At 37.9% G+C, this 288,358-nt stretch overlaps 7 protein-coding genes across 14 annotated transcripts in view; 3 read left to right on the top strand and 4 right to left on the bottom strand.

Annotated features, from left to right (window-relative positions):
• Positions 1-55,578: 55,578 nt before the first annotated feature.
• SLC26A7 (solute carrier family 26 member 7) lies at positions 55,579-107,823 on the bottom strand. 2 transcript variants are annotated; one of them, XM_026690972.2, is made up of 19 exons: positions 107,359-107,698; positions 96,927-97,037; positions 92,543-92,715; positions 87,806-87,970; positions 84,801-84,953; positions 83,399-83,481; positions 82,432-82,579; positions 82,159-82,272; positions 80,618-80,695; positions 80,406-80,462; positions 77,760-77,855; positions 75,588-75,694; positions 70,519-70,585; positions 69,552-69,692; positions 65,781-65,829; positions 63,699-63,835; positions 59,653-59,707; positions 59,452-59,555; positions 55,799-55,972 (listed from the first exon to the last, which is right to left on the bottom strand). In XM_026690972.2, the coding sequence occupies exons 1-19, from the start codon at positions 107,549-107,551 to the stop codon at positions 55,937-55,939; spliced, it is 2,067 nt and encodes a 688-aa protein (XP_026546757.1). In that variant the 5' UTR covers positions 107,552-107,698; the 3' UTR covers positions 55,799-55,936. The 2 variants fall into 2 exon arrangements, with proteins under 2 accessions (XP_026546764.1, XP_026546757.1); XM_026690979.2 differs by lacking the exon at positions 80,406-80,462 and having other exon boundaries at positions 55,579-55,972; positions 107,359-107,823.
• Positions 107,824-117,414: 9,591 nt separating this feature from the next.
• LRRC69 (leucine rich repeat containing 69) lies at positions 117,415-136,895 on the bottom strand. Its single transcript, XM_087961988.1, has 8 exons — positions 136,599-136,895; positions 134,685-134,811; positions 132,121-132,193; positions 130,186-130,381; positions 128,567-128,638; positions 127,656-127,757; positions 125,801-125,980; positions 117,415-120,148 (listed from the first exon to the last, which is right to left on the bottom strand). Exons 1-8 carry the CDS (start codon positions 136,779-136,781, stop codon positions 120,035-120,037), a joined length of 1,047 nt encoding a protein of 348 aa, XP_087818114.1. The 5' UTR covers positions 136,782-136,895; the 3' UTR covers positions 117,415-120,034.
• A 3,561-nt stretch (positions 136,896-140,456) lies between these two features.
• OTUD6B (OTU deubiquitinase 6B) lies at positions 140,457-153,334 on the bottom strand. The gene is made up of 7 exons (XM_026691002.2): positions 153,096-153,334; positions 149,260-149,414; positions 147,450-147,545; positions 144,477-144,789; positions 142,963-143,024; positions 141,586-141,692; positions 140,457-140,775 (listed from the first exon to the last, which is right to left on the bottom strand). Exons 1-7 carry the CDS (start codon positions 153,223-153,225, stop codon positions 140,691-140,693), a joined length of 948 nt encoding a protein of 315 aa, XP_026546787.1. The 5' UTR covers positions 153,226-153,334; the 3' UTR covers positions 140,457-140,690.
• A 9,199-nt stretch (positions 153,335-162,533) lies between these two features.
• On the top strand, positions 162,534-189,593 carry PIP4P2 (phosphatidylinositol-4,5-bisphosphate 4-phosphatase 2). Of its 2 annotated transcripts, none has more exons than XM_026691027.2 (7): positions 162,534-162,746; positions 177,284-177,429; positions 180,345-180,451; positions 183,642-183,765; positions 184,936-184,988; positions 186,101-186,191; positions 188,071-189,593. In XM_026691027.2, the coding sequence occupies exons 1-7, from the start codon at positions 162,641-162,643 to the stop codon at positions 188,212-188,214; spliced, it is 771 nt and encodes a 256-aa protein (XP_026546812.1). In that variant the 5' UTR covers positions 162,534-162,640; the 3' UTR covers positions 188,215-189,593. The 2 variants fall into 2 exon arrangements, with proteins under 2 accessions (XP_026546812.1, XP_026546806.1); XM_026691021.2 differs by having other exon boundaries at positions 177,281-177,429.
• A 4,858-nt stretch (positions 189,594-194,451) lies between these two features.
• On the top strand, positions 194,452-210,655 carry C3H8orf88 (chromosome 3 C8orf88 homolog). Of its 6 annotated transcripts, XR_015748979.1 has the most exons (7): positions 194,452-194,708; positions 195,074-195,166; positions 195,280-195,371; positions 198,408-198,492; positions 198,980-199,086; positions 207,777-207,901; positions 208,972-210,655. XR_015748979.1 is itself a non-coding variant. In XM_087961982.1 (6 exons), exons 2-6 carry the CDS (start codon positions 195,100-195,102, stop codon positions 207,843-207,845), a joined length of 420 nt encoding a protein of 139 aa, XP_087818108.1. In that variant the 5' UTR covers positions 194,452-194,708; positions 195,074-195,099; the 3' UTR covers positions 207,846-210,655. The 6 variants fall into 6 exon arrangements, 5 of the variants coding, with proteins under 5 accessions (XP_087818108.1, XP_087818111.1, XP_087818112.1 ...); XM_087961982.1 differs by having other exon boundaries at positions 207,777-210,655; XM_087961985.1 differs by lacking the exons at positions 207,777-207,901; positions 208,972-210,655 and adding an exon at positions 201,119-202,591 and having other exon boundaries at positions 199,022-199,086.
• Positions 203,480-246,737, bottom strand: NECAB1 (N-terminal EF-hand calcium binding protein 1). Its single transcript, XM_087961987.1, has 13 exons — positions 246,430-246,737; positions 244,007-244,031; positions 235,984-236,092; positions 227,997-228,022; positions 225,654-225,751; positions 214,378-214,514; positions 213,469-213,581; positions 211,209-211,285; positions 209,804-209,854; positions 209,033-209,145; positions 207,246-207,320; positions 206,177-206,268; positions 203,480-203,675 (listed from the first exon to the last, which is right to left on the bottom strand). Exons 1-13 carry the CDS (start codon positions 246,541-246,543, stop codon positions 203,650-203,652), a joined length of 1,056 nt encoding a protein of 351 aa, XP_087818113.1. The 5' UTR covers positions 246,544-246,737; the 3' UTR covers positions 203,480-203,649.
• A 29,525-nt stretch (positions 246,738-276,262) lies between these two features.
• Positions 276,263-288,358, top strand: part of TMEM64 (transmembrane protein 64) — an 18,164-nt gene continuing 6,068 nt past the window's right edge. Inside the window, exon 1 of the mRNA XM_026691037.2 lies at positions 276,263-279,991. Coding sequence (XP_026546822.2) covers positions 279,233-279,991 — 759 coding nt within the window. The 5' untranslated portion in view covers positions 276,263-279,232. The remainder of the gene's footprint in view (positions 279,992-288,358) is intronic.

Raw genomic sequence — 288,358 nt, 5'->3', positions numbered from 1 at the left:
CTTCCTTGGTCATCCAGGGTTTCTGATTGGGATAGATCCTAATACATTTATCCACAGTGATAGTATCTGTGCAGTGTTTGATATAGCACAGAACAGTTGCAGTGTGCACCTCTAGGTCAGGGTGGTAAAAGATGTCCCAATTTGTGTTCTCAAAACAATCCTGAAGTTGTTAGGAAGCATCTTCTGGCCAAGATTTCACTGTCTTTATTATAGGCAGAGCCTGTCTCCTAAGAGGGATGTACGCTGGTGCTAAAAGCAGTGACATATGGTCTGATTGTCCCAAATGTGGTAATTGTATATATATTATAGCCATGTTTGATGTTGGTATATACTTTGTCCAATATGTTTGCTCCTCTAGTAGCACACTTAACATGCTGATAGAATTTAGGGAGCACTTCTTTTAAATCAGCTTGATTAAAGTCCCCTGCTATGATATGCACAGCATCAGGATACTTATTCTGCTGATTACTAACAATGTTATACAAGAATCCCAAAGCTATGGTAATATTGGCATCAGGTGGGACATAGACTGCAGTAATCAAAACCATGCTGAATTCCCACAGAAGATATATGGGTCTACATTTAAGAGTCATATACATAGTCAGATCCATGGAGCAGTGGCTGTCTGCAGTCTTTGTATTGATACACCAGCTTTTGTTCACATAAAGGCTTAAACCTCCCCCTTTGATCTTGCCAGAATCTCTACTCCTGTCCTGCCAGTGAGCTATGTAAACTTCCAGCTCAACAGCTGCATCTGGAATGAGTGAATGAAGCCAAGTTTCTGTGATTAGCAAAACACAGCAGTTCTTGATGAATTTAGTCTTTGCAATCTGTAGCCTTAATTCATCCATTTTGTTAGTCAGAGATCTTGCATTGGTAATAAATATACTTGGAATTGAAGGCTTGTACGGAAACTTACTCAGCTTAAAGAAAACCCAGCACGGCATCCTCTCTTCCTCTTTCTGTTCTTCTTTCTCTGCCTCTTCCTCCTTCCTATAGGGATAGTGATCCATGGCTCCCCCAGGGGCCTAGCTGCCTCCTTCGATATGTTATGAGAATGTATAAAATCATCTGTAATAGCCTTTTCACATTTCAATCCAATTTGTAACAAGGCTGGCCGACTATAGATGCTCCTTGCCCCACAGGATTGAATCAAGGAAAGGATCCAAAACACACACAGAATCATACACACCATACTCTGAAAGAAGGACCGGTTAGCCGCAGCATCCATGTGCGCAGCCATCTTGAAAACCATATGTACCAAAACAAATTTTTTGTGTGTCCAATCACACTTGGCCAATAAAGAATTCTATTATATTCTATTTATTATTTATTCATTTTTTGAATTTATAAAACCACAGAAGCCAAATCCCCTGGGTGATTTGCAGTTATGACAACAAAGGTGGCTATGAAAATTACTTACACAAACAAATTCTAGCAACTTCACAGCAGATTCAGAAATTATAGGAAGACAGAAAGGAATGTTCCACAAAATGTCTTTGAAAGAACCAAAGGTCCAAATACTAAAGCAGTGACACCATTTGCAAAGCTTCCATAGCTGCTCCAAATGTTGTCCCTGATTGCAAGCACACCTGTGTGCATAGTCACTTTGCTTAGCTGGTGGGTCCCAGTGGAAGCATTGTCTGAATATGCATCTTGGGTATGTAGGTGACCAATGATGTTGCTGTTTTAATGCTTTGAATGGAGGCTCTTTGTGTTAAGATTCTTCACAAAGCACTTCTTCAAAATGCTTTACTAGTGCTAATAACTTGATTCCTTATGTAGTGGTCTCCATGAGATCCAGTTTGGTGTAGTGATAAAAGTATCAGACTAGAAACAGGAAGATTTTGAGTTCTAGTCCTGCCATAGGCACAAAGCCAGTTGGGTAGCCAGTTGTTCTCTCAGTCCTTAGAAGGAGAGAAAGGCAAAGCACTTCTAAAAACCCTGCCAAAAAACTTGAAGGGATTTGTCCAGGCAGTTTCCAAGAATCAGACAAGATTGAATGGAAGGAAGAAGAAAAAAAGCTTCCACAAGTTTCAACAAACATGGCTAAACAGTGAAAATTGTCATATAACTCATCTGAAAGGCCCCAAATTTGGAAGTTTATAATAAGTTGGAAAAGGTGTTTCTTAAAACTGCTTAGATAACACAAGGTCAATGTATTTCTAAAATAAAATATAGTATATCAATACATAAGCTATTAAAATTATAAATTATAATTATTTTCTGCCAAATAACTTCAGTGTGATGCTTGAGACATATAGTATTGATAAAAAATAGCTTGCCTTTTCCTCTTATTACTAGTTACTCTGTCTCAAGAAATATCGTAGATTCAAATCAGATCTTAAAAACTACAAGATACTTGGGGATGAATTCATTAAGTGGTCTTATGTGTTAATTGGTTAATAGTTACAGCTTGTGTAAAACGTATTTCAAGTCTTAAATCTGAATTCCCATTCTGCAGGTTTGATTCTAGATTTCCACTAATCAGGAAAGAGAAATGTAATGTGTGTCTGTGTAGTGTTGATGCCATTAAGGTAATTGATTTCCTCCTGGTAGCATATGTCCCTAGATACACCTTCTTATCATGAAGATGGGAGTGAAGGAAGGGAAATGGAAGGATTTATCAGCAGCACTGTGGCCCTAGCCACAGTAGATTGTCCAGAAAAAAGTATTATCTTCCTTGGGTTTCTCTTGCCACATCTGTTTCCTTTTCAGAACTGATGGTAGTTTTAAACACACACACACACACACATATAACCAGAAAACATTTTTAAAAGTAACAAATGAATATGCAATGAGATCACACAGGGAAGGACGAATGATCCCTGTCAATATGTTTTTACATTCATGGTTGTTACCATAATAATATAACTCTAAGTCCAATTTGCAGAACTTACATTGACATCTACTGCTTTAGGAACCTTCATCATCATCTTCATTTAACAACCCCATAATCCCTTGTGGGGTGGAATCTGGGCAACTGAATGGAGCTAGCAGAGTGTTTTAATGGCCGGATGCCCTTCCTGTCACCAATGCGGAGATTGTTTCAGAAGATATATTCTGAGTGTGCCCAGAGAGAGAAATATCTGCCTCTATCTAGGATCAAACCCACAGCCTCCCGATTGTGAGGCAAGAGCTCCGCCTCTAGGCCACTACACCACTCCTAACATAGCAAGGAAAAGGTTTGTTTCAATCTGCTGCCTTCAGATATATTTCAGTTTAACATTGACAACCTACTTTAGACTTCCCAATGAGCCAGTATACAGAGCATATTGGAGGTTTGGTACTGGTTGATGCATTAACACAACAGAATAAAGAGCTAGAAAAATTCCATGGATGTCGAGCAACAGGCTTTCTACAATATCCAGATGCTATGGTTTCTCAGATTCTTACCCAAGTCTGATCCCAGATGGAAGGAGAATTTATGATAAGTCTTCATCTCATGACAAATCTTAGACCTGAGCTGAAAAAAATCTGTTTGACCATTAAAAGGAAACAAAGTTAGAAAACACAGTAATCTCTTTGTGGACATCTAGTAATCAATCATCTGGATTTTCACAATCAAAATCAGGTAACCTAAAGTTTTTCAGGTGGGTACATATAGTTGACAGCACTAGGCTTATGCATGATGATGCTCCTTTGAACTGAGCAGGAGTTAACTTGTTATTAAGGAACCATCTGGTTCCTAAGAGGAAACTGCTTCTCAGGGAGCTTCAAATCTTCTTCTGAAGAGCAGTCTTCCAGGAAGAATATGCCGGTTCCATGTCAGCAGGGACTCCCTTTAATTATATTGTTCTTATACTTGTCTTTTTAGAAATATGGTTGAAGAGTCGGTAGGGATATGACGGGGGTGTCTTTAGTTCTTACTGTTTTGCAATATGGCTGAGAACTTTTTGTAGGTCATGTTTCCCAGTGATTATGGTAAAAGTGCTGTGCTCCAATGAAAGTTAATGCTAAGTTTTTAAGGCATGAGAGAAGATGTACAAAATGTGAAATGATTCTGATTTTTTAAGTTTCTCTTGCTAATGCAAAAAAGCTGAACAGATTTCCCTGTCCCCCATTCCTCCTCCTCTTTCTTTGTATTTTTATGCTAATCCTGATAGGATTAATCTAGAGATAGAGGGAGAGAGGGAGAGAGAGAACAGATTAGCAGATTAGCAAATTAGCAGATTAGGCTTCCAGTGATGAAACTCCCACAATTTCTGAAGTCAAGCTGTTCCATTGGTTGATTGTTCTTACTGTCAGAAAATTTCTCCTTATTTCCAGGTTGAACCTCTCCTTGTTCAGTTTCCATCCATTATTCCTTGTCTGGCCTACAGGCGCTTTGGAAATAGTTTGACGCCCTCTGTCTCTGTGGCAGCCCCTAAAATATTGGAACACTGTCCAATGTCTCCCCTGGTCCTTCTCTTCACTAGACTAGCCATACCCAGTTCCTGCAATCATTCATTTTATGTTTTAGCCGCCAGCCCCAGATATATATATAATAGATTTTCACGGGTACAGGTATGTAGGTCTAGGTGTGTTCGGGTCTTTTCCTGTGTAAGATTAAGACTATCTTGGTGGTGTTTCGGCGAGGTCCCACTCGCCATCCTCAGGCTGGTGCTTTCGGCTTCGTGCCAGTGCTAGCAGTGTGTGATTGAAGCTGCCGTCTCTCTATAAATACTGGTGGTGGGGGCTGGTGTGCTGGGCTGGTTGGGTGCACTGCTGCCTCTTGATTGGTTGATGGAGTTGATGTTGGTATAATGGGCTGTGTGATGGCCTTGTGAGTTTTGTTGTGGAGATATCCTGGATCTTGTGCTGTAATCTCCTGGGTCATTTGTTTTGTAGTGATCTGATATCCTGAGAGGGTGGCTGTGATGTAGCATTCTGGGTTTCTCAGAAAACTCAGGAAATTACACCACAAGAACTCAAGAAGTTGCAACACAGCAAACGACCCAGGAAATCACAGCACAAGACCAAGGATACCACAGCAATAAATCTCACAAGCTCATCACACAACCCATTACCCAAGCCATTACAACACAGGAGGCTAATGGAAAAGAGATCAAAACACAAATGACCCAGGAGATTACAGATACAGGACAAAGATACACGCAAATTGAAGGAGCCCCTATGGGATCACCACTGTCACCCATCAATGCAAACCTGTTCATGGAAGAATTTGAATCCAGAGCCCTAGCTAATGCCACCCACAAACTGAAACTATGGTTAAGATACATCGATGACACATTTGTGATTTGGCCCCATGGAAAAGAAAACCTAAACAATTTCCTAACACACCGAAACAGCACACACCCCAAAATCAAATTCACCATGGAAACAGAAACACATAAACAACTATCATTCCTAGATGTACTAATCTACAAAAAAAAAAAAAGATGGCACACTAGGACACACCATATACCAGAAGAAAACACACACCAACCGCTATCTCAACGCCCAATCCCACCACCACCCAGCACAGATAAACTCTGTGGCCAAAACACTAATCGGCAGAACCAAACGCCTGGCAGACAAGACACACATAAAGACTGAACTATGCACCCTGACTAAAGTGCTGACAGCCAACGGCTTCCACAAAAGCAAAATCACCGGCTTGATCCACAAAAACACACTGAGACATAATGGAGACCTAGAAGATGAACAGACCTATGGAACAGCTGTCTTGCCCTACATAAGAGGTACTACAGACAAAATCAGTAAGATACTACACAGGCATCACATCAAGACTGCCTTCAAAACAGACAGAAAAATAGCAGCCATCCTAAGAAACCCCAAAGACAAAATTGACCTGGAAAACCAAGGCATATATAAAGTCCCCTGTGCATCATGCCCTGCCACATACATTGGACAGACCAATAGAAGAATAAGTACCCACCTGGATGAACACAAAAATGCAGTAAAAAAGCTGGAAAACACTTCCTCACTAGTCCAACACATTAAAGCAACAGGTCATAGCATCGACTTCAATGGCAACAAAACTCTAGCCACTATAGAAAACTCCAGCTACAGAATTATCAGAGAAGCCATAGAGATTGAAAAAAGACCTGAAAGCATGAATAGAAGAGATGATTCCACCAGACTGTCAATTATTTGGAAGCCTGCACTCACAAACAAAAAAATATCCACACCACAAGCCAGGCAAACACCTGGGCACAAACAGATCCCCCCTAATACCTCCAGCTCAAACACACCCCAACCAGGCACCCAGATGAAACCTAGCTTCCTAATAAATGATAGCCATCCATTTACTCGGAGCCAAGCCGCACTAAAAGCCTCCAATACAGGAAACACAATGTTGCCAGCCAATCAAGACAAAAAAAGCCACAAAACAGACAGAAGATATTAGAAACACCAATCAAGCAGAACACAGCAAACTTCAAGACCAATAAACTCAGACCAAGACTCCCAACCAATCAGGATGAAGAAAAAACCATTCTGGCACAGCAGTAGGCTAGCCCCAAATTTAAAACAGAAATGGCTGTGAAAGTCTGACTCACAGACGAACACAGTACAGAAGCCTGATGATGGCAGATGAGATTCTGCCGAAACGTTGCTACAACTTTAAAAGCACAACTATAATGACGTGGGAAAATACTCGAACAAAGCTGAATACCATATATATATACATACATACATACACACTATATGCACACACACACACACACTCACAGAGAGAGAGAGAGAGAGAGAGAGAGAGAGAGAGAGAGACTGTTCTCAAAGTAAAATAAGCTTAAATTGAGAATAAAACAATGTTTTTGTATGTTTTTGTATAAGAGATTTAAGATATTTTAGAAACTTTTAATCTTTTAACTAACCCTGTAAGAACTGGTTATTAGATAGATGAGATCTCAATCAATCAATGTTCAATCAATAGATTGCCCATTCATTAATCAATCAATGCATTGAGGAAACACCAGAGAAATAAATTGATTAAAGAAATTAAATATTCAATACCATCAATCTGTAAATTGTGCTTTGTTATGTGCCAAACGTGGCAGGTGAAGTTTGTTTTAATCACTTTGCATTATTTTAAATACAGTTCAGTAAATGCTGCTTACTTGACATATCTCAATGCAATCCCACCTGATAAATGCAGTGCATGTATACTAGCTTGGTACATGTGCTAAACATCATGTTCCTGCTATCATAGAAAGCATCCTCGCCATGCAGCCCTCCTCAAGCCTCAGCTCCACCATTTAGAAAAGTGTACCACACATTTATAATTCTAATCCTATGTAAGATCTCAACATTCCTGGCAGGTATGCCAGGACTATAAGGGATCTTAATGTGATCCCCATGGTATATATCTAAAAATTACTATGTGGAGGGGTGAATCAGTTACCTCAAATGTGTTTTCAGTAGCATCACCTGTCTGGATGTAATTCATGCTCTGTCCCTCAGCTGTAAAACTTAAAGTGACAATGATGCATGATGTAGTAGACTACACTTCCAGATGAACAAATCAATCTTATATTTTCATCCTTCTTCTTCAATTCCCATTCACTTGTTTTTTCTTCATTTTTTTGAAACCTTCATTTCTGTATTGATAAATAATTCATTCCAAAGAAGAATGAAGTAAGAGAGGAAAAGGAAAAAGTGTATAAGGTCCATACCATAAAGTATAAGCTTGCTGGCTGGTTAAGGAAAGTTTAAGCAAAGGCTATAATAACTCAGTTGCAAACCAACAACTATAATAACTCAGTTGCAAAAAAATCAGTTTAGCACAAGTTACAGCTAACACCATCATACAGAGGAAATTGGTATTTCTAAACAAAATGATGTGATGTGACATAAATTTAGTAATAGCTACCAGAAACTACTAGTTCCTACTAGCATTGATGTTGCTACCAAGTCTGGGTAATGAAACATCTGCAAGAAAACAATCAAGCTCAGAGAGCACGAAGGACCCACATAACAAATATTTTTCAAAAAGAAAATGGGATTCACAATGTGGCTTCTGTAGCCAAATTGCAACTTTATTTTCTGCCTCAAAAATATACACTTAATCTATTTCCCCAAGCAGGAGGAAAAAAGGCTACTGAAGTATAACACAAAGTAAGGCAGCAACATAACTTTAACTTAAAAGTTTGACATGAATATTTTATATTCAGATAGGTTAAGTTGGGGAAAACATATGCAAAGAGTTAATATAGTGTGGAAAGTTACTATTTGTAATATTTTTTTTCAAAATATCCAATAATTAAAACAAAATGAACCAGGTACTGATCAATTAATATAATAAAATTGACCAGAATTCAGCGGATCCACATATCCCTGTCTACGAACAAGAACTGGTTAGCTATGATGGCAGCCAGAAGGATCTGCAGAGTGGTGTCAAAGAAATCAAGATGGCAAACACAACGGTGCCATTGAAGGTCTACCTGTCTTTTATGAATGTGTGTATGGTGTTTTTTATTATTATTATAGTCTTTGGATATCTCTGATTGCAACTGTAATCCAATAATACTTAGAAACACATATAGGTTGTCCTTAATTTAATTGGAACCAGAGTTCCCATTGCTAAGCGAGGCCATTGTTCAGTGTGTTACACCAGATTTATGACCTTTTCTGCTAGTGAGAATCTTTGCAGTTGTTAAATGAATACACGGTGGTTGAGCAAATCTAGCTTCCTCAATTGATTTTGCTTGTCAGAAGCCAGCTGGGAAGATCACAATGGAAATCATATGACCCTAAGATTCTGCAACTGTCATAAATATAAGCCAGTTATGAAGCTTCCAAATTTTGATCACATGACTACGGGGAATGCTGTGATGGTTGTATGTGCAAGAACCAATCATCAGTCATTTTTTTCAGTAATTTCAAATGGTCACCAAATGAATGGTTGTAAGTTAAGGACTACCAGTACATTCCTCATTTCTGCTTTAGAGAGTGCTTTCATTTGAAAGCTCCATCAAGACCTGGGATGTCAAAATGGCAGCATGTGGGCCGGATGTGTCATGTGCCTATCCCAGCTCCATGAATGAGAAAAATGTCATGAAATGTCACATGACAGCAAGATGATGTGGCGAGTTTGACACCATGATTAAGAAGACCAAAATTCAGATTATCTCTAATTTTTATTTCTAGGTTTTGAAATAATTTATTTAACCTTATTAATAAAAGCAATAGGCTGGGGATGGGTCAGGGATAGTAATTTATTTAAAAATGCAAACATCTTACTTTTCCCCCAAGGTGAATGATTCCAGCACTGTGTACAACAGGAGGTAAAATCATCTTTATCCTCACCAGTTTTATATTTCTGGAATTGCTTGCTTCTGCCACTCAACAGCCATGGCTCTAACCATTAAATCATGTGAACACCTGAGATAATAATTTAAGCGTTTCAAAAGGTTGCAGTTTGCACATTTGAATAGTCTTTAAGAAGAAATTAAATAGCCATGGAATCAGTGTTCACAAGGAGAATGCAAATCAGATGCAAATTGACTCCTACTTTATCTGTTCTTTGTTTCTATCTAATACAAACCAAGGTAATTGATTATGTGCATTACACCACTTCTTAAAGCTCAGGACCTCCATTATTCAACAAGATTGCCTAGAAGAGGAAGGAGTGGAAAGTTTCTCAGTTTTTCTGCTTCTTTTAATGGAAAAAAAGTCTGAACATTAAACTGCAAGGATCATGTGCAACTCAAGAAAATGATGGAGGAATCCCCATTTCAAAAAAAAAAAAAAAAAAAACAGAGAATACAGTTGCCTCTTGAACTAAGAATCTCCATAGAAATTTAAGAATCCCCATTATTACATTTTCCAGAAAATATTTGCCTTCTTTTATATTTTATCCCAGGATGATAAGGTTGGCATTCAGCAATACATAGCAGAATTTACTAATTACTTTTGGAAATGACATTTCATTATTGTTGTTGTTTTCTATAGCATTTTCAAAATAGTGGCCGGTGTACTGGTAATTTAGCTAGACCAGTTCAAGGAGGTCACAGTACATGCAGTCACAATACACTCCAAAGAAGGATGACCTCTAAGCGGAACAGGTTGAAGTGGGTTAAGAGCAAGTGAGGGCACCACAGAGACTACAGGAGCTTGTCTCTGTATGCTTAAACCCATGAGATTTAGGATTGGGCAGGTACTATCAGTTATATAACATAGACTAGACTAAAAAAAAAAACCAAAGGCATATAGGTCTAAACAGCAATAGTTCCAATAAATCTTTCAAGTCTGAATGGTTCCCCCTTACCTCATTTTACTTCATGTGAATTAGGGAAAGTTTTGTCCAAAATTTTTTCTCAAATTAGCTTCTTGGGATGGACTTAAGACCTATTTATCTGATAATTGCTTTAGTAATAGATCTTCCTTCAAGGTCATTCCCTATGCCTCCTACAAGTCTATCCATGGGGCAACACAACTTTGGTTTAACCAACAGTACAGAGTAATAGGTTTTTCCAGTGAATTAGTTTTACCCATTGCTTCACATTAGTCAAAAGTTGGAGTGGGCTAATTTTCAAGAAGCCAGCTCCACCATAAGCTAACATAACATTGTGGTAGCCAACAAACAGTTTGGGCCAATGTGGTCATTCAATATAGTAGGTGCAACCTTAAGTTTTGGTGCAAGATCTATTGTATTGGATTTTGGAAGTATAGTTTTAAAATCATATTTTGCAGGAATCCATCTGCAATTTTAATCTTGGTCTGAGTTATTCAAACCTATGTTGGATCAGACTCTCAGATACTTCAAACCATCCCTATATACAGTATAACAATAATGAAAGCTTCTCTGCTCCTACGAGACTAAAAAAGAAATACCGACAATGGAGTTATGATAAGCCAATACAGCTGAGATTAAGAATAAAAACAGAGGTCATATAAAAGAAATGTTCACATGCATTTGATGAGTTAGTTTTCTCCAAGGAAATCCAGCCTAACACTGCTAAAATGAACCTTGCTCTTTCACTCTAAAAGAACAAAAGAGCAGTAATAGATTTGAACTTCACTAAGACAACTTTTCTGGCCAATAAGAAACAATTTTAGCTACCTGTTCCCTGCTTCTTTTACTCCAACAACTCTTATATCAACCAAAGCAAATATTCACATTTATCTGTGTTTTTTTTATTGCTCTTGTGCTCTTTCTCAGCAGAATCTAGATTCTTGCAGATTCTGCTAACAACAAAAGACTATTTATGGTTCTTTGTAGAACTGCAAAACATGATACTTTTATTCTGTTCTAACTTAAGCAACAAGAAGTACATTACTTGGAGTTTCACTGGATCTATATTTTAAGGCAAGATTTCTCTTTTAGGGAAAAACATGATGGGCAAATGTGTTTATTATGCATCTCATTAAGAAATATATACATGTCCACAAGATAGGGCAAAGGAATATATGTATTAAAACACAAGTTCTGTTCCACACATACTTGTATGCGATGCAAACATGAAAGAGTGGAGCTCTTGACATCACAGCACACATTTTGTCATCACTGCAGTTAAGTACAGATGCTTATGGTTGCTAGCAAGCCAAGATGAAAGGGGTTTGCTTTTTATAATAATGTTAGTACATGATGTAGAGAACAAGAAACTCTGGCTGATGGAGTCCATGAGGAAGGCCTTTTCTGCTGTGGGCCCCGCCCTTTACAACGTTGATGTATGCCCCTTGATGTGAGAATTGCCTCCATCTTTTTGGCCTTCCAAAGAGACTCATAACCTGGCTCTGCCAATTGGTCTTAGGGCCCCAGTAGAGTGCTCCATACTAGAAGTTATTTTAGTGGATTAGGAGGAATATCCCACCTCCATCCGCATTGTATCTTCATTTTGACTTATTTAATCTCTATTTATTTTAATATCTTATCTGTTAATGCTTTCATGTTTTGTACTTACTTTTATAGCATTGTAAGCCACCCAGAGTCCCTTGGCAGTGAGGTGGGTGCCATATATCAGGGGTCCCCAACCCCTCAATCTGTGGACTGGCACTAGGCCGTGACATACCAGAAACTGGCCCGCACAAGCAAGCAAAGCCCCATGCATGGGGTGCAGGCAGCACAGGAACCACAACCCCCTCCAGTCCATGGAAAAACCTCTCTCCACAGAACCGGTCTGTCAACTCATAAAATATTCCTATGCCTGTTTTAGTAGTTGCCATTAAAAAGGGGGGGAGGAAATCTGGAAGAGCAGTGCAGCAGTTTGAAAGAGAAAGTACATTCCAACTCTTATCTTTAAAAGATTGTAACTAAAATACCAGAGCTTTTGCCTGCAAATATATTTAATTGGAGAACATGAATGATAACACCCAGCCCATGAACGTGCTCAATTGGAGAATCTGGTTTATGAGACACCCAGGGGGGAGGGGGAAAACAGGGTCACAGGTAAATTACATATGCCAGAGTTGGCTTCATACAGGACAGTGCCAGTATGTCACCTCTGATAAATCCCTTGAAGTTTTTTGAAGTTTGGCTCCAGAATCATGATTTAAATTAGAGCGATTGCTGAAATCCTGACATGGTCCTGGTGTCCAAAAGGTTGGCGGGGCACTGCTATATGTGTTTAATAAATAAATAAATAAATAAACCAGGTGTCTTTTGTCATTCCTTAGTGCCCATGAAAAAACATATTTTGCAACTCTGTTCAGTTCTGGTTTTCCAGTCCAGCTGGGGAAAAGATGAATTAAAAAAAACAAAACAATGGATTTTAAGCATCCAACAAGCTAAGATCTGAAGTGGGGGGATGTGTTTCGCTTTCCTTTCTCAGGCTTAGTATGAACATGTGCTTTGATCTCAGATGATGGCCACCTGGGCAATCATGTGAGCATCTGTTGTGGCCCTGGAAGTCTGAGCACTTGCTTTTAATTTTGCCTGAACTCTATTCAGGCAAAAATTATACTGTAGAAACTAAAATAATAGAACGTTGCATCTGGAAAGGATCTTGTTCAACCTGCCATTTAGTACTGTATTAGGCTTTAAGATGAAGATGACTGATTTAGTCTTTCTGGAAGAAAATAGCCATGAGGTTTAAGCTTAAAGACATACACTGCAAGCAAAGTTACATTTGTTATAGCTCGGCATGCTTCCAATTCGAAAGCCAGAAAGTTTGAAATCTACAGGGACCCTCATACAGCACCTGTCTGCAACTCCTTAAAACAGCTGCATCTTTTCCCAGAGCCACATGATTGCCTTCCAAAACTATAATTTATTTATTTATTTATTTGATTTGCCAATTGTTTACAAGATAATAAGTATAAGTGTATACATAGTTGTGAATACATGAAATGGGTACATATAAGAAAAATAAAAGAAGAATAAGAGAAACAATAGGACAGGGACGGTAGGCACGTTGGTGCGCTTACGCAGAAAAAGATATATTCGCTTTACAAACTTGATGACAGATGCTTCTTTCTAGCATCCTTGTACTCACGTTTTCGGCTTCAAACGTGAAGTCTTGCACAGCTTTAATGTTTACTACAGCAAAAAAGAGGGGTTTACTTAAAACTTGCAAAATGAATGCTTGATGTTCACAATTTAAATCTAGGTAGGCTGCTTTCAAGAAATAGAACTTTCATAGAAATAAGTAAATAATTGGCATTTACTTCATTAAAAAATGAAGAGGGTGTCTTGCCAAAGATGACTTCTTATTTAAGCTTCAATTTTAAAAAATAAACCACAATACTTGATTCAATATATTTTGCTGCTGCTGTCAAATTCATATAGCGGTTGTAATTCTGAGAATAAGATGAAGCTATTCTAAATTTATCTCAGCAACATTTCTGTTCAAAGAAGTAAAGGAGTCATCAGGAACACATTGTTATAGCACCAGTTAGGATTTCCTCCAAGAAGCCAGAAACAGGCATGTTACAAATGAGCTTCCGAACATTTGGCACCATTCAGAACAAATGTGCATTCACCTGGGAGCCGCACTGTATCTGCCTTATGGCAGAAGCACAGCAAATGAACAATTTTCAAATGAACATAAAAATCATACTTAAAAGACTTCCAATGAAAAATATCTATTTATTTTCCAGCCTACTTCTATAAATTAATACATACCATCTGCGTTACATCTGGTAAAATGAAAGTGTTGTCTCATGAGTGGCTGATGTGCGAGAACCATGAAGCAAGACTGAATTGTGCTGGCACCGTTCAGGCTACAGGCAACAGTGCTCACACTTCACATTGAAGAAACTCATATAACCAGCATATTGGGAAAATGCCTGCACTCATCTACTTCCACTCCTTAGGACAACAGTGTAAGAGAATGACAAACCGTCTAGGACCTAGGTGCAATGGGCAGTCCCTCAAGCTTAGTTTGGATGCCCTGAGGGCATTTCCCTGGTCCTGCCAGAAATGTGGGTACCTCTAATGGGACTCGGTCAAGAGCTAAATCAACTGCTTCAGTATCATTCCGGGGTTAGTTCTCCTTTCAATGATCCAGAGCAATTGCAAAGAATAGTAGCAAGAATAATTGAAAATGGGAAGATCAGCAATGCAACACCTGTTGTCATTAGAGTGTATGTAACACCCCTAGATGGTATCCATGAAAGCACATATATCTTTTTAATTTTATTTTAAATTCAGAAATTGGTGGAAACTTGCAAGACTATAAAAAAATGTCACAAGAAGTCTATGGAGATTCTTAGTCATCTAGGTCATAGTTGCCCAAAGGCGCTTCCAGTATTAAGGCTCACTGGTGCCCTAAGCACTGACATATCTTGGTGCCCCCGTCCTTTGTACATACTGTACAAATGAAGCCAAGCTTCAGCTACATAAAAGATTTTGTGATGCCCCCTTTGGGCTTGGTGCCCTAAGCATGTGCTTAGTCAGCTTAATGGTTAATACACCACTGGGTACTTCCCCCCACTTTTTTTTATTTTTCCAAGAGGCAGCTGGACTTTCTTGTTTTTCTCTAACAATGTTTCTCTTCTCATCCAAGAAACTTCTTCAGTTACAAGAAGTCAGAGATCTTAGGAGAGATTGCAAAATCTTATACATCCTTGAACAATTTCAGCCACTTTTTTTACAATCGCATTTTCTTTTCTTACAAGAACACAGAATTGTACTTGGCACCTAAAAATGTAATCATTATTATCTAAGAGGTCAAAAGGAGCTGGCCATACCTTCGGGGTGTATGTCATCCAATTCCAGTTATTTAGGGACCACACAGATGAGTTTATATGTACCTTTTCACATTATTGCATTACCAGTGAAAGTGGCCAATGGAGATGGGAATGGAAAATGTTATTATGTTAGGGTACACATGATTGCATAATGATTCCTTGTGTGTAGTGGTTTTCCTGACTTGTATACACATCTACATGAATCATTAAGTCAATAGGTCTATTCTGAAGCTGACACAATATTCATACTGACTTGAAATCATTGTGTCTTGATTTGGGAATTTATTATCTTAATCATGCATTTGAGTGTATACGAAGAAATGGGATACTATATATGGAATCTATGTGGTATTGCATTGTCTTGTTGCATGTAACTGATAACTTGAGGATTGAAAGCATGATACTCAACATCAAAATCCACTGATTAGATATTCCAACATGTTATCCAATACTGCAATTAATTTTTGAAACTTTAAATAAACTAAATTTTTAAACTTTAAATAAACTAAGACTGTAATTGAAAGATTTTAAAGGGGAATGACAGGACCTTTAAATGGTCCCTTTTGACAAATGAGCAAATTCCTCTTGCAATATGGAAGGAAGGAAAAGACCTACCATGTTCACAATGGAGTCACGTCTGTGGCCTTTTTGATACTCCAATGGGCCCAACCCAGGGGAAACCAAAGGGTGTGGTCCAAATAGGATGGTAACCACCATGGTGACATGGAAGCTCTGCCTGCTTTTTATGTGTATTGCACCTTTGTGGCTGAAGCCTTATCTCATTTTCAAAGACAACCTTAGTAAATATTGCAGTGAACAATATTCATACTACTGAAATTTTGTTGTTCAGTACAGCATTACTAAGGTTGACTTTGAAAATGAACATAAGTGCAAACAATGCCAATAATGCAGATCTCCTTCACCTTTTCTTAATGCATACTAATTCCAGGAACTGACTTTTTGTTAAAATGTTGGTAAATTGCTATTCCGTATTTTTTAAAAATCTTTTTATAGGATTGAAGAGAATTCCATTTAGTTCTCTTTCAGAGAGAGACAAAGATATCAGCCCATGAATACGAATGCTGAGGCATTCATTTCATTTCAGTATACTTTGTGCTCATAATGGGCTGTTTTCAGTATTCATCAGACATCGACTTTACAATTATAGCAGATGATTTTTTGTTGTTATATTATACCTACCTTTGTTTACAAATGAAATTATATTTGAGCTAGAATACTTTACAAGAAAATGTTGTATACCAAATAATAATATAATAATACAATATAGAGAGTTTGCTCTAGAGGTTAAGATACAAGGCTAGAAACAGGGACATCATGGGTTCTAGTTCCACCTTAGGCATCAATGCCGAATGAGTGACTTTGGGCCATTCACCAGGAGACCGTGAATTCTAGTGCCTCTTTAGGTATGACTATCGGCTGGGTGATTTGGGGCCAGTAACACACTCTCTCAGCCCAACTCAGCTCATGGGATTGTTGTTGTGGGGAATAAAGGAGAAGGAAGATGTATTAGATATTTTCATCACCTTGAGGTATTTATTAAAATAATAAAGGCAGGATTTAGAAACAAATCTTTTAAAATATGCTATTCCTATTTACCCTTAGAAAATCCCAGGTCTCTCTGCTCGTGTGGTGCAGCCCTGCCAGTTCTGAATAATCAACCACAAACTGTGACACAGACCCAAACTTGAGCTTCAAAAAAGGTACCTCTTCTTGCTTTGCTTTTAGTGTTGTTGGGTTGGGTTGGGTTGGGCATATGACAAGCTGAACCTCTGATTTTTACTAAGCTCACTGCTTACAACTAAGAACTAATAAGCAAAATTATCAGTTACTCTTTCCCTGATTCTACCTGTTTTCCTTATTTGTAATGAATCTCATAACTATATCAACTCAGATAGAAGACTCATACAACTCATTAAAGGACAACAATGGATTATAACCTGGTTCATATCATATTCTAAATCACAATCAAGGACTCCACATTAGAGTTTAATGAGTTATGTGGATCCACTTGTTCTGATGGAGCTCAGGTGATAAACTCTTCAGAGCAAGTACCTGGTTTCACTTTTTAAATTTTTTTAATTGACAAGATTGATATTGTCAGTCCTTCAAACCTGTCCAGATCATGAAACAGATTCCACAAGAAGCTGGGGACTAAACTTAATTGAAATGGGCTATATTAGCAGAATTTTGAAAGTCTGATTATGTTTCCATCTCTCCTCAATTCAAAGGCACTTGGAGGAACCAGCATAAAACTTTGCCTAATACTACTTCCTTGCCCAGAGCTTAAAGAATGCTTTGCTTTGCAACAATTTCTTAGTATTTCTCTCAAGAACATGCCTTTCTATGCATATATTATCATCCACAACAGGAAACATATTATTGTTGTTAAAGGTATCCAGACTGTCTTACAATTTAAAATAAAACTTTTTAAAAATGATGTGCTGTTGGTATCGGACACCAGAGATATATAACGGTATTTCTAACCACTGTTGGAAATATGAAAAACATGAACTAACATTTTATCGTGCATGCATAGGACTTGTGAAAAAGCGAAAAGATACTGGACACAAATACCTATGATGATGCAGAGAGTTTTAAAAATTGACATTCCAATGTAACTGGAACATTTCTTATTAGGGTTTACAGACACTCTGCCATTAAAGGCTCATGAATGATTGGTTTTGTATATGGTAATTGACATGAAGTTATCATAAGCACAAAGATGGAACACTACAGAAATACCAATAATGGAAAAATGAATTGGAAAGATGGCTGTGTTTGCAGAAATGGCTAAATTGATTTATTTGATTAAGGAGGGAACTACAATTAGTTTTATAAAAGACTGACTACTATTTATAGATCTTTTGATAAAAATGAACTGCTGGTTTCAAGTTTTATTGATTAAAAAGGTTGGTTTATGGAAAGAAGGAAACTATAATATGCAATATGGAAAGGCGGAAATGGTAATTACTATGTTTGTAACTGTTGCAAAGATCAGAGAGTACTTCTTTAAGTATCTTTCCTTTTTGTATTCTTCATTTTCTCTTTTATCCTTTTATTCATCTGTTTCTATTTCTTCTTGTATGTTCCTGCAGTTTTTAAAAAAATCTTTGTAAAATTTTCTTTTAACCAAAAATATTCATAAAAGTATTACTGCCTAGAGATAAAAGGTGACACATCACAAGACAGAAAGTTTTTCAATGTGCACCTGTTAAGGAATATTTTGGGGAAATTATGTATTTGTTTAAAATTTTAAATAAAATAAATTTATTTTATCCTGGGGCCTTAATCATATGGAAAGTTATCAGAGAAGATGCAACTGATTTCTTAACGAATGGACTGGTGTGACTAAATTCTACACAGAGGCATTGTGGGAAGGACATAAAAAATGCCACAAAGGTCCCATACAGATTAAATCAAAGGCTAGCCCCTTTTTCACATGTGCCACAAAAGAGTTGGAATTTTGATCACATAGTCCAGGTTCTGTTAAGACTTTTTTTTCAATTTCACTTTTGCTGTTTCAACTTTTTTATGCATCACAATAGCATACAGTACTGATATCTTTACCTTGACCGGAGGTATTTTAAGTTTAAGTTGACCTATGTTTATTATGGACTAAGATTTAAACATTTGGGGTTTTTTGGTACTAGGGTACAACATGATTCTTATCAAAACTAATAGGCTGAGATTGCATTTGGCTGTGAGTATCCTAGTGGCATCTTCTTAATATTTTAATTTTAATATGAATGCTATAAATACGTATGAATGTTTGGAAGTGAGTAGCTTAAGGAAAGGGTTTGATTTATTCTTTCCTCCCCACCAATACCACACAAGGAAGAATTTTTGGTACTATTGTTTCTGCCTTTTATTTAGAGTCAGAACTGATTCTTGGTATGATTCATATATAAGAATGAATAACACTACAAAAAAAAAAAAATCGCAACTTCACCATCCTAGACTCACCAAACTGCTGTACTGCAGATCCTCATTAACTGATTAACTACATATGTTACACACTTGCAAGATGGTAATGCTTAGATAGAACATTTTTTTACATTGGGAATGATGTACACACTTTCATTTATGCTCCATCTCCTCACCCTTGGGCATGGCCCAAACATCTGGTGGCCTAGATCAGAAGATCTTCCCTCCTGGAGGCTAGTTTCGGGGTTTGGAAAGCCAAAAGCTTCTCCAAACACAAAGCCATGGCTTGGGGAAACAAGAGACTTGGCAGCTGACTGAGTGATGGAGAGTATTATAAAAAAAAGAAAGTCCAGTTTTTATTCTGTTTGTGCTCCAGCAAGTGACGCTTTCACACAAAACGCCAGGTAATTGCAACTGCTCCCAGCAAGACAGACAACCTGTTCCTTTGTTCTTTCACTCTCATGTTTTCTTTGTCTCACTGTGAAACAAATATCAAATACCTTTACAAAAGTTATACATATACCCACATGTCTATATTGTCTAGTTAAAGGTGCTCTGGATAAGAAGAGGCTCCAGCAAATCTCCTTTGTAAATGAAAAAAAAATTGAAGCCCTTGCACAGACTTAGGTTTAAAGAAAACAACAGAAATCATTGGCAAGGATTGACATCTGTAGGATGCAAATTAAACCTAGTCTCTCCAGATCACCATCCTCGTGTTCCTAGGGTTATTCATGCAGGCACAGAGTCTGCTTTTCAGATCGTCTAAAACCATCTTGCACAATCAAACAAAGCATCTGGGTCACATCGGCATTTTGATGGAGTTGGTTGTAGATCCATTGGTGGTGACAAAAAAAAGATATCTGACCATCCAGCTTGTCGCTTGGCTCTGATATCAGTTTGGTCTGTCTTAACTCAAAAATCTGTCAATGCTGTTCCAGAACATTCTGATTAATCCCAGTATAATTGTCATACGATGGTCAAACTGTCAATGCATCTATAATAGCTTCCACTGCAAGAAAAGTGCCAAGTCTCTGGTTTGCCCATCTCTCCCTATGTGAACATTAAGAGTATCTGGTGGTGGTTTCTTTCACACAACAAGTAGGAGTGGGCATGCAGCCACCAATCCATGCCTTTTACATTTAGGCAAGAAAAACCAAATGCACAGGTATAGCGTAGGTAGTGCCTGGCTCAATAGTAGTAACTGTGAGAGGGATCTTGGAGTCTTAGTGGACAGTCACTTAAATATGAGCCAGCAGCATGCCGCAGCAGCCAAAAAAGCCAATGCAGTCCTAGGCTCCATTAATAGAGGGATAGAATCAAGGTCATGTGAAGTGCTAACACCACTTTACAATTCTTTGTTAAGACCACACTTGGAATATTGCATCCAATTTTGGTTGCCACAATATAAAAAAGATGTTGAGACTCTAGAACAGGAGTGTCAAACTTAAGGCCCCAAGGCCGGATCTGGCCTGCAGGGTGTTTAGGTCTGGGCCACAGGGATGCCCTGGAAACAGTGAAGGACCAAGGGTTGCTGAAGGCCGTTGCAGGTGAAAACAGAGCTTGGGAGCTCGTTTTCACTGGCAGAGCACTTGCACCACCACAGGCACTCGCAACACAGGTGATGTTGAGCTGGCCATGCCCACCCTGGCCACATCCACCTTGTCCCCCCAAGGTCAAACACAACCTTGATGCAGCCCTCAATGAAATTAAGTTTTATACCCCTGCTCTAGAAAGAGTGCGGAACAGAGTGGACTGGAGGATAAAACCTACAAAAAACGGCTGCAGGAATTGCATACGTCTAGTCCAATGCAAAAAAGGACTGGGGGAGATATGATAGCAGTGTTCCAGTATTTGAGGAGCTGACACAAAGAACAGGTCGCTCTATTTTCCAAAGCACCTGAGGACAAGACAAGAAACAATGGTTGGAAACTAATCAAGGAGAGAAGCAACCTAGAACTAAGGAGAAATTGCCTGACACTTAAAGCAATTAATCAATTGACTTGCCTCCAGAAGTTGTGGGGTCCAACACTGGAGGTTTTAAGAAGAGATTGGAGAACCATTTGTCTGAAATCGTATAGTGTCTCCTGCTTGAGCTTGACTAGAAGACTTCCAAGATCCCTTCCAACTCTGTTATTCTGTTAATGTCCAACCATGTCCAATTGTTGGAGACTTCATGGACAAGTCCCTGAACTTTTATTGGCAAGGTTTTCAGAAGTGGTTTGCTGTTGCCTCCTCTGAGGACTAAGAGAACATGACTGGCCCAAGGTTCCCCAGCTGGCTTTTGGTCTCAGGCAGGACTTACAAGATTTTTCAATTTCTGGCCTGATGCGTAAACCACAATGCAAGACAGGATGTCTGCCCTTAATTTGCCTGAGATTAACAGTGTAAGGACAGCATCCTCCACTAGCTTTGTTATCGAGACAGACTAGAGCTTGGCATTCAGCAATTGATGTTGGCATGCTTTTATTCTGCTGCACGCCGGTAAAAAGCTCTTTAAAGCGGCTGTCTGAATGAGCCAAGCTCAGGTCTGCTGTAAGCTGTGAAATGTACTAAAAACATCAGAATCAGGGTACAACTGGGACTAGGTTCGATGGCAGATTGTTGTTTGCTGCTTGACAATATATTCCATGGCTTAAATACAAAAGACAATGCTTTTACTTTTATGTCTGTTCCTTTAGATGGCAGCCCCTCTGCTTCCTTACAAAGAATCCATTTTTGTTCATGAAAGAGAAACAGCGACACCATGTGGGAGAGCTGGGTTTTATTTCTTCCTGCTCTCTTCTATGTGAATATATTCTATTTGATCTGCAAGAACAGTCTGTTTGTGATTATTTAGGAAATTGCATCCTGGTGAACTTAGCAGGTAAAACTAGATCTTTGTTCTCAGCCTTGCTATTCCTGGGGACTTCCCATGCATGGCACATTTAAACGTAATCCATGCTAAAAACCTCAATTTGGCATTTCTCTGGGTATGGTTTCTAAAACCTTATTAGATAATAAGAGATGTGCCCAAATCAACCTATAGAAATTGTTATGAATATGGTTAGGCAATCCTATGAGCTTCAGGTGTGGGAAACAAATCATTATTTCTCCACACACAAACAGGCATATATAGGTTGTCCTATATATATAAGTGAATCCAGGGATGGGATAGAATAGAATAGAATAGAATAGAATAGAATAGAATAGAATAGAATAGAATAGAATAGAATAGAATAGAATAGAATAGAATAGAATACTTTATTGGCCAAGTGTGATTGGGCACACAAGGAATTTGTCTTGGTGCAAATGCTCTCAGTATACATAAAAGAAAAATACACTTGTCAAGAATCATAAGGTACAACACTTAATGATAGTCATAGGGTACAATAATCAAATCATATTAGGAAACAGTCAATATAAATTGTAAGGATACAAACGACAAAGTTACAGTCATACAGTCACAAGTGGGAGGAGATGGGTGATAAGGAGTGATGAGAAGATTAACAGTAGTAGTAGTGCAGACTTTGTAATAGTTGAACAGTGTTGAGGGAATTAGTTGTTTAGCAGAGTGATGGCTTTCGGGAAAAAACTGTTCTTGTGTCTAGTTGTTCTGGTGTGCAGTGCTCTATAGTGTTGTTTTGAGGGAAGGATTCAACCAGTATAACTACCGGTTCTGTTGCTCTGCATTGCATGTGCATGTGCGCTTTGCGAGTCGTGCGAGTGCAATTTACGACCTGCTGAGCTGCCTGGAGCAGTGCTGCGTGCAAGTGTGCAGAGGTTGGAAAAGCCCCTTTTTCCTGCTTTTTCAACCGCAGCTGTGTCGCGCAAAGCAGCTGCGGTTGAAAACGCAGGAAATAAAGGTCAGGTAAGAGCCCGGCAGGCAGGTGGGCCAAAACAACAGCAGACATAGAACCGGTAATATGTATGCTCTCTGTCTGCTGCTCTTCAGAGCAACCGGTTCTACAGAGGTGCACAGAACCGGTAGAATCCCACCCCTGAGTGAATCTGGCTCTGATGCACCCACCCCATTAACTTTGCTTGCCAGAAGCTGCCTGGGAAGGTCACATGATCCAGGATGTTGCAACTATGATAAATACATGCCAGTTGCCAAGCATCTAAATTTTGATCACGTGACTATGGGGAATGCTGTAATGGCGAGGATTGATTTGTAAGTCTTTTTTTTTCAGCGCTGTTATAATTTTGAACAGTCGCTAAACAAATAGTTGTAAGTCGAGGACTACCTGCCATCCCTATCGACAAATCATGGGTTCTTGCTGTTCTTGTTTCTCACATATTCTTCTGAGCCAGCCTGGTATCTGCTGCAGTGGTTCAGTGGCTAAGACGCTGAGCTTGTCGATCAGAAAGGTCAGCAGTTCGAATCCCTAGCACCGCGTAACAGAGTGAGCTCCCGTTATTTGTCCCCAGCTTCTGCCAATCTAGCAGTTCGAAAGCATGTAAAAAATGCAAATAGAAAAATAGGGACCACTTTCATGGGAATGTAACAGCGTTCCGTGCACCTTCAGCATTTAGTCCAGAGGTGGTATTCAGCAGGTTCTGACCAGTTCTGGAGAACCGGTAGTGGAAATTTTGAGTAGTTTGGAGAACCAGCAAATGCCACCTCTGACTAGAGATTTTACAGTATCCTTCCCCACCACACCCACAAAGCCACATCCACAGAACCGGTAGTAAAAAAAATTGAATCCCACCACTGGTTTAGTCATGCTCGCTGCATGACCATGGAGACGTCTTTGGACAGCGCTGGCTCTTCGGCTTTATAACGGAGATGAGCACCGCCCCCTAGAGTTGGAAATGATTAGCACGTATGTGCGAGGGGAACCTTGACCTTTATCTTACAAATAATTACAATTCACATCAGATAATTTGGGAAGAAACAACAACATAATGAAGTGGTAATTTGAAAGAGTACGAAGAATCTCTAACACTATATAATCTGGGGAGAAACTGACCCTGGATTTATGGGGGTGGTGGGGTGGGGGGAGACCTCATCCAGTGGTCATGTGAAAATTCTGCAGCTCCCTCCAAGCCATTATTCATCTTAAAAGGCTCTGAATAAAGGGATAGCAGGGCTCAGCTGTCAACAGTTAAGAAGAATCCACATTTCTCAAGCAATATACACACATTTAATTGTTCCTACATGGATGCTGCTTTGAAAGAAAAATCACATGAATGTGGAATGTAACAATTTGTTCTTTTTTGCAACATTTTTAGCACATTCTTCCTTCATTCACTCAAAAAGCCTGAAGAGTATTCCATCATGCTATCAGGCAGGTCTGCATTATCTGTAAGAGTATTTTCCAGGTTATTCTTTATATACAGAAAAAGGTTCAATAAAGTTATTTGAAGAATTACAAGGGCTTTCCCCCCTCAGAAGTGCAACAGTTTGCAATGCATTCAACTCACTAGAAGAATGCAAACGGTGCAGAAGTTATTATGCATCTGGTAGAATTTTTACCTTTGCTGTTAAAAAGTATGGACCCAGGATGAAATTAGGCATAAAATGTAAATATGAGAGTTGCCCAGGTAAACAGAAACAGCTTTTGGATGCAAGGAAGATAGAAAAAATTCTTTCCTTACTTCCAAAATTGCCTCCCCCAACTATGCAATTAGCATTGTTACTGCTTTTCTTAAAATGAAAATAGCAGCTCTGAAAAGGCAATCTTAATAAGAAGTAAAACATAATGTGTCCCCTCTTCCCTATGCAGCTACTTACTGTATGTAGCAAGAAGTCAGCAAGATATGAATTCTAAATACATTTATGCATTTAAGATCACTTTGCATTTAGTTCTTAAGACCAGATTTCTGCATTCTTGTGAGAGACGCAAAGTTGGAAAAGCCATTTCAAAAAAGTAAAATAGATTATTTCCATACACAGACCAAGACTCAATTTTAACTTTTGTCATTTTTAGGTAGGAAAAAAGTGCTCAGATATTTTCTTGTCTTTCTTCCATTACCCATGACTAGCAAGTAGAACTGTACTATCAAACTACTAATGGACAAGTGGCAGCTTTTATAAACATTAATAATAATGCTTACATTTGTTAAACAATGTACAAACAACTAAGGAATAGATGAATGGAAGCCCCTCACCCCATAATTGCTGCCAGGAAATCCAAAATATTGCATATATTAAAAGTCAACTTTCCATTTTAATGAGCCCAAAGGTGAACCAAGATTATTTTTTAAAAAGTAGCAATAAGAAATCTAAAAGCAGGGACTCCCTATAGGAAATTAAAATCAAGGCATGGTGCACTGTAAAACCCTAGACCAAGTTGTTGCCAATTAGTTTTGGCCTAGAGGGAACCTGAAAATTCAGATTTTCATCTCTATTTGGCCCTGCCACTTAATCTGTCAGACTTTGAACTGAGAAACTGAGAGTAAGGGGGGGGGGGGAATGAAGACTCTGTTAAACAACAGCTTTAAAAAAAATTCCCCAAGGTCACCATGCAGACTGTAAAAGAGAATAAATGTTGGTTCCTGGGCAACAAAACAAACATCTGCATCCCACATCAGGCCAGGTGTTTTAAATCAGGACAAACCAAAGCCAGGCCAAGCATTAATAAAAGAATGAAATCAGCAGTAGCCAAACATGTTTTCCCAGTGTCCTTTACTGTAGCTACAGTAAGGATTTTCCAGGCATCTTTTGGTTGACTGAATCACACCTGGAGTTGCTGATGAGCTGCATTAGCTGCCCAACACCCAAAGATAAATGACTACCATAGGAGGTATCAAATGTTTGCATGATTCTTCCTCTGGAGAAGAGGGATCTTGTTTGCTGTGTGAGCATTTCAAATGTCACAGGAAATTTGTTTGTCTTTTCATGGATGTTGTCATCAGAGATTCTGTCAATGGGACTTGTGAAATGGTTGTCCCAAAGGTGCTTTTTTTTTTCAAGAAGCAACTGGACTTTCTGATTTTTCTTTGAAGACATTTCCCTTCTCATCCAAGAAGCTTCTTCAACCCTGACTGGATGGTGAGGAATGGAAGGATTTATACTCCTTGCAGACAGCTGGTCATTTGCATTCTTTTAGAGTCATTGAGGCCATCTGTGTCACCTGAATGGTGCAAATGGGTGTGGAACTGTTGAAAGGACTATGTTGAAGACTGGAGATAGATGATGTTGTATCCCTCCCCTTCTGTTGAGCGAGGGCTGTTCAGTTTTGACATAGATGGCCTCTTTGACCCCTCTTTCAAACCAGTGGTCCTCTCTGTTCAAAATGTGGACTTTGCTGTCTTCAAAAGAGTGGTCTTTGTCTTTTAAATGCAGGTGGACTGTTGAATCTTGTCTTGATGGGTTTGTTCTCCCAGAGGGCTCCACACCCATTTACACTACTCAGGTGACCCTGATGATATAGATAAACCTCCAGGTGGCCTCAAAGACTCTTTAAAAGAATGCTAGTGACCAATTGTCTGCAAGGAGTATAAATCCTTTTATTCCACACCAGTCAGAGTTGAAGAAGCTTCTTGAATGAGAAGTTAAACATCTTCAAAGAAAAACCAGAAAGTTCAGTTGCCTCTTGAAAAAAAAAAGCACCTTTGGGACTTTTATGGGTATTATGTTAAAACATCCAATGGAAGGAAAAGATCAGATGCCAAGGTAAAGGCTTTTGTTTTCTTCACAAGTCCTGTTGAAGACAATGATGTGATAACATTATTTTTTCCAGTATACTTGAGAGAGAAAAAACTTTAAGACTAGAAAAATTAATGCAAACTTCCATGGGAATTCTCAGTCATTGGTTCACGCATCTGGAACATATCTAGCTTGGAGAACTTTGATGTAAATACATACTATTTCTCTAATTAGAGAAAGGCCCAGTAATACTCTGAAATCACCTCTGCTTTATCTGGGGTTAATTGTTCAGATTAAAAATGCATTCATTTCCTAGCCTTTTTTATATCAGATGAGGTTACCATGTCTGAGTTACATAAAACCAGATTATGACAGCTAATCAGAAAACTAGCTCACCACTGTCATCTACTGGTTATCAAGGGTTGTTTTTTTTTTTTTTTTTTTGCATCCATGGTACAATAATCCTAATCTCAATTTAATTTTTTTATGCTCTCAGAACTGGACTTTACTGTCACCTCCAGCTCTCAAATGGAGACACATGGACCAAAGTCCCTAAGGTGCTTTTTCAAGAGGCAACTGGACTCTTGCTTTTCTTAGAAGATGTTTTGCTTCTCATCCAAGAAGTTTCTTCAGCTCTGACTGGATGGTGGGGAAAGGAAGGATTTATACTCCTTGCAGACAGCTGGTCATTTGCATTGTTTTAGAGAGTTGTGGAGGCTCTTGGAAGTTTGGCTGTGTCCTCAGAATCACCCGAGTGGTGCGAATGGAAGTGGAGCCTTTTTGAAATTGCTGAAAGGGTTCCTACAGTTAGAGGACCTTGGCCCTGTCATTTTCGCTCAGCTCTGAGAAGGAGGCAATAGCAAAATACTAAGGGCTGTCTTAATGCAGGGGCCTGATGGGCATTTGCCCGTGGGCCCCGCGAGCATAGGGGCCACATACTAACCTGTGTATATTTATCAAATGTTTATCATGTTGATTAGTTGTTGCTCCACAGCATGTTTTTAATGTTTCAACACCGATTTTGTTGGAAGTGCCAATAAAAGAGAGATATGTTTAATTTTATTGACCGTTTACATTTTTATTCCTGTGGGAGTAGTTGTCTTAGAGGCCCCAGTACACTGCTTTGCCTGGGGCCCATAATGCCCTGAAAACACTTCTGAAATTTTTCTAAAAAAACTGCAAGGACTTGTTCAGGCAGTCGCCAGAACTCAAAACTGAACTGAAGGTACCAAAAAAGAGATAATTTCCTATGACACATTATAAGAGAGAATTGTATCTGTAACTCTTAGTTATGGAGTTACCGTATTTATCGGCGTATAACACGCACTTTTCCCCCCCTGAAAATAGGGGGCAAATGATGTATGCGTGTTATACGCCGATATAATGTTAAGAAGCCAGCGGAGGCCGGGCGGTGCGAGCAGAGGGCAAGCGGAGGCCGGGCAGTGCGAGCGGAGGGCAAGCGGAGGCCGGGCGGTGCGAGCGGAGGCCGGGCGGTGCGAGCAGAGGGCAAGCGGAGGCCGGGCGGTGCGAGCGGAGGGCAAGCGGAGGCCGGGCGGTGCGAGCGGAGGCCGGGCGGTGCGAGCGGAGGGCAAGTGGAGGCCGGGCGGTGCGAGCGGAGGCCGGGCGGTGCGAGCGGAGGGCAAGCGGAGGCCGGGCGGTGCGAGCGGAGGGCAAGCGGAGGCCGGGCGGTGCGAGCAGAGGCCGGGCGGTGCGAGCGGAGGCCGGGCGGTGCGAGCGGAGGGCAAGCGGAGGCCGGGCGGTGCTTCAAAGTTTTTATTTAGAAATTTAAATTTTTTTCCTGAAATTTCCCTCTTAAAATGAAGATGCGTGTTATACGCCTGTGCGTGTTATACGCCGATAAATACGGTACTTAAAATTAAAAAATGTCCATGCATAATTATAAATTATGCCATATCTTGGACAAAAACATGAATCTGTAGTTTAAAATGCATTTTACCCTAGAAATACTCAGTGTCCATGAAAAAATGCAACTCAATGTGAAGAACAGTTTTAATTAATGTCCATCCCTCTTAATTGTATGGCTACCAAGCTACATCATGTCTGCATTAAGTCAGATGTTCTCTCTTTCAGATGAAAAGAAGCGTGCTTAGTTTTACGACTTTTAATGGTCTGATGTTATTTGAATTTCTTTTATCATTTACTTCATAGTATGTTGGAAAATCCCAATGTATATTCAGAATAACTTAAACGCTTTATAAAATAAAGCTATTAAAATAAAGCTATCATTTTAAACACAACCATCAGGGGAAGAAAATCAACATCCAGAGATATATTGAATATTGAATATATTGAATATTGTGTATTAACAAGAGGGGAGGGGTGTACAGTACAGACAAAGTAACATCTGAAAACTCTGGCAAAACTTCTGTATTCTAATTCTGGTGAAAAGGGAGTTCAGGAAAGACAACAACAATTTAATGATCCCTCAAAAAGCAGAACCAGAGAAGGCTTCACAGGTCCTGTTTGTCTGCAGCAAGCACACGATTAGAGTCTTGTCTAAGTTTAACTTCCTTTCCTTTAGCATGTGTTAAATAAAGCATGAAAACTGGGTGGACGGTCTGCAGCCTTTCATTCTATTGGCACAAATTTTTATCTTGGAGTCCTTGATGTTGTCTATGGCTGTTTTCTTGCAAATGGCCTAGAGATGGAGCTTTTGCCTCACAATCAGGAGGCTGCGAGTTTGATCCTAGATAGAGGCTAATATTTGAAATAGACTCTCCTGCTAGAGCAGGGGGTTGGACTAGATGGCCTCCGAGGTCCCTTCCAACTCTGTTATTTTATGATCTATGAAATGTTTCATTACCAGGGTAGATAACCACTTCAAGAGAACAGTTCAACCCTGAGCTACATGTTTTTTCTTCTGTTGGTACAATTTTTTTATATCCGAATTTCTGTGCCACTACCGAGTCTCAGATGCATCTCTGGCTGGAGGAAGGAATCCGCAAGTGGATCAGACAAGCTTCCTACCAAGGACCAAGGATCCATACCACTCGGGCAAGATCCCCCAGCCTGCTCTGGTTATCTCTTTTCGGTACCAAAGATGCAGAGGGGCGGGGAGACTCAGCCACGCTTGTGGGGGGTGTCTAGAAAGGTGAAGAGCATTAGGATCCACAAGTGGACAAAAGTAAGGGGCGTGCATAAGTGCACCTTCATGCCTACCGCCCCTGTCCTAATGTCCCCAGTTATTCGTACCTATTTCCTGTATTCTTACTCATGTTTATACTTATACCTATTATCTTGTAAGCGATTGACAAATCAAATCAAATCAAATCAATAAAAATAAAAAAGAGCCTTCCAAACCATACACTGCCTTGCTAGGAGAGCCATGGCGAGCGACTGGGAGCCTGAGAGAAATACGAGCCTGCGGATCAGGATGCAGTAACCATCCGGGGCAGGAGCGGCGCTCCCAGCCATCTGCAGTCAGTTTAGCAAAACCACCTGGAACAAATTAAAGCAGTCGATCCTGGAAGAGATCTGGGGGGAAAGCACGTGGCTGAATGGAATGGCGTCCGGGGACGTTCTGGCTTTTGGCAATTTCTCTCTCCTCCCGACCCTCTGAAGTATTGATCTGAAGTCCTACGACAAGCCCAAAGTGGAGGGCTGCGGAGAGGTGCAGTGCCTGCTTGCCTGCTCCTGAAAAGCAACCAGGTCTCACCGCCGTGCTGGTTGACAAGCCACTAATGCTGGGCCTGCGTGTTGAGTGCGCGTTTTTGCTTCCAAACCCCTCAAGCCAAGAGGGCAGAGACTGAAAAAGGCAAGGGATGTGGGGATAAATGCACCTTTGAAATGGAGTGTATGCCCAGTGCGTTTGTCTGCAGTGCAAAGGAGCAGCCGCTCACCTCTTTTTAAGAATCTGGTGTTGCTCCTGTTCTCTGGGAACCACGGCCTGATAAGAGAGCATCGCCCCTGTTTACGCAGCTCGCACAGATGTTGAACTTCCATCAGAAGTGCCAAATGTAGTAACTGCACTGCGGTGGTGTATCGCAGCTTCAGCAATTTCATGAGGTGTGAACTTCCACTCCCAACTCACGCAGCAATTCTGGGAGTGGATGTCCACCCTCTGAAAAGTTTTATGCTGAAAATGGATTACATTTCCACAAAAGGAATTTTAAAAAAATACTGTGTCCCTGATGGTGGCAAACCAATGTTGCTGAATTGTGAAGCAAGGCAGTCTTCCCCAAGTGGTTATTAAAAGCACTTTGTGTTCCACAATACCAAATTGCTGTCATTTCCCCAGCAACATTTACACTGTCAATAGGAATCCCATTTTTGAAGACCAGCTCAGGAGAACAGAAAAAAGCAGTGCCGTGATAAGCAATAGGATGCTTAACCATTATATGATCGTACAAGAATGAACTCCACAATAATCTTCAGTCCCATCACCAACACAACATACAGTTACATTTTTCCATTAACCTTTCTCTTACAACATACCAAGATTTGATGGAAGATCGTTGTGTTGTGTTTGAAGTTAAAAAAAAAAAATCCCTGAAATGTACACTCACCCACACATAATCAAATTGTTCAATTTTAACGTGAGAATTTGGTTTTAATATACAAAATTTAATGGTGCCACTTGAGTCACATGAGATTCATAAACACGCATACAAAACCAACATCTTAGGGGTACAATTTCATGAGAAAAATAAACATGAGATTATTTTCACCTCTCTAAAGGATATAAGTACACTTTCAATTTGTGGTCTATGACTTTATTGGCAAGCCTAATAACAGCTGTGAACTAATCAATAACAAGAAAAAAGAGCAAGACTCTATTAAATGAGGCTTTAGTTATCCACGAATACAACTCAAAATGTAAGTTTGTTAATAGATGACTTGAATGTCATAGCCAAACCTCTAAGCATAATCTTTGAAAAATCTTTCAGGACCAGCTCCTTGCCTAACCTATGGTCACAAGCCACAGTCATCCCCATCTTCAAAAAGGGAGACCCAAGCCTAGTTGAAAATTACAGACCAATCTCCTTATGCTGCGTCACCTGTAAAGTCATGGAATCAATTATTAACCAATCCATCATCCTCCACTTAGAGACAAATAACCTACTCTCCAATAAACAATTTGGTTTCAGAAAAAAACTATCCTGTAATCTGCAACTCTTACACTGCAAAAACATATGGACGACACAACTCGACCAGGGCAAAGCAATAGACGCAATCTACATAGACTTCTGTAAAGCCTTTGATTCAGTGCTACACGACAAACTACTCCTAAAAATAAAATCCTATGGTATCTCTGGACAACTGAATAACTGGATAGAAGCATTCCTGTCAAACAGACAACAAATGGTCAAAATTGGGAGCGTCCTATCAAATTCTGTACCTGTCAATAGTGGTGTCCCCCAAGGCAGTGTTCTAGGACCAACTCTCTTCATACTCTACATAAATGACCTCTGTGATCATATTAAGAGCAATTGCGTTCTTTTTCGCTGATGATGTAAAGCTGTTCAATACCACAGACAATACTGCTACCCTACAAAAAGATCTTGACTATGTATCAGAATGGTCAAACAAATGGCAACTTCAAATCTCAACAAATAAATGCTCTGTCTTACATATTGGCAAAAAAATCAGAAAATAAAATACAAGCTGAATAGTCAAGATCTTGTTGATGACCCAAGCTCTGTAAAGGACCTTGGAATACTCACCTCTAATGATCTAAGTGCTAGAGCCCACTGCAACTACATAGCCAAAAAGGCATTAAGAGTTGTTAACCTAATCCTACGTAGCTTTTTCTCTGGTAATATCACACTACTAACCAGAGCATACAAAACATTTGCTAGACCAATACTCGAATACAGTTCATCAGTCTGGAACCCACATTACGTATCTGATATTAGCACAATTGAGAAAGTCCAGAAATATTTCACAAGAAGAGTTCTCCACTCCTCTACTCGTTGTAGAATACCTTATGCCACCAGACTTGAAATTCTAGACCTAGAAAACCTTGAATTACGGCGTCTTCGGTCTGATTTAAGCATGGTATATAAAATCATACATTGCAATGTCCTACCTGTCAATGAATACTTCAGCTTCAACCATAACAACACAAGAGCACACAATAGATACAAACTCAAAGTTAACCGCACCAAACTTGATTGCAGGAAATACGACTTCAGCAATAGAGTGGTCAATGTCTGGAATACTCTACCCGACTCTGTAGTTTCTTCCCCAAACCCCAAAAACTTTAACCTTAGACTGTCTACTATTGACCTCACCCCTTTCCTAAGAGGTCTGTAGGGGCGTGCATAAGCGCACCAACGTGCCTACCATCCCTGTCCTATTGTTTCTCTTATTCTTCTTTTATTTTTCTTATATGTACCCATTTCATGTATTCACAACTATGTATACACTTATACTTATTATCTTGTAAACAATTGGCAAATCAAATAAATAAATAAATAAATAAATAAAATAAATGCTTTGAATGGCCCTTTCATTCAAATTAAGGGCAAAACAGCTCTATTGAAGGTATCTGTACCAAATGTTTGGAGACTTCAGTGAAGAAAAAAATAACTACAAAATGTCCTTTGGTAAATGCATTTGGGAAAAGAAGATATTTTGAGGCACATGTGGCCCACATGGAGTCTGGCGGGATACTTTCCGGAGAACCATAGAATGAAGAACTGGAAGAATCTGTAGCCCACTGACGATAAGAGAGCTGCCAGACACCAAAGCTAGAAATCCATGTGCCATTGATTATGACTCTTCCCAGCAGGAAAAAAGAAACATCTGGAACTAAAGTCAGACCTTGCAAAAAGGAAACACAGTAGAAAGACGGGAAATAACGTCGGCTTTGCTAAGGGTGGGATTCCTTTAAGGGCAAGGAGATTTGTTTTCTTTTGTCTCATTACAGAATTGCATCTTATGTTAAAGTTTTCTCTGGCTTTGAAACTTTCAAATATATTGGGATAAGAGTTGCTTATTCTGATATTATTCTCGTTCAAAGAATCCAAAATTTGTAAAGAGGTAGAATTAGGGTTAGGGCATTTAGGCCATCAAATCTTACATTAATTAAAGCACCCTGTAAGGAAATTGTTCTGTTCTACTTGAATATACTGTACAATGTATTCACTATAAACATTTTCCTATGAAATCTGATAAACAGATCATAATATCTTGCCAAGCATGGTCTCCGTTGTTAAATAATGATGTGCATCTTCAATAGATATGCCTGTATCAAAGTGTCACATGAGGAGTCAAATATGTAATTGAAGTTTTCTACTAATAGTCATTGGACTCACTAATTATATGGGAACAAAGATGTAGTTTAAGAAAATTCATTGTCAATTTGTTCTAATTCCTCAGCAGAATTAGGGATTAATCAGTGTCTCATATTTTCTCAACTTCACACAGACATTTCTGAAAACTAATTTAAAGGATTTATATTGTAATAAAATTTCCAAATACCCACACACCCACATAAAATATCCGGCCTACAATTATTATTATTTTGTACTGAAATATTTGAGGAACAAGGTAACTGAGAAAGTTTGAAATGAGAGACAGTCCTGAGGGATTGGGAGTTATGTGCAAATATCCAAAGAGAATAGTCAGCATTTTGTGATTTAACAAGAATAGCAATACATTTGATGGAGTTTTTTACAAAATAAAAAGCTACTATGATCAGACAAATCAATTATGTACTATTGTTGCTAGAGATTTTGGCAAGATAGCTAGCTTACATAATATTTTGGATTCATAAACTACCTAAGTGGGAATATGACTACTCAAAGCAAACAAAGGTAGGAGGTTGATAAATGGATTATACTCCTCCAAGTCCTTCCTGCAAATAAGAGGAACAGCATAAAGTAAATGAATAAGAGGCCCTGCAAGGAATGGTCATTGGTATCCATCTCAGCTTCAGGTGTAGATATGAAGCTGTTCATCACTGGAAAAATATTCTACCATATCCTGAAATGTTCTTTCTGTGTGTGTGTTTTATTCTTTAGAATCTTCCTTGATTCATGATGTGTTGGACATGTTTGTGTTAGCCAGGCATTTCCTTGGCTGCAAGCAACATGGCCCACAGAGACATGAATGATTATTAGATCCTGATGGTGGGAATTTGTTTTACTTTCAAAGGTTAGACAATATGCACATATCTGGTTGTGTTTATTTTCTTTGATTAAGATCAGATGCCACGTTAATAGGTACCAAATGCAACAAGAAGTCATATTTACTTCCTGTTTACATGTTTCTTTTTAATATAAATTGCAGACAGTAACTTTGAAACATGGTAATGACAGCTATGAGTTTGGTCTCTGTGGTGTCAAATGCTTTCCCATCTGGTTTTGACATGTCTGTTATATATTAACTAAATCATTGCTACATTTCTTTCAGAACCTGTCCCAAAACTACCCTGAATTTTACATTTGTTATCCTCAAAACTCTTTCACTGAAAAAGCATTTTGAGAATATGTGCTGTGTAGTCTTTGTATTATTATTATTATTATTATTATTATTATTATTATTATTATTATTATTATTGTTATTGTTATTGTTATTGTTATTGTTATTGTTATTTAATCTTTAGTGAGATTCACAGCCTTTGGGGCTGGTTGATAGCTCAACAGCTCGAGTCTTAACCAAGGACCTAGGAACTGTTCAGGTAGCGTCGGAGGATATAAGCTGTTCCAAGTAGGGTGGTTTTTTGTAGAATCATGGTATTCAAGTCTGATAAATTCAGAATTTCCAAATAGCGAGGTAGCCCTTTAGGTATTGCTCCAAGGGCTCCAATTACAATTGGGATAACACACGATTTCTTTTTCCAAAGTCGCTCAACTCCAATTTGTAAGTCCTGATACTTTGTGGATTTTTTTCTTGCTGCATGTCTACAATTCGTGTATCACCAGGTATTGCAATGTCAATGAACCAAACATCATCATCATCATCATTATTATTCACAAAAAACAACAGTGTACACAGCAAACGAGATGACTATCACTAGTCGAACACTTCCCAAGCGTTTAGGACTGTGTGATGTATCGGCGGATTATGTGAGCAGATCCCAGTAAGGTGGCCTTCTGCAGCTGACCAGTGGTGATTTTGTCAGCGCCAATTGTTTTTAAGTGCTTGCCTAGGTCTTTAGGCACAGCACCCAGTGTGCCAAGTACTACTGGAACCACCTGCACTGGTTTATGCCAGAGTCTCTGCGGTTTGATTCTCAAATTGTGATATCTGGTGATTTTTTCAAGTTGTTTCTCATCAATTCTGCTGTCACCACACTTTTTTCTTCTCCACAATCATGATATCCAGGGTGTTGTGTTCCAAAACTTTATCAGTCTGTATTCGGAAGTCCCACAGTAGTTTTGCATGCTCATTTTCGACCACTTTTTCAGGCTTATGATCCCACCAGTTCTTTGTTACAGGTAGTTGTGACACAAATTCCAGTGGACCTTCTGAGCGACTGTGTTGTGATGTTGTTTATAGTCAGTCTCAGCGATTGTCTTACAACAGCTCAGTATGTGATCGATGGTTTCGTCCGCTTCTTCGCAGAGTCTGCATTTAGGGTCATGAGCAGATTTTTCTATTTTGGCCTTGATTGCATTTGTTCTGATGGCTTGTTCTTGGGCTGCAAGAATCAGGCCTTCTGTCTCTTTTTTCAGTGTTCCGTTGGTCAGCCATAACCAGGTCTTTTCCTTATCTACTTTTCCTTGGATCTTTTTTTTTTTTTTTGAAAGTTTTATTTGGGTTTTCACAAAAACAAATAAAAATAAATAAATAACAAATAAAAACATCTTTTTTGAAAATAGCATGGTCCCAGGTTATCACTTCTTCATACAGACACAAAACTCAATTTCATGCTCATTTTTACATTCTATTCCATATCTTATTACCATTTTATATTTTCTACATAGTTTTTCCCCTCTTTTAATTTTCTCAACTTTATTTTAATTATCTCATCTCAATCAAATCATTATATTTATACTTTTGTCTGTCCTGTTTCAATTTCACATTATCTTTTCTTATTATACAAATTTTCTCCTGTAGTTACCAATTGGAGTATGACACCTTTATATCTTTTAATTTTATCCATTCAAACTCTTATTTAAGCTTCAATGTATACCTTTAAGATTATAGCATTCAGTATAATACATAACTTCCAATCGAATTCTGCTTGGTACATTCTTAAAATACACACTATATTCTTAAAAAGAAAAAATTATATATATATGTAAATAAAGCACACATTCTATTCCAATTCAATTCTATCATTAATATTCATTAAAATCTTAACATCTTTAACATTTCTTTTCAATTAAATATCATACTTCCTTGGGAACACTTATAAACTTTCCATAGTTAATTCTTTTTTTCCATATTTCTCACTTATATTTTTATAAATCATTACTAATAATTAAAAATGTTCCCATTTAATTCTCTCAATCATTTTAATCCATTTATTTATTACCAAACATTCAACTACATTACAGTAAATATTTTATCCATCATTTTAATCATATTTTCTAAAATTATTTCTGTTTATAATATAACAATGCTATCTTATGTACCTTTGCAGAATCCCTTTTGCAATTAAATTTTCACCCATTATCTCTAAACAAGCTTATGGTTACAATCCTTATATCTTTTCCCTGTTTCTCCATTTCTTGTTTCTGTCTTTTACAACTTCTTTTCCTTGCCTTCTTCCCCTCCTTCTTCTCCCTCCCCTTTTTATCCCCTCGTCTCTCTACTTCTAACTCTCTCATCTATAATCCCCTCTTCTGTTGCTTTCTAATATTATACTTATCTTTCAAATTATTATTCTTCTTTTTGGTTGTTTTTCTATTCTTAAACCTTTCACTCTCTTTCCCCCCTTTTCTTTTCCCCCCTCACTTAAAATTATTTGATCATTAAAGATGCTTCTTCTTTGTCCCAATCTTCTTGTTCTGCAAGCGTTTCTTGTTGTTTCTCATAGTTCCAGATCTCCATTTCTAAGAATTGAAATACGAAGCCAAAAGAACCTCTCCTTCTTGTGCATCTTCTTTCCATTTTTTAAGTTCCATTTTCAGTTCTTCTAAGAGTGATACCATTTTAAAGACTTTTAAACAACCACCCGGTTAATTTTAGTCATCCAGATGCAAAAACCAAAAATCACCAAGCAATCCAAATAATCCAAGGCTGTTTCTTTCTGCTTCTTTTTTCCACTTTCTCTTCCTGGGGTTCTATTATTTTGTTACCAAGTTTTAATTAAGATGTATCTTTGAGGAATCTTGTTGAAATTTCACTGTAAGTTCCTTTTAGTTACAGTTCCATTCCTTAGTTCCAGGCAGTCTCCTCCATTTTTCCAGATCCTGCCCTTTTGTTCGTTTTTTTCTCTCCTTTCCTGCTTTTAAAAACTTTTAAATATCCAGAAATCTTTATTATCCCTTTGACTTTTATTTTCAGCTTAGATGCCTATTAATGTCAAAGTGGATTTTTTTCAATTTCTTGCTTAAGTCTCTTAGCTGTCAGTATAAGGAAGGGAAGAAAAAAAAACCCCTAATCCTTTCCCTTCTCTCTCTCCTTCGCAGCTTCAAAATCTTCTTTGGGAACAATGTTATTAAATTTAAATTACAGGGTACCTTATTTGTTGCTTTTGCTGTTTGACCTGGTCAACCAAAACTTTCTCTTCTTATCTTCCTCCTGCACATTCTTTTCCGGTCGAGTTCTTCTTTGTGGTGGCCATTTCTGACCACCACTGCAACTGCCTTCGGGAAAGGGAGTAATGGCCAGCTGGGGAGGAGAGATGCGGCTCTCCTCAACCCTGCAGGCAGTCTCCCCCTTCTTCACCACCTCTATGGGGTGGCTTAGCCCCGAAACCAGCCAGCTCGGGGCGCTCCAGCGGTGAGATGGATCGAAGCCTCACAGAGACGAGGTTTCGGTCTGTCGCTGAAGAAGCTCAAATTGGAAGCCCCTCCTTGGATCTTTTCAAGGAACTGTCCATGCAGTGCTTTGTTACACCAGCTGTCAGCCCAAGTTTGCATTGCTGTTTTCCTATATTGGTTTGCTGCACTTTGAGTAGCTCCTTATTGTTGACCTCCATCAAAGCTGGTTCAACACTGTCTTTCACATAATCTGCCAGAGCATGCTTCTCTTCTTCGACTGTCTGCTTCACTTGCAAAAGTCCTCTGCTGCCTGCTTTTCTGGGCAAATATAGCCTGTCAACGTCACTACGTGGGTGAAGCTCATAATGTATGGTCATCAGTTTTTTCATTTTCCTATCCAGGCTGTTCAGCTCTGCCTGTGTCCAGTTTATGATCCCAGCAGTATATCTGATGATGGGTATGGCCCAAGTATTTATAGCCTTGATAGTGTTACCGCCATTCAGTTTGCTTTTTAGAAGTTTTCTGACCCTTTGTGTGTATTCTTTGCTGACCATATTTTTCACTTGCCCATGCTTGACATTGTCCAGCTGCAGTATGCCTAGATATTTGTAGGCTTCAGGTTGGTGGCACTTGATGGTTTGTCCACTGGGCATTTCGATTCCATCACTTTCTACGATCTTCCCTTTCTTCGGTGCCACTGTGGTGCATTTGTCCAGGCCGAACTCCATGCTGATGTCAGTGCTGAAAATTCAAACTGTATTGGTCAGTGACTGGATTTCAATTTCTGATTTTCCATATAACTTCAGATCATCCATGTACAGCAGGTGAAAGATTGTCTGTGAATTTTCAGCAGTTTGATAACCCAGGTTAGTTTTCTGTAAAATTGTTGGCAGGGGGGTCATGGCAATGATGAAAGAGCAGAGGTGACAAAGAATCACCCTGGAAAATCCTTCTTTTGATGTTGACCAGTCCGTAGCTTATTATTGTTGTTGTTGTTGTTGTTGTTGATATTGCACAGTCAGCCAGATGGCATTTTTGTCTACCTATCAAGTCCTTACCAGGGACCTGGGATAGGCAAATTTGGATGCTTGATGGTGTTACAGATATTGCCGCAGGATGGAAGCTGTTCCAAGTTAAGCCACATATTGTAATTGACTGATGGCAAATTTGACAATGCCAATGGAATTCTAGTGGTACTCCAGTTGTTTTGGGATTGCACCCAAGATGTCTATTACTATTGGTACTACCCTTGCTTGCCTTTGCCACAGTCGTTTCTATGTGTAGGTCTTTGTATTTTTATCTTCTCCAGTTCTTTCTGTTCTATTATTATTATGGTTGTGTTTCTAACACAGTCAAGATGTTTAGACTGGATTTGGCATTTTTATCCACCTACCAAGCCCTTCCCAAGAACCTGTTGTTTGATGGTATTAAAGTTATCATCCCAAGTAAAACTGCCTTTTGCAATTGACTGATGGGGATTTTGTCAATGCTGATGATGTTCAGGTGGTGCTCCATTTGTTTTAGGTTTGCACCTAAAGCACCTATTACTATTGACACTAACTTTGCTTTATTTTGCTACAGTTACTCTATTTCTATTTGAGGTTTTTGTATTTTGCTATCTTCAGTTCTTTCTCTTCTCTTCTGCTGTCTCCAGGTGCATCCAGACTTTTGTGTCTTTCTTATTGACAATTGTTAATTCTGGAGTGTTGTGTAGTAGGTGATCATCTGCTTGAATTCAAAAGCCCCAGAGTATTATAGCTTCTTCGTTTTCTATTTACTTTCACTGTTTTGTAGTCCCACCAGTTCTTACATGCAGGCAAATGGTATTTCTTGCAGATATTTCCAATGCACCGTTAGTATTATACTCTCTTCATGCATTAGATATTTCAATCTTCATTCATAATATATTATATGAACATGGGACACTCATGGTTAGACTTCAAATATATTTATTTATTAACGAAAGTATAACTATATACCAAAAAAAGAAAACAAAAGAAAGTAACAAAAACAATGCTACATTACAAAATATTCAGGGTAAAAGGTCTATTCACAGCAGGAATTAAGCATATCTATACAGTACTCTGACTCAACAGTTCCTGTCTGCTGTTACTGTATTAAAGCAGACAAATTCTTACCATCTTCTTAGAAAGTCCTAAAGGTGCTTTTCCAAACGGTAACTGGACTTTTTCGTTTTTTGTCTTGAAAATGTTTCACTTCTCAACCAAGAAGTTTATTGAGAGAACTACAGTCCATCATAGAGTTATAATAAATCATCATTCAACCAGTCAGTCAACTTTTAAAGATAAAAAGCACCTTTTGCAATTGACTGATGGCAAATTTGTCATCTTCAAGATTCCTCCTCCCAGGTAGGTCCACCGTCATCTGAAAGCCATCTTGGATTATCCAAAAATTATCTTGGGCCAAATCAGCTTTGTCAAAATCAGCAGTTCTTCAGCAAGAGAGAAAAATTCCCTTGCCATTCAGCAGCCATCTTGGGGAGGAGTCATGTAACTACATTTTATGATTATTTTGCCAAAACCTGGCAATAACTGGGCAGGCTCCACTACAGTGATATGCTGTGGACTATCTGCAGCTCTGATGGGATTGAGTGATTATTTAATTTGTATGCTTTTATGTATTTGGTTGCTATACGTTGTTGGGAGTCTTTGCAATTGAGCAGTATATGCTTTTACACAAGAATAATTTCAGTCAGCTTCCTGCTGAATCTTCTGTAGAATCAGATATAAACTTCTGTAAAGAATCACAAACTTGTAAACTCTAATCTGAAGAATCCTTCAAGCAAAGGCAAAAGAAAGCCTCTGTGATGACTCCCACAGATGTGCCCCCAGATACCTCTCCAGATATCATTTTGGAGGAGGATGAACCACTCCCAGGCACATCAAGATGGGAGTTCATTAATGGCTCTGAGCAACCATCTGAGCGTGATTTAGCTGAAGCACAGCTTCAGCAAGACAGCCTGAGGCTTTAGGTGGGGAAAGCACACACCTGCAACTGGGAGGAGGAACTGCCTTCTGCACTGATCCAAGAACATGTAGGGCGGAGAAAAGGCAGGAGCAGTGAAGATCATTCCAATTGCTTGCGGAGAGGCAGCCTCCTTCCTCTTGATGGGTTGCACGAGAAGCTGGCTATTTAGCACAGCAGACAGATGGAGACAATGCTGGAACAATATGTTCATTTCCTAAGTGTGTGGTTTCTGGATGTTGTGATTCTCACCTTGCTTTGGATTGACACCATGCCTTGACTTTGGATCATGCCTTGTGGACTTTTCTGGCCTTGTCAATCCACTTGTGTTGTGGATTTAATTTTGCCTGATAGATTTATCTTTATTGGGAACTTTCAAGTGGCAATTGCTCTGTGGACTGGCATTAGTCTGATTTTGGCTGGATTTATTTGGGGCAGTTCAAAGGTTTTGGTGAAGGGGATTGTGAGGAACATTAATAAACCTACTGAACCACCATTACATGTGTATGCGAGTGAGTGGAACAGTACAGCCTCACGTTATGGAAAAAAGTTGCTTCTGGTTCCATTTTTTCCTTTCTTTCCTTAAGGAGGTATGCATAATTTTGAGGTTTAGGCTAATAGAACTTTCAGCCTATGGATCCTGGTCTGTGGATGATCAATCACAAGCAATAGCAACATATGCTGCTCTCTGAAATGCCAGAGGAAGAATCCCCAATCAGAATGGAGGCCATTTGCACATCAGCTAAACTGCTAACCGGCACACATAAAATATCTAAGCTCATTGTGTAGGCAGAAAACCTACAAATCAGCATAATACAAAAATGGGAAGAGATCTTTCTGAGTCTTGGGTAAAAGGAAGATATCAAAATGTTTATATTTCCTCCTTTTAATGTGCAAGTCTTTTCTTCACGTGTTAATATGGTATTTCTGTCATCTGCCTCAAACTTACTTTGCTTAGAGAACAGAAGAAGACATTTGGCCTCTGGGAGGTTGTCTGAAAACTTGTGTGTCCTGAGGAGAAAAGTAGCTCTTTTTGAAAAACTATAAAGTAACATTGTATAGATAAATGTTCAGAATGGCTGAGTTAAATTTTATGGAGCAGATGTTGTGTCCTAGGGATTCGTAGCAGTATTCAGCATGAACCCCTTTGGTAACTGGGTTTTCATAATGAACTTGGCTGATAACTTGCACAGAAAAATGTATGTTAGAATAATGTTAAAGGATTGTTTGTTTCGGTGTACCAAAGCAGCCTTCCTCTGACAGCTTGTTTGTAAAAGCATTAAAACTCAAGGCTATTATTTATTTATTTTGGGGATAAATAAATCATATCAAGTTAGTTATTCAATTATTTGATACTAGAACAATAAAAGTAAGCTGGACGTAGACAACATTCTCCCCTCAATTTGCAGGGAGTTAAACTGGCTGGACTACTGTTCTGAATTACTACAGGAGAAGGAAAATTCATCAGTAATTTTCTCAGGGGGATAATTTCATCTTTGTAATGATACCTGAACTGCTGCTGAGTCTTCTCTCATAAACTATTTCCTTAGGATGTCATAGAAGTATGGAAAACATAGAAACTGACAACCTAAAAAAAATGAAAAGCAAAACAGCTTCTTATATCACTTAATTGTTTCATAACTAAAAAGTACAATAATTACAATATTCCACCCATAATAAGTGCCTATTTCAAAAGTTTTCTACAGCCTTTTTCTATGTCTACAACTAATGGTAAACAAATGCACTTCACCAATTCTCAATCCTCTCACACATTACTCCTTTGAGCCTCCCGAGGTCAAACACAACCCTGATATGGCCCTCAATGAAATTGAGTTTGACACCCTGGTCTATGAGATGTGAAAAGCACAGGTCTCATGGAGATACTCTGCCCTTATAGTTTCTTCAGCTCAAAGCACAAACATATTATAAAGATAAGTATTAACTACTAATTGCTTTTCTTACATTCCTGTTTCCTCCTCTCTGAAGGTAAAAGATAAAACTTTCCTTTGAGATAGACTAACAACAACCACCACAACAAACCACTCCCTTGAACATTTTAAATTGATAAGATTCAGCACTGTAAGAGAATGACTTATAAGAGACTAGATGGTGTGAGGTTGGAATGATATGGGCCATTTTTCTTTGGCTTCTAATTTCATCCATTATTGGCATGTGGGTCTCCTGAGCAAATTTGGCCTTTATTTATTATCCTACTATAAAAATGGTGATTCTCTTCAAATGATTCCTGCAGCTATTATGCATGCCTATATAACTATACGTTCACACACATACATACACACACTTATATACATATTCACAAACAAATCCCATGATTTTATGTCCATTGTTACTTTCTGTGAAATATTGATTGCGTCTATGTGCTTAGTCCATAACAGAATTCCTGCTAAAACTCAGTGACATAATATCCCAAGACAAACTATATATTGTTTTTCAGTTTGTTTGTACTTATTCTACATTGCAGTTTATTAGGATATTTGCTGTGTAATCTCAGCCAACTCTGGTTTATTCAATTACCCATATTAAAATAAAAACACTGTACAAATCTGCCAATAATCTGTTACTGCATGTCCAAATATCAGTGAATAGATTGTAGATACAAAAGACTAAAATTATGTCACAGATAACTAAATGTTATCTTGTTTTCTTCACAAGTGATCTTTCCTCATTTCTACTCTATATTAGATTTGTTCTACCTCTGTGAATTAAAAAAAGAGATGGAGTTAACAGACTCATATCCTATTGTCAAGGGTGGGATTCAAATTCTTTAACAACCGGTTCTGTGGGCGTGGCTTAGTTGGTGGGCATGGCTTGATAGTCATATTATTGGTTGGGCACGGCCAACTCAATAACACTCAAATTGCCTGGCATCTCCTCGCCTGGCCTCTCATGATTGTGGGGATGCTGCAACAGTTGTAAGTGTCAAAATGGTCATGTCACTTTTTTCAGTGCCATTGTAACTATGAATGGTCACTCCACACAAGCAAAGTACCAGCAAAGGAAGGAAAAAAACTCCAGAGACAGGAAGTCTAGTCCTGCCAAGAATGTAATAAGGGTTAACGGAGAGGCAGTTTCTGTAAGCAACACCAGAATGTTTTCTTCCTGCCTTCCTTACAGGATTAGGCCAGTAATTTCTTCTAACAACCGGTTCTCCAAACTGCTTAGTATGTTAACAACCGGTTCTAGCGAATAGGTGCAAACTGGTAGAATCCCACCCCTGCCTATTGTGGGAGGGTTTCTGGTTGTTATTATTTTAATTTATACCCACTTGTAATTTAACTGATCCTTCAAGAATGCCAATTTAGAAAATGAATCCTATGATCTTCAGACATCATCAGTGTAAACAACTGATATAATCAAACACAATTTTAAGTGTGACGGACTGGTGCTGTCTGGGCAGAACACAGTTCTACATTCTTAGCACATTGACTGATCATAACCACAATAAGGCTAGCAGGGGAAAATTCTTGAACTGCCCATAGTTGTTTTGAACCATGCCCTTTTCCAACAAATCAAACACGATCCAAAAGGAACAGAAACCTTGTAATGCTTTTGCAAAATAATTAGCTGTGATAAGCACAAGCCTTGCCAAAAGATAAGACAAGAAAAAATTTGCAATACAAGAATCTTCAAATACAAACTCAGGATACTGGAACGTCCACGAGGTTGGAGTTTCAAAATATCTTTACCTTCTGCAAAGTATGTTCGTTTCACAGCTGGCTTTTATCTTCTTGAAGGAGGGGCCATTACCTTACAGCCTTACTCCCGAGTTGCCCATGCTGTTGTAATTGCTCTTTCCTACGAGCAATCCTGTGCGCACGCACACTTGGCACAGGCTCCTTGGGAACCTCCCCATCACTGCTGCCAGCCCCCACAATCTCTGAAGGCAGCAGTCCACTCCCTAATGGTCCTGGCCCCTCATCTGAGTCCTTGCTCTCCTCAGCCGTCTGCACCTGCTGCTGGCTAACCACAACAACAGTTGAAGTCTCAGCTAACTTGCCTTTATACTGTACAAATGTTTTGGGGGCTGCTAGCTATAATTTCTATGAAGGATTTAAACACATTGTAGATAAGCCCAAACTCACTAGCCAACCCGGGGGACTGTTAACAGCTGTTAAAATTATTAATTGCATGTTATATGAAAGCTAATTCTGCACACATAACACATTTATAGAAAAACTAAGAAATTTGACTTATCCTTGCTTACTGTGAAAAAGCTCCATGCTAGCATATGTACAAACTATTCTCTTTTTATGCATACAATCACAGGGCTGAAAGGGACCTCAGAGATCTTCTAGTCCAACCCCCTGCTCAAGGCAGGAAACCTTATACCATCCCAGTCAAGTGATTGTCCAGTGTATGCTTAAAAACTTCCAGTGATGGAGCACCCACAACTCCAGGAGGCAAGTTATACCATTGATAGCTTTCACTGTCAGAAAATTTTTCTTTTCTTCTAAGTTGGAGATAAAACCAGTGGTGCAGATATGGTACAGATATGCCACATATATTTGCTGTAATTTTTATTCCTGAATAAAAATACTAATAAAACAAATCATTTAACAGTTATTTAAAACTATACCATAAGAATATAAAATATGTTGTTCTACTGCATCAAATGAAATGGAGTTGCAATGATTAAAAATATATATACTGTGGATTAAGTATCCCAGACATACCAGTATATTGCCAATGCAATAAAGACTGAAATTTCTACTTGCTATGCAATTTCTACTTTCTACTTTCAATGCAATTTTTAATACAGGGCAATCTCATCTTTATTGAATTCATGTGATAAACCCAAATCTCTCTATATTTGAAAAGGGAAGTTTTTAAAAGGGAAGATAATCATACTGTAATAAATTTAATCATAAACTGAATACTCGTTGTTTGCAAAAATGTGATTATCTAAAATTAGCCTGATAAAAAGTAGCCATTCTGTTTTACTACACCCATGCTTGTTTATATCTGATTAGTAAAATTCTTAATGAAGTATACTCTGATTTTTCTTTGGAAAGTGAAGAGCTGTTACAGTACATTTGTTCCTAATTGGAAAAACAATGTTCAAATTGATGTGCAAAATATTTAAGGGAAAAAAAAGAAAGAATTCAATCCATGTCTGATTTGTTCCTTGTAATAATAGGAGGTGGAGAGGAATCAGTACCAAGAACAGGCAAAAATACTTTAAACCACTGCTACACAACAGTAAAAGATGCTTATAGGTCTTTACCATGAGCAGCTGTGGGACACTCTGACTACTGCATGATTCACCTTGTACCTGCCTACAGACAAAGACTTAAAACCATTAAACCAACAATTAAATCAGTGAAGACTTGGTCGAATGAGGCAAAGCTGAAACTCCAGGCCTGCCTTGATTGCACTGATTGGAATGTTTTTGAAGATGCCTCTGCAGACCTAGATAAGCTCACAAATACTGTAACATCATATGTTAGCTTCTGTGAAGACTTCTGTATACCAACAAGGAACCTGCAAATATATAGTAACAATAAATCTTGGTTCACAGCTAAACTTAAGCAGCTACATCGTTCCAAAGAGGAAGCCTACAGAAAAGGTGACAGAATGCTATACAACCAGGCCAGAAACATATTAAAAAGAGAGATCAGAGCAGCAAAAAGAAGCTACTCTGAAAAGCTAAAGAATCAATTCTCAACAAATGAACCAGCAAACATGTGGAAAACTCTTAAAAACATCACTGGCTTCAGCAAACCTCCTTCCCAGGCAGAAGGAAATCAACAACTAGCAGATGACCTGAATGTGTTTTACTGCAGGTTTGAAAAGAAACTACAGCCACCTATCTCCACAACCCACATCTCAAACACACCAACAACAGCCAAGCCTCCTACAACTGGCCCCAATCCATTGGGCTCACAACCTCTGGTGATCACAGAAAAAGAAGTGCAAGATCTATTACACAGACAAAAGCCAGGAAAAGCATCAGGGCCAGACAAGTTAACTCCTCTTGCTTAAAAGTCTGTGCTGACCAATTGGCCCCCATCTTCACCCGAATCTTCAATAGATCACTAGAGATGTGCTGTGTTTCTTCCTGCTTCAAACGTTCTACCATCATCCCAGTGCCAAAGAAGCCCTCCATCAAGGAACTGAATGACTACAGACCAGTTGCTCTAACATCTGTAGTTATGAAAATCTTTGAAAGGCTTGTGCTGTCCCACCTGAAAACCATCACGGATCCGCTGTTAGATCCCATGCTGTTTGCATACCGAGCAAATAGATTGCTGTTAACATGGCTCTGCATTACATCCTACAACACCTTGAATCTCCAAATACCTACGCAGGGGTCCTCTTTGTAGACTTCAGTTCAGCATTCAATACTATCATTCCAGACATTCTTCTAAGTAAATTAAACCAACTAGTGGTACCTGAACACACTTGTAAGTGGATCATAAGCTTCCTAACAGACAGAAAGCAGCAGGTGAAGCTAGGCAGAATCACATCCCATACCTGTACAATCAGCACAAGCCCCCCCCCCAAGGCTTTGTGCTTTCTCCACTTCTCCCTATATACCAATGACTGCTTCTCAAACGATCCATCTGTTAAAATGCTGAAGTTTGCTGATGACACAACAGTGATTGGTCTCATTCAAGACAATGATGAATCTGCATACAGGCAGGAGGTTATACAACTTGCCTCATGGTGTAACCGGAACAATCTGGAACTGAACACACTCAAAACTGTAGAAATGGTGATAGACTTTAGAAGAAACCCTCCCATACTACCACCTCTTACAATACTAGACAACACAGTATCAACAGTAGAGACCTTCAAATTTCTACTATATCACATGACCTAAAATGGACACCTAACATCAAAAACATCATCAAAAAGCACAACAAAGAATGTTCTTTCTGCGCCAACTCAGAAAGCTCAAACTGCCCAAGGAGCTGCTGATATAGATCTACAGAGGAATTATTGAGTCTGTCATCTGCACCTTTATAACTGTCTGGTTTGGTTCTGCAACTCAACAGGACAGACACAGACTTCAGAGGATAATTAGGACTGCAGAAAAAACAATTACTACCAACCTGCTTTCAATTGAGGACCTGTATACTGCACGAGCCAAAAAGAGGGCTGTGAAAATATTTACAGACTCCTCACATCCCGGGCATAAACTGTTTCAACTCCTTCCCTCAAAACGACACTATAGAGCACTGCACACCAGAACAACTAGGTGCAAAAACATTTTTTCCCCGAAAGCCATCACTCTGCTAAACAAATTCCCTCAACACTGTTCAACTATTTACAAAGTGTACACTACTATTACTGTTAAACTTCTCATCACTCCTTATCACCCATCCCCTCCCACTTGTGATTGTAGGACTGTAACTTCGTCGCTTGTATCCTTACGATTTATATTGACTGTTTCTTAGTATGATCTGATTGTTGATGGTACCCTAATGACTATCATTAAGTGTTGTACGTTATGATTCTTGATTCTTAACGAATGTACCTTTTCTTTAGGTATACTGAGAGTATTTACACCAAGACAAATTCCTTGTGTGTCCAATCACACTTGGCCAATAAAGTATTCTATTCTATTCTATTCTATTCTATTCTATTCTATTCTATTCTATTCTATTCTATTCTATTCTATTCTATTCTATTCTATTCAAGTTAAAACTATAGTAATGGTTATATCATCAGTGCTTAAATATCATAATGTACACATAATCAAAATGTACACATCTGCACCATTCCATAGCTTGTTTCATGTACTGGCATGTGGATTTTATAGTTAAGCTGAAAATATTTCCTAGCAGGTAACTCCAGCCATTTTGCTCTACTGAGTATACATTTGCTCTGATAAAAATCCTTTCCCCAAAAAAACTCATTCAGCATTTCAAATTAGCACAACGGGGTTCTATATTTCCTGCACTACCAAAACCACTTCAGCAAGTTATTGTTTTTGTTTTTGTTAACCCCTTCGCCATGATGCCTGCAGAACTGTGGATGGGTTTCAAAAATATGGGATGTTGGTAGAAGACTACAATTGGGGAATTGGCAGAAATTGGACACTTCACCATATGCACTTTTTATTAGTTGCAGCTGTTACTGATTATAGCTCCATAATGAAAACTGATGTGGGAAGCTCACCAACTCTGAATCAGCTTCAGGAGATAAACAAAGTTTCTGATATCGACAAATTGTTCAGATTATTCTATGTCCAGTTTAGATTATGTTACAGCTCTAATTGTACCTGTACTGGAGTTTGATTCTTTCCTTGAAAGACCCCTTCAACCGACTTACAAGTTCTCCAGAGTATCTCCTCTGCTATGGGAATTATAACAAGCCAGATTGAAGGTTTGGAAAAAAGCAGCCTCGTGGATAGTGTGACTTCAGTTTCTGAGCCCTTCCTTACCTGCATACCTTTGTGCAGGGTTTCTCACTATCAGCAACTTTAAAATGTGTCGACTTCCACTTCCAGAATACTGGAGGGGCAATTTTAGGAACATCTTAAAGCTGATGAGGTTGAGAAACACTGCCTTAATGGAACCCAGATGGGTTGCAGCATAAAAATAATTTTGTTGTTAGTTGCAAAGTCATGTCCAACCCATTGCGACCCCATGGCCTTCCTGTCCTCTACCATCCTCCGAATTCCATTTAAGCTCATGCCTACTGCTTCAATGACTCCATCCAACCACCTCATTCTCTGCCATCCCTTCTTCTTTTGCCCTCAATCTTTCCCAGCATTAGGCTCTTCTCCAGTGAGTCCTTCCTTCTCATTAGGTGGCCAAAGTATTTGAGTTTCATCTTCAGGATCTGGCCTTCTAAAGAGCAGTCAGGATTGATCTCCTCTAGGACTGACTGGCTTGATTGTCTTGCAGTCCAAGGGACTCGCAGGAGTCTTTTCCAGCACCAGAGTTCAAAGGCCTCAATTCTTTGGTGCTCAGCCTTTCTTATGGTCCAACTTTCACAGCCATACATTGCAACTGGGAAAACCATAACCTGACTATACACTTTTGTTGGCAGGGTCTCTGCATTTTAGTATGCTGTCTAGATTTGCCATAGCTTTCCTTTCCAGGAGAAAGCATCTTTTAACTGTTGATGTCAGATCTGTGTATCTGCCATTCTTCAATGGAAGAAGAAGGAGGTGGGAGTTGGTACAAGTAATCCTTTTTTATGTAACCTGAATATTTTAAGTCTTGTATTGAATCTGTATAACTTGCACATGATATACAACTGGAGACTGGAGACCAGATGCCTGGAAACTTGTTACCTCTTGGAGAGATAGCAAGAGGAGAAGGGGCCATAAAAATTCCAGCTCCAAACTTCCTGGGAAACATTTCTCAACTACATTCCCAGAAAAGTGGGGGGGGGGGAGAGATAACATGTCGCTCTTTGTATTGATGAAATCCACATCAGAATAAGGGAAGGGGTTCTAACTCCCTTTATCTATGCTGTATGCAGGGGTGGGATTCTACCAGTTCGCACCTATTTGCTAGAACCGGTTGTTAACATTCTAAGCAGTTTGGAGAACCGGTTGTTAGAAGAAATTACTGGCCTAATCCTGTAAAGAAGGCAGGAAGGAAATATTCTGGTGTTGCTTATAGAAACTACCTCTCCATTAACCCTTATTAAATTCTTGGCAGGATTAGACTTCCTGTCTCAGGAACGTCTCTGGAGTTGTTTTCCCCTCCTTTGCTGGTACTTTGCTTGTGTGGAGTAATGATTCAAAGTTACAATGGCACTGAAAAAAGTGACTTATGACCGTTTTTCACACTTAACGATTGTTACAGCATCTCCATAGTCATGAGAGGCAGAGGTGAGGAGATGCATGCCTCAATGTGAGTGATATTGAGTTGGCCACACCCAGCCAATGACATGACCATCAAGCCATGTCCACCCAGTCACATGACCACCAAGCCATACCCACCACCTAAGCCACACCCACAGAACCGGTTGTTAAAAAATTGAATCCCGGACTTCCGGTTTGCAACCTTTCGGCGGCGGCAGGGATTCGCGACCGCGCGAATGCCAAGGTTCCCCCGATCCATTTGGATCTGGGGGATATAGCTGCCCCGCAGAGGCAGCTGAAGACAGGGGGGATCCAGCAAGGGGTTTGGGGGTGTCGCAAACCCCCTCCCCAGCTGGCTAAACCCCCTTTTCCCGAGGCGGAGGAACGGCGGTCAGCAATGGCCGCCTCGAAGAAAGCTGCAGCCGGACAAGCAGGTGCAGGAGGGAGGAAGCTGAAAGAAAAGTGAAAGTTGATTCTAACCGGGACAAGACGGGAGAAAGTGGCCTGGAATCTTGAAGGCTGCTAAGTATATATTGTTCCCTGTGAGAGTTTTAAGCTGCGAATATTCTAAAGGGGAAAGTTTTTTTCTTTGTTCTACTCTCCTTCCTAAAGTGACAGCGGGAAAAAAACAAACCTTTTTGGCTGTGAATGGGAAGGGAGAGTGAAAAAAAGAATTAGAGCAAAATTTGAAAATAAGAAGATTGCCTAGAATTACAAAGAGTTTAAAAACTTCCAAAAAATATATTTGAAAAGGATTTGTGATTACTTTAACCCCAGAAAGAGAAAGTGAAGAAGAAGAAGGTATCTAAAAGAAATAGTCTGTTTGGATTGTTTGGTGACTTTGGAACCTTTGGAAATTACTTCTGATTAAATCATTTGGATGGTTGTTTGGAAAAACTTTTTCTCTACACAATGGCATCATCTATGGATGAATTGGAACTTATATATCAAAAATTTGAAAGAGAAAAACAAGGAGGGGAAGATGGTCTTGGCACTATTTTTCAATACTTAGAAATGGCGGTTTATACTTATGTGAAGCAGAATGAGGATAATGGGGACAAAGAAGAAGGAGAAGCCATCTTTGATGAACAAATGACTTTGACTGGAGAAGAGAAAAAGCAAGAGAAAAAGGGAAAAAGGTCTTTAAGATCTGGAAAAATAGCCCAAAAAGAGAAGAATAAGGTGAAAAGGGGACATTATGTTAAGAAACAACAGAAAGGGGAAAGCAGAATAAAAGGGAGGTGGAGAGACAAGGGGTTAAAGAGGACAAGGAGAAGAAGAAACAAGAAAGAAAGGAAGGGATGAGAAGTCCTAATGGTGGGGAGCAAGATGTTAAGAAGCAATTTTTTTTTAGAGATAATGGATAAGCTTTATGGTTAAAGGGATTCTAGAAAGGTACATAAGACTGCATTTTTATACTTGTATTTAGAAGTAAACATAGAAAATTAGAAACAATATGTAACCTAAAATGTGATAAAATATTTAACATAAATTAGTGAAATTTTTGGTTAAGAAAAGGGAGTACTGTAACGAAATATGATTCAAGATTGTGATGTGGGGGGGGTAATAATCTTTGAAAAGCATAAGTGTTCCCACAAAGGCATAATATTTAATTGAAATGGATAAAATGTTTAAGATATAAATGATTGTTAATATTAATGATTAGAATATGGTATACTAGCGAAATTTCTTGTGAAATGAGAATTGAAGTAGAAGGAGGAGGTACTTTTTAACGAAATAATGAGCTATAATATATGATGAGGGATATAATATATAACTATGGAAAATAGGGCTCCCATAAAAGTATGTGATTTAATTGAAAAGTAATGAGTTAAATGTTTAAGATATGAATGAATATTAATACTAATGAATAGATTTGTATCATTTTTGATAATATAGTATAATTTTAGAATGTACCAGACAGAATCCCAATATATGTCATGTGTTTTATATTAAGTATTATAAATGTAGGGGAAAGAGATAAAGGCATCATACTCCATATAGTGTACAGGAGAAGTTTTTTTTTTTTTTTAAAGAAGGAAAATAAAGGGCTGGCTGGAATAGAACAGACAAAGAATAATAAATATTATGATATGAATTGAGAGGAGATAAATAAAATAAAATAAAATTGAGAAAATTTAAAGGAGAGGAGAAGACATATAGAAAACTGAAAATGTTAATAAGATATGAAATGGTATGTAAAATGAATACGAATTTGAATTTGTGTCTGTACCAAGAGTTTTAACCCGGGACTAAGCAACTTTCAGATAAGAGATTTTTTATGCTTTTATGTTTTGTTTTATGTGTATCTATGTATTGTTTGTCTTGAAAATAAAACTTGTTTTAATAAAAAATTGAATCCCACCCCTGGCTGTATGCTTGGAGGCATATTAGACCCTGCTTTGACTAACTTCCTTTCAATAAAGAATTCCTTTTGAAGTACCCAGCTTTCAGAAGTTCATTCTTAAAGTTTGAAGGGGAGAGAGTTTGGGCCTTACAGTTGGTGCACAATGCCTTACCCAAAATACTCTTGTATTTTGCTGTCCTTTTCAGAATGCAGAAGAGCACGAAAACCACGGCCTGAGGATAATGCAAGGCCCAGAATTCTGAGACAGGGAGGAAATTGAATGAGCTAACCCAGGGATAGGAAAAGTTGGCTCTTTTATCACTTATGGACTTCAACTCCCAGAATTCCTGAGTGAGCCATAAAAGGTTCCCCATCCCTGGCCTACTGGTTTTTCAGTTGTGGGGGAAATCAAATTTTTGACTTGAATGGGACTGTTTAATATACAAATGTAGGACATAGGCCAGGGATGGGGAAAGGCCACCTTTTATGGCTCACTCAGGAATTCTGGGAGTTGAAGCCCATAAGTGATAAAAGAGCCAAGTTTCCCTACCCCTGAGCTAATCCTCTACACCCAATATAGAAATATATATTTTCCCTTGATTTGGTTTCATTCAATATTATACCACCAGTTTTACAAATCACACAAACTGTCATTGCTGCTGAACCCTTCCTTCTGGACGGTGTTTAACTCAACTTCACCTTCCTTAGCTTCAGCCTTGAAAAAAAACCTCAATGCAGAAGATTTAATTGGTGAACACCTGCAGGCTTTCTGGAACCACTGTTGCCCCCTTCCCCCTTGCTGATGAAAAGTAATACAGCCCAATGGGGTACCAGACAATAACATTTAACTAAATGAAGAGACTATTAAATGAGGCATCTCAAGCAAATGCTTTCAGGGGAGGCATTTTTCAGGTTTTCCCAAGGGTTGAGAAGAAAGTACTTTTGTCTTGACTGCACACAGAAAATGTGTGTATTTATTTAGTTTTATATTGTCTGCATACTCACCGCATCTGATCATAAGGATAGATCAAAAGTGCATCTCCTGTTTCAAACAAAACATGGTTTCATTCAAACTTAAAGCTAAACCACAAGCTTTTGATTACTTTTTCACAGTTTTTCTACAGAAGGGAAAGTCTTGCAGTTATAATAATTCTCCCTGTGTATGCAGATCACTTTAGCTCTTCTTGTGCAAATATATTGATATGAAAATGCAGACTCTTCCCTTTACAATAGTTTAAAAATAAGTCTCATTTAGATCGTCCCACTTTATATTTGTACATTCTGATGAACGTAATGATGCCAATTTAATTTACATTCACAACAGCCCAAAATTAAAAAGGAGCAATACATAATTTGGGGGAAAGGAGGAATACATAATGACGGGAAAGAAAGTAAAGTAAAAGATAAATAAGACATGGTTCTGTGCACACTAAAAGTGCAGTTTTTATTGCTTGCTTTGGTAAGGACATTTATTGGCTCAGCAGTTTTTGATGAAGGAGGTTTTTTTTTAATTAAAAGATACCTTCATATGAATGCTAGAAGCTTTGTCCCATGCTAGGTCCATGAAGTGCTAGATGGGGAAATAAGTCTGGCTTTGCTATAGCTGATTTGGCCTTTAAAGGTTGCAACAATCCCTTGGCAACTTTGTGTGAGTAAAAATAAGACTAACCTTTCATGTATTATTTGACAGAAGAACAAATGCTAGTTAGCCTATGTTTATGGCAATGGTTTTCCCTGCCAGGATTCTACTGATATAGAAACTTAAAAATTATTCTGAAGGGAATACATAATGAAATTCTTTTATAGCCCTCATTTAAAGCAATGCAGTAAAGAGACAAAAGTAAAAAAAAATAACTTCAACATATTTAACAGAATGTGGAAGTGGCAAGATATGATTGTTAATTCCAGGCATTTAACAGGAAAAAAATGGCCTTTTATTGCAGTTTGCAATTGCATATAAAAAAGGACAGATTTTGGATTAGATACATTGCACTACAAAATTCAATGATGTTGCATTCTCTTCTGCACAAACTTATACTTTTAAATTGTAATAAGACAGCTAAAACAGCATACATCACAGTAGTATCTTAAATTGCTTTCTATTTCTTAGCTCTGCATGCATAGAAAAATATGTGATCATTGAAGAACATGTGAAAAATATGTGATCATCTAAGTTTATAAAAATAAATCCTGTTGCTGAAGTTAACACAGAGAAAAAAACCTTCAGGAAATATAGGCAGAAAACACTGCTGCTGTTGAATTTGTTAAATATGCTTGGCAATTATCACCAACAAAATCCCATGTTTAAACATCTGAAGAAATTATTTGGCACCATTCCTTCTGCAAGTGAGCAGTTTGATAGACAGACTGGAATCAGACTGGCATCAAATCTCAGTACGTTCATTAAGCTTGCAAAAGTTCTGAAATGTAAAAAATAAAGCCATTTTACTGTGTGTATATTTATTTGTTTATTTATTTATATTTTATATTTCTTAATCACCAATCTCCCTCAGATGTACATGCATATTTCTATCACTATCCTCTCTCTCTCTCTCTCTCTCTCTCTCTCTCTCACACACACACACACACACACACACACACTTTGAAAAATGAAACAGTGCTAAAAGCAAAGCTTCCTATTTCCATTCTTCTATCAGTGAAAGAGGGGTGCATTCTCTGTTTCAAGAAAAAACAACATAATAGTGTAACATAAACCATACTTCTCCAACCTGTTGTCCTCCAGATGTACTGGATTACAACTCCTATAATTTCCAGCCAGCAAATGTTCAGAAGACTTCCAGTTTGTTTGTTTGTTTGTTTGTTTGTTTGTTTGTTTCTAAAATTTACTGGCCACCCACCTTGCCATAACGTAATTCTGGACGGCTTACAGACCTAAAAAATACATCTATACACTGAAACCTGAATAGATTAAAACCAAAGATTAAAATCAAGGACACATGGGGAGGATGGGGGCGGAATGGGGGGAGGTGGGATCTATTGTTAATCAATCAACCACCTATACTATGGGGCCCTAGAGGCTAGGCCAATTGGCAGAGACAGGTCTTTAGGCCCTTACAAAAGGATAGGAGGTTTGGGAGCAAACCTCACATCAGGGATAAGAGGTTCCAGGGGGCAGGGGGTGGTAGCAGAGAAGGCACTCCCCCTGGACCCCGCCAGCTTTCCATTGGGCTGACATGACCCACAGCATGCCTCCTCTGCTGGCATTAGTGGGAAGGGCCAATCCCAGTGGGGTGAGATGGTCCCTCTCAAGTAATCTAGACCCATACTATGAAGGGCTTTAATTCAACACCTTGAATTGTACCCAGAAGCAGACTGACAACCAATGCAGCTTGTGGAGCAGTGGTGTTACTGGGGCCATTCTTGGGGGCTTCCTAACAGATTTGAGAATTTCAGTTCCCACAATTCTTAGCATTGCTGACTGCTGATGGCTAGGATTTGAAACCTGCAATCTGGGGGAAAGGCAGTAAGATCTTGTATTTTGTGGAACAGCTATCAGAATCAGGCATACATCATGGATAACTAAATCCAAATCAAGACCATATTTTATTTTATTATTTTATTTATTAAATTTATTTGCCACCCATCTTGCAGCTCAAATTCATGACATCAATGAAGGTGGTTCCTGCATTTCAAATCTTCAAGCTGCAAACCAGAGGTGGTATTCAGCAGGTTCTGACCAGTTCTGGAGAACCGGTAGCGGAAATTTTGAGTATTTTGGAGAACCAACCAATGCCACCTCTGATTGGCCCTGCCCCCATCTATTCTCTGCCTCCCGAGTCCCAGCTGATTGGCTGGGTCTTTTTTGTTGCCCTGCACAGGAGAACGGAGCTGGAAAGTAGGTTGGTGGGGTGGGGAGGGAATGGGATTTTGCAGTAGCCTTTCCCTGCCATGCCCACCAAGCAATGCCACCCACTAAGCCACACCCACAGAACCGTCTGGACGAACACAATACAGAAGCCTGATGATGGCAGATGAGATTCTGCCGAAACATTGCTACAACTTTAAAAGCACAACTATAATGACGTGGGAAAATACCCGAGCAAAGCTGAATACCATACATATATATTTATATATAATTTATATTTTATTTATATATAAATAAAATCAGGAAACAAGCACATAAATCAATAGACATTTTCATGTTTGTTTATTTTTTTTCACTGAAATTGATGAAGAAACAAGATGGAATAAATATAACACTGGAAAAATGAGAAATTGAGTGAAATCCAACTTGGCAGATGTACAGTATTCACATCAGTTGCAGTGGGTCCTAGCATTTCATTGGCACTGGGCCTGTTCATTAAATTAGGTATCTATCTCTGGAGTCTCTAACAACAATTTACAATAATCGTAACTGTGATTGTTTGATTTGGGAAGGAAGGAATAGAGTTAATTCCAATATTATTACATAGATATAAATAACAGCTGCAGTATTATCTGTTCTTATTTTTTGCTACTAAGGGAATATTCAAGAAATTCTTATGTTTATGTACGGAAAAGCAGAGGACAGAATGGTTGAATGATTAAGTTTGATATACCCTTCCTTCTGTAATACATCTAAACAAACATCACTTAATTTCTTAACTTTGGTTGATCAAGTAAGATCAGTGGAAAAGGCATAACAGTTGGGTTTGTTTGTTTGTTTTAGATAACAGGAATGTTTATGGCAGTGGTGGGATTCAAATATTGTTACCACCAGTTCGGTGGGTGTGGCTTGGTGGGCGCGCTTTGCGTATTTCATTGCTAGATCTCTAATTGTACGGTTCAGCCCTATGCAATCAGAGACTGGCAGCAAAACCATCAGCTCCCCCAGTCATAGCTCCAGTGTTGGGTGAGTTGCCAAAAGAAGCAGATGGGAGGAGATGGTCTCTGATCCTACATTTTTCTTGCCACCCCTGCTAGACTGGGGAAAATACTTGGGAAAGTGGCAAAAGAAAAAGAAAGGGAATGGAATTGGAAAATACCCACTAGCTCTCCAATACCACAGTGTCGCTCCTGGTAACTGAAGAATTGATGAAAAAACAGAGACCTACTTCCAGCTCTTAGTGGAGGTAAGGCGGAGAGAGGTGGCTGTTTGGACAGGAGAAAATCCTAGTTGGATAGAACTGTTATTTGCTGGTACCAAAAACAAACAGACCTGGAAAACTGTGCCCAGGAACCAGATGAGAGGAGGCATATCCACAGTCACCTATCATAGCCAATGGAAGCTGAGTAGTTTTCAGCCACTGACTGCATCAGTAAGCCTATCATTAATGAGATGTAGATCATTTGCACTGCAAGGTAAGTGTCAGGAGAAGAAGAAAAATATCATTTTAACATCAGAAAGATAAGCTGAGTGGTGCGGTGGCCTAGAGGTGGAGCTCTCGCCTCACAATCAGGAGGCTGTGAGTTCGATCCTAGGTGTACAGGCAGATATTTCTCTCTCTGGGCACACTGAGAATAATATATCTGCTGAAAAAAAACACCTCCACATTGGCAACAGGAAGTGCATCCGGCCAGTAAACACTCAGCTCTATTCAGTTGCCTAGATGCCATCCCACAAGATTTTGTGGGGCCATTAAAAGAGGATGATGATGATGATCAGATAGATAAGCTATTTCTATGAGAGCCTGGGAATGAGACAAAGGGAGTGTGTCAACACTCTAATGAGAGGTGAAAAGATGCTATCAGGGGCAATAAACTATGCAAGCTAGAAACAGATCTGCTTTCTTAAAGTTCCTGAATATTAGATGATGAAAATAAGCAAGTAAACACACATACACACAAACAATAAGAGCTGAGCATTTCCCTTTTCCCCTGTAAACTGGGTGTCCCGTTTAGAAAGAGAAACTCGAGGTAACCTCTTAACGTCTTGTTTTTCACATAGACTGAGACTTACCCTGCTAAACTGAATGGCAGCAACAGCTGAAGAAACCGACTCATAGAAGACAGCATTCTCTAATTCTAGCTTTCCGTTGAATTTCAGTGCCTTTTTCAAAGAAGCTGCAGTAAGAGAAGGCGGCTTTGTAAAAGAGGAGCAGGAACACCACAAATTAAACATAATTCATAAAAATTATCTTCACTGAAAATTGATACCTGCCTTTGCAATTTGCCAGACAAACATTTATATTATTCTGTTGAGCATCCATATAAATCTAAAAGAGAGGAAATATTTATATATATATTGTTCAGGATTATGAAGCATTTTAAAACTGTTTTATGTAAATAAAAAACATTAATAGAATTAATTCTTATTCCAAGTAGACAAAGGAATGAGAACATAACCCAAAACCCCAATCTTTCTATTTTTCTAAATTAGTATTTACCTTCATTTCTTAATGTCATTATTAGCAATATTTTTTTCCCAAGATTCATAATATTCTTGCTATAGATAAAAAAGCTCTTCAGATTTTACTAGTTTCTAAAACATTCAGCTCTCTTTTTTTTGTTTATGCATACTTTAGGTGTCTGCCTTATTTTATTTTGGCGTTAAGTGCTTGATTTCTAAATCTAATTTTCTTGCTAATTGTGAGGATTTCTTTTTAATTAGATTTAGCCGGTTTATTCATTCTCCTCATACTACTTGCTTTCATAGCCTCCTATCTCATTTGCTTTGCATCAATTTCTTTCAGAACATTTGTTAAGACTTAAGATAAATTTTGTTTTGTTGCTTAAGGACTAATACAGGATTTTTATTTTTTACTTTCATACTAATTGCCTGGACAACTCCAAACATTTTCTTGACACATTCAGGAGTGCTTTGCCATGGATTTCTTCTTAGGCCTGAGAGAGAGTGACTGCCCAAAGTCATCCAGATTGTATAATACAGGAATGTCAAACTTGATTTCATTGAGGGCCGCATCAGGGTTGTGTTTGACCTCAGGAGACAAGGGTGGGCATGGCCAACTCAACATCACTCATGTTGGGGGTGCCTGTGGTAATGCTCTCCAAGTGAAAATGGAGTTCGGGAGGGCTGCATACGACCTCTGTTTTCACTGGCAGAGGGTTGCAGGAGGCAGTTGCAGCCAAAAATGGAGATCATGCAGCCCTCCCAAGCTCCGTTTTTGCTGGTAGAGGCACCATGGGCCAGTCCTTTGCTCTTTCCAGGGCAGCCCCACAAACCAGATCTAAGCACTCTGGGGGATGGATGCGGCCCACGGGCCTTGAGTTTAACACCTCTGGTATAATACAATGAATAGGTGTGTTTGACAGGGAAAATGAAACGAACAATTACAGGTTATACTTAGATGCTAAAAATCAAAGTATTTTACCTTTGTAGAACGTAGACTAATTTTAATATATGGAAATTCTTACAGAAAGATACAGGTAGTAGGTGGCCTGTTGTTAGGAAAGAATGTTTGTCAAGGAAAAAATGGCTATTATAAAGTAAGACTGTGGTTCAGTCCCTTGTTATATGAAGTATCAATTGGGTATAACAGGAAAAGCATAGGGGTTGATGCTGTGGAATCAGATGCTTAAGAAGTGTAAATGGTGAACAACAACACAGAGGCTCAAGGAATGGATGCTGAATGTATGTGAGTTAAATGCAAAACTAAGTGATCAGTACCAAAAAAAAAATCATTGAATGATCTGGTCACATGAGAAGTGAATGACAGTCAATTATATGAGATGGATGGGGTGCATAAGGCAATAATAATTCTTTTTAACGTCCTCCTCTCAAAGTTAAATTTTGGCAAATTAGTACCTCATTCTGCATGAAGTTTATGCCATAAGGAGATTCTGAAGAAATGTTTCAGCAGTGTCTCATATATCTAATATTATCTCTGTTTCCTATCAGAATAATGACAACTGTACTATTCCTTGTTGTATTTGCTTTACTTTTTTTTTTTTTTTAGCAATGATTCATTCAACAAATGTCCATGCATTTCAAAGCAATGAGCTGAACAGGAACATAGTCTAAAGTAATAATAGTACCTACAGTATACTGTATCACATGCTTTAACTTCAGGAGTCAAAGAACAAAAAAAAATCAAGAAACAATCTATTTGAAATCAGTTCTTAGGCCCGGAAGAAAGAAAGGCATACCAGCATTGGGGAGGATTAAATAGAAAGCCAAATACGCAGCTACTAAAAGAAACCCAGAGACAAAATCTAGCAAAATATTAAGAATCTGAAAGAGTAGTTTGAATGGTGAAGGGCAATAAACTAAAAAAGGATGCAGTATTTGATTCAACTATTACATGGTCCACTAATTTTGTATATAAATGTTGAAAACAATTAACATTTGTTCTGAACTTACTCAAAGGTCTTACCAAATACATTGCAGGCTGAGGGGGGGTGTCACAAATTGTATTCCAAATAGCCACTAGGGGAAGGCGTTCTATAATATAAACATCCCTAACATAGCATGGTTTTGTATCTCAGATTAACACGAATGCAATTTGTACAGTACAGCAAATGGTTTGATGGAAGAAGCTCTGTCCTACAATTTGGGCTGGCTTCAGGAACTCAGGATGGGGGCTACAATTTTGTGCTGGTTCACCTCCTTCCTCTGCGACTGGTCCCAATCAGTGCTGATGGGGGCAAGAGATCCACCCTGCAGCCCTTGCTTCATGGGGTGCTGCAGGACTCAACAGTCTTTCCACTCCTTTTTAATATCTTCATGAAGCCACTGGATGAGATCATCATTCACCATGAGATGAGGTATCATCAGTCGGTTGATGACCCTCCAGCTTTATATCTCTGTCCCAAGCAAAATAACTGATGCTGTGGATACCCTTTTGTGGTGCTTGGAAGCTGTGGAGGTCTGGTTGGGGAACTAAAGCCTGGTGAGACAGAGTGGCTGTGGATGAGAAACTTCTCTCTGTCTGGAAATTTATCATCTTTGGTCCTGGATAGGTTTGCACTGCCCCAGATGGACCTGGTGCATAATTTGTGAATCTTACTGGATTCACAGATCCTGCTCATGGAGCAGGTGGCAGTTGTGGCTATGAGGACCATTGCACAACTTCATGTGTGCTAGTTATGCCCTTTTCTGGATCAAGCTCTTCTTTCAGATATTCACATCCTGATCATCTTCTATATGAACTATTACAATATGCTCTACATGGGCTACCCTTGAAGAGTATCTGGAAGCTGCAACTGGTACAGAATGGGCATCCCTTGAGTTGCAATGTAACACCTTTGCCACACAACCCACATTGGGTGCCAATTTGCTTCTTGTTCAAATTCAAAGTGGTGATAATCACCTTTAAAGCCTTCCCAGGCATTCAACCAGTTTCCATTTACATCACATTGACCATCCACCCAGTCAGGCAGGGAGGGTATTTTGTGAATCTCATCAGTTAAAGAATTTGGACTGGTGGAATCCAGAAAAAAGAGCCATCTCTGCTGTCACCTCCATCGTCTGGAACACCTTATTTCCAGAGGTGAAGTGGCCCCCCAAAAGAGTGCTAAAATCTGGCTCTGATAGTTGTCATGGGGTTTTAAGAGACATAAGAAACCTGAGGTGGTTGGTGATTTATTTTTTTATTTTATTTATTTATTTATTTGATTTGCCAATTGTTTACAAGATAATAAGTATAAGTGTATACATAGTTGTGAATACATGAAATGGGTACATATAAGAAAAATAAAAGAAGAATAAGAGAAACAATAGGACAGGGACGGTAGGCACGTTGGTGCACTTATGCACGCCCCCTACAGGCCTCTTAGGAAAGGGGTGAGGTCAATAGTAGACAGTCTAAGGTTAAAGTTTTTGGGGTTTGGGGAAGAAACTACAGAGTCGGGTAGAGTATTCCAGACATTGACCACTCTATTGCTGAAGTCGTATTTCCTGCATGTGAGGGTGCTTCCTCCAGTTCTGTCATTTTTTAATAGCTCAGTTTTTAACTTTGTTTGTAAGTCTGATTTAATTCTGTTTTATTTACGCTTTTATACTACAGCATGTTTCTTGTAAACCACCAGAGTCATTCAAGTGATATGGGCAATATAGAAATGTAATAGATAAATAAATAAAATCTAGACCAAAATTAACATAGGAAGAAAAGAAAATACAGAGTGAAACTTTAATTTTACAAATAGGCAGTGCCAGTCTATTGACTTTGTTGGCAACTTCAACCAACTAAATGTAGAATAGATTTCATTTAAAAAGTAGATGACAATGAAGACATAGATCATAAATACCTGAATAAGTACAGAGATACCAGTGTAGTCAAAGAAAGTCAAGCCACTGCAGTCAAATATTAGATTGTGCCTTTCACTGGGATGCTGTTGTAAGGATGAACATCTTAGATCAGCAAATGCAGGATCTACATTCCCTTCTGGAAGAAGTAGAAATTTCCAAATGAATAAACTTTTCTAGAAATTAAAAAATATGGACCTTTCCTTCCAGAATGAATGCCAATCTGTGTTATTTTGGGTTTTCTTCCAAGTCCCGGACTCTATATGTTTGTTAAGCTGCAGAAGCCGCAGTGTGAATAATGTTGCAGGCATAAGCCATTTTTCTAATTCTCCACAAGGTCAGTGATATAGAAGAACTGAAGAATGAACAAGCAACCAACTGTTCCTAGAAGTATAACCCATGAAAATAAGCAAGATCCAGGGCATATATCTGTTTCACGTGTGAAGACATAGCAATAGCAATAGCACTTAGACTTATATACTGCTTCATAGTGCTTTACAACCATCTCTAAACAGAATCAACATATTGTCCCAAAAATCGGGTTCCTCATTTTGCCCACTTTGGAAGGCTGGAAGGCCGAGTCAATTTTGAGTTGGTGAGAATCGAACTGCTGGCAGACAGCAGAATTAGCTGCAATACTGCATTCTACCCATTGCGCCACCACAGCAATAGTCCAAGGATGTCAGATGTGAGATACTGATACTATTAGGTTATTCTAAGTCAGCGGTCACCAACTGGTGGGCCACAGCCCACCAGTGGGCCATGAGAAAATTTTGGTGGGCCACAGAGAAATCTCACCCCCAGAGCATCCCCCCAAAGCAATTAATCCAGGATGCGTAGAAACACAAGGCTGCACCACCCACATGGCCTGCGGGAACCTTCCCCGCCCACTCACTCCTTACCCAGCAAACTTAACTGCTAAATTGCTATTTTTCCTTTTTTCGACCATCAGGTGTTCTGCTGTGCCAGGAGATTTAGATTAGCTAGGAAGCAGGAAATGGTTGGATTTCTTGCTTTCTAGCTAGTCTTTAGATCTTTGGCTCTGCTTTTAAGCAGGGCCGAACCTCCCTTAGGACTGAAGGTTCTATTATTCAGTGCAGACCCACGGCAAGCAAATTTGAGAGACTAAGCTAGCCGATGGCAGACAGATAGATCACTCAATGATTCTGTGAGCAACTCAATCTGCCTGCCTTCTTTCCCTGTTTTTGGGTAAAAGTTGCTCTTTTTTAATAAAAAATTCAATATTTACATGCCTGGTTGTTGTGAGTTAATTTTTTGAGTTTGCTTGGATTTGGATTCTGGGATGCACACAATGGAAGAATCAATATTATCATAAGCAATAGCAATAGCAGTATGAAGCATATACCACTTCACAATGCTTCATAGCACTCTTTAAACCATTTACAGAATCAGCATATTGTCCCCAACAATCTGTGTCCTCATTTTACCGATCCCAGAACGATGGAAGGATAAGTCAACCTTGAGGAGGTGAGATTCGAACTGCTGAATTGCTGGCAGTCGGCCGTCAGCAGAATTAGCCTGCAATACTATATTGCTACTCTTCTACTGTGCCATTATTCTTCTACAGTTTGCTCACCTTTGCATTCCTTGTCTCCTATGGCTTCTACATAAATTAATAAATGGAAGGCCCTTTAAATTAAATAGTCAGCACAATCTCCTCCTTCCATCAACTGAGGGTACATCAATTACACTACAGGGAACAATCTGATATCCTTTTTTGGGATTCATACCATATAGACATGCCTTCTAGGCCAGTGTTTCTCAACCTTGGTAACTTTAGGTTCTGTGGATTTCAACTGAACTTCCAACATTTCTGGGTGGGGAATTCTGGGAGCTGAAGTTCACAAATTTTCAAGCTGTCAAAGTTGAGAAACCCTATTCTATTCCTTTCCCTTCCTATGCCAGATGGAAGGTATGTGGACAGCAGTAAATTGGATTCTTTCCCACAATACAACAACCTGACAATCTCCTTGAGGGAAATGGGCACTCTAAAAACATGAAATATAAATAAATTAATTAACAGGAAAATTAAGCACTGATTATTTCTTGAATTATTCACTCACCATGGCAGTTTCCATTGGATAATGAAGTAAGTAATATGTTCTGTTCATACTGAAACAAAAAAGAAAGCAGCATGGTTGATTGCAATGCTAATTTTTATTTTCTGCTTCAAAAATGCTTATTCTGACTGTTATGAATACAGTGTATTTCCCTTGCTAAGAACCCTGACAGTTATTTTTCTACTATTTCTAAAATCATCAGGTTTCTTCATGATAAACCTTCAAGAACTTGGTTGCCAGAGAAATAATAATATTATTTAAAAGGGCATATTATATACAGATCAAACAAAAAGACAATTTGAATACAGTTTCCCTGGAAGCATGCTTACAGAAACAGGTTTCCAAGAATTGCTAAGGCTATGGGAAAAATTTACAGCATTGTTATTACCTGGGATGCAAAACTAACCCATAATGAAAAATAACAACGAGAAAGCTGAAAACTTCCCAGGTTTTTTTTATTATTATTATTATTTACTGGCAGCAGTGTTGAAACAGAGGCAAAACACCAGTCATTTTATTTGATTTCTTTCATTCACTGTAGTAACATGGATGGAAAGTGATGATTAATTTTAAAGTTGACTAAGAGACTGTGCGTGAAATTAGCCAACGTGCTTCCCTCCAGATGTAGAACTATCAGCATTCAGGCATACCTGTTTGATTTATAGGTAAAATAATGCCACTGTTTCCAGATAGCCTTCAAAAAGTCTCATGTTTATATATCCCACTTTCCACCAACATTGATTCCCTAGCTCCATTCTTGATTTGAGACACAATGCTTGATGCATTTCCTTTGCAAAGGAATTACGTTTTTATTCTAGTGTTCAATCATTAACACAGATTAGAATAATCACCATCACAGATTAGAACCAACAGAAAACTATTATTTGCTTTAAATCAGGAAGGGAAAGATTGGTAGTATTTGAAAAGAAAAATGAAAGGCAGAAGGTGTGCGTGAGCTCAGGAGGCATTTACTTAACAATCACAATTGGGACAGCAACTCCATTGCTAAATGACATAGTTGCTAAGACAGAGACACATGTGACTGTGATGGATTTACAATCTCACTTCGGCTGCTGGTAAGTGAGACATCACATGATCAAAATCTGTTATTTTACTGCCAGCTTCTCTACTGACTCTGCTTGTCAGAAGACTAGGAAGCATGCAATTGATTATTTTATGGCTGAGAGGATGTTGCACTCATTGTAAGTGTGAGACCAGTTGTAAAATTAATTTTTCAGTGCTGCCATAACTTTAGTCACTAAGCAGGACAGTTAGTAAGCGAGGACTAGCTGTATGTGTAGAAAAAGCAGAACCTGGGACGGAGTTAAAAGAGGGATCAGCCTAGAATCCTTACATAGCCACAAGCGAACTAAGCCCAAGTCCAACTCCCTTGAATTCCGTTGATCCATATCTAACTCCAAGCAAGTGCTGACCTTTAGTTGAGAAGATTCCTGTGCATAGGTTTTTAGCAATAAATACGTTTAATTAAACCTTCATGTGTAGACCTGGTCTTTCAAGCCTGACAGTATGCCTTGTTTGACAAGACATGTATCTTGCATCAATACTAACTGCATTTCAAGGACACTCTTTTTTAGACAGAAAGGAACAATAAAGTTTTGCAGGCAGATATTGCTATTTGTATTGATGGGTTCATATTTTGCCCTCAATCTCTTTTTTGAGTATAATATGCTTTCTCTGGCAATACTTGGGACAATTGAAGAGCCACATCTAAAACTGTTATAGCAAAACACACTTAAGTTCTCAAGCTTTAAACAGAAAGGAACTTGCTTCTATTTGATTCCCTCATTTCTATTTCTATAGTTATCTACTTCATTAAATGCCAAATCCATTAAGTTTTAGAAACAGCTAAATCATTTCTGGAAGCTCTGAAAGGTTATAAAGCACTTATTGTTGTCTCTTTTGTAGATAAAATCCGCTGGTATTATGTCTAAGGATTACTTAAAATGAGGGGTGGGATTCAAATTTTTTAACAACCGGTGCTGTGGGTGTGGCATAGGTGGTGGGCGTGGCTTGGTGGTCATGTGACTGGGTGGACGTGGCTTGGTGGTCATGTTATTGATTGGATGTGGCCAACTCAATATCACTCACATCAAGGCATGCATCTCCTCGCCTGGCCTCTCAAGACTGTGGGGATGCTGCAACAGTCGTAAGTGTGAAAAATGATCATGTCACATTTTTCAGTGCCATTGTAACTTTGAATGGTCACACAAGCAAAGTACCAGGAAAGGAGGGGAAAAAAAAACTCCAGACAGAAAGTCTAGTCCTGCCAAGAATGTAATAAGGGTTAACAGAGAGGCAGTTTCTGTAAGCAACACCAGAATGTTTCCTTCCTGCCTGTCTTGCAGGATTAGGCCAGTAATTTCTTCTAACAACCGGTTCTCCTAACTGCTTAGAATGTTAACAACCGGTTCTACTGAATAGATGTGAACTGGTAGAATCCCACCCCTGCTTAAAATAACACTGACAGCTCCTCATTCTATGAATTTGCCTAATCATCTTCAGAGGATAAATTCTTCCCATCAACCCATCCATTCCCAGCATACCTCATGTTTAACAGAATTCTTGACTTCTACAAGCTCTACAAGTCATCGCAATTCAGACAATTTCAACAGAGGCTTTATCAGTCTGTATGTGTGTATGTATTGGTGTTCTTGCTGAGCATCAGAATTATCTACCTTAATTTCTTGCCCTATTGGATCCTAGCTCCTAGTTCTAATCAGATTACTACTTTAGGGCCATTTCAAATCGTAATTGATTGCATTCCATATTTTCAAAAATTATTTTTATGGTTAGAGAGAATTTGTACTGTATAATCAAAGTCTTTGCTTACAGTGCTGGATGATCTGCTGCTTTGAAAAATCAATCTTATTTTTCTCAACCATATTTAAGTGAAATCAGCAGAAATATTTCTATAGCAATAGAATTAAATGTGATGTGCCAGCAGATCCAGAACTGTTTCACAAGAGGAGGATTCATTGGAGAAGGGGAAAACGGGCAATGTTTTTCTCTAATAATCAGCATTTGTTCCGTGGATAACTGTCTATTTATACCTCCTCCCATACTTACACCTCCTTTAAAGGTAAAGGTTTTTCCTGTCCAATCGTGCCCAGCACTAGGGGATGGTGCTTATCTTAATTTCTTAGTCGACGGATCCAGCATTGTCCAAAACATTTCTGTGGTCATGTGGCCAACATGGCTATACACCAAAAGCACAGGGAACGCTGTTACCTTCCCACTGAAATAGTATCTAATTAGCTACTTGCATTTGCAATTTTGCATGCTTTCAAACTACTAGATGGGTAAGAGCTGGGGCAAGTAATGGGAGCTCACCTCGTCACACAGCACTCAGGTCTCAAACCTGGGCTGTCAGTTTTCCAGCTGACAAGCCCATCATCTTAACTGCTAAGCCATTGCACCCCCTCAAGTCTCCTTTAGTCAGATATTTCAGAAATAAAATTAGAAAGCTTTTATTGGAGTAGGATAGGGTGAATGGAAGGAAAGAAAATACTTGGCAACAAATGAGTTTAGGTTCAGAGAGGACTCTTTTCAGAAAGTTGGAATTTGCTATAGGTCACTGTAAGCAAAAGAGAGCTGGGGAGAAGTCCAACTGAGCATTGCAGGTCCCCTTTTGACATAGTGTGAAATTCTTAGTCATGACCTTTTCCCAGCAATACAAAATACAATCACTTAACTGCAAATCTGGAGGCCAAATTAATGTTCATTTTTCCCTTCTCTTTATTAAGTGGATCTTACCTTGGTCATATCTTCCGACAGCTGCTGTGCACATGTCCACTCTTTATGGATTATTTCTAATATGTTGGCGTAAAACTTCTTGGCATTCAGAAAGACTAATGGGTTATTCACTGACACTATTTTCACTGGTTGTGAAGATTCCTTTAGAATAAAAAAAACCCAATACTTTAGAAAATAAAATATTTTAAATGCTTTATAACACATAACCCCTGCGTTATCAACATGAATATTAGGAGCACAATCAAATGCATTTCCAAATAGACCAATGACAACATGATTTAGGTTAGTACTGGTTGAACTAACAGATCTGAGCTACAATAATGGGGAATTACTAAACCGCAGTGAAGAAGTTTTTGTATCTCTTGGAAGTCTGGATTTTTGCAGCCCTGCTAAATCTGATATCCATACAATTATTGACTCTGAGCAATTGTTCTTGATACATAAATTCCTCAATAATATTGTTATTCTGTCAGAACTTGTGCTTGCAAGCCTACATTTTTGTAGAGTTCCTTTAATTTCATATTTAAATTTGCTGCTTTATTGGAAATTTCTGTTTATCATAAAGTTCAATAGACTATACAAAATAAAATATTATCATCCAAACCCAAAGGAAATGAAGCAGAGATATCAACTCACAGCAAGTTGATAGCCACAATGTAAAAAAATTCCAGACTTCTCCTCAATAATTTTGTCTTAGTTTAAATTAAGGGGATGCCATGGGTATGCCTTGAATTGCCATGAAATAGGATTGCCACTAAATTGTGAATGAACAAGTGAGATGAATGAAATCACATTTCTCTCATCGCTTTGGAGTACATATGAGCAAAGCCTGCACACACAACCCTCAACCCTCTTGGTCATCTGGAAAAAGAACTGAAATCTTGACATTTCTATATGCAACAACTTCGGAGAGGAGGAGCAAAGAATTTTTTCAAACGACAAAAAAGAACAACAAAATTAAGCTTACAAAGTCCACTTCTGTTTTGAATCTGCATTCTGTTTCATTCATGTGCTTCAAGCTCAGTGTTGTTGCTCTATGACAAATGTATAGAAGAATGTGTAACAAATACATAAAATAGAAAATCTTTTTAAAAATCAAGTGTTTTTCTTGTGGTCCTATTCCAAGTGTTCCAGATGCTGTAAATTAGTACCTAGCATAAGGTGCCTGCATGTTTAAATCATAGCATTCATATTATATTCTAAGAATGCTTAATATTTAAGCTAATCATAGAAGTAGTATATTTATCTATGTTGTCTTGCTGGTCATGAAAGATAAGCATTCTCCTGGTAGATTTTACATAATTTTTTTTATACACTGCTCAAAAAAATAAAGGGAACATAAAAATAAGACATCCTAGATCTGAATGAATGAAATATTCTTATTAAATACTTTGTTCATTACATAGTTGAATGTGCTGACAACAAAATCACACAAAAATTATCAATGGAAATCAAATTTAGCAACCCATGGAGGTCTGGATTTGGAGTTACACTCAAAATTAAAGTGGAAAAAAACTCTACAGGCTGATCCAACTTTGATGTAATGTCCTTAAAACAAGTCAAAATGAGGCTCAGTAGTAGTGTGTGGCCTCCACGTGCCTGTATGACCTCCCTACAACACCTGGGCATGCTCCTGGTGAGGTGGTGGATGGTCTCCTGAGGGATCTCCTCCCACACCTGGACTAAAGCATCCCCCAACTCCTGGACAGTCTGTGGTGCAATGTGGCGTTGATGAATGGAGCGAGACATGATGTCCCAGATGTGCTCAATTGGATTCAGTTCTGGGGAACGGATGGGCCAGTCCATAGCATCAATGCCTTCATCTTGCAGGAACTGCTGACACATTCCAGCCAGATGAGGTCTAGCATTGTCGTGCATTAGGAGGAACCCAGGGCCAACAGCACCAGCATATGGTCTCAGAAGGGGTCTGAGGATCTCATCTTGGTACCTCATGGCAGTCAGGCTACCTCTGGCGAGCACATGGAGGGCTGTGTGGCCCCCTAAAGAAATGCCACCCCACACCATTACTGACCCACTGCCAAACCGGTCATGCTAGAGGATGTTGCAGGTAGCAGAACATTCTCCATGGCATCTCCAGACCCTGTCCTGTCACATATGCTCAGTGTTTACCTGCTTTCATCTGTGAAGAGCACAGGGCACCTGTTGTGTCCCTGACTAGCTAAGTCTTCAACCTGGTCCGCATTTTGAGCGGGACCATCTTACTGTTCCCATTGGTTGGTGCCGTTTGACAGCAGACTATATAAGGAGCTGTCAAACGGCATCAACTGGGTTTTTTGGAGCTCCGGCTCCAGCCAGCCGGCTGCCAGCCCAGCTGGGCAGCCACGTTAATCTGTTACTGCTTCAATAAAGAAACGTTATTCTTCAGCTCCTGTGTCTGCCTGGTGTGTCCGTCAGACCAATACAACACTGGCGACGAGGGTGGGATGTCAGAAGAGACACCCAGGCAAGAAGCTAAGTCACTGAAGAAAGAGCTGAAGCCACAGAATGTCTGGAGCCGCAGACAGTCTCTGCGCGCGCCAAATTTAAAGAGCCTCCTCAGCTGAGGAAAAGAAGTCTCCCTGAGCTGAGAAGAAAGTCTCCCTGAGCTGAGGAAAAGAAGTCTCCCTGAGCTGAGGAGAAAGTTACTGCCTGACAGGCACTCTAGCCTCCCGTGCGAAAGGCACCCCTGTTAGCGCTACCAAAAGCGCAGAAGTCTGAAAAGCCTCCCCAGTCGAGGAACAGACGTCGCCTCAAGGCCCGTGAAGGCTGGCGAAACCCCCGTTGGCGCTACCAAAAGCGCAGAAGTCTGAAAAGCCTCCCCAGTCGAGGAACAGACGTCGCCTCAAGGCCCGTGAAGGCTGGCGAAAAAACCCCCACCCCGTGGGCGCTACAAGAGCGCAAAAGCCTACAGCCTCTAGCAGAGGTCCAGATTTCGCCTCAAGGCCGTGAAGGCCGGCGAGACTACACTTCCACCCCCCCCCACCGATCCGGCCGCTGTTACCGTCGCTGCCGCCGCCGCGCAACCCCGACAGCCGCTCCCGCCAAGGACGCCGAGCGCCTCCGCTGCAGCCGCTCCCGCCGAGGACGCCGCTGCGGCCTCCGCTCTTCTGACGCCGCTGCGGCCTCCGCTCTTCAGCCGCCGCGGCCACCGTTCTTCAGCCGCCGCCGCGGCCTCCACTCTTCAGCCGCCGCTGCGGCCTCCGCTGCCGCCGCCGCGCCTCCGCTCTTCTGCCGCCGCTGCGGCCTCCACTCTTCAGCCGCGGCCTCCGCTGCCGCCGCCGCGGCCTCCGCTGTTTCTGTTTCTGACCGTTTGAGCAGCTACATGCACATTTGTGGCCCACTGGAGGTCATTTTACAGGGCTCTGGCAGTGCTCCTCCTGTCCCTCCTTGCACAAAGGTGGAGGTAGCGGTCCTGATGCTGGGTTGTTGCCCTCCTACAGCCTCCTCCACATCTGATGTACTGGCCTGTCTCCTGGTAGTGCCTCCATGCTCTGGACACTATGCTGACAGACACAGCAAACCTTCTTGCCACAGCTCGCATTGCTGTGCCATCCTGGATGAGCTGCACTACCTGAGCCATTTGTGTGGGTTGTAGACTCCGTCTCATGCTACCACTAGAGTGAAAGCACCACCAGCATTCAAAAGTGACCAAACAAGGTTTACCTTGAGTTTGTATCTATTGTGTGCTCTTGTATTGTTACAGTTGAAGCTGAAGTATTCATTGACAGGTAGGACATTGCAATGTATAATTTTATGTACTATACTTTGATCAGACTGAAGGCGTCGTAGTTCTAGGTTGTCTAGGTCTAGAATTTCAAGTCTGGTGGCATGAGGTATTTTGCAACTAGTAGAGGAGTGGAGAATTCTTCTTGTGAAATATTTCTGGACTTTCTCCACTATATTAATATCAGATACATAATGCGGGTTACAGACTAATGAGCTGTATTCAAGTATTGGTCTAGCAAAAGTTTTGTATGCTCTAGTTATTAGTATAATATTACCAGAGAAAAATCTACGTAAGATTAGGTTAACAATTCTTAACGCCTTTTTGGCTATGTAGTTACAGTGGGCTCTAGCACTTAGATCATTAGAGATGAGTACTCCAAAATCCTTGACAGAGTTTGGATCATCAACAAGGTCTTGACTATTCAGCCTGTATTTTATTTTCTGATTTTTTTTGCCAATATGTAGGACAGAGCATTTATTTGTTGAGATTTGAAGTTGCCATTTGCTTGACCATTCTGATACATAGTCAAGGTCTTTTTGAAGGCTAGCAGTATTGTCTGTGGTGTTGAATAGCTTTACATCATCAGCAAAGAGAATGCAGTTGCTCTTGATATGATCACAGAGGTCATTTATGTAGAGTATGAAGAGAGCTGGTCCTAGAACACTGCCTTGGGGGACACCACTGTTGACAGATACAGAATTTGATAGGACGCTCCCAGTTTTGGCCATTTGTTGTCTGTTTGACAGGAATGCTTCTATCCAGTTATGCAGTTGTCCAGAGATACCATAAGATTTTAGTTTTAGGAGTAGTTTGTTGTGTACCACTGAATCAAAGGCTTTACAGAAGTCTATGTAAATTGCGTCTATTTCTTTGCCCTGATTGAGTTGTGTAGTCCATATGTTTTTGCAGTGTTACAGGATAGTTTTTTTCTGAAACCAAATTGTTGTTAGAGAGTAGGTTGTTTGTCTCTAAGTGGAGGATAATGGATTGGTTAATAATTGATTCCATGACTTTACAGGATTAGATGAGCAACAAGCAGATGTTTGACTTTACCCTTGATTACCATTTTCCCCACTGCAAAGGATCATCTTTTGAGTATGTGCTTACTTTGATCCTTGCAATAGTCCTCCACTCTGAAAACTGACCTTCTGAAAAAGAGTCAAGGGCCTACTCAACTAATAATTCTTAGTCATTATAGCTAAAGTCATACAAGTAAATGTGAGAATTAGTTCTCGTGATCAAAAGTAAAAGATGTGGTATCAGATCTGTCTGTTACCAAAGCTAGAAAAGATGGGTATGGTTTCACTCACCCCAAGACAAGTATAAGTAGTCTTTAACTTACAATCACAATAGGAACCAGGATTTTGATGCTAATTGGTGCAGTTATTAAGTGAGTCATCATGTGACCAGACTCAAATTTTACAACCATTTTACTGCAGTCCTTAAACAAATCATGTGGCTGTTAAAGTGAATCACCTGGTCATTAAGTGAATCTGGCTTACCCGATTGACTTTGGTTGTTGGAAGCCAGCCGGGAAGGTGGCAAATTGTGATTACCTGACTACAAGACATGGCAACTGTTGTGAGTGCAAGCCGATTATCAAGCCTTAAATTGTAATTGTGTGAGGCAAGCAGTGGTGGGATTCAAATTTTTTTACTACGGTTCTGTGGGCGTGGCTTGGTGGGCGTGGCAGGGGAAGGATACTGTAAAATCTCCAGTCAAAGGTGGTATTTGTCAGTTCTCTGAACTACTCAAAATTTCCGCTACCAGTGCTCCAGAACTGGTCAGAACCTGCTGAATACCACCTCTGGAGGCAAGTCACCTTTTCCGAGGTCATGATATTTTTGAGCCGTTCTGCTTGAACAGTCATAAGTTAAGGACTTATGTACAAACACAGACCTGTAATTTCTAACCTCTTTCACACAGCAGGTAGGAGAAAGAGGCACAGGAATTTGAACACTTATTGCAGTATACATAGAACTGGCACTTGATATACAGCAGCTACTGGAATTCTTTTGAAAATACCCTCTTGACTTTGGTACTATAAATAAGAAGTTCTTGTGTCCTTATGGGCCTATTTATCTGTTCTAATCAAACTTGTCAAGAATAAATCTGACTGAAATAGCAGAATAATTATATTTCCAACTCATTAAAACTTCCAAGATTATTTGTAGGATGTTAAAAAAAAAAAAGCTGAACAGTTATACATAACAAAAGCAATTTGTAGTATACATTTGTCATGAGCAGAACAGAATCATTCAGCATTTCCAGAAATTATTGGCTTCTAAAAACATTTTAAAAGGCCTCACCTTGAAAAACGGAAAACCACTATAACTATTGTGCAGACGACGCCATACAGTAACCCTACATTAGCAGCAAAGCAAACTGTAAACACGTAAGTGCTGACCCATATACTCTGAAAGATACCAAAGATGAAAACATAGTTCATAATTAGATATACACAATTCTTTTTCCTGGTGGTTTTATTATATAATTAACATTTTCATTACTTTAATTAGAAACAAACAAATGTAAAATCTGAAAAGCTATTTTACAAGATATATATTTTAAATTTAAATAATTTAACAATCGTATACCTCAGAAGATATTGGCCTTCTAAACTGGTAAAGGAAAAATAGTTCATTCTCTAGAACATTGAGCATCTACTAAAGCATATATAAAATTAAGACTGTGCAAAGCATGCATAAGGAGTGCTTTGCAAACCAAGTTAATGAAGCCCTCCAGCCCTCCTTCTCAAAGCACTGAAGCAATTGCATCCTCTGAAAATTAGAAAAGCAGATGTGGATCCACATACATGTGGAAACAACCAGGGAAAGCATGATTATATATATTTCAGAATATATTTCTATGCATGCCTCTTCTGCCTTCTTAGATCATATCCTTATAAGGTTGACTGCTTGTACTCAAAAGACTATATAGCATTCTGACATCTTTTTGATTTCTTATGAAACAAAAATATCATAGCATGGAAAAGAAGGAAAAATCACGAATGCAAAATTAAAAGTGCCTTTTAACAAATCCGGCTGTTAAACCATATTTATTTTTTATTTGCTTGGAAATTTTCATATGTTTCTTATTTTAATGCCACTGTGTTTCAAAATCCTTGCTTTTCATTTCAGAGTATAATTGTGATGTAGAAATTTTGCTGCAAAGTGTTCCCACTGAACACTGGGTAAAACATTATATTCTAATCAGAAAAACCAGCTATTTGTTTTTAGAAACAAAACAGAAGCTGGAATAGTCAGGAATTATGACAAAGATCCACTTCATCCCTAGCATATGGAATTTTAAGGAAATCAAAATGATGATCCTCTGGTGACTAACTGACATTTGAATGAGGCAGTCTGATTATTTTCAATCTCTTCTATTGTGGATAAATTCCTATATAAAATTATATCACAATGCATGGTCCTTAGAGCAAATTTGCCAAATTGAAATTATAATCACATCTGGAGTGAAGTCATTTCTTTACAAAAGCACTGAAGCATAGAACTTGGAAAAATGACTGGCTCAGCACTTACATATTAAAATGATGACTATGAATTTCAAGCAGAAGACAAGGAGATAACAAACAGAGGCTCAGGAAAACTTCATACGAATTGTGAATAGTAACAAATAAAAATCACAGTTTAAAACAAGAACCCTGGCTAAACATTCTATTCAACCAAAGGAGAAAGCTAATTTTGCAGCAATATTCTAAGTGTTATACACAGGATGGGACCTGTAGTAGCTGCTACCTGATGTTGAAAAAGACATTAAAAAAGCAACTTTGGAGGCCTCCCAGTAATGTCCCAAAGGTGCTTTTTCAAAAGGAAACTGGACTTTGTTTTTCTTGAGTATCCTTGAAGAAGTTTTGGTTCTTATCCAAGAAGCTTCTTCAATTCTGACTGTTAGAACTGAATGACAATCAAAATATCTTCAAGGAAAAAAAAGAAAGAAAAGTGCAGTTGCCTTTTGAAAAAAGCACCTATGGGACACAAAAGGGATGATTTGTTTATTAAATTAAATGCCTTTCATCTCACTGTCAAGCAACTCAGGGCAGCTACAAGAATAAGGAGATGCAACTTTTAAGATTACTCCTAAGGTGACCAACTTTTTTACAATGAGAAGGAGGACACAAATCAATTGAAGAAAAAAGCAAAGCCACTTGCACGTGGCACACTCTCTCAAAACAATTCTCCTGTGACGAGTGCATGCGTCTCATGATCGTGTCTCGCTGCACTGTACCGAGCCTTGACAAATCATCATGTCAAATACAAATACGTCACATCACACATAACGGATCAGCTTGGCATCGATCAAATACGGAAGATTAGTCTTCAAATATCAAAAAGGAGGACATGTAGGAGGACACTTTTTGAGAGAGGACAGAACTTACAAAAGGAGGACTGTCCTCCCTAAAGGAGGATGGTTGGTCACCTTATTACTCCATATCCTGAAAAGAGTTAAACTTTACTTACCCATTCAGTTTTATCCACACTCCAGTATTTTTTTAAATCTCGGAACTGCATCAGCATTCCCTTCAGGCCCACCACAATGATACTTGCTAACACACCCTGGGATGAAAAAGACCTTCATTAGAAGATAAAGTTCATTATCTGGAGGGGGAATTATTTTGGCAAAAGGACAGGCAAGTCACAAGGCAGGAGCAGATATTGTTCATATATATATATATATATATATATATATATATATATATATGTTTTCTTAAGTTTTCGCGGGTACTTACATGTATGGTGTTCGGCTTGGTTGGGTATTTTCCCACGTCATTGTAGTTCTTTTAAAGTTGTAGCAACGTTTCAGCAGAATCTCATCTGCCATCATCAGGCTTCTGTATTGACCCAATACAGTCAATACAGACCCAATAACCCAATACAGAAGCCTGATGATGGCAGATGAGATTCTGCTGAAACGTTGCTACAACTTTAAAAGAACTACAATGACGTGGGAAAATACCCAACCAAGCAACACTATATATATATATATATATATATATATATATATATATATATATATATATATATATATATATATATATATATATATATATATATATATATATATACATTCCCTTCCCCAAATATATATAATGCAAAGTTAAAAATTAACCAAAAAAACCAAATATGTTTAGCTGAATGCAATTGTTACACTTGTATCTACCATATTTATTTATTTATTTATTTAGTCAAGTGATTATAAGATAACAGGTATAAGTATAAACATATGAATGAATACATGAAATGGATACATATAAGAAAAATAAAAAGAAACAATATGTCCCTATTTCTGTCTTGCTTCAGAACTCTATTTTTCTTTAGGGAAAAAAAAGGCTTTCATCAGATCTGATATTCAGGATTACTGTTAGGAATAACATAGGTTACCTAACATAGTTTGGGTAAAATAATATATATAAACTATGATAGTGAGTTTAAGTGTGTGTCACTTTAACTGCAAAGCATGTAATTTTGGGTGCGGCTGTAAATCGCCATAAGAGGGAGCAAGAGAACTTGATTGATTGCTGGCTTACTGGATTGCTTGCAGACGATGATGGATTGTTAACTGCATGTTCTCTCCTGTTGCTGAAGGAAGAAAGGAGTTTTAACTTCTTCATATCTCTACTGCAAAGAGATATATTACTGCACTGATATTTGTAAGTTTACTGACCTCTTTTTCGACACTGGACTTTGCAACTGATTAATCCCCGGAAGGACTGAACTAGTGTATGATATATGGACTGTTTGACTATGCTAAAACTATTACTGGAATAAACTATTTAACTAGCACATTGTATCTGTTTTACTGAGTGTAAGCTACAAAAACGTTTGTCTCACATATTTGCCTGCCTGCCTGCCTGCCGTGCAGGTTCTGCTAGGGTGTATATCCCTAACAATTACTTATTTTCCATACTTCTTTGGGATTCTTTTTGGTTTTGTATTATTATAGTCATACAGTATCTGAACTACAGTTTTCCTTTTCTCTGTCTGGATTTTCAGGACTAAGGTAGAAATACAAAAAGCTTAATACTTTTAATACATAGAAAAAACAGGTAAGATGGATATTCTCTGGAGGCCTGCATGCCAATTTCCAACAAGCAACAATTTTCACAATGCAGTATGGAATGTCTGGACTCAATCACCTTAACAAAATTGAGATTATGGTTCAATGTGATAGATGAACCCAGTCTAGCACCATTCAGCTGGTTAATCACCATTCTCCCAATGAAGAGAATGATGAGTTTTCAAGGTTTTTACAACTAAAATTGGGTCAATCTTTATTTTTATCCAATTGTCATGTGCTGCCCAGAGCTGCTTTTGGTGAGATCAGCAGCTAGATAAATTTGATTAATTAATCAAATACATTTTTATAAGTTCCAGCTATTTCCTTTATTCAGTGGTGGCCAACCAAAAGCATTCATGATTAAGATAATGAATGACCTGCTGGCAATCAAATCTTCTACCTGTGCATAACAGCCTTCTTAGAATTTTATGATTTTTCTTGAATGAATCTGCAATCTCTGTGCACTTATATAGGTAAAAATAAGGTCCACTGAATGCAGAGGGATTTCCTTCTGCATGTTATAAAAAGTAAAAATTTCTTTGAAACAAAGCTGGCTCTTGAAGTGCACCTTGATTTCTAGCAGCAATATTTATTTTTTCCTTACAATGATGTTCCATTTTTACACCAGAAACTTAAAAAGAACACATGACAAACAGTCATATAGAAGTGGTGAACCACTGCTTGCTTCTGGGATTATTGTTTCTAAAAACTTTCCAATCTAGCCTCTTGCTTGGGGATTTTTAGTGGTCTCTCATCAAAGTTCTAAGCAGTTCCAAGCTAAACCAGCCAAATAGCTGAAGCAAATTACCCTACAGTTGCTTTCCTTTCTCCTGTTCACATAAGTCCCTTTGCAAGCACTTTTGTTACACAAAAAGTGTTTTCTTTCTTAAGCAAAAAAAAAAAAGGTGCTTCATGTTTTATACACTGAAAGAACAAATTGAATTCTTGTGCTGGGGCCAAAAAACCCAGCTCAGTCTTACAGCCTATTTTAATCTTATATAGTAGGTGCACAATATCTAAGCTTCTTATCCAAGCAAAATAAAGAGTACTTTTTCACATATTTTTTGTTCTTGGCATGCAGCAATGGAATGTCCTTTCATGGAGTCCTAAAGAAAAGTGGAATGATCATTTTCAGAAGTAATAATTTCAGCTAAATTGCTATACAGTTCAAATAATAATAATAATAAAGAACTATAAAAATAGAATAGTAATTAAATAATAAGCACACAATAATAGTTAAAGGGGGAAAAAAGAATTGTACCATGGGTAGCCAGTATAACATTGGTCCTATTGTATAGATAACCACAAGCACCAAGATACAAGATATCAGACAAGCCACCTAAAAACAGTTGGAAAGGAAAAAAATCATATTATTCAGATTCTAAAACTCCTACAAATAAAAGTCCTTGGTTTTCTCAAAGTTGCTGAGCATAACAAACCACTGCAGACATACAAAAATTAACAGAGGAGAGAAAGGGACTTTTGACTCTCTCACAAAGTGTAGTTGGAAACATTTGAGAATAAATTAATATTTTTTCTTATTATAGGGTATCCCTACATTACTCAAGAAGAAAATGCATGTATCAAATAACAGTATATATAACATAAACTCAAAAGTGGCACATGTTATTTCAGATAAACTACCAAAGAACAGCCTTAAAGAGGAAAACTCAAAGATGTAAAGTTGTATTAAAAATAAAATAACAATGTGTTCGCTGTCTATTTGTATCCGTATAAGTGTTGAAATCCACAGATATTGGTATATACCTTCATTTCATTTACATCGTTTAGGGTGGATTTGCATTTGTACAGATGCATACGTAACACAACTGTGTCTTGGAAGCTACCATGGCTTTTGACCGTGGTGGGAAATACGGGAAATATTGTTTTAATATATCTATCTGGAAGTCTTCAGATGGAGAATCCAGCTCTAGTTACCCTAGCAAACTAATGCCAGAGCTATGCAATGTTTCTATATGTTAGCGAATTAAATCTCTATTTTCAAAAAAAAATATGCTACAGATTTGATTTGTATGAGCATAATTTACATTTTCTTAAAGAAGTTTCCCTTTTCCTTTATTTTACTCTGTCTAAGAATAGAATAGAATTCTTTATTTGGGCAAATGTGATTGGTCACACAAGGAATTTGTCTCCAGTGCTAAGTTCTCAGTGTACATACAAGCAGCAAGTGATAAATCATGATCAAGCTGTATATCAAGCTGTAGATTATGGTATTGCCTAGTTTGATAGTGAAATTCCTGCAAGAAGACAACCAAGATCAGAGAGCACCAAGGACCCTGCAGACTGTAGAGTACTTTGATGTGACCAACTCGCTCTTCATTTTAAGTAAACTTTGTTTTGCCTTCAGGAATTTTACATTGGATGATACATTATGGAAGATACATAACTGTCATCAAAAACAAATAGCTCTTGTCATTTTTTTTTCCTTTCTCTCTTCTTCTTTTTCATATTAAAGAAAGGACTATGTGATGAGAAATTTTTGTGCCAAACGTTTCTCCAACATATGGAAAATCTTTTTGGCAAAGAAGTAAGAAAAGGAAAGGAATTGCTATTTTCTACAGGAACACAACCCTTTCATAAATGTGACTCCGCTCTAAATGCCAAACGAATAAGTACTATAAATTTCAAAGTTTCTTTGTCATGCTGATCTGATTCTTAATGACACTAAAATTTGGAGAATTTTTAAAGATGATGTATTAAAAACTAATTCAACTCTCTGAGTTGAATAGTCATTCTATATAGGCCACTATCTCCACCCATCCATCATGGCAGTAGAAATACCTGTGTTTTTGCTCCAGTGTTGTACAGAAGTGCAGTTCGTCCCATGGCTGCTGCACTTGGTATGCAAAAGAAAAATGAAGGGATCACATTGCTGAGGCCATGAGCCAAGAACTCCTGAAAAAGATTTTTACAAAAATAAGGAAGAGGCTACACCGAAGTCCCATAGAATCAAATAACCTCAACTGAAGTCAACTTGCCTTCCCATCTCTTATACCATCATCCCCAAATAAATGCATCCTGAAGGCAAGTTTTAAGGCTATTATTATTTTTTACCTGGTTATCATCTACAGAGTAATGAAATCTTTGAGCAGAGTCATGGGCCAGAGCTAGAGATGCCACATAACCAACTAATGCAACTCCAAAAGCCTCTGTCACTACTTCAGGGAGGATCTTCAAAGGTGGAGACCTTGGTGCTGGAATACTACAAAAGTAAGTACAGTTTTAGGTGGCAGAAAATGTCACACTGAAGAATGTGGGAAAACTATTGTGAATATTAAATGAATATCCCAGAGAAATCAGCTGTACTGTACATTATTCTACTATTACAAATATCATTAGAACCTGAAAAGGGCCATGCATTATAGGTACATTTTTGGGGGGTTATTCAGTTCAATTGTGTATGTTTTTCTCCTTTCTAAAAACTTTCCTATCCCCACAAGGTGCAATGAAAGGAAATATATTTATAGAAACTTATTTCAATGCATTTCAGGTCCTGGTGATGTGCGGGGGCAGAGAACACTGCATAGCCTTCAAATTTCCCAACACTGAAATAAATTACTGTGAAAGTAGCAGAGAGGCACAAGAGGTAGATATAATGTCAAATTTATCCACCCAAGATTAAGCCCTATCTGTGACCTGAGAGAGAATGGTCTATACGTGAAAAACAAAGGATATATTATTTTATTATTGAATGTATAAATTTAAAAGCATTTGTTTTATCCCTTTGAAAACTCTCTACTAATTATAGAAAGTGCATTCAAAAAGATACAAGAAACATTTACCAATATGTTATTAAAAATAAAATTATTAAGTACCAGATTTTGATTTCATTTCTTCTCCTGAGATGTTATCATCTGTAGTAATGCAAACTGTGTACTTTTATTTTCATTCTTCAACTGTTTTGTTGCTTAGTTCACATTAACAACTGAAACCTACTGTATAAAATCTGGATAAGAAATAACTATATTTCCATATGTACATGTATATAAACACAAAAACGTATTTATAGAAGACTCATTACCCTTTTGGAATATGTCCCACAATTTCCAGGCCAAAACTGTGCTCCATGTCAGCAGAATAGCAGATGAAAGAGGTAGCAATTACCTATTGTCAAGCAACAATAAAGATTAAGTGATTTGCAACAAGATTATTTTTTTTAAAGTATAGGAAGTAGCATAACTGTTTTTCTACTTTCTTAGAAATATGGATTAAGACCAACTATACAGCCAACTATGAGATGGCATCACTTGTTGAATACCATAATTATCGACTCAGGTTATGGTTCAGGGGAGACAAAAGGGAATGTTCTTTGATCCAAAGGCCACATTGTTTCATGGAAAACACAATGGGAGCCTTATAGCTTCCCTCATACTTCCCTCATACTTCCCTCAGTGACATGTCTTAATGTATTTCAGAATTCCAAAGGTGTTCCCTCCATATTCATCAGCATTTTATATTATTGAAGAGAGTTCCTAGCTTTCAAGAGGCGCTTTCTGGAGTCCAGATGGTTGTGGAACCAGAAAAAAAAAAGGTAGGAGTCATATAGTCATAGTGTATTCCTCCTTTCTAAATATTTAAAAATCCTGGGGAAGGACATGGTAAAATCTCTGCCTGGGCAGCGGTAGACTAGCCTGTCTGAAGATGGTGATTTTGCATTAAATTTATACATCTTTACATTGGAGCCGCAGTATATATTGACTTAAATAAAAAGTAGCAATGTAGTTAAGCTCATCTGACATTTTTAAGAGAAACAAATTGGGGCATTCTTCAAATTAATTACCCTAGCTTATATATCACAACATTGTCTGACTGACATTAATGGGCACAAACAGTATTGATTAAATCTTTATTACCTTTTTCTTTCATAAGAATGTAATATTTTTCTCAGAAGTTTTATGAGAAACAATATATGAATCTTGTGGCAGTGGACTTTGAGACATGCTGCTTATCAATATCATTTTGTTTATTTGATAATTACAGGCAGAAGGAAAATATATATATTTTAAAATGGTCAAGCTTTCTAGAATTATTTATTTACGGTGTTTCCTGGAAATTTTAATTTTTAATTATCCTGTAATATGATATATTATATTATAAAATAAAATTGTAGCTAGTTTGTATATTTGTTAAGATTTTTTTAATCATGTCTTTCCCTTTAGAAATAATACATAGCATAGCACTGCCTTCTTCTTTCTTCCTGCCCTGTTGAGTATCTTCATATACTGTATGTTCATGTGCATGTATGTTTGTCAGTCATCATGGCAGTTGCCATGGCTGAGGATAGACTTCAGCTGATTTACACAGCAGATTTATCATAACATCATTACATTGATAAATCTATACATAACTGTTTCATGAAATAAGCAGAAGGCATCGAGAACTGTAGCAAATTATCAATACAGTACCTAAAAAGTCATACTTACCAGAACCAAATCAATAGGAAGCACTATTTTAATTTTCTTCTTAAATTTTTCATTTAGCTCTTTAACAAGAACTAGTATGACAATACTAGATATAGACAGTAGGACAGTTTCCAGTTGAATGGATCTGATGTTTTCAAAAATGTAGGCATAAATCTATATGGAAAGAAAGGTCATACATTATAAATAAGCAATCTTTTAAGATACATTCAGGTATGGAGAAGTTATTGATACTGAGACCTAATCCTGAATATTATGAGCCTCGGTGGCGCAGTGGTTAGAATGCAGTACTGCAGGCCATTTCTGCTGACTATTGGCTGCCTACAATTTGGTAGTTCAAATTCCACCAGCCTCAAGGTTGACTCAGCCTTCCGTCTTTCAGAGGTGGATAAAATGAGGACTCAGATTGTTGGGGGCAATATGCTGATTCTGTAAACCGCTTAGAGAGGGCTGTAAAGCACTATAAAGTGGTATGTGAGTCTAAGTGCTATTGCTATTAAAAATTGGATCCAGCAATGCCCTCCACATTGCTGCAGTTTCTTTTGTTTTCTGAAGAGATGCATATTCAGTTCAAATCTTTATTAGAGAAAAGAGAGGAGCTTAACTTTTGCTAAATGTTTCATCTTTCCTGTAATTTCCAGGAGGCTTTTTAATCTTCTGAAATACAGTATGAATCATTGCTTTGCTTTATATACCTATAGAAGTCTAGATGAACACAAATATATACTATTTAATATGTGAAAGATATATGGCAGACAGCTGACATGGCAAGTTGAATCAACTATGCTTGTAAGTTTCCAAAATTAATTTTAATTTTAGAAACATCAATAATTATGACACGGAATATCAGTTCTAATAGCCAATGAGCTACAGAAGAATCTGCCATTAATGGCAGAGAAACAAGTCAAAGCGTAGTTTAAGAGAGGCAGTGATATCAAGCTCTAAGGCTCACCTTCAATACACTCACATGAATAGGGTCTAAGGTTCTCCAAGCAAAGACAAAAGCTCCATGGGAATTCAGAACATAACAGAATAACAGAGTTAGAAGGGACCTTGGAAGTCTTCTAGTCCAACCCACTGTTCAATCAGAAGTCACCATACTATTCCAGACAAATGGCTGTAAATTGAACCTAGAGAGAGTCCTAATGATAATTCCAGTGAAGATGACATCTACAAATAAAAAGGTAATTTGGTGGGTTGCAGGTTGCTGTGAACTCTACCATCAAGCTTAACCGCTTATTCTTCTTTTAGCCATTGCCCTTGTCCAACAACACAAAGAAACTGAGACTGCCATTTCTAGTTTTCCAGAACTGAATTATAGAGGGATAAAATATCTTTGTTAGCCCATGCAAGCTGTTGTGGAGAATCTTGGACTTTTCAAAAAAAATGCAATAAGACACTTGAGAAAAACACTTGGTGAGACCAAAGGACAGCAAAGTTCTTTTATGTTCCTTGTTGACATTTAATTAAATCATAAGCAACTCAACAAATCATCACAGCAACAAAAAAAGAATCACATGTTGCATAGATAACATTTTTAAAACGAATGTAGACATGTTACATACATCCAATCAGCAAAAAAAAAAAAGCAAATTCAACTCAAGACCCCAAATCAAAGTTTATTTTTGGAATGGAAAGTCCAAACAGACTTTCTGAAGAGGCAAAGGATAAAGCAGTGGCTGATGAACATGGCAAGACTGAATTTGCAGAGTACACTCCCAACAGAGATGCACACTAGAGCTCAATAATTGTATAATTTAGCCACATCATTGAATAGTGCATACTAACACATACAAATGACATCATAGAGCTAGCATGCCAAAAAGTATAACTGCAAAGAAAAGCAATTAAGGTTGAAGTTCTAAATGGGTGCAGCTATCAAAGCAAACAGCTTAATTCAAAAGATTGGAACCTATACTAACAAATCCAATTTTACAGGCAGAAAGCACCCATTAAATTGCTAAAAAGTGTTTTTCTCCAACATTTGGCAGCCAAACGCAACACTGATTCAAAATGAAATTGCTTTACAAACATAATTTAAATCTAAGTCTTGAATCATCTAATTCAGAAACTTGTTCATAAGAAAAATAAGAGATCAGGTCCTAAATATGAACATTCACTTTTAAAGAATTATTTATATATTATTTAGCTTGTTCTTATTTTCAGAAAATGTGCTACACAGCATTTCAGCTGTCAAGTGGAATCCTGCCATGCCTTGTCTTGGAAAAGCTGGTTTGGAAGTTATATACTTTATTTTTAATATTGCATATCTCAACATTCTGCATAGCCAAGTACAGCTGGAAACAGCTACTTTGAAAAATGGATATGACATGGTCCTTTCCCATGTAAGTGTGGTATCTGTCTGGAAGATACTTGCCAGGCCTAATGAGCTCATATTTTTCTTTTCTTATATTTATGTAATATTCATTATTACATATAACTAACAAGGTAAAGAAAGAACAAAATAAAAAGCAAAAAGTATAATGTATAAGAATTTTATTTATTTATATTTCATATTGCTTAACCACCTATGTCTCTTAGAGAATAAAAAGAAATAGAAATGTTGCTTTCAATTTTCTTTACAGCAATTACTGTGTATCTGAAATTATCTATACAACAAAAATCACTCTTTTTTCTATTATCTCTTTTTTCTAATCATCAAAATGATAAATCATGTTTTTTCTGTTTCATGCAAGAAGTCTATAAGGACTCAGTAAGTCTACAAATCAATAGTGAACATCGATATTGTCTTCTCTCTAAATAAGAAGTCAATTTAGCCACATTGAAGACTAGTCAGTAGAATGTAGCTAGGCTTCAGAACTCATGGCAAGTTCCAGATAGCATCAGATAGCAAACCTAGAATTGCATCCAGAATTGACTCCAGTTGGAGATAACAGAGTCAGGCCTGATACAAAAGATCACAATAGTATTTAGAGTTTATCCCCCAACTTTAACAAGCATGCAAATAGGAGCAAAACAGCACAACAAACATTTATCAATATACTCACATAAAAGAATCCCAGAGGTCCTGAGATATATGGCATTTTCATTCCCAGGAGATACTTCACTTGTGAAGTCACAACGTGCGTTGCTGCCCCAGTTGTCATTGCACTTATCACTGACTCTGTTAGCAAACAGGTAGCACTGCCCAAATGTAGCATAAACATTGCTACCTGAGAAACCAGAAATAATATAATTTCAGAAATATAATAGAGATTGCATCCAGATGCAGTTACTGATTCTAATGTAGGAAAGCGAAACACTAACTTGCATTTTTAAAAAAAAAAACAGATGAGAAAGTTCTATGAGCTAATCAAGTAGAAATTATTTCATTACTCATTGCACTCATGAATACCCTTTCAACCCATATTAACTTTCATACATTTATTAAATGCTATCTCTCTTGTGTATATACAAATATATTTTCCCCCAAATGAGTTTACCATCAGGCTCGGGCGCTGAGATTAGTTATAATAGCTGACTCTGGCCATTTGTCTTCATTGACTTTAGGTTATTCCAATGTACAAACATTAGAAGCTCTGTGGATGGGACAAATATTAAGCCAAAGAAGTCACACAGGTTACACTTAAAAGTTATGGTACAGGTAATCCTCAATTTACAAACACGATGGAGCCCAAAATTTCTGTTGCTAAGCAAGACCATTGTTAAGTGAGTTGTGCCCCATTTTATGAATCATTGCAGTTGTTAAGCAAATCATGCAGTTGTTAATTGAATCTGGCTTCCTCCCATTGATTGTGCTTGTCAGAAGCCAGCCAGGAAGGTTACAAATGGTGATCATATGACCATGGGACAGCACAACTGTAAGAATAGAATAGAACAGAACAGAACAGAACAGAATAGAATTCTTTATTGGCCAAGTGTGGTTGGACACACAAGGAATTGTCTTGGTGGAAATACTCTCAGTATACATAAAAGAAAAGATATTCATCAAGAATCATCAGGTACAACACTTAATGATAGTCATAGGATACAATAAGCAATCAAATCATACTAGGAAACAGTCAATATAAATCGTAAGTATACAAGCGACAAAGTTACAGTCATACAGTCACAAGTGGGAGGGGATGGGTGATAAGGATTGATGAGAAGATTAACATTATTAACATTAATAATCTGATAGATAATGATAATGTGATCATGCAACCGTGGGGATGCTGCAATGGCTCTAAGTGTAAAAACCTGTCATAAGTCACTATTTTGTAAGGCCACTAAACGAATGGATGTTAAGGACTGACTGTATTCAGTTTATAAAATTCAGACTAACAAATTTGAAATGTAAAAGGTTAGATTTCTAGACATCACAACTAGAGAGATAGAAGTGAGAGCCACAGTTTGTCTGTGTGTCTTGTGTCTGTTTCTGTGTCTCTTGGTGTGTGTGTGTGTGTGTGTGTGTGTGTGTGTGTGTATGTCTCTGTGTCTATATGTTTCTTTGTTAAATACAACTAGTCCTCAACTTACAACAGTTCATTTAGTGACTATTCAAAGTTACAACAACACTGAAAAAGTGATTTATGGCCATTTTTCACACTTACAGCCATTGCAGCATCCCCAAGTCATATGAGCAAAATTCAGATGCCATTGGATGCTTGACAACTGATTCACATTTATGACGGTTGCAGTGTCCTGGAGTCATGTAATCCCCTTTTGGGACCTTCTGACAAGCAGGGTCAAAGGGGGAACCAGATTCAATTAACAACCATGTTACTAATTTAAGAACTGCAGTCATTCACTTAACAACTGTGGCAAGAAAAGCCTAAAAATGGGGCAGAACAAATTTCTCACTTAGCAACAATTGTGGTTGTAAATTGAGGACAACCTTGTACATACCCCACCTTTTTTTCAGGAATGAAAAAAGAGGTACACATGAGGTCCTCTCACTTCCCCTCACAACAGCCTTGTGATGTAGGTTCTTTTGTCAAGTACTGCACCAAAGGCATAACCAAGGAAAGACAAATCACACAGACTTCAATATGGCAATTAGAGGCAAAGTACAGAATCCCGGAATGTGTGTTAGGAACCGCCAATCCTAATTTGATAGTGAGTTTATTAAAGCAGAGGGTTTGTTTTTTAAAAAAAGACATTTTCAATCTATTAATAAGCCATTTTTGAGATGGCCCCTTAGACCCAAAGTATGCTAAATCAAGGCCCATTAAATAGAACTCAAATTCTGATGGAAAGCTTATCTGGATTTTATTAAACCTTCCCTGGGAAATAGTGTTTTGTTTTGTTTTGTTTTATTTATTTATTTTTATTTATTTATTTATTTACATGCAATACACATTTACACACACACACACACACACACACATATACACACTGAGGGAGGGAAAGGGAGAGGGAGAGAGAAAGAGAGGCATGCACACACACAAATATACATTATCTATTCATAGTTAAAATATAAAGATCATATTATAGGAAATAAAAGTCAAGAGCTTTAGCAGCTTGGATTTGTTCCTGATCCTCAACATACTGACCTTGAATTATTTGATACTGTTTACAAAAAAAAACTCTTAGCAGAGCATGAATGCAGCTATTCAGAACATCTCAACAAATTTGGCTATTGGCCTTCCTTTAGAACAAAAACATCATTTACCATGTGTGCATTACGCTATCTAGGCTATGACCAGTTAAAACATGATTTGGGTTCCTATAACAAGGTTAACCATGAAAATGGTTCCAAAACAAATATCAGCAGGGATATTAATGAATATGATCCCTCTCCAATCACATGTGTTTAACAATTGTCTTTTGCTGTATTAAAAAATATGATGTGCTATTAACATCTGGAGATCTCTGGAAGATGTGCTGTAGTAGCTGATGAAAAAAGAGAGAGTAAGATAAAAAGAAAAAGACCAAAACTGCTGAAAGATGAAAAATTGAATAAAACTCTGAAAAAAATAAAAGATTTCCATAATTCCATACCCAGTGTAGGTCAATTGAAAAGCATGCCTTACTTCTCTAGTGGATAAACAAAGATTAGAACAAAAAACACTGATTAATTTTTGTGTTCATGCTCAGTGAGAATAAAATGTGTTTTCCTTCTGATACTATTTATCAGCAAGTAATGATAAGTCTTTTAAACATATCAGGAGCTAGTGTAGAAAACAAAAAAAGACAGCCAGTTCTACTGCTAATATATGTTCAACTTCTATTACAGTAACATTTCATTCAGATATTACATTCAAAGGTGATTCAATTAAATCTCATATTGGAAAAATGAGTGCCTCTGCAACCAATGTAGGTGCGCTTACACAAATATACTTTTTTTTCCAAATCAATTCTAAATATTTCATAATTCAATTGATGATTTGAGCTGGATGTTGTATAATTTGCAAAGCCTTTAATTGACCAGAAAGAAAGCATATAAACAGAAGCTTCTGAGACTCACTTAATATGTTATATAATTTGTATAAAAATCATTTTCATTACAAAACTAGAATACTCCAATAGTTCACTATGGATATGACCCATGCACACCTTTCCATTTTGCCATAGACCCTTAAAGATAAACATGCACCATTCAGAAACACAAATTATTCTTTAACTTTTACATATTCACTGAATCTGTACCAGGAAAATGGCAGGAGCATAATTATTATTTCCAGATATAAGAGCCTACGTGCAACTGATTATTTGAGCTTACTTATAAATGATATAAGCAAAGTCACTAGAGTTATTGAGATGATTGACTTTTTATGAAACTGTGCATGGTAAGTGTGGAACATGCAGTTATACCCTACACTAACATTTAGTATGCAAGGTGAAGATGTCTTTTTCATTCATTTCATGTACAAAGGTCATCCAAATTAAAATTGCTGATACAGCAATTCTTCTCAAACACATTCACCCCATTGGTGGGGTTATAAATCATGTTAAGCCAGAGAATTGGCTTAAAAGTATACAGTGCAGAGGCATTTAGGATATTGAGAATTACAGCTTCCATCATACCTCATCATTGGCTATCTTCCCTAAAAATAGCAGAGTTATCATTTATTAACCTCTGGAATGCACAGATTATCTACTCCCAGCAATCAGACTTTGTTCAATTTTGAATCAGTGTGTTGTGAAAACCTAAATACTGTGATTTGTATGCCATGTTTATATTTATTGTGTTAAGTGAAACAAATCAATTTCAACTTAAATTACAAATCATGATTAAATAATGTTTTAATATAATGTGTGAAATATAATCCCAAATCATTTGGAAATACATCCTTTCATGATGGCTTGCTTCTCCTGGAAACAGTGGTGGCACAGTGGTTAGAACGCAATACTGCAGGCTATTTCTGCTGACTGCCAGCTACCAACAGTTCAGTTCAGATTATTTATTTATTCATTCATTCATTCATTCATTTTTATTGAATTTATATTGCTGCCTATTCACCCATGGTGACTATGCATAAATATAAATCCAATAAATAAATAAATGAATGAATGAATGAATAAATAAATAAATACACACACACAAATACATAAATAAATAAATACATAAATAAACAGACAAACTGGTCTCATCAGCTCAAGGTTGACTCGGTCTTCCATCCTTCTGGGGTTGGTAAATAAGGACCCAGATTGTTGGGGGCAATATGCTGACTCTGTAAACTGCTTAGAGAGGGCTGTGAAGTGCTGTAACGCAGTATACAAGTCTAAGTGCCATTGCTATTGCTATTTTAGTACAAGAACTGATTTTTCTAGTTATAAAATTCAACTTCTGAAAAACGTACTTGAATCAGCCCTCCTAGGAGTGAAACTGCTGCAGCAACTCCAATCCTCTGCATCTCAAACTCAGATAAGCCCAATACTTCAGATGTATTGTCTGAGGTGAAATTGGTGCTTATGGGAGGAACAAGACGCTCAACAGCATTTGCAGAAATCAAGGAGGTCAGAGCAAAGGTTCCTGCAAAAGAAGAAAGAGGATTTAGTGATCATTTGTTTAATTCCTATCAGATCACTCTAAGTTGCTTAGGAAGAAAGAAATACCTTTACAGCTAAGCAATGATTCAGATTGCTGGGTTTGACATGCTATGTGAATCCAACCTCTGCATGTAAATTGGTCTTATTATGATGATGTTTGATCTTTCTCATTTATAGCACATTTAACAAAATCATGGTTAAATAAATCATAGTTATATGATTCCAGACTATGCCCAACTAATTCTAATTTTAACTTGACTTTTTTGAACATGTCATGTTTTATCACTATTTTGAATTTCTGAAAGTTGTGAGATATGGTGATATTGATTTATTAACTGATTGATTGAATTCTAATTATTGTCGGTATGCCATAGCTATATCGATATCCTAAGCACTAAGTCTTCTCAGCATATTTTTCTCTCCACCATCAGAGCTGATACCAGCCAGAGCATAGAAAGTAGGGCAAAGATCGGAAGTTGTGAAGAGACTTGAGTTAGAGAATCACCAAGAGTCAGACATAACTGGATAACATCAAATGGATAACATCATCATCATTTTGCTTTCTGCAAACATCACCTTTATACATTTCCTCTTGCCATGAGCATTCATTTCCATATTGAGAACTCCATTGTACATTATACAAATTCTAGGCAAAAAGCTGTTCGCTGTTTTTTGTATGTACGTAAGTCATATGACTGCATATATATGCAATCCTTGTGCTGAAGCTTATCTGAATTTTTTAAAAAATATTTCCAGGGATAGTTTGATGTCCAGCAATGGTCTAGACTGCATAAATGTTAGCATAAAATAAGGAGGGAAATAGTTTGAAATACTGTAGGTAGAAACTGATTCTTTGCGTGAGAAATCAGTTGCTGATTATGTGTATAAAAGAAACAGCATACAACAGAAAATACTTATATCTCAGTTTTTAGAGAGTTCAGGCACACAGTACAGACCAAGGTAGACAAATAGTTTAGCCTGAAAAACACTTTTCCCTTTTCTATGGACTGAATTTGCATCCATTAGGCCAAAGGTCTTCAAACTTGGCAAGAAGGTCAGAGCAAAGTTGGCAAGTTTAAGACTTGTGGACTTCAACTCCCAGAATTCATGAGCTTACATGACTGGAGGAGGAATTCTGGGAGTTGAAGTCCACATATCTCAAAGTTGTCGTTTGAAGACCCCTGCATCAGTCATAGATGCAAGAATGTCTTCTTATATGGCCCCTTCCTACTGGGTGGAGCTATTAACTACACAAATTTTTATAGCACAGCCAATAAGTATGCCAACTGAAAATTATGAAAACTGGTACCCGTAGAAAAAAAAGTCATAGAAAGATTTAATTTAATCTACATTTGCTTTATTTAAAATAAATTATCATTAATATGGTCATTCTTTAATTAACTTCCTTCCTTCCTCTAGTCAAACAGTTACAGTTTGGTAATTCTTAAAGATCTTGAGAAGAAACAGTCAAGGATTTTGAAGGCCCTGTAATAGCCCTGAGGCCTTGGGCTATTCATCTCTGATATATCTGAGACTTTTACAACAAACACATCCTTAATGAACCAACGGATACTTAAGAAAACATAAAAATTAAAAACTCATGTTAATATATGCTTAATTGTTTCTGCTACTGTTTCACAATGTGGCTTTAAACAGAATTCCTTCATCCTGCTGATTCTTATTTCATTTAAAGATAAACTAAATAGTACAACAGCATAATCTGTAAATATCTGCTCATGTATTTACCACTTTAAAAAATCAAAGTGCATCCAACATTTTTTCAAAATATAAGATAATATGAATACCTTTTTTTAATAAAACCAATAGTGCATCATGTCCCAGTTGGGCAATTTTTACGCTTAAAATAAAATAACTACATATCATCTACTCTGCTGACTCAACATTATCATCACTTCCAAGGAACTCACCGCAAAATCCCAATCCAGCTTGCCAGTGAGTGGCAAGAGAGCTTTAACAAAATGCCTTGGATACATTCCGATGCAAATTCTATGTACTTTGGATGGGATGTTGCTATCCTAGTAGACCACATGGCTCCCACAGAGTTGTTAAATGTATTGCTGAATGCACAAAGGCTATTTGCAAAGAGCCACGCAATTACTCAAAAGAACACAACTGCTTCTCAGAAAGCATAATAATAACCAAGGAGAATGTGCATGTAGTTGAGATTTTCAGCCCCAGAGGGTTTAGCTTTGTGTGAGGTTCCATACAGTTCTGCATTTTAAGTGCAGAGACACCGTCCCCAATACTAGAAAGACACAACTCTTTACCTTCCTACATTATGTTCAACCCATATTGAATTATGGGAGACATGACCCCATACTCAGCTCCATTGTTTTCTGCAACGAAGACCAGATGGTTTCTTCTATGCTTCACATTCTAAAGAGTCAACGTCTTTAATTATTAAGTTGAAGACTGTCATTGTTTCAGAATAAATGAAATATAGAATAGTGCAACAAATCCTGCCTGTTGGGCTTCGTTACATACTAAGATATCAAAAGGGAAGAAAGACATAAGATTGTTACTCAGAGGAAAAGCATACAGGTAGTCCTCAACTTACAACCACAATTGAGTCCAAATTTTCCGTGGTTAAGTGAATTTTCCCTCAGTTTACATCCTTTCTTACCACAGATGTTAAGTGAGTCACTGCAGCTGATAAGTTGGTAACATGGTTGTTAAGTGAATCTGGTTCCCCCCATTGATTTGGGACAAAGCCACGGTCACAAGTATGAACAGTTGCCAAGCATCTGAATTTTCATCACATGATCATGGGGATGGTACCAAGGTTGTAAGTGTGAAAAATGGCCACGAATCACTTTTTTCAGTGCCTTTGTAACTTTGAATGGTCACTAAATGAACTGTGGTAAGTCGAGGGCCACCTACACTGTATGCATTATAAGCCAGTAAGTCAATCTCTAAGCAGGGCTAGGAAAGAGTGCAACCTAAAACTTTGATATCTGCTGCTAATACATTGAGAGACACTTTTGAGCTCTATGGACCATTTCATAGGAAAGAAAAGGGAAAAAAAGAGAGCTCAATAAGGGATGTCATGAACCTGCTGTTGACTTACTCATATAAATGCATAGCAATCCTATACCTCAACTCCTGGAATTTTAAGGAGGAAATATAATTTTGGGTATTTTAAACTTGTTTCACATACTTTTCCAGGTTTCATAAGTAGGAAAAAGGGGGAAGAAAAAGGGAAAGAATGTTGATATAAAGCAGGGTTGTCAAACTCAAGGCCCATCGGCCGGATCCAGTCCATGGGGTGCTTAGAACTGGCCTGCGGGGCCAGCCTGAAAATATCAAAGGAGCAGCCCGCAGTACCTCTGCAGGCCAAAATGGGATTGCAGGAGCAGCTGCATGTAGCCCCCCACAGTCCATTTTTGGCTTCCACACCTCTTGCAGCACACTGCCAGCCAAAAACAGCCCATTGGGGGCCTCACGCAGCCCCCGCTGCCTGTTTTCAGCCAGCAGAGTGCTGCAGGAGGCCATGGAGGCTGAAAATGGACTGTGGGGGGGCCACATGCTCCCCCTTCAGGCCCCGTTTTGGCCAGTATGGTTCTGCAGGAGGCATCCATCCCATCTCCCCCCCTCCCCCCACCCCCGCCAGCCCACTGAGAAGTACAGCGCTCATCAGGCCCTCAAAGAAATCCAGTTTGACAACCCTGATACAAAGGAAGTACAGAGAGGCACAAAAGAAAAACCTTGCTTCCGGGATGTATTCTTCATCTTCTCTAAACAATAGTCTATGACTGAAATCATAATCATTAGGATTGTCATGTGAATACAAATATCACTGACTCAATCACTTGAACAACATAGTTATTAAGAATCCAACTCATTATGCATTGCTCTATTTGCATTCAATGAATTTGCAAGGGGTTCTTACTAAAGAATACAAGCAGAATAATTCTGGGAAAGTCTCAGAGAAGCCAACCGGATATTATTCCACCATGGAAGAAGACAAAAATGTATTTTTCTGTATATGTGTAGCACTAAGATACATTTTTTCTGCTTGATTTTGGTTTAGTGTGTATATACGTTGTGTGCATGCACATGGTTCAACTCATACAGTAAGAAATACCACAGAATAAACTACAAAATAACATTGAGTTAATGAAGACATAGGCTAAGTTTTTCAAACTGAACCACTAGGACTTAGAAATAACTTACCTGGGGCAACATGGCGACCCATTCCAAATATGGCATAAATAATAGCTGGAAAGAATGATCCATATAAACCAAACACTGGGTGCACTGATGATAGAATAGCAAAAGCCAGCCCTGTAGAAAAGAAAAATTTGGAGAACAAAATATAATATAAGCCGTTATGAAAATATAAACATAATTGATGGGAAGAATTCCATTCTGGGGCTATTTTAAGAGGTCATGCAGTATAATAGCTGTATTATAACCCTGAGAATTCACATTTCCTGCAATGTGGCCCTTTCTAATAAAATATCTTTTTTGGTCCTTGAAAGCTTTTGTTATTTATGTGTACACACACCATATATTTGAAACCCGGATATAATACCCTAAATCCAATATTAAAAAATATAAGGATGGGTTATGTGAACAAGCAAAATAAATTATAGTTACACTTTATTTGGTCTAAAGAAAGGCACGTGCAAAGTTACTCATTCTGTCAGGATCTAAATGAGTGAATGAATATTCTAAATTACATAATGCAAAAGCATATAAATTGTTTATATAAATTATAAAGCCAAGCAAAGAGAGAAATTAATGCACAAATAAAAAGTTCCATTAGTGTAAACCAGAATATCACGCAAATATGAAGTCAGTACACAATATGTTCCTTTGTTATCTTGGAATACTTAGAATGCTACTACTTATTGCTGTACTATATTTTATTTATTTATTTTTATTTTATTTATTTTATTTATCAAAAGCTTACAATATAACAGAAACAAGAATAAACTTAAGTTTAAATACAAGAAATAGGAACTAATAATTGGGGACAATAGGACAGGGACAGTAGGCACATTTGTGTATTTATGCACGCCCCTTACAGACCTCTTAAGAATGGGGTGAGGTCAATAGAGGTTAGTTTGAGGGTAAAGGAGTGGGGGTTTGAGCAGGTAACAACAGAATCAGGTAGTTAATTCCAGACATTGACCACTCTGTTGCTGAAATCATACTTCCTGCAATCGAGTTTGGAGTGGTTTACATTTAGTTTATATCTGTTGTGCGCTCCAGTGTTGTTATTGTTAAAGCTGAAATATTCATTAACTGGTAAGATGTTGAAGCATATGATTTTATGTACCTGCAGGAAAAAAAATTCTAGCTGATGCATTATATCGACTCCCACAATATGATAGTAAAAGAGAAACTCTGATACAACCTATTATACAGGGTAAATATACCATACAAACATTAAAATATAAAGTAATAGATGACCTACCAAAAGCTTTAGAAAAAGATCCCTGGTTACAGAGAAATAAAACAGAATGTATTATCACTGATGGAATAGCTTGGAAAGGAACAAAATTATATATACCGATTACCTTATGTGAACTAGTACTTAAAAGGTGCCATGATAACAAACAAGCTGATCATTACAGATCTCTTAAAACATTACATCTAGTTAAGAGACAATTTTGGTGGTCAGGTATGAGGGGAGATAGTGAATGTTATTTTAGAAAATGTAAAGTATGTGCTAGTAGTAATGCCTGTCCTGGAAAACCTTTAGGACTATTGCAAAAAGTGTCTGATCCAGTTAAACCATGGCAGGATATTGCCATGGACTTCATTGTAGATTTACCTTGTAGTCATGGGTTCACCGTAATATGGACTGTAACAGATCTGTTCTCAAAACAAGTACATTTCATTCCATGTAAAGGCATACCCTCTGCAAAGAAATTAGTTGGTTTGTTTCTAAAACATATATATCGCTTACATGGTGTACCAAGACGTATTATTTCAGACAGAGGGGTACAATTTACAGCCAGATTCTGGAGAGAGTTTGTGAAAATGATAGGCTCACAGCAGGGGTTAAGTACTGCTTACCACCCAAGTACGAACGGCGCTGCAGAGCGAGCCAATGCAGCCATAGAACGATATCTAAGGTGTTATGTATCATATCAACAAAATGATTGGTCTGAATTATTATCATTCGCAGAGTTCGCTTATAATAACGCTATACATAGCAGCACAGGATATACCCCATTTCAAATAGTATATAGAAATGAGTTAATACCAATTCCAGAATTGCCATATAGTACAGAGACACCAGTAACGCAGAAGCAATGGTATGAACAAATACAACAATCATGGAAATATGTAAGAGAAGCCTGGCTGTAGTATTGCAGAAAATGCCAAGTAATGAATTTTAATGAAGTTGGCACACAAGCAACAATAGAAAAAAAGGTTGTGGTAATCAGGACAATTGCCAAACCAAACTCCAATGCAGTTTGCTGAGAAATACTTCCAAGTTGCCCATATTCAAGGTTATAACTACAAGGGCAAAAAATCTACTTAAAACAACATTCAGGGTTAAAGAGCACATTACTCATTCTTATAATCTGGAATTTGGCCTTGTATTCTATATTTTTTTAAAAAATCAAAAGCTTAAATAGCTATAATTTAGGAGCAATGGGAATCTTCTAAATTTGTTTTAAATATACAATCTCTTAATGTTTATAGAGATTTTCAGTGATCCAGGTCATGGTTGTCCCAAATGTATTTTTTCAAGAGGCAACTGGACTTTCTGGTCTTTCTTTGAAGACGTTTTGCTTCTCATCCAAGGAGCTTCATTCAGTCTCATCCTGTGGAACGTCTTCCCCCAATTGACCCACCTTTTAGACTTCCAGAAGGCTATAAAGATCTAGTTGTTACTGCTGGAACTGCGGTAGTGTTTGATGGGAGTCAGTGGAGGGTTTGGGGCAGTGGTGAGATTCAAAAAAATTTACTACCGGTTCTGTGGGCGTGGCTTGATGGGTGTGGCAAGGGAAGGATACTGTAAAATCTCCAGTCAGAGGTGATATTTGCCCGTTCTCCAAACTACTAAAATTTCTGCTACCGGTTCTCCAGAACTGGTCAGAACCTGCTGAATACCACCTCTGGTTTGGGGACATCCCAGGAGGAGGATTGAGGTATTTATGAACAATAATAAAGGTGGGATATACGTAAATAAATAAGGGGCTTATTTGATCTCAGGCTCTTTGATTTTGACCCTGTTTAACCCTCTAAACAATATATATATATATATATATATATATATATATATATATATATATATATATATATATATATATATATATATATACACACACACACACACACACACACACACACACACACACACACACACACCTGGGAGACACCACAGCTCTGAACAACCTAGTGCACATTTAGTACATCAATTTTAAAAATCCAGTTAAAACCAAGCTCGGTTTAAGCTAGGGCTGAGTCCAATGGAGTATATCTAATTAAATTTAACAGGGATTTTTGTTTGAGTAAACAAGTATAGAAATGCACTGTTAAATATTTAATCCAACCAATTTCAAAAAAATGTAAACATTCCTAACATCCTGCAGGTGATACACTGAAGAATAAGAGAGCCGGCAGAGCTAACAAAAATGCTACTATTTATAAAGAATATTCCTTTCCAGTTTTAACTCAAATGATGACCCAGCTTTTTAGTCCTTACCTTCTAAAATTTCAAGAAGCTTCTAGACAACCCATGTCTTGTTCAGTCATTGTTTCAAAGATATTTCCTTACCATATTCCTCAGTCTTCAACAATGTCAGAATGTACTGCCTCCATTGGAAAAGTTTTTTAAAATTCAGGGAGATGGTACAGAGAGGCATCTACCTTGAAGGTAGTCCATGATGAACTGTTTATCACAGTGAAACATCAGGAGTTGATCATAATGTTTTGTGGCATTTTGTATTGTAAAAAGTATTTTATAAAATTGGTTAAATTTCAGTTCCACCAGAGTCGTGGGTTCTAGATTTTAAACACATGCTGTAAGTTAATCTATTTGAGGAAATTTAATTCAAAATTTCACGGTGCATCCTTTCTCCCCATGCAGACAAACTGTAGAGTTTTAGTGGCATATTGGTTGAATGAAGCTCTCATGAATACACATGATCCATTTTTCTGTGGTTTTTTTTAAAGTACACATTTTAAGAATGTATATTAGTGGCCCTGTCGTGTTTCGTTGGACGGACACACCAGGCAGACACAGGAGCTGAAGAATAACGTTTCTTTATTTGAAGCAGTAACAGATTAACGTGGCTGCCCAGCTGGGCTGGCAGCCGGTTGGCTGGAGCCGGAGCCCCAAAAGCCCGGTTGATGCCGTTTGACAGCTCCTTATATAGTCTGCTGTCAAACGGCACCAACCAATGGGAACAGTCGGTGGTCCCGCTCAAAATGCGGACCAGGTTGAAGACTTAGCTAGTCAGGGACACAACACCTCTTTCCCCTAGCCAAAGGGCATGCGCTGCCCAGCCTTTTGGGAATACCATGGTACAAATAAGGAAATTGAACTAGTAGCTGCTTTGCGCACCTATCCACTAGGCTTCCAAAAATTGGCACCCCACCTGTCGCAAGGTAGGAGCCTGAGAAGGGGAACCAGATAAGATGGTGCATAAACATGTCTGGTGACTGTCTGTATGGGGTAGGGCAGAGGTCCCTGAAACCAAAGGCTGGAGGCTCGTTGTGCTCTCCTGGCCCCCTTGGGACAAGAACATCCAACCTCCCACCTACCTAGCTTTCGCCCCCCCTGGGGAGTGTAGTGCTACTGTCAAGGGAGACAAGCCCAGGTGGGGAAAGACCCTGGAGGTGGGTGCATGGAAGGACTCTAATGGTGGGTGCGTACCTCCTTGTTCAACGCCTGACACCCACCACCCCCTAAATACCGGATCCATCCCCCAGAGTCACTGGGAAGGAGGGGGTGCAGAGAGAATTTTAATTACAAAAGTGAGAGAATGAAGAAAAGTCTCAAACAACTCAGTGAATCATGGAAACGAACACCAGCCATGCTCAACCCCGAAGGGGCTGCAGACCTGCAGAGCCAATGGCTGCACCCAGTCCACAATGGTGAAGAGCTGCACCGGCAGTGGCCCGTCGCTCGGCAGCCGGTGGGAGTCGAGGAGGCGCTTGGGCTGTCGGCGGCCGCGGCGGAGGCGGCAGCGGCGGAAACGGCGGCGGTGGCCGGAACAGGAAACAGCTGCAGCGGAGGCCGCAGCGGAGCGGAAGAGGCCGCGGCGGTGGCGGAGGAGGCCGCGGCGGCGGCAGCCGCGCGACGGCGGCGGAGCAAGGTGGCGGCTGCGGAGGCCGCGCGGTGGCGGCAGAAGAAACGGAGGCCGTGGTGGCAGTGGCGGAGGCCGCGGCTGCGGCAGAACGGAGGCCGCGCGACGGCGGCGGAGCAAGGCCGCGGCTGCGGAGGCCGCGCGGCGGCGGCAGAAGAAGCGGAGGCCGCGCGGCGGCGGCGGAGTGAGGCAGCGGCGGAGCGAGGCAGCGGCTGCGGAGGCTGCGGCGGTGGCCGAAGAGACGGCAGGCGTTCCAGACGGGGCGGCTGCAATGGATGGCCGCAGCAGCGGCGACGGCTGGAGCGAGGGCGGCAGCGACGGAGGCGGCAGCGGCGGCAGAGGCCGCAGCTCGGGGAAACCGCGGCGGCAGCAGGAATGGTAACGGCGGCCGAGTCGGTGGGGGGGTGGAAGCGGAGTCTCGCCGGCCTTCACGGCCTTGAGGCGACGTCTGGACCTCTGCTAGAGGCTGTAGACTTCTGCTCTCTTGTAGCGCCAGCGGGGGTGCCTTTGGCACGGGAGGCGGCTCTATGCCTGCTAACGGGGGAAGGTCTCGCCGGCCTTCACGGGCCTTGATGGCGACGTCTGTTCCTCGGCTGGGGAGGCTTTCAGACTTCTGCGCTCTTGATAGCGCCAACGGGGTGCCTTTCGCACGGGAGGCTAGAGTGCCTTTCTCTTCAGTCAGGGAGACTTTCAGCTTCATGCCCTCAAAAGGGCGCACGCAACAGGGCCTGTCAGGCAGTGACTTTCTCCTCAGCTCAGGGAGACTTTCTCCTCAGCTCAGGGAGACTTTTTTTTTTCCAGCTGAGGAGGCTCTTTAAATTTGGCACGCGCAGAGACTGTCTGCGGCTCCAGACATTCTGTGGCTTCAGCTCTATCTTCAGTGACTTAGCTTCTTGCCTGGGTGTCTCTTCTGATATCCCACCTTCGTTGCCAGTGTTGTGTTTCGTTGGACGGACACACCAAGCAGACACAGGAGCTGAAGAATAACGTTTCTTTATTTGAAGCAGTAATAGATTAACGTGGCTGCCCAGCTGGGCTGGCAGCCGGCTGGCTGGAGCTGGAGCCCCAAAAGCCCGGTTGATGCCGTTTGACAGCTCCTTATATAGTCTGCTGTCAAACGGCACCAACCAATGGGAACAGTCGGTGGTCCCACTCAAAATGCGGACCAGGTTGAAGACTTAGCTAGTCAGGGACACAACAGGCCCAAGAAAGAATGCCTTTGTCAACTTATGAAACCTTTAAATTCCTTGGTTTTCTAAGAAACCCCATAATCCAAAGAAAAGATAGAGAGCTTTATTAGGAAGCTGATGGGCTCTGTCCTATAGTTTATGACTAAATCTTTTGCTAGAAAATTCTATTGTGAAAGCACAGATTAAGTGCTTTTAATTTAGTGGAAATTACTAAACAGCATAGGAACTAATGAAAACTTTAAAAAATTATATTAATAAGATATGTTATTAAAAATAAACAGCTTCAAAGGAATCTGGGGATTAAAATAAACTTCTCTCTCTGGCACCTATAGCCTATAATCTTGGAGATGATTGAGAGAAAAATCAAAGAGAGATATAAAACAATTTTATTTTATTCTCAAGTCAGAATATCTGGTCAAACAAGTGTTTGGGAATCTAGTGAATTCCAATCGTTAACATATACAATTATTTCTCTAATCATAGCTCAATCAATGATGCCACAACACGAATCTCTCAAACAATTTACCTTTACCATTCTATTGGAACAATTTGTATATTTTTTCTTGGATAAGAAAATGGTTCGGAGAACTATAATTGGAGAAAACTACTTTGTTAAAAGTAAAATAATCTATGATAATAAAAAGTTAAAATAATATATTCATTTAAAATATTTAAGTCCAGCTATTTGCACATTGCAAATTAAAATATCCCAATTCATATTCTTTTCAAAGATACCCTTTCATATGTGGAAACAGTCTTTCTTGGGACTCTGTTCCATGAATTAACCATTTTGTTCAAAATCCAAATTAATTTAGTCCTCTGATTATGGAAAGTGTCACCAAGAGGCATTTAAAATTTGTTCTTTAGAGATTGAAAAAATATGAATGATTACTGCATCATTTATCTGTTCAAATATAAACAACAAGATTATTTTATCAAATATTCTTCTTATATTTATGAAACAGTTTTGATCAACTGATGTATGTATGTTGATAGCTCTCAAAATGACGCAAAGGTTTTGGGGCTGGGGATAGAGACTGAGGAAGAAGAGTTAGGAATTTTTTGAAAAAAATCTTAACTCAAGAGATGAAATGTAATCATGCAAAAGAGCACGTGTTATATTTTCATGAGGCATATAGCTTCATTTATTATGTATGATTTTGCTGAAGGAAGAATGCACCAATACATTTTATTTCAAAACTATTGTAACTAACCAAAGTTTGAATCCATCTAGGTACTGCTAATTTTTGTATTCTATTCTGTAGTTCTGTCAGGAAAGCAAAAGAACTGACCTCACAGTATCTTTAATATATGCCTTAAATCTCAATTCTTTACCAATTACATTCGCACAGCATATGCCTAGGAAAATGGTAACTATTGTATGTGTTTGATTGCTTATCAACATTTGCAGCAGACAAACACAGGATTTGAAATATAGTGGGTGGTTATGGTTCTTTGTGTTCAGAAGTTAATTTGGGTGATATCAATCAATGATTCATGGGGTACGAAATACTTGAAAGTGAGCTGTTTTAATACAGAAAAGGACTTGGGAGGGTAAATACTGGCAAGCAGAGAAAACACTACTTAAGACATAAGTGCAGTCAGCAAGAACAGGTGGGGAAACTTTGACAGACTAAAAAGATGTGAAAACTTGAAGCACTGAGATTTAATTTCAAGGGGCAAAATGAATAAGTTGTTTTTCTACAGGTTTTTTTTTTCCACTTGCTCCCATGAACATTACTAATTTTCTTGGAGAGAGGATTCATTTCTACCAACAACTTCTTTTACGTTGCAGACTTGAGAATTAGGTTTGACCTATTTTAATTCCATTTTCCCACATTAACTTTTCATTGTGGTTCATTAGCTTTTAAATATTACGCATTCTGTGCCAAGACTGATAAAAATGTACTCTCCTTGCTACCCTATACAAATTGTAAAGACAGACAAATTATACTCCAGCCATTGGGGAAACTGGAAAGTGTAATCTAATAATCACCAGCTGGAATTCTCTAAACAAGTGAGATGTCAGAAAACTGGAGAACAAACATAATCCTAAAATTCAAGACCTGAAAACTACAAATCAATTATTATAAACCTCTGTACAGGCTAATTTACTAGGATAGATTGTTAAGCACCACATCCATGAACATTTAGAAAAGGATCGAATTATTACTATCAGAAATTAGCTTGAGTTTATCAATAATAGGTTATGTCAGATTGACTTCTCTTTTTACAAGAGACTGATTAGTTTACTAGAGCAAGATAATGATATGGATATAATGTTCCTTGATATAAATAACACATATGAAAAGATTCTGATGATATCCTAATGGGCAAGATAAAGTAGTTATTACAGACCAACATATGGTACTGCAGGTTAGTAGATTTACAATTGGTGAAAAAACATACCCTGAAGGAGCTCATTAACCTGCATTCTGGATCATGGTTCTCTTAGTTTTTGTTTTTTTTTAGTATTTATTTGATTTGTCAATCTCTTACAACCTGTTTGCACAAATAAAACCAACTTATTTTTGGATTCCAAGGTCTGAGTCTCGTAATTTCCTGCAACACTATGGTGCCTTTCTCACTGACTGAGAATTCTGGGAATTGTAGTTCCAGCACATCTGGAAAGTATTAAATTGGAGAAAGCTGCCTTAACTAGTAAAAATTCTGTGGAAGTTCACAGAAAGGACAGAAATAAGTACCAATGTTGCCTTTTTTTTAAAGCTCATTATTTTAGTTGGCTTCTGAAATGTCATTACTAGCACCATTTAATGTGCTATTCTTTGTATCAATATATCAGGGAACAAGATTCTTTATAGTACTATAATATTAAGGCCTTCAACTTAAATCATGCCAATGCAGATGTTACTAATTATTCCAAAAGCACAAGTACGTACCCAAACTGGATGATTCCAGCTGCAGAATAATTCAATTAAAGGAGTGCTTATAATTTTCAAAGCATGAATGAAAACTAAAGCAAGCTGTTAGGGAATCTGAAAAAAGCAGCCATCAGATAGCTTTTTTTCTGAATGATTTATATTCCATTTTAATATGTGATCCCATGCAGAAATTACCCAAAATGTCGTAATGTAAGAAAGCTTCAGCTACTATAGCATTTTTTACCTATCACCTGCAAAAAAAGGTGTGTGTGTATGTGTGCATGTACATGCGCACACATGTACATACACTCAAGGATTATTCTTATCAATGGTGATTAACTGAATTGGAGTCCTATCTTTGTTTAGTTCTCCAAGAAAATATGTTATGGAGAAGATGATACAGGGTAGTTTAGGATATTAAAAATAAGGCATCACAGCCTTGGCCTTTTATATCCAGAAAGTTTATGTCTTGCAGGTTACCATTTTCAAAGGAATATCAGGTAACACTCAAAATAATGCTTTATTTTATTGTTTTCATACTTTGAGGAAGAGAAGGAAAATTACATTAAGAATGAAATGCTGAATATTTATAAAACAGTGTGTTACAACATTCACCCACACATACAGACTATTTCTGCATAATTTCAACATAATGTCTTTTCGCTAAAGTTTATATCAAAGGACATAATGCTAGATATCTATAATCCTCTTTTTGATGTTGCACAATGCAGCTTTTTAACCACAGTCAAATAAAATAAAAGTAACAAGATTATGTAACTGGTTGCCTAATATACTATTATTGAAGTGAGCCTTCCTTTTATAAAAACTAAGATAAACCTCTTTGCACAGATATGAAGAGAAGAAATGGAAAGATAAGCTCCATCTATTATATAAACCATGACAATGAGCATATGTGTGTATATGTGCATACATAAATGTATGATCAACATTGTTTGCAAGTTATAGAGGTAAACTGTTGTTCACTAGCCAGTCCATAAAACCGTTTTAAGTTTTATTTTGATTTTTAACGCAATCAAAATAGATTATTCCCATTTAAAATTACAATTTTCCAAAATAAGCCCCATTAAATATAATGGGAGATGCTTCAAGGCAAACATAGAGATTTGCAAAAGGAAAGGTGCCCATCTCCTTCATTCAAAATAATAATAATAAGTAGGCAAACAGAACTTCTACTTTCAAGGCTAGAGCAGTTCAATTTAAATAATACAAGTCACTGACAGAGTTTTTAACACAGTACCTTGCGTCACTTGTTGAACTGCCAACATCATCCCAGAAACTATATCAGGGAGCAGGTCCATTTTCCAACAATAGTGTGGTGCCCACTCCAAAAGAGGCAGCCTGCTTACACACCAGAGTTTGAAGTTTTTGTAGCGAAAGGCATGGATCTTCCTCCATAGGGCATTTTCCTGTTTCCTCTTTGCTCCTGTCATGCTCTATTTCTACTTTCTTCCTTCCCTTTGTATAATCCTTTTTTCTGTGAAGAAGAAAAAAACACCTCTATGGAATAGCACCAGATTTGTGTGAAGCTTCTATCAGACTATAGTTTCAGACCAAAAGATAAACTCAGCCCATTTGCTTGTTTGCTAAGTATATTTTCAACTTTGTAAGTATCTAAAGTTTTATAGGCAGCCTAGTAGAGAAATATATCCTGGTCCTATTACAGCTTATGGCTCTCTTTGCAATTATTCTCCTCTTTATATTCACTGTAGTGCTTATGCTTTTGGCCTGGATCCAGAATTAAAATGAGGTTTTGCTGGGCGTTTCTTCGATGTGGGATGGGCTATGCTAATGTAATCAGGAAGTTCCCAGCTAGACATGAGTTTCCTTGCCAACCATTATTTTAAAAAAAAAACATTACCGTGAGAAAAAACAAAACTGCCTGTTTCTGCCCATAGCAAAGATTCATCAGTGCATTAAATTCCAATGCTACTAAGCATATTCTACAACTTTGGCTGGATCCAGTTTTCCTGGATTTTTTTTTCTTTCCTGAAACATGATACATTAACACATTCTCTTCTGGGGGGGGGAAAGAGTTGAGATTACTTTGTTCTTGGCACATTTGATACCTGCTGAAAAGGCACAACAGTTTCTCTGGTAAATTGGCAGAGAAAGCCAAATGAAAACAAGGTGATTTCAGTCATTTTGTCATAAAAGATGAACCTGGCCCTTCCTGCTTGTTATGAAGAAACTGACCTTGAACTGATCTTGACCAGTTCAATATTAATATGGTCATGCATATACTTGCCACTGATTAAAGTATCAATAAGGGAACAGCTTGAAAAGATGCCAGGACAAGAAATCACCTTAGGCCAGAATCGGACTCCTAGTCCATATTGGCTGCTGTGATGACCCAAGCTCTCTGCTCTGAGGATGAACAACTGATAGGCCTCAGTAAATTTCAAAGCTGGTGTACAAAAAAAAATCGGTCAAGCTGAGCTCTGACTCAGAACAAAAACAACCTTAAGAACAACCTGTAATTTCCTTGTGACTTGGGAGAGAAAAATCAGAAGAAAAAAAAAGATTGAGTATGGAAGACAACAGGCATCTCTACTTATTTTGGCTTCAACTCTGTGAAGCAGTAAAGCAACTTCAGTAAAAAAAAAAAAAATGGGGGGAGGGAGATTAAAGAAATGCTCAAGGAACTGTTTTGCATAAGAGGGTTAATTTTGTAGTGTTTTAGTCCACACTCTTGTTTCTTGCCAATTCTAGAGGTATTTCTAACCCAAAGCTGTCTGCCATAGGATATACCTGTTCTGTTTTAAATCAGGAGAAATAAATCATCGCAAGGTGTAAATGTCTGTTGTCATCTTAACCTGATACCTGCATCATATACTTTCAGTGGTGAATTGTGCTTAAGATCGGCATTATCACCATCATTTTTACTATGTTCCATTTATGATATTCCCAACACTGCAACTCTTCTTATCCAGCAGTGATATAGCCTGACAAAATTCTATACCAGGGGCGTCAAACTCACGTCGTCGTGGCGGCATCATGTGATGTATCGGGACTTCTTTTCCCTTTGCTAAACTGGGCAGGGGCATGGGCAGCATATGATGCATCGAGCCCGCAAGCCAGAAGTTTGACATCCCTTTTCTATACTGCTCCTCTGCCAAACGCATCCAGGCAGATCCAGCATTATTTTCAGTTCATGCAGAATGCAGCCAGCAGTTTCCCACCAACAAAATGATGGTACCTATCTATCTACTCCCAAACAATGCTTTCAAACTGGTAGGTGGGCAGAGCTAGGAACAAGAGATGGGAAGTCACCCTGTCCTGCAGAGCTGGACTCGAACCCCTGGAGTGTTGGCAATTGTTCAGCACATCCAGCATCTGCATTTCCTGTGTCAGATAAGGAGAACACATCTTTCTCCCTCTGTCCTGGCCACTTTTTACAGAAGCACAATTCAGAGTGTTTTAACAAACTGCATCACTGTTTGGTTTCATGTCAGCAGTGCCTCAGATAGAAAGTCCATACAGAGAGTGGTAAGGACAACCAAGAAGATTATAGGAAGCTCATTTCCTGTTATTCAGGATACTGCTTATAAGCACTATGTGCTTAGAGATCAAAGCATTGTTAGAGACCCCATACACCCACTTTACAGTCTGTTTCTGTTGCTTCCCTCTGAGAGTAGGTTTCGAAGTATTTCTAGCAGAACTACCAGATTCTGTAATAACTTTGTTTCCTATGGCATCCATCTTGTAAACTCACAAGATTCATTTTTCTTACCTTGTACACATATACATCCAGACTAGACTGTGTTGTTTCTCTGTGTCATATAATATATGCGGATATATGCATAACTGTGTGTTTATTTTGTCATGTTTATGTAGTGCATGTTGGAGGTGGTGACCCTTTGTGAACTGTATGCAACAAAATTTCATTTTAATGTATGTCAATTAGTGTACATTCAAAGTGATAATAAAGTTATTCTAAGTCATTCAGTCTCTATGCCACCACGTCCCCCAAAACTTGACAAGTAGGTGTACAATGCCAATTTCTATGTCAGCAGCCATAAGCCAATGTATATTGAAAACCCACTGGTTTTCACAGATTTGAAATTTGCATAAAATAAGAATGCTAGCATGTGATAAATTGTAAAGTATCTCTTAAAGCAATTACAACACATTTAAAACTTTTCTTCATTACCACATATTTAAAGCATTATGGGGATGTTTTTTCTACTCTTATTTATTTTATTCATTTACAGTATTTACTGAAGCTTCTATGGTGCTTCAATCAAACTGACTATAAGCAGCTTACAAGTTGTTGATAACACAAATTAAATGTCAGCTAAATATGGGAAAGTTACAATCTGAGGACAAAGAATACAGCAACATTGTAAGCGTCCCAGAGACTTTGTGGAATCTGGCCATCTTAACAAATCTAAGAAATAAATACTTTTCTAAAGTAAAGCAAGATAAAGTTAGATGGATACCTGGATGAAGTGCCTATGACTTACATGCATAAGAAGGCACAGAGAATGTAAGCAATGTGTAAATGATACCAATCACCTTCACCTTGTATACCTATTTAACTAGAGTTTGTTAGGATTTGGAATTTTGGGGAATAACTGTAGCCATAGAACCGAATGTGTTTAAAGTGATAAGCTTGTCAAAGTAAATATCAGAAAATGCTGACATATTTGTTCATCTACTTGAAGAGATGGATATTGTATCCGTACCTGAAAATAAATTTATAACTGTTAAGAATTACCAGGAGTTTAAAAGACATCCAGTGGAGAATGCAATAGATTGCATTTGTTATGATGGAAAAATTGGGATTTACATAGTATAATAATGTAAATAACTGAAGATACAGTGTGCCTTGCAGAATAACTAATCTAGCCTTGATAAGTACAGCTACCTAGCTACACAATTTCTAATATGCAATTTGCACCCAGCATGTCTTATTTTATAGCTATTTAATCTTCTCTCCCCTACTGGAAGTTTATACAGCTAATATGCTTTCCATGGAGACCATTCTCTAAATATCTTTGATGCCTAGTGATTTCTTATTGTCCCCAACTTAAATACTTTCTTCCAGATGTTATTCTATTGAATATATGTGTTCAATATGACAATATGATTTTGCTATAAAAGCCTAGACATTTAAGCATTGTGCATTGTATACTCGCCTCAAAGAAAGAAAGGCATTCTGTTAAAAGTATATGCTATCCTTTTGTATTTATGTGCAATGGAAACGATTAATGTAACTTCATGAATGTCAAATAATCCAGGATATAAAACTCATTAAGGGTTTTCTCCAGCATCCCAATGTGTAATGAACAACATTCAAACTAATCTGCTTTGCATAAAAGTAATTCATCTTTTTCTAAACTGCAGTTTTTAATTTTGACAAACTTCTAATCTTAGGTTATAGGAAATACAAGGCATCACTGATGAATGCACACAAGTAACATTGCAAAAGACGACAAGAGACAAATTATGGAATATAAATGCAAAAAGAATCTGAGGTTTCTTCAGTCTAGGGATGTCATAAATATTTATTTTACCATTTCTTATGCTAAATGCAAGTTTACATGTGGAGGAAGCTAAAGATGGACATCCCAGATTCCTTTCAATCAAAGTTCAGACCTGGATACTGGGTAGAAATAACACTAATTATGCTTGTGATTTTCAAAGGAACCAGGCTCAGGAGCGAGTTGAGCCTCCGAGTTCTTTTAAATTTCTTAGCATCATATAGTATAATTGACTGTAGCACTGTTTCTCAACCTTGGGAACTTTAAAATGTGTGGACTTCAACTCCTGGAAGCTGGCAGTGGAATTCTGGCAGCTGAAGTCTACACATCTTAAAGTTCCCATGGTTGAGAAACACTGGGTTGGAAGTATTATTCTGAATTGCCTAAGGATTATGAATTTATTTTACTGCTTCATAAATTTATGTAGTTCTACTGATATTAATGGAAAAAGAAAGCTCAAAACTATGATCTAGTAAGAATCTTAGGCATTCTAGATTAAGGCAAAAATTTACTTAGTTAAAAGAGCAGTTTTCTTATTGAAGACAAAAAATTTCCTTTTAAAAATGAAGTGCTACAAAAGCTTTATTACACAATAAATAGATAGATAGAAGTTAGATAAATGATGTTAGATAAGGATTTCTTAATATGACTTGTATGTGCAATGTGTTCTGTTGTTGTATTATAATCATTGATTCCTGAAAGGCTCCACAATCATTTTAAGATTTCATTTCTTCTGCGCAGTGGTGTGGTTGCATAAGGACACATAGTTCATTTAACCAGAAATTATATGCTATGTGTTAGTCTATTCACCCTTAATCAAATGCCACCAAAGCAGGCAAATATGTCCAAGTCTCTATCACAAATTATTCCTTAACATTTCCATTAAAGCACATTCACATAGTGCTGTCATGTGCTTTTTTCATAGGTGATACCTAAGGACTAATTATTTACACATGTTATCAAAATGTAAATAGCTCAGCAGCTTGTTCCATTAATAGCTTAAATTATAACACAAGGGAACATAATCTATGCAAATGCATCTCCCAAAATTATTTGTTCATTGTACCATTAAGGAAGTCCTTTTCTGATAATGAAAGCATTTTTACATACAATTACACAAATGCTTGATAACTACATTTGTTCAGAATGCTGAATCTCATGCAAGACTACATGACTTCCAGTTTTGATTATAAAAGTGGAACCAAATTAGACATTTTCCTGTCAATTTAAGGCAAATATATGAAAATATATCCTAGATATTAAATTTTGACATAAATATGTCCTAGATATTAAATATTTAATGCTAAAGGTATCTATCTGCCTTTCTACACTGTAAGCTTTCATTAGAGATGAGCAACAGTGACATCCAGTGGCATTTACAGATAAACTGATGATTCTTCTCTAAATCAATGTGATTTCTGCTTTTCTGAATCTTGAATAAGATTCTCCAACTTTGACATTCTCCAACTTTGACCAGCTATCCAAAGAAATACCATCAGTTGATACTAGAGTGTGAGGTATAAAAAGAAAGAAGTATTTACTTTTTTGTTGAAGTGACAGTCAAGTAAAATTAGTTGGCATCCTGCTCCTCACATCCAGGAAGAGAAAATGACTCTGAGTCTTAGCAGGACAAAAAAAGAACCTCTGGTATTTTTTTATATCAGACAAATAACATGTTAATGAAAAACAATGATCTAAATAATATGATGGATCAAGAAATTTCTCTAAGAAAATTCTGGTTCTCGTGGGCAGAAAACTGAAGGAAGACAGCTAACAGTTTCTTTTAATTAAGGTAAATTTTAAAACAAAAATGCAAGGACTGCAGAAGGGGATAATAATTAATGAATTATTTTCCTATTTATTTCTTCTACAGAGGAGCTTCATCTGCATGCCAGAGTTCTCCCCTTCATTTAATGGCTACTTTTTTATTCCAATCAAAGTTAATCATACATCCTTTTTATACGTAAATGTATTCATGGCCAAAGAAATGTTCAGATTTCTCTTATTAAATCAGTGTGCATGTTTCAAAAATATCTCTTGGAGTCATCCCCAGGGTCTGAAATGTTTTTGTAATATTTCAGCAGAATTTCTGCATGACTCTTTTTTTCCTTGAGATCTTGGGATTCACCTGTTCTTCTTCACATTACCTCATGCAATGAATCACAACATCAATTAAGCAACAGGAACAGAAATCCACAAAGGAGTATTAGCCATGAGAGTAAAATGGAATCTTATTATCCAATGGAATTTTGCAGTACTGTTACTCATGCTTGTGAATAGCCACATTTCTGCCTTGCAATGATAAATGATGCTGGTCAACATTTATATAGCATTTCAAAATTCAAAATATTTCATATAAATATTTAGGTAATACCTTTTCTACAGTTTTGGATGTCAGATTAGTCATACCACATCTCCTTGGAGACAGTGAACTGAGGCTGAAAACAACTGAGGATGATTTAACGTCTAGCATGAAGAAGAAGTAGAATCCTCTGGGCTCACAGATTCTTCCTGTTCTGTTGATAAGTATAAAAGAAGACCAACTAATCTGCAGTGGATTAAAACATTTGACCATAGTCCTGCTCATTTATGCACATTTGCCATTAATCTTGCCCATCTAGGAAAGGGTGTATTTTCTTTCTAACCAGAGCATGAGATTATAAGGTAAGGGAATATCCATGGGGTATGGTTAAAAAAGTAAAGATAACCACAACAGTGTAATACTTGTAAAAAAACCAGGAAGAAACTTTTAATTGCATCATTATGGCCACTATTTTTTAAAGCACCTCCTGCAAGCCCTCTTGATAGAGTATGAGGCACCTGAAATTATATGGCCTTATAAATCAAATGATGTTAACAATGATAACCTATTCTAAAACCTCTAATAAAATATCTCAGGCAGGCACTGGTTTAAAACAATAATTCTTTCCATTTGTCCTTTTATGTCCTTTAATTTTCTCTCTACAGAGAAAATGACCCTTTAATTGTCCCTCACAGAGAAAATATATCACTTATCTCAAATAATTTAATGTGAATATGGCAGACTCATTCCCCTTCAAGCTTCATCAAGCATAAGTGGAAAATATAAGCTCTTTTTGAACAGCAAAATATCCCACATATGGAAAACTAGTTCTTCAAGTAATCGGCCATGGAGAACCAGTGTCCTCACATTTTATCCCAAATTAATTTTGTAACTCAAATCTCCCTCTCTCTCTGTTATTCTCTCTTCACTCCTTTTTGTCTTGCACAATCATAGTTTGGATAACTAAACTCGAGATCCAGGACAATGAGGGAAGGAGAGTCTACCATAATCAACTCTTGATGACAGCCTGTTACCTTTCTTCACATGGATATGGCAACTTCTAGCCTTCTGTCCTGGCTCAGTGTTGCCCATGATTTGATACATGAAATCAGCTGACCCCAACAAGCCAAAGTTCATTAGGCCTTATGAGCATGAGGAATTCTGGGAGCTGAAGACTGAAGACATCTTAAAACTGCCAAGTTTTAAAAAAATGGCCTATTGATTTATCTATTAAACTTGTATGTCACCCAAATCTCAACAATTTTGGGTGGCTCATAACAATTAAAACAAGGACATTACAAGAAACCAATAAAAGTAAAAGGGGGTGGGGAAAAGAAAGCAAGAATGACAGAGAATTATATTTTCATACATTTTAGTGTAAGAGTTTAGGCTACTTTGTGTTAGGTGTCTTTCACTCAACCAGTTTACTAATGAGGCGCTGCATTTGATGAAATGTATGTTTTCCAATTGCAAAATAAAATACTGGTTGTTTTCCTATTGTTTGACTTTTCCTTGATTAATTAGGACAGGCATGCTTCTGGGTCCCAGCAGGAAATGATATTGTTTAATGATATTGTTCTTAAAGGACTCCTAGAGGCTTCCCCAAGATTTTTTCAGGGATCCTTGAAATCAGAACAACTTGCCAGCCAAAGTTGAAAAATAAAGCATTATTAAAATCTCATTTTTAAAATCTCAGTTTTGAGATGCAGTAGCAGCAGCAAATGTGTCGATTTTAATTTAAACAGTAAATATTGATAAATATAATATCTATAAACAAAAGCTTTTTAAGGGTCCTCATAATTTTTAGAAGTGGAAAGTGGCCCAAAGATTTTTTTTAAAAACCTGGTTTAATCAAAGGGAACCGAAGCACACCAACCCTTCAGGGTCGAATTAGCTGGGCTGATACTATTGGAGATAGGTGGTCCATTCAGTAATCAGGTCTTGTGCCATGTAGGCCTTCATAGGTAATAACAGCATCTTGAATTGTACCTGGAAGCAAACTGGCAAGCTATGAAACTTGTAAAGCAAAGCAGAGGTAGTATTCAGCAGGTTCTGACCAGTTCTGGAGAACTGGTAGTGGAAATTTTGAGTAGTTCATAGAACTAGCAAATATCACCTGTGTCTGGAGATTTTACAGTATTCTTCCCCTGCCACGCCCACCAAGCCACACCCACAGAACCGGTAGAAAAAAATTTGAATCCCACCATTGAGGCAAAGATACTATTACATGGACCTTCCAAGGGATGCCCATCACTGCCTCTGTACCAACTGGAGTAGCCAAACACTACTGTTTGTACTGTTTGTACTGCTTCATATTATCTTATCTGAGTTATTCACAATTTTCTAGATCAGGAGTGTCAAACTCACATTTTCTAGATCAGGAGTGTCAAACTCACATTGTCATGGTGGTGTCACGTGATATATCGGGACATTTTCCCCCTTCGCTAAGGTGTGAGCGTGGCTAGCACATCACACATCCACCCGTGGCCGACGAGTTTGACACCCTTGCTCTAGATGATCCCACTCTGTATTATGACAAGGTTTTCTCTTTCTTTGCTATACTTTCTTTGCTATCCATTATATCACTTCTCTCTTTTTTCCCCTCAGAATTCAAAATCAGGCATATTATATTTCTTCATGAAGATATGTATGGTGACCACACATGCTTTGTTAAAAAAAGAACAGTACCTTATTTCAGGAAGCCATTCTTTAGATTTTTTTTAAAAAAATCACTTTTGTCCTTTATTTTGCTCATTTAGCCTTTTATCATTCAAATGGTACCATTTCATGCACACTTTCATATTCAGGTGAAAAATACAGAACGTGAATTGTGTTTTTAAAATAAATTTGAATATGTTGTTTGATTTTAATAGAATATGTATTTTTTGGTATGGTCCTTTGAAAAGCAAAGTTATAAACAAGTAAACTTTTTATCCTTCTGTACCTCTTTCAGCCCTTTCTCAAGTTATGTTTGGACTTTATTTTATTTTCTAAGAAAAGATATGCTCAGTCCTCTTGATCAATTCAGTTGCTTCTCAGCACATTCTGCAGTTCATTAACTCTGTCGTATCAGGTCAATGGTCCTCAAGAGAGATGCCATTCCATCAGACTGTAGTAGACCAATACAGTTTGGAAAGCTAGATCATTCCATGAGCTCAGCTGAGGGAGCAGAAACCAACATACCTTCCTCCCTTACAATTTTTTCTTCTTTTTCCATGAGATTACAAGTTTGATATTACAATTTCATGCACACTTTCATATTCAGGTGAATATGAGCATCTTTGATTTCATCAATATCACTTTGAAAACAATTGTGGAAGCAGAGATTTTCTGTGGAAAAATTTTCCACAGGCTGCCATTTTTAATATTATGTATTTTAGTGCTTCATGCCTAGCACACATATTGACCCATTTCCTATCCAACATGGTTTTTGTTTTGTTTTTAATGTAAAAAGGAGAAAAGGGAAGAAGCAGTGAAAAAAAAGCAGAATAAGCAGCTATTTATGTTTACGTAATTATTTATGTATTGCATTTACAGTATATCACACCTTTCCCAGGAGAGTTCAAACCAGCATATGTGAAGTCTTTTCTAACTTTATCACCATAACACTACTCTCTGTAAGATAGATAAGGCTGAGAGTAACTAGCCCCAAATCATCCAACAAGCTCTGTGGTTGATTGGGAATTTGAAATTGGAACTTGCTGGTCTAAGACCAAACCCTGTTTTGCAATGGGGCTTGAAACATTGAACCCCCAGTAGAAGTCCCATATTTTGGAACATCTTAAAATAATTGGCTCTAAACAAAGCAACAATAATGGTGAATGTGCACTTATTTGACCTTGCTGAGCAACCATGGTGATTTATGACACCGTTTTCAGTTACAAAACAGAACAGCTCTGTGATTTTAATCCATACCTTTGCAGTAGACTGAAAACAACTTGGGAAAAACTTTTGCATTGGTTTATGGTTGCTTGAGTTTTGCAGTGGTTCTTTTGCGTAATTTGCTGTTCTGAAGGTGTAGTTTATAAAAGTAACAAGTCTACTAACCAAATATTTAAAAAAATGTAATACTGTTCTATGAGGTTGCACTAGGAATTTACTTGTATTTCTTTATTGATTGATTTTGTGGAAATTATCATGAAAAAAGAAAACTTTTGCAGAAATAGTCACTAACATCCAGACAGCTTGATTTTGTGTTTAAAGGTAGAGGAGCTATTAGATTGTTTTCATTCCTAATGCCACAAAACAGTTTGTACAACTACAATGCAAATGTGGTTTTCAAAGTTCTAAGCAAGGAGTGTGCAAGTGCAGATGTCTGTTTCTGTAGAAGAGAAAGAATCCAAACTATTCAGAAGCAGCTTCAGAATTATTTCCAAATTATTACATTGGAATTATCTGTTAGTTGAATTATCTGAATGGTAACTTTACTTTTTGTCCTTGAGAGATGTTTCTGGCATTTTTTTTCCTGAATTCCAGTAAAAAATGTCCATTCAGAAGAATGGATGGGCTTAACAGTCATGTGATTTGCTTAAGAACCACAGTGACTCACTTTACAACTGCTGTAAAATGGTCATAAAATCGAATCTGGTCACATGGTGACTCAACTTATGACCCCAACAATTTACAACTGAAATTCCAGGCTCCACTGTGGTTGTATGTCGAAGACAGAAAACTGTTCCTACAGTAGGTAGAGGCAGCCTGATCAGCCTAGGGTTTTTTTTTTGTAAATTTGGGGAAGTGGAAAAATCATTCAGAGCATTCTACAGATATCTATAATGTTTTATGGTCTTCTCGTTCCTAATATAAATGCAGAATACAATTTTATTTTATTTTTTAAGTCTGCATTGCTCTATATTTTTTTCAATAAGGTTATTGTGCTAAATCAGGGGTGTCTTGGAGGGCTGGCTCAGCATTGTAGTTGTTCTCTGTGGGCCGGCCGTGGGGAGGGGGGAGAGATGGGATGGATACTCTCCTGCTGCACCCTGCCAGCCAAAACGGGGTGCAGAGAGGCCACGGGTAGCTCCCGCACATGCTGTTTTTGGCCTGGACGGCCTCCAGCAGCCTGCCAGCCAAAATGGGGCATGGGTTTTCAGCCTGGACAATCTCCTGCAGTACCCTGCAGAGTGCTGCAGGAGACCATCCAGGACAAAAACGGGGCACTTGGGAGCTACCCCACCCCAACCCCATTTTCTCCAGCAGAGGCACCGTGGGCCGGACCTTTGCTATTTGCAGGCTGGCCCCACGGGCTGGATCTGGCCCATGGGCCTTGAGTTTGACACCCCTGTGATAAATTGAAAATGTCCATACTTAAGCCAATCATGTGGTTCTACTTATTCTTTCTGCATGATCTCTATATGTAAACTGTAAATGTTTGTATTTAAGGTAAACTTGATATTCTGTTAGACTATAATTAGTGACATGGGATGAGCATGCAAATTAAAAATTTGGTTAATTTACAATATAGCAACATTTGTAAGAATTTTAAAACCCTTCATATAATAATTAGAAAAGCAAGCAAACATATCTTTAACTTCTTGCTTCCTTGCAGAATTTTTTTTTCAAAATTTGTCATGATACACATAGGTTTTCTGTGTAATCAATGCACCTAAGAGTGAATAAATCCCTTATACGTGCCATGTCTCTTTAAAATCCTCCAGCACGTTTTCTCCAGTGTTGAAAGATCTACATGCCAAATGTTATAACCAAGTTATATACATCTAGAAAACAGGATTTAAGTAAAAGTCAATTACCCCACATATGTTAAAAGAGATTTTTGCATCATTAAATTTTGACCTTAGATTTTCAGAGAGAAAAACACAGAATTTCACATTAGTTTGAGTGGATAAAAGCCAAAAGAAATAATATAATCCAGATCTGTGAGTTTACATTATAAAACTTTACCTGAAAGTTAAATAATGCTGCTTGCCTAACTAAATCTACTCTCAGAAGTGGAATCTAGTTTGCCAAAATACATTACCAACCATCACTTCTCTGAAATTACACTTCCAAAACAACTATTAATTTTAATTAAATACTGATGTAGAAATAAATAGTGGTTTCAAGTTTTAAAGGTCTTGGGAAAACTATGATAGCTGCAAGATGGTTGAGGCACTGTTTCACTGTGGGCTCTACAATATAGAGATTCCAAAGAGTTCATGATCACGTTGGTAAAAACATGTGTATGAACATAGTAGTGATCTCACAGGTAAAAACTGCAAGTTTTTGCTTGTCTTCATTCGCTTCTAAAAAGAAAGAAAAAAAATGTGACATCTAGGTTACAGAATTTTACATTTCTTTTTTGTACAATATAGTGTACTATGAAAAAGTCCCTTTTTAATCCCTCTCATAATATAAACACTACCAAACTTTACATTTTCTGATAAATGATATAAATCCTATCTGCAGTTAAGGAGTTTTCTGAAGTTGCCAGGGATTCTGAATATGTAAAAAAAAACAATCTAGTCCAATATAATTAAGCAAGGCAAATAGGTCATCAGGAGTCAGAGAAAACAAATTTACTGAATTGCATTTAAAAAGTAGCAATTAGAAGAGCAGAACCTAAACCTAGAAATCAATATTTCATATTCTGTTGAGGTGGTGTTAAGAAATAAAGTCAGATTTGTTCAGGGTAAGCCTCCAGAATCTTCTTCCTTTTACAGAGTTTCTCCAAAGGAACGTCAGATTCTATTGCAAAGTACCATAGCACATGAGTATGGGTACTGTCCATGTTAGTTCCATCCATTCATCCATTCATGTTTTAGGTTTCTCTATCTTTTGTCTCAATTAGAGACTAAATCTCCACTTTAAAAGGACAATAAAACATAGAGATGTTGCTTTTGTGTCGTGTCCTTTCCTGGACAAGATATGAAGTATATTGTCTTGGACTACACAACAGGACTGCTTGGTCCTGATATGTTTGCCAATGGCTACATTCCTTGACTAACACTTGCAGCTAGGTGTGGAGAAGTACTGAATGGTTTTTATGATGCAACACCAAACTATGCTTTTGTCATTCTGAATCAACATCATTTGAAAAAAACAGAGATTAAGAGAGCAGCTTTTGAGTATGAAATTAAAAGAACAAAGTTTGAAGCTGATTTTCAAACCATTATTTGAATCATGTTTAAATAAATTATTTGAAAAGGGCCACTGTCTGGGATAGTATTTGGACACCAGCTATTGTTGCTGCCATTGTTGAAAGCATTGACAAATCTGGTAAAAAATATCTCTGAAATGATAAGATATCATGGGTTATCAAGCATCTACTAAAATTCATGTGATCTTGGATTAAGAATCTGATAGACAAAGAGAAGGCAAAGTGATATACACAGAAACACAATCCTTAACCCTCTATTTATACTCTACTGCCTTCCTGGAGTCAGTAGATCAGGGGTGTCAAACTCCCGTCGTCACAGCATCACGTGATGTATGGGACTTTTCCCCCCTTCATTAAACAGGGCGGGACAGGGCCAGCACGTGACGCATCTGGTCCGTGGCCTGCGAGTTTGACACCCCTGCAGTAGATCATGAGCTGCTGAAAATTCAGTCTCACAAGTTTTGTTCCTTAGGGAAAGGAGCAAATAAATACTGCTCTCTTTTTAGCCACCATTTAAATGCAGGAGGATTATCAACAAATCACAACATACCATGAAGATAGCATGGACATTTTTGAGGTTGTTCTACACAATAGGGCAGGCAGCTTATAACCCATAACTGACTTCATTCAGGTAATCAATAGGATAAAAAGGAGAACGGTTTGGGGCCTGGAGGTGAATAAGCTAGTATAATATATGAGAACAATACCTAGCTTAATCTTGAATTTCTGTAAATGGATGTCCACTTGTTCTACATTAAGAGTAAATATACAATCCAATCAAATAAAATAAATTTCTTCCTTACACTGAGTAATGCTGCAAATTATTATAATAATAGCTTTGGTCAGTACATACTAAAACTAGTATCTATGTTGATTTACTATATTTTTCCTCAGCTTTCCCACAACAACCCAAATAACAACCATTATGACAACCATAGAAAGCCAATGCAGTTGACTTGCCCAAAGGTAAAAATCAATAAGCTTTGTAGCATATTTCCCACATCTATGTCAAACTTTTAGTTATCATTTCTATTCTACAGATAACAGAAAAAGTAATAGCAGTGTCCCTCCCCCACATTAATTTGAAACCAGTAAGAAACCAGTAAAATTCAGGATTTTATATTTAGTGTCAAATATGAAAATGAGTTATATTTTTAGAAATTAAAAATCCTTCAAAATGCCATTGTGTGTTTTCCACTTTATTCACATAAAATGCCAACTCTGCAAGATGAGAACTGGGATATTAAATAAATATTGGTTGGGTCAAAAGAAATTAAGTGCTTGCCTGAGGGGAATTATTTGTTGTGTTTCACAAGCAACTCTCTCATGTGGAAAAGACATTCAAATATAGCTTGCAAAATGGCATGGAATGGAAGGTTTTTAAAGAATCCCATGTGTTTTTGGGAACTTAACCAGAGTAATTGGGCTGCTTCTCATAAGAAATATGCATTGGGTAGATGGATACTGAATATCTGTAACTGAGAGAAAATAGATAATTTACCAAACAAAAAATATTGTTTACATGACGTCTGTTTTCAACTTAGTCCAAGAACTTGTTTATAGATGTTGTTGTATAAGACTTTAAACCCCTGCTAAAATGTATACATTATATGGGTGGTATTGCTCCTATTCATTATTTCTTATGCAAGAATGTAATTTCTGAAATTAAACAGTTGTTCTGCTTGTTCTTGTACAAAAGTTCACAAATGCACTGATGTATTTTCACTTCGGGTCGCTGAATTCTGCATTCAAACCTCCATTTTGTAATACCCAAGTTTAAATTACATGGGGATAACACCAGAAATATAAGCTTTGTTTATTTTTATAAAACATTTTTTACTGTAAAACTTATTTCTTGTTATAATATGTATAAAGTCCAGTGTCCCAGTCAAAGAAAGTTTTGGTATTCCCTGATTTTCTCCCAGAATTTTCTTTTCTACCTGTTCCCAGTGTTCCAGATATGGTCCAGCTGTGAAATTGGTCATATAATCAATTACAATATAAATATAATTTATGCTTGTTAAACTGCTTTCAACTGAATATATGACTGAACCTTGTGCTATTTCTGTATACAATTACGTTAATTTTCCAAAATAGACTTCTCCAGGTCCAAAACTTTAAACAATATTGTCTTTCAAAAGCAGTTTTTGATTATATTACAGATTTTCTATGAAGATGAAAGCTCCCAGGCAAGCATACTTTATTCCCTGTAGGTTATCTATTTAAAAAAAAATTAAGGAAGTTTTTATAACTGCAAAGCTAATCAGAATAACCATGAATAAAGAAATGGACTAAATTAAGGCAACTACCCATATAATCAGGTTTAAGCTTCTAAATAAAATGATATCAATTTAATAAGTAAAATAAAAATAATATTATTTCCTAATTTCAGATTCTGGTCAATCAGATTTTGAAGCATAATTTAATATTAAACCCAGTTTTTCCTTTATTTTCCAAACATAGTTTTTGTTAAGTTTGGAGAATAATGGAGACCAGACATCTGACCAGTGACTTCAACTCTTTAATAACAGTAGATAGAACAGAACAGAGCAAGGCTATGGGCAGCAGTAACCCTTTTATAGGGTTGGCTGCTACCTTATTAACCAATAATATGTGCAACAAGTTCAACTAATACCCAATAAGAAGTGTCCTAATATTGGCCAATCAGGGACTTGTTATGGACCAATCCTTGTTCGTTGTTTAAGGACCAATCAGGTGTGCAGGCTTTCAAAACCCGCTTTACATTTGGGCTTAATTACTTTTTATTGATTCACAACAGTTTTTCTATTTTCAGGTTCCCTGTTTTACATTTGCACTCACTCCCTTAATATTCTCCTGGAAGAGGGGGGGAAAAACCATACTGACTAATTTGTATTGCTTTCCAAAGTTTATCCTATATTTGGTGCTGCTTCTAAGTTGCTTTATTGTATATGTAGAAATAATACACTAACATCTATGAAATATCAGTAAATATTCTATTTGATGCTGAACATTGTCTATGATATGATCAGCTTTGTAACACATCAAATTTTGCCCTTCTATTTGTCGAACAGTGCAGTTACTGGTACTGTCACCATCTTCATTCTTGGGTGGTGAAATAGCAATATTAGAATGTGGATGAAGGAATGGTTTTTCTGTATTCTTGTTCCAGATGTTAAACTGTATTTTAAGAGCCCTATTCTTAATTTTAGACACACCACTGCGTTCCTAATGACAGGGTATTTAATGGAGTTATGCCACCTAAATGGTCCTCTACTTCAGAGGTCTGCAAACCTGGCCCCTTTAAGACTTGTGGACTTCAACTCCCAGAATTCTCCAGCCAGCTTGCTGGCTGGAGAATTCTGGGAGTTGAAGTCCATAAGTCTTAAAGGGGCCAGGTTTGGGGACCCCTGCTCTACTTTATTTATAGTTGTATTTAAAAATGAGAAAATCTTTAAACAATTATGTTTTGCTCATTTTGTAATTGCATTGTTGTTTTGCAATGGGTGTGTTAAGCCAACTGCTGCTTTCCCAGCTTTTAATCTTTGCCTTCAACTTTGACCAAACCTCTATGCTATTGCTCTTCATTCTATGTAAAAAATAAAAAAAAAAACAATTGTACCACTGTTGCTATTATGCTGATGGGTTGTTTCAGAATTTATTGTGTTGCTCACAAAGCATTAAATCCATTTTCTATTTTAATAAACATACTCTGAATTGACCAAACTGTGAAGGCATCAAGGTTATATAGGGATTCAATACCAGTCTTCTGATTCACATTTGTAAACATTACCAGAGATCTTTGGCGTACATTAATATTTTTATGCAACTTTAACATATGTGGACTTCAACTCACAGAAGTCCTCAGTCTGTATAAGTTCACACATCTTAAAAGTTGCTAAGATTGAGAAACACAGGTATACAGTAATCTCAAGGAAACCATTATCTCAGGGTAACCTAAGACAAGAGTACAGGTAATCTTCGACTTACGACCACAATTGAGACTACCATTTCTGTTGTTAAGTGAAACATTTGTTTAGTGAGTTTTGCCCTGTTTTACGCTTTTCAATAAAAATTGTTAAGTTGGTAACATGGTTGTTAAAGTGAATCTGACTTCTCCATTGAATTTGCTTGTCAGAAGGACACAAAAGGTGATCACGTGACCCCAGGATACCGCAATAGTCATAAATATGAACCAGTTGCTAGGCATCCAAATTTTGGTCACATGACCATAGAGATGCTGTAATAGTTATAAGTGCGAAAAGCGGTCATAAGTCACTTTTTTCAATCTTGTTGTAACTTTGAAGGGTCACTAAATGAACTGTTGTAAGTCGAGGACTACCTGTATATTGTATGGATAAATTGCTACACTAGAGAATAAATTGCTACTCTGGAAAAACAATATAAGATCCAAATTAAGAAATTATGGCTGCACTCCTGCTTACCTGAGAATATGTCCGACTGAAGTCAGTGGAGCTTACTTTTGAGATATTGTACCTATTTAGAATTGCACTCCTAACTGAATAAAATGATTTTTTTAAAAAGCACAGAATAATCAAAAAGAGCAAAATTTATAGGAGTATAAATAAGATCGGGTTGGCCATTGATAGAAAATTAGTTCTCAACTATATGGAGTCTTTCCCTGAATTTGTCAGGATTCTGCTTACATTTGGAAGCCAATTATTATTACTGATGAACGCAGAAGAGAAACGAAGCATTTAGAACTGCATAAGAAAAGCATGCAGCACTAAAATCTAGTTAAAGTCTTAAAATTGCAGTGAATCTATCTTTAAAAATGTACAGTATCAAAGTAACTTACCTGTTTTATATCTATGAAGCGCACACATTCTAACCACATACTCAAAAAGTTGTGTCCACACAGTGCACATTCTTGCTTCTGGGAAAGCAAATTCTGTGCGTGTGGGTTTTGTTTTACTGCTCTACATAAAAGAGGGTTTTCGTTTTCCAGCTGAGTAAAGATAAATCTTGCTGTTAGTTCCTGTGGATTTAAAAGACAAAATGATAAATATTATTGACAAGAATTGTAATAGAAATTTAAATATGTCACTTGAAGTTTTAATTTATAAAAAAAAATATGCCACTGTCTTTTTAACTGCACAGTACAGCTCAAAAAAATACAACAAAAACCATTATTAGAAAATAATTAAGAAGGAAGACCAAAAAAAATGAAAAACAGTAGAGACTTAATACTAAAACATCAAAAACTCTGCATAAGTACGAATGCTCGTAACCCCCTCCAAACGTAATAAGGAGACAGATTGTAATTTTTTCCAGTAGCAATTTGTTTCTTAGCATGGTCCCTGCCAGGGGAAAGAAAAAGTAACTACAAAATGTTAAATGCATCTGTGTTGAGATCTATAGAATGTGCTCCATTGATATGTAAAAGCATGGAGCAGACTATGTGGGAATAGCAAGAGTAATTAGAAATATACTGGTTCACAGTGCTTTACAGCCCTCTCTAAGCAGTTTACAGTCAACTTATTGGCCCCAACAACCTGGCTCCTCATTTTACCGACCTCAGAAGAATGGAAGGCTGAGTGAACTTTGAAACAGCGAGACTTGAACTGCCGAACTGCAGGCAGTTGGCAGTCAACAGAATTAGCCTGCAATACTGCATCCTAACCATTGTGCCACCATGGCTCTTAGAATACATAGGTAAATCTGTAGATGGCTGGACTTTAAGCCATGCAATGCTTTGAATTGATGGTGGAAAGCAAACCCATAACCAATAAATCTGTTTCAATACATGGATTGTGTGGAACCTTTGAGAGACACCACTCAGCACTCATGCTGCTACATTCTGAACAATATCCAGGCTTTTTTCAAGAAATGCACACTTAATTTAATAGGAGCCAGTTTGGTGTGGTGGTTAAGGCATCAGGGTAGAAAACAGGAGACTGTGAGTTCTAGTCTTGCGTTAGGCACAAAGCCCGCTGGGTAACCTTGAGCCTATCATTCTCTCTTAGCCCTAGGAAGAAGGCAGTGGCAAACTATTTATGAAATCATGCCAAGAGACCTGTTCAGGCAGTTGCCAAGAGTCAAGACTGACTCAAAGATAGCCCCCCCCCTACTTCAAAAAATAATCACCCAATTTATCAGCTTAACCTGATAAAAGGTTTTCTATCACCTCTGTTCTTTCAATGCTTTCTTCCTCCTGTTACACATAAGAAGATAGAATTTACATTTGATATCAAATATCAAAAATGTTCCTTCCTTCTGAATTATTTGCTGATTGATACATTTTACTAAGTGATAAGATGTCTTTTATTTTAGTGTGAACCCATCTGTGTATTTTATAAACCATTACGTATATGGCTTGGTGTTACATGAAACCAATTGTTCACTGGCCCATGTTTAAAACAAAGGATAATTTAGGACTATATTTCAACCCAACCAGTTTTAATTGATGTTTTAATCATCTCAGATTCATACAATTAAGGTTTTTAGTACTATGCTAAATCATTTTAATTCATTTAACTTGAAAACTAATATACAGTACTCATATAATTAACAATAACTTTCAATATATATCCCAGGCTACAAAATAGTTATTTGAAATTGTTTGAATAGCAAAATATAAATTAGTATGAAATCTAAGGAAAACATCATGCTAAAGCAATAGTTTCTTGAACATGTACTTCTGTATTAATAACCTTAAGAGTGAGAATGTCCTCTTCTTGTATGGCACTAACTGGGTTTTTCTGAAGCAATGGATTATTTTCACAGTAAAGTTCTTCAAGCTGAAGATATCCCATCTATTTAAATAACAAAATAATATTTTAAACATAAAACAATATATTTAGCATTTTTTCCAAGTAACATCCTTTATTTTCAATACATCTTAGGCCTCTAGTTTGGTTTGGCCCCCTGACAGTTTTGGGAGTAGTTATTTGTATTCTTTCAAATTATAAGATGTCCAGTGTCTTTTTGGGAGTCAAGTGCCCTCCAAATTAGATAGATAGAATGATAGATAGAATGATAGATAGATAGATAGATAGATAGATAGATAGATAGATAGATAGATAGATAGATAATATAAGTAGTCATATTTGAATAGATAAAAGAACCAAGCTACAAATACAATTGGGAAAAAAAGAATGTTTTTGTGCCCAGATTGAAAAGGCCTTGTGTCTCTTGTATTTCAATCTAAAATTGCACAAAATAATATTTTCTATAGTCATAGTAAAATGATACGGCTCTGCTTAGAGATCCATTTCAATAGCTTATGTGGCTGACTGTACAGGATTTGTTTTAGCAATCCTTTGATCTGGCTGATTTTATCTGCAATTCTTCACTATCTATGACTTATTAAACTTTACTAAGCAATGGTTTGTTTCTACAACAAAAAAAATGGTAAAATTCATGTACAAAAACAAATTGGCGAGACTCAAACCAATAACAGCATAAACACAATTACAAAAGTATAATATCAAAAGACAAGTAAGGGTCCTTGATATATTTATATGGCACTGTTGGAAATGCATTATATTTGAGTATTTTAGGCCAACCATTAAATTGGTTACAGAGGTTTCCATTGAAGAGATTGATTAACAATCATACTTACTGCTTTGGGAAAAATCTGAATATTATTTCCTGCAACATCAAGAATCCTAAGTCTCTTCAGCTTGCAGATTCCCTAATTAAAAAAGATATATATGAATTAATAATTTTAAAATAAATGCCATTCGGCGCAAACCTAAGTAGACCTACTTCGAAGTTCCGCAGTGTTCCAAGTGAACATGCATAAAGTTACTGAATTCCTGGAATGTATTTCTAGAGTATCCCCAGAAGTAACCATCAAGTTTCAATTTTAACGTGAAAGAGGAACAATTATCATTAAATATATGGAGAATAATTAATACAATGTAATTATATTTAAATGTGACCTAAATTATATTACATTTAGGTTTTTTTGCGATACAGTATCATTATTTTGTTCCAATCTTTGTCTATGGAGATTCTCAGTCATCCAAGTCATAGTTGTCCCAAAGGTGTTTTTTTCAAGAGGCAACTGAATTTTCTTGTTTTTCTTTGAAGACATTTCTTTCGCTTCTCATCCAAGAAGCTTCTTCAGCTCTGGCCAGTTTAATGAAGGAGAAAAAAGTTGTGATACATCACATGACAACGATATGATGAGTTTGACATCCCTGTTTTAAAGAGTCGGTGAGGCCACCTGGAAGGTCACCAAAATGTTACCTGAGGATCATCAGGGTCACCTGAGTAGTGCAAATGGTTGTGGAGCCTTCTTGGAACTGTTGAAAGGACTGTGTTATAAATTGGAAATAGATGATGTCATATCTGGTCTGGACTGAGGTTGGTTCTATCACCTATGAGGCCATCTACAGTATGTCAAAACTGAACAGCCCTCTCTCAACAGAGAGGAAGGGATTTGATCACAACCTCCTCTCAGTCATGTGATCAAAATTCAGGTGCTTGGGAATTGGAATGTATTTACAACTGTTGCAGCATCTTGGAATCATGTGATCTCCATTCAACACCTTCCCAATCAGGTTCCAAGGAAAGTCAACGGGAGAAGCTGGATATGCTAAACAACCACAGGATTCACTTAACTGCAGTAATTAGCTTAAGAAACATGGCAAAAAAGTTGTAAAATTGGGAACCCTCAGTTAATAACCACTTAACAATGGAAATTCTGATCCTAACTGTGTATATAAGTCAAGGACTACCTGTACTCTATATAAACAAAACCTTCGACTATGTTTAGGGCAATGGCCCCCAACCTTTTGGGTATAGGGTCCAGTTCCGTGGAGAGGTTTTTCCATGGATTGGAGGGAGCATGGTTTCATGTGCTGCCTGTATCCCATGGATGGATCTTTGCTTGTTTGCCCAGTTTCTGTCATGCTGGTGTTGGTCCTTAGACCAGGGGTTGGGGATCTCTGGTTTAAGATATACCTGATGTATACTTACATACCACATAACAGAACTGATCATTACAACTTTTAAGATGAGTTAACTACAAGAATACACAAAAGACCACCTTGCAGTAGAGTGAAACAGTTCACCCTCCAAATGTTGCTGAAGAAGAGTCTTCAGGCTCCATCATCATTGGCTCTTTTGACAGAGCGACCAAAGGCCTGTTTCATTTCCCTATCCAAATCCTAAAGGCATGGCTTTTTTAATGACCACAACATAATACATTGTTTTACAAGCACAGCTACTCACATCAGGGAGCGATTCTATTTTATTTCTTGACAAAATCAAGGTCTTGAGTTTTTTCAGATGTTTGATGTCTTCGGGTAATGAGGTGATGAAATTGTGGGATAAGTGAAGTTCATGCAAATTCTGAAGGTAACAAAATTCCTTGGGAATCTTTTCCAATTTGTTATTCTCTAAACTCACACATTCAAGATTTTCAAGCCTATTGGAAGAAAGTATTTGAGGATACTTGCTTTTAAATATTTAACAATTGTTTATAAATGATGGCCTCTAATGTTTGCATATAAATCAATTTTAATGAAATTACTAATCGCATATGCCTTTCTAGCCTTCTGCAGATATCAATTACAATAATTCAACTGCACCACGTTGGCTGGATATTATGGGAACTGATGTTCAATTTATCACTATTGAACAGCCTATCTATATCTTCTTTTGTTCCTGTAATGTTTAACTAGATAAAATGTTACATCATAGAGCCACAGTTTTTGAACCAAAATATCTCAAACAGGCTCACGTACAGAATGGGTCCAAAATCTAGGACTCAATTCCAGTGGAATTGAAATTTGGCAAATTTTATAAAATATTTTATGATATAAAATGGTCATAAAACACTTTATGACATAGTACAAAACATTTCCTATATCTATGCTTGACTCTTATGCAGTTCAGCACGGGCTACTTTCAAGGCAGATACATTTTGAATGTTTCCCAATTTTTCCAGTGAAGGCAGGACACCAGAAGTTCTGCCATTGTTGAAGGCATTGAGGAATCTGGTAAAGAAATATCTCTGAAATGATAACCCAAATGTTATGAGTTGTCTAGCATCTGCTAAAACTTTTGTTCCTATAGCATTTAACTGCATGAAACAATGCATCATAGGGCAATCTTTTTTTCAACCAAAGTATATCATATAGGCTAACTTACAGAATATGTTCAAATGCGCAACACGATTCCCATGAAATTAAAATTTGGCAATTTTTATAAAAGTTTAAAAAAATATAATATATTATGGGCTCACTTTGATATACAATATTTAAGCAACATAAAAGTGATCTGGATCAGTGTTTCTCAATCTTGGCAAATTTGAGTTGTGTTGACGTCAACTCCTAGAATTCCCCAGCCAGCACAGAGTCTTAAAGTAGCAAGGTTGAGAAGCACTGGCCTACTGTACATAAATTGAATGATGTATAAATATTTTTTTCATCTACCATATGAAACCGTGGACATAAAACAATTTACTATATTCTGTTGTTAAACATAACATCAAATATTAACTTATCTCACATTTCATTCAAAAACAAAGGGACCTATTTTCCCCCACAACCACGCTTTGAGGCAAGCTGAGCTAAGAGAGAATAACTGGCCCAAAATCACTCACTCAGATTGTATGGCTGATCCAGATTGTTTAGGACAGGGATGTCAAACTCACAGCCCATGGGCCAAATGCATCACCTGCTGGCCACGCCCACCCCGTTTAGCAAAGGGGGGAAAAGTCCCGATATGTCACGTGACAATGATGTGACAATGTGAGTTTGACACCCCTGGTTAGAAAATCCAAACCTGAAAAAGATCCTACAAATCAAGTGTTTCTACTGCAGTCAAACAGCCTGGATTAAATTATGTTTGAAAATTAAGCAAAGATTGCAAAACACATTGTTCTGGTAAAATAGTATGAAAAAGATATGAACCTATCTCAACACAGTGGCATCCATAGGTGGCAGCAATGAGGGTCAGAGCAAGAGAGATCATCCCACAAGCCCTGTCCCTGTTATACCTGCCTTATGATATCACTCACACAAAGCTTGCAGCATCACATTGCAACACTGCTTTCATCATTCAAATGCTGCTGCTCACAAAAATAGTGACGGGTTATTAAAACTAACTTATCTATCACAGCCAATTCAGGCAAAACCTCATCCCGATATTTATCAAATTTACCTGCAAATCTCTGGAGGAAGATAATTTAGTTGGTTCTTGTTCAGATTAAGAAGTTCTAAATTCTTCAATTCATCTATAAACAAACATAACCCTCAAATAAAGCTTTTGCAGAGAAATTCCTAATGTTCCATTTTATTTATATATCCCTTGTGGTCATAATGCTATTTTTAAGTAACCAAGAATATATTTAATTAAATAATTTGATGTAAGTACCATTCTGCTATGCATTTATTTTTCGACCTTCATTTCTACTAAAAAAAAAGTTCTATTTTGTAAGAGCATTCACAAAATTCTGAGGGCTGCACTTGGGATTTTCAAGGATCACATGGAACCTCTGTTTCTGCATCTCTGCATTAGCTTTGTTAGGACCAGTTTCAATTGAAAATGAACTACTGGCAACAAAGGATGCTTAGAGGATGGACTCCTCAGTTATAGAAGGATAAATAAAGCAGCTTACAAGTAACAAAAGCTGTTAATAAAAACATAATAAACATTTTTTAAAAAATAAAAGGAACAGAATCCTTTTCAAGGAGCATAGACATGAATAGGGGAAGAGTGAATTTGGAGATTTTTGGGGTGAATAGGGGAAGAGTGAATTTGGAGATTTTTTGGGTGATGACTGTTAGGAATATAAGTCACCTAACAGGTATTTGGGTTGGAAATATATAAACCAGGATAAACATTTTAATACTGTATCTTTAAGAAAATGCAAAACTGTAATTGGGTGTGGTTTCTCAAACGGCCATGAGATGGAGCCAGAAACCTGGGTTGTCTTAGTCTTAGTCTCAGAAGAGAGTGTGTCTCAGTGAGTCTCTGTTTCCCTTCTGTTGGAGAGTATTGCCGTTCCTCCATTTTTCCTAATTGACTGATATTCATGGATTTGATGTAAGTCTGATACTGAATTGTTTTTGACACTGGACTTTGTTATTGGATTATCCCTGGGCTGAAAACTGACTGATTTTACAACTGTGAATGACTTTGGACTGTTTATTTTGAACTTTGCTTTAACGTTTCTAGAAGTATTCAAATACTTCTCTCACTATGTCTCCCTGTATACGCTCATTCTCCTGGGGAATTACCACAACACTGGTTATGGGCCCAGGCCATACCAGGCTCAGATAACTAAGAGTTAGTGTAAATACACAGTACTGTATACAGACAGCTGTTTACTGTTTAATTGTGGGTTACTATCCTGGTAAAGATGACACAAGTCACTTCAACAAGTCTATCACTGATAACCCGGTTGGATGGAACAAACTATGTTTCCTGGTCTATGAAGTGCAGTCTACTTCTGCATAGAGAAGGGTTATGGACTGTAGTTCAAGATCCACCGGATGTAAATGCTTGGAATCCAAATAATGAGAATGAAGCCAAGAAGCTTGCTGACTTTAAACAGAACAACGAACGAGCTCTTTGTATAATTGGACTAACACTGAGTGACCAGCAGCTAGTCCATATTTGTGGAGAAGACTCTGCTGCTAAGTGTTGGGAGAATTTGAAGAGGATTTATGTTCGTGACAGTGTAGATGCACAAATACATCTTACACATAAACTGTTTAGAGCACGTCTTCTGCAAGGTGGAGATATGTTAGCTCATTTGAACTTCATGAAAAGAACTTTTCAAGAGCTACATGAAAAGGAACTGATATTTTCAGAGCTGCATCAAGTATACATCATTCTTTCCTCATTGGATGAAAGTTATGATGATTACGTATCTTCACTGGAAGTCCTGCCCAGAGATAAACTGACATTGACTGACATAACTGGAAGGTTTTAGAAGAAGCAAGAAGCAAGAAGATGGCTGGATAGGGACCAACTGAGGAAGGAACAACCACAAGAAGAAGATTTGTCTTCAACTGCCTATACTGTTAGGAAATGTTTTTCTTGTGGGGCTAGGGGACATATAGGTAGATTCTGTAAGAAGGGAAAACAACAGAATACTGGCAAACACCAGAAGGCCAAGAAGAATGTTAGTTTAGCTATGTCTAGCAATTCAACTGTAATCCATGATTTGTGGGTTGTTGATAGTGGAGCATCAGAATGCATTACTAAAGATAGAAACAGGTTTGTAAAGATGTCCATGAGCAAGCAACATGTATCATTGACAAATGGATGGAAGATTAAAGCATCTGATCAAGGTACTGCATATTGTTCTTGTATAAATGATACAGTTTTTGCTGGTTCTCAACAATGACTTTGTTTTCTTTTTTTCTTTCTCTCAGAAAAGATTCTTTAAAATCCCCTAAAGTAGATATTATTTTAGAAAACCCATTCCTTTTCTCATTGACAGATTTTTTTTTTTCTGAGATTGTATCAGTTAAAACAGTGACAATATCTTTCTTTCAAAAGTATTCATTTCATTCATATGCTAACTTATACAACATAAGTTATTATAATACACCTGTATGGACATGTAGATTAAAAGTGATTTCACTACAGTGGAATGAAAGGAGAAATTTCATCATATAGCATAGATTTGTAATAGTAAATAGTACAGCACATACGTAGCTATATATCTGCTGTATAGTAGAGTATCTGACTTTGAACACATGATATGCTCTTACCAAATATTAAAGGTGACATTTTGGTGATCTTGTTTCCAAACAAATAAAGCTTTTGCAGAGATATGAGATATTTCAATTGCTCTGGAACTTCCTCAAAATTATTATTTCCCAAATTTAGTACCTTCAACTACAATCAAATATTTGATTAATTAGTGCTAATCAGTTCTCCTCTAAGGTTGAAAAAAGAAAGACACTCATGTATATTAGTAATGTACCACCTAATTTTGAACTATCATGTTAAGAGACTGAAACTATCCCATGATTCAAGTATACAACAGAAATTTCTCTCTTAAAACAAAATTGGGCATTATTGTCAGTTAGCTTGAAATTGAGAAATGGGCTACAAGCAAAATCCTACATTATTATAGCAGGATACCCAAGTGGCATGGAATTATCAGAAAAAGATTTTGTATAGAATGGAATGGCATGCAAATTTCCTGGAATAGTACTTATTAAAGAAATACCCTGCTTTTCATTCAGGAGCTCAAAGTATGGATGAATACAGTATTTATTTTTCTATTTGTATCCCACCTTTATTGTTTTTACAAATAACTCAAAATGGCAAACATTTTCCTCCTGCTATTTTTCCCACAAGAACCCTGTGAGGTGGATTTGGCTGAAAAAGTGACTAGCCCAAAGTTATCAAGCTGGTTTTCATGGCTAAGGCTAAGTATAGTTAAGTATTAGATTTGGTACAATGAAATTTTGTATCAAATGATATTGCAGGGTTGACAAGTTTGTTAATAAATTAGCTGGCTAATACAACACGGTGATCTATAAACTATGAATTGCAAACCATGATAACAAAGGAGTCATATTAATGCAATGGGTGAAGGTATCTATCTTAAGCTGCAGTAATATGACTTTGCTGAATGGCTGTGAAGATTCTCAATCATTCAAGAGCATTGTTGTCCCCAAAGTGCTTTTTCCAAATGGCAACTGGACTTTCTTAAGTTTTTTCTTTGAGAATGTTTTGCTTCTCTTACAAGAAGCTTCTCCAGTTCCAAATGATATTTAGATTTTTGCAATCCCAGTAAGTAGCCTTTATTTAGAGATGTTTAAACTGAAACTTTAACAGTGGTCAAATATTGATTCTGCCATGGTTTACATTATTACAATTACAGCATATTTATTTGCTCAAAGTAACATTTTATCACACATACACAAAATGTCATGCAGCAAATGGTTAAAATAGTACTACGTAGATCTCAATTGTTCCAAAGATGTTGTTCAAAAGACCTAAAATGCATATCTATATATATATTTTTTCAAAAGGAGAAACACTCATTTTAAAATGCTTCTTCATTCCATGTCAGAAGATAACTATTCCTGCCTTGGCCACAATCGCATTCTCCCACTTTTAAGAAACCATTTACACAAGGAAGCTAAATTTTTTGAATAAAAAAATTACAAACTATAGTATTTTTTTTCAATGAAGATTTCCAACAGTGAGGCTTTCAAAACTATTCTGGATTGAAAAAATATTCATCCAGAATTAAGCAGTATGTTGATTACAGCTGAGATTACCGAGATCGAAATTATTACACAAATTTGTTACAACAGCAATTTAAGGACTGCTTCAGTGTAATAATCAATAGTTTTTTTAAAAAAAAAATCTAAGAACGGTGTGAATGTTTCCCCCCTGTTCTTTCCTTGCAATATCAGAGGTTTTCTAGTATGGAAGAATGGTGGTTGCTGCAGGAGATCATTCCGTAGCAATGCAAGAAGAGCCTAGCAGCTAAACTCTTCTTGCATTGCTACGGAATTGATCTCCTGCCGCAGTCACCATTCAGTCACAGACCTCTTAAGCCAGCATTCTGGATAACAAAGCTTACAATCAGGGTAAGCGAGTGATAACCCTGCTTCACAAATGCGCTTCCAAGCCAGGATTTCGCCCCACCTCCCCACCCTCACCCGGCTCAGAGCCTCCATTTCGTGAGAGAGACTGAACAGTTGATTGTCTCGCAGGCTCAGGTGCTCCAGGTTGCTCAAGCTGGCCAAGCCCCGGGGCGGATGCTGCAGCCCTCGACGTGCCAGAGAGAGCGAGCGAGTCCCGGAGCCGCCTCTCAACACGCGAAGCAGCTTCCCTTCCGCCATCTGCGGACCGTCCTCCGGCCCGATCACGTCGCTGTGGAAACGACAGAACTTAAAAAAAGTTCTTTCCTCCCGTTGTAGTACAAACGCCGAAAGCTCAGCTCGTTTGATGGGCGGGCACAGAATTGTGGCAATTGTTATAGCTCGGCGTCACAAATCATTCATCAGTGTTCATTTATGACGAATACTGCAATTTTTAAAATGCGCGCTACGAAGTGTGGGGGAGTGGGGAATACACTCCGTGGGAATAGAAACGTGGGGTGTATAAATTTAGTTGCCGTCGCTTGATAACGTTGCAAGATCTGATCAGAATCCAAAGAGAGAAATACATCTATGATAAATAATGTTAAAACGGATCAGATTATTTTCCAATCCACAGCTGTGGAGAATAACAGTTGACTAATGTTAGCATCCAAGTACAAATAAATTCAAGTGATGTTGGCTAATTTAGAAAGCCAAGTAGAGTTTTGAAGGTTAGATCTTGGAAGAACTGTTCTTAAAGGAGACATTGCTTTATAATATCAGGGTTATTTCAGCATCCAAATTTGGTGAAATGTTTAAGAGGCTGTTAATTCTAAGCTTCTCAGTTATGAAAATTGGCTGGGTTACTTTGGGCCAGTCACGGTCCTTCAGTCTGGCCCACCTCACAAGGTGGCTGTTGTGGGAAAATAGGAAGTGCAGAGGTATTAGGTTATGTTTGCCGTCTTGATTTGATTTGATTTGATAAGGTGGAATAAAAATCTAACCATCCCTTACCTTCTGTGATTTGTACTTTGTAGTGCTAAAGTTAATTAATGAACTTTGGGCCTTTACAAAATACCTCACTGCAGTATTAAATGCATTCACACAAACTGAGCACTGCATAGTGTAACCTGAGAAAATAGATTGAAGGGGGGCATTCCCAAGTGGACAATACAGAGGTCAAGTGGAAAGGATATACACTGCTCAAAAAAATAAAGGGAACACTTAAACAACACACTGTAACTCCAAGTCAATCACACTTCTGTGAAATCAAACTGTCCACTTAGGTAGCAACACTGATTGACAATCAATTTCACATGCTGTTGTGAAAATGGAATAGACAACAGGTGGAAAGCATAGGCAGTTAGCAAGACATCCCCAATAAAGGAGTGGTTCTGCAGGTGGTGACCACAGACCACTTCTCAGTTCCTATGCTTTCTGGCTGATGGTTTGGTCACTTTTGAATGCTGGCGGTGCTTTCACTCTAGTGGTAGCATGAGATGGAGTCTGCAACCCACACAAGTGGCTCAGGTAGTGCAGCTCATCCAGGATGGCACATCAATGCGAGCTGTGGCAAGAAGGTTTGCGTAGTGTCCAGAGCATGGAGGTGCTACCAGGAGAGAGGCCAGTACATCAAGAGACGTGGAGGAGGCCGTAGGAGGGCAACAACCCAGCATCAGTACCGCTACCTCCACCTTTGTGCAAGGAGGGACAGGAGGAGCACTGCCAGAGCCCTGCAAAATGACCTCCAGCGGGCCACAAATGTGCATGTGGCTGCTCAAACGGTCAGAAACAGACTCCATGAGGGTGGTATGAGGGCCTGACATCCACAGGTGGGGGTTGTGCTTACAGCCCAACACTGTGAAGTACGTTTGGCATTTGCCAGAGAATACCAAGATTGGCAAATTCGCCACTGGCGCCCTGTGCTCTTCACAGATGAAAGTAGGTTCACACTGAGCACATGTGACATGAGTGACAGGGTCTGGAGATGCCATGGAGAACATTCTGCTGCCTGCAACATCCTCCAGCATGACCGGTTTGGCAGTGGGTCAGTAATGGTGTGAGGTGGCATTTCTTTAGGGGGCTGCACATTGATGCTATGGACTGGCCCACCCATTCCCCAGACCTGAATCCAATTGAGCACATCTGGGACATCATGTCTTGCTCCATCCACCAACGCCATGTTGCACCACAGACTGTCCAGGAGTTGGGGGATGCTTTAGTCCAGGTGTGGGAGGAGATCCCTCAGGAGACCATCTGCCACCTCATCAGGAGCATGCCCAGGTGTTGTAGGGAGGTCATACAGGCACGTGGAGGCCACACACACTACTGAGCCTCATTTTGACTTGTTTTAAGGACATTACATCAAAGTTGGATCAGCCTGTAGTGTTTTTTTCCATTTTAATTTTGAGTGTAACTCCAAATCCAGACCTCCATGGGTTGCTAAATTTGATTTCCATTGATAATTTTTGTGTGATTTTGTTGTCAGCACATTCAACTATGTAATGAACAAAGTATTTAATAAGAATATTTCATTCATTCAAATCTAGGATGTCTTATTTTTGTGTTCCCTTTATTTTTTTGAGCAGTGTATAACATTTAACAAATGAAATACCTAATAATGTATGTACTCATAGCAAAAAATGCCTTTCTCAATATGGACCGATTTTGAAAAGCGCTTGAAGTTTCATTAAAAATGACAGAAAGCAGAATTTACACTAGTCAAATTCAGTTCAAATGGAGGGAAATGGAAATAAGGTTCAAAGTAAAATTACCACAATAGTTATGTTTTCAGTAATACCATTTTTCACTTTTCAGATGCCAGTAATATCACAGTAATAGTAATTCTTCCTTTTTTCCCAAGAAATTTAGACTAAAACCTCTTTCAAAAATTAAGGGTTTTTTAAAAATCAGCATATACCTATATAGATAAACTCAGAGTAGGTTACAAATAAAATTCTATATATTTCTCGGGTATTAGCACATACTAGATACAATATGAGTGATCAAAAAGGTGTTCATTATGAAAGTCAGATGACTTATGAACAATTTTAATTATAAGAATATTTTAAATGATGTATAAAGCAGCACACCACAATGCAAGAGATGAAAATAATTGAAGTTTTATATATTGTCATTATTACCTCAAATATGAAATGGCCTATAGGATCATAGTATATTCATAAATCATGCTTTACAAGGGAAATTGTTTCCTTTCTTGAAATATAGTCATTGTGGGATGTATGTGGAGATATGTATCCTATAGCAATATTATAATCCACTCTTCCTGTTTTCAAAATAATGGGATAAGTAGAATACCCAGGTAGAGGCACTATTTCATTTTAAACTGGACAACATTCAATATACCAGAGCTTTTTAATACCTATCTAAAATAGATACTAGCACAATGAGTCTTCTGCAGATATTCTATTTACATGTTACAGGATTATCCTGTTACCTAAGAAAGATCAGTTCAACAGCCCTGAAAAGTAAAGTTCTACTTTGAAAAAGATATTCTAATGGAAAAACACATGCTTTGCGTTCCTAGCAATTCCAAGGTGGGTTGGCAAAGTATCACTTTATCCTTATTAATGTTACTGTAAACTGAGCTGCAAGAATCAATATGGTAAGACTGCTTCCTATACTTTAATGATCAGAGAAGCATTTCAGAATCAGGTACTCTTCTGCCACAACCCAAAATAAAAACAACATGAGTGTTTCATTAAAGGGGATTCAATACTCAGAACAAATCATCTTGAAAACTATTATAACAGCTCAGCAATTTCAGATAATCCGTATGTCAATGGCTTTTATAATTATTTTATGATTAGTGCCCATAACAACTGAACCACAATGCAATATTGCATGTCTGTGCGTATACATATTGTGTACACTGGCTGTCCTGTTAAAATAAAGAAGTAAAACAAACAAAGGGAATATAACCCACAATTTATTGATACATTAGAAACACATCAGAATTTTTTTAAAAAAACATGATTTAAACTGAGTAGTGCTGATAACAGATGTCATATGTACAGACACACATACCATATACGTGTGTTTGTATAACCCTGTATGCCTTATTAAAGAATTGAGAATGTATTTTAAGACCTATATAGAGACATTTTGTAGAATTGTGACCATCATTCATGTCTTCTGATGAACTGTGTATTAGCTTTCATTTTCTGCAGTGTTCTCCAATAGAGTTTTTACAGAATTATAATGTTCTCCTAATCCATACGCATGTCTCATGTACCTAAAAAAAAAATGTGAAAAATTCAAGGACTTCCACCAAATTAAAACATCACAGGCACACTTGATATAAGTTACCATATTATTTATTTAAAAGATTTTATGGCTGCCCATAGTTGTGTTTTAAGATATGGGTGATCATATAAATATCTTAAGGATATCTTAAAGAGCCTCTGCGCCGTAGTTAGAGTGTTGTACTTCTGCTGACTATCGGCTGCCTGCAATTTGGTAGTTCAAATCCCACCAAGTTCAAGGTTGACTCAGCCTTCCATCCTTCCAAAGTGGGTTAAAGGAGGACCCAGATTGTTGTGGGACTCTGTAAAACCGCTTAGGGCTATAAAGCACTATAAAGCGGTACATAAGTCTAAGTGCTATTGCTATTAAACAAAGTTCACTTTAACAGTAAGTTAATCAATAGAATGAGCAAATTCAGTTTTTGTCACTGAAAGTTATTTCTACAGAAACTGAAAGACATTGCTTAAAGCAATATTCTCTTTTTTTAAACTGAGTTCATTTTCTATAAAAAAGTAGACACTTTTATTCTTGGGGTGTTTTTTTTTTTAAGAAAACAGGTAGCAACCTACAGATTTTTGCTACTTTATATTGTCAGAAACAATGAAGTTAGTGATCACAGTGATCACAAGCCACCTACAAATTTGAAGGCCAATATTAAATCTCTGAATGTTTCTAAACTCTGAAAAAGGTGCCAAATTAGAGCTATGTGGTTTTATAATTTGCAGTTCATTTCTTAATTGAATTTCAAGTGAAAAGCAACCAAACAAAAATTGTTTTGAAGTTGAATGTATTTACTCACACAAGTATTAGTGGTTTCCTACTGTATTCTTCACCAACAATAATAGGAGGGGAATCCATCTGAATTACTTCAATTGGTGTTTGCAAGATATGTGATAAAGCTCGTAGCTGTAAAGCAAAATTACATCTTAATTTACATTTTAATCTTTATCACTTCAGTATCTCTACAAAAAATATGAGGTAGACTGGTTGCTTTCATGGTGTGCAGACAATAACTTGGTCCTTAACACCAATAAGACCAAGGAGCTTATAGTGGACTATAGAAGGAATAGATCAGATATCCAGTCCTTGCTTATCAATGGAGACCAAGTGGAGCAAGTGGCCAGTTTTAAGTTTCTGGGTGTTATCATAAAAGAGGACCTAACCTGCAGCACTGGTCAAAAGGGCCCAGCAGAGATTATACTACCTAAACCTTCTCAGGAAACAACTGAATGAAAAACTGCTGGTGACCTTCTACCGTTGCACCATAGAGAGTATTTTAACTTATTGCACCTGTGTATGGTTTGCCAATTGAACAGTGGCAAATAGGACAGCACTTCAGAGGGTTGTCATTGCCCAGAGGATCATTGGTTTCCCTCTCCTCTCTTTGGAAGAGCTTCATAGGTCCTACTGCCTTGAGAAAGTTCAAAATATTCTTAAAGATCCATCTCATCCTGGGCACCCTTTTTTTAACTATTACCATCTGGTGGACAATACAGGATAATAAGAACAAGGACAGATAGGCTGAAAAACAGTTTCTATTTGGGTTTGTCAGAAACTATATTGAATTCTACTATATAGTGCAATATTAATGCAATTCGGGTTTTCAATTCAATTGTAGAGAATGAAGGATGTGTGTTTGTGTTTTATTTTTATAGTTATAATGTACACTGAAAATGGCATTTAATTTCATTGTACGAGGTGCAATGACAAAGTAAACTAAACTAAAATATTTTTCTACAAAAGCATACATGATGCATAATTCTACCAGCTCCAGATATTTAAACATCCAAATTACTGAATTTAATTAACTGAAGACTACCTGTATTATTTCTATAGGCCAAATAAAAGTCTCAGCAAACATGAGAAAAGTAAGTATCAAAACATGATACTTATATATTTTTCCTAACATTCCTAACAACTCTGTGAAACAATATGAAAAAATGCTCTTTATTTTCACCACAATCCTCACTGCCTAACAATCTTCCCTATTTCTTTTAAAGATCTTGGAAAATTCTAATTCTAGTATCATTTGAGCAACCTACTTATCTAATAGATCTTTCTCTCCAAGTTTCCTGGAGAAGAAATATAAATTCAATTCACTAGTGCTTTTTATAATACATATCTCTTTTATAAAATAATAAATATTTTATAAGAAAATACAGCATGTCATACTTACTTCTAACTGACCACCCCATGAAGCAGTGTTTGCTATATCAGAACAGTATTTTTCAAATTCCTCTGCAGAAAAAAAAAGCATCACAATTTAAAAACATAAAAATGGGGGGGATAATCTAAAAATAAAAAGTAGAATGGGAAAAGGAAGCTTGCAGAATATAAACTCTTGCAAAATAAAACACAAAGCAAAAGAAAAACCAAAGATTTATATACACTATCACTCTCAAAAAGACAAAATGGATAACATTGATAAAAGTGTGAAACAGAAAAAAAGGAAAGGCTTAATTTATTCAAGTTTAATAGATTTAAATTTTTATTGTGCCTAATTAATAAGTTTTCATATTCTGAAATGTTTCCCTACTTCATAAATATGGTTCAGAAAAAGTACTACATATATAATTTTTACCATCATTTTTTGTTATGAACAAAGATAAGACATGCTGAGATTTGTTTTAACTTGACTGTAAATAATGTTTTTCTTTTTTACATTTTACACAGATTGATTCATTTACCTCTACCCTAAAAATGCTCTCTCTCTCTATATATATTTTCTTAAGTTTTCGCAGTACTTACATGTATGGCATTCAGCTTTGTTCGGGTATTTTCCCATGTCATTGTAGTTGTGCTTTTAAAGTTGTAGCACGTTTGACAGAATCTCATCTGCCATCATCAGGCTTCTATATACAGAAGCCTGATGATGGCAGATGAGATTCTGCCGAAATGTTGCTACAACTTTAAAAGCACAACTACAATGACGTAGGAAAATACCGAACAAAGCTGAATTATATATATATATATATATATATATATATATATATATATATATATATATATATATATATATATATATATATATATATATATATATCATCTATATCTATATCTATCTATATCTATATCTATATCTATATCTATATCATCTATATCTATATCTATATCTATATCTATCTATCTATCTATCTATCTTTGGTTATTCGGGTTTTCTCGTAAGATTGGAAGTATCTGAGCAACGTTTGATGAAGTCTCATTCATCATCTTCAGGCTTGTGTCTTCGGCTCTGTGCTCTGAGAAGCACAGAGCTGAAGACACAAGCCTGAAGATGATGAATGAGACTTCATCAAACGTTGCCTAGATACTTCCAATCTTACGCGGGAGAAACCCGATAACCAAAGATCCACATACAAATACCCGCGAGAACCTCAGAAAACATACACACACACACACACACACACACACACACACACGTATGAATGTGAAAGAGAAAAACAGAGAGAGAGGAAGAATATCAATAAATATATTAAGACAGAGGCTGCATATTTATAATACTTATAATAGTTGTATGCTGGCTGTGGAATTCTGGAAGTTGATGTCTACACATCTTAAAGTTGCCAAGTTTGAAAAACGCTGCTGTGTAGATTATATAACATAGCTAAGTATCTGAAGCATACTGAAACTAATGTTATCTGTAATGACATTTTTTAGCTTTTATTTTTTAATCAGGAGACGTTTACTTACCTTGGCTGTACAAATCTCCTGTATTTGGGTTTGTCAGAAATGGTAGAAAGTCATCCACGTGACTTCTCATATACTCTGCAGTCTGACTTCTAAGTGTTGAAACTGTCCACAAGTTTTGTTGCTCTTTGAGCTGATCTTCAATAGCTCTATACAGGCAATGACCATCAGATGGGATTTGCTTAATTTCCAACTGCCTTAAGGCTAAAATGTTTGCAAGTTTCTGGCTTTCAAGGTGCCTAGCACCTGTTAAATTTTCTATCTCAGCTTCTGCTATTCTTTCTTCTCTTTCTTTTTCCAGGGCTGCTTTTTTATCCTGTGATGAAACACAGCAAAACACTGCAGTTTTACATTCGTCCATGTCATATTTTAATTCAGCCTATAGAGTTTAATCTTTTCAGGTATTTATGATATTATACTAGACAACTTGTACCCTGTTGGGTCATCATTTCAGAGGTATTTCCTACCTAAACAGAAACAGAATAGCTAAGGAAGGTGAAAAAGCAAGAGCAACCTCTGACTTCCTGCTGGCTTCCCCATTGAGTTACCTGTGGGATATGGCAGGGATTAAGGAAAAGCAACCAACCTTCCTTCCTTCCTCCCTTCCTTCCCTTCCTCCCTCCAGTGGTGGGATTACAATTTTTTTTACTACCGGTTCTGTGGGCGTGGCTTAGTGGGCATGGCAGGCAAAGGATACTATAAAATCTCCAGTCAGGGGTGGTATTTGCTGGTTCTCCAAATTACTTAAAATTTCAGCTACCGGTTCTCCAGAACTGGTCAGAACCTGCTGAATACCACCTCTGCCTCTCTCCCTCCCTTCCCTCCCTTCCTTCCTTCCCTCCTTTCCTTCCTTTGAAGGAAGGAAAGTGACTCTTGCTAGGTGGGGAGAAAGTGAGGGATTGCCAAACTGGCGTGGCAACTGTCACAGAATGTTGAGAATGAAGATTACATGACTACAGCAGTAGCAGCCAGCAGCACTAAAGCAGCCACAACTTTTCCAAATTTCATTCCCTCAGGCGTCATGGTTTCCAGATTTTGGACACATTCTGAATGTTAGTCCATCTAAAGTACCTTGGTTCAAAAAGTGTTGCCCTATGACGCACTGTTCTGCCCCAGTTAAAGGTCATGACAACAGGAGTTTTAGTAGTATATGGATCCAGTTTGACTAACAGAGTTATATAACATAAGAAAAATACTAAATCATAATATTGTATGTTCAATACTGTACAGACCTTTTATCGAGATATTTCAGTTGCACCAAGTCTGCTTTTCAAAAGAAAACGTCAAATAAAAGACAGTGTCATATGCTTTCAAGCCCAGCTTGCTGATCTGAAGAGCGAAATCAGCTTGCCTGAAGATTTACCCTGTGTGATTTTTGGTCCTTTGCTATTCTTCATCTCAGAATAATATTGCACAGCATTTAAAATACAATTTTCAGAAGGATTTCAATGATACATTATGTTAAATGTGTTTCATAACAATGTTCTCTTTTGTTATTCATCAGTGGCAATTCCTTGGCAAACTAGTATGTCTGTCACCAGCAAAGTACAAGCAGAGTGCTGTAGAGATTAAGCTATCAGATTTTGGCAATCTTGTTATGAGAAGTTCTCTTATTGTTACCTCATGAAAAAAAACGGAAACATCTGATAGAATCCAGAATCCCGTTTAGCAGAAATATGCCTTTGGAATTGAAGGAATCTCTCCTTCATCCTACAGTCTCTAGACCACTCTTTGGAGGCTTGGGAAATCATCTGGAGTAAAATGAGGGGTAGCATAATGGGAAGAAGGAAAAGGGAAAAGTAGATCCTTGCCCACATACCTCTAACCCTCAAATATGGCAGTCGTAGATTGGAAAGTATCTATTTTACAAGTAGTCCTCAACTTTCAACCACAACTGGAACCAGGATTTCCATTGCTAAACAAAGTGGCTGTTAAGTGATTTGCACCTCATTTTATGAGTTTTTGCCGTAAATTATTAAGTGAATTGACTTTGCTTGGCTTTGAAGGTTGCAAAGCTGTGGTGGCGCAGTGGTTAGTAACAGCAATAGCACTTAGACTTATATACCGCTTTATAGTGCTTTACAGCCCTCTCTAAGTGGTTTTACAGAGTCAGCATATTGCCCCCAACAATCTGGGCTACTTCTGCTGACTGCTGGTGCCAGCAGTTGGAAGTTCGATTCTCACCCAGCTCAAGGTTGACTCAGCCTTCCATCCTTCCGAGGTCAGTAAAATGGGGACCCAGATTGTTGGGGGCAATATGCTGACTCTGTAAACTGCTTAGAGAGGGCTATAAAGCACTATAAAGCGGTATATAAGTCTAAGTGCTATTGCTATTGCAAATGGCATTCAAATGATCCCAGAACACTGCAATTGTCATAAATGCATGCCAATTGCCAAGCACTCAGATTTTGTTCATGTGATTATGGGGATGCCACAATAGTCATTAAGTGGGAGGACTGGTTGTACATCACTTTTTTCAGCCCATTTTAACTTTGAACAGTTGCTAAATGAATGGTTTTAAGATTTTCAGATGGACAAATACAGGCAAAACCACACATAATTTCACCTAATTATTTCTGTGCATACTTTCCTCCCCGTTTAATTGTGAAACAACATAAACAGATTTGGGGAAACCATTAAAATTTTGTCTCTATATTCAGTGTCTTATAGAATAATCTGGATGGAATAATATGGAAGGAGGAAACCCTTATTCCCCAAAGAGAAATAATTTGGCTTCCAAACTGAAAAAAGTATTTTTGAAAATCAAGAGCCTCACATAATATCACATCTGATGGATGGGTGTGCATAGGTGCACGTCTAATCCTCCTCTGCCCAAAATATTCCAATTATGACTTCTATTGACCCTTGGGACTTGGGACTGGAATCAAGTTGTAGAATCATCCCACAGATACCACATTAAAGATTACACCTTGCACGTTGTCGTCATCTAATGAATTAACCTTGAAATCATCTTACCCGCCTCTTCTGTGCTTTTGATATTCTAGCAGGCTGGGTCTGTTCTCTGCTGTTCTCAATCTCCAGCTTTGCAATATTTAGACCTGCCAAATATTCCTAAATAATAAATAAAAATTACCTGAAATATTTCACAAAGAATTTCTTATAGCCCTTCAATTTTAACAGAAACCATGTTTAAAGTTTTACAACATTCACTATCTCTTGATACTTTACACCATTTCTACCGCAGCCATCATTCTCTACAATCATCCATCTACATGATTCTGTGTTAATTCTAGTTCCCAGTTAGCTTGAAAAGACTTTTTCTCTTCTGGTAAGAGAACATTATCTATCAGAAATTCTATTAAATCCCATTATATTTGGGTTAAGAATGAAATAGACCAGTGTTACATTTCTAATGCACCCGATCCCAATATGTAGCACCAAGTTTCTACTAAAATCAGAAGAAAAACAATAGTCCCAATGCTAATAAATACAGGTTACAACATTAATTGGGATTGCAATTTCCGGACTGCATCACTTAGCAACAGAGATCCCAGCAGTCCCTGTTGCCGTCATTAACTGAATCCCACTGGTTGTTAGTAAAGGATCCACATCGATCCAAATCATTCTAGTCTTGAGCCCAACCAGCTCTGAGACTCAATAAGACAAGGGACTGCCTCTTCTTCAATCCCCAACTCCTTATCTCCCACCCATCTATGCCCTTTTAGCTGCCCTGAACAGTGGCACTTCTAGGCAGTGGTGGTGCTAGAGAGACCTAAACCAACGGCCACTACTGTCATACTTCAGTCTTAGTACCACTTGTACTGCCACTGTCGTTAAGTGCCACCTCAAACCCCATGCCAAAGCCAGCCACCCCAGTGCCACAGTACAAGGGCCCCATTGCTCTGGACTCAGAAGGCCCTGCTGCCCCAGCTATCCTTCACAGTTTCCTCCCCTCTAAAGCTGACATAGTGCACCCAGCCTGGCCTAATGTGAGGTAGTGGCTGCAGTGCCAGGCCTTCTTCCTGAGTCCGTGTGCGCCAGTGGTGGGATTGAATTTTTTTTTACTACCGGTTCTGTGAGTGTGGCTTAGCTTGGCAGACATGGCGTGGTGGGCGTGGCAGGGGAAGGATACTGTAAAATCTCCATTCCCACCCCAATCCAGGGGAAGGATACTGTAAAATTCCCATTCTCTCCCTACCTCACAACCTGCTTTCCAGTTCCATTCTCCTGTGCAGGGCAACAAAAGAAGACCCAGTCGATCAGCTGGGACTCGGGAGGCAGAGAATAGATGGGGGCGGGGCCAGTCAGAGGTGGTATTCCGAACTACTCAAAATTTCTGCTACTGGTTCTCCGAACTACTCATAATTTCTACTACCAGTTCCACAGAACTGGTCAGAACCTACTGAATGCCATCTTTGGTGTGCGCCCTTCTCCAAATCTCATTCTGCCTTCTTGCAATGGCCAACTCTCTTGTTCTCTTTCAGTTAGAGACAAAGAATGTTTTACTAACAACAGTTGTTTCCGTCTAACCTTGAGGTTCCATCTAGGAGTTCTAGAGCTGTACAGCCACTCTTCTACAAAAATTATCTCACTTCCCCAAACTCATATACATTTTATATAAAATCACTGCAAGGTCTCCAACTGTATTTCCAAGCAATTGCTTATTTGTTTTACTTATAAGAAAAAGTACTGCCCACAAATAAGTTCAAAACACAACAATTTTCAGAATGAAAAAGAAGTCCTTAGAAATATTTACTTTAAAAATACAACTTAGTAACTAGAAACACAACAAATGCATGGTATCTCAAAAATAAATGCTGCATACTTTATTCTGTTCAAGTAATGTTTCTTTTAACTTCTTTAGTTCCTCTTTGTGCTTCTCTTCCAACTCAGATTCCAGCTTGGCAACATCATCCAGCAGCTGTTTTCTTTTCTTTTTATCATTCTTTGGAACAGTATTTTTCATTCCTTGGATTTTGGCTACAGAAGCAAAAAGAGGTGAGATAAATGAAAAGCATCTTAAATTATTCTTGTCATTATTCATGATTTGAGTTACACGTGCATATTAAATCAAATAAAACTGCAGTAATCAGGAATCATATGTAGTCAGAACACAATTCAGCTCATTAGTTTGAGGTGCGTGTTTTGATGGGAAATAAGTTTCTTTTTTGTGAATAAATATGTCACATGTGATACTGTAAGTCCATGTAGTTGTGGGTCATGCAAGACCTGATCTGGATTCTTTCTGCCTGTCCTATGAAGACAAAACTGTAACTTTGGCTACAACAGTTGCTTTTGCTAGTAAACTTGCTACTAAAGCAGAAAGAGTAGAGATAGTAGCCTGGTAGATGGATTCAATTATAGCAACATTGGAGGTCCTGAAGGATCAGGCAGGTATCTGTCAGTTCATTGAGAATGAAATCTATGTAGTTGCTAAGACTTAACATGACTTAATGGTGCATAATCAAAAGAAAATTGTAGGATTGAAGAGGTTGCTATAAGAAGTAACATCCTGTTCTAAATAAGATATTACATTTTTTCAGCAATTTATATCATTCCTAGTTTTTCTAATTCCCCTACTTATTTTAAAATTTGAGTTTGAGAGGTATGTGTATACAGAAATGGTTATTTATTTATTGAGTAATGCAGGTCTGCAGAATTCCTACAGATTCTAAGTGATATACATCCACAGAATAAAATACAAATTATCGTATGTACTTTTGAATATTGCAAAATACTTGTCTCATGATTATTTCAAAAAGTGCTACACATATAAACACAAGCATTTTCAAAGCCACGCTATTCAAAAGATTATTTTAAAAAATATTATATGGAAGATCTGATTAATCAAAACTAAAATAAAGGTGTCACTTTTGCTCCAAGCACTGCAATGTAGCAAGGCCTGCATCTTAGGACAGCTCCTCGCGTTCTCATGACATCAGGGAAGCTCATGCAGCAGCAACACAGCCACCATTCTCTCCCCTGCCATGCATGGAAGCAAGCTGTACGGGACAACGCAGGATAATTGACGATGCAACAACATGAGTTTCTATGATTCCAGTCCTGTCATGTTGGTGCAATAGCTCAAGAAAATGGCTATAATTGCAGTTCTGACAGCATCAAGTTAATTTAGGATGCTATTTTAAAAAAAAAACACTCAAAATACATTTAAAGCAATTAGTAATATTTCATGATTCAAATATTTCCTACATTACAAGAGTTCAACTATTTCACACTGAAATTTAGATTTGGAGTCCTACGGCCAAAAATGGCTATTTCCATTTGTACCCAGAAAATCTGAAAGGCTCTACTGGGTTTTGAATATCACCCTTTCTTATGTTAGTTTTTTATCAAGATATTTGTTTCTGTTACACTTATCCATTATAGGTATTAAATATTAGGATGATGCTAGTATTATAATCAATGCATTTCTGTTGTTTTTCGTATGGCCTCATTTGAGACCTTCTACACCAGGGGTCCCCAACCACCGGGCCGCGGACCGGTACCAGTCCGTGGATCACTCTGTACCGGGCCGCAAAGAAAATAAAATAAAAAAAATGGCGGCTTTCTTCGCCTTCGGTGAATGCTGCTGGGATCAGGGATCAAGGACACAAATGAAAGAAGGGGAGGGAGGAAGCAACCAAAGCCTGTCCTGCTCTCCGGCTCAGCGGCTTCAGTTTCCTCCCACCTCATTCCTCTCTCAGTCGCTCTCTCGCTCCTCCACCAGCCCAGGAAGAAACTGCTTCAAAGGAGCCAGCAGGGTGGCTTTTCCTGTCGGCGCAGCTTCCCCGAAGCGCCCGTTCACCCCCACCCCGCCGCCAATCAATCCAGGTTCAATCCAGTGCTCCGTTCTGCCTGCCTGCCTTAGTTTCTGGTAGTTTCGGAGCAGCTTCGGCTGAGAATAATAACTATTCGCCTCTTTTACTCAGCCAAAGCTGCTCCGAAACTACCAGAAACCAAGGCAGGCAGGCAGAACGGAGCACTGGATTGAACCGTGGGCGGCGGGGTCGGGGTGAACGGGCGCTTCAGAAGAGCTGCGCCGACAGGAAAAGCCACCCTGCAGGCTTCTTTGAAGCAGTTTCTTCCTGGGCTGGTGGAGGAGCGAGAGAGCGACTGAGAGAGGAACGAGGCAGACACCTGAGGGATGAGGCTGAGGGAGGGAGGGAGACACCTGAGGGATGGGGCTGATGAAGGCAGGGCCGAGAGGCGAGGCTTCTCAGCCGTCCTGCAGGGACTATCTGTCGCTCAGGGTTGCAATGAGGAGGCATTGGCGTTCCCTGAACTTGGTGGTTTGCTGGCAGACGTTTTATTACCCGACTAGGTAACAACATCAGATGTTACCTAGTCAGATAATGAAACGTCTGCAAGCAAACCACCAAACTCAGACTCTTCCCTTCCCTCTCCCCCCTTGAAAAAGTGTTTCTGCGTGAAACTGGTCCCTGGCACAAAAAGGTTGGGGACCACTGTTCTACACCATTTCCTTTTGAGCCTGGACTTTGTGTGGAAATCTGTTTATACATGTACAACACATACGTTGTACACTCATCGTACGTTCACAAATGCTCTGGTGAAACCCTCTCCCAAGAACCTTTTTTACAAAGCAACACACTTTTTGCTTATAAAAATGAAGCAGCCATGTCACTTGTTGGTTCAATTCACACTTGCAATGATTGGAAGCTGCTGCTGAGGCTGCAGATGTGCCGTACGAGATGTCTACATGCCAAAGCATCCAGAAGTTTCTTCCAGATTTTGCAAGTGCTCTATCAAACTATGTCAAAAGCTGTGAGATGATGTAAAGCGCCTCACTTGAAGCATGTCGAATCCCAGTGCAGAGACTCCATATACAATATATACCTGCACATTCTCACTCGTAACAACACTCCAGGCATCTCATGAAGAGGCTGAAACCCACAAAAGCTCATTAGCTTTGGTACACAGAACTCTGTGCCTCTGCTTACATGACAGACATGCCACAAATAAGCCAATTACAACTAAGCTTTCCATACTATGCATCCAACCAATAGTTAGTTTATAGTTTAGCGTGTCACATTATGATTTTAGCCAGAGTGATACTATGATTAGTCAAGTCATAATGGATAAACAGATCTGGAATGATTTCAAACCACATGCCCCCTAAACCTTGGAAGCCCACACGATGCCAGGGCTGTTTGTTCTCCCTGATCGACTGACCTACTCTGTTCCTACTCTGAAGAGGGAATGCTATATGTACCAATCTTGAGCTCCTGGACGAAACAAGATAAGATCTCCTTCAAGATGATCCCAGGTTTGATATGCCCACGTCATCGTCTTGACAACATTACATGGTTTGGGTCCCTGCCTTCTTCCTGGACGCGTTTCCATCTAACCCCGATGTTTCCTTATGGTTTTTCATCCCAAATACTAACCTGATTCAACCTATTCAGTTTTTTTGGGGGCGGGGGGGGAACCAGCCACGGTCATCTAGAAGTTGCCACCCTGCCCTGCCCTGGAAAAAAAGCAGGCTGATAAAACTGGGTGGATCAAATCCTGGGTCAGCGTGTCTTGCCAACATAGCGCAGTAGCTGGTTTCGGGATACAGGTTTACCCTGCAAGCTTTAAAGGCTATTTCTGCAATCCTCCTCCCGCTGCCCGGATTTGTGCCGCCGCCGCCGCCGCTCTCACCCTGCAGCTCCCGCTTCTCCTTCCGCTGCCGCCTGGCCAGCACCTCCAGCGCGCCGCCCTCCTCCTCCTCTTCTTCTCCCTCCGCCTCCTCCGCCACCGCGGCTGAGCCGCCTCGCCCGCGCCCGTCCATGGCGGATTCAGCACCACCGCCCAGCTGGCTGTGCTATCCACGTGCGGGTAGAGGGGGCGGGGCCGGCCGAAGACACGCCCCTTACGCAACGTCCTTGCCCAGCCGCAGTGCAAAGAGATAAGAAAATGGGAGGAACGAGGCTGGGGATTTATAGAGCTATAAAGTCAAGAGCAGGGGTCTTCAAACTTCACAGCTTTAAGACTTGTGGACTTCAACTCCTCCAGTCATGTTAGCTCAGGAATTCTGGGAGTTGAAGTTCACAAGTCTTAAAGTTGCCAAGTTTGGGGACCAGGATAAACTTCAGCGCAAGTTTGGGAGGAAACTTTCAGAGAAAGTTGTCTTCAAAGAAATCCAAAATTCCACAAAACTGGGATGGCGGGTGGGAGAGGGGGCAACGAAGGCTTGCTTTCCTCTTGAAGGTGGCGTGTTTTTCTGTAAAATATTGATCTGGTTGCCCTGCTGAGGAACTATGACTAAATAAATTATGGTGACATGGTGGCGAACACGTGTCCTCCCTTCAAACTTTGTTGTTAACTTGAAGTGAAAAACTAGAGGTTTTTTTTTTTTACCCTTCGAAAGTCTAAATCAGTGCTTTTCAAAACTGGCAACTTAAAATGTTTTCATAAAATTCCTCAGCCAGCATGCTGATAGTTGAAAGTCCACACGTCTTAAATTGACAACTTTAAAAAAAAAAAAAAACACCACAAGTCTAATCTTTATATATCTATATTTATGACAAGAAAGGAAGAGGGTATGCGGCTAGGAAAAAAAAGCCCTCGGTCTAAAGGCGGCACGCCACCGTATGGCTATGTGAGATATTGCATCTTCAAGTGGTTTTTTTTTCCCGCAGCTTCTGTTCTCTAGCTTCAAATTAAGACTCTTGTGGTAGGTGATGTAAACGTGGCAAAGATTTACTGAATTTGGGTTTAAAAATACTTCTTCTCCGAACCAAACTAGAAGGCGAGGCAGGTGAACAAAACTAAAACATGGGCCTTTTTGTAAGGATAATTAGGACTTAAATGATTAGCATTACAGTCCTAGATGGATCTCCTAAGAAAATCCTTAGTGAGCTCAAGAGGAATATAATTCTTGCTATAATTTTGTACTACTGCAAGAATTCATAACAATAATACAAATCCACATTATAAAGAGAATTTAAGACAACGTTGCTTGCCTATGGCCCTTCAGGTGTATTAAAAATTAAAAACTGTATAGTTACCCATCTCTATTGTATGAATAGCAAGAAACATATTAAAATCATTAGAATAAAGAGTGGATATATCAAGCTTTAATGGAGGTGGGGGGGAGTTGGGTGAATAAGGTTGACTTACATAAGGGATATCTTTCAAGGGGAAGAATGTAGAAGCAGCCCCAGAAATATTGTTAGATTATAGTAACTGTTTGCAGTGTTAGATCCAGTTCATATTTCCAATGAGAACACATTTAAGCCTCAGGACTGAATGATCTCACATGTATCTAAAAATAAGTTAGGAAGAATAGCAGAAGGATTAAAAAGCCATGACAGAAATGCCATATGGAATACATAATGAAAATGGTACTCAAAACTATATCAGGACCATGTCATAACCACCCTGGCTATCCTATGCTTTGTCAGCATACTATGACATAGTCCCGATATGGGGCACTGAGGACTTGGAAAGAAAGCACTGTAGTTAATAAATAACAGAATAACAGAGTTGGAAGGGACTTGGAGGTCTTCTAGTCCAACCCCTGCTCAAGCAGGAAACCATATAGTATTTCAGACAAATGGTTGTCCAATCTCTTCTTAAAAACTTTCAGTGTTGGAGAATTCACAACTTCTAGTGGCAAGTTGTTCCACTGGTTAATTGTTCTAACTGTCAGGAAATTTCTCCTTAGTTCTAAGTTGCTTTTCTCCTTGATTAGTTTCCATCTATTGCTTCTTGTCCTGCCCTCAGATGCTTTGGAGAATAGTTTGACTCCCTCTTTTTTGTGGTAACCCATGATTAGTAACACTGTTGTTAAGTGAACCTGGCCTTCCCCATTGACTTTGCTTGTCACAAAGGTTAGGGTGTAAAGTCTGATATGCACATACAGTGTTAAACAGCTAAAGATTACAATTACAAATGACTAATTATCCAGAATCTTGAGTTTAACTAGATATGGGTTTTCTTGTGACAAGTTCCTTCCAACTTCTCTATTTTTGACATTATGTTGTATAGTATCTTGGAAGAAGATTGAGACAACAAATATATTTAAGTCTTTAGTACAGTGAAACTTCGATCTGACTTTTTGGAAAAAATATATTTGTTCACTGGGAAACATATTGGGGGTGTACATACCATAAGATATTTATTTAATAAAGAAGAGAATATGAATTAACTAGGATAGTTGGATTGCGACTCAGAAAGCAATACTGCATCAGGAGTGCCAGACATAATATTGATCATATGAGTAAAAATTACAAGAATAAGGGTCTTTCCAAGCAATAGAACTTGCCAGTTCATTATATTCATTAACTGTTTCAACTCCTTTGCTCAAAATGACAGTATAGAGGACTGCACACCAGAACAACTAGACACAAGAAGAGTTTTTCCCCGAACGCATCACTCTGCTAAACAAATAATTCCCTCAACACTGTCCAACTATTTACAAAGTCTGCACTACTATTACTATTAATCTTCTCATCACTCCTTATCACCCATCCCCTCCCACTGTTGACTGTGTGACTGTAACTTTATCGCTTGTGTCCTTATGATTTATATGGACTGTTTCCTAGTATGATTTGATTGCTTATTGTACCCTATGACTATTATTAAGTGTTGTACCTTATAATTCTTGACACTTGATGAATGTATCTTTTCTTTTATGTACACTGAGAGCATTTGCATCAAGACAAATTCCTTGTGTGTCCAATCACACTTGGCCAATAAAGAATTCTGTTCTATTCTATTCTATTTTCTTTGCACTCCATGTATTTCTGTCTATTTCTGTTTCTTTGTAGGTTTTGTGCTTTTTAAAAATTCTGCAAGATTGCTTTATCTGTTTTCTTCCATACATTCAGGATAGTACATGAAATAAAAAGCCTGCAAGGTTTAATTGTGGATGGCACAGCATGGCTTACTGGAGGAAGCTTTTTATAAATAAAGGTTTTGAAGGTTTTACTGATTTATTTGCTGTACATTTTTTCACAACCACAACTGAAGATGTTCATTATAGGGAAACATCTAGTAGGGGATCTGATTGCCAACAGACTGTAAATCAGTTAAAATTTATCAGCAAGTATTCTTGAAAATGTTGCTGTGAAAAGGACATTGAATATATATGCACAAAACAAACAAGTTGAATTTATAACTTCTCTATTTTTAATTTTGCACGATATAATACAAACCATTATGGTGGTATGCAATAGTGTTGGAAACCATGATCTATGGCTTATTGTGTTGTGTGAACATGCCAATTGTGTTTAATTTACAAGTCATTGCTTAGTATATGTCAATCCAGTCATAACAAAATAATTGTGCTTGCATTGCAAAGGTGGGGAAAACACTTTGTTTTTAATATAAGATTAACCACTTTTGGACTTTCAAACTGATATGTGCACAATAACCATTACACTGAAATTTGAATGCATTCCAATTTTGCTCTACAGTTTCACCAACATAGAATATGGCCAAAATTAATATATTGGAGGAAATACATATAACTGTAAATTGCTGAAAATAAGCCACAGATATGCATTAGATTGGTAAAATTGCTTGCAAAAATATAAAATTAGAGTAGATACCGAATTGTACATATTAGGAGAAAGATGCATTAAAATCCATATTAGTGCAGAAATAAAGACAATCTAACAAACTTGGGTTAAAACAATGATAAATTGGAAGATAAGAGATATCTTTTATTGTCATTTTTTGTAAGCACACTGGCCCACATTAAAAATGAGATTCTGTTGCCTGTTCTCAAGAAAGACTCTATATCTACCCAAACACATACATAACACATCTACACATTCCCATATACGTACATAAATATATACCATTCATTGATATGACCATTCCTATATTACACAAGAAATGAGTAACCCTTTGAGAGAATGGATATTCAACTTTTCTTCTGTGGTCAAATATCTATTTGGTCTATTTATTTTCACAAAAATATAAGAAGTTCTGAAACATCTAATTTTATTCTGTTCTTTTAGTATCAGGCAGAGTTCTCCTTTTACATTAATAGAAGTTATTGTTTTAAAAACAAAATATTTATCCCAGTGGTAGGATTCAATTTTTTTTACTGCCAGTTCTGTGGGCGTGGCTTGGTGGGCGTGGCAGGGGAAGGATACTTCAAAAACTCCAGTCAGAGGTGGTATTTGCCTGTTCTCTGAACTACTCAAAAGTTCTGCTACCAGTTCTCCAGAACTGGTCAGAACCTGCTGAATACCACCTCTGGTTTATCCTTCTGGTTATGACTTCATGGGGTTTGGGGTGCAGTGGCACTGCCAAGATTGGGGAGACTGTGGTCAAGAATGGATGTTTTTCTTCCCCACCCCCTTGCATTTTAAGAGAATGAAGAAAAAAAATACTAGAAGTTTGGTGTGAAGAGACAAAGCAGGAGGGGGCAGGATTGGACATCTAATCCAACATTTCTCAACCTTAGGAACTTTCAGATACTTCAACTCCCAGAACCCTTTAGCCAGCAAGCTGCCTGGAGAATCCTGGGAGTTGAAAACCATATATTTTAAAGTTGTCAAGGTTAAGAATCACTGATCCAATTGTACCTTATTTGGAAGCTTCTCTTGGCTGTGTGGACCTTGGACCTGTTCCTGCTGGTGCAACCAGTAGAGCACCCCCACCTACATGATCTTCAGCAAATCAATAAGGGGTTTCTAATTACCAGTAATCTATTAATAGCAGCAATTTCAGGCTTTTCAACCACTCTGAGAAAGCATTCTTGGAAGGAAACTCATAAGTGGCTGTGTACGGTAAATGATTTTTTTCCCTTTGATTGGAACATATCAACTACAAACTCTTGAAATCAGTATATGTTAAAGGGCCCAGTATTTCTTAGTAAAACTGAGCTGGTCCAATGGTGGTCTAACCTTAGTGGTCTAATGCAGGAGTCCCCAACCCTCTGCTCCGTGGACTGGTACTGGGCCACAGCATGCCAGAAATTGGGCCGCACAAATAAGCAAAGCTCCATACACTGGATGCAAACAACACGCAAAAACCCCGCCCCCTCTGGGCCATGGAAAAACCTCTTTCCACGGAACCGGTCCCCAGTCCATTGGTCTAATAGAAAGCAATACAGAGTCTTGCATCTTAATATTACTTGATGGGTCATAATTAAAACAAAAACCTCTAAATAACCTACCTGTGATGCTTAGTGACTGATACTATACATTGCTTAATTTTGTTTAAAAATAGAAAAATATAATAGAATTCCATAGAAGAATAAAAATAGAATTCCATTTAATGTATTTGCATGCTGAGAGTTACACTTGACATATGTTTTAAATAGCCAGCAGCACTCAGTCAATTTTGCCTCAAAGCTAAACAGCATCAATCTGGATTAATACTTAGATGGGAAACTTCCATGGAATACGAGAGCAGTAGACAATGAAGTGGACATTTTCTACATGATTGTCAGGAAAACTTCATGGATGAATCTATATGGTCATTCAGTGTGGATCCAAGGAATCGTTCCCTTTAAATTACTTTTTAAAAATTATTCTACAAGAAGGTGTTTACAAGGTTACATTTAACTCTGATAACCCTCTGAAACTCTGAAAGATTTAAGAATAATTATCCCATGCAATATTAAAAATCACAAAATGTGTCTGTTTGAAGACTACACACAATAAAATTGCACAGTGGTGCAGAAACAGGATGGAATGAAATTAAGACTATCAACATGAGAATCTGAACAAAAATTATGTTAATATAGTAATTTAGTGTTTTAGGCTAAATATGTATCCCTGAACTGCTCTGATGAAAATGCTAGGCAAATCAGTAACATTTTTCATTCAATTTTAACTTTCAACACTTAAGTGGATTGATCCAATTCTTTTTTAGCCCTTGTATAGAAATCGTGAATCATCCATGGTTTCTTTCTCTACTTTCTGCTTACTGATCATTTCCCATCTTCTATTGGTTTTGCTTAGAAAAAGAGATAACAATAAACCATTAGTCTGCCAATCATTTTAAGCCTGTTCACAAAGAGCCCGAATTTCCATCATAAATTCTGACCCTATCCTAAAGGTAAGGTTGTCACTTACCCATTAATTGCAAAATGCAGTCAGCAACGTTTTTCAACAGCCTCTCCACCCAGGTTTCTTGCAATTCCTTTGTTATCTAGGCTATTCATCCACAGACTATTAGAGTGAAATGAATTATTCACACAAACTCTTCTTCCACTTCACCTTCACCTTGCTTTTCTATATGTGTATATGTCCCATTCATTTTAGTAGTTCAAGGCCATCTCTTTCCATTTGCATCCTGGACAGGATTCCATTTGCATCTTGCCCCTTGCATTTTTAGTTCCACCATACAGCCTTGGGCCAGTTGCCTATTGAAGAGTTCCAGGGACTCCAGTAAGAAATTTTGCATAAGAAAACAGTCCAATAATTTTTCAAGATACAGGTAACCCTCGAATTATAACCACTCATTTAACAGCAGTTCAATGACTTCAGAAAAAGTGACTTATGCCCCAGGCCATCCTTGAAGTTATGACCCTCACACTATACCTGTGGCCACATGATCACAATTTGGGCACTTGGCAACCAGCTCACAATTACAAAGTTTGCAGCATCTTATGTGACTTTGCAAAGTCCATTGGGGAAGCCAGATTCATTTCACTGTGTGATTCACTTAACAAACACAGTGATTTGCTCAATCACTTCAGTAAAAATAATCATACAATTAGTCTGGTCATATGACTTGCTTAACCACCGCAACACTTAGCAACTAAAATTCCAGTCCCAATTGTCGTAAGTTGAGGGCTATTTGTAAACTATCTGACTTGAAGAACTAGACAATTCAATGAGAGGGTTTTAAAAGGCTGTTCTTGTGTTTTTTTGCTGGCTGATAATCTATCCAGCATAGCCAATGGTGATGATTATGGGCAGTTGTAAGTTAGCCATATGCCAAAGAAACTAAGTTTCTCATCTCTGATCTAGTATCTAAGGAGTCCAAATTTTTGTGCAGAAATCTACTGCAAAAGTTTTCACTCCTTCCAAACTGGTCACATGGCCAAACTCTGACTGGTTTGTTGCTCTAACTGCCATATACCCTTTTAAAGTTACCGGATCTGGGCTTCTTTACAACCAATAGTGAAACTATGCAACCTATGTATTTATAATTACAATGGACTCACATCAGTAGAAAGAGATGTGGGGCAAATGACAGTCGTAAGTCTTGCAATTCTAGACAACACAGTATCAACAGTAGAGCCCTTCAAATTTCTAGGTTCTACTATATCACATGACCTAAAATGGACACCTAACATCAAAAACGTCATCAAAAAAGCACAACAAAGAATGTTCTTTCTGTGCCAACTCAGAAAGCTCAAACTGCCCAAGAAGCTGCTGATCCAGTTCTGCAGAGGAATTATTGAGTCTGTCATCTGCACCTCTATAACTGTCTGGTTTGGTTCTGCAACCCAACAAGACAGACACAGACTTCAGAGGATAATTAGGACTGCAGAAAAAACAATTGCTACCAATCTGCCTTCAACTGAGGACCTGTATACTGCATGAGTCAAAAAGAGGGCTGTGAAAATATTTACAGACCCCTCACATCTGGGACATAAACTGTTCCAACTCCTACCCCCAAAACGATGCTATAGAGCACTGCACACCAGAACAACTAGACACAAGAACAGTTTTTCCCTGAAAGCCATCATGCTGCTAAACAACTAATTCCCTCAACACTGTTCAACTATTTACAAAGTCTGCACTACTATTACTGTTAATCTTCTCATCCTTATCATCCATCCCCTCCCACTTGTGACTGTATGACTGTAACTTTGTTGGTTGTATCCTTACAATTTATATTGACTGTTTCCTAGTATGATTTAATTGCTTATTGTATGCTATGACTATCATTTAGTGTTGTATCTTATGATTCTTGACTCTTGAAAAATGTATCTTTTCTTTTATGTATACTGAGAGCATTTGCACCAAGACAAATTCCTTGTGTGTCCAATCACACTTGGTCAATGAAGAATTCTATTTCTAACAGAAAGCAAATGTTGCTTCTGCAAAGAAGCCGAAGAAACAGTGGACTACCTAGTTTAGCTGCTGCAAGATCACACAGACTGACTATAAACAACTACATGGCAAAGTAGCAACATTGGCTCATTGGAAGATTTACATGAAATGCCATTAGTCCGCAAGCAAGAATTGATGGAACCACAGAATAGACAAAGTAATTAAAAAACAAAGTAGCTAAAGTGTTCTGGGACTTTAAAATTAAAAAACAAAAATCAAAAATCAAACACCTGCCACATAACATCCAGGCTTGACAATTTCTATTAAGAAAGACAAAAAGATTAAATATCTGTATTTTAGTACTGTATTTGGAGATAGAAGAGAAGAGAAAGAACATTTACCGTAAAAAGGTTCACAACTATGTGAACATGTGATCAAAATTCAGAAGCTTGGCAACTGTTTGATACTTACGACCATTGCAATAGTCATGCAATCCTCTTTTGCGATCTTCTGACAAGCGAAGTCAATGGGGAAGGCCAGGTTAACTGAACAATGGTGTGTTACTGATTTAACAACTGCAGTGATTAATTTAACAACGGTGGCACGAAAAGTCCTAAAATGGGGCAAAACTCACTCAAGCTATTTCTCACTTTCTCACAGTGTCAATTTTGGGTTCAATCGTGGTCGTAAGTCAAGAATTTAACCTGTACTTGGAACGGTGGGCACCCTTTTAACATCCCCAACCAGCAACCAGTCTGCCTATCCCAGGTTCTTGAGAAGAATTGGATAGGTGAATGTCAAATTCCGCCTAAAAACATCTGGCTTGGGTAGGCATAATAACGTGCTTGCTTCCTGATGAAAAGCCATCCAGCAAATGCGTGCTGGAGCCCTAGGCTCGAGATCCGGGCAGGCAGTGGGCCATGGCCATATTTCTCTAAAGTGCGTATAGCATCCTCCCTCCCTCCCAACTTCGAGCCATTGAAGCGAGGCAGAAGCGAGTCCTCCTCGGAGTCCGCCCCCCTTTTCATTGATTAACTTATAGTACCTTCCAGGCAGGCAGGCGGGCGGGCGGGCGAGCAGGCCTTTTCCCAGCCCTCCCCTTTGGACAGCGCTCCGCCCGGCGCCTTCCCTCCCCCGCTCTCCGCCGCCTGCCGACGCTCACACTGGCGCAGCGGGGCTGGAAAAAAGCAGTTCGGCCTCTTCCCTCCGCTCCCCCGGTTAAGCGCGAAAGTCATGGCTGCTGACGGGGTGGATGAACGGTCCCCGCTGCTGTCAGCGCCCGGGTCGGGCAACGTGACTCCCACGGCCCCGCCGTATTTTGCGGACAGCAGCCCGAGAGGTAAAAGCGAAGCCTGCTTCTCTCTTCCCCATCCTCGCCGCGGGTTTGTCCTGCCTTGCCCGGCACGTTGGACGCAAACTCCCCTTCGGCTTCCCGGCATCGCTGCCAAGTTCGAGCGGGGGGGGCGGAGGGGAGAGAAGAAGACCGGTGGGGTGGACGGGCCGGCGGGGGAATTAGTGGGACGCGCTTTGGGTTGCGGGGAAGAATTCGGCGACTCTGTTTCGGGACCGGAAAGGGTGGGGGAGAGGAAACGAACCGTCTCCAGGGGCGGGTTTCGGGTTCCTTCCCGGCTTGGAGCGGCTGGAGGCGAGCTGGGGAGTGAATTTGGGGGAGGGGGCAGGAGGGGTGCGCGTGCGTCTCTCTCTTCGCCCCCTCATCTCTCCTCAGCCTCCCTGCCTGCTTTGTTGATGGCGAGGGAAGAATTGGGGATCGGAGCTGAGGGAGAGGTGGGGGGGCGGCATTGGCTTGAAAGGGGGCGGGGACGCCTTTGCTGCGGACACAACTCCGGTGTCCTTGAGGCAAGGCTTAAGCTCCTGAGCCTTCTTCCCTCCTCCCCACCCACCCCTCTCCCCAATTCTGCTGAATCAGGCGGCTTCTCTTGAGAAAACAAGGACAGGTACGCAGTGGCCAAGAATTAGCGTAGGTGTGCATAAATAATGCACCCCCCTTTTTTCCCCCCAGTGTAGAATCCCACCCGGCTTCTGGAGCGGCACCACAGAAGAGAGCGGGTGCGGGGGGGGGGATGCTTGCTTTGCGACCGGCGCGGTAAGAAACAGAAATGCTGAATTCCGGGGGCTGGAAAAAAGACTAAGAGAGTGTTTAAAGGCCTCCACACGGTTGGGGGCGTGCCTTTTAACATGGAGGTATTTGTGCTAAGCAGCTTCCTAAACCAGGCTGTTTCAGTGGTCAGAATCAGAATAGAGCTGGAAGGGACTTTAGAGATCTTCTAGTCCAGCCGCCTGCTCAGACAGGAGAACCTATACCATTCCCTGAATTTACCATATTTTCGTGCCATCTTTTTATATATATCACTCAAAATAACGAACCTATTTAACACTCCCACCTCCTGTTTTTCCCTACTAGAATCAGAATCGAGCTGGAAGGGACAGATTTAACAGGTAATCAGAGTTGGAAGGGACCTTGTAGGTCATCTAGTCCAACCCCTCCCCCGCCCAAGTGAGAGACCCTACTCCATTTCTGACAAATGGCAGTCCAATCTCTTCTTGAAAGTCTCAAGTGATGGTGCTCCCACAACTTCCAAGGGCAAGGTGTTCCACTGGTTGATTGTTCTCACTGTCAGAAAGTGTTTTTGCAATTCTCAGTTAGATGGGGGTTCCTGGGGGCCCCAAGGAAAGAACTCCACATATGCCCATAAAACTCCTTAGGATACAAAGGAGTCTGTTTCCTATCTTCCAAGACTGTCCTCTGCTACTGTTACTATAGTAATTGATCATACTTGGTGTGATGACCCGGAGTGTACCACAAATATAACAAAAACCAAAATGTAAATAAAGGTCATTTAATGACTTCAACTTGGCTTCACTGTTCCATTGTTCACAGTTGGAGATTAAACTATTTTCAAAATAACATTCCAAACGAAAGAAATACAGTTCAAAATCAAAGAGCGGATAACGAAGCAAAAAACAAAAACAAACTGCACTGAAGAAAGTCCCATGGCAGACCAGGATAATTAATTACAAACTTCCAGAAGATAACCAGGTACAGTCCGTTGAAAGAACGCTAACCAAGATAAACCTCATCCAGGAAAAACCACTCTTTGTCTTCAGCATTTGCTAGCATGCAGGTCCAAACTCTTATGCAGATCTCACACCTGCAACCCATGAAAAGGATCATGGCCCTCTCCTCCTGAGTAGACCATGTTTTTCCCTGATCCTCTCCTCCCTGCATGCCCTAGGATGGATAGGCGATGGGCCTGGGTCCTCTGACTGCTCAGCCGGCCTCTGCCCTTCCCCAGCCTCCTCCATAACCTCTGGAGCCACACTTCCACTCCCTGTTGGCTGTTCCTCCTCTCCCTCAGAGTCAGTCTCCACCAGGGGCATGACACTTGGTGAAGGTGTGTAAAAGTGATAGGGAGTAGAAGGGTGTAGGGAGCTAGTACACTCACACCTATTCCCTTCTCTAGTCAGTGCCCTTTATAGAGAAGGTGAGGCTGGCTTACAGCATGAATTCTGTGTCTTGTTCTTAAGTGGGTTCCTCTATATTAGTTGTAAACTATGAGCAGTTGAATTTACCCATGAGCCCAATGACCAGGATTCATTTATAGGTTGCCCTTGACTTACAGCCATAGTTGGGAATCAGAATTTCCGTTGTTAAGCAAGATGGTTGTTTAAGTCAATCAGGCAATCGTTAAGGGAATCCAGCTTCCCACACTGACTGTGCTTTTCCAGAAGCTCTCTGGGAAGGTTGTGAATGACAATCACGTGATCCAGGATGCTGCAACTATTATAAACGTGCCAGTTGCCAAGCGCCCAAATTTTGATCAGCTGACTGTAAGGATGCTGCAAGGGTTGTAAGTGTGAGGACTGGTTATGAGTCAGGTTTTTTTTTAATGCTGTTGTAACTTTGAATGGTCCCTGAATAAATAGTTGTAAGTCAAGGACTACCTCCATACAGCACATCATAAATTCACCATATGCTCTGGCATTGTACAGCACAACAAATTAGCAAAATACATTTTAGCAGAGCGTGTTGTAGAAGAGTTAATTGTGTCAGGAATGATCAGCAGAAAAAGAAGGGAAGGAAGGAAGGAAGGAAAGAAAAAAGGAAGGAAAGAAGGAAGGAAAAAAAGAATAGATAGAAGCCATATTTTATTCACGGAAGCTTTCATACTTCTGTTCCTGGAATTAGGAATTGAGACCAGAAATATAAAACCTCACAAGCCTTTTGGGGGAAGCCTACATAATCTTGGAATGCTCTAAGAGGATTATTTCTTCTTCGTCTTTGATGTTGCTCCATTGTTGGTTTTCGTGACCAGATTTGCTTCAACTTTTTTTTTTTGCCTTGGCTTAATGTATTTCACAGCCCAGAAAGACAGTAGCAAGCTACAAAAAGCTTTGCTTATTGCAATCCATGTGACTTTGCACATGTGTTTCCCCTGGAAAGAAGGGTCAAAATGTCCTAACCTCTTTAGAAGCAAAGGTTGATGATGATTAATTATTGGTCAGAGCTTTTTATTGTCATAACACAAAAAATGAATCCCCATTGGGGAATATTTACAGAGCAAAAGTTCATTGTTTGAGAAACTGAGCATAGGGTAGAGCTTGAAGAATTAAGAAAATACAAACAGGAATGTAAAACCTCTGGTAGCACAGAAGATGTTTTTTCTAAAACTCAGATTCATGTCTTCTCGAACTGGTTTCCAAGGCCTGTAATGCATACTTCTCAATATCACGCTCAGATGATGATGATGATGATGATGATGATGATTTCATCATCATCTTGTAGGCTACCCAACTCTCAACAACTAGGAGCAGCTCACATTATCAAAGAAGTTACAATAAAATCAATAAAAGTTGAACAATAAAGATAAATGACTAGCAAGAAGTATCACTCTTCCTTGTCAAAAGCCTAAAGAGCCAGATATTCATGGCTCTTCTAAAGAACAGCCGAGTGGAGGCCATCTGGATCGGGGTCGGGGACCCCATTCCAGAAGGTGCAGCTTCAGAGAAAGTATATTTCTTGGACCTGGATAGATGATATTTTTTAAGAACAACACAATTCATTAAAAGCAATAATTTAAATCTGCTAAAATAAAATGTAGGAATTCTTGCAGAAGTTCTAGCACCCAAGAATCCTTCATTTGCAAAACGACATCTTGGCTGATGCCATGGTTTTTTGTAATTATTTCTAGTTACTTGGAACTTGCATTTGCTTCATTGTAGCAGCATTATCTTGGTGCATCCTAATAATGGGATTGCTTATATTGCAATGAAAGTGTGTGGAAATGGACAAATAAATGTCAACCCATTGTCTCTTTTAATATGATGACGTAGGTATAATTAGTTCTGCCTTGTAATAGCAAAAGCCGTGTTCAAGGCTTTCTTTTGTTCAAACAGAGATCCTGTAGATAGCTACAGGTATGGTACCCGGAGAATGGAACCTACTAATAGGTTTTGTGGGTTGAGCAGATTACAGTGTGAATCATTGGTTCAGTTTGAATGAGGGAGTTTATTTGAAGAATCAAGTTGGTTGAAATCAAACTGGATTGATAAAATTCAATTCAGTGAAACAACACACGTTTCACTGCAATCCTTCATGTTAATTGAGTCATACTATATTTGATTTATTTTAATTTGAAGAAATTGTTCAGTAAATCACCTTCAAATTAAAATTGGAAATGAAACTTCATACAGCCTTAGTACTGAGTAGATTTGGTGACTAAGTATGAAGGCATGTAGGGTTGACCTTTAGGAATGAGCTAGTAGTTAAGGGAGATTTGCAGGAAAGATTACAAGGTGCAGAAAAAGAAGAAAGAATGAGAAAGAAACTCTAACTCAGGGGTGTCCAACCTTGGCAACTTTAAGACTTGTGGACTTCAACTCCCAGCATTCCTCAGCCAGCTTTGCTGGCTGAGGAATGCTGGGAGTTGAAGTCCACAAGTCTTAAAGTTGCCAAGGTTGGACACCCCTGCTCTAACTAATTCCCCCTTTATTTTGCTTAGTATAAGCTGGGATAGAGAGGGAGCTTAGACAGGCATTCAAGATTGCACTATTCTACCCAACGACAATAAAGAGCTTTCCTGGAATCCCTGCCGGGCCTGTTTGTTGGCCTGGTCTACCATGAAGGGCTGACAATTAGTTCATTACTGTAATGTCGTTGGATATAGCTTAATATGTTGGGCACATCTAGCCACTGTATCCTGCTAAACACACTTGTTGGCTTAATGCTTTTTGTGAATCCAGACACTGTGGCTTATTTAAAAGAAAGAGCTAAAAAAAAGATACGGTTGATGGCTGTCCAGATGATTTTTTCCTCCCCACGGTAATGAGCATGAAGCAATCTTTAAATGATTTGCTGGGCAATAGAGATTAAAGCCAGTGATCAAAATCACTGAGAATATATTCTTGGCAAGGATACAACGACATTATATCAGGTCACTGGGTGATATGGTTGCTGTCTCTTTAGTTTCTGTATTGATCCTATATGCAGGAACATTGGTGAATTATTCTTTCATATTATGTCTGTATTGAAGCACACCCTACCTCTTGCTTAGCTGAAGGCCAGTTTGCACTTGAGCTATGTATTAGATTTTTTTTAAGGCTGGCTACTTCAGTTTTGTTACCTGTGTGCTAACGGATGCTTTGGAATATTGTGATCACTGTTCTAGTTGTAAATGTAGTTTAATTCATCAGACTTGGTTGAAGATATAAAGAAACAGCAAACTACCCTTAAATTGTAAAAGTTGCCAATTTTTTTCCACAGATGGATTCCTACATAAACTATGAGTAACCTGTCTCCTGCAGCAAGATGCTCTTTCCTAAACCTGGAAGATAATTGTTTAATTGCAGTTACACAGAGTTACGTTTATGAACATCATGCAAATGAAAGATGCATGAGTTTAATTCGGTAATAATATTCAATCACTCCTCATCACCCATTCATGGCTGTGTGGCTAGCGGATGAATTTCTTAGTAGAAAGACTATAGTTTTCATGCACATTCAATGATCTACAGATCTCACTATGAAGTCTTTGTATTTATTAAGCACAATAGCCACAGCTAGTAGTGGTATCATATAGCTGGTGCATCATTGAATCTATGTAAGTGCTGATCCTGATGAGGCACACCAGGAAACAGTTGGGTAGTCCATTTTGTATCTCAACCTTGGCACCTTTAAGATATGTAGACTTCAACTACTCGAACTATGCAGACAGCTTACAGGCTGGGGAATTCTGGAAGTTGAAATACACAGAAGCAGATTAAGGTATTTCTTAGGCCATTTATTTTACATTTTTGGTGGGTGAAGTGAAATGGCAAACCTTGGGCTTGGCATGCAAAAATTCAGAAAATGCCCACGTTGGTTTTGCTGGCATGTCACCATACCCTCTCCAAAACAAGAGAGAAACATTGCTTACATATTAATTTATTTTACAAAATGTATGTGCTGTCCAGACAGTTTAGAGTTAATGGGATTTGGGATAGTTAGGAATTGTGAGCTGTCCCCTTAAGGGAATGCATCATGGTAAATGTAGTTAAGGTATCCTGGGAAATGTAGTCCATGTCATGTGGTCACATCTGTAATCCTGATTGGTCACTAAATTGACCCTTGTTGGGTTGGGGGAGGCTCCCTCACTCTTGCCTGAACACAGCCTCGTGGTGGCAGCTCTACCCTCTGCCTCTGCGACTATGGGATAGAAAGATTAATATCATTTACACTACGATTTCAACTATGCAAAGAATTGGACATTAGATGCATCTCGACATAACTGAGTCACTTTGAGGATACCTAATATAATCCAATAAAAGAAACTTTGTATGGAAGAATTTGTAGAGTTATTCTATCTGTCTTTATATTCAGCAAGTGAATCATAAGACAGAATAATGTACAATCCAATCATGTGTTCAAGAGGTGTTCTCCTTCTATTGACAGGCCCCTGGGAACTACCCGAGATAGCTCTGGGTCTTATAAGGCCTTTGTTCTCGAAGCATCTTTATAGAATGCTCTTCCATGGCCTCTGCAGCATCCTAAAACTATACCAAAACATGTCCTGTTCTCACACAATTCTTGGGTGCTCCACAGGTCGCATGAGAGCACAACTCTTTCATGTGACTTCTGTGGGGGGTTTGGAGGTTGCATGAGAGCATACACCCCATGTTCATGCAGCCTCCTCAAATTGTGCAAGAATGGGGTATGCTTTCCAGAATAAGTGTTGTTGGGTGTTGGTGAATGCTGCTTGTAGGTCATCCGAATTGTAGGGTGTCACTGTTGACACCCACGTGTTCTAGGTATTGTCATCACTGTTAAAGGATCTTGATAATATTCTGTCCCGTAGTGTGTTTAAGGCAAAGGCAATGGAGGCAGAAGGTGCAAGATCGTCCCTCGTGCATCCCAGAAGGGGCAAGAACAATTTAGTCATTCTGCCACCCTTCCAGATGGAAACCAGGCAGCTCCAATTTCTTCTCCTCCCATTTTGCTGAAGGGGGTGCCAGCTGCAGCTGCCCAAAGCACCTGCTCTCTAATTTGACTTGTTCCCCCCTGCACTCAAAGTTCCCTTCAATTCTCTCATAATGCATTTAAGGGTTAATTGAGGCAGTGCTGTTAAGGGACCCCCAAGACATTAAGAGGTTTAAAAGAATGATTGCAGGGAGTGTGCTAGTTGGGGGGAAAATAATGACCTTTTCTTTGCTACTGGTAGTCATGTAGGATTTTTACTTAATTCTTCAGACAGATTAGTTTGTTGGCAGATAAGTAACCATTGATATGGATTTGGCACGTTTGGGAATTGGAGACAAAGGTATCCATATGGAGAAAGCCTACATGTGTGTGTTTGTGAGAGGGGAGGGAATGATTTTTACACGAGCATCATGACTGTCGTGCAAATAATAGAACTTATGTTTTTGCTACATATGCTATGATGCAAGTATATAATTGTGTCATTTGCCCAGTGGAGTCACAAATCTTGTTATTTTTACATTCTGTCTTGATGCACCTGATGGATGGAGCTTTCCAACTACAATTGGACGTATAGCAGCTGTGTTTTTTTCCTGTCCATTTCCCCCCTACTTTATTTCCATTTTCCTCTTGATGATTAGGATTCAAGATCTAGGCAAGCGGGTGTAGATTTTTCTTTAGCTGCCTTAACAATAACTGAGCATCTTTCTAATTTGAAAGGAGCAAAATCAAATCTGTCTTTGTCTTTAGCAGTTGCAGAGTAGGGATTGTGCTGAATATACAGTTAGTCCTCAACTTACCACAGTTCACTTAGTGGCCATTTGAAGTTACAACAGTACTGAAAAAGGTGATTTATGATTTTTCACATTTATGACCATTGCAGCATCACCAGGGTCAGGTGATTAACATTTGGATGCTTGAACAACTGGCTCACAGTTATGACAATTGCAGTGTCCTGGGGTCATGTGATCACCTTTTGCAACCTCCTGACAAGCAAAGTCAATGGGGAAAGCCAGATTCACTTAACAACCGTGTTACTAGTTTAACAATTGCAATGATTCACCTAACAAATGTGGCAAGAAAAGTCGTAAAATGGGGCAAAACTCTCTTAATAAATTTCTCACTTAGCAACATAAATTTTGGGTTCAATTGTGGTTGTAAGTTGAGGGTTACCTGTATTGTGTCTGAATAAATATTCCTGGGAAAGGAAAGTTTTAAGTGGAAATAGGTGTGATATTCTATGGATCAGTGTTGGCTTTTGAGTGTGAAGCCAAAGAGAATATAGGTTTTATAACAGCAAATCTTCCATGTGTCTTGAAGTGCTAACCAAGCCTTTACTCTCCTTGACTTGTGATCATGAAAGTATTCCACACACTTTCTTGGATCTAAGGTAAAGCCTAGAGCAGGGCTATCAAACTCCCAGCCCGTGGGCCGGATATGTCATGTGCTGGCCACGCCCGATTTAACAAAGGTGAAAAAGTCCCGCTATATCATGTGACGACGCTGTGATGACGTGACCATGACACCTCTGGCCTAGAGGAAGCTCTGTTTTTTTCCCCCTTCACTCAATTGTTCTCCATTTATTTCTGGAGATGTGACTGACGTCAAAAAGGGGCTATAAATCTATGTACAGTACACACCAGTACTAGTAAGATGACTTGAACCTTATTGCTCTAAGGACACAAGAGACTTGCGAAAATGAGGCCTTTTGGAAATGACTGGGAAATTGGAATAAACATTTCCACAGCTGCTGGTAACTGTGTTGTCTGACAATGTAAATATTTTGCAATGTAGGGGCAAATCTTGATGTATAATACTGGAAACGCAGTAACTTATGTGTATCGGTTTCTCCCCAGGAATTCCTTTGAAATGCTACTAACTTAGTGGGAATCTCTCCAAAAGCTTATTTCCTCTTTAAATGATTGTCACAAGGTTCCTTCATTTTGGACTAATGCTTTGCCTGGGTTTATAATCTGCCTTTGAGTCATAAAACCAAGTGAAACTGCTGTTTTCAATGCCATTCTTTATATCTTGTAGCAATAGATGAGATGGAGCCGGCAACATTCTGTCCGAACTAAGGCCCTCCAACTTGTCTTTTTTAAAATTAACCATTTTTAATTATTTCAAGCTGGCTCAATTTATAAGCACCAGAACTCAGATGTTGGTAGCTTTGCCTTTACTCAAAAAATCTTGTATTTTTAGAACGGCAACACCGACGGTGCTTGTAATGGAAGATATGTGTATGTATGTGAGAGAGCGAGACTACATGAAGTTCATCCATGTGTACACACACAAGTGAACAAAAAAAAAGGGAGGGGAATCACATGTAACATTTCATGTTTGACCAAGTCCCCATTTTCATGATGGCAAATCTTTGTTGCAGTTCAGAATGCTTTCTTAATTTCTAAAAGTATCTACAGTTGAAAAAACAGTTTTGCTAAAAAAAAAAAAAAAGCACTAAGAGAACATTGTTGTTTGTGTTTTTTTTTGTAAATTTTATTTGAGTTTTCTCAAAGAGAAAAAAAAAATACAAATAAAACATCTTTTTTGAAAGTAGCGTAATCCCGGGTTACATTTCTTCGTTTAGACACAAATTCAGGTTCATGCTCATTTTTATATTCTATTCCATATCTTATTACTATTTTACATTTTCTGCATAGCTTCTCCCCTCTTTTAATTTTCTCAATTTTATTTTAATTATCTCATCTCAATTCAAATCATTGTATTTATATTTTTGTCTGTCCTGTTTCAATTATCTATTATCTTTTCTCATTAAACAAAATTTCTCCTGTAGTTACTGATTGGAGTATGACGCCTTTATATCTTTTCCCTAAAGTTGTAACATTCAATATAATACATAACTTCCATTCGGATTCTGCTTGGTACATTCTTAAAATACACACTGTATTCTTAAAAAAGAAAAAAATTATAAATGTATATAATTAAAACAACATTCCATTCCAATTCAATTCTATCATTAATATTAATATTCATTAAAGTCTTAACATCTTTAACATTACTTTTCAATTAAATATCATACTTCTATGGGAACAATTATAAGCTTTCCATAGTTAATTCCCCCTCCTCACTTATATTTTATAAAACATTAACTAATTAAAATGTTCCCGTTCCTTCCTAATTCAATTTTCTCATTTATTTTATTTCACTTATTTTATTCACAAACATTTCACTAAATTACACTATTTTATCCCTCATTTTAATCATACGTTGTTTCCAATTTCCTAAAGTTATTTCTATTACTAATATAACAATACAATCTTATGTACCTTTACAGAATCCCTTTTTCAGTTAGATTTTCACCCATTATCTCTAAATAGGTCCTGTTTCTCTATATCTTGCTCCGGTCCTTTGTAATTTCTTTTCCTTTCCTTCTTCCCTCTCTTCTTCTCTCTCCCCTTTTTACCCCCTTGTCTCTCTACCTCTATTTCTCTCTTCTGTATTTCCCTTTTCTGTTGCTTTCCAGTATTATACTTATTTTTTGAATTATTTTTCTTTTCTTTGGTTGTTTTTTTAAGTCATAAATTCTCCATTCTCTTTCCCCCCCCTTTCCTTTTTCTTCCCCACATAAAATTGCTTGTTCATTAAAGATGGCTTCTTCTTCGTCCCAGTCTTCTTGTTTTGCAGTCGTTTCTTGTTGTTTCTCATAGTTCCAAATCTCCATTTCTAAAAATTGAAAAACGAAGCCAAAAGAACCCTTCCCTTCTTGTGCATCTTCTTTGTACTTTTTAAGTTCCATTTTCAATTCATCCAGAAGTGGTGCCATTGTATAAATTTTTAAACAACCACCCGATTGATTTTAGTCATTCAAATATAATAACCAAGAATTCAAAGATCACCAAATAATCCAAATATACTCAAGCTGTTTCCTTTTTGCTCTTTTTTTTTCACTTTCTCTTCCTGGGGTTACTATTTAGTTGCAAAGTTTCAGTTAAAATGTATCTTTTAGAAGTCTTATTGAAATTTTACTTTAGATTCTTTTAAAGTCCAGGCAGTCTCCTCCCTCTTCCAGATCCTGCCCTTATTCTTTTTCTCTCCCTTCCTGCTTATGAAAAAGAAAATTTTTATTGTCCAGAAATCTTTATTATCCCTTTGGCATTTTGTTTTATTTTCAGCTTAATTGCCTATTGATGTCAAAGCGGATTTTTCCGATTTCTTTTTTTTTTTTTGTTAGAACAAGTTTTATTGGTTTTTAAAGACAAACAAAAACAAACAAAACATAAAAACATCCACCTTTCTTTCATAAGTGTATAAGCAGTGTGTCGGTTGGTTTACAAATTTTTTGTGCCTCCATTTCATAGTCTCAATTACAGTTACATTGCATAATAACTCATATTATCAATCAAAAATTGAATACCCTAGTATCACTATTAAATAATCATTTGACTATAATTTTGTTCATTCATACTTTGCGAGATAACTATAATTTACTTATTTTATTTTATAACAATTCATATAATCCTCCCAAATCTATCCTAAAAACATTTTATAGATATGATAACAACAAAAAAAGAAATACATCTTTATATATTCATTATTTTCTAAAATTCTAGATATTCTATTATTGTATTTTATTATCTAACCATTGATAGAAAAGGTCTCAAATTTTATAAAATTGTTTATCCTCTTGTTCTCTAATTTCAAATGTCAATCTACTCATTTCAGCACATTCCAATATTTTCTTAATAATTTCCTCCTGTAATGGTATTTTCTCATTTTTCCAATTTTTTAGCAAATACAATCCTAGCCGCTGTTAATACATTTACAATCAAATATTTTAAATCTTTACTGTATATATCTGGTAAAATTCCCAATAAAAATATCTCTGATTTCAAGTCTATATGTTTCTTTGTCATTTTTTCCAACCACATGCAGATTTTAGTCCAGTATTTTCTAGCGTCCTCACAAGTCCACCACATATGGTAGTATGAGCCAGGTATCTGATGACATTTCCAACATTTTTCGGATTTATTCTTGAAGGGACTTTTCTGATTTCTTATTTAAGTCTCTTAGTTGTCAGTATAGGGAAAGAGAGAGAAGAAGAAAAAAAGCCAAACCTTTCCCTTTTCACTTTCCTTCGCTGCTTCCGACTCTTCTTTGGGAGCGATGTTATTTTTTGTAAGTTTAAATTCCAGGGTACCTTAGTTGTTGCTTTTAGAATTTAACCCAGTCAGCCAAAACTTTCACTTCTTATCTTCCTCCTGCACATTCTTTTCTGGTCGAGTTCTCCTTTGTGGTGGCCATTTCTGACCACCGCTGCAACCGCCTTTGGGAAAGGGAATAATGGCCAGCTGAGGAGGAGAGATGCAGCTCTCCTCAACCCTGCTGGCAGTCTCCCCCCTCTTCACCACCTCTACGGGGTGGCTTAGCCCCGAAACCAGCTGGCTCGGGGCGCTCCAGCGGCGAGCCCAGACAGAAACCGTGCACGATCGCGGATTTCTCTCTGTCGCCGAAGCCCTTCAAACAGAAAGTCAAGAACATTTTTGTTTCTTTACACTCTTTTCCCAAAACAAAACTATTATTTCCAATCTGAGTCATTAACAGATCTCAAATTTTACTTGATGGAACTGTTGGACAGGGTTGTCATATATGCAAACCAGGAAAGATTTCATTGAAATTAAAGATCTCCAGCTGCTTTTCTTGGATTTTAATCAACAGACACTTCAAAGAGTCAGAAAACATTTGAGTCCAGCTCAGGAAAGCATACAGTAATCCAATCAACTCAGCAAGTCTATAAAGCTGAGAATTGGGATGATGGCCTGGGTTTAAGTTCATCTGCCATCTGTTGGAGAGGAGAATTTGTGCGTCAGGAACACATCCTCCTCGGTCCAAATCCTTTGTTTGCATTTAGAATAGAATAGAATTCTTTATTGGCCGAGTGTGATTGGACACACAAGGAATTTATCTCGGTGCATATGCTCTTGGTGTACATAAAATAAAAGATACATTCGTCAAGAGTCAAGAATCATAAGGTACAACATTTAATAATAGTCATAGGGTACAATAAGCAATCAAATCATACTAGGAAGCAGTCGATATAAATCGTAAGGATACAAGAGACAAAGTTACAGTCATACAGTCACAAGTGGGAGAGGATGGGTGATAAGGAGTTATGAGAAGATTAATAGTAATAGTAGTGCAGACTTTGTAAATAGTTGGACAGTGTTAAGGGAATTATTTGTTTAGCAGAGTGATGGCATTTGGGAAAAAAACTCCTTGTGTCTAGTTGTTCTGGTGTGTAGTGCTCTATAGCGTCGTTTTTAGGGTTTATATCCAGAATGTGAGGGGTCTGTAAAAGTGCAAAGGATATTTAAAAGTGCAAAGGAGTATGTAATTTTGAAGTATTTTGCAAAAGGGAATTTAGCTCAAAGGGATCCTTTTGGCATACGTTGCCTTCTGAAATCCAATGCTAAAAGGAAACCAAGTTAGTCCTATTCCGTATAACACCAGCTAATGTCTGTGCTTGTTGAGCATTGTCTCTACTAAGAGATGAAATAATAAATTTTTCATTGCAATTTTCATTTATGTCCTGGATACAAACTATGACTACAAGTAATGTTGATGCAGGATATTAATTGCAGATCTAAATCAAGATTTAGACACATGTTATTTCAAAGTTGCAAAACTAGTATGATACAGCTGTGTTTCTCTTAATAAGGGTTAGAATTGCCTGGAGTTTATTTTATTAGAGGCATCAGGTACTGAATGTTTTCTGACAAATGGTAACTTTTCAGAAAAAGCTTATAAAGAAGTGCCTTTTGACTTCTGGGGGGCAGTTTCAAGTACATTTATATTTTGCCTTTTCTTTCTAAAGCTATACCAAGATGTTCCTTCTTTCCACAAGCTACCCTTTCTAATCTTCAAACCCATAAATCACAAGTTCATTTTTCTCTTTTTTTTCTGCAAAAAGCCCATAAGTGATGTCCAGGCACTGATAAATGTAATTGCTTCTCTAATCAAATTAATTTTGCCATCTCTCCTAGTTCTGTCATCTTCACCAAACTTTCCCCCATTCTGGGTATTTCAAAATTTTTCTATTTCTGCACGTGTAATAGTCTGGCAGCAGTAATCGTACATAAAAACATTCTTCCATGACTCCTTCTTAATTGACTGTTCATTAGTGGCATCAGGAACAGTTTTAATTTCAATCGAATGTTCACCTTTAAAATTCTGGTATATTTATATGTATTTCAAATTGGAAGTTTCTGACCTTTTTTTAAAAAGAATGTATCCTGAAACAATGGCACTAAAGTATTAAGGTGGTTAATTCTTTGAATGAAAGGACAGTTGGATTAACTGCAAGGGCACATGAGCTATTAGTTCTGTATTCCTTATGTGAATGGCTTTTAATTGCTTTGTTGCAAACATGTCTTTTCTTTCTGTAGCAGAACTCCCGCCACCTTACACTGCCATTGCTAGCCCAGATGCCACTGCTATTCCTATAATAAATTGCCGTGTGTGCCAGTCAATAATCCATTTGGAAGGAAAGCTTCACCAACATGTGGTCAAGTGCACAGACTGCAACGAAGCTACGGTAAGTGGCTTTACAAGTTTCTCACTCTATAACATGCTCTATTGGACCTCTTTATGTAGTCAAGAAAGCAACTTGGGGCATGTCAAATTTTTCAACTTTCAATTTCCAAACATTAGGGGTGCTCAAAAGTTATGACTTGCCTTGGGGATTGTAAAGGGTTTTTTTTTGTTGCTACTTTAATATAGTGCTTGGAAAGTAACTACATAAATATCATAACTTTTTAACATTTTGTTTCTTTCATTTACATGCCATTAAAACAGAAGTCTCCCAACTTGGCAACTTTAAGACTTGTGGACTTCAATTCCCAGAATTTGTGCTGGCTGGCTGGAGAATTCTGGAAGTTGAAGTCCACAAGTCTTAAAGTTGCCAAGTTTGGGGACCTCCGCATTACAAGAATCAGTTGTGTGAGGACATACACACACACACACACACACACACACACACATTTTAATAAGAAACAGTAGCTTCAGTATTGTCTGGACTTGGAATAGTAGGATTGGCTTTTGCTCTTCTTCTTCTTCGTGATAACAGCTGATGTAAGGTATATTCTAATGATTAATGATGTGTGTGTGTGTGTGTGTGTATGTCAGTTCTGTCAAGGGATGTATAAATCAAGGTTTGGCTTTCTGTTGATTTCATAGGAACTATATTTGTAAGACTAGTCTGAAAGATCTAGCATTTTTGTTGCACCATAAAAGTAGTACCACAAGCTCTGCCACTTTCCTATAGATGTGGAATACAACATACGTACAAAACAAGGTAGTGTTGTTGTCATTTCTCCCTGATTCCACCAGCCCCCTTCTGATGTTTGTGATCTGATTAGCTCTTGAGTTACATCTCTTCTTCTGTTCCATCTTCTGAGAGAGCAAGGGGTTTTAATTACGGTAGGTGTGTTTACTGGTCGTTATGAGAGGGAGGCTCCTCAGATTGCAGGAACAATAGACTCACCAGGTCCTCGCAGAAGGTAGGGGCAGACAGGACATGTTTTCATCAAACTTCTATATATTATAGATTGTCAGCCTTGGAAGCCATTTTTTTACTTGGAAGCTTCAAGGCTGCCACATTCAGTGCTTGGGAATTTGGGAGGGGGATTTCATAGTGGGGTAGAAGATTAGACATAAAAACAGTTTTTCTCAGAGAGTCAATGACATGTTGCCCTGCACCTGGAGAGGAGTGGCTGGAGGGAATGTCTCCAGTTGGGCTGAAGATTTGATTGGGCCATGGGATGGATTGATGGGTGCAGGGGATGAATCTTTGAATTCTCTTTTGGAAAGGAAAACCCGGAACTCTCAGATTCAGTTTTTCCCGATCTGCCAATATGACAACTCTAATAAAATGGAACTTTGAGGAACTGATTGTCTCAGAGTTTATTGGTATGGAGTTGGTTAGTTGAACGCTGACATAGATGAGTTTAGCTGAGGGAAAAGAGGAATTTTCTTCATTTGGGAGGATGCTACCTGAATTGGAGGAACATGGGGAAAGAAATAAAAAATAATGGTTGGGGAATAGATTGCTCCTAAGATAGAATGTTTTCAGTATGATTCAGGAAGAGGAGTGATAATTAACTTCAGTTGCTGCATAAGAATTTAAGTTCTGTGAATAAGACAGTCATTTCTGACAGAAATTGCAAATAGTATGGCCAATAATAATGCAAGTAGCCCTGTTTTAATCCGGTGTTTATTTGTTATCCTCTAAGCTAATTAGCCTAAATAACTAGTTAACCTTTGAGTCTCCCTGTGTGTGTTTCTATATGTGTGTGTACATACATGCATCCACATAAATAGTTTGTTCAAACTTCTTTTAGCAGAATAACTATTTTTCCTCTGTTGCAAGTGTTTTCTTTTTCTTATCATAATTGTATCAAAAACATTTATACCATTTTGTTAATTATCAAATAAGACTAATATTATTGGGATATTAGAAAATAATTTAAAACATTAGAAAGTCAACATCAAACATGTCATTTGAATCTTCCTTGATTTTTGGTTGCAGTGAATATTTTTATTATGCTATATTACATTGTTCTAAGATATTATTACATCACACATCACTCTTTAGCAAAAAAAAAAAAAAGATACAGATGATAATAAACAGATAGGATTGATGGAAACTAGATAGAAACACACAATAACTTTTTGAATGTTAACAGCCAAAAAGAAATCATACTATCATTTCTTTTGCAACTCTTTTGCATAAAACTCCTTTGTAACATAGTTTAGAATTTTGAAAGGATTTACATCTGATTATTGACATAGCCATCAGTTTACCCATTTTGTATTCACCCTACTTCTGGTTAATGTTTTCCCAATATTGTCTGGCCAGCCAATTTTGCTTGTTTAAAGACAAAAGCCAATTCACCAATTCTTGGACTTCTGCTTGGGCATTTCTCAAAATTAGCCCAAACTCTTTTCTTGAAGACATTTATGTAATTTGATTCTGGGGAATCTTTAATAACTAAGAAAACTGTTATTTTATGGTATTCTGGTTCTTGAGACTTTCATATATAAAATTAAATAAGTAAACAACAATAGGATTCTAGTTTGTAGTAATTGCAATTTATGGCATTGTCTCTGTTTATGTAATATATTGTGTTGTTTAATTGTATGATAATCATTCCTGGGTATATGTTAAAGAAAGTCTTCTATAGTCTCTAGGGAAGATAGAGGAGAATATAGTACTATGAAAGACATTTTATTAATAAATACATACAGTAATAGCCACTGACACTTCTATGTGTAACTTTGAATTTTAAACACAGTACCACTAATTGGTATTAAATTAAAAGGAGAAATATGTTGTGCTATAACACTTTTAACTCAAGTTGAATCATTTCTGTTGCTGTTTTAATCATTGTAAGGTTTTTTGTTTTTTTTTGACAATCAACATGTATGTGATTTCTTTTTCTTGTTGTGTAGCCAATCAAAAACCCTCCTTCAGGGAAAAAGTATGTTAGATGTCCATGTAACTGTCTGCTTATCTGTAAGGATACATCACGAAGAATAGGATGTCCAAGACCCAATTGGTAAGAGCCACAAAAATTTTCAGTGTGTGTCCTTACTATGATTTTGGTTTTTTAATTTTATTTCATATAAACAGTGACATTAGCCTATGCAAGTCAAAAAGATGTAAAGATAAATATTTATTTGTGCCATTACCAAATATAGATTAATCAGAGGAGCGATAAGAGATCCATAATAATGGAAGGTATTCATACCTTCATAGAAAATTCATATTTCTGTTGATTAAAGTAGCATTATTGGTGCTAAGACTGATTAGTCTCTCTCTCTCTCTCTCTCTCTCTCTCTCTCTCTCTCTCTCTCTCTCTCTCCCTCTCCCTCTCCCTCTCCCTCTCCCTCTCCCCCTCCCCCTCTCCCTCTCTCTCTCTCTCACACACACACACATACACATAAACATGCACAGAGTCTGATATCTGTTGATGAGGTTGATTTACATTTTTTAAAGTTATTATTTAAATTGATATTGTACTGTTTATGTGTGTTTATTTTATTTTATTTTATTTTGACATTTCCCAACATTAGTATGATTCTGGGCAGGCAGCTCAAATTCTAAAACAGAACTGAGGTACAATAACCACACATTGGAAATATGGATAATAGCATCAATACAAAAACAACAACATTAAAACAATCACTCCTCTTCCAATCTGCCCCAAGATCTGGAAAGGTCAAGTTTATAAATCCTAAATGCCATCAGGTTAAAAGCTGTCCAGGTCTGATTCCAAAGTATGTTTCTGCTTTTACACAAAATATACACACACACAAATACACACACGCACACACATACACACAAACACATTATACATTATCCTCTACCTGCAGAAGAGTATGACTAATTGAGTACTAAACTGACTAATTTCCAAGAAAAGGTGTGAGGTTAAACCAGGGAAATAAACTAGGAAAAAGTCTGATGAATTACTTTCATTTCCATTCTTATACTTTGATATCATAACTAATCAACCCATCAACTTAAGGATATGAAAACAGGAGGAAAGTTGGTAATATCTGATAATTGATATTTATTACCTCAACAGCAATTACAGATAGTCATCAACTTATGACCAACATTTCTATTGTTAAGTGAGACATTTATTAAGTGAGTTTGTCTGTTTTTACAACCTTTCTTGCCGTAGTTGTTGAGTGAGTCACTGCAGTTGATAAGTTAGTAACTTTCTTGTTAAGTGAATCTGGTTTCCCATTGACTTTGCCTGTCAGAAGGTTGCAAGAGATATCTTGTGACTTTGGCACACTGCAACCATCATAAATATGACCCAGTTGCCAAGCACCTGAATTTTGATCCCACGATCATGGGGATGCTGCAAAAATTGTAACCGGGAAAAATGGTCATGAGTCATTTTTTCGGTGCTGTTGTAACTGTGAACGGTCCCTAAATGCACCATTGTAAGTCAAGGACTACATTAGTATACATGGGATGAGCTTGAGAACTACACACTGCATATTAATAATGCTGCAATTATTTCTTCAATGCAAGATTAGGCCTAAATGATGAAACCCTTTATATTTGCTTTAATCCCCTTTGCCCAAGAGTTTAATCCACCTTCAATTTCACTGATCCAGAGATAGGTGGATTAATCAAGGAGATTGATCACTAAGTTCAGTTTAACTATCTTTAATCTGTAGAAGAGGATTGTAAAGTGAAATACATGTAATGCACAAGCACACACACACACATGGACAAACGTGCCAGCATTATTTATTGCATTAAAAGTGAATCCAGCATTTAATTAATAAAATGCTTTCTTATAATTGATATCAAACCAAATGAGATAACTCTCCTTTCATTGTTTCATTATCAGTTTCTAATGGTGCAACACATTGTTTGCAGCAAAGCTAATCAATCAAGAATCCTACGAATAACAATTATGAAATTAGATGTTTTAGAAAACTGGACACCCCTGTTCTAGATGGTACTTTAAGTTCTTCTGCTCAATTGTTTAACTTCTGTTAACTTCTAAAATGAGACTTCTCTATTAATCAGTTATCAAGATTTGGATGTGAAGGTGGCTGTCAACTGGTCTAGTTACTAAAAAGAATATACAATTACTACTTTAAACAGTTATTTTCAACAAACCATGGATCAGAGTAATGAACTCTTCATAGTTACTTTATTTGGCTATTTGAATTATAAGGATGATAGTTTACGTGGTTGATTACAACTTCAAGGCAGTGCAGCCAGGTTACATAAAGTTTCAGTTCTCAGTAACTCAGGCCGTTTGACAGTGGAAATAATTAATATGAGAGCTGCCCAGATGTGTTCAAGCTGAGCCTATGGAGCAAGGAGAAACTTTCTGACAGTGAGAACAATCAACCAATGGAACAGCTTACCCTCGGAAGTTGTGGGAGCTCCATCAGTTGAGACTTTCAAGAAGAGATTGGACTGCCATTTGTCAGAAATGGTGTAGGGTCTCCCGCTTGGGAGGGGAGTTGGACTAGATGACCTACAAGGTCTCTTCCAACTCTGATTATCTGTATCTATCTGCAACTGTCTGAGATGGTTTAATTAGGATTCCTGCATTGCACCAGATGTTTCAGACTTTACAGACTTGAATGCTCTGTTCCTATTTTACCTTGGTTTCAATATTTGCATGATTTTTAATTTTTATGGCATTTTCTAATTCATTTGAAGGCAGGCCTATGTTTCAAAACTTTGATTACTTTACCACAGGGGTGTCAAACTCAAGGCCCACGGGCCTGATCTGACCTGCGGGATGCTTAGATCTGGCCCGCAGGGCCGACCTGGAAACAGCAAAGGACCGGTCCGCAGTACCTCTGCCAGCCAAAACAGAGGTCTGTTTTGGCTGGCAGAGAGTTGCAGGAGGCCATTGCAGCCAGAAATGGAGCTCAGGAGCCCATTTTTGCTGGCAGAGTGCTCAGGGCTCCACAGGCACCCCTGCCTACGAGTGTTGTCAAGCTGGCCATACCCAACCTGGCAACGCCCTCTCCCGCCCTCCGATGTCAAACACAATCCTGATGCGGCCCTCAATGAAATCGAGTTTGACACCCCTGTTTTACAGGGATTGATACCAGTTTATCTAACTGTCTTTGTGTTTGGTGCTGGAATTTGGCAAATACAATGGAGCCAATGAGTTTTCTTTGTAGAAAGGATACTAGATGATGAAAGAGTCTTTTTATTTCTTTTTTTCTGAAATGGTATGACATCTTTACTTCTGACAGTAGACGCATCATTAATCTCGGTCCAGTAATGCTAATTCCAGAGGAGCAGCCAGCGCAGCCTGCAATACCTGCTCCTCCAGAAGGCACCAGAGTAGTGTGTGGACACTGTGGAAATACATTTCTAGTAAGTACAGTCACGATGAAACAACAAGAGTCAAATTAATTCATTGGATAGAATATTCAAACTGGTCTGAGGTTTTTTTAACCTTTTGTCATAGTTCTTTTACCATAACAAGTTTATTCACAAGCATAAAATGTAAGCTTTAGGCCAAACCATTAAGAGTTTTTTTGTTCTAAATAATTAATGTAATAATTCTGTGATATAAAATAATTATTGCTAATTAATAGAATATGTACTTTGTGTGGATACCTGGGGCTAAACCTGAAACCTGAATCTCCCAATTACAAGATGATGAACAGGTAGTCCTCAGCTTACAACCGGTCACTTAGCAACTGTTTAAAGTTGTGAGGTGGACTTCAAACCTGGATTCAAAGCTCCCCCTTATAGTCATGTGACTTCATTTTGGGTGCTCAGCAACTGGCTACTTACAGCATCCCGTGGTCACATGACTGTGTTTTACTCTTGGTTTTGCATTTGCTTCAGGATTTTGTCAAAAACTGGCTCATAGCAAACAAAGGGTTTACTTAACAACTGCCACCAAAAAAGATTGTAAAATCACAGTCATATGGGTTGGCCTGATTGTCTCAACTTATGATCATGTTAGGCAGGCTCCCTTACAGTCGTAAATCAAGGACTACCTGTAATATATGACAGCTAGATGACACAGTGCTGTTAGCTGACCATTTGAATGAAAGAACAATTAACTTTCTTAATCATGCCATGATTTTGTGGATGTCAATTTATAGTTAGAACTATAGTTTATAATTAGAAATAAAAATATATTTTAAACTATTTTCTATGGACATCAATTGTGTGTGTGTGTGTGTATCCTTCATGTCTGTCTGTCTATCATCTATGATTATATGTTGGCAAAGTCATAATCATGGAATATTAGTGATATTACAATTATTAGTACCGAAACTACTCCAATTCTTGAATAATATGCTGAGGTCTGTAACTAGCAAGTCATGGGAAATTATTTTACATAGAAATCCCAAACCACAAAGTATGGGGCTATTGCTTCCAACAGAGCATTGCAGTGACGAAAGAAAATAAGGAATAAAAGTCATGAGAAGTAAATTATTTTTCTGTGATACCCATGACATTTAATGTGAAGCAAAATAAGTATTTTTCATTCTGGCATTTTTTTCAACCCAGTTTTTTTTATTGCAGTGGATGGAACTGAGATTCAACACATTGGCAAAGTGCCCACATTGTAAAAAAATGTAAGTTCCAACAAATATATCTATAAACCCTAGTATTTATAGATGCAATTTTATTCCAAATATTAGTTCCCAATAGATGCATGCTATCTTTTAAAAAACATTTACAGTGTCAACTGATGCTTTCATTTCTAACATTTCAAGTCAAAATCTTGTAAACTTTCTTGATTGTAAATGCTTTGTATACAGTAATTACTTCCAAATAAAATGGTAAAAATAATTTAGTTTTTCTCCTGTTAGCTTATCTATCTAATTCTCTATCTAGATATCCATCTTGTGGTAAAGTGAGTGATGCACGTACAATTTATTGTAGGCTGGATTTTCACTTTTTAAAAAAGTTCAAAGCCCATGCATTATTACATAGAATTGCACTCTAGTATCGATAAGGTTGAAGCTACTCTTCATGTGAGCTTTGAATGAGATATCATACTTCAAATCTGAGTTATAAATACATGCTTTCATATATATTTTAGAATGAAAATATTACTTACTGCCTTTATTATATTTAGAATCAGAATATAAAGTTGAGAAAAATAATACAAACTAAGTTTTATCATCCAATAAAAATGCTTAAATCATATATATGTCGAGATGTTAATGATAATAAAGCAAAATTTGTCTATAAAACTGAATGTGTAAAATATAGCAGTTCTAAAGAAGTTAAAACTACCTTGTGATAGAAATAGCATTTTTTTTTTCTTTTTAAACAGTGGGAACCCTTAGGGAACAGATTAAAGGCCTCAATTAACTGTGACCAAGTAATACTTTCTCTTTGGTTTAAAGTAGAACATTTGTTATTGAAGTAAAACTGCCTAAGGCAATCAGTTTAAAGACATTCCACCAAGATTTAAGGGGGGAAATCTAATCACAAGTTGGGCACATGGGTCTTTCTGGTTGAAATCAGCCTTAGAGCTTTTGGATAATCATGATAGATTCCTGCAAATATTTTGGAATGTCTATAACTAAACAATTAGAATTATGAAATGAAATGTTTTTTACACTAGTCTCAGAACATGATGTGACTTTGTTTTATCTTGTACCTTCTTCAGTGAACTTACAAAATCATTGTATCAATCTGTGTTTAATTCTGGCTATGGAATACTGTGTTTTTTCAGTTCTTCTGTTGGATGTGCACTCCCACGAAGACGGTGCTGTGCATATATTACAATTGGAATGATATTTATCTTCATTGGGGTTGGATTAACTGTAAGTAGCATCAGTGTTGGTATTTAGTATTGAATCAGACACATGGTACTTCTTCAACTAGTGTCTTATCAAAAGCTTGCAAATCAATACAAGATTTTGCCTGCAGATTATAAATTCAAATTTATGGTCCAGATGACAAGTAATTCTCAATTTATGACCGGTCACTTTTTGGCAAAACCATGTGTGAGTTTCCTTTAGGACTGTTGTATTTTTCTTAATGTCTGTGATTTGTTTAATGACAGCCACAAAAAAGTTATAAAATCATGTTGATCAATAGTTCCATAAGGATCATAAATTTGAAGATTATTTGTACATGAAATAGAAATTGTCCTTTGTCTTTTTGGCTGTGCTCCAACTAGATCTTTAATGGGCCTGATGATGTCTGCATTTGCCAAATAGGGAAGGACGCGGCCTTCATACTAGGCTGCTCTATGTTCCCCACATAGCCCAAACATCACAAGACAAATTTGCACAAAATAATCACCCATCAGAAATTACATACAATAATTTCATGCAGTGAGAATGTTACTTCCACGTTATCCAGAAGGGTCTTGCTTTTCTTTTTATCAAGTTTTAATTTAGGTATTAAGTTGTAATTTATGAAGTAAGACATTTTTACAAAAGACATTAAGTTGTAATTTATGAAGTAAGACATTTTTACTTTTGTTAGTTCAGACAATTTATTCTGTATTTTACATGTACAAACACTATTTGTCCTTGCTAATTTCTGCTAGAAAAAAGCGTTGTACAGAAGATGGTTTCCGGTTTCCCTAGCTTTTGGTTCTGATGAGAAATATTAGCTATTCTCCAATATGTATGTATATATTGTATGTACATACATACATACACATTCCAATTGCATTTATTTACAAATTCCATCATCAATTCCATCACAGTGTTTGGGAGGAGAAGTTTCCAGAAAACCAAAGTTTCTTTGGGAAAAAAATGAAGGGGAGAAAAAAATCCTGTTAGAAAACTCAAAATTAAAAGAAAAAAATAAAAGCAGGTATTTCCCTGATGCATCTCATAGAAAATTTCTTATATTCTTATCAAGATGTATATTTATATGCAGCAATTAAGAACACCTTTGTAAGACCAGCTGATCCTATAGAGAGAGCCTTTCTGAAGTACGGTACTTCAGTATTCAACACAGTATTTGTAACAGAACTACATGTTTTATACAGATTTTTTAAAAACATTAAATTATTCTATCTTTCAAATCAGTTCAAGGAAAGCAGCATATAGGTAATCCCTGGATTATGACTACAAGTGGGACCAGAATTTCTGTTGCTAAGCAAAGCAGTTGTCAAGTGAATTATGCCCAATTTAATGACCTTTTTGCCGTGCCTGTTAAGTGAATTATGATGGTCATTAAGTGAATCTGGCTTCTCATATTGACCCCGCTTGTCAGAAGCTGGCTAGGAAGGTACAAATGATGATCACATGACCCAAGGATATTGCAACCATCTAAATCAGGGGTGTCCAACCTTGGCAACTTTAAGACTAGTGGACTTCAACTCCCAGAATTCCTCAGCCAGCTGGCTGAGGAATTCTGGGAGTTGAAGTCCACAAGTCTTAAAGTTGCCAAGGTTGGACACCCCTGATCTAAATACATGCTGGTTGCCAAACACCCGAATTTTGATCACATGGTTATGGGGATGCTGCAACAATTGTAAATGCGAGGACCACTGTAACTCTGAAGGCTTAGTAAATGAATGGATGTAAATCAAGGATTACCTATATAATTGTTATCAGAAACGGTTAGAAGTCAGGCTGTTTTAATCTCACGTTTTGATAATTTGTCAGTTAAATTAAAAACTATTGCAAGACTTAGTACTCTACATTAACTATATTCTCCCCCATGTGTTTCTTTTTAAAGGTTGGTACCCAGGATTTTGCTAGAACATTTCATGCCACTTACGTTTCATGGGCTGTCGCTTACCTCTTTGGCTTAGTCTGCTTGGTTCGAGCTTGCTATTGGGGAGCTGTAAAAGTCAGTTATCCAGAACACAGTTTTGCATAGACTTCTAATAGTATCTTATTGGAAAATGGAGCTTTCTAGAGAATCTGGTGGTTATAGGAGCCGAGTTAATTTAGTTTTCCTATTAAATGTTTCTTGTTTTTGTTACTAAAGTTTTAAGGCTGGGGATCCTTTTAAGAACAAATGTTCATTGCACTACATTATATGCAAATAGTTTGTTTTGCTGCTAGATTCCCAAACTCTGAATACTGAAGCTTTGTTTACACAACTGTACATCTGTCTTAAAAGAACTGCTGAATTCAATTTCAATTTATAGTATTTTTTTCAGTATTAAATGTGCTTGTGCCATTTGGGGATGAATATGTAAAAGCAAGAAATATTTATAGATGTTTCTACAAGTGCTTCTCATTGTATGTACACTTTTAAAACTGTCAAAGCAACTTGCTTTAGAATGTTAAGCAATAAACATTTTGCTTGAATTGCTTAGTTTAACTTTCACCTAAGATCAGCGTGACCTTAAAGAGTGTGCATCATTTTCAAAGAAGTGGAGTTTTTCTTAGGGATATACTATCCTTTCAGATTTCCATTTGAGAAATACAGTATTTTAGTAGGCTAGCTAAAAAAAAAGTTCATTTATCCTCTCCAAGTTGAATTTCAATTCAACTTAAATATTCTTTTTTTTAATTCTTGTATTTTTTTTTAAGCATCCAAAGCCATGATTGGATTTCTGGAACTTCCCTCTGGTTATTTGTATGAGTTCCTTTACAGGGTCTAAATAAGGGAAGCATTTGATATGACTTGTTTTATACATTTAGATGATTTTAGAGTGATGTCGGGCTATCTCTTAGTTTGTTTAGATTGGTCATTTATTTTCCATAATTGGAGAATAACTCTCCAGTCATTATAAAGGGACAAGTTAAGCTATACATTTATAGCTTAACTCAGCTAATATGAAATTAAATAGAGCAAACAAGTTGTTCTTTTCATTCCATCAATGTGTAGCTGATTGGTACAGTATTAAAAACTAATCAAGTGCTAAATGATAGAATAAAAATAAATTTTTTTCATGACTTGTTCACAAATAGAATATTGGGACCAGTTACCGCACTAACCAACTTTGAAGTTTTACAGAATATGGGTTTTTTAAAAAATTTGGACAGAATACCCTGAGCTTTAGATTACAGTAGACCTTAGACAATGGAAATAAAGAAAGTAGATTAAACTGGATTTTCTAGGATTATATATATATATATAAAATAACCATGACAAAGGACAAAGTGATGCTTGGCTGAGAATTGGAGCACAAAAAAATCCTAAATGTACATGGAAGTTGTCTTTGTATAATGTTAAATGTACAAAAGCAGTAGCTCAGGTTTATCATGTACCTTTTAAAATATACTAATAAAGATGATTATTGAAAATGAATGTTTCTGGTGTCATCAGTTAGTATCTGAAATTCATATTGCTCAAGGCACTTGCCAGCAAGTACTTCAAATCAACAAAGAACATTTAAGTACTGGAACATCAAAAGTACCGGTATGTATGTATTGTGTGTGTATGTGTACGCATATGCATGTATGTATGTTTCATTTTCCGATTTTTTAAAAATGCTGTAATTTACAGGAATTGTTTTTGTAAAATAGATATTGGGAAGATTTCTGCTCAAATTTCTGAAATGTGTCTTCATCTAGTCTCCTCTATTTGGATGCAAGGAAATTCTCCAGATCCTCTAGTGCTAATTTTGGGTTAGGGTAACGCTGCTCTTTGGAACAGTACCGGAAAAGCCTCCATTGCTCTCTTTACCCCTGGAATTCTCCAAACCAGGAGGTCCACCTCTTCTTGGCTCCCCCTTTTTTGAGCCAGCAAGTAAACGTGGCCATCCCTCTTTCCCCTACCCACCCCACTCCCTTATCAGAAACTCGGGTCGGGTGCAAATTCCTTCCCCAGTGAGGGCGTTTTCTCCCACTGGCAAAAAGAGCAATCGGAGAAAGACCTGTGTGCCGTCTCGGTCTGGGAAATCTCTTCCCAACGCCCCACAACTACCAAAGTGACCTCTTTCCTGTAACATCTTCAATTCTGCTTGTGAGTTTCCTTTACATCCCACCCAATCCGGTCCTCTGGGATAGGAAAAGGACCCCCACTTTCCCCTTCTCCTAGCATCATGGCCAGCCAACTACAACGGAAGCTTTTCGGAGAGGGAGCAGAAGTGGTGAAAGGCAGCTGGAGTCTCCCAAGCACCGACTGACGAATAGAGAAGCTTCCCAAATCCACAGGTGAATAAAGACACCTATGTGGGGATGTATTGACGCATAAATGTGTTGGGAGGGTGTCTGTACTTTTGCGTGCATACCTGCGTGTGTGAGCATTCGGGGAAATCTTGACGCCTCTGCACAAACCGCTCACTTTAGAAACTGCGAGGCTGATTCTGTGATCCAGCGGTTGCCAACTGGTGGGCCACGAGAAAATTTTGGTGGGCCTCAGAGAAATCTCACCCCCAGAGCACCCCCCCCCCAAAGCAATTAATCCAGGCTGCACAGAAACACAAGGCTACGCAGCCCACAGGGCCAGCAGGAACCTTCCCCGCCCACTCACTCCTTATCCAGCAAACTTGCCTGCTAAATTGCTATTTTTCCTTTTTCCGACCATCAGCTGTTCTGCAGTGCCGGGAGATTTAGATTAGCTAGGAAGCAGGAAATGGTTGGATTTCTTGCTTTCTAGCTAGTCTTTAGATCTTCGGCTCTGCTTTTAAGCACAGCCGAACCTCCCTTAGGACTGAAGGTTCTATTATTCAGTGCAGACTCATGGCAAGCAAATTTTATGTGACAGACTCAGGTAGCTGATGGCAGATAGATAGATCACTGAATGATTCTGTGAGCAACTCAATCTGCCTGCCTGCTTTGCCTGATTTTGGGTAAAAGTTGCTCCTTTTTTATAAAAAATTCAATATTTACATACATGGTGTGTAGAGTTAATTTTGTGATTTGCTTGCAAGCAAATTTTATGTGACAGACTGAGCTAGCCAATGGCAGATAGATCTCTGAATGAATCTGTGATTCTGTGAGCAACTCAATCTGCCTGTCCGCTTTGCCTGATTTTGGGTAAAAGTTGCTTTTTTAAAATAAAAAATTCAATATTTATATAAATTTATAATATTTACATACAAGCCATGTCCAGCCAGTCCACCAAGCCACACCCACAAATTAGGCCGCACCCACAGAACCAGTTAGTGGTCCCTGGGATTTAAAATTATGAGTTTGGTGGTCCCTGAGGTCCAAAAGGTTGGCGACCCCTGATCTAGAATACGCTCCCTATTGTTTAGCTTCCAAAGAGGTTAGTTCCTGCACTTAAAAAAAATGAAGAAATGACTTTGGCTAAAAGGAAAATGGATATCTTAAACTTCAAAAGGAGACATGGCTGCCATGCTAAAGCTACTATCACACCTTTATTAAAAAGCTAATAATGAAACCTAAAATTCCAAATAACACTACTATGGAGAAGATTACACTACACTGTTTTATATATGGGGAAGTTCAAAAGTCATCATTTTAAGACTTATGACACTATAAAATTTCAGAACTGTTTATTTGTGCAACTGAACAAATTGATATGTAATATTTTTTAAAATGTGTTCATTTTTTATATTAAATCATTTTGTGTGTTCTAAATATAGAAAGCAAGTTATTAGAGTAATTGAATGTTTATGCCCTTATTTAAACACCTCTCATTTCTTACAGTATATGTATAGTATAACAACAGACAATTGCATCTCAATACATTAACAATAAAATCTTTGGATACTCTCACCTATAATCAGAGAGCCAAACTACATCTAAAACTTACAATCAAATGGCAATCCGGGATTCTCACTTAAGCAGTTCAGCTATCTCTAATTATAAATTAAATGCCCAGCATGATGTTCAACCCTTCCTGGAAAGCTGTAAGAGCACAGCAAAGCAAAAGTCTGGTGGTGCAATATTCCAAAATATTCCTGAGAAAGCCTGCATTTGGGCCCACAACTTAGTCTACTAGTGTATCCATAATATCCACTTGTATCTTGAACACCTAGATCAGGGGGTTCCCAAACTTGGCAACTTTAAGATGTGTGGAGTTCAACTCCCATAATTCCTTAGCCAGCACAGCAGGCTGAGGAATTCTGGGAGTTGAAGTCTACAAGTCTTAAAGTTGCCAAGTTTGGGGACCCCTGACCTAGATGGATTGGAGAAAGTAACTAGTAAGGTAATCTGGTGCCACAACATGGAGATCTTTAGAGGTTAAAACCACTGCTTTGAATTGGATCCAGAAGCTTAACATAACTAGTACAGGGATTGTAGTATAGTTAGTCCTTGACTTACAACCAATCACTTAACAATCATTTGAAGTTATGACAGACCTCTTGAAAAGTACTTATATGTTTCTGAAGTTCCAATGGCTAGCCCCATGGTCACATAATCACATTTCAGGCAATTGATAACTGGACATTTATGGCAATTTCCAGCATCTGGTGGTCATGTAACTGATTTGTTTTTGCCAAAAAACAGCATTTACCTCTGCCCAGTTACAAGTAATAGGCTTGCTTAACAACACTGGATTCCCTTAATGACTGTAAGAAAAAAAAGGTTGTAAAATAAAGTTGTCCACGTGGGCAGACTCCATTACTATCATAAACTGGGGACTACCTGTGTGTATGTTATAATGCAATATAAGCATAAAGCCACCATTGACTATTGTAATTTGTACCAACTGTAGTTTCAAAATGTTATAGAACTAAATCCTTTTAGTGTAGTTAGCTCCCCAGAGTCATTGAGAATCAGAAAGCATACAAAATTAATAAATTATTATTAAGGTACAATTTGGCATTGGGGAAAACCTGAAGACTGAATATTAGCCTTCCCTTAGGCATGAAAGTTGGTTGGGTGACTTTGGGCCAGTCACACTCTTTCAGTCTGATCCACCTCACAGGATTGTTGTGAGGTGTTGGAATGTAATTATAGAAAGTTAAACCAATTCCATTTTAGAAATTAGTGTTTACTATTATGAAAATGTGAAAGGGTCATGTAGGCAGATAAGGAATAAATTAAAAGAAACCATTTTGCTTCTAGCAAGAGAGATAAGATGTGCCAATTAGAAAGTAAAAAATCAGCCTATAAAATCAGTCACACAGGGGAGATGGGCGGCATAAAAATATAATGAATGAATAAAATTAGTATTTTTATTAGGAATTTAGTTTTAGAATTGAGAATTCTAGAATTAGGCATGCAGAAATTAGTTATTTGTACATGATTACAAAATATGCTGCAGATGGGCCAAGGCTGCATTCAATGCTTGCATGCTGTATGTTTGTCTTGTGTCAGTAAACTTTTGATTATTTAAAAATTATTAAATTATTAATTACAGCATCTGATATTGATGCTGGAAAAGGAACAAATCATAGAAAAGTAATTCATCCAACATGGAAAATGATAAATACATTAAGTATATATGGTACATCAGAAAGCAAGTGATCTAACAACAAAAGACATGATTACATGTGAAACTTAGACAAAAGAAAACATTGCTTCTGGCTAACATTTCACAAGTGGTAAGTTTATTAGTTACATTACTCCTTTCAGCTGGATTTGTATCTTTCTTAAAACTTGCCCCTGTATTCAAGGATTTTTTAAAAGAATATGCTGTTATTTAATGCTAAAATTACAGGTCTTCATTTACCAAAAGAAAAGGTCTTGGCTAAAAAGAAAAAAACCCCACATTTTTCTGAAAGTTAAAAAAGCAGCCCCCACTGCCATATTAAAAGTCCTAATATTATCATTTTAAAAGTTAATAATGAAACATAAAGTTTGAGGCAACAGAATCAACTTGTTTGAAGAACATGCAAGTTAGTCTCTACACTTTTAAGTTTTACTAAACGTATGCCAAATTATTCAACGGTTACCCTTTAAATATTTTTATATTCCCCTTTCCGCGCTTTCAAACTGCAGTAAGAAAACTAAGATGTTTCGAAATAAATGGATATAAAAGAGCGAAGGTAAGAAACGGGAGGAGCCTTTCCATTCTCAACAGGAGCGCGCCTGCAAACTAACCACAGGCAAAGAGCCAGAGTGCTGGTAAGCAGGTATCTCTCTCTCTCTCTCTCTCTCTCTCTCTCTCTCTCTCTATCTATCTATCTATCTATCTATCTATCTATCTATCTATCATCTATCCATCCATCCGTGTGTGTGTGTGTGTGTGTATGTACTATATATATGAACTATATATATATGAACTATATATATATGAAAGAAAAGAGTCTGTGGTCGATGGTGATAATGATGACGACAACGACGATGATGGATAGTAACGGCTGCCGTCAGGTTCCCTGCGCGCGCCTTTAGAACACTGGCGGCTCTGCCGAGGGGGCGGTTAGCTGCTTCTCCGCCACAAACATTTCGCCCGTCACTTAGCCGGCCTGTCCCGTCCGGTTCCCTCTCGAAGACCGCTCCTTGCGTTCGCGGGAACGGCCGGCGCTGCTCTTGCTCCCGGGTTGAGAGCGCAGAGTGCTGGTAAGCAGGTCTCACTAAAGCAAAAAGCGAGGAGGAAGAAGGGCCGTCGACCGACAAAAAGGTCGAACGCCATGGCCCCAGAGAAGCGCAGAGGCCGCGCCAGAAAGGGGACCACGCATGCGAATGGAGCATGTGTGGCGCGGTTTTTGTCGCCTGAGCTGTCAGAAGCTGGGAAAATATATAAACAGTATATGTATATTTTGTTTAAGTGGTTATGATGTATGGCCATTCTTCCTTATGAACTTAGCACTCTTTTATGAAGCCTCTGTCCGCGGTTTCTTATTTTGTGTGTGTGTGTGTTAGTGCACTTTGAGTAATCACCCGGTTTCCCATCTGTGTATATTTTGGGGCTGTTTATTTTCCAGCATGGCATCTCCAAGTGTTTTAACAAATGGAAACTAAGAGATTGATTGGTAAACACCTTCAGCCAGCAAGATCTCTGTGCCTCTCTGCTCGTGGTAAGTGCCTTTATCACCCCAAGAATTTGTGCAGAAAACATATTAATACAGAGATTTAGAAGGGCACTCAGGGTATTAATGAAGAATTAAACCTATTCCTTTTATTTTTACAGCATCCTTAGCCACAGTATCAACAGACTCTGGTAGCTTTCAGGCTGACTTTCCATGCAGTGCTTCTGTCTTTTTACATAATGAAATTAGTTCAGTAAGTATTACTTCAGTAAAACAGCAACAACAAAAATTTCTCTCTTACTTGGCTATAGTGCCAGTGAACTTTTTTTGAAATAGCAGTCTGTAAAATGATAATTGTGATTATCTTGTGTTTTAAACTACTAGGATGAGAACTTTGATTCAGTCAGTCAATCAATCAATCATAGCCATCCATTTCAGCCAATGATTGGATAGCTTACAATTGAAAAAAAATACTATTAAAATATTAAAAACAATAAAAACAGTAAAAACATCCAGATTAAATATATGTAGGAGCAAAATTATTGGGCAGTTAGCAATATTGCCAGAAAATGGGTTCTTAACGCATTCAGCACCCCAGGCATGAGAACATAACCAGGTTTTTAGGACCTTATGAAAGACTGACCCCAACCCTGTTAGTCTTTCATAAGGCCCTAGAAACCTGGCTATGTTTTGGGGAATATGGAACATTCTACCCCTGCAGGAAAAGTTTGTCCTCTGGTCCCTGCCAGCCAACATTCTGTACTTTACTGCAACTACCCCAAATAAAAAAACTGGTATAACCTTTTTGAACTAGCAAATTTTATTAAAAGGAATAAGTCTTTGTGAACTAGAGCTAAATGATATACAATTTAAATTGGGATGAGGTAGAGAAAAATGAAAGAAGACAGTTGATTAGGCACATGCAGGTTATATGTTGGACAGATTACATGCCGTATATATAAATGTGGTGTCCCAATTATTGAAGATATTGCTCATGCTCTTTTTCACTTTCATAGAACCATTTTGACATAGATATTTAACATCCCACTTGAAAGAACAGCACACTGGGATCTGAATTACAGATTGTCCTATTCTCTCTTGGGCTCTAATGAATATATTGTGAGCAGAATTGCTAAGTCTACAGTTAAGACAATCAAGCTAAAAGCCCATTATATCAAACAGATTGGGGTATTCTGCAAAGGTCCTATACTTATTTCAATGTTGATTCTCTGTACCGTATTTGCCGGCGTATAAGACGACTTTTTTGCCCTAAAAATCATGCCTCCAACTGGGGGGGTCGTCTTATACGCCGGGTCGTCACGTGCGGCCAGTCAGGGCTCCTCCCTGCAACCGGAGCCCTGAGGAGACACTTGGCTTCAGGCGCTCCCGTCTTCCCTTTGCTTTCGAAGGTAAAGCGAATTATTTTACAAAGCCTCCCCTGCCCGAGAGGGCAGCCCAACCCAACGTGGGGAAGCTAATTTCCTGGGGCCTCTTCCGTTCCTCCCCGACCTCCCTACACTGCGCGCCTCTGACGCGCCGGTCCCTTCAGCCCAGCGACCTTTTCCACCTCAAAGAAAGGCCAGGCGGGAGCCGCTCGCAGCGGAAACAGCCACCACCCTTAGCCCGACACGGGGAGAACGGGCGAGGTTAGCGCCCGCCAGCCCGTCCTTCCTGCCTTTGGAGGCACCTGCACGGAGCGCCTCCGCGGCTCGGTTTCCCCTACCGGCGGGTCCTCCTTTCGTGCGGAGGGCTGCAGGGGAAGGCGCTCGCCCGAGAGGATCTCTCCCTCTCTCTCCCCACAAGGTCAACATCTGCGCTGCAGAGGAGAGGGCTGCAGCCGGTTCCTCCTGCTTGCTGAGTGGTGGGGAAGCCGCGGCCCGCCCGTGCGAGATTTGGCAACGAGGGGCAGGAGGAGGCACGCACACACCCGCGGCTCACTTTCCCAGCTCTGCCCAACCCTTATGGCTCTGGCGCGGCCCTGGCAGGATGAGCGGAGGGTCCAGCGGGGAGGTGGACAGATTACCTTATCAACTGACAGCTATAATGTATTAAAAACTTTTAAAACATTTGTTGAAACATTTTTAAACAGCTATATAGTATTTAGAGGACTTCTAATATGATATATGCCATCATTTGCCAGCCTTGACCTTCTAATAGCTCAGAATTTGGACAAAATAATGAATGGCTACAAATTGATATCAGGAATCAAAAGAAGGACTAAGTTATGTGGAGCATTTAAACTTCCGGGGCACTCTACTGCAAATCTCAAAGTGGTTATTTTGCAAAAATGAGATTGTAGCAGCAAGGATGAATGAGCAATTGTTGAACTTATATACATCAAAAAGTTTCAGGCTACCTCAAAAGGAACGTGTTTTAACACAAGTATAATCTGTTTCACGTGTGAGCTGTATCTTCATAACTTTCTTATCTTATACCAATTTAAATCCTATATCAAATTGCCCATTTTTGGCTAATATAGACTAATATGATTCTCTTCCTACAATGTGCATACCAAATTAGTACATACTTTGTAACATCTACAGCTAGTCCTCCACTATAATTGAGGCCAAAATTTCCATCGCTAAGCAGTAGTTAAGTGAGTTTTGCCCCATTTTACAACCTTTTTGCCACAGTTGTTAAGTGAATCATTGCAGTTTTAAGTGAATCGTGGTCATTAAGTGAATCCAGCTTCCCTCATTGACTTTGCTTGTCAAGCTGGCTAGGAAGGTTACAAAACCTCAGAACAGTGCAGAAAAGATTCACTTAAGCATGTGACTCATTTAACAACTGCAGTGATTCTTTTTAACAACTGTGGCAAAAAGGTTAAATGGGGGAAAATTCACTCAATAACTGTCTTACTTAGCGTGGAAATTTTGGCTCAATTGTGACCATAAATCAGGGTCTACCTGTATCTTGTCCTAAATGATACATAAAAACAGCATAGAGAAAACCTTGACGATTTTGTGGTGGCTGATCTGACAGTCTTATAGTACTTTCTCATGTATGCCTGTGAAAAAGTTGTGATAGAATTTGAATGAATCTTGTTTTTCCTTCCATAGTGACTACATAACTTCTAACCTTATGATCTGCAATTAAAGTGTTTTGGTGGTGGTCTTCACTATTAAAATTACATGTGGTATACATTGTATTGTATGATTCTGTGTATAATACCTCGATACAATATCTCTTGCATGAATTATCAAAAGTTCCTAGATCCTTATAATATACAAATATGTATATTAGATATATATGCATATTAGAATATAATATGTATTACACTTTATTTTAGATATGTAAATCTAATGGAATGCTGGTTTTAAATGACAATTTGATTCCTAGTCTGTCAGTGCAACATAAAAATGAAGTCACAAAAGGTAAGTATTAAATTTTTTAAAATTATCATAAAGAAATACACAAAATATATTTCGGGTTTTGGGCTTAGACTTTTCTAGTAATTTTCAATTTCAATTCAATATTTGAAATTTATCTGTGAATTTAAATGAATTTGTATTCAAGAACTCATTTAGCATACCATGCTTACAGCTTAGGTGGTATTTATATTTCAAAAACTCAAGGAATAAGCCACATAATGATTGCATGTCAATCCAATCTCTTTATAACACTAGACACTGAACTTTAAAACTCTATATAAATTACTATAACATTTAGTATAGAATGATAATCATAATTCAAACATCCAGAACCATACTTTGTTATTTTTAGTTATAAGGATACAGATTTGCTAACTAAAATTCATCTGTAAAATTGTTTGCCAAAAAAATCTAGTTACTGATTAGAAGATGCCTGATTTGTTTATCAGTGTTCCTATCACTTTTCAGTAATAAATGTTTGTGTTGGCAGAAAGAATAACATATAGCAGAGATTTCCTTCTGAAACTTTCAGGGGTTTCACTTGCCCAAAAGAAGCCAGAATTTCTTCCTGATCATCCTATTGTACTGGAAAAGCCAGTAAGTATTTGAATTTAAAACTGAGTTTGTAGAAATAATTTTACTGACATTTAAATTAAGAGTACAGATTCATTGTATAGTGAAGTTGCAGCATGGATATCCATTTTTAGTCACAATGACAAAATGATGCTGCAGATAATTTATTATGAGATTAATTATCTCTGGTAGTTTAAGGAAGAACCACATTTCTATCACAAATGGTAATTGCTGCTGCTTACTATATTATTTTATGAATAAATGGAAAGAAGTCTGAATATATTATGCAAATATACTCCTTGACCAAGAATGACCTGCATACAAAATCTAAGTGGAGTGCATTTTGTATATTTCATGGTATTTAAAACTATTATCCTTTAGATATAAAAATAAACTGTAAATGATTGAAATGAATGGAATGAGGCCATGGATGTCTGAAGGCTTTAGAATTAATACATAACGGATAGGTGTTCATGATTTTCCAACCATTTGTAAATTTCAAGTGATGTTGCACAAAAGTATATGCCAAAATGAAACCAGATACATGAGGTCCTTCCAAACTTTTCCCCACTGAAATATTGGGGATGGGTTTTATAATGAAAGTAGGATTATACTTGTATATGTATGTGTATATGTGTATGGGTGGTGAGACAGACAAGGAAGAGTTTCAGTAACAGCTGCTCAAACTTTGTAAAAAGCATGCTTCTTTAACAGTGGGGAAAGTGATGCTGTGTTTGTGATTTGCAAAATAAAGAATGCAGCTGTATTTTTTTCTGCATAACACAGATATAATTTTTTCCTGTCACGTTTTTACATGGATTTTGTAAGCTCAAGAACAGGTTTTTCATATTTTTTATTATATGAAGTGTTACATGAATTGTTTAGATTGAGTTATTGCTTATAATTCCATAACTGTGCAATCATTCACATCATGGTTATAAATACACAAACTACATGTGATTAAAAATCCCTGTCTAAACTTTACTAATACAGGTAATCTTGATTTATGACAGCAATAGAGCTTGGAATTCCCATTGCTAAGAGATGCACTTCTAAGGGGGAGAGAGAGAGAGAGAGAGTGCAGGGTGCAGCAAGGGTCAGAAAGATGCTTGGGGTGGTGGTTAGAGAGGGTACACAAGGGTACAGGTGAGGGAGGGTGCATGGGTGTGCACAGGTGGCCAACATAGCATAGGGTAAATCTCTCTCCACAGTGACTTGTGACCTTCCCTACCACCTTCCCCATTGATTTTTTGGGGATGCTAGCAGGGAAGGTAGCAAATGAAGATCACGTGGTTGTCGGTGCTGCAACCGGTTATAAATGCGAACCAACTGTCAAGTGCCCAGCTCATGATCACATGACAATAAGGGTGCTGGGGTGGGCAGAACTCTGAGGACTGGTCATAGCCATTCATTTAGCGTCATTGTAACTTCAAATGGTCACTGAACAAATAATCATAAGTTGCAGATTACTTGTATATCTTTCCAGTGATGATGAGCTTCTGGGCTAATGGGTGTCATCTAATTACAGTACCTGGTCTCCTGACATTTCATCAGCAATTGTGGCTGGCATTTTCTGAGGTGACAGCGATCTGCTTTGTAGCATATTTCTCAGATCTCCTAATTAGACCATAACCTATTACTCTGGAAGGTCATCACTATTAGATTGACACTGGCTGTGAGAGCCTGCATAAGTATATTAGCATATTTTATTAATGAAAATTGAGAAGAGAATGTCTGAAATAACATTAACTGTATTGGATCTAAAAAGCAATTTGTGGAGGGGAAGGTAAAGCTCAGAGTTGCCAGTATGGAATAGTAGTCTTCTGGATGTCCTGTCACACATTCTTTTATCCATAAATATTGCTAGTATACTTTAATTCATTGTTTATATATTTTCCATAGCTCTTTTAGTTATGTCAGAAGATTGAGTTTCTTAAATAATTTTCAGTTTTATCTTGAATTGTGACTCAATCTAATAAATGCAAACATGTTTCAAAGCTTATTTAAATATGTAATGTTTTCTATGAACTAAATGTGTGGGCCTTTTGTTTTGTAGAAAAATTATTGTTTATTACCTGCTACAAGCAATGATAGATCTTTCTGAAGATAAAGAATGCATCTCTTTTCACCACTTAAAAAAATTAAGGAAAAGTGATCTGTAATGTCAATAGACTGAATTCAAATGTATCTTTTACAGTTGGTGTAATCATCAGTAAAGCTATATTCAAGCAAAAATGTATGTGAATCAACTTCAACTTGTCTGATTCTGAACTAGTATTATATTAAGATTTTTGTAGTGATAAAGAAACAACTGAAGCAGGATCATTATCACTTGTCAAGTTTTGGGAATGCTACATATACATTGCAGTAGATTTTAGTTCCTAACAAATGGAAGGCTAATTCCTCACCTTTTATTCTAGCAAAATTCGAAGTATTGAGAATATGCCATATGTCTAACTGCTATAAACTGCTCATATCTTGTGGCTGTTTGCATTTTGACTAGATGCCAATTCATCATAAACTAAACTGAGTTGGGGAACATGGACCCACATGGAATTTGTTTCCATGCTCCAACCTTCTTGCTAGATTGTAGAATCTTTTAACAACAATATGTACAAAAATTGGTATGAACACTGGCATCTGAGGATTTTCACGCCAAACATTTAAATACTAAGAAGCAGAATATGACCATAAAAGATGTAGATTGTCTCATATCCTTAGTCCCAACTTAATTAGCTGTATACAGGCTATGGGACTGTTCTGTATATTACAAATGCCAAGGTGGCACAGTGGTTAGAATCCAATACTTCAGGTTAACTCACTGCTCACTCCAGGAGTTCAATCCTGAGTGACTCAAGGTTGACTCAGCCTTCCATCCTTCTAAGATCGGTAAAATGAGGACCAAGATTGTTGGGGGGCAATGTACTGACTGTAAACCATTTAGAGAGGGCTGTAAAGCACTATGATGTAGCCTATAAGTCCACGTGCTATTACTACTTGTCTTTTTGTTCAATGTTTAAAACTTCCAATTCAATTATTAGGATTTAGGTGCTATATCCTTTTTGAAAGTTTTTTAAAAATATTTTAAATATGTATTGGTTATGTGTCAAGAATTTGGTCTCTACATGTGTCATTCCCTCCCCCCGTCTCAGATTTTGCTGTGTACTCTTTTCCACATTTTTTCCTAGCATTTTTCCAACAACTCCACTTTTTTTGAGATCAACCTAATTCGATCCATTTGTTTAAGATAGAAATTGATCAATTGATTTGCCACCAGAACCTGATGTCATGGGCTGAGAGAGAATATTGGGTCAAACTCTCCCAGCCAGTTTTCATATTTAAGGTGGAACTAGAACTCAGTTTTCTCATTTCTAGCTGATGCTTAAGCTTTAGAACTACTAGATCAAATTGGGTTTCACTTTCTTTTCCACATGATAGCATCTAAATAGTTAACAAGATTTTGAATTCAAAGATACATCTAGTCCTCTAGTACAATGGTCCTCCTAACCTAATAAAGCTAATCAATTACTGTTGTATTTTGGTCCTTTCAAATGTTTCCAATTTATGCAAATATGTTACATTTGTAATGTTTTTCTGGTGAACATTGAACCTTGTATATTACTGGTTATGAATGTAAATGTGGGATGATATTTGCTTTTGTGAAGATTTTTTTTCGTTGCTGTGTACAGAGCAACTAAAGATACGTGCTTTCACTTGGGACAGCATTTGAACATTTACATATGTACAGTATATATTTATCAGACTATTCCCTTTCAAAATAAAGGAAGTAAGCACAATAAGCCTAAGAAATTAAAACATAATAAGACAAAGAAATTAAAGGCATGTGATAAGAAAAAGAAACAGCCAATTTTAGACATCAATGTCAATATTTTTCCATACTTGTCTTTGCAAACTGTTCTTGTTTTATGCACTGTCCATATAGTGTCTTCCTGCCTCCTTTTGAGGTTCTGACTTCAGTTCCATTTTCTTTATCAAACATAGCTACCTTAGTTTTTAATAGCTTAGTTTTCAGGTCCATGATCCCTGTTGCATCATACAGTTTAACGTTCATTGCAAATTATTCAAGTTTTCAGCCAAAACCATAGCATCATCTCCATACAAAGATGTGTATTCGTATTCTCTCTGATGTCAACATAGCTATTCCATATAGATTTCTTTATAAACATAATATAATGAAACTTTTTCTATTAACTATAAATATAAAACAGTAAAATACTTTAGTTTCTTCACAGTTATTTTCTGTACACATCTGACTAACATCACTACACTAATTTAGAAGACAACAATTTCAAACGATGGTAGAAATGATTTTTCAGGGAACTTTACAAAAGACAAATGCAATAGTAAATACAAGCAACACAATACTATATATAAAAAGAACCATGACTAAAACGAATTTGTAGTATTCCATCCAATATTAATCACAACAAATTTTACAACATGGATTTGTTTTTAAATGGAAGAATCTGTCCATGAAAGAATAGTCATGATTTGCTAACTTCAGAGACTATGGTGGTTCTCTAGGTGCTGTTTAATATAAAGCTTATTTTTAAGAAGTATGTACTTCTAGTTGTTCAGGATGCACCAAGAAGCTGAAAAGCAAATATTCATGATTTAAATAATCTCATAACAGTAATTTCCATCAACATTTCAAAGGACTGCTTAGTTTTAAAGTAATTTTGCAGCATGTAAATAGATATTTCACTTTAGTTGTTATACCAGAATAGATTAAAATATACTGACATACATACGGTAAGAAATATTTACAGTGTAGCTTTGTAGAGTGATATGAGCAGCATATAAATTTAATAGATAAACAAATAAACATGAACCTTGCAAAATTCCTACAAGATTACAATATTTTAAATGGCATAATATTCATATCACAATTTGACTAAGACACTTAAAAATTGTTGGGATTTGGCAATCTTTTTTATCTGACTGATAAAACATGATAAAACACAACAGCATAGCTTTAGAGAAAATTGTCATCGGCATATAAGTTTATGTGTTGATTTTAGCCTGATTTTTTTTTTTTTTTAAAAAAGATATCTTTGATATGGGATGGGAGCTAATTAAAATTCATCAATTAACAATTTGGTAAAATGGTGTATTGATAAAAATGTATGTTTGACATTTAAATATTTTTTAATCTGGGAATTAGATTAATCCCATTAGAAAGGTACCATATCTGAAAGAACCCTTATAGATTAACTTTGCCACTTCTGATGAAAGGGATACATGAAGTAGAATATTTCTGGATCTTAAATTTTGTGTGGATACAGAAGAATTTCTTTAACTTTTTGGTTCTTTCTGAATCAGCACTATCTGACCCATGAAAATGATCAATCCTTTAAATTATATCTGGAGGCACCCTTGCAGCAAATAAAACTTAAATGAATCAGAACATTTGAATCATAACTTCTACAACTGTACTCCCTATCAATAAATGCTTTTGAATTATTTTAACTGAATAGAAATGGGTTGGACTCAGTGGCCTCTTCCAACTTTGAGATTTATAGAATCAGAGCAATAATTCAATAGTATAGAACAAATGTCTTCAACTAAGTTTATACAATCCATGAAATCTTAATATTTTTATTCTAAAATTCATACAGGTAATCCTCCACTTAGGAGAATTGGGACTTAGAATTTCCATCAGGCAGTGCAGATGTAAAGTGACATGTCATGTAACTGCATCACTTAGTGACTGCAATCTGGCACTCCCCATTTCCATTGCAGGCCCAAGTCACAATGGTTATTAAGAAGAAAGAGGCAGGAATCCCAGGTGCAGAGCATGAGAATACTGTTGAGGGTGGAGGCCTGGAAAGGTTGGCCATGCATGAGTTGGTGGAGGGAGTGCAGTGTTGTGTGAACTCAGGAAGACCAGAAAAAGAATATGATGCAGCTCAGGGGCTTCCTGGCACTCCATGGCTCTCGGGCTGCAAAAAGCCCCTGAGCTGCAGCATGAAGTCTAGCTGCAACCTGGCCCAGCAGTACACCCACAAAGCTTCAGTCTACCTTCATGATCCTTGCTGACTTGGGACCTGCTACCCTTGCTGACCTTTGCCACCTTTCCCCTCTTCCTGATGGCTGAGGATTTAGGCATAGGGTATGGCTTAACTTGCAAAACTTCTCCCCAGGAGGGCAAGCTGCAAAGACTCCATCGCTTTTGCAGCAGATGCTACCAGAGGTGATCTTTGCAGAAGGTGCTTCCAACAACAGCTGCAGGGTGTGCACTGAACCTCTGGACCACCGGTGTCCTCCACATCCCCCAGTTCTGCCACTACCCTGAACAGTATCTCCCACACAACTTCCATGTTTGTTGGGGAGCTGCTGCTGGCTCTCTTGCCTTGCCTGGCAGTGGAGAACACTGCTGTCTCACTGCTAAGCCTAGCCACCTCGTAGGGCAGACAAGGCTTTGTGGTTTTGCTATGCTCACTGTGCACATCCCATGGCTACACCCTCACCCAATACTTGAATCCTGGCCCTGCACATGAAGAAAATGGTAAACATCAGCCGTGGGAGGTGGCGGCAGTGGGGGGGGGGCAAGGATATGTAGGATAGGGCACCCAAAAAGGCAGAAATGGGACTATAGGTGGGGGGTGGGAGTCACTATAGCTTTAAATGTGAGAGGGCCCAAATTTTGATCACATGATTGTAGGGAAGCTGCAATGGCAGCAACTTCAGGGACTAGTTAGTCTATTTTTTTCATTGCTGTCATAACTGCTGAATGAATGGTGGTTGAGGTAAATTCACCAGGTGTTTTTTTGTTTTTGTTTTTTGTTGGCAACATTTACAACTTGGCATTATGTGTGCAACTAAATTAGGCTACTATGTCTTGTTTACTGTTTGCAGAAACAAAGCAAAGCAAAATAAAGTTATGACTAACTTTAACAGAGGTGTATTTGGAATTGACAAATACGCCTCAGTTAATCTCTAATGCCACCATGTATTCAATGAGATTTATACTCTAATAATATTTTCCAAATGGATATTTATTTGTTACTGTTTCTTAGAGTAGAACTAAATAATGATTGGGAAGAACACAAGGAAATAACAAACACTTAAAGTAAAAAAAAAAAAACATTACCAGGAACAAGCATAGTTGTAATGTTTTCTGGAGTCTCCAGGCAATCTACATTACTTCTTTGGAATGACTTGCTATAATTCATCTGGAGATGACTGGAGAAATAAGTAATATTTACCTAAAGTCATTCTTACAACATTTTTTGTTTTACATTTTATAGTATTAAAATGTACCATTAAATTAATCATGAATAATACAAATAGCCCAATCCAATCCTAGCTGTTCCAATTCACAAATGAATGCTTCAGATGTGCACAGGCTCATAACCAGACAGAACTCATTCAGAAACATGATCTATGATTAAACTGTGTCAATGGGGCAGTGTGCAGTTGTGAATTGTTTTATCACAGAGCTTCTTATCTAAAAACAAGATAGGGCCACCATGGGCTTCTGAGATATTTGCTCTGGGGCTACACTTTTATGTCCAAAATGAGTTTTCACATGTAAAAATATTGCCATATTAAAATGTATTCTGAGTTTTGATGAATTAGTATTTTCATCTCTAAATCTATTAGAATCAACTGATGCTTTTATCACATTCTTTTACATTGCCTTCTGGCCACGAAAATCTTTTTATATTTTAAGGTTCAGTATTAGGGACGTGGTGGCTCAGTGGCTAAGACGCTGAGCTTGTTGATCAGAAAGGTCGGCAGTTTGAATCCCAAGCACCACGTAATGGAGTGAGCTCCTGTTATTTGTCCCAGCTTCTGCCAACCTAGCAGTTTCAAAGCATGTAAAAATGCAAGTAGAAAAATAGGGACCAGCGTTCCGTGCATTTAGTCATGCCGGCCACATGACCATGGAGATGTCTTCTGACAGCGCTGGCTCTTCAGCTTTGTATTGGAGATAAGCACCGCCCCCTAGAGCCGGAAACGACTAGCACATATGTGCGAGGGGAATCTTTATACTGCTGGAATAGGAAGTTGATATTTTTCAGAAAGGTACCTATAAAAGTAGCAATGTTGGTTCCTGATTAAAGCAATTAATTCAGAAGAGTGACATGCAGTAAACTGCTTATATTGCCTAAGCATGCTGATGCTGATGGATAATAGTGTTTTAGAAACCTACTTACCTGTTCCAGGCGTTATTTTCCCAAAATTCATAAACAATGAAACAGGATTTGCCTGAAAGTTTCTGGATAGAAACGCTAAAATATAAGCACAAAAATTATTTGGATAGAAAACAGCTTATATTTACATTTATTTAAAAACAGTTTTGTCTCTTTTTCAACTTTGGATTGGTATAAGCCTAGTGACAATGCCTAGTTTCTGTAATATGAAACTAAGTTAAAGCTCACCCTTTTTTATGACCATGAGAATGAAATTTTAAATAAATCATTCCAGCACTACAACCTCATATAAAACTAGTTGAAAGCCAAAATGCATTTGCAATAAATGGTACACTATTCAGAGGAATTTTGAACCTAAGTTTGAGCAGAATATATTTTAGCAAAAAATAGTAATTTCTTGGCCATAGCATAGCAGCCATGTGATTTGTAATGTAATAAAAACTTGACATTCAAAGTTAAACTTTTCAATAATGAAATATGTGAACATATGCATAATTATTTTTATTGAAACTTTAAAAATTGAAATACTGTTAGTTTTTGGAAAAAGGAAGAAGAATTGAATCTAACCTCCCAAAATTTGATGAATGGAAATTCATAATCTGATACCTAGAAACTACACAAGGAGTATCTCTGAAAGCACACAATTCCTTATTCAACTGGTAAGCTTTGTAAGAAAACCTATTTCCTTGGATATTTGACCCTCAGCTGAATGAAATGGAAATACTCAATTATGTGATGCAGCTACTTGGGTAATTACAGCAAAATGTCAAATTTGAGAATTGCCAGCAGATGGCACCATATGCATGGAAAATGATACATAAGATTAAATGGAAATTCTCTTAGTTTTCTGTATCTTTATCAGATTACTGATGTTAATTAGTTTTTCACTTGGACAATAGTTTCTAGTAAAAGTGTTGTAATCCTATTCCACTCACATTCTTTTGTTCACTGTAACTTCATGAATTTCAGTAGATGTTACTTTGACAAAATGGACAATATTTATATGAATAGCTAAATATAATGCAAATATATATTTGTTTATATAGCTCTGAACTAGATTTGACACCTAATTTGTTTTGTCAGCAATAATCTGCAGTAACATGCAAACAGAAATTGAAATTCAACCTTTGAGAAAAATCTAATCTATGCATCCAAATAAATTGACTGGTTAGTCATAATTTGTTAACTTTCTGGAAATCAGAAAGTAGAGCATGTTATACAATGTGCTATAATGTAAAATATCTCCTTTTTAACAAAAGTTTGCAGTTAATAATAGAAATTGTACATCTTGAATGATTTATACAGTAATATTGGTACTCTGAAAGAAATTATCAGGTGGTATCAGCAAGGTGCTTGACATAGGAAAGCACTAATTCACTTATTGGTTATCATTTGTACATTCAAAAACTAACCTTTACTACTTGTATTTACTCAAAAGTAAGTTCTATTCAGTGAGATTTACTTCATAAAATGCATGTTTGGGGTGCATTTAAACCTTGTAGCTGACACATCTGAGGAATAAGGCCACTCTATTCAGCCAGATTTATACCTAGGAAAATAAAGATTGTCTCTTCTATCTTATTAATGGTGGCCTGATGTTTACTGTGGCCCACTGTGGCATTTATAATTCCAAGAGAACAATATAATGGAGATACTACATTTGCTGAATTAGCCAGCCTAGGATGTTTTATAAATGTTCTTTATTAATGATTTCCAATGTCTCCCAAAGTGCAATCTCCCTAAAGTATAATGACCTGCATTCTTCCATTCCTTGAGAATGACATACTCACTGCAGACATCCATCCTGAGAAGAGGCCATATCTACATACTGCTTTAGAGCAAAGCGGAACGGCTCTAGTTCTTCTGTGATTACTGACATCTGACGCTGAACAATCATTATTTGCTGGCAAAACAGTAACGCAGTCCAATTAATTGACATTAACTATACTGTCATCAAATTATCTTTTTTTTTCATTTTTAAAGCTTATTCTGAGATTGCTTTTCAAGTTCTTCTTTGTAACCCCAGCCATGTTACTCTGGCTCCACTCACGTTACAACCCTTTATATCCCCTAAAGTTTTTTTTTTTTAATCAATTCTCGGTTTCTCTTTCACATGCTATCTTGCTTTATGAATTCAACATGTAAAAATGCTTCTAAAGCTTACTTCTAATATATGTTTATCTAGGCTTTTAAAGCAGTTTATTAAGCTAGAATGCATACAAAGTGACATTAGCTGGGATAGGAAATATTCAATCCTTTTGTTGATTTTAAAATGGGTCAGTCAAAAAATAGCTAAGTCTGAACCCAGCTCTAAAGATCAAATGATAAAACAAAAGCAAAGTTTTTCATGTTTGAGTGCAGGAGTAGAGGAACGTGTAAATAAATAAACTTGTGTGATTTTGGATCATGTTTCTAGAAAGCCTTTATTTGAAACAAGTGCCAAAAAAGGTTGTGGATTGAAAGAAGATGCCAGCCTTAGCAGAACAGATTTAGAACTCTTGTTCCTTCTGCTTTCCCATTCATATGGATTCCATGGGGTGGAATTGAGAAATATTACTTACAGATTTAGTATTTCCTTCTGAAACCTCTTCTAGTGGCTCAAGCTTTAGGTCCTTGTCAACCAATAAAGGGGAAATACAAAAGTATAAGGGTTATCTAGTGCTTTAACAATCTTCAATAATAATAAAAATACTGTGATTCCTAATCTATTTTTGTAGAAAATATCATATAAAATGGAGTGGAATTTAAAGATATTGAAAAGATTATTTTCCCTTCTTGGGGAAATAGTCTAGCACTGCCCTGTGGATGCAATAGCTTGTGTATGGAGATAACTGACAAGGGCTCCATTTTAGGAGTCAGCAAAATACATCTATAGAGGTTTTCAGAATAGTTACAAATATTTCTACCATCAAATCTTTTCAACACAAGATTATGCCAGGGGAGCATCATATCCTGCCAAGAAGAACCCTCTTCTGATTTATGACTGACCATAAAATTCAATTTTTATGGTCAATGTATTTCCTCTTTTTCAGAATTAAAAACTACTTTTGTCTGGAATTGGTTGAAGATGGTCCACATGACAAGCATTGGGAAATATGGTTGCTACAATGTTAAAGCAATCAACAGATAGTAGATTAAACATGTTGGCAGATGGTGATACATTAATAATTTCAGCTGGTCAAATCTGCAGTAAAATAGGATTTGCAATGTGTGGTAGATTAAAAGATAATCTACTTGTAAAATATAACTTTTTAAAAAATATGGATTAAAAATATATATCCTGGTCAATCAACATGCATCCTTTCTCTTAAAGGCAATCTCTCACGCCTCCTGGAACTTCCTTTATGCATGTTGTTTAATGATTAATAGAACTATCTACTCTATAATGAAAGGCAATAAAGATATTAAGAGAACAAGAGTGGGTCTTAATTTTCTCTGTGAATTCACTGTGTACTTTTTGTAATATACTAGTTTTTGTTGTTTACCTGCTCAATGGCAAAGAAATATTTGTATTTTTTTTTCCTGATACAGTTGTGGCTTTTCTTGAACTTATTTATTTTTAAATAAAACTTCCTTCTATTTTTTTTTTATTAACTCACAACCCCTGTTCTAATTCGTATCATATTCAAACTGGATCTATCTTTTGTCAGCTTCTCTCACCACACAAAATTTTATTCTGTTGTTGAAAAGTTGCCCTATCAATAAGTGGATTAACAGACTCCTTAAGTGCTGGAGATAATTGACATACCCTGTACTGTACTGCTTTTTGGTTTAGTGAAAATATACAAAATAGTTGGTGGCATGAACGGGGTCAATGAGGAGTACACATCAATGTGTCCTCTTTCTAGAACAAAGTAAACTTCAGAGATTCTTAAACAAAAAAGAAACCTTAAATATTGGATGAATCCTATTTCTTACAGAAGCTTCCAATAGCAAAGAGGGATGTAATGAAGTTGTCATGCACACCTTCTGTTCTAGCTTATCAATCAGCTTCTGAAGTCTGTTTATTTGGGTCATCCACTGGTTGTCCTCCTTCTGGAAACCTTTGTAAAACATAACATACCTGAATTGAAATATGATTGAAGATTGTACTTGCTTAATAAGACACACTTTTATGATATCTATGTATTGTTTCTTGGAGAGGGAGGGGAGTTTTTGTTTCACTGGACAAGTGGTGCAAGTAAAGTATAAATCCCATGTTGATTCTGTCTTGATTTAAATCTTTCTACTGCTGCTTTCTTTTGAAAATGTAGAAATCTCATTCCTCATGGATTGCTTGCACTGGATCAACCCCCGCCCCCCCAAATAAATATTAGTAAAGATAATTACACCTGCAAGTTGAACTCAAACCCTCTGAATTTTTTGGGGGCAGCCATTTCTTGGTTTGCTTTCTTCTGTTTTTTAAACTCCCCTTTGTCACCAATAATCTTGGAATTTATTATTTATGCACATACATAAACCACTTCTTATTTAAAACACTTCACAGCAGTTTAAAACTCCAAAATAGTTCCTTCTGTAAACTCTAACCAGGATAAATTTTGCTTAATTTCTGAGAGCAGCCAAGACTGGGTGTCCTGCTAAAGTGAATATTGGTGGGAAGAAAATTCCTTCAGAAAGTCAAGAAGAGGTTTGTATCAACCTGCCAATTGTTCAGAAGTGGGGAGATAAAATATATGTTCTCCACATCCAACTACAGTAAAAACAGGCCATAAAGGTAGAAATGGCATTTTCATTACAGTGGATTATCAGGATGAATATGTGGCTATTTTAAATTATTTTGTATACAATATATTTGTTTCTGAATATATTAAGATGTATATCTAAAATATTATAATTCAAATACATTGAAATATTTTAAACCCTGCAAGACATTTAGTTTAGTTTACTTTATTGTCATTGTACCTCGTACAACTAAATCAAACACCATCTTCAGTGCACATCATGACCATGACCATGAAAATAAACACAAACACACATCCTTCACCCTTCATACATTGAACAGGAAACCCCCGACATCACACCACTGCACTATACAGCAGAATTCAAAAGAGCTACTGCCCTGGGATAGAAGCTGTTTTTCAGCCTATTTGTCCTTATTTTTATTATTCTGTACTGTCTGCCAGATGGTAATAGTTCAAAAAAAGGGTGCCCAGGATGAGATAGATCTTTGAGAATGTTTTGAGCTTTCTTAAGGCAGTGGGAGCTATAAAGCTCTTCCAAAGAGGGGAGAGGGCAACCAATGATTTTCTGGGCAATCACATTAACCCTCTGGAGTGCTGTCCTATCTGCAATTGGTAAACCATACAGTATGTTAAAATGCTCTCTATGGTGCAGCGGTAGAAGGTCACCAGCAGTTTCTCATTCAGTTGTTGTTTTCTGAGAAGCCTCAGGTAGTATAATCTCTGCTGGGCCCTTTTGACCAGGGCTGCAATGTGAGCACCCCAGGTCAGGTCCTCTTTTAGGGTAACACCCAGAAACTTAAAAGTGGCCACTTGCTCCACTCGGTCTCCATTGATAAGCAAGGGCTGAATGTCTGATCTGTTCTTTCTATAATCCACTATAAGCTCCTTGGTCTTATTGGTGTTGAGGACCAAGTTGTTGTCTCCACACCACGAAAGCAACCGGTTCACCTCATCTCAGTAGGCAGACTCATCCCCCTCGGAGATAAGTCCCACCACTGTTGTATCATCTGCAAATTTAGCAATGGTATTACTAGCGTGAGTGGGAATGAAGTCATGCACATAAAGAGTATAGAGTAAGGGACTCAACACACAACCTCTTTGGTGTACCAGTGTTAAGAATAAGGGCTGAATAGGTATGATTACCTAATCTGACCCTCTGTGAGTTGCCAGACAGGAAATCCATAATCCAAAGGCAGATTGAATTAGAAAGCCCAAGGTCCAGAAGTTTAGACACCAGTCTGTGTGGAAGAATTGTGTTAAACGCTGAACTAAAATCCACAAAAAGCAGCCCTCCCACTGTTCTAGATGACTCAGAACAATGTGATTTAAAGTTAGCTGCAGATTTAAAGTTAGTTGCAGATATCTGGCAGATTTAAAGCCAGTACTGTACACAAACAACATATTAAAAATGATCAGAATATAAGAAATGATTGATTATATACATTTTTTTCAAAAATGAAATTTATTTCTTCATTTTATATGATGTCTTACTTGCATGGATTTTAAAGAATGAATAAACAATGGTAAATATTAAACAACATTACCTGGGTTCAAAAGAGGACTAACTGGAGAAAAACTATTATTTCTCTGGAGCCTTCGACCTGAACGTCTTCCTGGATGTTGTATTTTGAGAACCTCTGGCTTCTTTGGGACTTGCCTTTAGGGGAAAAAACATATAAAGCAGTTCAGTATTTAAATTATTTATATGTTGAATCTATTTGCAACCCTTTACATAGAGAAACCTTATTAAACTTGCTCACTGTTTTTGTCTGTCACAAAATTGACCCTAAATACACTGGTCATCTACATAAAAACCAGTTAGAAATAAAACCAGCAACAAAAATACAGACCTAGATAACATTATTTGTGTTTCTATACTGAGTTAACATGATTATATAAAAAGTAACAGATCCCAATATATTTATTATATTTATATCTTTATTTTTATCCAATCTTGAGTAAGGAGATCAAGATAGGATTCTCTCTTATATGTTCCCATAACAAGAGTACTGTGAGGAAGGTTGAGAATGTCTGCCTGAAGTCCTCTTGCGAGAACGAGAATCATGAAAGATCACTTTGGGAGTGACAAATTGTGGACTAGGCAATGGAACAGAAAGCTCCAAAATAGTTCCTTTTTAGTTCAAAGACAGTGGAACCAGAAAAAAGAACAGCTCATCAATGCAAGAGCTCTCTTGACATCACTACCTGGACATGGATTCATTGGGAAGGAAGAGTCTTGAAATAGAAGGAATAGTTAGGGAATAATTTATGGACCACAGCTACTTTCAAGCAATTTAACTACAAATCTCAGGGCGGGTTTTATTTTATATAAAATAAAAGTATCATTCTGTAAATTACAGTAATTGAGCAAGACATTAGTCTACAGCAGCTTTCCTAAAATAATTTCTACCATGTAAATTATTACCACTGTGACACAATAGTAAGAATCTTACTGCTCTTGTTGGGTTTGTTCTTCTGTGGTTTCCATGGCGCATTCCAGGGAATTATGTAGAGATTGTAGTTGATTCAGAGTTTCTTTTAACAAGAAGCGAGTTACAAATTGTTCCAAAGTAGAAGCTTCTTGATAATTCTAAAACAAATAGGGAAAACTAGTAAAAAGAAAAAGCTCAACATTTTTCAACTACAAGTACTTTCTCCCAAATAATAGTTCCTTACAGTCATAATTCTAAAATTAGATTTGGTATGTTCCAATTGTTATTCCAAATGGAAATTTGGGGGAAAAGTTAACAATGGTAAACCATATCTACATTCTTTCAAGAAAAAATATGTATGTTTCAAACTGATCATCAGGAGTCAGCCTTGTGGCAAGGTAAGTGGTCCTTGGAGGCTGAAAGAAGGTTAAATCAAATTAAATCATAATATGGTTAGTTTGATTTTGCTTATTGTGTTTGAATTCCTCCATTGTAGATTGTAAACCATGATTTAGGATATTATCCAATTCAAATGCTTGGGGTTTGTTCAACAAATCATGGTAAACAGCAACAGTCTATGAATGGAGATACTGTGACTCATTCAATTATGATTAAAACAAGTCAATAAGTAAAAAACTTATTAGGTACTGGACAGTATTACTTTGCATTCTTGTAACATGTATTCAAGATTTGCTTTATTTTTAGATTATTGGAAGATAAACTTTTTAGTTATTTATATTTTCACCTTGTTGAATCCATTCTCAATCAAATAACTTGCCATATATAGCACCACAAAGAAACTTTAAAAATGTTAAGGGCAAATTAACATTAGAGCATGCTTATATTCCAATGACTTTTAAAAGTAAAAAATGACCAAATGGCCAATATAAAAATCAGTATAATACAGATTTGTAATTGTTAAACCTAATTTTTAAAAAAATCTATCTACCCCTCATTTAAAAATGAAAAGAATTCAGGAACATTGATGAAAAGGTCTACTACTATAAAACCTCACCTGAATTCTCAATGAAGGATTCTTGAGAAAAGCATCTGTTCCCTTATCTTCCCCTTGAAGATGCTCAGCCTTATCCCCTTCCACCCATCCAAATGATAAGTGACTCTGCCCAATTTGTGAGATTTCCGATTAGGTAAGATAGTGAAGATTTCCATTTTCTCCAGTATAAGACTTGCTACAAATATTACGTGCAATACTTTAGCTGTGACCTTGGGGATCCTATTGGCTGCTTTTAATAGGTTACATACTGCTGCTCCTTCTGCCCTGCAATTTACTCATCAACCATAGCATTTTTGTTTTGTAAGTCAGTGGGCCAACACATGAAGAAGCCAATGTCCTAGAAGGGAGGAGCAGGACAGTGCAGGCCTTTACCACTCTACCCTTGATTTAACTATCCAACTGCCTACCCAGCACACAGATCATCTGAAGATGTTATAGGTGGTACATGTGATGAGCTAAGGCATTCTAGTAAAACAAGAATGGAAAGATACCACGGTGAAGATGAAGCCTGCCATTATTGTCCTCTATCAACTTGCCTCCTCACCCATCCCCAGCCTACATTAAGGAGAATGATTTATGGGGGTCTCACTGGCAGAAACTCCATTAATAGCCACATCCTTATTTGCCCCACAGCAAATAAGATATTAAGATAGCAACCCCTGCCAAGTCAGACTTAAGGACCGGCTATGAGGATGGAGCAAATAATGTCATGATCATAGATTGGAGGAAAATTGGTTAAATCAATGGTCCGAATATATTCTTTATGACTTCAAATGGTTTTTATATCAGCTTGTTTCAGTATGTGTTGTATAATTACAAAATCATAGCAGTACAATAATACAATTCAGTGAGTAGGGATCAAATATAAGCTATCTTGAGTTTCATAAGGAAAGCAAGGAAGAGTGTAACATTTTTGTTATTACAGATATTATATTTATTTTTTAAAAAAAATTAGGCCAGAAGTATATCTTATTTCTCTTCTGTTTTGTGGTAAAAGATTAAGCAGTTATTGAAAGCCCAGTTGTAGCTCATCTTAGAAATTGTCTATATTAATGGATAGCAGAAGGCATATTTTTTACAAATATTTATTTAGCATTCATGAACATTAATCAAGCCTATAATACCACCAGTCACAGTAGCTGTTATTTCTACAATTAAGAAATGGGAAGAAAAATCCTAAGAAATTAAATTATATGTCACTCCCTGCTTTTAAGCTGATAGCAACTGCATGAAAATATTTGTGGCTGATTTTTGAAAGTGTCAGAACTCATTTGTACAAGTAAGGCTAATTTCTGTCTTCCTCTACGTTATTTGACAAGGCTGTCTCTAATTAGATTAAGGTTGATGTTCCTGGAAAACATAATATAATTGCTAGTGGCTGTCATTCTCTTTCATTCTCTAGACATGAGGGAGAATGTTGCCAGAAACAGATAACTTTTTTCCAGTGGACGCCTACAATTATTTGCCTTAATTATACCACAGTAATTATATTTTTTGTGGCAAATGAAGAAAGACAAATGAATTATTAGGAAATCCACCTTTCCTGTATAAAATTCAATAATATAAAAGGTGTATTTACTTCCCTTAGGGATGGGTCTTTCAAAGTCTGCCAACATCACAATGTCTCCTGGGCCAAGAATTTTGCTTTGGGAATTAATGTACAAAATAGTTTCAATCATGCTGATCTATGTTGTTTTCATCTTTTTTCTTCAAAGAATAACAAAATTTTCTAAATTTCTCATGAGTTCTCCTATTTATAATTAGCTGCTAAATAGCCAGAAGTGTATAGGAATGATCTGTACTCTCAGCTCTTCATTAACTGGCATTCTTTATATGAATGGTGAATTGGCAGTGGTAGGTTGTCCCATTCCGTTTCTGCCTTCCCATACTTGTTAAATTCAAAAGGTTATCCTACAGAGTATCTATATGGGTGAAGTTTGCCTCCGCTCTATCCTTCTGGAAGAATCTGAAGACTTGGCTATACCAGTTAGCCTGGGGGCCCACTGGAAGTGGCTACGGGACTAATTAGCTGACCCCACCTCCCCCCTGCACTTTCTGCTCCTCCTCCAGATATCTTTTTAAAACTTTCATATTGTACTTCCATTGTTTATTTATTCCTCTGCTATTGTTATGTTTCCATTTTTATCATATTTTATTCCATTTTATGCCTTTAATCTGGTTCTCTGGCTATATAGTATGGCCAAGAATGCAATTTCAGAAGTTCTTCTCATTCTCCCATAAATAAGAAGAAATATTTATAGCTCTAGATTGCTTTTCACACCAGCTCTATTCTTGGGTATTTTGATAATGTTAGGCAATGTCTTACACATTGATGATTTTACCTAATTGGGTTATAAAACATCTGCAAGCAAACATATACTTTTTTTATTGGAAGAATTTCAGCTTATTAGATTTTTAAAAATTGATTATGGGTTTCTTTTTAAACAGACAATAGAATAGGCTTCTTAAAGTTGTCTCATTCTTAATATAGACTTGTGTAGGAATATTATAGCAGTCCTCTGGATTATTGCAGTTCAGATATGGCAACCTTATCTGTGGGTTGTTGATGTTGCTTGAGGAAAACAGTGGTTCATTTGTAAACACATATTCAGCATGTTCTTCAGGTTTAGACTCTAGCCCCTAGCATCTCCAGTTCAATATACAGGAAATCCTTGGCACAAAATTTATGTTGCTAAGAGAAGTGAATTTTTGCCTCATTTTATGACCTTTCCCACCATAGTTGTTAAGTGAATCATTGCATTTGTTAAATTAGTAACATGGTTGTTAAGTGAATCTGGCTTCCCTGTTGACTTTGGTTGTCAGAAGGTCATAAAAGGGGATCATATGTCCCCAGGATGCTGTAGCCATCATAAATATGAGCCAGTTGCCAAGCATCTGAATTTTGATCACATGACCATGAAGATGCTGCAACGGCATAAGTGTGAAAAACACTTATAAGTGGTTTTTTAGTGCCATGGTAACTTTGAACAGTCACTAAATGAATGGTTGTAAGTCGTGGACTGTCTATAATCCTGGGTAGTCTGATTGTGACGTTTGATTAGGAAAATCCTCTGACTGAAATCTATTGGAACCACTACTGGTCAGTATTTTCTTATGTGTGTCATTTCTTATCCACAGCGTGAGATTACCCCAGACATTTAAGTGAAAAGGCTGTACAGCACAATGATAGAGCTCAGCCTTGAGATACAGGATAGTTGGCTTCCAGGTAAAGTTCAGTGGCAAAAGAAACATGGAAGGAGCAGAGATGGCATTGTGCTGTAGATTGGTAGCCACACGGCAAATTTTAATTTGTATTAGTTCTTATTGGCAGGGCTTTTCTGCTTTGGAGCTTGTACTATGGCATCTTCCCCCCATCTGCCAGGTGGGATTGATCTCATATCTTCTGAGCTTCTGTAGGTCCCTTAAGATCTGGTTACACCAGGGGATGGATGAAACAAGTGAGGGGGGGCTCCATTATTATTAAGATTCCTATGCCTGCTACTTCTTTGTTTTTGTTTTGTGTTTATTATCTTTTATTATTTAAATGTTTAATAATTAATAATAATGGTTTTTAGGTGTTTGTTGTAGGGGATAGTTACAGAATCTTGCAAATTCGATTATGCTTCTTTTCCCTTCCCTGTTATACTCCAGTGAGTGAGTGAGGATTCATCTGAATCTCTTCTTAATACTCTCTGCCTTCTCAGGACTTGAAGGGTACTTCTGTTTTCTAACATTCTGAACCTGGGACCTTACAAGTTCTTATCTTCTGTTTAGCCAGCCTCTTGCATCTTTAAGAGAAAACCTGTGGACATTATCCATTTCTCATGAAGTTATGGGAGTGAGGGGCCTATTATATATCTTCTTTTTGTTACCCTTGTCCTTTGAAACATCTTGCCTTCCAAAACATCCCCAACTTCCTAGCCTTTAGAAAGCTATTCAAATCCTAAGTGTTCTGTAAAACATTTGGAGGGTATTGATGATTGGGATGTCTGGAAATAGACATTAGATTAATTGCTTCTTGGTATGCCTGTGTTTTGGTTAATGTTAAATGCCTTGAACTAAGTATACATCACTTTAATAATAATATAGAGCTGCTTGGAATTGGGCTGGCATATACTTTTAATAAATTATTACTGTTATTATCATTCAAATAATAAATACCAAGTATCTTGGTTTTTGCTGTTGTTAATCAGACTGTAAGAAACTGTTATAAATAGCCTCTTTCAACAACATGATTATAAAATAGATATTTTAGGAATTAATCCTAATTGTAAGAAAGTTAAGTATTGTAGCACTGCAAAGGACCTTTAAAATTGACATTTAATATACAAGTTTCTTTTATTGTTAGCTAATGGATAGGAATACCATAGGTTTAGATTGGAATACTTATGTCATAATATTGCAGCAAGATGATTAAAACCATTGGTCCTATCCAAAGATGAAAGGGACTCTATTTCAGATAATATAATATTCTGTGTCAATGCTGTTCATCATTCCTTTAATCTTTATCTAAAATGGTACCTTCCCTATAAATTGGACATATTAAGGGGACAGCATATTGGGGACATTTGCTCTGGTCTATACCTGCAAAAGATGGTGCTTCCCAGTGGATTCCTAATTTATTCTTATGCTCTTTATTTTTCCTGTATTTATTATCACAAGCAGCCTGTTCAGTAAATAGAAGTTGGTAATGTAACAACTCTGCCAGATAGAGAAAGCAACTTTGTGTAGTTGGCAGGTTTATAAGGAATAGTAGATAAAATAACCAAAACAAACAAAAGGGAGAGAAATAATGAGATGTCTCCATTATTTTGAAGGATAAAGCATTTCAATTTTAAGACACTGCTGTGGTAAAAATCTTTTCATTTCTTCTTTGATCAGGCAATTTTTAAACTGGCAGAGATGCAGGAAAAGTCTTAGACCTATTGTTAATGTAATCACAGTTCTACTTTGAATAGAAGTGACTCGTAGCAATTCCCCTCCAGGATAGAAGTAATGAGATTTATATGCTACACTTATTCCCAGTATCTTTCTTTCTTCAGACACTCTGTTACATGTACAAGGGCTTCCATGGGCCTTTGCCTCCCTTGCCTTGCATGCTGTGCTTTGTAACACAATAGCAAAGTATTAGTCAAACATGATTTTGTCAGGTATCTTTAGCTATCTGATTCCTATCTTTGAAAGTGAAAACAACACTTTAGCCACAAAAGAATGACAAGATGAAAATAAATGCTGAATGTGCCAAGGAGATGAGACTGTGGATCTTTCATTTGGGGGTTCTTGCAGGAAGGAACATCTGAAGAAAATAGAGTACAATTCAACCTGTCTTGGTGAGAGTTTTAGTCATTCGTAAGTTGCTAATAAAACTCAGTCACATGTGAGGCAACTTTGAAATGTTCTATTCAAACAAAACCTTTGAAGGGATTTGAACAAAAACAGAATACTTCAAAGTCTTCTGTTTTTCTTCAAATTTCTTCAAAGGCTTTGTTTGTTTTCAAAGAATAATAAAAAATTTAAAAATTCCTAATGCATATTTTTCATATTCAGGAAGGCATTCTATACCCATCTTGTACTGTTCTACTTCTGAGCCACTGACTTAGTTCACATATCATGACAAACAATAATTGGTTTAAAAGTGCTGGGAAGTAACATATGAACACATTGATCCAGCCTGTCAACTGCAGTCCAGACAAACTAGATATTCTGACTCGACCTTTTCTGTCATATGTGGGCTGCTACATGTAAGCAAGAAGCAGCCTCTCTCCCTCCAAAATGGCTACTGTAGTTTTGAGAGCCTGTAGGTGGAGCTCCAGGTGAAAAGGAGAAGAAAGGATAATAAATGCTGTCACAATCTCTTCCAGCCTCTGATTATTTTCAGAAAAAAAGAGAATTTCCAATAATTGAATCAGAAAGGGAATTTGATTCAAAGATACATTAATTTACTAAAGTAGTGTTCCAAACATGGCAGGTCTAAGATGGGTAGACTTGCTGGCTGAAAATTTTTGGAGTTGAGGTCCATTCATCTTAAGTTGTCAGGTTTAAAAAACACTGCTCTGGACAAATTTTTTAAAAGGGTTAAAGTTAACAATTGTGTTCTTTTTTGTGTTAATTAAGCAGTATTATCTCTTAATCTTTTTACTTTTAAATTTTAAGAAAATTAAGCATTCAGCTAGCAGTCTTCATTACTAAAATCAAGCTAGACTCCAAAATACACTGCTCAAAAAAATAAAGGGAACACAAAAATAAGACATCCTAGATCTGAATGAATGAAATATTCTTATTAAATACTTTGTTCATTACATAGTTGAATGTGCTGGCAACAAAATCACACAAAAATGATCAATGGAAATCAAATTTAGCAACCCATGGAGGTCTGGATTTGGAGTTACACTCAAAATTAAAGTGGAAAAAAACACTACAGGCTGATCCAAGTTTGATGCAATGTTCTTAAAACAAGTCAAAATGAGGCTTAATAGTGTGTGTGGCCTCCACGTGCCTGTATGACCTCCCTACAATACCTGGGCATGCTCCTGATGAGGTGGCGGATGGTCTCCTGAGGGATCTCCTCCCACACCTGGACTAAAGTATCCCCCAACTCCTGGACAGTCTGTGGTGCAATGTGGCATTGGTGGATGGAGCAAGACATGATGTCCCAGATGTGCTCAATTGGATTCAGGTCTGGGGAATGGGTGGGCCAGTCCATAGCATCAATGCTTTCGTCTTGCAGGAACTGCTGACACACTCCAGCCACATGAGGTCTAGCATTGTCGTGCATTAGGAAGAACCCAGGGCCAACAGCACCAGCATATGGTCTCACAAGGGGTCTGAGGATCTCATCTCGGTACCTAATGGCAGTCAGGCTACCTCTGGCGAGCACATGGAGGGTTGTGTGGCCCCCTAAAGAAATGCCACCCCACACCATTACTGACCCACTGCCAAACCTGTCATGCTGGAGGATGTTGCAGGCAACAGAACGTTCTCCACAGTGTCTCCAGACCCTGTCACATCTGTCACATGTGCTCAGTGTGAACCTGCTTTCATCTGTGAAGAGCACAGGGTGCCAGTGGCGAATTTGCTAATCTTGGGGTTCTCTGGCAAATGCCAAACATCCTGCACGGTGTTGGGCTGTAAGCATAACCCCCACCTGTGGATGTCGGGCCCTCATACCACCCTCATGGAGTCTGTTTCTCACCATTTGAGCAGCCACATGCACATTTGTGGCCTGCTGGAGGTCATTTTGCAGGACTCTGGCAGTGCTCCTCCTGTCCCTCCTTGCACAAAGGCAGAGGTAGCATCCTGATGCTGGGTTGTTGCCCTCCTACGGCCTCCTCCACATCTCCTGATGTACTGGCCTGTCTCCTGGTAGCGCCTCCATGCTCTGGACACTACGCTGACAGACACAGCAAACCTTCTTGCCACAGTTTGCATTGATGTGCCATCCTGGATGAGCTGCACTACCTGAGCCACTTGTGTGGGTTGTAGACTCCGTCTCATGCTACCACTAGACTGAAAGCACCGCCAGCATTCAAAAGTGACCAAGCCATCAGCCAGAAAGCATAGGAACTGAGAAGTGGTCTGTGGTCACCACCTGCAGAACCACTCCTTTATTGGGGATGTCTTGCTAACTGCCTTTGCTTTCCATCTGTTGTCTATTCCATTTGCACAACAGCATGTGAAATTGATTGTCAATCAGTGTTGCTACCTAATTGGACAGTTTGATTTCACAGAAGTGTGATTGACTTGGAGTTACATTGTGTTGTTTAAGTGCTCCCTTTTTTTTTTTTTAGCAGTGTATATGTTTTACTCTGTAAGATCAGTGGTGGGATTCAGCCAGTTCGCATCACTTTGGGAGAACCGGTTGCTACCTTTCTGAAAAGTTTGGTGAACTGGTTGGAAGAAATCATTAGGGCAAAGGACCAGTTGTTAAATTATTTGAATCCTACCACTGTGTAAGATTAGTTGATAGTTAAAGAAGTGTGGTTACTCAGAGATAAGATGCTGTGATATACTTTGAAGCAAAGTGCCCATTTGAAGCTTTTCTTGGCTTGATCCAGGGGTGGGATTCTACCAGTTCGCAACTATTCGCTAGAACCGGTTGTTAACATTCTAAGCAGTTCGGAGAACCGGTTGTTAGAAGAAATTACTGGCCTAATCCTGTAAGGAAGGGAGGAAGGAAACATTCTGGTGTTGCTTACAGAAACTGCCTCTCCATTAACCCTTATTACATTCTTGGCAGGACTAACTTCCTGTCTCAGGAACGTCTCTGGAGTTTTCTTTCCCTCTTTTGCTGGTACTTTGCTTGTGTGGAGTGACCATTCAAAGTTACAATGGCACTGAAAAAAGTGACTTATGACCATTTTTCACACTTACGACTGTTGTAGCATCCCCCACAGTCATGAGAGGCCAGGCGAGGAGATGTGTGCCTCGATGTGAGTGATATTGAGTTGGCCACACCCAGCAAATAACATGACCACCAAGCCATGTCCATCCAGTCACATGACCACCAAGCCACGCCCACCACCTAAGCCATGCCCACAGAGCCGGTTGTTAAAATTTTTGAATCCCACCCCTGGCTTGATCCATACGTTTGAGGAATCAGATGCTTTCAAACCATGGGATAATCTTTGTGGGGAGAGATTATAAAGGTTTATTTGGAGAAATTGAAAGAGTTGATTAGCTACATACCTAGTTTGATACTGCATTCATAAATCTCAGTGAACCATAATTTGCTTAAATGTAGTTGGCTAAGTCCCAGTTGCTAGATTCAAACAAAGCACTCGCCAAAATTGCTTCCCCTGTTACAGTTTAGCAAGTGCATTAGCAGCTTAAGACCCAGTGACCCAGGCCAGAGTAAGGCAGGTTTAGCTTTTTCAGTGTCCAGTCATGTTAGTCATGGCTCTGTGGGATTTTAAATTAAGTTTGCTCATTTCTGTCTTTTGTGCTGAAAATTAATTTAACAACCCACTTTCTTAATCCGATCAATTGTTCTTATACAAAATATGTAGTAACTTGAGGTAGTGAAGGAACCGTGGGATATAATAATCTAATCAATAAATATTTATTTAACCTGCTGAAATACTGAGATAGCTCAACTTCGTACTTTTTTCCCCTCGGGTCCTGCTCTACCTAGTTACTGTGGATACTAAAATGGAAGTTTTATTCCATGGCTTAATTGAGCTCTTTTTAAGTAAATATGTCGATCAAGAGACAATACTGACTGGGGTTATACTCCAACATCTCTTGATGCCAGGATGGATAAAACTGTTTGAGAGACTTCAGTTTCCCATCTAACAGCATTGTCATTTTTTCCTGATCCGACTGTACGTAGCCCAGCACAGCATGATCTTTCTCTCAAGGCGCAGATTTGAATTAATGAGTTCAGTCTCAGATGAGAGTGTCTGGATAAGTGCTTTGTCCACCTTGCCTTGCAAGAAGCTTGTGATGACATGAGCAAAGGAAACCAATGTTACATTGCTAAAAAAGATTATCCACCCCAATATAGCTCATTATAGACTTATTGATTAGCTGTGACTCCATGATTCCGTTTTTTTTTTTTTTTACTATATTAGGAACTGAGCCTGAGTCATTTTTCATGAAAAGCATTATTCTTTCACTAAAGTAAGTGGGATATTGGATACCTTCCTAAAGTTGTTGTTCAGAAAGCAGCATTTTTTATACTGCTTATATTTCATAAATAATAACTTCCATGTTCCTTCCCCATACCTTTTCAAATGAAACCTGAGAACCTAGTAGGCCCTTCTAATATTGTTGGACCACCTTATATTCTTATCTGTCAATTTGATATACTGGTGGGCTAGGACTGTATGCAGTTATCATGTCGATAAACATTTTCCATCTGTGCTAAGCGCCCCATTCAAATTAGACTTTAGGATTTGAAGTGATAAAAAAATGAGAATTCATTTATTTCAAGGCAGTAAAATAGTGTACATCTCTTTACATATTAATCTCAATATTATTTAGTATTTTGAGTTTCCATGCACCACTGGCTACAGTTAAGAAGAAACAGTGGGGGAAAATACACTGGTATAGTATGTAGTAGAGAGGATGGGTGTATGTGTCAATTTAACTGTCTATGCCCAGGCCCTACAAATATTTCAAACAAGCTTGAAAGAGCTGATGGAACTGGGATTGATGATCACTTTGTCCTCCATCTAAGCAAATATAGCATTTTTTTTTCTCACAGAGAAAAATCCTTATATATTTAAGCAATACAAGCCCCCATTACATCAGACAGTTTGAAAAATAACACAAGGGACCTTACTTTCTTTGTAGCATCCATTGCCTTCAGTATTGCTACATTGAGATCTTCCAAAGCAGATAGGACGCTTTCATAAGCTCCCAGGTGCTGGGAAAAATATTCTGAAATAAATAGAAATACAAAATCAAAAAATGGAAAGATTGAAAAATCAAAATGGAGAGAGAGGGGGAGGGAGGGAGGGAGGGAGGGAAGGAGAGAGCGGACCATAAGCTGGGTCACCCAAATCCTTTAGGAGAGTAGTTTATTAATTTATTAATACTGGGTAAAAGTGGTAAATCCCTCTGCATGTACGTTGTTCTGGTTTTATTTTAGCAGTAGCAGAAGAAAGAAGGAAGAAGAGGAACATGCAGAGAAAGAAAATGTCAAAGTGTAGTTTATGAAAGATGGGGTTTATATGCTTGCTTCAGAAATTATAATAAAGGTTAATTAGGGAAATCAGGGTGAAATATCTTTCCAAAAAGATTTTTATATTAAAAAAAAATGAACGAGATATTTAATATAACAATGCATATTGCCTATGTAAACAGATACAGGCATATTCCTGTCCCCAACCAACACAATTCTAAAGTCATCACATGCATCCCAAGGAAAATTTATCCACTACTGCATTAAAGAACTAAGGGGACATCATACCCACTACTCCTTACTCAACATTGAAATATTTGTGAAGTATTCTATTTATTCTCCTGCAAGCTTTACTTTCATCATAGTTCATCTTTATTGCCTTATCTTCATACATAATATTCCAGCCACCTTATCATATGTTTTCTCTTAATGAAGAACTGTACAATAAACTTTCTCACAGTCATATGTTGTTCAATGATCTGCTGAAGAGTAAAATTTTGATCTGAAGACCCCCTAAAATAAAATCAGGGATGTGATTCTACCGGTTCTATCTGGTTCTATAGAACCCCTTGTTAACTTTCTAAGCAGTTCGGAGAAGGGGTAGTTAGAAGCAATCTCCTTTTGTTTTTTTCCACCCTTATTACATTCTTGGCAGACAGCCTAGACTTACTGTCTCTGGAGCTTTTGGGGCTTGGCTTTCTTAAAGGGGAAGGGTTGTTTTAAGATTTTTACACTGCTGTTGGGAGGAAATAACTTCCCTGGACAATCAGCACTTTGAAGAAATAATTGAATAATGAAGCAAAGCTTTTAGTGACAAGGAATCAAGATGAGTAACATTCAGCAAGGGTTCTTGGCTAGCTAGAAAGATTGACATTCAAATGTGGGTTTATATACTCTTTCTGAGTTTTGGTCTAAAACTGTTTTTTGGTGAAGGTTAATTCTGTGCTTGGTGACGTTTAATCCTGTGTTTATTGATGGGATAATTTTCACTATTCAGCTTCAACAAGCAACAGCTACTGTTATGATGTAATTATTTGTATTGTGTTTGAATTTTTTCCTGCCTCATGGTTTCTTTTTCTATCTGGGGAGCGGGTCTTCCTTCACTGCTTTAGTGCTATTTGGCACTGTCCTTTTGGGGTATACGTCCAAGAGGCAGGATGCAAGCTTGGCACTGATTTTTTTTACTGCCTTTCTGGGGGGCATGTGACCTTTCCTTAAATCTGGATGATTTCCTTAGGATATCTTGTGAGGTGAGTGAGACCAGCTGGTATTTTTAAGTGGTGCAAATGGATCTAAGGATTGCTTTTCCTGGGTGTGCTTTTTCTGGAGAGCTTAAATGACCTCTCTGCTAAAGGGTTTCACTTTATGAGCAAGAGTTGGCTGCTTGATAGTTATCACTGAATTTTAACTATTTTCATTCCTCAAGGTGCTCTGGCATCCTGCCTGATTTGTAACTCCGGCTTGCAGGTATTTTTAATCTAATGATTGGTATTTAGGGCAGCTTTTTGCAAGCAAATAAGCTTTTTGTATTTTTGTACAGGTAATCCTTGACTTACAACAGTTCATTTAGTGACCATTCAAAGTTACAATGGCACTGAAAAAAGTGACTTATGACAATTTTTCACACTTATAACCATTGCAGCATCCCCACTGTCATGAGAGGCCAGGCGAGGAGAAGCGCCCCTGACATGAATGATGTTGAGTTGGCAATGCCCACCCAGTCACATGACCACTAAGCCACACCCACCAACCAAGCCACGCCCACAGAACCAATTGTTAAAAAAACTGAATCCCACCCCTGAATAAAACCACTGTGTACACATCTACTTACCATTTTTCAACATTCTCATTATATTTATGACTTTCTTTTAATCAAATTACTTCTTAGGCACTAACAATAAAACAAACTCAACTGTCCTTATTCAGACTCACTAGTTTTCTCTCTCCTCCTGGAAGCGATGAATTTGATTATTTTATTTTAATTAAAAAAGAATTACTTACCAAACAATTCTTCTGTTTCCAAGTTGCTGCAAGGAAAAGATATAATATAGAAAATGCATTGCTATTTTGTGAATTCGTTCAACTTCTTTTAACTAGGCTTACTAGTAACTTACGTGTGAGTTTGTAAGTTATTATCAAGTGTGCTTGACCAGTTTTTAATTTCTTGTATGTTATTTGCATGGATTAAAGTTTACATACACTTTATTTATTAGATATTTATTAACTAGATATGCAGCTCAATTTCATCTCAAATAAAATTTCCAAGTTTTCAAGCTTGAATAGCAAGTTTGAAATATGCTTTACCATTAAATGCAAAATGGAACAGTTGAAAATGGCATAGCAAGGTAATAACAGATAACAGATAATCAGAGTTGGAAGGGACCTTATAGGTCATCTAGTCCAACCCCCCGCCCAAGCGGGAGACCCTACACCATTTCTGACAAATGGCAATCCAATCTCTTCTTGAAAGTCTCAAGTGATGCTGCTCCCACAACTTCCGAGGGCAAGCTGTTCCATTGGTTGATTGTTCTCACTGTCAGAAAGTTTCTCCTTATTTCCAGGTTGCATCTCTCTGATTAGTTTCCAACCATTGTTTGTTATCCTGCCCTCCGGTGCTTTGGAGAATAATTTGACCCCCTCTTCTTTGTGGCAGCCCCTCAAGTACTGGAATACTGCTATCCTATCACCCCTAATTCTTCCTTTCTTAATGACAAGAAACTTTCTCAAATAAAAGATGCAACTATAAATTCAATTTGCTGCCTTGAAGCATAAAAAGTACTTCAAAGACTATTTTTTCTCTACCAAAATGACCAATTTGAAAGAGAATACCTGTCTCTTTCTACATGAACCACAGAATAGAGAGCTGGAATAAGCCTTAATTGATGTAGAAAATTTAGAATATAAAGAAGTTGTTGACATACCAGAAAATGAAAAATGTGGATTATAAAATGGATATGACAATTAAAATGAAAATACAAATGACAATCCAAGATGTCCTGGACAGTGACTTTTTGCAGGATTTACAAAAGAGGTTTGTTAAAGAAGAAGCTTCTGCAATGCGATAAGGAAATCTGAAGAGGCATCAAATCCTATGGCAATATCTGAATAAAATGATTAAGATTTCTAGAAGCAAAAGAAAGAAGTGCAAAGTTGGTTTGTTTGACCAAGGTTAAAATAGACATGTTTCTATAATATCTGGGAACGCTTTATGGACTTTTGCTGATGCCAGGGCTGAAATGTTAATGAGTTATAGATTTGTATATGGATAAGGGATGGATTATCGGAAGAAGAGCTATTTTCATGTAACTTTATAGGGCGGTAAAGAATTGCTATGTTTGTTTGTATTTGTTGTAATGAAGATTGGAAGTTATTTCTTTAAATATTTTTTTTCCTCTTTTCCTTCTTTTTTCCTTTTTCTTACACCTATTCATTCTTTCTTTTCTTTTTTAGTTTGTATTATATTGTTTAAAACTTTCAATAAATTTTATTTTTTTAAAAAAGAAATGAAAAAACCTATGCATATTTGCAGACAGAAAGAAGGATCAAAAAGAAGAAAATTCAGGAAGCAACTGCTCCCTCAACTTATTTATTTAAACACTTTATACAGCAGCCTATTTTATTCTTCTTACTCAGGGATAGCTAACAAGACCTTAAAAAAACCAAAATAAAAGATTTGAGTAACAAAAATAGAACCATAACAACAACAAAACCATGAGAACCGTGTACCATGGGCCAGAACCCACTAAAAACAATTTCTTGCTCAAATTGTATATGGCAAGCTTGCTTAATATCTTGCCCCTGGACTTGGAAAAAAACCTAGATTTTAAAGCCTTCCTAAAGGCTAACAGGATGGAGGCCATCTGTATCTCTGAGGGAAAGCTGTTCAAGAGAGCAGGCTCTGGGACAGAGAAGCATGGGCTTCCCCAACCTTTCTGGCTTTGGGGACCAGAGGGGATGGAGAGAGGGGATGATTCCCTGCAACTCTATTTGCACAAGCGGTGTGTATGTGCACTCAATGCTCACACAAATGGATTGCGTGTGCACATGCTTGCATGCTGCTCACACAAGTGCAGATGGGTTTGCATACATGTTTGCCTACTATTCCCCCCCTCCAGTTGCAACTACCTCATGGCCCACTAATGGGCTTTGGTTCAGAAGTTGGGGACCCCTGATCCCCCTACAGTTGATCTCATTTTCTGAACAGCAAGCCTTTTGGAAACTGAAACCACACACATTGAAGGAGTTTTCGAGGCAGATCCTGTGCCTCCTTTTTTTTTCCATTCAAGGGACAGAATAGTGAAAGTAGAAGCAGATATATCCACTAATAATTGCAATAAATGCTTCCTAAACATTTTTTCTCAATGGCTCCATTTGTAAAAAGGATAGATGCATATTTTGAAAGACAGTTGAAACTACCATAATAATCAGTGTGTGTCAAAAGTTCCAGTCTGAACATCTGGTTGACTGTGTGATGAATCATAATTGTAATTTTAATGTGCTCTGCTTTAGAAAAAAAAATCATATCATACAAATTCATAAAAATCTAAATTAGACGTTCTACGGACATTCCATGATTAGAGGCAGATTAACGTGCTTGAAACAGTTGCTAAATGGCACATTTAGAATATCTATAGAACGGTATCATGAAAACCCCAGTTATGTAGCCATGCCAACTGAAGAGAACTTTCCATGCCTACAGCTTATGTACATGGCTGCCTTATACAGATTTCCCAATGCATGCACATGGGTACAAAAGCCTCAATTTGAGATAGATGGTTTAGAAAAATGAAAAACAAGCAAACAAATGCAGTCTACAACTATGATGCTATAACCCTAACAACATTGTTACTCATGTGCATTCTTGAATGAATGGGGAAGTTCAAAATAGCATGGAGAGCACTTGCCTGCAAAGTTGCGAATAATCGGGTATGATTTAATGGTTAAAACAACAACATCCTTCTCATATTTACAAGCACATTCAACAAGCTTGTGCAAAGGAAAAATAAAGTTTTGACAGTTGGCCAAACCCACCTTTCCCTTTGATAGATAAAAGAAGAACATAGGATTCGCCATTTGATCAAACTATTTCCCTTTTGCCTAGGGCAAAATCAGGCTTTTGCACAGTTGGTTAAAGCAGAAAGTGCTTCTTTCTATCTCAGAATACTTTTAGCAAGATTTATTGGTAGGAAAGGAAGAACATTATACAATTGGCAGCAGTGAGCAGTGAACATTTTCCATTTAGAATCACTATATTTTGTGTATATTAGGGTGGTGACTTTTTATTTTCTTTGTAGCAGCTTCCCCATGCTCTGGGGAAATGGAGCATTGTTTTTCGCCCAAATGAGAGAAACTGGTAGCTGGCTGTTTGAATTATACTTTCATGACTCTTTATCACTGTGGAAACCAACTCTTACCCGAAAATTTTTTTGTCTTTGATGGTGTCTCTCCATCTTCTTTTGTGTCTGCCTCGTGTTAACAAATAATGGAATAACAATAACTACATAGCTTCTTCTCTGGTAATATCACACTACTAACTAGAGCATACAAAACATTTGCTAGACCTATACTTGAATACAGCTTATCAGTCTGGAACCCATATCATGTATCTGATATAAATGCAATTGAAAAAGTCCAGAAATATTTCACAAGAAGAGTTCTCCGCTCCTCTATTCATTGCAGAATAGCTTATGCCACCAGACTTGAAACTCTAGATCTAGAAAACCTAGAACTACGCCGCCTCCGATCCGATCTAAATATAGTATATAAAATCATACATTGCAATGTCCTACCTGCAAGTGAATACTTCAGCTTCAATCATAACAATACAAGAGCACACAATAGATACAAACTCAAGGTTAACCGCACCAAACTTGACTGCAGAAAATACAACTTCAGCAACAGAGTGCTCAATGTTCGGAATACTCTACCTGACTCTGTGGTTTCTTCCCCAAACCCCAAAAACTTTAACCTTAGACTGTCTACTATTGACCTCACCCCTTTCCTAAGAGGTCTGTAGGGGGCGTGCATAAGCGCACCAACGTTCCTACCGTCCCTTGTCCTATTGTTTCTTTTTATTTTTCTTATAAGTATCTATCTCATGTATTCAAAACTATGTTTATTTTTATACCTGTACCTTGTAAGCGATTGACAAATCAAATAAATAAATAAATAAATAAATAAATAATAAATAAATAAATAAATAAATAAATAAATAATAAATAACTGGGTTGAAAGGGGCCTTGGAAGTCTTTTTAGTCCAATCTCCTGCTCCTGCAGGAAACCCTGTATCATTTCAGACAAATGGTTGTTCAACCTCTTCTTAAAAATCTCCAGTAGTTTTGGCTTCCGGTTTGAGCTTCTTCAGCGACAGACTGAAGCCTTGTCTCTGTGAGGCTTTGATCCGTGCTCGCTGCTGGAGCATCCCAAGCCGGCTGGTTTCGGGGCTAAGCCACCCTGTAGAGGTGGTGAAGAGGGGGGAGACTGCCAGCAGGGTTGAGGAGAGCCGCATCTCTCCTCCCCAGCTGGCCATTACTCCCTTTCCCAAAGGCGGTTGCAGCGGTGGTCAGAAATGGCCACCACAAAGAAGAACTTGACCGGAAAAGAATGTGCAGGAGGAAGATAAGAAGAGAAAGTTTTGGCTGACCAGGTCAAACAGCAAAAGCAACAAATAAGGTACCCTGGAATTGAAACTATTAAAAAACAATAACATTGTTCCCTAAGAAGATTTTTAAGCTGCGAAGGAGAGAGAAAAGGGAAAAGATTTAGTTTTTTTTTCTCCTTTTCCTATACTGACAGCTAAGAGACTTAAGCAAGAAATTGGAAAAAAATCCACTTTGACATTAACAGGCATTTAATGCTGAAAATAAAAAGTCAAAGGGATAATAAAGATTTCTGGATAATTAAAAGCTTTTGAAAACAGGAGAGAAAAAGAATAAAAGGGCAGGATCTGGAAGGGAGGAGACTGCCTGGAATTAAAAAAGAAGTTACAGCAAAATCTTAACAAGACTTCCAAAAAATATATTCTAACTGAAATATCACAACAAAAACCCCAGGAAGAGAAAGTCGAAAAAGAAATAAGAAGATATAACTCAGGACTATCTGGATTACTTGATGATTTCTGGATTCTTGGTTATTGTTTTGAATGACTAAAATCAATCGGGTGGTTGTTTAAAACTGTTTAAAATGGCTCCACTTTTAGAAGAACTGAAAATGGAACTTTAAAAGTACAAAGAAGATGCACAAGAAGGGAGAGGTTCTTTTGGCTTCGTATTTCAGTTTTTAGAAATGGAGATTTGGAATTATGAGAAACAACAAGAAATGCCTGCAGAACAAGAAGATTGCGACAAAGAAGAAGCCATCTTTAATGAACAAGTAATCTTAGATGGGGGAAAAAATGGAAAGGGGGGAAAGAGAATGGAAAGTTTAAGATTGGGAAAAACAACTCCAAAAAAAAAAAAAAGAGTGAAAAATAAGTATAAAATCAGAAAGCAACAGAAGACGGAAATGCAGAAGAGAGAATTAGAAGTAGAGACAAGGGGGTAAAAAGGGGAGGGAGAAGATGAGAGAGAAGAAAGAAAGGAAAAGAAACAAAATATAGAGAAATGTAAAATAGTATAAGATATGGAATAGAATACAAAAAGGAGCATGAAATTGAGTTTTGTGTCTGTATAAAGAAGTTCAACCCGGGACCATGCTATTTTCAAAAAAGATGTTTTACTTGTATTTTGTATGTGTGAAAACCCAAATAAAACTTTATTTTTTTAAAAAAAAATCTCCAGTAGTTTCTAGAGGCAATTCAGTTCACTAATTAATTGTTCTAACTGTCAGGAAATTTCTTTTCATAGTTCTATGTTCTTTCCTTGATTAGTTTCCATCCATTGCTTCTTGTCCTGCCTTTAGGTGCTTTGGAGATTCACCCCTCTTCCTTGTGGGCATCCCCTTAAATATTGGGACATTGCTATCATGTCATCTCAGTCCTTCTCATGAAATTAGGCATGCCAAATTCCTGCAACAATTCTTCATATGTTTTAGCCTCTAGTTCCCTAATCAACTTTGTTGCTCTTCACTGCACTCTTTGTAGAGTCTCAAGGTTTTTTTTAAAAAAATTGGGCAACCAAAACTGGATGTAATATTCCAAGTGTGGTCTTACCAAGGCATAATAAAGTGTTATTAATGCTTCCAACCTTCTGGTAAAAGAAGAACATTAGTTTAGCTTGCTCAAACTGTGCCTTTGCAAAGCTCGAGATTCCTGGAATGGACCACAGGAAAGTGGACCCATTCGTAAAGGCTGGGAAGCAAGCACTTTTACCCTCAAAGCAGTCTTGAGCCTGGTTTGGTATGTAACAGACAAAGGGCCTGCTCACAATCCATGGCAAAGAGGCTTAAAGGCACAGCTGCTATTAATATATTAATTGCTACAGATGGGGAAGGTAGTGGCAGATACCAGCTGGGCTTCATGTCTCTAATGGTAATTTCAGATTGTCAAAGAGACTGATGTTGAGATCAGTTTTAGCAAAAGAGGGATCCAATGTGAGTTTTCTGATTTGCATTTTTGAAAATGTTAAATGTTAAACATGTAATTATCATGTTAGGCTTATGATTGACAGAGCTCTTCCCTAGGCTTTGATCTTAAATAGGTTGCCATGGCTTTTTATTGCTATCTACCAAGACTTGTGAGCTTATAGCAGCTGCACCAAATTGCAAACATCAAAGCAGAAATAATGCCATCAGCAAGATATTCATAGTAACTACCTGCTAAATTCAAACACAATGTCTGCTTAACTTTAAGGCTTTCAAATCTGGCCTACAAAAATATGTACCATCACAGATGGGAACAAAGAGTTAATGTTCATCACAGAATATCATTATGCTGCTCTCTAATCATCATTTGAATTTCTAAAGCCCAGATCTGGGAACCCTACAGTACTTAATGTAGCCCAATAAAGGCCAGCCCTACATGGTGGGATATTTTAATCATGGTATATGATTCAAACTCTGAGCTGGTAACTTGGAAGACATGCTTATTTGGCTGGCATATAAATTAGATTTGTAACTTAAATCCAAATCCAGAATGTCATGTTATCTGTTAATATAACTGCAAGACAACAAATGGCTATGATTATTTCCCATTGGATAGCATAAAATGAGAGTCTGTAGGCCTTAGGACTCCTGTATTGAATGCCATACAAATAGGCACAGAGGTTTTTATTTAGAGAGAGGCGTCTCTAAATTATATTTAAATACACATGCACAAGGAAAGCATGTTTATGTATGCATAACATTCTTCTTGGAATCCAATAGAATTTGTAGAGCCATTCTTTCATCTTTTGAATTAATGGCGTCAGGGATGTTTATATAAGAGCAGCTTTACAGTTTTGGAAGGATCCCAAAGGTGCTTTTCAAAAGGCAACTGGACTCTGTTTTTTTCCTTGAAAATGTTTCACTTCTCATCCAAGAAGTTTCTTTAGTTCTTGGATAAAAACCCAAGAAAGTCTAGTTGTCTTCTGAAAAGCACCTTGGGGACAGCCATAACCTGGATGACTAAGAATCTCCATAGACAGTTTTGAAAGGGATTTATTTTTCCTTTGCACAATAGCATTTTTAAAACTTTTTTTTTACTATTGGTCCGATAATGGTATAAATCATTGACATATCTTTATGCAAGAAAACTATAGTTTAAAATGGCAGAATGGCATGAATTGACAAATGAAAATAAAAAGGGGAAAGGCACTTTCTCAACATTTATATGACAATACAAAACTGTTACTCAGAGTATGCATGGATCACTTCTCCACTTCACCCATCTCACTACTGTAGCCGGCATCCTTAGAAACATTCAAAGTTTGTAGATTATGGATGAGGCTATTCATGCATGCATTCATTTCATACATTATTTATAATGCAGAAAGTTTACCTGAAAAATCTGTACAAGAAAATGTCCCTGCCTCTGTGATTTTGAATTGATTATTTTAAAATCAATGCTACCTACTCTGTATTGTGTATGTCAATCTTCTGAAACAGCTGGTGAAGCTCCTCTATATTCAGGATTCCATCCTCAAAGTAGGCCTTAAATTCATCAAAGGACAATTTGCCATCATCTGAAATCAGAGAAGGATTTCTTACCCAGAGACATTTTACTGCAACTAATTTGAAGGTCATGACTTTTGAAAAGGAAGCACCACAGACTGTAATATTTGTAGTTTATACTTTTCTGCATAAAATGAGAATCTCTCTCTCTCTCATACACAGGTATAATACACTATTATATTAGAAAAATGTGTTTCTTCTGACTACAGATAGTCATTTTTGTGACACAGTGAAATTTGGGTGTTCATGTTCTTACAGACTTTTTATGAGTACTGTAAAGGTGAAGGGTTTTGTTTCGATTTTTAATAATGCACATCATTCTTGGGACCACCATTCTTGATTATTATAAAGCTTACTGTATATCGTATGGGAAATAGACATAAGGATAGCCTGTGAAGAGTCTTCCTCTTAGGCACAGTATTTTTTACCATTTGTCTTAATGGTCAAATCTGCTCGAAGAGATGATCCAAATTCCAACACCACATACCTTTATATGGTGTCTTACCAATCTTTTGGGATTACAACTCCCAGAAATGCTTCATTAACAATTCTGAGAGTCATAAATCCCAATCCAGACAGAAAGTAACTAATTGGATAAGATTACACTGAAGGTTCCTTCTTCTGCAGGAGGAAATGTATGAAAAGAACTTTTGTTTTCCTATCACAACTTTCAGTGTAGTCTTGTCCAACCAGTTACTTTCTGCCTGGGTTGGGATTTATACATTAATCAACACCAACTTAATGGCACATAATCAATAAAAAAGCAACCAGTTCCATCTCTTGCTGTATGAAAAGCACTATGCTCCATTCACAGCTGTATGAAATGCCTCTGTGATGATGGTATGTAGTGACAATAAATTGGTGTTTCTATTTTACTGAGTTGCCCATTCTTTCAATCACCTATCACATCTTCTGGATCATTATGGTTTGAGATACAATTGCAACATAATCGCTCAGCGTTTGGAAAACAGGAACCCCTAAACCATGAAAAAAACCAGTATCTTCTGCATTCTCGTATTGCCCGTAACAATGTAAGAACAACAATATGCCAATATAAAACACTGTACTACAACCTGACCATGAAAAACTATTAAAAGATATTGGCAGGAATAATTTGCTTGAGATATTTTGTTTCTAATTTCTTTTGGGACACAGCTACTTACTTATTACAGAATATAAATATGACTGTCATTTATTATCTGGGCCTAAGATTACTCTTGAAAAATATTTTACCTCACTATCCCTTGACATACCAGTAGAAGATGAACGTTCATTTTTGTCTTATTTACCAGTGTTAAATATGTTAAAACCTTATAATGGCATTCTCACAGAAAAAGAGATATGCAAAAATAACTTCAATTTTCTCAGAAGAATATTAGCAGCTAGATAAATAAAATTCCTTTAAGGGGAGAATAATTTTAAGGCATTTTAGTGACAAGGCTTTCTGATTCTCAGAATCAAATTCTAGTAGCTATTTTGGCTAGAGCTGCTAGTAATTTATAGCAAGAGGCACGACCTAAGATATCTTGGACAATTTCAACAGCAGACCATAATGTAATCCCAGGGCTTTAGACTAATTTGGGAAGTAGTAAGAACAACAAAAAAGAAACGGTGAGAAACCACTTTGCTAAGAAATCTATTTGGAAATGTCCAGGAGGTCCAACAGTTAACCTCTGCCGAGACTTTTCCCCTTTATTGACAATTCACAAACATTTGGAGAGGTTTATGTTCCTCACTCAGTTTTTCCACAGTATTTTATAACTGAATATGTTGTTCTTTTGTCCCTTTGCAAAATAGTTACATAGTGTGCAGCAATTAGTTTTCAATATTTAATCCTTTAGGCACTCTAGCCACTGCATTTTATTGCTCCCTTACTATCATTTTAATTTCTTCCTAATTTAATTGACCCTGTAAATTCTGCTACATGAATGCATGTTTTCTATACAGTGACTATAACAAAGATATTCTAATCTGCTAACTGCATCCTAGGCCTGAATAGCTTATCATTTCTACCTCCTTTTGTTGCTGCATCTTCACAAAGGTGAACTTTTAAAATTGGGAGGGAAGATTATTAGAGGGGCAGATAGGAATTTCCTTGACTTAGTTTTTCAAGTTTCCAGAAATAGGAGTAATAGTTTTCTCTCAGAAATAACTTCAGCTTTCTTTATAGAGTATCTTTTAAAAATGGACAACAAAAGTAATAATATGAATTGGACAGAATCAGAGGTGGTATTCAACAGGTTCTGACCAGTTCTGGAGAACTGGTAGCGGGAATTTTAAGTAGTTCAGAGAACTGGCAAATACCAGCTCTGACTGCCCCTGCCCCCATCTATTCTCTGCCTCCCAAATCCCAGCTGATTGGCTGGGTCTTCTTTTGTTGCCTTGCACAGAAGAACGGACCTGGAAAGCAAGTTAGTGGGGTGGGGAGGGAATGGGGATTTTGCAATATCCTTCCCCTGCCACGTTCACCAAGCCAAGCCACGCCTACCAAGCCACACCCACAGAACCGGTAGTAAAAAAAATTGAATCCCACCACTGGACAGAAGCCTCCCACTCTAGGTTATTAGAGGAAAGTTATTTTAAAATAATCTATTGCTCAATGTTTTTGACTCATGAACTTAATCAGTAATCTGTGGTCCATGGAAACAGACAAAATTTGGATTAAACTATCAGTATAACTCCAAAGGTTGGGCCACCAGAAGATAATGTTCCATGTTTGTCCAAAAGGATCTTATTGTAATGTAGGAATAATGTTTACTTCATTGCTTCTAATAGTCACATGGATTTTTTTGAAACCAATATAGAACATAGAATATTGTGTTGGAAGAGACTTTGTAGGTCTTCTAATCCAAACCTCTGCTCACACAGGTGACCCTATACTATTCAGACAATTAGCTGTCCAGTCTCTTCTGGAAAACCTCCAGTATCAGAGCATCCACAGCTTGAATCATGTACTAAACAGGATTATTGTGTATCCTATATTGTTTCACACATATCCATTTATATTGTGGCTATTTGTTCCATCATCAGAAGTGCTAAATATTTGTTTCCTAAGAAAATTTTGATCAATTTTTCTTGAATGGGTGCCACTGCAAAAGGAAAATTCAATTTCAGTTAAAACTAAAAATGCAGGCTTTGCTTTACATGATTCATGAACAGATCTTTTCTAAAGTGTTGTTACTTCAGGTACACTGAAAGAGATCGCAATCGTGTATCGATTTCCTTTGCAACAGTGCTTTTTACGTTCTTTCACAGTCTTAGCTATCTGTTTTCTAAAGTGTTTCATTAGCATCTCCTCAAGTAGCCATAGAAACCTGTTCTGAGCAAGTAACACATTTATTTTATCTAATAATTATGCATCAATGATTCTCTCAGCTTTTTTATCAGGCTGTCATCCAACATCTGGATCCTAGATATATAATGTTAAGTATAGTTGGAGTAAGAAGATTTCTGAAAGGAAGATTTCCTTATACTGATGCTTATAATGCAGTCCTCTTTTAGTGATTGACTCATTTATCACCATTCACAGTTACGACAATGATTTTAAACAATCATTTTTTTGTTTTTTAAAATTTATAGTTTTACAAATACAAATCTTTGCAGTTATGATCCTCCTAGGTCTGTAAAGCAAAGGAAACCTGAAATAAGAAATTAAGCACAGCCACCAGTTCTTTAGCAACCTCTTAACAGCCAGGTTGCTGTCCCAATTTGGTCATTAAATAAAGATTATCTGTAGAATCTTATGCCATTTAGGTACGGTGAATCAGAAAAGACACAAAGCTTTTAATATCTAATAAGCCTGTTGCTATACAGCATAATTATGAATTAGGCTAAAGCAAAATTAATGCCCAACTGAAGCCCAGGTAGTATTCTGTTTCTTCATACTGGTTATGTATTTCCCAACCAGCATGTTGTAGATAATTGAATTCCAGACATTTGGAGGGAATTCAGATCGCAAAAGATGTCTACCCTCAAATAATGTCAGTGCGCGTAAGTATTAAAATTTACAAAATGGTGGGATATAATTTAACAATCCAAACTCCTTTCATACATTTTCTAATGTTGTTCAAAGTGCCAAAGTGGAAGGACATTGTCAGACGTGCCTCCATTTAAAACCCAAGAAAGAAATCCCACAACTCCATGTTTGTAGAGAAAAGGTACTTTTACTGAGTTAGAAGTGACAGCAACGAAAGAAAAGCAAGATCTGAGGCAATCGGTGCGAAAATTGCATATTGAAAGTTATCCCAAGTTCCCAAAATCCCAGACTGGACGTCCAATCTACAGTGTGTATGGTATCCTGTGGGATACATCTTCAGGTGTCTTTTCTCCCATTTGGTATGCCAAGATGGTTGACCTTGACTGGCATAAACAAGTCCATGCAGTTGCGCAGTGAGCATGAGAGCATCCCCCACACTTGGTTCACACAGAAGTCATCTCCACTCTCCAGCAAATTTCCTCTCCCAAATGCCAAACTTCCCCCATCCCCATCTCTATGGCAGCTGACAACAAGCAAACATCCTGAGGCCTCATGAAAGCATCATGGAGGCTGACAGATACGGATTATGATATTGTAGCCTCATCTTGTAGATGTTGACTGGATATGATCTACCAATAAGACTGCATATAGTAAAAACCTTTACTTGTTGTTCTGGGAATATGTTCTACTGAATCCAGGTGGCTATAACTCTCAATAGACTGTATAGAATTGTGTTATTAATTTTACTTTAAACATCTGATATTTCAACCAGATAATCAATAGTAAAATCTGTGATTTAAATGAAGAAATATTTTCTTGAACAAATTAGTTAATGGGTTTTGAAACCATTTTCAAATAATGTTGCAGCTGTTTTTGTGGTAAAACGATAATTGGCAAAAAAAAAAAAATTATAGTAAAAAAGAATAATTGGAAAAAGGATTACTATCATGTTTTATCTAACAAAAGCAGTAAAAACTAAGTGCAGCTTAATACATTCTGAATGCAATTCCATGAAAGGGGGGATATTGTAAACAGAGAAAGAAAGCCCAATACTAATAATTAGAAATAAAGGATGAATATGTTGTATATTGTTTCTCTTGGGGTGAGAAAGTAGAATTGGCTTTTGTCATGGAGATGGGATCCTTCCCACTAGCTCCTTAGACAGATCTGTGTGAAACTGGGCCAGTTCTATATTTAAAACAGCAGGTCAGTTTATGTGGTCCCCAATTGTTTTACTACAGATAAAAACTGTTCAAGAACAGGAATCTCATATTAGTTTTATTTAGGGTTTCATCTATTCTGCCTCAGATGTGCTTCTCATTTGCTTTTTTTTTTTTTTTTGTTTATTTGGTTCACAGCTGTTCTTCCTGGCATATTATGAATGATACTAATATCAGGTATTCCAAACCATCCCTCCTCAGCTTTTCATCAGTTCTTAATTATTGGATTTTTTAGTGCCTTGTTTTTTCAGAGCACTGCTGGAAGCTCTGCACAGCTGTTGCTCCACAGTTCCAGATTTGCATCTCCAGCTATGAAATCTTCTCTGCTGGTGCCTTTTAATAGGCAAAAGCTTTGCTGGTATGTTGCAATGAAGTGGGGAGACACTGGCAATAGTTTGAAAAAGGGGTTTCAAAGCATGTAGCACCTGACTGGAATTCTTCGGGGCAGCTGTATCTTTTCCCGGCATCACAGGGAATTTGTAATACTTATATCTGAGGGGAAAAATTATAGTCAGGGCTTTTCCCATTTTCATATTAAAGCTGTTTCCCTTCTGGCCATCACTATGGTGACTTAAAACTGTGATTACTGTTTAAGGGGCACAACAATGATTAAATACCTCTAGAACAGGGGTGTCAAACTCAAGGCTCATGTACTGAATCCAGACCATGGGGTGCTTAGATCTGACCCACGGAACCAGCTTGGAAATAGCAAAGGACCTGCCCATGGTGCCTCTGCTAGTGAAAATGGGGCACAGGCAGGGGTGGAATTCTACCAGTTGGCACCTATTTGCTAGAACCGGTTGTTAACATTCTAAGCAGTTCGGAGAACCGGTTGTTAGAGGAAATTACTGGCCTAATCCTGTAAGGAAGGCAGGAAGGAAACATTCTGGTGTTGCTTACAGAAACTGCCTCTCCATTAACCCTTATTACATTCTTGGCAGGACTAGACTTCCTGTCTCAGAAACTTCTCTGGAGTTTTTTTTCCTCTCCTTTGCTGGTACTTTGCTTGTGTGGAGTGACCATTGAAAAAAGTGACTTATGACCTCACACTTACGACTGTTGCAGCATCCCCACAGTCACGAGAGAGGCCAGATGAGGAGATGCATGCCTCAATGTGAGTGATGTTGAGTTGGCCATGTCCAGCCAGGAACATGAGCACCAAGCCATGTCCATGCAGTCATATGACCACCAAGCCATGCCCACCAACTAAGCCATGCCTACAGAACCGGTTGTTAAAAAATTTGAATCCCACCCCTGGGCACAGGGGACGGCCCCCTGCCCCATTTTTAGCCTGGTCAGCCTCCTGCAGCACTCTGCCAGCTAAAACAGGGTTTGGGTGTATGCCTCGTTTTGGTTGGGAGGGTGCTGTAGGAAGCCATCTGTCCTGTGTCCTCCCCTACCCATTGGCCCGCAGAGGAAACTACAATGCTGATCCAACTCTCCAAAAAATCCAGTTTGACACCCCTGCTCTAGGAGATGTATAAATCCCTAGGGATGGACCTGCCTAAGTATAAATGTTGTGTGTAACATTAGTGTGTCAAAGGGAGAGACTCCACTGTCCAACCCATGACTGGACCGTTTATGGTCCTTGACCTAGTAGTGCACATTACTGCCAGAATGATGCACAATATTTTTAGGTCAAGGACTTAAACGGTTAATTTGTTTTGTTTTCACAGTGTGTGGGAAAGCCTAACCACTCTAGATTATGAACTATAATTTGTATAACTTTTATAACTTGTCATGACATATGGACTCACTATTGTTATTTATTCAGCAAATAATGGTTGAGCCATGGCTTTACATGATGTGTAAACAAGCTTGTATATATAAAGAGCTTTGAATAGATTTATAATTCCTATTCAACCAAATATCCCAACAAGTCAGATGATCTCCATGGAGATAGCATGATAGAAGCCCAGTGCAAGCTACAATGATGTACGCATGACATGATTGCACACATGAATTATGTCATTTGTATCATTTGTATGATGGCACAATAGCAAGCATAGCATCCCTTGCCCAGAATCCCCTGTGGATTCCCACAATTAGTACCATCCGGACCAGCGTTTCTCAAAACCTTGCAACTTTAACATGTGTGGATTTCAGCTCCCAGTATTTCCCAGGGAGCATGGGAGTCGAAGTCCACACATCTTCAAGTTGCCAGTGATGAGCTTCTCAGCCAGGTAATTTTGAAGTGACAAGCCACTGCCTCTCCTAGGGAAACAGAGCAACTTGAATTAAATCCGGGGTGTCAAACTCAAGGCCCATGGGCTGAATCCAGCCCATGGGATGCTTAGATTTGGCCCCTGGAAATAGCAAAGGACCCGCCCAATGTAATCCCAATAGATTGGTAAGACACCATATGAAATAGTTTTTTCTGGCAGAGGGCTAAAGGAGGCCCTCACACCCAAAAACAGAGCTTGCGAAGGCCGCGGGTGGTCCTCCCAAGCTCAGTTTTCGCTGGCAGAGGGTTGCAGGAAACCGTCGCAGCCAGAACAGAGGTCGGGAGCCTGCTTTCACTGGCAGAGCACTTGGACCACCAGAGGCGCCCTGACATGAGTGATGTCGAGCTGGCCATGCCCATCCTGACCATGCCCCCGGGCCCCCTGTGTCAAACTCAACCGTGATGTGGGCCTCAATGAAATCAAGTTTGACACCCTGAACGAAATGTTCCTACAACTCCCTCACTGTTTTATTTCTATTCTAAGAAAGAAAAGCAAATGACTTACCATTTTTATCTGCTCTTCTCAGAATCTAAGAGGGAATAAAGCAATATATATATATATATATATATCAGTATCAACAAAGAAATATTGTAATGCTTACAAGGACACACTTAGTAAACTTAGCAATGTTTTAAAGGACTTTTTTAAAAAAGGTTTACTAATTATGATCCCAGTACAGATAGTACAGTACTACAATAGACAGTACTAATTATACTTTTGAAGAAAGTTGCATTTAGCGATAGTATTTTCTTTTGACCAATAGGTGGTGCACAGTTGCAATTGATTAGATGCCAGATTGCCCTTGTATTTGGTGCCAGGTAAAACAGTTCACTTCTGTCAAGCTTTCTAATCAATTGTGGGATGATGTATCAGACTGGCTGAAGAGAATTATAGGGAAGTTGTCACTGACTAGGTATTCTAATTCGATGTTCTACTTTTGTGGCATTCTGGGAATGTCAATAAAAGACTGGTGTTGGAAACATTGATCCAAAGTGCATCCCAACACCTCAACAAGGAATTAGAATAGACATTTGTAATTGCGTCATTTAATTAAATGGATGGATTTCTGGTAGGTAGAATTCCAATACACCGGTGACCCATTTACATGAAACATTGTCAAAATTTATAGCTATTCCGTATTTATGGATTTATCTATATGAGGACTGGAATCCCCTGTGACAATGAATATGAATTTTAACCAGATATTCACATATTATCACATATTTTTTAATAAGTGATTTCAGAATATTAAGGCTACTGATATATAGTAGCATTTAACAAATAGTATTTAATAGAAGATATAAAAAATAGTGTTTAAGATTCAACATGTTTGGACAATTGTCAACAAATGATTTTATGCTACCTTCCAAATCCAACACTATCAAGAGCTTCTAATCTAAAAGCATTTCGATTTGAAAGGAGAAAATACATACTGAAATTTTTAAATAAATATAAAATGTTTTATCTGATACTTAATACATGAGGTTTTTAAATATAGTCTGTTGCTACTTCTGTGCCAGGATTATTTTTTGCTTTTTTATAACGTTATAACTGCTTTAAACAATAATCTTCTTGTGGTTTTTACTGATGTTTTAACATTTTGTATATGTACAAAATGTTATTGGGAACAACATTTTATATGTATTGGGAATTGAAAAATCACCTATATATTGAAATGAAACAATATATTTATTAAATTCTATGTATACTGCATAGACTTCTATTTTCCATAGGAGATATTAGATCCAACAGAATAACTCACTAATTAATTTGAAAGGTTAGCGTTTTCTCTTTGATTTATTTTTTAAATCAAATGTGGTCCTAACAAATTGTTATTCTATCATTTATGACAATTATACCCTGCTTTTGCTCCACAAGTTCCAACTGTTGTACATGAATACTCTCCTATTATTTTTCACCACACTAATTTAATGAAATGTATTAATCAGAGATAATAAAGGAATTAAAATCACCCTACGGCTCAGCTGATTTTAAAAACCACATCTCACCTGCCCAAGCCAAGACCGGAACCATTTTTCCTAATTATTGCTTAGCCTACAAAATAAGGTGGGTACATAATGCCCACACCCACCAATCATCCACTGATCTTCTAAGTTGTACCAAAGATTTATCTCTATCATTTGAGACCATCCTAAGGAAGCGTCAGGTAATCTAGCATTACTGAAATTCACAACACCTTTTTCTAAATTTCCCATCCTGAACAACCAATTCTTTTGCTTTGGAAACATACCTCACTGGTATTAGAGCAAATCGAATCAACCCTGTCAGACAGAATCATTGTGACTAATTTTGTAAATGCCAATTTTTACATACTTATTTATTTTTTTAAAAAAAAATTAAAAGAAATTTGAATAGAACTAGTGAACTGTCATTTTGGTATCAAAAATGCTTTCCCTTTTCTTGGTTGTGCTTTTAAATGTCTAATAAAACAGCATGGAAAAATTGTTATCCTAAATCTGTTTTTCTTATAGCGAACAGTGCAAAGCAGCTTAATATATTTGCCATGGTTCAGAACCTGTGATATTTGTGCCTCAGGTCGTTCATCCTTCAGCCAGAGGGATCTAATTTGGAGGAGTCCAGGAGGGCCCATATCAAATAACCGCGATCTTGGTATTAGCATCATTTGATAGGATAATCTCCTTAAGATCAGGGAACTCTTGCTACGCATCGATCTGGGGCGGGCAAACGTTCAACAGGTTGAGGCTTCCGCGCAGAGAGAGAGGAGCAAAACCCCAACCTGTTACAACGTTTGCAATAATTGAAAAGAAGAAAGGAAAGGATGCTCTCCCCGGAGGGGCGCCAACCTCCATCCCGTTCACAAGAGAAAAGGGTGGAACTTCTCTGAAGCCCAGGGACCCAGCAGATCAAAGCCAGAGAAAGGGAGGCGAGGGACCCGCCGCGCTTACATCCAGGAAGATGGAGAGCCCCTTGGTCCTGGTCAGGGCAGAGCGGCGCTCCTTGGAGGACTCGGGGGAAGATGAGGAGGCAGGAGCTGCGTCCGGGCTCTCAACGCCATCCATGCTTCGCTCTGGGTCTTCCTTTGCGGCTATGCCGGCGGATGCGAGGAGGGAGGGCGGCAGCTGCTGGCGGCTGTTCCTCCCGCTGCTGCCGAATCCCTCCGGTTCTTCTCGGCCTCTCGGCCGAGTCCCGATTCGCAAGGCGACCAAAAGGAGCCGCGGCGTCCGAACGAAGAAGGGGAACGCGCGCTCAGCCCTCGGTTGCCGCCAGCCTTGGCGCCGCCCTCACCTGGCCTTTTTGTTCTGCTCGCCGGCCGGCAGGCGCGGTGTTGAATAAAAACGCTGTTTCCCTCCCGCCTGCAACTGGCTGAAGCCGAAGTTAAGAGCATATGCAGAGTGCCACACAGTACTTTTATCCCTGGGCATCCATCAGTGAAACCCTTATTGGCACAGATTTGAACGCTGGCATTAAAAATAAAATAAATTAAAAAAATAAAAAATAAATGAAACAGCACTGTAAGGCAGGGGTAACGAAAACTATTGGTTGCCAATATATACTAAATCCACAAGCATAAGAAGTTCTTTGGAAGGTTAGATTAAATAGTCCTCCCAGAAATCTTGAGATAGCTTAGAACAGGGGTCACCATGGACTGGGCCATGTTATGCCAGAAACTGGGCCGCACAAACAAGCGAAGCCCCATCCATGGGATGCAAGCAGCATATGAAACCACAGCCCCCCTGGTCTGCAGAAAAACTTCTCCATGGAACTGGTCCCTGGTGCCCCAAAGGTTGGGGACCACTGCCCTAGAAAGAAGCCATGGGCAATGGACTTTCTTCACCAGTGGCTTTCCAAGATTTTCTGCTTTTGAACATGGAAGTTGAGGTCCTCTCTGTCTGTCTTAGAATCCAACGAAATAAGAATTTCTTCTGAAATTTGCACTCTGAAGAATGTCAAGTTGGAAACATTTGTTCTGTATTATTATTATTATTATTATTATTATTATTATTATTATTATTATTATTATTATTATTATTATTATTATTATTATTATTACCTTTATTGTCAGAGTACAACATGTGTACAATGAGATTGGCCGAGTCTCCCTTCGTGCACCCCCCCCACACACACACACAACTCACAGTGAGGACAGAAGTTCCTAACCCAGTCCCAATCTTATCACACTAAATAAATAAAAAATGGCAAGCAATAGCCAATAATATTTTTGTACTGCCACTCAAAACAACTACAAGTTGTGTTTTACAAAGAGTATTGGCTTGGTTCACAGAATACCCAAAGCAGCAACCCACATGTTGGTTTGGCATTTTATGCAAATTGAGTCAATATAGTTACTTTATGGCTCAGTGCATGTCATGCAAAGCATGAAAACTGGATTAAGCCAATCTGGTTATGTGAATCATGGTAAGGAGATTGTGGACAAATGGATGGCATTTATGATGCTAATATTTATCAACTTTAAGAATTCAAGTTTTTTTCTTGTCTATTTTCATCTGTACATGAAAAATAAGAAGAAAACTTCCATGCATGAAAATCACACAGAAAAAATATTACTTCTATTTCATGTTGCATCTGTGCCATTTTTACTTTCAAATAAAAGTGATCCAGAGAATTCAAATAATAGTTTCTGACAATAGAATATTTTTTCTCATTTCCCCCCAAAACTTCTGTTATTTATTCCTTCAAAACAGCACTCACTTGGAGGAGAGGTTTGAGAAAACTGAATGCTTATTTGTTCTTAATTTTTATTTGTTCTACAGCCCTTTTGCTACTCTTTATTAGCATGTTGCTGTATTGTAATGTTTTTTTCAAAGATTAAAACAAGGTACTTTAACAGAGTTGGAAAGGACTTGAAGGTCTTCTAATCCAACTCCTGCTCAAGCAGGGGACATTGTACCATTTCAGACAAGTGGCTGTCCAGTCTCTTTAAAATGTCCAGTGATGGAGCATCTACTACTTCTGAAGGTAAGCCATTTCACTGATTAATTGTCCTCACTGTTAGGAAATTCCTCCTTAGTTCTAGGTTCCTTTTCTCCTTGATAAGTTCCCATCCATTTTTCTTGTCTTGCCTTCTGGTGCTTTGGAAAATAGCTTTACCCCCTCTTCTTTGTAGCATAATGTGGCAGTCCCTCAAATATAGAACACTGCTATCATGTTACCCCTAGTCCTTTTTACCAGACTAACCATGCCCAATTTCTACAACCATTCTTTGTACATTTAAGCTCCCAAGGCCCTAATCATCCTTTTGTTGCCCTTCTCTGCACTCTTTCCAAACTCTCAACCTCTTTTTTTTATAATGGGGTGACCAAAACTGGATGCGGTATTCCAGGTGCGGTCTTACCTTTTTTTTTAGCTCTGACTTTTCTACTAGAGATAATTTATAGATGGATTCTCTCCTCACATCACCTTCGGTTTCCAACTCTGATCTTAAAGACTGCCAATTTTGTAGAAAAAAAATATCTTACTGTGGGAGGGGGAATCCACAGGCAAAATGCAAGATTTTGTACAGATTCATATACATCCTTTCTCATATACTAAGAGGCTTTTGATTGCTCACTGACTCAGGAAGAAACAAGCTGTTTTCTAGACCTTTTGGGGGTGATTTCAACCTCATTCTGAATTCAAAGCCTATTCCTATGGCTTCCATCAGCCCTGTTAATTGTGGGCCAATTCATACAATTATTATCAGGATTGTTTTGATTAGGTCAACACATTGCTCTACAAGCAGTTGTATTGTTTTGGGTTGCTTTGTGTGTGTGTGAATAATATTTTGTTTGTGGTGCCATGCAAAAGGCTTGCCAACTTTCTAATTGGCTGAACAGCTAATATCTTCTGCAGTAGCTGTCTGTGTAGGCATTACAACCAGGCAATGTTTATCTCCATGCTGTGAAATACTCCCCCTGCTGATTTCTTCTGATCTAATTGTCAAGTAGACTTGAGTGAGATATAATTTGCATCATTCCACTCTAGCTGAGATATACACAGAGAGAGAATATGCACTTCAGCAGGAAGAGACTCCTGCTGGAGTCTTCTCGGTAGGTTTCAAAACAAAATTTTGTTGACAGCATTCTATACTTAATGTGGCTGTGCAAAACTTGGAGGGGGTGCTTTGCTTTCATGTTGCAGAACAGCCTTCAAAGCTGCTTCATTAAATAACCTTCAAACCCCACTTCTAAATGCAAAGGGAAGTGGCTGCATTGTTTTGTTGCATACTGCTACAAGGCCTTGTTTCGAAACCGAAAGAAGCATCTGCATAGCTCCTACGTGTGCTCAGAAAACTCTGGACATTTCTAGACTATTGTTGAAAAACCCTGCCAAGGCCTGTGAGTGACACATAACTCCTTGATGGGACAAATCACACCATTCCTGTTCCTCTGTGGCATAACTGTGACATAAAGATGAAACAAAAATGATCCCTCACATAGAGGTGTTATTCCATTGTCCCTAGCCTTGATCATCAATGCATTTGATTTTCAGATCCATATTGTTTGTTGCATCATACAGCTTTCCTAACATTCACTGCAAATTGTAGTTTCTCATCCAAAAACACAGTATACAAAATATCTTATTTTGTAAGATATTGTTAAAAATAATAACAGCTGTTAAAAAAAAAAAGGAAACCAACATCCATTGTAGAACAAAGCCTTTATTCAACTCTAGTCAAAAGTTTATGCAAGATTGTGAGTTCTTTACAGCAGTGGTGGGATTCAAATTTTTTTACTACCGGTTCTGTGGGCGTGGCTTGGTGGGCGTGGTGTGGTTTGCTGGTGTGGCAGGGAAAGGATACTGCAAAATCTCCATTCCCTCAAAACTCCTGGGGGAAGGTTATTGCAAAATCCCCATTCCCTCCCTACCCCACTAACCTGCTTTCCAGCTCCGTTCTCCTGAGCAGGGCAACAAAAAAAGACTCAGCTGATCAGCTGGGACTCGGGAGGCAGAGAATAGATGGGGGTGGGGCCAGTCAGAGGTGTATTTGCCGGTTCTTCAAACTACTCAAAATTCCACTACCAGTTCTCCAGAACTGGTCAGAACCTGCTGAATACCACCTCTGCTTTACAATCTTCACTGGTTTTGTATGTTGATTAATGGTTGTCAGTTGTAAGCTTAAAAGAGAGAAATAAATATGAATTAAAATGCCATTATTTTACTAATTTATTTCTCTGCTTATTTTTTGTCATGCATTATTTAATGGATTTGAAGCTAATACAAGGCAAAAACCAAAAATACATTGGTTTTGAGTTCCAAATTTTATACTTTATTATATTTTGTTTATATAGATTGCATTCATTATTTGTATAGATTGGTAAAAAGCTTTAAAATACCAAGTTTGATGGAAAGATGGACATAATTCATACAAGATAAAGCATAGTTCTATAACTGGGACTTGCACTATAATTTTAAACAAATTAATTTAGAAATGAGCCTCATACAACTGAGTGACCTTAGCTCTGGATAAAGAAGTTCAGGATTCCTTGTTAGTTGGCAGCTAATTATACTTTGGTTTTATGCAGATTCTTTGATTCTTTAGGAGCACAAAGTGAAATTATCGATCACCTTTGTAAATCTGACCTCCAAAGACTGTATTAACAAAGTAATAAAGATAGAATAAGTAAGTAAGTAAATAAATAAATAAATTGCCAGCTGTCTTGTTCTCTTCCTGATGACAAGCCAAAGCTCATCTAAGGAAAATTCATCAATCTCTTTGATCTTACCTTTGTTATTGATTCCTTCAATCTCGTGTGATTTTAATCAGGCATTTTGGTGTAACCTGTGTTTTGGGATATGTAAACTGGAAAAATTCCAACCTAGACTTCCAGCTATCGTTTTTCAATTTACAAAAAAAAGGGAAGATACTTTCCTTCTTTTAGCCCTGTTACGATATCCCTAGTCGAAAGAGGAAGAGAGGATGACATCAAATACCAAGGAAGGCATTTGCTGTTCTGCATTGCTTCCTGCCCAACTGTCTTGCCTTGACAGGTGGGTGCTGGTAGAAATCCCTTAGCAGAAGACAGCTCCATCTTTTGACATTATTGTTTTTTTTTCTTTAAAGCCGGTGCCTTTCTATAGATGCAGTTAATTATGCAATTAATTATTTAACAGTAAAATTAAAGATTAAAATGCAGTTAACCATGACAGTGAAACCAATGAATCAACTGAATAACAGAATAAATAAGAACACATTTTATATTTCAAAGAATTTCTAATTTCCGGTTCTGTAGAAGCCCTTGCTTTTATTTCTACTCTGTCTCGGTTCACAGAATGATCTTTAATTCATAATTTCTTCAACAAACATGCCCTCTCCTGGTCTAAAGAGAGAACTATCTGAATTATTTTTAAAGAACAAATTTTGCATGTGAATTTACCATTCCACTAAACTACTTATAGCATCCTAAAAGATACAACATGAGGCACGTAACATAGCAATAAACTAAATTTTGAGAGCAATTTATTGCAACCTGGCTAGCTCAGACAGTATAGTCTATTATCTATGTTAATAGTCTGACATTTTCTTAGTTATAACATTGAAAATGTTAAATCAATCTACATGTGCATTAATTAATCTGTGTAGCATTAAAAAAATAAAATATTTAATCAATTCATTGTTTTAAAAGCTTTGTTAATTTTCAAAGTAGTTACTGTTTCCCCCCCCAAAAAAGGTCTTTAAGTCTTTTAGATCCTAGTGGGGGATTATAAAATTCTGTTGCTTGGTAGGTCTATTGTAATTAATTATTATCTAGTTAACTGCTTTTAACTAGGTTTCAAAGCAATTAAGATATAATGGTAAAAATGTGTCAAATAGTGATTGACAGATGAGATAAAAGATGCAAGAAAATTAAGGGCATCTCACAGTAATCAAGCCCAATGAAGCAAGAACTCCACAGATTTCAGTAAGGTCTCTTTAATCCCTCTGAAATACATTCAGAATTTTGACAACTGTAATAAAGAAATTCCCAGGCTCATTTACAGAGTTAAGGCAGTGGCTCATTGAATATTTCAAGATTCTTTTCCCCAGATTGTTCCCTCCTGGGCTGAGTTGTGCTTAATAAGATAATCTATGAATCCACCTGCTATCCTTTTCCTTCCTTTCCCAGCCTCCCACAACCTCTCTTTTGCATAGAATTCCTTTTATTCACCCAGGCAAACTATGACAACAAGGTATTGATCCATTTGGATGCTGTGAAGTTATGTGACTGTGGCAAACAGGAAACACTCCCTTGCTTAAAAAGCAGTTAAATGTCTTATAGATATTCAGTGGGAATTTCCATTAAAATCAAGAAGATGATGAGATGGGACAAGAGCTTGAGAACAAATCCTGCAGTAATAGTCTGTGGGCCACCATCACATTTGAACAAGGAAGCCATTGGATTTGTGCTAAGTAGAACTTAAAGTTCAGCAGATACCATAAAACTCCTTTATATTGTAATTAAATAATTAAATAACACCTTTAGTTGTTATGATTGCTGTCCTGCAGAGAATTTGATTGGTCAGATCCCATAGAAATCAATGAGGAAAATCTAGGGTTTTGTAACTTCCTTTACTTCAGATTTACTATGTTACTAATTCTGGAGTGCTTAACTGTATTAGCAGATGGCATAAAATGACCATTCATGCATATCTTTTTCAGAACCAGGAGTACACAATTTTAAAATAATGCAAAGTGAAAAAGAAATATAGTTTTTTTTTTAAAGTGGCCAGCAATATTCATTTCAGGAAAAATAATAATATCATACAACTGAAAATTCTTTTTGTAGTTATCACCTGTGGTTTTTTTGGTCCATATTCACAAAATGCTGTGCTCTTTTAAAATCCATCATGGAATTTGTTTCTGAACATGGTATATCACTCATTAAATATTCTTATTGGCTGATTTATTTATTATTCTAATGTATATCTAACCTTTTTATCCAAGGTGTGGTATCAGCAGAGATGAAAACAAAGAAAACAATGACTTCACATGTTTTTGATGCATTATTCCTAGTAACGCTGTTGTGTTAATCATTCTAGCAGCCATTTCACACTCCTGACTCATGTTATTTATTTTTAATGATTACACTTAACTCCTTCTCAAAAGCAGTGTTTCCACGCTGTAAATCCCTCATCTTATATCATGTCCCACATTTTTTTTCTCTGCAAATGTAATGCAATATGTTTCTTCCTGTTTAAGGCCATCTTGTTCATCTCTGTCCAGTCTTCCAAGCTGTCCAGATTAAACTGTATAATCTCATTCTGTCATCTTGGATGTTGTCCAGGCCTCCCAATTTGTTCATCTGCAAATCCGATAAGCAGTCGATCAGTCCCATCATCCCAGTCATTAATACAGATGTTGAATAACATTTCCCAAACCAGATCACTACAGAACTCTGCTGATTATTGCTTTCCAACTCAATATAGAGCCATTAATGCTGGTTCTATGAGAGTGGTTAGTCAGCCAGGTGTGGAGCTACTTTGCCTTAAAAGCTAGGCAAAATTAATCATGATGACAATTCTAAAGATCTGGATGATCATACTATATTACATTTAAATATTATAGTTTTACACAATCATAGAAAGAGAAATTTATATGAAAAAACATGATACTATCTATGCAGTTGCAATGTAAAATTAAATGTATATCTATATTTTCATAAAGGATCAATATAAATTAAAAATATGCAGTCTCATGAATCTTCTATTTAATGTATTTTTATATAAGTAATATTTTGGTGAGTGTCCCCGAATCAATAAGGACATTTACATAGAATTAGGGTGCCAAGAATATGAGAATATTATGCCCTGCTGACAATGCTAGAGGTGTGAAATCATATGATTGAATTTATCAAATCAATAAACATGTAGAACATAAAAGTTTATTTTTAAGCCAATTTGAATTAATTTTCCCAGCTTTATTAAAGAATAGACATCAGCTCAAACCACTAACGGTATATTATTTTAGGCAAAAGTTTTAAGAATAATTAATTTCTACTCCATTTTGCCACTTTTATAGTATGTAAGCAACCGTAACGATGTTCAATATAAATTATATTTTATGATGTTGCTCCCCATCAATGGCAGATGTGACCTATTAAGTATATTTTGAATTAGAGAAAATGCTTTCAGATTGTTGTGAATTTATTAATCTATGAAAGTTTTCTAGTTCTTGTGATCAAAAGTTACACTCAAGCATTTCATAGGTTTTCTCCTTCCATATTCAGAGGCTGGGGGCGGCAGGAACAACACATTTCAATTGTTTAGGAATGTTTTCATATTGTCTCCACTTTCACTTTTCAGTTTTTAACCTTTCAGATAATTTGATCTTACAAATTACAAATTACAAGCAACAAATGTATGCATTTCTTTACTGCATGCAAAAATATCTTAGTTCCTGTGAAGTGAAGCTGTCTTATTGTAAGATCCAAAGTCCAAGAGCCAGAAGCGTGTCAAAGAGCGGTTTCTGCAAATGGAGACATGGACTTTCTATTCAACTCCAGAGAGCTGCAATGTTGAACAAGATAAATTTCATCTATGCCACAATTGATCAACTCTCAAACACCTCCATGCTTCCAGATTGTAAGAACCTGGAAATGCTTTTGAATTTTAACAGTACCCATAGCTTTAGTTGTCCAAGTGAAATACAGAAAAATATCTTAAAATAACTCCATTTTACAAAACTAATTGGTAAACTATTATACATATGCCCTCCATGGTCCAACTACACTTGATAAACACATTTTGCTTTCACTATAATTAGTAGCTTGCCTTTATTTTTTGCAAATCCTTTTATGATTACTGATGGATGTTGGTTTCACATGAAGTACCTAGTCCTAGTTCTCTTTGGTATTCAATAATTCCCCCTCTCTTAAACCCTCCTAAAGTCAACTCCTAATACATTTCCATTAAGGTGTTTTTTTTCAAGAAAAAAGTTAAAAATTATTTTGTAGCTGGAAAAGTGTCCAGCTGAACCTTAATATATGAGGCAGAAACATATTGGCTTCAAACCCTGCAATATACACTAATGTGGATTTTTGGTTTCAATTTAATTTTATAGTTTTGGATGTGTAAACAAGGTCACATATCACTGGAAAGTAAAACGAAAAAATGTTCTTAATTTAAAAGCTCAGGCAAAACCTAAATACAGTCTAAAGTGAAGTGAAAAGAAAGATTGATTTTCTACTAAGTGTTTTAAAAGTGTTATTATTTCTACAATAGCATGGCATTTTTCCTGATTGTAAAAACTGGCTCCCCTTTCCTAGGTGAAATTAAAAATGCTTTCCAAAAATGCTACTAAAGAAATGTAAGGTACATTGTAAAAGACAACTGGCCTGAAGACTATTTAACCTGGAACACGGGAAAATATATGAAAAATAGTTATAGACATTATGCAATTGGAAAAATATTAACTGTGCAGCTTGTTTGTTGTACGGTATTATCAATTTTCTCTACTTGAATGCCAAAGTCAACATGTGAAATACACAGAGACTGTCATCATTTTCTAATCCAGATATAGGTGCATCATGTATGTAGATGTACAGATAGACAGAAAAGATCATTAGGAATGATTTAGCTCTGGAACTGGAGATTTATTAACTATGTTCAATGATTTGCCACCCATGTATTAAATATTTGAAGTGGAAATCAATGGTGTTCTAAATGGGGATCAGTGAGAAAGAGACTACACATCATTGGGGATTTTGCACTATGCCTTTTCGGGAACTGCCTTGCAGTCAGATAGTCTCTCTAGTCTGCCTAGCACAGTGTTTTTCAAGCTTGGCAACTTTAAGATGTGTGGATTTCCAATCCCAGAATTCTATATACAGCAAACTGAAGTCTACACATCTTTAAATTGAAGTCCACACATTTTAAAGTTGCCAAGTTTAAGCATCATATACACCTGCTTTATTTATTGTTGGGAAATTTATATATGTGAAGAAAGGAAATTCCTCCTCCTCCCAGTGCAGGGTCCACTTTTCAGATTGATGAACACCATCTTGTATATATACAGTATATATTGTGTATGTAAAGAAAGAAAGAATGATACTCCCTTTCTGTTCTTCTACTGTGCATTTTATGGCATGCAGAGGGATCAGGATGGTGGTAAGAGAGGCAAATGTCAAGTTCCACATGGTTGACAAACTTAAAAAATAAGAACCACACAGATTTTAAAAGGATACTTTTAATGCCAGGGATTATTTATTTATTTATTTATTTATTTTTATTTATTTATTTTTGTCAATTGCTTACAAGATAATAGGCATAAGTTAAAAACATAGTTATGAATACATGGATATATATATAAGAAAAATAAAAAAAATAAAGAAACAATAGGATAGGGACGGTAGGCACGTTGGTGCGCTTATGCACGCCCCAGACATTGACCATTCTGTTGCTAAAGTCGTATTTCCTGCAATCAAGTTTGGTGCGATTAACCTTGAGTTTGTATCTATTGTTTGCTCTTGTGTTGTTATGGTTGAATTCATTGACAGGTAGGACATTGCAATGTATATTGTTATGGTTGATTATTATATAGTCTTGAAAATGGTAAATTTTAAGTCAGATTTAAGGCATTAAGATAGAGACATTTTGAAATGTTTCCAAATCTCTGATCTAGGCCTGCCTCTCCTCAATTCCACTGAACTCTGCTTCTCAGAATCACTCATAGCAAATGACAGGTGCAAGCCTGTTAATAGAAGGATGCAAGCTGTGGCTTTTGTAGATGCATGGTGATTTTGCATGTGTGCATGAAAGGGTAGAGGTTTCACTGTGGCCTTGCAGACACCTCCATTGGTATACCTGGCTTTATTGTATTTGAGGTGTTAAAGACATGTAGCGGTTAAGGTACTGGACTAGAAACCAGGAGCCTATGAGTTTTAGTCCTGCCTTAGGTATGAGAGCCAGTGCGTGACTTTGGCCAGTTATACTTTCTCAGCCCAATCCACCTGATAAGGTGTTATTGTCGGGGGAGGGGGGGAGGGAGTATTTTGTATATCCGCCACTCTGAGTTACTTATAAAATAAGAAAGGTGGGAGAAAAATCTAATAAATCAAATAAATAACTAAGACCAGGTCTTTCCGAATTGTTTGGATGAACTTATTGGGAGTATACTGCATAATTCTCTGGTTTAAAACATTTAACTAATTATTCTATATATCACATTAACTTAATCATTGATTTGGTTTTTATCTCTGATTTATATGTTACTGAAATAGCATAGTTTAAGTAGCATAATTTGCTACTTAAATAGCAAATTATTATTATTGATATATTTAAGTGGGGTGGAAATTGATCTTACATATCAATAGCAAGGCATTTAGAACTAGCTAAAGACCAAATGTAGTAACTTAGTTTGAATTCAGCCTTATGTTGAGATACCGTATATATAGCAGGATAAACGTATTAGATCAAAATCCATAGATTTTTTCTTCCTATAAAGACTCTCCACTCTTTAACAATAACACCAAATTAGATTGTTGCAGGTAAACAGAATTTGCTTAGACTGTATTCTTGCCATTGTTTAAAATGGATATAATAACAGACTACACATTTCAGTGTCATTGAAAGAAATTAATTTAGTTTGACTTATAAGAGCAGAAATTTAAGAGTGATATACACTAATCAATAAGATCAACTTTGATATATGTAGAAAATGTGAAGGAAATAAGAACTTTTTCTTTGATATATTCTCTCTGAGATGGTAAGAAAAAAAATCAGAAGAAATATCTGTCTTCTGAGAGCATGAGACTGGAAGAACTGGTCTATAAATTTACTGTGCCATACACTGTGCCATAAATCTTTGGAGCTAACAAATATAAATAAATCTTTGGAGCTAACAAATATAAATAGGATAAATATACAAGTTCCATTTTGTTCATTGGTCTGGAGTTAGTCACTACTTGGGTTTGCACATCATGTATAGTCTGCTAGAAGTTCATATGGAGTCGATAGAGCACAAACAATGTAATAAACAAACAAAAAAGAAAAGTAGGCTGTAATTTGGTTTGCTTATTTGTGACTAAGCCTATTTTGTGAATCCTGTCTCTATAGTTTGTAAACTTGTTTATGGTTAAGTTCAATGCAGAAACCAGCCTGTTATGACTTGACAGACACTAGAACACTGGGCCATATTTAACAAATGAAATTCAATGTTGAGAAAAGTAAAGTTCTACATTTAGGCAAGAAAAACCAAAAGTACACATATAGACTGGGTGAAACCAGGCTTAATAGCAGTAACTATTAAGAGGGATCTTGGAGTCTTAGTGGACAACCAGCTAAATATGAGCCAGCAGTGTGCAGCAGCCGCCAAAAAAGCTAATGCAATCCTAAATTGCATTAACAGAGGGATACAATCAAGATCAAATGAGGTACTAATACCACTCTATAAAGCCTTAGTAAGATCACACCTATAAAAAAGATGTTGAGACTAGAAAAAGTACAGAGAAGAGCAACCAGGGTGATTGGGGATTGGAGACTAACATATGAAGAATGGTTACAGGAACTGGACATGGCTAGTCTAGTAAAGACCAGGGGAGACATGATAGCAGTGTTCCAATATTATTTTTTTTAAAACAAGTTTTATTAATTTTTCAGAAACAAACAAATCATCATTAACCATTACATACTTAAACCTTTTTCCATTATAAATTTAACAAGTCAGATAAAACCTTATTTTATACACTATAATTCTATTTTTAAACCATTTCCATATAAGCATACAAAAACATCTTATCCAGTTTCTCTTTACTTCTCTTTACTCTTATTCAATTTCATTATTATTGTTTCATCTATTTCTTTCTGACTTGGTTACCATTATTCTCATTCTATATTTCTGCAAGGTTTTATTAATTCTCCCAGAAACATAAACACACAACACACAGAACATAAAAGAAAAAAAAAAATCTTTTAGGAAAGTAACTTGGCCCCAGATATCTCTCTCTTCATGAACTTCAATTATATTCATGCTCATCTTACATGTCATTACTTATTTTATTTACCATTCTAAGTCTTCTATATTAACTTCTCCACACATTTCACTTCTTCTTAATTCTATCTTAATTAATCCATCTTAATTTGAGTCATTACATTTGTATCTTTTGTCCATTCTTTATTGTCCCTTTGTCTCGTTCCTTATAATAAAAAAAAATTTCTCCTGAAATCACTAATCAGAGTATGATGCCTTTCTATCTCCCTCTAAATTAATCAAATTAACATTTAAAATAACACCCAGTACCCAATCCGATTCTGCTTGGTACATTCTATCTAAGTAGTAAATCCAAAATAATTAAATACATAGTTAAACAGTAAATCTAAATGTTGAATCTTATAACATTCCCATTGTCTTTTCCAAAAACAAATGCTATAATAAAAATTTTATAATAACATCAATACCATAATCTTATTAAACTCTTTAATTAAAACTCAATATTCTAAACCTTCCCTTTAATATTATTAAATTTAAAATCAATCATTACTAAACATTTCAACATTTTAATCTCTTATCAACTCTTAAACCATTTTAGTTTTCTATTTCTAATACAATGCTACAATATCATCTTATGTACCTTGCAAAATCTTTTTGAAGAATTTATACTTTACCCTTTATCCCTAAAAAGATTCCTTTTTCCCATCTAGTTTCAAAACTTTGTGGCTTTTCTCCACCACTTTCCTTCCTTTCTTCCCCCACCAAACCTTTCTACCCCCTTCTTCTAGCCTCTGCCTTGCTGGCTTCCCTTCTCTGTTGTGTTCCTTTTCCTTTTGTTTACTATCATTATATTGATTTTGCACCTTATTTTTCCCCTTCTTAAATGTTTTTTTAAATCTTAAGTCCTTCATTTCTCTTCCTTTCCCTCTTCCTTCTTTCTGGGTTAAATTCTGAAATTCATTAAAGATGGCTTCTTCCTCTCCTCCTTCTTCTTCTGCTGTCATCATCTGTTGTAATGATTGTTGATAGTTAGCAAGCGCCATTTCTAAGAAAAGGAAGGCTTCTTTCAAACCATCTTTACCATTTTCTTTTGTTTGCTCATATTCTTTTCTCAGTTCCTCAGCAGAAAAAGCCATTATAAATCTTTTCTTTTCTTTTCCCCCTTCTTTCTTCTTACAGCAACCAAGATATTTCAAAAAAAAAAAAAAACAGTCCCAAAGTTATCAATCAGTCCAAGCCAAGGCAAAGTTCCCACTTTCTCTTCCTGGGTAGTATCAATCAGAAAAAAGAAAGTCCATGTGGTGGTCTGACATTCGAAATGAGACACAGGGAAAATGTCTGAGCAAATGCCAGCCCTGAGTGAACTCAGGTAGCAGTATTTATTGAGAAAAAGAAAAAACAAGCAAAAGTACAGTATGCATATTCAGAAAACAATGACCTCAACAGGATATTACCTCAACAGCATGAGAACATACAGGTACGGAAAGTCCCATGGGAAAGTCTGGAAAGTCCCATGAGAAAGCACAACTGTGTACCTTGAACTTTTACCTATTTTCCTGTTCCTTCTAAACCTGCAGATCATAACAGGATGAGACACTCATTGCAAAGGTACTCCTACCCCCACCAAGAATGCCTGCATATCCCTAGATCTATGCTAATAGTTGTACAAAGGACTTACAGAAAATGATCAATAAAATATGTTACCACATTCCCTCCTTTTTTATTTATTCAAAGATAGGGGTGTTTTAGTGGCATAGTACACAGTTCCCTCACGACCTGGTCCTGCACGCTGGAAGACTGAGGTACACATTTGTAATAGATTAGGAATACATTGAATAAAACAACATAATAAGATACATATAGCAATAATAATAACAACCCCTTGCAATAAGGAGCGAAACCATGACCCATCAGGAAGCCAGGACCACAGACTGTCCCAGAATGATGCATTAAACCCATCGGCTCCAGATTGATGCTGAGCAATACGAGCTTCCATGTCCTGAACAGTCTTTGTAATGTGTAAAGGTCACCTTAGCCATGTACAAAGTCTGATTTTTCTTTGTCGGATCAGGATTCCAATAAGTAAAATTGTTATATGTGCCCAGATTCTGACTTTTAGACTCATCCAAAGGAATAGCATGCAACAATACACCACCCTCCCCAGTTCCTGGCACATGCATGCAAAGCCAACAATTAGTAACATTTAAACCCTTGGCACTAATCCGGACATCTTTGATATAGGAATTTTCTTTCCATAAATTATCACCAAGGTCTCTAGTTTTTGAGATAATAACATCTCTTTGCCTCCGTATCGAAGTTCGTGGAGGCATAAGACGAATGGAAAGAGAGTCTGTATAAGGTAACTTAGGCAACTCAATTGACACTGATATTGTCCATAGTCTGAAACAGAAACATTAAACAGGATCAGAGTTGTTGCACAGGCTGAAGATATAATATCCTTATCAGGTCCCGAGTAAAGAATGACTTGATCCTTATGCCAGGACCAATATGCTGGAAAAACCAAAGGATACCGCTGTTTGCAGATTAATTTAGTCCGGTTCCCCAAAGGAACCTGCTGCATACAAGTTGGTAACCTCAGATAAGCAGTCATCTTTTCCCAGTCTTCACAGCGCCGCGTCCGAGCTATCGGCATCAAGAGAATCAGGAACCACAGGTACGCCATCCTGCTCCTCCGAAACTTCCTTCACAGATGCCTGCGAATGATCAGGTCGAACGCACCGACCAGGAACCCAACGAATTTGACCAAGATGTTCAACTGCTGCATAACCACGTCCCCACGTTATCAGCTCAGCAGGAACCCATGCCGGATCTGGAAGGAACCGCACCAACACCCGAGGTCTCACCGCATCTGTAGAAGGAGAAGAAAAATGCCTGCTGGCCGCACTGCAGGGGTTACCAGACAAATTTAAAAATTTAAAGTATATAAAGCTAGATTTAATTGATCTTGAATCGCCGGAAGCCCCAGGAGCTTCCCTCCTTTTTATTTAATTTAGTTAACAGGTGGGTGTTCAGTCATCATGAATGACAACCTTTGTATCAAACTGTTGCATCAAATCTCTGCCCCACAAGTTAACGTGAAGGCGCAGAACAATTGGTTGGAAATGTGCAATAGCACCTCCTGCTCTGTTTTGACAGAAAGAATCCTCCTACTAACCCGTGCGTCCTGAAGTCCTCCGACTCCTCGAACGGACGGTGTAGGATCCGTCGGCACTCCCTAGGCCACTCACTTTCGCTAATCACCGAGACATCTGCTCCAGTGTCCAGCATCCCAATGAACTTTCTACCTTCAACCAAAAGAGTTAATTTTGGTTTCTGATCAACCTTGACATTTTGCATGATGGAAAACACACTAGACTCATTAAACATATCTGTAGATCCAAATCCACCCTGACGAATTCTATCTGACTCTCCCAAAGACATAGATGACAAAACTATAAGCTGTGCAAAACAATCCCTTTTTTCAAAGATTGAGGAACAGGTGAATGAACCTGAATTTTGATCTGACCCTCATAATCTGAATCAATAACCCCAGGAACCACAAACAATTGACACCTATGAGCCGATGATCTAGGAAGAAGAAGACCCACAGAAGCCGGAGGCAACGTCCATAGAAATCCGTTGACCCTAAACAAACCACATGCAGATACCCCAATTCCAAATCCTCGGCTAATGGAAGATCAAGTCCTGCTGAACCTTTAGTAGCTGGCAACCATATCTTATCCCTACCTCTCTCTGGTGGCTCCAACCCTTCGGACATTACTTCACTCTTTAGAGTGGGAGAATGCCCTGATCCCTGCTTCCTAGTTTTTCCCTCAGAATGAAGTCTGCACTGATTTGCCCAATGGTATCCTTTCTTACATTTTGGGCACACTGATTTAGGACGAACACCCTGTCCCATTGATCTCTTATTTTGCTGACTTTGACCTCCTCCAGGAGCCCGACATTGCGCTTTAAAATGTCCAGGCTTCCCACAATTGAAACAATTCCCCTTTTGAGCATGTCCTGCTTGTAAAGCCAGAGCTAAAGTTTCCATGTTAAAAGACTGACTCCCAACCTTCCTACATGCATTAATCAAATCCGCGATTTCTCACTCTCCACTTGCTACAAGTGGATTTAAGATCTTTCTGCAATCTGTGTTAGCTTGTTCTACTGCTAACTTCAAAAGCAACTCTTTCTGGGCGAATTGATTATCAATTTGTCTTTCAATAGCCAATTTCAGTCTGCTAATGAAATTTTCATAGGGTTCATTGTTCCCTTGTTTGATGTTAGTAAAGGTCTTCTCATGCCACCTTCGCCGTCAGGGAGAGCCCCTACGGCTTGAAAAATTAATTGTGGGAGAAGAAGACCCCTCCTCAGGCATACCATCTCTCTGTTGTTCCACTGTTGTATAATTACCAGCTCCGTAAAGCTGATCTGGGGTAATATTTGCTGTTCCCTCTGGACTGCCAGCTGTCTCCATTTCTGATCTAACACCAAATATTGAGCTGGAGTTAAAATCATATTCAACAGAGCTTTCCAGTCAGCCGGAATCATTTTATTTCCATAACCGACTGCTTCTAACAATGCCTGAGTATATGGCGATCTAACACCATATTCCTTTGCTGCTTGCTTAACTTCCTTCAAAACCCTGAGAGGTAAAGGCTTCCACTGCCGCTGCATGGATTCAACGCAGCGTCCATGACAATTTCTACTGGATTAAGTTGAACTTCTACTCCAAACTCCACCAAATCATCTCCTGATAATTCCCCTCTATTCTTTGCTTCTTGAATAGCTGCAGTAACTGCATCCACCTGAACCCTTAAAGGTAAACTCTTATCCTCTGACAAAGTATTTCTAGCGCCGGACAGTCCCCAGATTTATCTGGAGGTGCCGTCAAGGCAACAAACGTACCGCATGGTAAGGCGGCAAACCTTCTTCGGGGGTGCTAGGAGCGGTTGTTCATAAGTAGCTAACGCATCCATAATCACCCTCCAGGTTAACAAAATTGAAGAAGGGGCACGAGGTTCCTCGTGCAAAAATTTCCTATCTTTTTCCAGGACTCTACTTTAATACTACCTCCTCCGGATATGACTTAATATTTTTCCAAACATACTGTAGTAAGTCCTCAATTTCTTTCTTTCCTACAGCACAACCCTTACTGCCAACTCCAAACCCAAAACTATTCCCAATGATCCCTCTCAATTCCCTGATGTGCTCTTTCTGAGCCTTCGAGAGATCTCCCCCATACTCACGAAAGAATCTATCTTCGTCCAGCGAAGAAGATGAGGGCCAGTCGACGTCCGCGACGATGAGTATAGGATGCGGGAAACGTATAGCCTTTCAAGCTATCACGTCGGGGTCACCACTTGTGGTGGTCTGACATTCGAAATGAGACACAGGGAAAATGTCTGAGCAAATGCCAGCCCTGAGTGAACTCAGGTAGCAGTATTTATTGAGAAAAAGAAAAAAACAAGCAAAAGTACAGTATGCATATTCAGAAAACAATGACCTCAACAGGATATTACCTCAACAGCATGAGAACATACAGGTACGGAAAGTCCCATGGGAAAGTCTGGAAAGTCCCATGAGAAAGCACAACTGTGTACCTTGAACTTTTACCTATTTTCCTGTTCCTTCTAAACCTGCAGATCATAACAGGATGAGACACTCATTGCAAAGGTACTCCTACCCCCACCAAGAATGCCTGCATATCCCTAGATCTATGCTAATAGTTGTACAAAGGACTTACAGAAAATGATCAATAAAATATGTTACCACAGTCCAAATCTGTTTCTTAAAGTCTTATTGCAATATATTTCAGTCTTCAAATCCTTAAGGCATCTCCTCCAACAGTCTTAGCATACAAATTTTTTTAGTCCTCTCCCTTCTCACTTATCACTTAAAGCCAGTTTTTACCTAAAAAAATAGGTTTCTTAATATCCACTTATTAAATCCGTGAGAGGAGAGTAAACTTTCCTTTCAGCACCACCAAATTGCCACTTATTTTCTCTTCTAGAAGGTATCATTCAGAAAGCCATAATTTCCAGGAGTTTTGTTAAATATATCTTAGAGTCCGGGAACCAAGAAAAACTTTCTCTTTTCAAAAGCTTTCTCCACTTCCTCCTGCGCATTCTTACCCGGCTGCCAGCTTCTTTGTGGCGGCCATTGCAGACCGCCGCTGCACCGTCTTCCAATATTTGAGGGGCTGCCACAGAGAGGAGGGGATCAAGCTATTTTCTAAAGCATCTGAAGGCCAGACAAGGCCAATAATGGATGGAAACTGAAAAAGGAGAGATTTAACCTGGAAATAAGGAGAAACTTTCTGACAGTGAGAACAATCAACCAATGGAACAGCTTGCCCTCCGAAGTTGTGGGAGCTTCATCACTTGAGACTTTCAAGAAGAGATTGGACTCCCATCTGTCAGAAATGGTGTAGGGTCTCCTGCTTAGGCAGGGGGTTGGACTAGATGACAGAGTACCAAGCAGGGGTGGGCTGGTACGGGTTTGCCCGGGTTCAGGAGAATCCATAGCTAATGTTATGGCTGGTTCAGAGAACCGTCAAATCCCACCCCTGGCTGGTCCGTATTTCAATAAATACTTTTCAGTTTTCGACAACTGTGATATCTGGTGTGTTGTGTTCCAAATGACAATCCATCTTTGAAAGTCCCATAAGGCCTTCACCTTCTTATTTTCGACAATGTTTTCCACTTTATGTTCCCATGACTTTTCGGATACAGGTAAGTTGTATTTTTTACATAATGACCAGTGGATTAATTTAGCAACTCAGTCGTGTCTAGCTTTGTAATCAGTTTGGGCAATTTTGCTGCACTCACATATTATATGTGAAACAGTTTCAACTTTGTTGTTGCAAAGTTGGCAACAACAGCAGCAGTAGCAGCAATTATTATTATTATTATTATTATTATTATTATTATTATTATTATTATTATTATTATTATTATTATTATTATTATTATTATTATTATTATTATTATTATTATTATTATTATGTTGTTGTTGTTGTTGTTAATCTTTGGTGAGATTCACAGCCTTTGGGGCTGGTTGGTAGCTCAACAGCTTGAGTCCTAACCAAGGACCTAGGAACTGTTAAGGTAGTGTTGGAGGATATAAGCTGTTCCAAGTAGGGTGGTTTTTTGTAGAATCAGGATATTCAAGTCTGATAAATTCAGAATTTCCGAATAGCGAGGTAGTCCTTTAGGTATTGCTCCAAGGGCTCCAATTACAATTGGGATAACACATGATTTCTTTTTCCAAAGTTGCTCGACTTCAATTTGTAAGTCCCAGTACTGTGTGTTTTTTTCTTGCTGCTTGTCTTCAATTCATGGATCACCAGGTATTGCAATGTCAATGAACCAACCCTTTTTCTTTTCAACTATTGTTATGTCAGGTGTGTTGTGGGCCAAGTGCCTGTCAGTCTGAATTCTGAAGTCCCACAAGATCTTGACTTTTGCATTCTCCAGAACCTTCTCAACCTATGTTCTCAGTAGTTGTTACTATACTCAAATCCAAACTTTTGGCACAGTTTCCAGTGAATGATTTTAGCAACTCGGTTATGGTATTCTAGATAGTCAGTTTGTGAAATTTTGCTGCACCCACTGATTAAATGGTCAACTGTTTCATTGTTGTCATTATAGAGGCAGCATTTGCTGTTGGTGGTGACATGCTGAATCTTTGCCTTCATGCAATTTGTGACTAAAGCTTGTTCTTGAGCAGCCAAAATAAAGCCTTCAGTTTCTTTTTTCAGTATTCCTTATTTTAGCCAGTTCCAAGTAAGCTTTTGGTCAGCTTTGTCTTCAATACTTTTCAGGTATTGGCCATGCATTACTTTGCTTTTCCAATTTTCAGTTCGCTTCTCAATTGCTTCTTTTTAGTATTCAGCTTTTGACTTGGTTGTCTTCAAAAGGCCTCCTTTATGTACTTCCTTAATCATTGGCTCTTCACTTTTCTGGATGTAGTCATTCAAGCTGTGTTTTTTCTTCTTCTAGTCTGCTTTACTTGTAGGAGACCTCGACCACCCTGTGCTCTTGATAAATATAATTGATCAACATCACTTTTAGGGTGCAAGGCATGATTCACAGTCATAAGCTTCCTTGTTTTTCTGTCCAAATTGTCCAGCTCCATCTGGGTCTAGTCAATTATTCCTGTAGAGTATCGAATCACAGGTTTAGCCCAGGTATTTATTGCGTTTATGTTTCCACCATTCAATTTGGACTTTAAAATCTTGCGAATTCTTCGAATGTACTTGGCTGAAGTTGATTCCTTGACTTTGTTATGCATTAAATCAGAGGCTTCTAAAATCCCTAAGTACTTATAGCCTTCTTCTGGTTTCATTGCCTTTATCATTTCTTCATTTTCAAGTTCTATTCCATCATCTTCTATGACCTTGCCTGCTTTGATTGCCATTGTTGCACATTTGTCAATTCCAAAGTGCATGCTGATGTCCTGGCTAAATTCTTTTGTGCTTTCAATTAGTGAATTCAGTTCACTTTTTGTTTTACCTAACAGCTTCAAATCATCCATGTAGAACAAATGTGAAATTTTCCATCCTTTCTTTGCAAGTTTGTATCTACAATTTACCTTCTTTAAAATGGTTGTCAGTGGTAGCATTGACAGAATAAATAGTAGGGGTGAAAGGGAGTCACCCTGGAAGATGCCTCATTTAATTTCAACTTCACCCAGTTCTTCTCCATTAGCCATAAGCTTTGTTTTCCAGAGGTTCATTGAAATTTCCATGAGTTTTTGAATGTTGCTGCTGATGCCAAAGATTTCCAGTCATTTCTTAATCCAGCTGTGGGGGACTGAATCGAACGCTTTCTTATAGTCTATCCAAGGCATGAACAGGTTGATTAGCCTTTTCTTCGAATTCTGCAGAATTAGCTTGTCAATTAGCAGCTGGTCTTTTGTTCCTGTTGAGTTTTTGCATCACCCTTTCTGTTCCACTGGGAGCAGATCTTTCCTTTTCAAGTATCCATAAATTGGATTTGCAATTATGTCAGTAAGAAGCTTATAGCTTGTTGGCATGTAGGTAATTGGTCAGTAATTTCCTGAATTATTTCCTTTGTCCTTCTCTTTCTGAATTAAAAAATATTTCCAGTTGTTAGCCATTCATCATTTTCAGGTGTTTCTATAATTTGGTTCATTTGGATAGCAAGTCTTTCATGTTAGTGCCTTCAGCCAAAAGCCATTCAGCTCACCTGGTGCAGGTACACTCCAGTTCTTTATTCTTCTTGACTGCCTTTGAACAATTCCCTTTGTTACTTTCACATCTTCCATTTTGGGCACTCTCACTGAGGACCCAATCTGTTTGATCCAGTTTGCATTTGCTTTGTGCTTCTTGTCATTTCCCCACAGGTTCTTCCAGAATTTTAGAGCTTTTTCTTTATCAGGCTTTTCATTTGTTGTTAGCCCTTTTTCCCTTTCCAGGTTCTTATAAAAGTGGTGCTGATTTGCTCTGAACTGTGAGTTTTGTTGAAACTGGATTAATCCATTTTCATATCTTTTAATCTTTTCAGCTATGGCAACAACCTTCTGCTTCAGCTCTTCAATTACTACAGCAATCTCCTTGTTCTCCAAATCATATCTTGCTGCCAAGCTGCTTTTGATCTGCTTGTTCTTTAGCTGGCCTTGTCTTAGGTTCTTCAGGTTGCTCAAGTCTCCACGGAGTTTCTTAATTTTCAATTCCAACAGAATTTTCCACTTTGGCTTCCCATTCTTGCCTCTTTGGTTCTTTTGTATTTTCAAACCCAATTCTTTAGTAGTTATGTAGGTTGCTGCATACATCAGCTGATTTGTTTCAGCTAATGTAGTAGTTGGGATGGTTTGCACAGCTTCATTGACTTTTTTCAGTGCATTTGCTAGTGCTTTCCGATTAACTTGGTTCAGTTTTGGCAAGTGCGTTCTTGCAGTGTCTTCCATTAGATCCTTTATTTTCTCAGCTAATTTATCTTTATCTGCTGGTGCTTCTTGATCTTCACTTTTTTCTTGTTCTTTACCTTCATCAATTTCAGCAACTTCTTCCCCTCGTTCTTCTACATTTTGTTCTTGAGTCTGCAATTCACTCACATTATCATTCTTCTTTGTTGGGATGTTCAGGCCATTAGTTGCTTTCTTTTCAGTTTCTCTTAATTCTCTTGCAGTGAAAAAATTATGGCTCAGGATGATGATGATAATGATTATCATCATTATTATTATTAAAAAGAGCCTTCAGTACTTCTTTGTAGCCTCCCAGGGAGAAGCACCAAAGTGATAGCTTACTAGAATTAGAATTCTTTATTTGCCAAATGTGATTAGACACATTTAGAATTTGTCTCCGGTGCATAAGCTCTCAGTGTACATACAATAGTGATAGATCATTATCATAGTCATTGTAAAAATATATTCATCATAAAACATTAGATACACTTAGTTATAGTTATGCATACAAAATAAGCAGTCAACACAATTAAACATTTTAAATCAGAAGATACAAGCAACAAGTTATAGTCATTAAGAAGGTATTTTCACAGTCCTCTTTCTGGCTCATGAAGTATATAGTTCCTCTATAAGCAGATTGGTAGCAACTGTTCTTTCTACAATTCTAATTATCCGTTGAAGTCTGTGTTTGTCTTGATAGGTTGCAGTGCCAAACCAGACAATTATAGAGGTGCAGATGACTGACTCAATAATTCCTTTATAGGACTGAGGATCCTGAGCTGTGCTTTTTTGATGACGTATTTGATGTTAGGTGTCCATTTTAAGTCTTGAGATATTATAGAACCTAGAAACTTGAAGGTCTCTACTGTTGCTACTTTATTGTCTAATACTGTGAATGGTGGTAGTGTAGGAGAGCTTCTCCTAAAATTTACTATCATTTCTACAGTTTTAAGTGTGTTTACGCTGTCATTAAGCAAAAGCAGGCTCCGGATACAAGCTGAATTCCCTATTGGGTTTGCTAATCTGTCCAGAAATGGAAGGAAGGATTTAGAAAATGTTTAAACCATCTTTGGTGAGAACAACTTGGAGGATGAGTTGGAAAAATGGCAGCCTCTAAATGACTAAGAGATTGTACAATTTATAATGTGACATTCTCAAATTAGTTCCTGTGATATATACACTATGTATTTCTTGTGTCACAAACCTAAAAAAAAAAAAACCTCCAAGGTCATTTTTTAGGTATAGGATGCTTGGGCATTCAGCTAGTCAAGGGTCATTTCCCACCAAATTTTCTAAGGTCCTAATTTGACTTTGATCCTCAACCTGGATAATTGATATTTGTTCTGGGAATACTACCTGTGGTCTTGCTTTTTTTTTCTTCTGATTGTCATATGCAACTTGACCCCTAAGTGCTCTGCATTTGTTTCTAGCCCTTGTAATCCTTTACTGCAGTTTTTACTCTTTTCTAATTGTATGTGTTCTTATTTTTCTAGTCCGTCTGATCTCTTTGATAATACAAACTTATTTATTTATTTATTTATTTTTCTTTTTGTCAATTGCTTACAAGATAATAGGTATAAGTAAAAAACATAGTTATGAATACATGGATGCATATAAGAAAAAATAAAAAATAAAAGAAACAATAGGACAGGGATGGTAGGCACATTGGTGCGCTTATGCACGCCCCTTACAGACCTCTCAGGAAAGGGGTGAGGTCAAAAGTAGACAGTCTAAGGTTAAAGTTTTTGGGGTTTGGGGAAGAAACTACAGAGTCGGGTAGAGTATTCCAGACCTTGACCACTCTGTTGCTGAAGTTGCATATCCTGCAATCAAGTTTGGTGCGATTAACCTTGAGTTTGTATCTATTGTTTGCTCTTGTGCTCTTGTATCTATTGTTTGCTCTTGCATTGAAGCTGAAGTATTCAATGATAGGTAGGACATTGCAATGTATGATTTTATATACCAGGGTCCCCAACCGCGGTCCGCGGACCGGTGCAGGGTCGGAACAAGTCTTACCGGGCCGCTGGTTGCTGGGCGCCGCCATCTTTTTTGGTAAAAAGTGCTTCCGGTGAGCTTTCGGGTGAAAGCTCACGGAAGCTTCGTCAAAGATGGCGGCCTCACGCTTCGATGAGCTTTTCCGGGTGAAAGCCATTTCTACCGAAAAAGCTCACCGGGCGCTAAGCGCCGCTCACTTTTTCGTCAAAAAGATGGCGGCGCAGTTGATCTGTGTACCGGGCCGCGGCGCCCAGCTGATACTGGTACCGGGCGCGGCGTCAAAAGGTTGAGGATCCCTGTTATATACTATACTTAGATCGGACCGAAGGCGACGTAGTTCTAGGTTTTCTAGGTCTAGAATTTCAAGTCTGGTGGCATAAGGTATTCTGCAACAAGTATGGCAGCTGAATTTCAAAGCATTCTCGGAATCATCAAAGCAATGCATCAAAGCAATGTCTTGGAGTGATTTATATCATGGATACTTTCTGGATGCCTGACAGAGTAGGAGTGGAGAACTCTTCTTGTGAAATATTTCTGGACTTTCTCAACTGTGTTAATATCAGATACGTAATGTGGGTTCCAGACTGATGAGCTGTATTCGAGTATTGGTCTAGCAAATGTTTTGTATGCTCTAGTTATTAGTGTAATATTACCAGAGGAAAAGCTACGTAAGATTAGGTTAACAACTCTTAAAGCCTTTTTGGCTATGTAGTTACAGTGGGCTCTAGCACTTAGATCATTAGAAATGAGTACTCCAAGATCCTTGACAGGGTTTGGATCATCAACAAGGTCTTGACTATTCAGCCTGTATTTTATTTTCTGATTTTTTTTGCCAATATGTAGGACAGAGCATTTATTTGTTGAGATTTGAAGTTGCCATTTGTTTGACCATTCTGATACATAGTCAAGGTCTTTTTGAAGGGTAGCAGTATTGTCTGTGGTGTTGAATAGCTTTACATCATCAGCAAAAAGAACGCAGTTGCTCTTAATATGATCACAGAGGTAATTTATGTAGAGTATAAAAAGAGTTGGTCCTAGAACACTGCCTTGGAGGACACCACTGTTGACAGGTACAGAATTTGATAGGACGCTCCCAATTTTGATCATTTGTTGTCTGTTTGACAGGAATGCTTCTATCCAGTTATGCAGGTGTCCAGAGATACCATAAGATTTTAATTTTAGGAGTAGTTTGTCGTGTACCACTGAATTACAGAAGTCTATGTAGATTGCGTCTATTGCTTTGCCCTGATCAAGTTGTGTAGTCCATACGTTTTTGCAGTGTAAGAGTTGCAGATTACAGGATTCGTTTTTTCCTGAAACCAAATTGTTTATTAGAGAGTAGGTGGTTTGTTTCAAAGTGGAGGAGGATGGCTTGGTTAATAATTGATTCCATGACTTTACAGGTGATGCAGCATAAGGAGATTAGTCTGTAATTTTCAACTAGGCTGAGGTCTCTCTTTTTGAAGATGGGGATGACCATGGCTTGTGACCATAGGTTAGGCAAGGAGCTGGTCCTGAAAGATTTTTCAAAGATTATGCTTAGAGGTTTGGCTATGGCAGTGGATAGCTTTCTTAAGAAGTAGGCACATATTCCATCCGGTCCAATAGATAGAGATGGTTTTAGATTGCGTAGTGCTTTTTCAACATTGTCTTCTGTAAAATCGATACGTATTAGATCATTGTAGTTGTCTGTGGTTCGACTAGGAAATACTGGGCATGATCCATTGCTGTTTACAAATACTGAGCCAAAGAATGCGTTAAAGAGGTTGGCTTTAATGGTGTCGTCGTTGCATCCTTTACCATTAGGTCCTTTCAGGGGTGGGATGGACCTTGAGTCTTTTAGTTTGTTGTTTACAAAATTGTAGAAAGCGCGGGTGGAATTGGTGTGTAGAAGGTTTTCCTCTTGTTTAATGTGATAATTGGTGCATTCAGTTTTTATCTGGTGGCTTTTGAAGTTGGCAACGTGACCAGATTTGTTTTTCCACCAAAGTGATTTCTTTTTGGATTGAAGCTTGAGAACAATCAACCAATGGAACAGCTTTCCCTCGGAAGTTGTGGGAGTGCCATCAGTTGAAACTTTCAAGAAGAGATTGGACTGCCATTTGTCAGAAATGGTGTAGGGTCTCCTGCTTGGGCGGGGGGGTTGGACTAGATGACCTACAAGGTCCCTTCCAACTCTGATTATCTGTATCTGTATTGTTTATAAATATATGTAATTATAAACCCTAATTCCATTCCAATTCAGTTCTATCATTAATAATCATTAAAATCTTAACATCTTTAAGACTTCTTTTCAATTAAATATCATACTTCCTTAAAGACACATATAATCTCCATAATTAATTTTTCCCTTATTTCTCTTCACGTTTTGTAAATAATTAAATATTCATTTTGTTACATTTATTTATTGACAAGCATTCCACTGAATTACAAGTTATTTTATCAAACATTTTAATCATACATTGTTTCATATTTTCTAAAATTATTTATGTTTCTAATATAACAATATTATCTTATGTACCCTTGCAGAATCCCCTTTTCCATTAAATTTTAACCCATTATCTCTAAATAGGCCCTGTTTCTCTATATTTTGTTTCTGTCGTTTATAACTTCTTTTCCTTTCTTTCTTCCCTCTCTTCTTCTCCCTCCCCTTTTTACCCCCTTGTCTCTCTACTTCTAATTCTCTCTTCTGCATTTCCCTCTTCTGTTGCTTTCTGATTTTATACTTATTTTTCACTCTATTCTTTTTGGAGTTGTTTTTCCCAATCTTAAACTTTCCATTCTCTTTCCCCCCTTTCCTTTTTTCCCCCCACCTAAGATTACTTGTTCATTAAAGATGCCTTCTTCTTTGTCCCAATCTTCTTGTTCTGCAGGCATTTCTTGTTGTTTCTCATAATTCCAAATCTCCATTTCCAAAAACTAAAATACGAAGCCAAAATAACCTCTCCCTTCTTGGGCATCTTCTTTGTACTTTTTAAGTTCCATTTTCAATTCTTCTAAAAGTGGAGCCATTTTAAACAGTTTTAAACAACCACCCGATTGATTTTAGTCATTCAAATACAATAACCAAAAATCCAGAAATCATCGAGTAATCCAAATAGTTCCAAGTTATTTCTTCTTATTTCTTTTTCCACTTTCTCTTCCTGGGGTTTTTGTTGCGATATTTCAGTTAAAATGTATCTTTTGGAAGTCTTGTTGAGATTTTGGTGTAAGTTCGTGTTGATTCCAGGCAATCTCCTCCCTTCCAGATCCTGCCCTTTTGTTCTTTTTCTCTCCTTTCCTGTTTTCAAAAGCTTTTGATTATCCGGAAATCTTTATTATCCCTTTGACTTTTTATTTTCAGCATTAAATGCCTATTAATGTCAAAGTGGATTTTTTTCCAATTTCTTGCTTAAGTCTCTTAGCTGTCAGAATAAGAAAAGGAGAGAAAAAAAACCAAATCTTTTCTTTTCTCTCTCCTTCGCAGCTTAAAAATCTTCTTAGGGAACAATGTTATTGTTTTTTTTTAATAGTTTCAGTTCCAGGGTACCTTATTTGTTGCTTTTGCTGTTTGACCCGGTCAACCAAAACTTTCTCTTCTTATCTTCGTCCTGCACATTCTTTTCTGGTCGAGTTCTTCTTTGTGGTGGCCATTTCTGACCACTGCTACAACCGCCTTCGGGAAAGGGAGTAATGGCCAGCTGGGGAGAAAAGATGTGGCTCTCCTCAACCCTGCAGGCAGCCTCCTCCTTCTTCACCACCTCTACGGGGTGGCTTAGCCCCGAAACCAGCCGGCTCGGTGCGCTCCAGCGGCGAGCACGGATCGAAGCCTCGCAGAAATGAGGTTTCGGTCTGTTGCCGAAGAAGCTCAAACTGGAAGATCTGTATCTGTATTGTTGTGGGTATTTTGTTTTTTCTAGTTTTGGGAGTTGTTATTGGTACATATAGTTTAATGACTCTTTTGACTTCAAGTAAAAATATGTTGTAATGGTCTTCTACAGTATTGCATCCAGTGAATAGAAATTGCCAATCAAGGGATGAGAAATCGTCGTTTGTAAGATCATAGCTGCCTTTTTTGAAGTTATAATTGGGGATTCCGTCGTTGTGATGATTTTTGTGTGGACGTATGTTGAGACAAAAGTCAATCATGTTGCGGTCACTGTTGGAAAAGGGTTCTTTAATTTATATTCCGTAAATTGAATTCAAACTATTGCAGAAGATGAGGTCGAGGCAGTTGTTAAGTCTAGTGTTGTTGGTTACTAGTTGTTCTAGTCCCAGATTTGTTACTGCATTGTAGAAGGTTGCATGTGTGGGTTTAGTTGTACATTTGTTAAGGGTCCAGTTAATATGAGGTAGATTGAAGTCACCAAGAAAGATAAAAGCGTGTGGGCAGGATGCTGCCCATGTTAGTAGTGTATTTAGCTTGTTTGCATGTTCAATGTCATAATCAGGGGCTCTGTAACATAGTAAGAACCGAAATGTGATATTTAAGGACAGTTCACAGACGATGGTCTCAGGAATAGCAAGCTCCTGGGTAACTTGGATGTTTTTTAGATGTAGGGACTTTTTATAGAAGATAGCAACACCACCTCCTCTACGGATTTCACAATCTGATCGGTAAACATGATAGTCTATTACTGTGGTAACTTCAAGCATTTTCTGGGTTTGATTATTCACTTGAATCTGAGTTGAGTTTTTTTTTTCTTTTTTCTTTCCTGCATTGGAATTTTTGGAAGTAGACATTCCATGTGCCTTCTAGCTCATTTGGACTAATGTCCAGAATTTGTTTACTTTATTGTGAATTCCAAAATGATATTTATCTGCTCAACAAATTCCCTCTTCTTCACTGACTTAAAAACCATTCAAGTATTTATTGTTTGGTTAAAGATATACTAAGAATAAATTAAATCAAATTGACTTGTTATTCTGTTTATGTCAAAAACTACAAAGACGGTCTTGGGACCACAAAAGCTAATGTATTTATTATGTAGTTATATTAACATAAATAGACATAACAAACAATAAACAAAAGCTTGAGCATATGCTTCTTGTTGAAATACTAAATAAATATGGGAACAAATTATTCCTACCATCTCCCTTTATTCATTTTGAATTTGATTTATTGCTTCTATTGCAGCCTCATATGGACTGCTCTAAAAGCCATTTAGGATCATTAAAAGATAATGTATTGGCAGGATCTGCTGTTGCATTTTCAGTCTCTTACCTTACGTTATACACTTGAATGGAAAAAATAGAACTTTTTACAGCATACAGTAAACACACTTCTATAACAGTGCAGCCTTCTCAGTAAAAAAAACACCATATATTTAATATATTTAGATAATATCCTCTCAGCTTGTCTAGCAATGGCAATTACATTCCATGGCAGAAGAGCAGTCTTTAGCATTAAACAAATTACAGTGTTCAGAAAATTTCTGATCACTGTGTAATGTGAGTGCTGATTTTCTTTTTCAGTGGAACTATTTTTCAGTGGACCTATTCCTTCCTAGTTCTAAGAGGAATAAATTGAAAATATTGTTTTATTTAGTGGCCATAGTAGGTGACTCAGGATGTGTTCAAAGCTTTCAACAGAAAACGTTTAAAAGAACATGCATACAAAATAGAAGATGGATGTAATTACAAAGGAGTTGCAGCACATAGTAGTTAATATCCACAGAATATCAGAACAACTGAAGAGCAAAAAGAACTTAGATTTGCAAAAGAAATGAAAGGCAAAAAAAGCTATTTCCTATCATACTAGAAAAAAAATAAAAGAAACAGGAAGGGATAGGTGCAGTACTATGAGCAGATGGTTAAAAAATAATACATGGTGGGGAAAAGAGATGTCAGAAGAGATGTTAGTATTCTTCCCCAAGAATTGTGATCAAATGGACCTAAATTGAACAACTAAGAAAAGAAGAGAATGGCAACCCAAGGGGAGCAAAAAGATAGCTACTTAAAGAAATAGATCAATGTTTTCTCAATCTCTGTAAGGTGAAGATGGAGGTGTTTAAACAGAGGCCTAGTTATGCTACCTGAGAACATGGAGATGCTGAATTCTAGTCCACTGTTAGGCATGGAGGCCAGCTGGGTTACCTTAGGCAGATCACTTTGTTTCAGCCCAGCTCAGATCACCCTACAGAGCTGCTGATGTGGAAAAATAAATCAAAGAAATAACTATGCCTGGCAGGGGTTTGTAGTACTAGGTTATTTCCAAGATCCCTTTAAATCCTCAGGTCTGATTCCATAAAATGTAATAAAATTGGGTGGGTTGGAAAAAGAAAGGAAAATGGGTGTAAATAGTTTGTTAAACTTAAAACCAAATGTTTTAAGAACTAGTAGCTTTAAGTGAGGAATGTTTAGAATAAAACACCTTTTCCCCCAGCACTTCTATAATTTTGAAGCTCCAGTGGAAACAAAGTGTTGTGGAAAAGCACCTCAAACATTTTCAGGTTTTCAGGTAGGGTTTGTTTGCACACTGAAAATTAAGTGGATCTATTCCAGGAAAGAACAGACTTAACACTAATTTAAAATTTATATTATGTCAGACATTACCATTGCATACATCATGCATCACACATTACATCAAAAACAGGTCTTTCATATTTAAGTACTGTATGCAGTTTATCCTAAAACTTCAAGTTATTTCCTACTTAATGCAAAGGTGATGGTACCTCGTTTTCACTTTAGGTGGTATACCTTGTTAGAAAGTGCAAGTAAAGCACGCGAGGTGCAGGTTTCAGTAAGTGGCTGGATTTCAATCTCTTTTCCATTTTCCTCCTTTCATCAGCTTTGATTATATTTGTGTTAAATTACAGATTATGAAGGTAACTTGTAATTATGTTCTTTATAAGCCACACGCTTCATTTCTTTCCAACTGAAACCAACTTCCTTTATGAGGTATTTGATATGGTAATAACGTCCCAATGGCAAATCCCCTGGTGCGGTTTGAATGGCAAATCCCCTGGTGCGGTTTGTGAACACACATCCGCACCAGATCACAAGCCCTGTAAGAGGCCAACGAGAAGCTGTGCGGATAAATGTGAAAGTGCATTTGTGTAAACAGATCGATGTGACTGCACTCAGGACAGGAGAGCTTTTGGATATAAAGACAAAGGAGTTGGGGAGGTTTAGATCCGCAAGTACGACGACCTGCGCGCCAAAAAAATACAACACTTGTTTATGACTGCGAGGGCGTCTGTGGTGAAAGACGTGGCAGCTCCGCAGAGAGAGAGAGAGAGAGAGAGACGGAGAGACCCTTGTGGACGCAGACTTATGAGGTGTTTTTTTCTTCGCACCACAGCGGAACGGAAACTGACTGTGAAAGTGGGGGCGGGAAACAGTGCCGGGCACCCCCTTTTTCTGCAACTCCGCTGCGTGAGGAGGGGGAGGAAGAGGAGGAGGCGGCGGCGGCGACGTCGGCTGTAATCTCAGCTGCAATCTCGCCCGGCCCCCTCCCAGCGCCGCCCATCCGCCCCCAGCAGGCCGCAGAGGATCGACGCATCCTCGGCGTCTTTCTACCTCGCTTCGCCGCGCGCTTTTTGAGGCGGCTGCGCCGGAGTCGCGGCGGCCTTTTGTACCGGCCGGCCCGGCGGAAGGGGCCTGGGCGGCGCTTGGGAATGGGGTGCCGCAGCTGTTGCTCTTGCTTCATCGCGGGACGTCCGTTCTGGCAAGGCCGCGATGATTTTGTCCGCAGCCGCTTAATGGCCGGGTAAAAAGAGACGAACCGTCTGCGGCTGGCCGTGCAAGAGAACAGCCCGCGCCTTCCTCAGCCGCGGCGCCTTCCGCGGCTGCGGCTGCGGTTGCAATGAGCGAGCGGTCGCGTCTTCATCCGGAGAAGCGGGGAAGGCGCAGCCCATCCTCGACCTTCGGCCGCCGCCGGCGCCTCCTCCTCCTCCTCCTCGCCGCGCTAAGCTCACTGTAGACAGCGGCCGGCGATGTGGAGCTCCGGGGCCGCCGCGTTGCAGCTGCTCTCGCGGGCGACCAAGCACGCCTTCGCTCAGGGAGCCCGACAAGACCTGAACCGCTGGCTACCGCCTCTGGGAGCCGCGGGCGAACCGACGGAAGCGGCGAGCAGAGGGGCGGCCGGCGAGCCGCTGCTGTATGGGGAGCAGAACGGGCTGTATCACTGCCCTCCGCCTCATCCTTCTCATGAACCGTCGGTGGAGCTCCTGCTCTGCCAGCTACCCGAAGCGGGACACGGTTTGGGGGAGAGCAGGACGTGGCACTGCTCGGGATGCCTGCTGGGCACCTGCTGGTGCAAGAGTTGCCTGAGCGTGTGTTTTCTGGCGATGTTGTGCTTCGCCTCGCTCGCCTTGGTGCGCCAGTACCTGCGGGACCTGATGCTCTGGGCGGAGAGCTTGGACAGCCTGGCCGGCGTGCTTCTCTTCACCGTGGGCTTCATCGTGGTGTCCTTCCCTTGCGGCTGGGGATACATCTTACTCAACGTGGCCGCCGGCTATCTCTACGGCTTCGTGCTGGGCATGGGTCTCATGGTTCTGGGTGTCGTGATCGGCACCTTCATCTCCCACGTGGTCTGCAAGAAACTCCTGGCCCGATGGGTGCTGGCCAGGATCCAGGGCAGCGAGAAGCTCAGCGCCGTCATCCGTGTGGTGGAAGGAGGAAGTGGCCTCAAGGTGGTGGCCTTGGCTAGACTTACACCGATACCCTTTGGACTTCAAAATGCAGTCTTCTCTGTGAGTAACTGTCAAGGAGTCCTGGATGTGCCTTGCTTAACAAACTGCAGGTGAAAGGCTCCTTCTTGAATCCAGTGCCGATTCCAACTTAGGGCTTAGCAAGGTGCTACTCTCCAGGTGTCTTGTATTAGCTCCCACCAGCCCCATCTTGCACAGGATTGTGTGCCTTTTAGAAGAGCTAGATAGTGCTAGATTGGCTATCCCACCAGTTCAGATCCAGTTACAGGACAAAGAGGTTGCAAATAATTGGTTTATCATTCAGTTGTAGAGATAGGAAAAGTCAGAACCCAGAAATAATCAGAATATATGTTCCACCTGCTCCCATGGTAGTGTTTTGGGAGAATTCTTAAATCTGCACTGATTGTTCAAAGATCAATATAGGTCTGATATTCCCTGCAGATGCATGTTATGATAACCCACAATAGGAAAGCTTCCTTGAATGTAACTTGACAGGAGAAACAAGGGAAGAGGGATATTTATGTGTTTTCCTTGTCTCAAATCTCAGTCAAATAGCATCTTTTCCTGTGTATTATACAGTACTTTGCTCCCTGGAGATAGAAGGCATTGCTAAATATTCTTTCATCTAGAAAAAAATAAAGCTGTGCTATTCAAAAGAAAACACAATCAGAAAATGAGTTAAATTATGTTCTCTTGGTATCAGTTCTCTGCTTCTGATTATCAGAAAGGTGTGGTTTTTAACATTATTTTTACAACTCTATTGTATGCTACCTTTCCTAACCAATGAGAGCAATACCGGTACATATTTAGATATTAGTAGGCTATTACATTCCTACTTATTACTATTACATTCCTACTTATTCAGTGTTTAGAAGACAGTATATTTACTGTCTTTTAAATTTGACAGAACTTGGTCCAGCACAAGGAGCTTCCAAAACAATTCTGATGCAGGAGTTGTTTTAACATAAGAATCAACTTGTCTCTACCCTACTTACAAGAAATTGTGCTTAGAATCTGAAAGCCAATTTTGTGCTGATTCTGTACCCTCTGAAGGTTTATTTGGTACATTTTATATTTTTTAAAAAAATGAATAGTTGGTTTTGGCCTGTAACATAACACCTCTGTATTTCCCTGCGTTCAAGGCGAAATATATTTAGTCCTTGTGTTTGGTCCTTGAAGTAGTTTACATTTTATGATTGATTGGGAAGCCTGGGTTGTTTGTAACCAGAAGATATCTAAAAAAGTTTTATTTGAGAAACTAGGAGCATATGGAAGCCTACCCCTGTTGTTATGATTGTAGTACAATTAATATGCAAAATGTATTTTCATTTCTTTTTTTTTCTTTTTTTGGCTTAGTGTACACAAATAGAGAAAAAAAGGATAAAAAGAAAAACGAAATGAAAGAAAAAGAAAGTCATAATGTACAATTAAAAAAACCATATAAAGTATTAAATCTTGAGGAATAATATTGATCAAATCTTTCCATTACATCAATAAAAGGCCAGTTCAAAAGCAGAGTGAATGTAAGTCTTCAGTCCAAGATTGTAATTGAGGATGGCATTTCATACATAAATGTATTTCTATTGCAAAGGAATAATCTTTTTTGCTATGTTGTAACCTGGTAAATCTGTAGTTCTCTCAATACTAATATATTTCAAAATGTTGATATACGATTCAAATAATATTCATGCCTTAGACGGCCCTCCTCAAAGCCCTATTAACAACTAAAAGATACTCAACCAAAATTAGAACAATAATAGAATATATCTCTAAGCATAAATGCCCTTTGTCATTTGGTATAACCAGTTCAAAGTAGACAAAAATTATTTTAATGCATTCTTTGAAGTACCTGATAAAAATGAAAAAAAAAGTTGAATGAGTCTCATCCTGAAGTTATAAATAACATACTTAATGTTCTTTAAGACTCTTACTCATTGATTTATGAATATAGGATATTTCAATACTTTATTCCAAAGTACTTTAAAATAACTGAAAATACATTTCAGTGATGGTACTCAGGATTTTGAAATGCATCTGGAACAAAAAGTTTTTAATAAAAAGTTTTAATTAAATATACCACTGATCTTAATTTTTAGACAATCCCAAATTGCCCTTGCAATAATTCAGATTTAAACAAATTAAATTAAGCAAATTCAATTCAGTTTTCAATTAAACAATTATGTTCAGTGGAAATCTCAAACTCAAACCTCCTTTCCCAGAAGTCATCTGAGTCTTGACACCTTGGTCCCACTTTCTGTTCTTTGAAATAATGGCTTGCTCAAGCACATTGTCACCTATCTTTCTTCCAGGAAACACTTTATTTGGTGCTCTCCCTAAATATTCCTAAATGGGAATATTGACTTATGTGTATCCATCCTTTGGTAATACTAATTTACAATAACAATCTTTTCCCATAGGTCCTTTAGGATTTTGTCTATGGAGCTCTCAGTCATCCAGATCATGATTGTCCCAAAGGTGCTTTCAGTCCAGTTGCCTCTTGAAAAAGCACTTTGGAATATTTAAGATTTTAAACATTTTTAATAGTAAACTAAAATTGAAAAATTGAAAAAAATCAAACTAAAATAAGGGAGATTGCCATGGGTAATTAGTCTCAGGTAATTAAAAGAATTTTCCCACCAAGCCAGCTGGATGACCTTGGGCCATTCAATCTCTCTCAAACCAAGCCAAGGGCATCTTTTATTCAACTTCCTCAGGATATCCCCATGTGTGAGTAAATAATTCCAGTTGTAAATACCTTGCTGAGGGATTAAAATATTGCATATCAAGGAATATTGTGCCAGAATTTAAACTGGCATATCAAGGATTTTTCCACATCCATCAAAACCTCCACTGCCATCTCTAATTTTTCTGAGCATGTTTCTAAAATATCAAGGGATAATGGTGTGTTACCATTATTTCATACTATGTTAGGCTTGAAATTCTTTTATAAAACCATATTGCATTAGAATAGATAATTGAAGGTAATATTGTCTGTAGGACGCAAAGAAAAAAATCTACTGCGAATTCTGTATGGTATCGGGAAGGGCATCGGGCCAGTAAATGCTCAGTGCCATCGAGTCGCCCGACTGCCCTGATTTAAGGGATTACAAAATCATAAAAAGGGAGTTATTGTCTGTAATCTGTATGACAGGCTTGTAATAAAATAATTGGTGCAACGTTTAAACAAGAAATTCTGCAAGCTCTTGCAGTACAGTAAAAGCAGAGTTCTTAGCAGTTTCAAATCATAGATATATGCACCATATTAAAGGACTTGGAAAGAATGTTTTTAAAAAAATAATTGTAAACTTCAAACAGTACAGAATTAAGATAGTCATGAGGAGTTTTCATATTTTCATATATTTAATGATATTCCCTGAAGTGATAAAGGTGCAGTTGGACAGCTGATTCATGTGTGATCTTCAGAAGAGCTTTATTATTTACATTTATTAAATGTAAAAGTATAATTTAGGCTGATTATATTTATGAAATGAATTTACCTTATGCATCATACACATGGAACTATAAATTGCAAAACTTGTTATCACTTAGTTTTGGTAGTTTGAAAGATAGAAAAACAAAGCTGACAAGGCCATTGGCCTGATAGAGTTATATATTTTGGGTCTATTAAAAGCAGATATGTCAACCTCTAAATCAAGGGTCTTCAAACTTGGCAAGTTTAAGACTTGTGGACTTCAACTCCCAGAATTCCTGAGCTAGCATGACTGGAGGAGGAATTCTGGGAGTTGAAGTCCACAAGTCTTAAAGCTGTCAAGTTTGAAGATCCCTGCTCTAAATAAAAAGGCAGCAATAGACAAGCCCACATCAGAATCTGGCCAAATACAGCAATTTTCAAAAAAAATAAAACCTTTGCAAATCTACTCAGATAATTGGTACTCCTGCATTCAGTGGAATAACTTCATATAACCAGTTGCTAAATATGAGCCTTAAAATCTCAAGCTTATGCTGTTGCTGTATCATTTCTGAGTTGAAACCTATAGATAGTCTTTGACTTAGGACAGCAACTGGGACTGGAAAAACTATTCCTAAGCGTGTCATAATTTGTAACAAAGTCACTTAATGACAGGAATCCTTGCCTTTCCATTTACCATCATTAACCGAATCCCTGCTAAACAAGACAACTTCCTGTTAGTTTCCCACAACCAAGTCAATGGGGAAGTTGGCAAGAAATTGCAAGTTCCAGGTAGCTTTTCAGGCAGGATGACAGGCAAGTAAGTGGCTGCTGCTGGGTGGAGAACAATGCGAAAGGGGCATGGTGAAGCTCTGGAACGATGTGTAAGGGTGCAAGGGAGGCTTGATGAGGCTCAGGGAGGGTCCACAGTGATATGCAAAGATGTGAGGGGGTGGTGCAACAAGACTTTGGGAGGGTGCAAGGATGTATAAGGGTGCAAGGTTCAATGAGGGTGCAAGGGGCTGCATGAGGGTGTGAGAGAGGCATGGCAAGGATTGGGGAGAGTATAAGGGGTGGGTGCACAAGTGTTCAAGAGAGGTGCAGTACAGCAAGGGTCAGCATGTGTGAGCAAGTGGTGCAGTGCAAGTGCAGAGGGGCTGGGGGAGGGTGAGGCAGTAGCAATAGCACTTAGACTTATATACCACTTCACAGTGCTTTACAGTCCTCTATAAGTGGTATATATAGAGTCAGCTTATTGCCTCCAACAATCTGTGTCCTCATTTTACTGACCTCAGAAGGATGGAAGGCTGAGTCAACGTTGAGCCGGTGAGACTCAGACTGCCAAATTGCTGGCAGTCAGTAGTCAGCAGAATTAGTCTGCACCTGCAGAATAAGGTAGAGGGCACATTCCTCAGACATCTGCGACCCTCCCTGCTAATTTTCCCATTGATTTGCTGGGGAAGCTGGCAGAAAAGGTGCAAATGGCAATCATGCCACTGAAGCAGGGTACTTCAGTAGTCATAAGTGTGAGCTGGTTGCCAAGTGCCCAGATCGCAGTCACGTGATGCAGAGGTGCTAGGATGGGCCTGTACTTTGAGGATCCATCATAACCACCATTTGTTCAGTGCCGTTGTGACTTCACTGAAAAAGGGTTGTAAGTCAAGGACTATCTATATTTGTTATTTAAAATAATGTATCCGTGCAGGAATATCCAATTTTTAAATCATAATAAGCCACTAGCAAGATGTGATTATTACGGACTATCGACTGCACAGAGAAGTGCAAAATCAACACAGGTGCTATAATTTAGGACCAGGGATGTCAAACTCGATTTCATTGAGGGCCGCATCAGTGTTGTGTTTGACCTCGGAGGGGCTGGGAGGCGTGGCCAGCATAATGTCACTTATGTCAGGGGGCACTTGTGACAGCCCAAGCACTCTGCCAGCAAAAACAGCCTCCTGAGCTCCATTTTCGGCTGCGACGGTCTTCTACAACCCTCTGCCAGCAAAAATAGCTCGGGGGGGGGCACACACAGCGCTCGCAAGCTCCATTTTCGCTGGCAGAGGCACCATGGGCCGGTCCTTCGCTATTTTGAGGGTGGTCCCGCGGGCCAGATCTAAGCACCCCACAGGCCGGATCCAGCCCCGGGCCTTGAGTTTGACACCCCTGATTTAGGAAATGCAAAACTGTCTTACCCAGTTCATTCAACAGATGTACAGTATTGTAGTGGAGTTATTTTCATGTGCTACAAGTACCTGAACGCCTTAATTATTTTAATTCTCAAGTATTGAACATGCATATTCTAACAAAATAAAAATATAATCCCTTTAGTCACGTGGGACAATTCCATCCTGTCTTTATAATAACTACCAGCCTTTTCTATAACATTGTAAATGTGAGGAATGTGATTGTCTGGATATTTATGTAGAAGCAGATCACAGGATCTTTTGTTGTAATTGCTCTCACGTGTGCTTATGTTCGCAGCCTAAGTTTGCATTCTTGTCCATCTAACTTGGATATAAGCCAACTTATTAGCCTTCAGTACTGCATTGTAGAATTAGGAAATACAATAAAATAAAATCCAAATTATTTAAGATACCTACATTTTACCACCGCAAATGTAATTTGTAGTGCCAGTTCTGGATAATTTTAGGAATAACTTTATATCCAAGTTTTTATAAATTTTTAAATTTTCCATTTTTATGATCATTGTAATCAGCAAGCTAATATTTTAAACTGATTCGATAGATTTGGAAAAGTCAGGTTTTTTAAGCTTGTAAGCTCCATAAGTCTCTAGCAGACCTTTACAGAATATCATTACAATACAAGGAAGCAGTAGGAAGTACTGAATCTGCTAATACAGGGGTCCCCAACCGCCGGTCCGCGGACCGATACCGGTCCGCAGAACAACTCTTACCGGGCCGCTGGTTGCTGGGCGCCGCCATCTTTTTTTGGTAAAAAAGTGCTTCCGGTGAGCTTTTCGGGTAGAAAGCTCACCGGAAGCACTTTTCATCAAAAAGATGGCGCGCCATGAGCTTTTCCGGGTGAAAGCCATTTCTCCCAAAAGCTCACGGAAGTGCGCGCCATCTTTCCGTCAAAAGATGGCGGCGCCAGTTGATGCCGGTACCGGGCGCGGCGCCCAGCTGATGCCGGTACCGGGCCGCGGCAAAAAAATTTTGCTCCAGCGCTCTCTCTCTCTCTCTCTCTCTCTCTCTTCTTTCTCTCTCTCTCTCCCTCCTTCCCTCTCTCTCTCTTTGTGCTAATATATCATACCAATGCTTTTATATATATTATATCAGTAGTCAGAAGCAGTATGCCCATGTGCCAATTGTACATGACGTGGCTTGGTTGTCAGTTGACTTTCAAATGCAATTTAAGATGCTGGTCATCTTCATGGCCTAGGTCCTGGAAAATTGAGGGACTAGCCTTCTCCAAAAGTTTCTGTCTGCTTGGTACTCCTTAGCAATGCCAAAGTCCTCTCTATTAAACATATTGAATATTCTTTATTCACCAAGTGTGAGTGGACACACAAGGAATTTATCTCCATTGTATAAACTCTCAATGTACATACAAACACAAAGTGATAAATCATAGATTGTACATTATAGTTACAATCATAAGTCAGAAGATACAAATAACACATGATAAATCATAAGATACCAATTGAGAAGAACCAAGGAAGCATAACTTCTCTATTGTGACCCTACCCTCTTTAACAGTCACCCTCCAGAGTTATGAATGGTGTCCTCTTAAGATCAGGCTCTGGTCCAAGCCCTGGGGTTAATGCATGTAGTAATTACCTACTATTGTTATGATTGTTTCTCTCCAGGCTGACTTGTTTTGTATTATATGTTATTTATTAGATTTTTATTCCATCTTTATTATTTTGATAAATAATTCAAGGTAGCAAACATATTTGATATTCCTTCCTCATCCTGTTTTCCACACAACTGCAGCACTGTGAGGTGAGTTGGGTTGGGACAGAGTGACTGGCCTAAAGCTACATAGCTGGCTTTCATGCCTAAGGCAGAACTAGAACTGTCAGTCTTCCCGTTTCTAGACCAACAGCTTAACCACTTCCCCAAACTGTTTTTTTATCAAACTATTTGGCTTTTGTAAGTTGTCCATAACCTGTTGGAGTGGGGAACTATAACATGCATAGATACATACATTCCCATACATAGTTTTTTTTTCTGCTAGAGGTGCACTGACTTTGATTAATAAGTTTCAGAATTTGTAATAGAATATGAAAAAGTGATACAGTAGAAAATTGATAATACTAATTAAATTAATAAGTGTATTGAATTAATTACAGTGACCCTACTAATGATTATTAAGAGTTTTAGGTTAAGTGATCTTACTATCTTTGATATATATACAGAAATGTAAGCATATATTTATTTTATAAATTTGTGAAACAAGAATGGCTATAGATTCTGGAGTATGCTGTGAAATTGCATAAGACTATGTTTATCTCTACATGGAACTAAGTATCCAGTTCCAAACATTTTTTGCAAAAAGCTTATTTATTTTGAAAGAAGAAATTAAGTATATTCTTTCTTGAAAATTTAAATCATGTTATCTGATTTACATCTATGATTTAACTGATCTTGCATAAATAGCAGTATATGATAAAAGAAAGAATATCACAGTTTCTGTGAGTAAGTTGGTCAGTTTCTAAATTTGATATATAAATAAATAAAATAAAATGAGGAAATGTATTAGTAGGTGGTCCATAGTTTCAGCCAAACAAATTTCAAACATGGAGGATTTGGGCTGCTTGTTAATGAGTTATTCTTATAAAGTCTGGCACTCCTTTCCTGCCAAGTCAGCCTGCGGTCCCCTCTCGCTCCGGGCACTGATTCCCCCAAAATTTTTGCACAACCCCCCCAAATTTTAAAGAATTAGAGCTGTGGGGAGGCAAGGCACACTCATCTATTTCCCTCTACGACCGGCCTTGGAAAAGCCAGAACCGGATTTGGAAAGAGAATGGCTGGGGT

Source organism: Notechis scutatus, chromosome 3 (assembly GCF_049901735.1).
Source record: "Notechis scutatus isolate UNSWTSFEM ecotype Mainland chromosome 3, rNotScu1.2, whole genome shotgun sequence".
Taxonomy (NCBI): Eukaryota; Metazoa; Chordata; class Lepidosauria; order Squamata; family Elapidae; genus Notechis; species Notechis scutatus.
The sequence above is the reverse complement of the archived record's forward strand: the minus strand, read 5'-3'. Positions and strand labels throughout refer to the sequence as shown.

Excerpts from the sequence above, each read along its gene's own strand:
- PIP4P2 (XM_026691021.2), top strand. The coding sequence starts at position 162,641 with ATGGCTGCTGACGGGGTGGATGAACGGTCCCCGCTGCTGTCAGCGCCC. Across the intron at positions 180,452-183,641 it reads GGATGTCCAAGACCCAATTG|TAGACGCATCATTAATCTCG; the intron begins GTAAGAGCCACA and ends TACTTCTGACAG. Across the intron at positions 184,989-186,100 it reads TGCCCACATTGTAAAAAAAT|TTCTTCTGTTGGATGTGCAC; the intron begins GTAAGTTCCAAC and ends GTGTTTTTTCAG.
- NECAB1 (XM_087961987.1), bottom strand. The coding sequence starts at position 246,543 with ATGGATGGCGTTGAGAGCCCGGACGCAGCTCCTGCCTCCTCATCTTCC. Across the intron at positions 213,582-214,377 it reads GAACAAACCCAACAAGAGCA|GCAAGTCCCAAAGAAGCCAG; the intron begins GTAAGATTCTTA and ends TTTCCCCTAAAG. Across the intron at positions 203,676-206,176 it reads TACAACTATGCTTGTTCCTG|CTTCTTGGTGCATCCTGAAC; the intron begins GTAATGTTTTTT and ends TTTGCTTTTCAG.
- LRRC69 (XM_087961988.1), bottom strand. The coding sequence starts at position 136,781 with ATGGCGGAAGGGAAGCTGCTTCGCGTGTTGAGAGGCGGCTCCGGGACT. Across the intron at positions 130,382-132,120 it reads CTTCCTCCAGAGATTTGCAG|GCTTGAAAATCTTGAATGTG; the intron begins GTAAATTTGATA and ends TTCTTCCAATAG. Across the intron at positions 128,639-130,185 it reads AAATAGAATCGCTCCCTGAT|GGAATCTGCAAGCTGAAGAG; the intron begins GTGAGTAGCTGT and ends TTTTTTAATTAG.
- OTUD6B (XM_026691002.2), bottom strand. The coding sequence starts at position 153,225 with ATGGACGGGCGCGGGCGAGGCGGCTCAGCCGCGGTGGCGGAGGAGGCG. Across the intron at positions 149,415-153,095 it reads GGAGAAGCGGGAGCTGCAGG|CCAAAATCCAAGGAATGAAA; the intron begins GTGAGAGCGGCG and ends TTGCTTCTGTAG. Across the intron at positions 147,546-149,259 it reads CATTACTTGAACAGAATAAA|GAATATTTGGCAGGTCTAAA; the intron begins GTATGCAGCATT and ends TTTATTATTTAG.
- SLC26A7 (XM_026690972.2), bottom strand. The coding sequence starts at position 107,551 with ATGACAGGAGCAAAGAGGAAACAGGAAAATGCCCTATGGAGGAAGATC. Across the intron at positions 82,580-83,398 it reads GTGGGACATATTCCAAAAGG|TATTCCAGCACCAAGGTCTC; the intron begins GTAATGAGTCTT and ends TTACTTTTGTAG. Across the intron at positions 55,973-59,451 it reads CTGCCATTCAGTTTAGCAGG|AACTTTTGCAAGCTTAATGA; the intron begins GTAAGTCTCAGT and ends TTTACATTTCAG.
- C3H8orf88 (XM_087961982.1), top strand. The coding sequence starts at position 195,100 with ATGGAAACTAAGAGATTGATTGGTAAACACCTTCAGCCAGCAAGATCT. Across the intron at positions 195,372-198,407 it reads TACATAATGAAATTAGTTCA|ATATGTAAATCTAATGGAAT; the intron begins GTAAGTATTACT and ends ACTTTATTTTAG. Across the intron at positions 199,087-207,776 it reads CTATTGTACTGGAAAAGCCA|TTTTTGGAAAAAGGAAGAAG; the intron begins GTAAGTATTTGA and ends AAATACTGTTAG.